We start from the raw sequence: 243,793 nt of genomic DNA, 5'->3' as shown, positions 1-243,793 counted from the left end.
CTGGCCCTTCAGACCAGGGCTTGACTTTGGACCAGTTCTCCACATGCCCCCCCCTGTGCTTTTAGACAGAAGAAGCAAAGCTGGAGTTCTCTTCAGGCTGAGCGCAGTGTGGCGGTGGCGCACCGCGAGCGCAGGTGGAGCCATGTACACGTGAGACAGCCGCAGTGTGAAAACGCCTGTGGTCGACTTAATACACTGCAAAATATGGCGCTAAGCAGGGGGCATTCGCAGCGAGCCGGTGGGTCGGACTGATTACACCCTGCAGACCACAAGACAAACCACACCGGCACAAAATGTGCGCATGTCAGCGGACAGCTGCACACACACACGCACACACACACACACACACACACACACACGCTCTGTGTCAGCCTGCAGGGCGGGCAGCAGCACTGATGTGTGTGGCTGATTTGAACGATTTTGATTTCCTTGTGGAAAGTCATTTGATAAGTTAAAGTGCTGGACTGTGACACCAGAGGTCGATTCCCTCAAAACGTATCTGCTGTTGCAATTTACTTACTACTTCAATAAATAAATGCAAATTCTTTGGACTTAACTTCCCTTTTGGTGCTTGCTTTTGCTTCTTTGTTTTGTCTTGTGCTCTTCAGGTTTTGTTAGTTAATGTTATTTATCCGTGGATGTTCCTGTTCTGATGTGTCGTCTGTCTTGTGCCCGGTTTACATGGACGTTGAACTGTTTTGTTGTTTTGCATGACTAAATCATAATAATAATAATAATAAATGTACTGAAAAATGACTTCTCTTTCTTGTCTCTAACGACTCTTTGGCCGATTTGTAACTTTGACTCCTGCTCATACAAAATGCGCAATAAGTCAAAGTGTGTATGATGCTATTTTGCATAAACTACTGCGTGCAAAGGCTGACAAAGTGGCCGTGCGCGAACAGACGGATTCCCGCTAATGTTCAGTCTGTTCACAGGCTTCAGTGAACGTTCATGTCTGTGTGAGAAATGTGTGATCAGAAGCCCGGGCTGAAACCCACAGCCGTGTGCGCACACAGCAGTTTGCTGTCGGCACATTAAAGGAGACATCTTCACACGTGCTGATGCTTTTTTGTCTTCACAATAAGTTACACAGAAATCTGACTTTAACGCAACCTGACACCGAGAAGTCTAAATATAAGCCCGCACAACCCGATTTCTGCAGGTAACGTGTTGTTCCGCGTGTGTGAAAGTACTGAATCTCCTTTTCAGACCGGAGGTGTCCTCCGCCCCGGCAGCTGTCAGTCATGCTGACGAGATGTCATCTGTCCCTGAGCTAACCGACGTCCTCAAAGCCGAATGAGAGACTGTTGATCAGGGTGTTTCTGAACATTCAGCTTCTTTGTTTCTCCCTTTGCCTTCAGGTTGTTCTTGGCAAGCTCACATGAAACGCCCACAGGAGGTGAGACATGCCCCAAAACTTCACACTGGAGAGAGAGACGGAGAGGGGGGAAATCCAGAGAAGACAGAGGACACAGGCTGGACATGCAAACTGTGCTCGTCTGCTGCATTAACGTGATTAAAGGTGCATGTCGTGTTTTGTCCCTCAGCGCGCACACACACACACACACACACACACACACACACACATGTCCAACATTTGGCATCTGCACTTTTATTTCCCTGATTCCAACAGGCTTCAACTTCGAGCTCCAGCCAAAAGCCAGACAGGCGCCACACACACACACACACACACACACACACACACACACACACACACACACACACACACACTGAGCACCGCTGGTCTGAGGCCAGCTTCCAGCACTCCCTTTTTGTGCCAGCGCTGTCAACGCCGCTCCAAACACGCTGCTTGATAACGCCGGAGAGAGAGAGAGAGCCAGCACGGTATCTGATCTAACTGCGGCTTCGTGCGAGCCCACAGAGGCCGGGTTCTGGAGGAACCTGGCACGGGAGGGCATGGAAAGTCATCGGCCTGTTCGATTAGGCTCCTCCCTTCACAGACGCCTCATTGATTTGGTCCTGCAGCACCTCCAGAAGGCTCAGCAGCGACTTTTATTGCTTCACTTAAATAATCTTAGACAGGAAAATGTCTTCTTCTTCTTCTTCTTCTTCTTCTTCTTCTTCTTCTCAGCAGTGAGGAACACGCAAGGCGACCTTTAATGTGCAATTTGTGAAATTAAGGAGGCACATGATGACAAAACAAGCTTTGTGATGCAGAAAGGGACCATTCAAACATGTTTGGATATGAGAAGAGAAAAATACTTTGCCAGCCTCAACCCTGTGAAATGTTTTATATTTGATTGTCATGTTTTCTTGAGACCCTCAGCACATTTAAAGCCAAGCGTGTATCTCTGTATCTGATACACATGGATTAAATATGAGTTTATTTGCATGTGACCTTGATGCTCCTGGTCCTCCGACTCTGCTGCTGCAGCCTCCTCTGGCATCGTTACACTTTAATCTCATCAGTATTTGCAAATTCAGGTACAGATGTTTTGTTGAGCGGCATGTTTGGTTTGGCTGCACACACACACACACACACACACACACACACACACACACACAGAAGGTAATTTGGTCGACTCTAATTCCAGACTCTTTCTCTCTCTCGTGAACACAATGTACTTTCTTAAAGGGCAAGTGATGCTAATCATATCAGTTTGTGTGTGTGTGCGTGTGTGCGTGTGGTCGATGAACGGTGAGCGATGCCTGGTTCACCGTCTCCTGACTCAAAGGGAAAAAGGAACGAGGACGCAACATGGCTGCCGTTTGTGCTGCAGCTTCGACGACATGCTCTCTGTGGGGTTAAACAAGGTCAAAGGTCATCCATCCATCCATCCATCCATCCACCCTTCTATCTGTCTATCCACCATGCTCTTAAAAGCTGTCTGCTCTGTCTGTTTCCATCAGTTCATCTTTCATGGAATGAATGGTGGGTTCATGTTGGGTAAAAAGGCACACACACACACACACACACACACACACACACACACACACACACACACACACACACAGAGTCGCTGAGGTTGAAGCAGAAAGAGGCTGACAGCTTTACAGCCTCACTTGTGTACAAGCGGCATCCCGGAGCACCAGTGACCTCGAGATTTTGTTTATCTGTCACCCGTGTTTCCTCACCACATTTCCCATCAGCCTCTTTGATTGGTTTCTCTGATGCCCTGAAGAGGAAAAAACAGGTTTTGGAAGTGAATGTTTTCCCACCGTGTGCTGTCACCAGACTGTCAGAAATGTGGGCAGATTGATTCCACCAGTAAATGACACTTTAGTCCAGGAATGAACCTTTTGTGTCATCCACTCCGACTCATGAGATTCGTTTACATTCCTGTTGCGTGAACATGTTCCAGCACAACAAGAGAAGTCCACCAAGTGATCTGCTACAGTGGACTCTGCACGCCTTCTCTTTCTTTGCACTGTATGATTCCACTGTAAGGTCATTTCATTCGGTGGCCGGGAGTCGAGCCGCGGATGAACGTAGACGCTGAACTCCTGGATGGCTGATTTTTGTGCAGTGACAAGACAGTTTAATGTACTCTAATCTGATCTGAGGTCTGTCACCGATGAGAGGAGCTCAGACTCTAAAAGCTGCTGATTGCCCACGTATTGAACGTCTTTTTTTGGGGGGGCACCTGAAAGTTTCACTGCAAAAAGGACAAGAGTGACTTTTCAGCCACAAAACATCGGTAAGTCATGCGTTTGACTTCTTTTGTCTGAGTTGCAGCTTTCGCTCTCAGCTGATGGTGCACAGACTGACGGCACTGAGGCCACATTCGACTGCTTCTATGACTTGATTTGGGCCAGATTTAACACCAGAGCCTCCAACTCGTAGAAAGACCCTAAGAGGTTTGGGACGTTTGAGCTGGACTCGATGTCACCTCGTGGGCCCTGGTGTCGCTCTGAGCCAGCTCCCACACGTGAAACTCCGCCACGGACGCTGGCATGAAAGCTCGTGTCAGAGAGCAGGGGATTGGCCCGGGATGACGTAATGCACCTGATGAATGCATCCGGCTCCTCCTCCTCCTCCTCCTCCTCCTCGTCCAGGCAGGCGGCCAGGCACCATGAGCTCATACGTCCTTGGGAAAAAAAAAACAGTGGGTGGGTGGGTGGCTGTGGGTGGAGGGGTGGGATGTGGGATGGGGCATCTTTCACTCTTAAGTAGCCCCTTGACAAATGAAATGGGACTGAGCCACTTTTTTTCTCACAACACTTGAGAGAATAAGAGCACTGCTCTGTAAGGCTGCATTTCCATCCGCAGTGAGGCGGCGGGAATAAAGCTGCGACTGCGAGCTGTTCCAAACCAAAGAAAGTGAAGCACCGAAGAGAGGAAATAAGAGGAAACCACGTCTCACCTCAACTCCACTTTGAGTCAGTTCAGTCAGTTCATGTGGGGCCTCTTCACTCGTTATTATGCACTTTGACAGCCTGTTGACCTTGACACTGATTGACACATATTGAACTTTAAAATGTCCCCCTCCCCATCAAAGAGTTTATTCACGTTACAAAAAAAGGAATCTTATGAATGCAGAACAAGGTGTCTTTTCTGTAAACACAACGCTGGTAACAAAATCTGAAAGCTGATGTCAATGCTGCGTTTGAGGGACGATATTTTGTTAAGCATCGCCCTCTGCTGGCCGAATCTGACAACTACAACTGCTGAAAACCAGCTCAGATGCCCTAAAAACATCAGCATGACACAAAGCACAACATGAACTGCGATAAAAGAACATCTGGAGGACAAGTTTTTGTTTTTTTTTAATTATTAGTTATAGTAAGAAAATACCTCTCACACTTCAAACAGAAATGCCTTCAAAGTGATGCACAGGAAAGAAAGTGTGACGAACTACTGCCACCTAGTGGACAAACGAAACATGACCGGCAGTTGAGCGGTGATGAAGATGTGTGGAAAAGGACAACAAGAGCAAAAAGTCCCGCTAGTCCAAGAGGCTTTTAAAAGAGTTTGTTTAGTCCGAGAAGGAGGAGAACCTTCTCAGTTTTCTTCAGTTTGTGCGGAGACGGACGGGCTCCACCGGACAGGAAGTGTGTGAAAGGCTCTAACGGATCTGAAGCTGTCAGTCGTATTTGGTAGCGTGACGTGAATTCTTAGCACCAGCCAATCAGCTGCAGCGCAGTGCACCCAGCGTCACGTGACGCGCACGAACCTGCAGGTGTCGCGAAAGGCCAATCACGGCCAATCAGTGTGATTTTACAGTAAAAATTATCTGCATAAATAAATAATCGATTAATTGAAGTCCGTCGTCAGTCACCGTGTGCTTAATGACAGACTCGACCGGCACTTTGGTGAGTTTGTTTGTTTTCTTCTCGCAGTTTCCGTCCTGTTTGTTTGTTTTCTTCTCGCAGTTTCCGTCCAGTTTGTTTGTTTGTTTTCCAAGTTGATAAATCGCGAGCAGAAATTAGCAAACTTCGTCGAAAGTTTTGCTCCTCGTCTGTTTGTTTGGCGCCAGCCTCAAAACAGCAAACACCACGTCTGAGTTTTAAAACCAAAATCCCACTCACAGCCACTGCTACGAGGAGGGAGCAGTACCACACTGTGTACTATTACTGCATTAAGCTAACAGCCCTGCATTTGGAATATTACTGAAGTGAAACAGGCCAAGTACTGAAGTAATACCTCCAACGTATGTAAAAGTACTCCGTTGGGTGGTCAGGTCTGCAGTACTTTGGTTTAATTAATTAACACGCGTCTTAGTGGCAAATGCAGTAGAAACGTAAGCACTCAAGTACAAGTACCTCAGAACTGTAGAAAGCAGAGTTTCTTTCCAGCACTGCAGCCAAGATAAACATGCTTCTTTATTAAAGTAATCTTTATTTAAAAACATTCCTCCCTCTGTGAAAAGGCTGCTTGTTAATGTGAGGGGTACATTTATTGTGTAAATATATTTAGAAAGTACTGCTGGAGCGCCACGAGAAGTCTGGAAGTGGACTTTGGTCTGCAGCAGGTGGCAGCAAACCGAAACGTCCAAACGTCCTCCGACTGTGATGGAATAAAGTCACATAACTGCTGAAGGTCAAGACACCAACTGGACTGAGAAACTGAGAAACTGCTCTGCACCTTTAGGGTTTCCTGAACGCCTCTCGCTTGACTTGGGCTCATCGTTTCACAGTACTGCCACCTTTGCAGTATTTTTCAGTGTTTGGATATTTGAGCTCAGCTGAAAAGACTCATGTCGAGGCCGGTGACTGATGGGACGTGGAGGGACTCGCCTCAGCGTGTCATATGGAAGTAAATCTGTCTTTTTCCTGCAGTTTTACTCTGGCGGAGGCGGGTGGCGGTTTGCTGCAGCCGTTCTGAAGGAGCACGAGCAGGTGAACCGACAGGTAAACCCTGAGAGCTGCCGACACGGCGGACACACGAGTGAACCAGAAAAGATCAAAATATGAACAGGAACACAACTTTATCACACTCATAATTTATCACTCAAGCGGCCTTAAGGTCAGCCTCCATGTAAACGACCTCAGGTTCAGACGAGGTTACCTTTGACTTGGTGGGCGGAGCCTCGGCTGCTGTCAGGGCTTGTAATTCCAGGTTTGGTGATGTACGGGAGGTGTTTGTGTCGAGACAGGAAGTGGTTTTCACTCACAGCAGCTGCAGAATTTAACAGGACTGAATAAAGACTTTGCTCTCCTCTCGCGGTGACGCACTCGATGACTGTGGCCCTGATTATGAGGTCTTGTTTCAGTGATTTCATCATCATCTTCTCTTTGTTATTTCGTAATGTAACTGCTGCATCGGTTTGTTTACAGAGGGGAAACCCACACACACACACACACACACACAAGTGAGATGTTGCATTTGAGTCCCACATTATACATGTAATAACAGTTTAAGGACACAATCCATCACTGCTGTCCTGCGTCACATCAGCCGCTGAAGGGGGGGCGGAGTTGATCCGCCTCCCTGGGTCATCGTTTTTCAGCGAATTAGATGACAAATAATTGGTCATTCATCAATAGCAACAGATGAAAGCTGAAATGATTTATCGCCTTTACAACAAAAAATTGGGCTCACTGCTCAGTCAAGCAGAAAGAGGAAGAGAGGGGAAGGAGGGCAGGGGGAGAGAGGGAGAGGTGGGAGGGAGGAGGGGAGAGAAGGAGAGGTGGATGAGAAGAGGAAGGACAGACGAGGAAGAGAATGAGGAGGAGGAGGAGGAGCAGGAGAGAAGGAGGGATGAGAGAAAGAACTGACCTGCATCCTTAATGACCACCAATAATGTGCTTCCTGTGCGTCTGAAATGTGACGTCTTAGCCGTTTGAGTTTGAAGCAAACCTGATGCTGTTAGCGCACATCAGATGGTCAGACAGACGAAGCAGTCAAAGTGCAGGAGCTGAGATGCGCCAGTCGAGCTGCGAACTGCATCGCATCCGACATTTAAACGGTCTGCGTGGGTGTTTTGTGCTCGGGGAAAAAGATTCCAACACTGTCACTTTTAAGTTTTATCTTCTCTGGCTTCTCTTGAACACTTGGCTCGTTTTCAGATTCACTTCACGACCTCACGAAGCGGACACGCAGACTCCCCCTGCAGCCCGGGCCTCTGAAAGCCACGTTACACCTCGTCCACTTATTTAGTTCCGGCTGCTCTGCCGCTGACCGCCTCTCGAGCCGTGATGGATCGCCTAAACCTGATAATCCTGCACGGCTGCAAGACGCGAACACACTGCAGCCCTCGTATCGATCGCCTCGGTGGAGCACAGATCCTCGCCTGATTACCACCTTCCTGCGATGCTGACGGAGGCCTCTCCGTCTTCTGCTGTCAGAGCTCGTCCTCCTGGACCGCTCTGGATGAGGGTGTTGGGCTTAGAGCTGGGAGATAAACTAACTTAACTTCAGCTGTGTTTGTCCTGTCACAGCACAATAGGCCATAAAACGCCAGTGAAATTAAAGAAATAAAGCAGAAAAGTGTTTCTGCACAGCGTTATGATGCCACAGTGAAGTTGACCTTTGGCCTTTTTGGGTTGGTTTTGGTGAGGTCACCTTTGGTCACCAAACTCTACGAAGAAATTGTGTCGAGACATCACATGAAAGGGATGGATGGACGTCCTGAAAACATAACGGCTCTGCTGCGCACACACCAAAAAGTAATGTCCCGATTTGTGTCTGGATGCTCGTTTATCCAGGTCATAGTGGACTCAAAGAGATTGATTTAGGCCGAGTCTGGTCGTGATGAGCGTGAACTGATGAAACGTCTTGAACGCCAGTTGCCTTCGATTCAGTCCCTTTGAGGTCAGGATTTGTGTAACCACAGTCCTGATCCAGTAAAGTAAAAGACACTGCTAAAGAAAAACTCCTTCTTTTCTTTCTTCCTGTGGTCTAAATGTGAAAACGTGTAAAGTTGTGATATCTTTCAGGACGTTACAGTGAATCCCCTCTGGCCAACGCTCGCCGAGAATCTGCTGTTAATAAGTCACATTGTGCCTTTGAGGGGATTTTTCTTTGGACTTTGTTGTAAACTAATTGATGTTTTCATCTGCAGGCTTTGGGCTGCATGGCTGTTAATGGACTGAAGTGACGGCTCCAGTCTTCCTGGCGTGAGGATCAATCTGGTGAGTTATATGACAGGCCTCATGTCCACTAACAACACCCACAGTGTGTTACTTTGGCGTACACTCCTCATGTAATCACTGGTTGCCACTGATGGCAGACGAGTCCAAATCCAGACGGTCCAAATGTGCATCATCCTGACTCTTTTCTCTGTTATTATTTCGCTTTTTATCGCGGTTGTAATCAAACTGTCGGCTGGCCTGAATGCCAGGTGCAGAGTTTTTATCATCGTTTAATCTGTGGATTATTTTCACGATTAATCGATTAAGGTTTTGGCTGGAGGATGTCGAAAAACTGTCACATCTTCAAATTGCTTCTTTTGTCCAACCGACGGTCCAAATCCAAACTTTTAAAACGATTTGCAGACCAAAGAAGAGGGTGCAGTTTTAGAAAGTCGCAGTCAGACTGTGGGCAGAGCCTGTCAGGAACTTTTATTTATATGAAAATAAAATAAAATACCTTCCTTCCTGTCCATAAATCTCACTGCAGCTCCTTCCGTCCCTGTGAAAGTCATATTTCTTTCGGCCGTTAATTTGTCAGAGTACTTAATAAAGCGATCGTGGCGGAGCGAAGTGCCTCAGTCCATCTCAGAGGTTTTTCTCGTCACCGTCGTGAGCAGCTCCTTCATCAGAGCTGAGCCAGTCGGCCGCAGTTATCAAAAGTCATAATCTCTGCATTTATCTGGCCGGTGGCCGAGCTGGCATGTCTTCAGTCACTGAACAAACTGGATCCACGACCTGCCAAAGCGTCGGCCCGAATCAATAGATCCAGTTACAGTAAGAGGCCGTTTGTCTCGTCATCTCGGGAGGAATTACAGCGCAGCTCGCTCGCCCGCTCGCCCTCTCTCTCGTTGCATTCTGGGAAGGCTGACAGACACTGGGAGCTCTGCGGTGGACAGAGTCGTGGCTGTCCTGGTGTCCTGGTGGGGGTCCAGTTTTGAGGATGAGTGATGGAGGACTGTTTTACAGCCGTGGCAAGAAGCGGCAGGCAAATCGGTTTCGCTTGCCTTCTTTCCTTCAGTCTTTTCCCACTCGTTTCACCCGCTTTATCCACTTCCCGGTGCTGTTCCTCCTTCCTCCTGCTCTTTAAATCTTCATCCACTCCTTCATTGATTCGTCCTCATTTCCTTTGATTGGGCCTCCCTTCTTTCCCTCCTGCTTCCTTCAGTTGTCATTTCAGCTTTCTGTTCCAGCTTCCTTTCTGTCTTTCTCTGTCCTTCATCCCTTTTGCAGATTTTAAAAATTCTTTTCAAGCAGCCTTCCTTTCCCGTGTCCTGCCCTCACGGTGGGAAGTTAGCAGCAGCAGCCACCAGCCAAGTGCTGGTAGATTTCAGACTCAAATGATTTACGACTGAGTGGCTGGTGAATTTGAACGTCTTTCTGTGTATTGCTGGAAGATTTTTGCTGTAAAAAACATGGCGGCTCAGCGGTTAGCACTCTGGGTTCGGGTTTACTTCAGGTACTCCAGCCCCCCCCCACACACACAAAATAACCTTCATGTTTGGTTAATTCTCCGAGCCAGGTGGCCGTCCACTGCTCTCCAGAGGTATGGGTTAAAGACAGAGAACACGTTTCACTGCGATCCTCCTTCCTCTTACTTCCTCTGTCCTTGCCTCCTGGCTCCTTGCCTCCTGGCTCCTTGCCTCCTCGGCCCCCCGTGTCACTTGGACTTCCTTGCAGATCACGGTCTCCTCTCTTCTGCTTCTCTGACTTCTGTAATTCCGTTCGCTCTCCCCTCCCTGAGTAATTGAAGTAATTTCCCACCTTGGCTATGATGAATGTGTCCCGCGCTCACGCCGTGCCCTTCTACTTTAGCCGGCCTAATTAAAGAAAACATTCCATGATTGCCTATTTTTCCTCGAGCGTGACAACCTATTATTCTCCCCAGCACCTGATTAGAGAGTTATTATGCTTAGATTTAGATTGATTTAACCAGGCAGCCTAATAAAAGACTACTTGGGGTTTGATTTAAAGTGGGGGAATTGCAGGTTTTGGAGCCAGTCACGGTGTGTAATTGTTATTACTGGTTCATGATATGGGCTGAGTTGCGGGGAGGAGAGTTCTCGAAATTGAATTAGAAAATTAGAAGGTCACACGGCGTACAACAGGTGACATTTTGGGACATTCTTGCGGCGATAGAGCTGTCAGGAGGAGGGACAGATTTGTCCGGAATGATAAATCACATCCATCACAGCCTGCAGAAACTGACATATTTCTATCAAAGCAAGATTAATCTCTCCATCAAGTGCAGCAACGTGGCTCATAATCAGCCATGAGAAGTGGATGCAAAATGGGCAGATTGACTGGTGTTTGTGTTGCGGTGCTCTGCAGCGGCTCGAGTCTGTCTCAGCGCGAGCTAAATTGGAGGATACACTGCAGCGTTTTTTGAAAGAAGCTTCGTTCTGTCGAGTGGGAGCCGCTGCATCTTTTTAATCGTGCTGAATTACTGCTTGGCCATCTGAGTTAAGAGTTCAGAGACGTTTTGTCAAGTGCTTTTTAGCAAGAAAACCGAAGCTTCCTGTGTCAGAAAAGTTAATAAAAAGACAGCGATGGTCAATTTTAGTGAATTTATTTATTTGAACCAGTAGTGCGTTAAGAATTGGGTAAAACTGGTCCTTGAGAGAGCATGCAAGCCTAACAAAAACACTGATCAGAGCTGAAACGCACCTTCATTCAACATCAGGTGAGCTCTCTGACCGTCCACGCAGTCCGGTCTCCTGGAAACTGAACGTTGAATCATGAAACCAGCCTTTTCATCTCGGCTTCTGTCACTTAAAGCAAATATTATTATTACTTCTGTTTAAAAGAGTGTCCCTGACAAGATACTTGTCCTTTCACACACACACGGGGGTCAGAGGTCAGTTGTTGTTCTCGCTGCTGTGTTTGAATTGAAAAACACAGCAATACTAACTCCTGTAAACACAAAGTGATGGTTTAAAGGAGGAACTGGCATATTTGCTCGGTACCGACGGTCTGTTTCGGACCCCCTGACGCTGAATGGCGTCTTGTCCCCTCCGCGGCCTCGCCCGGATCTCGTTAGCATAACTGCACTTATTGACGCGGCCGAGCAGCCTTTTGATAAATGGCACGATTAGAGGTAAAATGAACAATTTGACTCGGGCCGCGCCGTCAAAGCACAGAGGCTTCACACGTGCTGTCAGAAGGGCGAGTCGACTCCATCTTTCATGTGTGAAATCCGGCGGCGTCAGAGTTGTCTCTGACGTGGATTCACTGTGGGGATTATCGGCACTCACTTCTTCACTGTCACTGTGAGTAATGGCTACGCACTGCGGTGCAGCTTATGGCTGCGTGGGTAGATTGATATGTGAATAGATGAAGAGACTGATGGGTGGACACATACATATTGTAGGTGAATGAATGGATATATCAAACAGATTAAGTAATATCATGTTTGAAAAAGATGAATGCTGTGGAAATAAACAAGCCCATCGATTAAGTTTTCAGACACTGCGTCATCCTGACAGAAAAGACAGAAAACAAACCTCGGCTGAAGTTTAAAAAAGTGCCAGCCTTGCAGATGAATGTGCTGAAATTACCCATGACGTGTTCACTAGCTTGAGTATGGGATGAAATGGGTTGCATGTGCAGGTAAAATATGGTTTTATTAACTCAGAAAAACTGGTTTGAAGGCCTGAAGCAGGGGGTCAAGGGTCAGCCCATCATGCTGAAAGGAGACGAAGCATGTAGCAGCACAAGCTTTGTACTTCATGACTGGCCAGCGAGTTTTAAAAGAGATTCTGCCAAACTGATGTGAAGAGAAAATGATCGTTTATAGTCCAGCAGGTGTTACATCAGACAAAGCACTTTAATTTTCTGCCTCTTTTCATATTCATGTTCCTCTTGCCTTTGGGTCTGTGGTTGCTTCTGTCGTTTTTAGGTTGCCAGTTTCACATCCCTCCACAGTTTATTTGTTCCGCCGGTTATTAAAGCGGCGCGCCGCCCGGCGACTGAAGTGAACGGGGAAAAAAATGTGCACAGAAAGATCCTCTTTTTGTCCAGTCAAGCAGCAAATATGGACCTGAAGTGGCGCAGCACGAGCGAGAGTGAGATATGGAAGGAAGAGCAGAGCGAACGAAACGAAGGAGCAAAGAGCGATGGCAGGAGAGAAAAGGGAGAAGATGGAGGGGTGGAGGAGACAGTGTGGAGAGCTCAGATCACAGTGTGAATGAAAGAAGAAAGAGGAATTGTGGTGTAAAAAGTTGAGAGGGGGGATGGAAAAAAATGTGAGATGAACGGGAGGATAAAGCAGAAAAGAGATGAAGAGGAGAGAGGGATCACGAAGCAGAGAAAAAGGAGAAAGAAGGAGAAGGCTTGAAAACAAAAGCAGAAAGGCATGAAGAGAAGGAATACGAGCGAATTAAATGGTAAAGAGAGAGAGAGAGAGAGAAGTAGGAGAGAAATTAAAGTAAATGACATCGGAGTGAAAAAACACAGGGCGAGAGGAAGAAAAGTCATACATGCGTGATGTTTATTACGTCTTGGATAAATGAGATGTTGCAGCAGCTGGCCGGACGATAAAGCTAAACATTAAAAATAAAGAGATGATTTCTTTAAAGGATTAATAGCACTCTGAAGTCACTGATGATCACTCACTGAAGACTTCATTATTCCAATTAATGGGCCCCCTCCGCTACTTGACCCGACCGTCAAAATTAGTGGCAAGGAACCTTTAAGTCAGATGGATGAACTGCCACAGCCTCGGCGGCTAATTGGCAGCCACAATCAAGAGCGAATATGTATCAGGAGAAGAAGAAGAGCCTGAATATATTAGCAGAATAAGAGAAGAAGAAGAAAAATGAGGCTGTAAGCAACATGGCAGCACCAACTGTCTGGATGTCAGGGGTGGAGAAATGGTGATGGGAGGGGAGGAGATGGAAGGAAAAAATGATTAAGAAATCAAAGCTAATTTTTCTGAGGAGATGATCAGAGTTTTGAGTATCTTGTACATTTTTATTTTTACGCATTTATAAACCTCAGCCACCAAGGCTGCATTCAGGATCATCAAGCCTCATTAATAGGAGTATTTTCTGCTTGGATAAAGTCTGTCTGTTTGGCGACGGCGCCTCTTTCAGAGGATCCAGCTGCAAACTACATGAAACTGCGTGCAATTCAGTCGCAGTTTTTATGAGGAGATTTTCATTTTTCGTTGTGTTTCGAGTGCAGTTCGTAATAAACTGGCGTTGCTTTTAATCGATTCCTCCCTCAGATGACGAGCCTGTACGATACGCGGCTCTTTTCAGCAGCAAAGATAAGAAATAAAAACACGACAAAACACACACCTGCTGTGCAGACCCAGCCATGCTCACAGCGCGGGTGGTGCATTCAGGGCCCTCAGGGGCTCCACGGAGCCGAGATGAACGGGGCCCAGGTGAGTCATGCTGCATGCAGACGCATTGCCTGCCGCTCAGGCAAACGTAAGCGATGGCCTCTTCGTGTCCTCCCCTCGATTTTCTCTTTCAAGGGAGAGCAGGGAGGGAAGAGGGATTAAAAAATGGCGGCGCACTCTCCTGATCATGCATCAGGCAAGTCGGGCATAAAATAGTCCGTTTGGATGGGTGATCATGAACTGGCAGCAACGGGGGGAAGTTTACCAGAGCTAAATGGATGCCCAGACTCCACTTCGTGTTACAGCCATAATTTATGGTAATAATATCCCTTGAAATGGTGGGGGAAAGAAGCAGATGAGAAATGGGCCTCCTCACAGCGTGTTTACGTAGCCAATATGATGGTGGAGAAAGCAGGACTGTCAGAGGCGAATCTACTCGGGCCGCTTTGAAACCATGATTCATCATCACAGTCGTTCAGTTTCAGTGAGCTTCAGCCTTCGTTGGAGGCTCGAATGGATTTCAAAGTTTGCTGGCCTTCCATTCTTGGATTTTGTGTGACTGTTGCTGGCAGTAGTGGTGTTGCTTTCTTCTTCTTTGTCTGTCACTGTGGAGGTTTGAAAAGTGCTTTAAAATTGCCACTCTCCTGCTGGTAACTGCATGCTTTTTCTGAAGGAAAAAAGTCCGAGATGTTAAATGTGCAGTAGATGATTCATATCTTCAGCCCACGCAGTCACCTCCTGTCTTTAAATATGTGCAGATCCTGCTCTTAACATTATGTGCTGTGCCAGAATCACTGCTCTCGATGCCAGTTTTTCACAGTATTTATATTCATTTTCCCCTAATTAGCTTGTCACACTTCACAGCAAAGTCCTGACGTTATGTTTCGAAACACGTGTGAAGAGTTTTGGTTGTTTGAAAGCGTGACTGTGACCCTGGCAGGATTTTGGCCTCACTCGGACCAGTTCCTCATGCGACCCCCAACAAGATGGAGAATCACATGAGAGTGTCTGAGGATCCGGCACATGGAGTTCCTCTCATTGTGGCCCTTTAAACTCGTGACAGCAGACAGAGAGCTAGTTAAGATCATTTACATCCTGGCCATCAAGAGTTTGAGATGGCTCATTAGCCTCTAGCATGTAGATAAAGCTCCAAATTGACAAGTGCAAAGTATGGGCTGCTCCTTCAATTTAGGGAGAGCAGGAGGAGGAGGAGCTGAAGCTCACGAGATTGATGGTCCGACAGTCCCTCTTGGCTCTGCCTTCGCACTCCCGGCTGCGGCTGTTTGTCGCACGGGACAGACCGCCGCCATCCGAGCCGACTGAAGGCCAAGTGAGCTTTAACTGTAACAGCTCCATTACCACGGTGATTAATGAAGTCGTCAGGAAACTTAACTCCAAGCCTCTCCCTCTTTGGTTTGTATTTTTATTTAACCCACAGCCCCTTTGTTAAAAAGCTTCTTTTTTTTTCGTCCCCAAAATGTTTCATCAAACTAATTTATTCTAATTATGCACCCCCCCCTCACCCAGCTCCCCTCACCCTCCCACCCAGCTCCCCTCACCCCCCCAACACCCACCCCGCTCTGCTCAAACCTTTTGGTGCAGATTAACGTAACAAAAAGTCTATTAATTAATGTTTTGTTGCTTTTAATTTCTGGCAAGGATGCCATCTTGATGCAGCTGCCTGTCGAGGCCCGTCACTGTTGAACCGGTGCCAGGGAAGTGCAGATGTAATTCTGTTATCTCTTGCTTAGTCGTTTACGCAAATTAATTTGAACAATTAGTCCTCTACCGGCCTTTCATGAATCATGCAGGAGGAGCTGCCAAAAAATTAATACTCAGAGATTTCCATTTGGAAATTAGACATTTTAGGAAAGAAAGAAAAAAATAAAGTTTCACCTGCAGTGGTGCAAAAATTAAAAAAATCCCATATGGTTTCGAGTGAGTGCGGCTCGAATCGGTGGATTTAAATTACACTCTTCCTGTGATGACGATCTGAGACTGATGGGCTTTTAAAATCACCTGTGTGATAAGCTGAGACTGACTTTATGTGGTCTTTACGAACGTGAGGTTTATCGCCAGGTACTTTGCAGATACCAAAGCAGATAAATGCTCCAAAAATAATTAGAAACTGGGAGAAATGCATCCCAGAGTTTCCATTATACTAATTAAAATAGTGGCTAACCTTAAAGGATTTTCATTAGTTTGTGTTTTACTGTCCCACGGTGGCCTTAACGCTTTTATCAGCAGCTTTTTCAACCTTACAGAGAAAACGCTGCAGTGGTGCTTTGAATGCTAGTTTGCTTTTGCTTGTATAAAGTATAAAGGTATTAAATATCTGCACAACATCCACACCTGTTTAGTAAAATAAAAGAAGCAATAGATGCTTAGGCATTACTGCTAAAAGTAGAAATAAAAGCTCCAGTGGTATAAAATATTGTGGTGAAAATCTTTGATACTGTAAAGAAAATGTTGGATGTAATCTTCTCCCCAACACAATGCAAAACACTTGACTTTGTGCAACAGATCACAAAACAAACTTAGGGAATAAAAACAGGCGAGTGGCTCCTCTTCCTCACTGAGATCCACTTTTTACTTTTGGTGCTTTCCTCCTCAAAGGCCAGCAGGGGGCGACTTCCCTCTTCTTCTGAGCTGCTCACATCCTGTTCTGGCTGCAGTGGAAACAGGCCTGTCTTGGACGTGGAGCCTCTGTGTGTGTGTGTGTGTGTGTGTGTGTGTGTCATTAATGGCTGTCTTTCAAGTTGTCAGCCCTAACGAGCTGATTGCAAGCGGAAATTGAGGTCTGAAATGTAACCGAATAAGCAGATTCTTGCTTTCAGTGAAAGGAGGGCGCGGTGGGAGGACAGGAGGGTGGGCGAGACGACACCCGAGCATCCTCCTCGACATTATCTTTAAACACCGGGCTGACCACGTTTCTCTTTTCTTTCTTTCTTTCTTTTTTTAAAGAGGCCATTAAGCAACAATAAGTGGAATCCATACGATCTGCTCAATAATGACGTGTAATTTTGTGACAGTTATGTGTTCTTACGCAAATCTATGGGCCGAGGCTTCTCCCCTGTAAGTGGCCGCTAACTCGATTGTGCTTGTGTATTTCTTCAGCTCCGTGTTTAATGTCCATTAAGAGTTGAGAGACGGTGACTGAGGAATGTAATGGTGTCCCATAGCATGAGCTTTTCCCTTCGGTTGCAGACTTTTAAAAGGACGATTTACTGAAAAACCTTGACTCGTTAATTGCATCATCAATTACACAACATCCGCTCAGCTTTTTCAGGGTTATTCAATTAATAATTAAGTGCATTTTGCTCACAAAAGCAAGCTAATTGTTGAGGTAGGACTGATAACTTCAGTGAATTTCCCTTTCTAACAGCTGACCTGCATTTTAACGATGCTGCCTGGGTTTTTCAGTAACTACGCAGGTTTTTTTCAGACAGGAGCTTGATGCACATCTTCGACATGTTTGTTGGCGTGAGAGAACCTTCTGGCTTCGGCTGTTTGATGACCAAAAAGCCAACGTTAGAGGCGAGCACGTAGTGTTGATGTCCTTATAAAGAGAACACAAACAGTGAAGCTGTTGACTTTTGAGGCTTTTCCATGTTGGTCAAGTGGATGGATGCTGGTCCTGATAGTTCAGATACGATTGTTGTTGTTGGGTGTGAATGCAAAAGCCAACTCATTTGCTGTTTTTAAATGACGTCATTTGTTCTAAATTTGAGATGTGTGGGCTGTCAGAGAGGAAAAATTTGGTGGTTGATGGAGACCTTTCAGAACCAAACGCCGGCTGTGGTTTCACATCCGAGGTTTTTATCATGAAGACAGAGTACATTTTGCAGTATTAGCGGCCCCTTTGGGAATTGAGCCCATAACATCGACACTGTTGGTTTTTTGCTCGGCTCAGAGAGCTCCACGGGGACTTCAACCACTGTGCTTGGGCTAATAAAGTGAAGCTGATATCAACGTTTTATTGAATGTCTGATACAACCAATTTAGTCCTCTGACCTCTGATGTGATGAGCGACCACTCGGGAATGCGTTCAGAAAGACAGAGAAGAAAAAGGGCAACCGTCTGACAGTATTTTAGTGAGCAGCAGATTTTTTTTACTTTTCATTCACTTTGGTTTCATCTTTTCAGTGCTGATTCACAGCCAGTTTGACGTGAAAACCAGCAGAATTGGAGTAACAAACGGCTACCTTCAAATCATCCCAAATGAAGTAATTAACCGGTCACCTCGCAGCGTTGGCGTCTTGTCTTTCACCAACAGAAGTATGTTTGAAAGCAGAAACACTAAAAGCGGCAGCAGTTCGAAGCCGTAAATTCGTGTTTTAAGACCTGCAGCAGCAGGTCGAGCCAAACACTCGAGCACATCGGCCAACCTTTGTTCAAAGAAAAGTGAAAAGTAGAACCAAACTAAAGTGCGTTTTGAGGTACGAGCTCCTCACCAGCTGACGGCGGTCGAGGTGGAGCAGCTGTTGCGGCGTCATCGACCCATTGTTAGCATACACAACACAGCTCAGGCTCCCCTCGGCGACTGTAATCACCTTAATGCAGAAAGCTGATGAAGTTGCCAAGGCGCAGAGTGCTCCCTCTCAGACCTTTTCTCTTTTTATTTATTTATTTATTTTTTTTTTGTGGCTGTTTTTGTAATGGCGCTGTCATAACCGCTCTGCTCCGTCTGGGCCTAAGTGAATCTGAGGCGCCATCTTTTAAACGAGGCTAACAAATGAACACGTTTTCCCCCCATCAAACGGCTCCTGACAGTGATGCATGGGCTTCCAGATGAGCTCTGAAAAACTGATGGATCTGCGACGGTACAAGCGCTTAGATAAACTAATGCATGTAATTACGTTTTCCATTCCCTCTCCATTGCGAGGCATCTTATTACAATATCATTAGTTGAAATGGTCGGCAAAGAAATGATACAGTTTGCAAAAATCTTCCTTTTTCTTTCTTTCTTTTTTTTTGCCTTTGCCATGTTTAGTAATTACTGGAAGTTGATTCCTTTGACTGGAATAAAAACGAATTCAATTTGTTTGTTTCTTGGGAAGACATTATCGGGCATCTCTGTGTAAGTGTTGGTAATTGTTGGAAGTCTTATTCACCGCTGTGGTGGATAAGGAGACCGTGGAGATGGTTGGAGATGCCCTGCGTGGGGCAGGCCGAGTGCACTGGCTGTGATCTAGGCCCGTCGGACCTGGTAATTGATTCCACGTCTTATCACATCCTCTCTCGGATCCTTGTCATTTAAGTTGTTTATACGTTGAAAGCAGAGAAGTGTCTTTATGTTCAGCAGAAAATGTTAAGAGTTTTTGGTGAAGATGTCACAACAGGGTCCTCGGGTCCCGTTTGGGTCTTTTATTTAAGAGGATTAATTTCAGGTTCAGGTTTGTGTGGGTTTTTCACACAACTTGTTTGGATCATTGAGACCAGAAACAAAAGACACGTTCGGATATAACTGATAAGCTGAATTGTAAAACTTGTTCAGAAATCCTCAGTCCATGTCGTTTCCAGATGATTGCAGCCCTCATGACGCTGCATGCTTGATGCTGCTGTGTGTGTGTGTGTGTGTGTGTGTGTGTGTGTGTGTCTGGCACTTGTAAGTGTGTTTATGCATGCATATTTCATCTCTCACTTGCTGTCTCTTTCTGTCTCTCTCTCCTTACTGGAGTGGGCAACAGCTGTGAGGTGTGTGTGTGTGTGTGTGTGAGCGACTATTTTTGCATCCATGTACATAACGAGTGTGTGTATACTCGTCTGTCTGTTTAAACATGCTTATTCTCTGAGTGTGTGTATGCTGTAGCTCCGTGCAGCAGCTGCGCAGAGTGTGTGTGTTGACGTGTGTGCTGTTGCCTGCTCTCCCTCTCTCTCACTCGTGCTGTGTGTGTGTGTGAGAGAGAGTGTGTGATGTTGTGGAGGGGCGAAGGCTCATGTTGGAAGCAGTAGTGGAGCTCATTAGGGGAGTACCAGGGGAGCTCGGCTGCTGCAACCCCCAGCTCCCAGCGCTCCTCTCCGGGCCGCCGCGCCGCCTGGCCGAGCCCTCAGCCGCGGCCCTTCATCTGCACACATCACACTGAAGGCTTGTGCACAGCGCAGTGGCAATATGCTGTCATATGCAGCTCTTCACACCAGCGTCAGGCTCGTTTGTAGTGCAGATTCTGGATGCTTTTTGTGCAGAGGAAAAAATCTAATCTCAAGGACCAACAAGCAACGTGTTTGAAAAGTGAAATGATATGTTTTAGGGCAGCAGTTAAGTCTTATTTTCATTTATTTATTAATCTGGCAGTTCTTTTTGATGAAACATTTATTTGTTTGTTTGTTTGTTTTTTTTTAATTTAAGAAAATCTTGTCAGTTTGCCTCCTCAGATGTGGAGATTATCAGGGATTTTTATTTGACAAATGACATATTATTTAATCATCAAAAATATGTCAAATTAATTCTCTGGGCTGATTGACGAGTCGATTAATTGGTTAATTGCTTCAGCAGTGTGGAGGAATTGACTGCCTGTCGTGAATTTTGGTGGAGGACTCAGACTTTGTTTGCAGTGTGGAAGTTTTCTTTTTCACAGAATCATATTTTTGTCCTGCACACTAATTAAAACTCAAATTTTTTTTTATGAAAATGCGTCTGACTTCGGGTTGAAGCTGATGTTTGTGACTCTTGTTATAATTTAATCTGAATCATTTTCAAATGTGACGCCAAACGGATGTGAGGGAATCGGGTCACTGCAGCACGAACGCAAAAAATATGAAAATAGAAACGTGCGGCTGACAAATTCAGCACTGCAGCCTGCTCACGTGATCACATTTTAAAGGAGCAATGCAGCACAGAATCAAATCAGTGAAATATCATCGCGGGTTTCTGCCGCCTTCCTGTCCGTCTCGTGAGCCGACGCCTGCTGATCGTCACTGTCATTCTGTGATGTCGGGCGATACGATTGGCTGCGACAAGCACGACGATGTGTGTGTGTGTTGCATTTGGATATTCATGAGCTCGACAAAGACAAACATGAATAATGTTTACCCTGCTCTCCGACTGGGCCGGTTGCGAGCTGTTAGAGGACACTTGGTGCTGGAGAGAAACAGCATCGTGGTGAAAGACTGACATCCACACATTTCAGCTCAGCTCCGCGCTGCATTTCAAAACATCCGAAATAAACTGTGACAGAGTTCAAAAGCATAACTTCTCTGGTGGAAAGTTTCTCCAGGAATTGCTTGACAGTATCAGTATTCAGGACTAAATATTTTAAGAACTGACCTTTGATTCCCTCTGAGGCTGCGATTAACAAAAGAAACAAAGCAGTTTTGCAAATAAGAAGCAACTAACTGCGCCGCGTTATGGACTGAACTGGAAGCTCTGCCTCTCCGCCTCCGTTTGACAAATGAGACTTTCATTGAACAATTATCGTTTTCGGGATCGCAAACGTGTGAGCAGAATTTGTCACTGTCACTTTGTGTGTTTAAGGGCATATTAATCAAGTGATTAATTGCCACATATTACCCACTGAACGCGGCCTGTGTTCCCATTCAAGTGCTACTTTGCCTCTGAGCGTGATTGGTTAATGATTACGTTTTGGGTTTTGTTTGCAGATAGTTGAACAGATCTGTTTCATGTTTGCTGGCACGTCTGATGTTAAAGATGAAGCCTGTCAGGTCCTGGACTGAGAACTGGGAGCAGCATTTTGCTTTTCATTCAGATGGATCCGCATTTCTGTCTCTTTTGAATGATGTCACTGATTGGTTAAGTCGCTTTTCTTTAAATTGTCAGCATCATGGCTTTAATTTGAGTTGCCTGTGTCTGTTTTTGATGTGTGCTGCACCACAGGTTCAGCTGTCCCTCAAAGGTTTTCTTTCTTGCTTATGCATTTTGATCTCATTTAGAGAACAATCTCTAAAGGCTTCGTCTTTTTGAGGCTTACACCTGCAACGCTGCCAGTAATTTATTTCAAACTGAGTCACAAAACCTGAAGCTTTCCACGACCAACTGCAGGACATTTCAAATTTGTTGCTGTTTAACTGTCAAAGCAAAGTAATACACGTGAATTAGACATGAACTGGAGTTCTTTCGGCTGTTCCCAGCGAGAAATGATTCCAAAAGACACATTATTTTGCTTAATTTTAGACCCTTAACAGTCATAGTGTTCTGCATTTTTGGAGAAGAAAAACAAAGTCACTGGAAATCAGGCTCTTTCACTCAGTTCCATTAGATCCTAAGTGTATAAGCAGCATATTTCAAATAATAAATAGTTGTGGTCATCATGAATTGTCCCTGAAACACGTCCACGTTCGTCTTATTTAACAATGGAGAGGAACTGCACATGAACGTGAAGGTGTCCTTTCTGCTCGAGTGTTTGAAAGTGCATCAGTGCTGTAATTAAACACTAGAGGGAGCTAAGCTAATGTATGATGGGGGAGCTTGCAGCAGGCCTTCCTTCCTTCCTTCCTCCCTCCCTCCCTCCTTCTTCCTCTCTTTCACACATACGTCAACACACATACTTTGGTTTCTCTGCTCCACTTCAAAAAACAATTCTAATTGGGCCTTTTTGCTCTCCTCCAACTCTGCGAGAGACACGTACGTCTTCTCTCAACCTCCAGTCTTAGATGCACAATTTAGTTTTGACAAATGTGATGTTTCAGTTAAATTGTTAATGGTGCTACAGGACTCTGCAAGCCAGACATCAAAGGGCATACATTAATACATACCGCTCATGTTATTTCTTGTTCTGTTTAGTCTCCCGGGGAGAGGAATACTAAGTCTAAGAGATCCTCCTGCCTCCCCCCCACCGTTAATAAACCCTGATATTTCTTTTCCTAAAGGTAAAGCACCTCAGCACGCAAATGAGGAGCCGAGCTGAGAGAAAAAAAAAAAAGAGGGATCTGAAAACGAGGGGGCCGAGCCGGATGATCCGCCAACGTTAAGAGGCGTGCTTTGAAGAAAATTCCATCAAAGGAAAAACAATAAGTGAAGCGGTGTGTGTTGTGTGGAGCGCTGGTGTTAAATACCTCGTGTTGTTCAGAATTGCTTAAAATCTCAATTGGCTCCGTTAACTGGCATCTGGAGAACAATGAGTTGAATCTGTTAGGGGTTTATAAAAGGCTTTTAGCGTCTCCGTCTCCTTCCATATGCTGTTGCATGATTGCTTTGCGTCTTCATATTAGGCTGCACACCTTGTTTCCTCGGCGAACAATGGGGAGGACGTGTTGGAGTGCGGTTTCTGATGTTTGAACAGCACGAGGCGCGCTTGATTTACGGCGCGGCTGGCATCTTCGAGAGAAGACTCGCGAGATGGGAATTAAGTGCTTCTCACATCCACTATCTTGACAAATTCCTGCATATTTATTATACTTAACAATTGCGAGGACACATGCAGTAGGTGCTGATGCTGCCGAGGGGACAAACACCTGGGCCTTTCTGAGCGCGAGCGCCGTGGAAACAGCGGCTCTGAAATGACCTTTTCCTTTCGGCCGCAAACCAAGTCGGATCTCGGCGAGCGAACGCGCAGCCTGTCTGCGTGAAGCCAGTCATCAGCGCTGTGCAGAGAGAAGCTTCCTGCCTCTTGTTTAGCAGATGTGTGGAGGAGCTGAAGACATGCTCATTTCTGACATTTTCCCCAACCTGCTGTGACACAAATAGACTCACTGTCACATGATGTATAGTCAACGATACATCAGGCACCAGGGAAAACCGGGGAGAGTGCTATTGGAGTCACAGGAGCGGCAGGCTTTTATAAGCCTGGTGTGTTATTATGTGGCAACAAAGCCCTCAGAGCCTTTAAGATGAAGAATCACTTTAGCAAAAATATGCTTTAAGAGCTAAATCAAGTCCCAAGAAAATAAAATGTGCTTTCCTCTTTAATATTCCGATTATCTCCAAAGGATGACATTTCAGATTTATGTGAGAGATAAAACATGTCGGTTTAACCCTGAGGTCCCTCGTTTCCCACGCGCTCTCTTGTTCGAGGTGAAAAGGCCCGTCGTCGTCTGCCTCGTCTTCGTCCTCTGAGGTCAGCGTCAACCTGCGGGCTGCGTCACCTCCTCCGCTTGCCTCTCTGCATCACAAACGTGTCTGTCTCGAGCGTCTCTTAACCAGGTGAGACACGGACAACGTCCCCTTGCAACCACTGCACCGTCTCCGTGACAGGAGAAGAGCTTCGTGCGTTTGCAGCGACGGCGTTTGGCGTTTCTCGCTGTGAAATCTCGGACCTCGCTGCAGCGCCACGGGCCGTTAGCCGTCAGGTCTGAGACGCCGTCGACGTTGATGGGAGCGGGAAAGGGCCAGGTAGAGGTGGAGCAGTCAGCGCCGATTTGTCGGGCCGTCAGTCTTTTTTTTTTTTTCCTGCAGTTTTGTTGAAGTCTGCACTTGATCAGACGCACGTTCACAGCCGCACAGTTCGCTGTCCAAACAAGAGAGTTCATTTATTTCCATCTGAGTGGGTCACCTTCGGAGGGACAACAACACAGCGTGCTGGAGCAGTGGATGAGCTTCCTTTCCTCATGGAGAATAATAGTTTGTTAAGATTACTCGTGCAACTATTAGTTGTAGAAAGAGAATTAGTTCCTGCCATTTTGACAGTTGATGAATCGTAGTTTTTCAAGCAAAAAACATCAGCCTTTGCTGGCTCCAGTTTCCGAAATGAAATGATTTACTTTTTGGTCTGTTGGCCGAACGAAGGAGGCAGTTTGAAGTCGGGATAAGATTAAACTTCTGGTTTAAATGTCAGGGAAATTAGTAATTAGAAACATCCTTAATTTGAAGATGGGAACCTCTGGGAACCTGCATTTTTCAAAACATTTTATAAACTAAAAGATTTATTGATTAGTCTTGGAAATAATCAGCACAGCATAGCTTTGGAGGTGATACATGTTTGGGGTAGTTTTGCCTGAGCTGCACCTGCACTTTTGATTTGATTTTGAGTACCTGCTGCAGGTGTGCATTGTTATTTTTGACTGCACCCCGAAAGCAGCCGACTCCGGCTGCAATAGCGCCGTGACTGATTCGTCTGCGGAGGTGTTTGCAGTACAAATCCACCTCGTGGGATCATAAAGGTGCGTTTGTAAACCCTCTCAGCTGCAAAAAGGTCTCTTCAAAACGTGAACCTGAAAGCCGAGATGCAGCAGCGACCTGGTGATGTTTGCCCACGCGGCCGCTCGGCGACGCTTTGGACCATCAGCAGTGAGATAAGAGAGGGGAACTGGATGAGGTTAGCATGTTTTTGCTGTTTGGATGGAACTCTTAAAGTTGGGAAAACAATCCAGACGGACGGCGTGAATCTGCAGGATCTCGTGGGAACGTGATGCTCTTCTGCGACAGCATCACTCTGCGTTGTGGGGCTGTTGGCTCACTTAAGAGTCATCACAGATAAAGACTACAAAATCAAAGCAAAATAACAGTTTCACATCTGAGACGTTTTAGAGAACAAATGTCTGGGCAGGCTTTTTTTTTTTTCCAGCGTTGCGGTCTGCTTAAGCTACTCTGGGATCCGTGCTGTAACCTTTTTTAGCCATTCAGCCTTTCCCTCCCTCTCCTGCCTCTTGATTTCCCCAAAGTGCTGTGTTTTATGTGTGCTTTTCTTTGGAATCGAGGAGCTGGCAGGGTCGAGAGGAGCAGAGACGACCGTCCGAGACGTGGGAGAATGAAATGAGGTGGCTGTTTATTCTCCCCGCCAAAGCCACATACCTTTTTCGAGTGGCTTTGGAGCGCGGCCTAAAACAACACCAGAGGCCATGTACACAAATTACACGTCTCGCACTGGGCAGAGGGCTGGATGGGAGGATGGGAGGATGGAAGAGTGTCGTTCCCAGTGTGAAATAAAAGCAGTCCGAATTTATTTTTCACTACATACATGTTCTGAAGAGCCATAAGATCCATAACTGCCTCGACTGACTGTGAGACGAATGTGCCAAATGAGCTTTTCTTTTCTTCTTCTTCCTCGTCTTTTTTCTCCATTTTTTACTATCTTCAGGGCAGGGTTCATCTGGAGGCCGCGCAAGATTATACAACATGAAGTTAAGGGCTCATGTTTCATTTTACAGAGGAAACGAACGGTGACTATGATAGATTGCAGCGGAGGAAGAATTGTCCTAATTGAAATGAATATCATAATTTTTCTCTGGCGGTATTTTTCTTGTCTGCCCTCAAAACCAGACAAATAAGAGCAGAGCCACTCGGTGTTCACGCTGTAGTAATAACAGGGGTATTAGTGCTAAATGCCACACCGGTGTTGTGGTTTTGAGCTCTCGGGGGGGAAATAACAGCCAGCACAACTGATCCAATAGAAATATTTTTGGAAACTTCAAGTTACGTTTAAATCTTTTAACACGTATTAACTGTGTTTCTCTAATTTGATTGAGTTGTTATCTGTAGTTGGTGCGTCGTGATTTCCAGCCTTACCTTTGGTCCTGGTTTTTATAGGCTAATTTGGGTGAATGATGATCTTCCTCTGTGCAGTACGAATGTTGAGCAGCAACAGAACCAGACGCCTCGCGGGCTTTTTGTTTTGCGTCGAGGAAATGCAAAAACCGTCCTGTCGTGTTTACCTTCCCTGGGCTTTTTTTTCCCTCTCTGACCCTGTTATTAATTTGTGTCTGCCTTTTTTATTATGAGGCTTGTTTAAACACTTTATCTGTGAAAACTGCAGCGCCAATAAAAATGTATTATTACTGCGACCGCTCTTATTTACTTTGCGCTTAAGTGACCTCGGGAAAAGTGACAATTCCTGGAGTGTTTACCCACATTAATCTGCTGCACTCTGCTGTGTGTGAGCTGTGATCCGGCCTCCTCCCTCATGCGACTGACTGCCTGGACCTGTCCAGGGGCTGATGGGGGCAGGAAGGGGTCAGTGTGAAGCAGGAAATGGGGGGGGGGGGGGGTGTTCCTCAGCGCCGAGCTGATGATGACCAGCGGCCTGGAAAGCGTGCGCCCATCCATCACGTCAGTCCCTATCTTCCACGCCGAGGCGACCCGGCTCGCGGTGTGAATCGATGTCCGCAGTGTGTGTGAGCAGAAATGTAGTTTGTGTTGGGGTGTTGTGAAGTCAACACTGCTGATTGCTGTAATTATAGACGCTCCTATTCCAGCTCAGAGAGAGAGGGAGAGGGGGAAGAGAGTCGTTTGCTGTTTGGTAATTGTGTGTGAAAAGGTGGGAACGCTGGGTGGATGATATCATCCTTCCTTGGAGAGATGAGACTCAATATTCCCTGTGTGTGTGTGTGTGTGAGTGTGTGTGTGTGTGTGTGTGTGTGTGTGTGTGTGTGTGTGTGTGTGTAGGCTCAGTATTGTTTGGCAGTCAAACATCACATTAGGGCTGCTGTGGGCTTTGACACACCCCAGCTGTACTTCATGTGAGAACGCAGGTTTGTGACTATTTTGGATTTTCCATGCAGTCTGCGGTGCACACAGCCATAGCAGAGTCCTCCTTATTTATTCCCTTCACCAACAAAAACGCACACAGGAACACTCAAAGTTATACCAAGAAGGGGAAAACATGGAGCTACAAGAGCAACAAGGCAAAAAATCAGAAAAGTAAAAATAAAAACATGCACAACTGCCCGACGGCCGTGCAGAGGCGACCGCAGCTGCTGGCTGGTCGAGCAGGCTGGATGCTCTGAGGCTGTGCAGATGTGGGGACCCTACAGCTACGTGAACGCACCTCTTAACCCCGCCCCCACCCTGATGCAGCTCCCGTCCTGCTCAGCCACAGCCGTCTGGAAGCCATGCACACACACACACACACACACACACATATGTACATACTGCAAACATGCTGTTGTTTCAAACATGTCTGCTGTGAGGGCTGCTGTATTTGCTTTTCAGGCTCATGTATGCAACTTTATAAGACACAGGAAGTGAACTGTTAGACCCGCCCATTGCTTATGAGTCGTGTGGATGAGCTGTTGCCAGCCATCTCACACTGACAGACGCCGTTTTGCTGTGACCTGCCGCTCTACACTCACTGGTCCCACCTAGAAGGCCGTTTCATTGCGTCACCTGCTGATTATTTTCTTATTTAATTGTTTTCTCAGACCAGCAGACCAAAACCCAAAGAAAAGCAACAAAACAGTCAATCAATTAATCACCTCACACAGTGTCATCACACCTTCAAGACACCTTCACAGAATAAGAAAATTGTTTTGTTTTGTTTTTTTTATATATATATTGCGGTAAAGCTTTCAAAACGCAGCTTTGTAGTTCATGAAATAAAAATAAATGTTTTTATCTGCCTTTTCCTTGTGTGTGCAGAGGTCAGACGTACGCAGGAAGAGAAATATGTAAATGTCTTTGTGAACGAAAGCAACTCAGACTAGAGAAGAGAAAAAAAAATAGCGTCTGCCCAAGTGGGGCGTGAGGCGGAGGAAAAGCACCAGGGCGGGCAAACAGCCATGAAATCCCTGATGCTTCCTGCCAGTGTGGAGATAGGCCCCGCCAACTGTCCAAATCCAGAGCAAGTCCTCATTCCTCCAAAGCAGGGGGGACACAGCTAAAGCCTCTACCAATGTCAAGTGGCATTTATTAAATACACGGAGAGGCGAATGTTTTCATGCGAGTGTCCCCGGTGATCTGTGTGGTCCAAGCAGGAGTGCCAAACCCAGAGCTGCTGTCTTTCTCCCCGTCTTAGTCTCTTCTTCTCCTTGCCTGGTTTTTGACGCCGGTCCAGGTTTCCAATAATCCCTCACAGGCCTGCGCGAGTCTCAGGTACACCTTGCGAGCAAACAAAACGCCCGATAAGCGGCCCGCGGCTGACGGCGATGATAAATAAGCCATTAGAAGACACAATACCTCCGGGAGATCCCGTTCGGCTCTTCCAAAGAGACGTTTCATGCCACACTCTGAGGACTTGAGAGGATTTGGGTGCAAATCACATTTTGTCATTTTTCTCTCCTCTTTTGTGTGCCGTAATGTTTTGGCGACGGGGTAGAGTAGGGTGGCATCTTCCATACCCGCCCAGTGGAATCATGGGTGGTAAATCTTTGCCTCGCTGGAAATGCAGCGGTTAAAAATGAGTTGAGTTCTCCTCAGGGGCCTCAGATTAGCTCTATTTTTTACATGTTAGGGCCGTACGGTGTTTGTGAAGGCACCGGATCTTATTTTCTGTTCTGCCCGCAATCTGCCTGTGCAGATGATCCAGGCTACAGACCCCAAGTCAGCCGCTTATTGTTCATTTTGGCTACAGCTGTCCAGCAATCCCAAGAACATGGGAGTTCATATCCAAGGATAATCTGTTTTTTTTTTTTTCCCCCCACTTGCCGCCGATGTTTAATGCCTTGTCTCGGGTGTATCCTAGCTTTTGGTCAAAGAATAGAACTGGTGGAAAAAAGAGAGAAGAGAGAAAGCGAGCTTAGGAAGAGAGCAGCGCCATAATCCTTGGGTGACCAGTGGCGAGGCCCAGATGAGCGCTTACATTAAGGCGACTGGAATAGTTTTCAAAACTACCGGGGCCGTCCTTTTGTCTTTCCAATGCGCCGAAGCACATTAAGCGGCGAGCTGGAGACGAGGCGGGGCGACACGAGGAGCTACATTTATCAGTTCACAGTTTCAGAGGATATTGCAAATCAATTTATTAGATTATGAGGTCTGCTTTGAGCTCTGCTTTTTCTCCTCCTCGTCCCCCCCCCTGCACTCATCCTCTGCCTTCAAACGTAATATTTTAAAGAAAACTCTATTTCCAGATTATAGAGCACTTTATCGCAGAACAAGGAAGTATAAATTCTGGCCCAGACATCCTAAATCCTATTTTCTCTCTCTTTCCCTTACAGTAACGTGTCTTCATCTTCTCAAGGACATTGACATAATGCAGTTTGTTATGGCTTGGCCACTTTAACCTTTCAGATGTGGATTCCTGTAAGAACAAAACCAAACACGAAAACATTTATGTATTTAACAGAAAAGACCAACTTCTGCATGAGTTTTTCTTTAGTGCTGTAATATTGTTGGGAACTTTATGCAGAGCCTCAGTCATCCTCTTGGACATTGAACTTTCACTGTGAGAAACAACATTTAAAGTCGCTGTGGAGAGACAGAATTGGCTTCCACTGATGCCGGTCTGTGCGGCAGTCCAGTCCACATGATATATAAAGTGTAATAACAAGCAGCCACAATTAATCTTCTAGCAAGTGATCCAATTATCCAATTGAAGCTGCAATTTATGAACGCTCGGCTTGTTATGTGCTAAGATAAAGCTCGGACTTCTCGGAGACCAATGAGACGATTTCTTAAACGGCATTATCCATGTTTGGAGACGGTTTCTTACTGGGGATTTTTCTCTCTGTGCGTTTCAAAGCGGCTCGCGCATCCCTGCTATGAAAAAGATAATTCACAATGGTAATCAGTGCTCTTTAATTCCACGCCTCTCGTGTTGGACTGACTTAGGATAAGACCCTGGAGGGGTAGCCCCCCTCTCTGCTGACGGATGTCGATTCATCTAATGCTGGGGATTAATGGGGCTGATGGCTCCAAACGGGTTGATGGTTCGAGCCGTCACACCAGGAGCCAGACGGCTCGAAAAGTTAACGCATGTTATTCCTGAGGGCCAGCAGAATCCACTCAGTGATATAATAATAGAGGGCAGAAAACCTGGGTTTTCCGGTATGACAGATTTTTCTTCTCTTAAGATATTTTGGCTTTGAAAATCTTGTGTCAAAATCCTATCATACGCTGTTGGAAAGCAAAAGTGTCATCACAACAGTGGTGAGCTTTACAGAACTTATTACGGGGGGCTTATTAGCATGCTGAGGATGCAGCTTGTTTTGTCGTCAATGTAAATTATTATTTGACAAATACGTTTAGATTGTAGTTGATTATCCAATATTCTGCTGCTGTTTAACCCTTCGAATGAGACCTGAAATACAGCAGATCCGCCATCAGAGAACTGCTCAGTCAGCTCGATCGAAGACGATTATTTTAAACGCCACTAAAAAGTGGGATTTACGAGGGAGAATGCATTTCCTTCTGGAAATACCTCCTGACATATAAGAGGAGCGAATCAGACTTTAAAATATGCACATCATGCTGATAATTTTCTGAAATAACAAGAGAGCATAGCAGACGGAAAGATGAAAATAAACTCGATGTGAAATGTAGTTTATTCTCACCAAAAAGAGTGTTGTTGACTTAAAAGAGGTCGGTCACCTTATAAAATGAATTAAAACGGTGCTTATATTTTTTTTCTTAAATCCTTGATATAAAAAATGTGGACCTTTTAGAAACACAACTTTTACTGGACAATCATCTTTGATTTTATTAGTGAATCAAATTATGAACATCCAACATCCAACACCTGCACTGCAGATTATCAGTGTTTTTACCCAAAGACTCTTCATTTATTTCATAAAAGAAAAGCAGCAAATCCTGACATTTAAGAAGCTGAAACCAGCAAACATTTCACACCTTGAAAAGTGACTGACATCATATTTAAAACAGTCAACGATTTTCTTTCGCTTAATGAATTGACTAATCGTAGCAGCTCTGTAGAACACAAGTCGGCGTTTTTGCCCGTCTGTTCCGCAGCCGTCGCACGGCGTTAAAGGCTGCAGACGCTGCAGAGCCACATCAGCTCCATGAGAGGACACCTTTCAGTCCAACAGAACCATCACGTTAGGAGTCATTAGCACTGGAGGATTTGTTGCATTGCTTTCCAGGCTTTCCAGGCCGGTGTCAGTGAGCGGCCGGCGGTTCGTGTGTACCTGTCACATTTTATCCTATTAAAGCCGAAAAAGACCTGCAGAAGAGAGACAGATCCAGTCTGCAGAGAGCCGTCCCCTGCTGCTACTGTTTATCCAAAACACGGGCGTTTTACTTACTGCTAATGGACTGGGACTCAAATCGCGTCTGACCCCTCCAATGAGAGCAAGCATTACCAAAAACAATGTGATAATTTCCTTTTTTTCTGCTCCTGCTAAATGGCCAGCCTCCATTTGAAATGAAATCTTTCCATTTTTAAGGAAATAGAGAAGAAGGAGAAAACAAGGAGTTGCTGAAGCAAATCCTTTAAGGTGGATTGTGCTGATACAAACATTATTTGGGTGTGACTGTATACAATAAAATTAACATTTTTAAATGCAAATGTCACTCATAGCAGCAAGTATTAGTCCCGTTTTACATCTAGATTCTTGCAAACAAAGCCGTACTTATTTAACACGTTCTTCACGCAGATTCCTTGTGATTTTCTTTCTTAATCTTTCCAGGTGGCGCGTCTGTGATTTTCATCCTCCGTGAGTTCTGAATCAGTTAATAAAGACACAGTCCTAATAATCATAATCCTCCCACACGAGCTCTGTAACTTCAGCCATAATTAGTTTGCTTGACGATTTCTATTGCTAGTTGTAAGAAACAACCCGCAAGCTGTGCTTGAACAGATTTTTTGGGACAATATAAAACCAGAATCCGCTGATTAATAAGTTAATTGTTAAGCAAGATAAGAACAGGACTTTTTCAGTTCAAGACAACAATAGCTGCATGTTTTTGTGCACTGTCAGTGACTGCGTGTCGAGTGGAAGGTTTGGAAACATCGAGGACAAAAGTCATCCATCATGAGCGCAGCCCACCTCTCTGTGCAGGCAGGGACCAGCAGGACTCGAAAATCAGACCAAATTTATGAACTTGTGCAGGTGAAGCAACACAAAACCCACAGGATCTCTTCAACACGATTATTCAGGTACCCGAGTCTTTGCTGACAGGACAATACTGTGACAACACGAGCCTGACATGTGATGACCCTCCACCTCCATTAAAATGTGTTGGTTTTGCGGTTGCACATGTAAAATTAGATGAAGCTTTCTGTCCTTTAAAGCTTTAAGTCTGTTTGTTCAGAGCTTTTGTGTCTCCTCATGTTTCACTATTTATGTGTGAAGTTCTTTTGCTTGTATAAAAAAAAAAAATGGATGAAAATCTTTAGCAGTAAATATTAGTTCCACTTCAGATTTCCTCTTCTTCCTTGTTTTTTTTTTTTTTATTACTAGTATCTCTTTCCGCTTTATTTTCCTCCTGTCTGTCACTGAAAACCCCAAACACGTTGTTGAAACTCTTAAGTGTCCACCTTAAAGGGAAGTGCAGAGAGGCAGGAAAAAAAGGCAGGAGGAGAAGAAGAAGGGGGGAAAACACAGAGGAGAGCAAAAAGAAAAAAAAACAAAAAGGAAGCAACGCTTGATGAAAAGGACGTTATTAGCTTGGTCGCGGTCGGAGCCCATTTGCGTCCATTTGCATCTGGGCTGAAACCTGCAGCTGAGAGCATCTCGGCGATGTGTAATGACCGGTTGTCACAACAACACGGGAGGTGGCCCCGCCGGCAAAATGACGGCCCTGTCACTCCTCCGCAAAGACGAAACGCTGGCAACCTGTAATTCGCCTCGCAGCGCTCCTTCCTTCCTGCCTGCCGCCTGGTTAAATGGCACTTTTGAAGGAAGTAAATCTACAAAGTTGTGTTTAATAACATTGCTCGAGCCAAATGTTTGACGGGGTGAGGTGTGTTTGTGGGGGGCGTCGAGCGGGAGGCTCACAGGGTTAAGAGGGATTTGTCATTTGTTTGTGCTCGCAGGCCCTAATCTGTTCATTGAAACGGCCCATCTTTTCAGCTAGCTGCTCTCAAACTAAATGAAAAACAATTATACAGCGTGTGAAGAGGAGGCAGTGCAAGGTGGGACGCCGCTGGCTCAGTGAGGAAGAGCTACCGATTCCGGATCTCCTCTGGTAGTGTGGCCGAAATTTTTTTAAACCACTCAGGCTTTTGAAATGTGAGGTGAGGGAATCTGAACATGTTTATAAATGTATATATATATATATATATGTATATTTATATATATGTAGTAAAGTTTAGAGGTAATGAATTATCCAGAAACACTTCACATAGAACAAGAGCTGCGTGCATCCTGCCTTCAAGGAGACCAGGCAGAGAGAACTGACTGTTACTTCTCATATTATTATGTAAATATATAATCATTTACACATGTGAATCTGTTCTCCAACATGTATGGCCTCAGATGAAACCTCCCGTGTCACTCCATCTGTCTGCTTCAAAGTCACTCCGACTCTCTTGAAGGGAAAAGTGAAACTCCAAAATAGATTTTATATCGTCTGTAATGAGTCAAACTCCAGAGCTGACTCGCTTGGGTTGCAGCCTCCTGTCTCTGCAGATGTGAAGTGAAGTGACACATTGATATGCAGGGAGAAAATAAAAAAAACAACCCAAAACACTAAAACTCACAACCAAAGGCCTCCCCAAAAGGCAAACACATAACTAAACCTGTGCGAAGAAGAAGCAGCGGGGAAATTAGCGACAAAGCATTATAATTTGTCACTGATGCATAAATCTTGCTGACGTGCTCAGTCACTTTAATGGTGCCGCGGCTGCTCGGTGGAAGGCTGTGCAAACTTGCGCAGTTGCAGAAAAACAGAAAAACTATATGTTCGCACATCACCTTATTTGCATAATTTACCAAAAGCCAATGAGGCAGCTCAAGGAGTGCGGGTGATAGTAATAAGTGTTTGGGAAAGGCAGAAAGATCACTAATGGTTTGCCTATGGGGATTTCTCCACGCCATGGGGGAGGAAAATGAGAAATATTTTTCAAACAGCGGGGGTAAAGGTTTTAAAACTAGGAGCACATGGGGAGATAAAGATGTTCCTGCCACGGGGTGCTACGCGGGAAAAATGCAATGGCGAGGATGACAAAAAGAATGCCCCCGTAATTTCGGCATTAAGAGGTAATAATCATGTTTCACCGATGATATTAAAAACGGTAACCCGCAAAGCCGGGGTAAAATAGATAAATATATAAATAAAAGTGGAGAGGGAGAGAGGGGGAGGAAAGAGGAGTGGGGCCCATCAGGTAGAGGAGGTAATGAGGTGGCGGGTGGTTGGGTGGGTTGACGGGGGAGGAGGAGGAGGAGGAGGAGGCGGAGGAGGAGGAGGAGGGCCGGGCGCCCATCACCAACTCTGTGTGAGAGTAAACAAAGAGTGAGTGAGAGGCAGTAAGAGTTGGGAGATCACGACCGAGCCGCAGAGCCGCGGCTCCCCGCCGGGCGAAGGTCTCATCAGGGTGAAATATGCGTGATGTGAGACGTCTTACATGGTGCAGGCGGAGGACGTACTGTGTGTGAGACGGCACGGCGGCAAGGCTGCGGGCCTGTTTGAAAAAGCTTGTGAGCAACTTTCGGGGTCGACGGCGGCGCCGGATGGGCGCAAATGTGGCTTCACAGTTAATCACAATATGGCCAAGTGCAACATCCCAGTCACAGGAGCTGCAGTTCTCTGATAAAGTTAAAATGTGTCACAACATGCCGTCATGACTGAAGCCTCGTCTGTCTGGTGCAGGAAGCAGCAGAAGTCACAGTCATTCGCACGACAATTGTGGCTCGTATCGCAAACACAATTTCAAAATAATCACGGTATGATTTTTTTTTGTATGTGGTTCAGGCTCGGGTGAAAACGTGGACACGATCATCACGCTATCACTCGTTCATTTCAGTGCAGAGAAATATGAATTTTGAGACATGTGGTCTGTTTGTCTCTTTTCGTGTGCTTTATGTACTCACAGTCTCCTCGGTTACGTTATAATCATCCCGTAAGTTAAAACAGACCTTACAGATTTTTCCATACGTGCTTATAGACGAGATCAAGATTATTTTTTTCCACAAAGTCCTGCAATGACAGACTAAACAAAGTAGACAGTCTTAGTTTCATGTGACCTCCTGCACTCCAGCGATGCCCTGTAAAACCACAAAGCGGCCTCAGCACTCCTGGTTTCCAGATAAGTCTCTCGATTCAGATCAGATCGATTCAGAGTTTCTTTCCGGGCCGACACAAACACTTCAGATCCACACAGGCAAACACAAAACTCAGAACTACAGAACTGACTTTGAGTTACATATTTGTCTGCCGTGCCGAGGACGGGAGCTGCGGCGAGAGCTCGGCGAATGTCAGCGGACGCCTGCCTTCAACTTCCCATGAAGAAGACGATAAGCAGGGAGCGGGTGGAGGCGGCCGGTCGGCGCAGTACATTGTGATAATGACATTTGGGGAGGGATAGTGTTGCAAAGCTGTTAAGCTCTTTCATTGCACCAAGAAGATTAGTCGACGAGATGGGGCTGAATGACAGCGAAGGTAGCGTCCCCAGCCCCGGCTGCCGAGGACTTGGCATGCAGGGGTCCGTTAAAAGCCAAGCGCTTACTTTACACCGAGGACCAATTGTCCTTCACTCGCAAAGTATTGCAAACCCCCACAAAGCAAGGGCATTCTGTTGTTTGTGCCGCTTTCATGTGACTGTTGATGTCGTCGGGTTTGCCAGCGGTTTCTACTTTTGCGCTTTTTACCTTTTGTTTACTTCCATTCCTGCGGTTCTGCGGACGACTGTCACTGAATTATCACTGAGTTTGTTTCCCATCATGCCGGAGTGCAGAGGTTTGTGTGCAGCCAGAGTCTGGTGAGGCTGTATTTAGTTTATCTACTCACCCAACCCTCTCTCAAACCCCCAGCCGGTTGCAAAGTCACCACATTAGGCCTTGTTTGACCGCACCAAAGCAAGAAGCGGGAACTCTGGACAGCTTGTCCTATTATCTGGGACACCGGCCTGCCATGCCTTTAACTCTTTGTCACATTGCCTATTCCCATTATAAGCCTTTGGGGAGCAGGGGGCCGCCCGCCTGCATCCTAAGCGTATGTGTGTATACATCAACGTGTGTGTTGGTCTGTGGTTTTAACCCGAGTCTCCCCACAGGCTTCTGGAAACACTTTGTCCATCTCTTGATGTTCTGCGTCTCGGCCCTTCTGCCTCCGCCCACGCAGGAGTCATTTTTATTTATTATCTCCTCTGACAGCAGAGGGAATGACGGGGAGTCGGAGAAAGCGTTTTGTCAGTTCTTAAGTGTCTGACAATCCGAATGAAGTTTAGCATGTGACGAACAAGAGTGCATCCTATTTTTTATTTATTTTGTTGCTGATGGAAAGCTGGGAAGGTCCACAGAGACGTGCAGAGAGAGACGGAGACAAAGAGACGTGGAAATGACAGAAGGGAGCGACAGTCGCTGAACCCACCAGTGTATTGAAGAAGTCTCCTTCCTGTCATCGTGCGAGCCTGCCGATAGGTGGGGAAGTCAGGGAGGGGCGGGAGCACCGCGTGCTGACCTCCATCACGTGACCCCGTCCCCCTCTAAAACCCCACGGTCCCCCGGTGGGTGCAGCGGCGGGAAAACGCTGGGCACGCAGTGATGAAACACGCAGGCTGCCAAAGTGACAGGACAGTCATCTCAAGAGGGGATCAGTCTCAAACATGGCGACTCCTGGCCTGTCAAACGCAGCCTCAGTGCCACCTCGTCCCCCTCTGTTCCCTTGTCATCCGTTTGGACAGGAGGACTGGGCATGAACTGCATTAGTGCTGCAACACTGATCCAGCAACTGATCCAAAATGCAATAATTCTGTTGTTCTTTCTTCTGCTCTTTTATGTGATTGCACTCTAAACATTTTGGGATTTCAGAGCGAAGAGGTCAGCTCAGCCTCTGTGTGGCCTTACCTCTGGCCCTCCGAAGCTAAAACACTGTGGATTGGTGTGTTTGTTTGTTTATTTGGGTTCGCTCTCATCTCCGAGGAGTCCGAGAGTCTTATAGGTGGTTGTGTTTGTTTGTCTTGAGCACACACTCGGCGGTGAGGACACATCTGTGCAGGGTGATGTTTAGTCACAGTCTCCGTCTGAATTCCCAGGTGTGAGCTCACACTGAGGCTGAGGCCCCGAGTGCCGTCGGGACGCCGCAGTGCGCGTCTTCAAACCAGCATGTTGTTTGGTGTTTGGACGGTGCGGCGAGAGAGGAGAGCTCAGGATGTGATGCAACTCGTGTTCGCTTACACGCACCTTTTAACATTAAACTTTGGGTTTGGAAACGTCCTCCGTGCTTATGTCTCGCAGTTCCCAGAGTGTTTTTCTTCGCTCCTGGAAAGGATGTGGACGTTGTGGTTTTCTGCTGACTCATTGCATGCACAAACGCGTGCACGTAAGCAAGCGTCTTGCACACTTGGTGCCCTGAAAATGTTTTTAAAATGTTTTTAAACAGTTGCAGGGTTTCTTACCTGATAGCAACAGCATGTAAGCATGCATACGTCCCAGTGAACCCGCGCTGTACGTCTTCATGTAGACATGCGAGCCGACTCGGCTTCACTTGCCTCAGCAGTTACATAAATGCAGTCCTCTCTGTTGTAATTTGTGGCCTCAGTGGGTTTCTTGTGTTTTTTTTCTTTTTTTTTAATGTGATGTTTATCCCTGCAAACACAGCAAACAGATTCTGTGAGAGCAACGACAGCCGTGAAAAGCATCAGCGAGCACAGCAGGTACTCCTGAGCTCCGCTGTAACAAATACCTCTTAAAGACTCTTATTTAAATGCCCCATCTGCTTTGACAGGTGCTGTTTGAAATCTAACCCCACGGGGGACAACCTTGTAACTTTTTACGCTCCTCTTTGTAACCGCGCAAGGAAAAACAACGGGGAGCGATCTCTTTTGTCAACCCGTCGCACTTTGAAAAAAATATACTGTAGAAAGGGAGTGTGTGTGTGTGTGTGTGTGTGTGGTGAAGGCAGGGGGTGATGCTGATGCCTTGGAAAACTTTAACTCAAAGATTTCTCTCCATGTGGTGACTTTCCACTCACTCCATCACCACACACACACACACACACCCTCAAGAGAGCATAATGGTGACGATCATTTCTTTGTGTTTGTGTTTGTCTCCTGTAAAACTCTGATTTGATAAACGTGAGGCGCCCGTTGGATGATGACCAATAAAGCGGCCTTACCTGCTTTCCTCTGCTTTCTCCACGAAGATGAATTACCCGTTTAATAAATAATGACATGCAGTGCGCAATGACAATTACCTGACTTATTTTTCATTTGGGGAGAGGGGTGGAGGCGGCGGCGGCGCTTGGATGGAAGACACCTTACGCTGTCACGGATGGCAGAGCGTAAACTGCACGCTTTAAGCTTTAATTACCTTGTTGTTTTTGTCCCTCCGTCACACTGGCCCTGCACTCAATCATACTGCTGCCAAAGCTCCACTCCAGAGACCCCGCTCACGCCCGCCCCCACCCTTCAGTCCACTGCCGCACATTAAGAATCGATTAATAAACAACATTAATATCTTTTGTCCCTCTCTCGTCCTGATTTTTTTTTCTCCACCTTTTTGTTCTGCGAAATGACGCCTTTTCTTTATTAAATCTCCTCGCCGGTCCTTGTCATCAGGCTTTGTTCGCCGTTAGAGGTTCACCAAAAAAGCATTGCATTTAATTGCCCGCCACCCTTGATTGCAAAGCATGTCGGCGTGTGCTGTGTGCTTGTGTGTGTGTGTGTGTGTGCAAGAGAGGCCGCCGCCATTAGAGCCTCCTGAAGGATAATTGCTATCAGTGTAATGATCACAGCGCTTTCATGTATCGGGCTGCTCCATCTTCCAGATATGTGCCATTAAGAGCAAGGTTGTCTTTGTTACAGCTCATGCTTGGACATAGGCCAACCCCCCCCTTCCCACACACACACACACACTGTGTCAAAGCTTAGACATATTTCTAATATGCCAAGATATTCTCCTTTGGGGGGGCACAGAGAAAACAGAGACTGCGATTCTGTTTTATCTCATCAGTGGAACAGGCCTGCATCATCAAGGTAACATAAATAATTTATGGCGTCATTGTCGAGCCGTCATCTGCAGCTGAAAACCTATTACCGCGGTGAATTAAAATCAATTAAACGACACGGCACGGTAAGGCGACTCCTGAGCCAGGTACGAGGGACTTTGTTTGTTTTATTCCAAACAGATTTCTGGCTGCTGCGGCGGAGAAGCGACTCCAAACGAACTTCACGTGAGAGAAGGAAGTCTTAATTGTGTTATTTTCCAACATTAAGAATGCAAGAGCACCCAGAGAAAACAAAAGCAAGCAAGGAGGAGAAAAAAAGCACTAGCCAGACATCTTGGCATCTGTTACCATTAATTTACTGCTCACTGCTTTCAATGTGATTTCCTCCCATATGTTTCAGATGTGTCTTTGCCTTCGCCCCCTGAAAACAAACGGCTTTTTCTCTCTGAATTATTCACTCCAGCTACCCCCACACACCCCTCTCCCCAACAAACACACACACACACACACACACACACCCTTAAAAGCACCATCAACAATTCATCCGCAGCTTTACCATTAAAAGATGTCACACTGACTTTTCATGAAAGATACTGTTGGATTGTGGTCCACATGTTGTGCTCAGCCTTGTAAAGAAAAGAAGAACACACACTCACAGTAACAGCCACACACACACACACACACACACACACACACACTCCTTTGACGTACATGTGCCTCCTCACACCTAAACACGCAGCTTAAGTGATCACATGCGGTCAAATTGCAGAAGAAAAACGCACTTGACTTTTTGACACACTCAATCAAAGTGAGGTCTGAAAACAATGACGCACACACACACACACACACACACACACGTAAAAACACCACCGTTCAGTGCAGGCAGGATGCTTTCTCTCGGGACATTGTAGCTGTTTCCATTTCCCATCTGATAAGCCTCAGGTGTGTCTTCTTACGCCCTAATATGTTTAGTCTGAATTCGCCGCTGAACACAATCTACTCCGATGTCTCACAATGAGGCAGGAACCGTCCCTGGCAGCCCTTGGCTGATAACAGTCTCCACTGTAATGGCTCTCCATTGTTGTGAAAACACAATGCTGTTTCGGCCGTGCCACTCTGACAGCGTCGCGGGCCCGGGCCGACCTGCCTTTGAAGTTTTCCTCTCAGTCTCAGTTGCCCTCATCGAGCCCAGATGATTGATGACGCTGATCAGGAGAGGCCACGCAGGGTGAAGTATGGATTTTAGAGACTGCGACACAGAAGGCAAAGACCTGCTGCCCAACATGCTGATCCAGTTTTCCTTCCGTCTTTGTAACTTTTTTTGCTGCATGTTTTGTGGGTGCAAAAACTTGCGAGTTGTTATTTGGAGATCTGGAAATCTGGAAATCACGTTGTGTTTAAAGCGAAAGCAAATCTGTGGAGACGATTTCTTCAAATCTGATGACCTGATCTCGATTTCCAGATTCTCTGTCTAACGCGAGAAACGTGAATCTGACTTTATTTGCTTAAGTTTAACAAATTAAACGTCCGACCGTTTCTCTTTATCAACAGTTGTGACATCTGCATCTTGAGGTCCAAATTTCTGTTTGCATAACTTTACTGACATTTTGATTAACTTTTTACGAGCTCTTGTTTATCATCCGTCCAGATCACGTGTCGGCGTGGCGAAGTCGCCCCTCAGGCTCTCCGCGGCGACACCGGGACGATGCTCCTCGAGCGATAACAAAGACCCAACTCAGTGCTGTTTGCCAAATCCTACCAAAACACACAAGAGCATCTTTGTTGGTGAAGCGGGACTTTCCCAAGCTCTCCTGCCCTGGCAAGCGGCTGGTCATGGGGATAATTTTATCAGCCAGAAAAATCAGGCCAGTGATAACAGACGGTTGGTTGTGCTGGGACGCGGCACAAGAGAAATACTATTCAGTTTACTTTAGTTTGTTTCCACTGCAGTGAAAACAAGTAAAAAAAGATAAAAACTGATGATATTATAGTAACTGAGAATCACAGAATAGAGTAAAACATGACTCATTCGATCGGGTCAAAATAAACCGAAAATGAGCACAGACAGGAGAAAATAAAATAGTAAGACAGAAATTAAACAGAAGAGACGAAAGCGGGAGGAGACGTCTCCAAGTCAGCGAGGAGAAAGTAAATCACACGGGAGAGGCCTGATGTTTAACTTTTTATTTTAAGCGTTTTATTAGGGCGAATTTAGGCAATTTTCTTCTGTGTTTTCTCTCACACTTTCCTCTTTTAGAACTTTTACATTTAGTCAAGACTTCTGTTCCGCCGAGTGTCGTTCATCCATGTTGTGCAGAGTTGTTGATTTCTCGTCCAGTTTATTTACTTTATTGAACTCGTCTGTTGTCATGTGCTCTGCTCAGCTGACTGCAGTTGGTTTGACTTATTTAAGTCCACGGCTGCAAACATTGGACAGTAGTTATTGATTCGTTGTTAGCCATTAAATTGATTCCCAACTGTAGTTGTAGTAACTGATCAGTTGATTTAGAAAATCTATTGGCGGATTAATTGATACTGAAAGTATTGGTGCATTCAAGAGAAGCCGGAAGTAAAACTGGTCTGGTTTACTGCAATCAAGTGACGCACCTGTCGGTCAGAGTTTAGTTTGCTTGAGTTTATATCATAACTTTTAGAATTTAATCCTTTCCATCCTGCTTTGTTCTCCTCAAGTCGTTTCCACTTTGGGGAGGTTATTAAGTTTACTGTCCTGCTCTGGATCAAACCTTCTCTAAATGTACTGCAGCGTGTCAGTTGTCCGGCTGTGCGGTCGGTACGTTTTGAAGTTTGCGTCTCCACAGACAGACAAAGTGTCCCTGGTGTCTCCGACTGCAGCGTCTGTCCAGATAGCCCTAATGGGAAAAAGTAGACTTTCTTTTTCCTTCCCTTTTGTCTGTTTTTTGAGTTCAAGTGCCACCGAAGTGACAGCAGAGAGCAGAAAGACGTCTGGGGGGCACATGATGTCATTTATCGATAAGCTGACAGCCTGTCCGCCGACAGAAGCACCATGTCACCGCTTTCCCCTCGACTTATCCACCCATTTACGGTCACTGCTCGCAGCCTTATCACACAAATGGAGATGTAAAAAAGAAATGAGCTAACAGAGTCCAGATCTGATTTCCTTCGATTGGAAACAGAGCGTTTTCGGTGCAGTGAGTCATGGCGAACGGCCCACTTCCTTCTGATGTGCGGCACAGAAATGATACAAATTGCATTTCGCTCCTGTGAAACACAATAAGCGGTTGGCGTGATGGAGAACATATTCATTTATAAGCGTGGAGCTTTAAGCGAAGGGCTCCCATCCTTATCTGGAGGGACTCATCAGTTTCCTTTTCGATAAAAAACAAAAAGTGGAGGAGCACGGGCAGCAGCGGCGGCGGCGGCGGTGAGCCCTCCGACTCAGAGTGGTCAGATTTATGGACTCGCTGATAGACAGACATTTCCTATTGACCCTGAATGTTTCTTTGTTCTTTTTATTCAGTTTGTCTGAACTTTTTTGAATTTGGTTTGTAAGAGTTTGGACCAAACTAAGTTATTTATTTATTTATTTATTTATTTAAAAAGTAAATCTCATTCACAGGCACACACACTCACAGAGAGACAGGGACTTCATGGTGCATTCAGGTGCACCTCGTACCCTCGGAAATCTGCACAGAAAGATGAAACAGGAAATTTCTGTCTTCTTTTTCTTGTTCTCCTTTGTTGAAATACATCTGCCTTCGGCTGTCATTACTTTCTTGTTCTCTCATTGCAGCATTTTTAATAATAAGTACTTCTGTGATCATTTTCAAGTTGGTTTACTGCAGTGTTTTATGAACGGTTAAAAAGATGAAAATTGGCCCCTCGGCAGCCCACCTCCCAGTTTAACCCCTGACCACGAGGCATGTCTTATGTTTTATTTTAGTCATACTTGTTTCAGAAAAGAGAAATAAACTCATGATGCTCTTCATTATTGGCTGCAGTAGCCATAAACAAGCCAAACTCCCACTGGGAACATGTGTTAACAAATTGATTTGGTTTTTATTTTGTAAAAGCAACGGCAGACTAACTGCCGCCGCCGCCGCCACTGCTGCTGTCTGACATATTTTATAAAAGGCCTGAGCTTGTCGACAGCTGTGGTCATCACCTCGACTTTTCCACATGTCCCCCAGGCGTTTGAATGCCTCCCATTTGCTAATCGCAGACGCATTTTAAAGATCCAATCAATTATTTCCCCTACTTTTTATCGCTTTGTTTGTTTGAGATCATTAATTAAAAACAAATCAGAGAAGCGCTGAGAATCAGCTCGCCGTTGACCCGGAACAGCTTTACTCCCTGAATCGGTCACTGAATGGTGGCTGCAGCACAAGAGAGGTTTTGGCCTCAACTTCTGACCCCCCATGACTGCAGTTTGATCCAGAATCTGTCTGGATGCCAGAGGTTGTTTCAGGGTCACAGCCTTCAGGAAAGCCTTCAGACCTTTAGGCCTCGTGGCTGAAATTCAGTTTGTGAGGGAGGCCTTATTATAGGAGTGGGTGGGATGGATGGGAGTGTGTTTTGAATCTGCTTGACCCCCGAGAGAGAGATTATTTACAGGGTTTTGTTCAGAAAGAGTCCACTTCTGGGCTCATATCGCTATCCAAATATTCATAAAGACATCTCACATGGACATGCGATACCCATGTTGAAAGAGCTGTTTTCATACATCCGAGCTTGTAAGGATTTATACTGCGTTTGTGCCTGAATCTGACATTTTCTAGAGGCCAAAATATCAGCCTAACTTTTCAGAATACTGCCAGAAAGGCAATCCCGCATTTAAGGAGAAATCTGAAAGTCTTGTGGTCAAATTGACCTCAGGAGCATTTCGAGGCCAAAGCAAAGATAAAGAAAACAGGATCTGAAAATGAGTAGAGGGATTTAGCAACAGACTTCACATCCGTCACTCACATGTGCATGGCACTAACTGAACACTGAAATGCAGCTTTGCTGTGGATGTCTGAAAACAGGTACACAAACAGACCAGCTCGTCATTTAAAGACATCTGGTTTCACAGCTTCATCGTCACAAGCAGCATCAGAAACAGACTGCGTGGAAAAAAAAAAATGACCTCATCCACTCAAAGAAGCCGCTGGATAGATGGCTAGATAGTCAGGGAAGGCGAGTACACATTCGCTTTGACCCAAGGTAAATATAATGTGACAGGCCAGGGCTTTCCTTTGAGAGTGTGTAATTGTATTTTCACATTGTCACGTCAAAGTCGTGCAGATTCCCCCCGAAGCGTCCGCGGACAGATGGACAGAGCTGCATATTTTAAAGGTGACAAACCTCGTGCATGGATTCACAGCATTTTTCTGTTTGTCCCAGAGATTGGCAGCACCTCTCCCTCCTTCCCTCCTCGGCTACGTCTCTGCACTTCGTGGTTCAGTGGTGCTCACCTCTTGGCTCAGCACCGCCTCAGCTAAACTGCTCCATCCGGCCAACCGCTGTGTGTGCTCTGCAGATCCCTCTTTTGTCCCTTATTGAGGCTCTCGTGGGGAAACTGGTGCAAAGTGAAGTTTACTGTGTGTGTCATGCAGTCGATGTGCTTGTACGGGAGCTCACAGTGTGCGCAGCCTGGATGTCAGCGTTACGACGCTGCAGGATCAGCTTTTTGAGAAACTGTGATTTATTTGCTCTTAGGTTTGATCATTTGGGTTGGCATTGAGAAGACAAATACGTGAGGCATTGATGAACACAATTTAAAAAAATGCAAATTGGCTTTTGTTATTTTATGGTTTGATAAACAGATTTAAGGTGAGGTGTTTGCCTGACTGAAACTGAACTATCCTCTGAAAGGCCACAACAACACGAAACCTTTACCAAACAACACAACACACAAGACTTAAAGGAGAAAATAACCACTGAAATGCTTGCTAATCAGTACTGAAGCTGTGTGTGTGTGTGTGTGTGTGTGTGTGTGTGTGTGTGTAGGTACACAGCTGTACACTCTCAGATTTCGTCTGTTTCAGCATGGCCTCCATTATACATTCAACTTCTTTAATTTTTTTTCTTTTTTTTTCATTTTGGACGTGGTCTGAAGGGAATCCATTTTGACAGAAAACCCTGTAATTAAGTGTATTGGTTTGCCCTCTCGCTAAGCTAATGGCTTTATTTTGACAGTGTTAATTGTCATAATTGTCAGAATGGTACCTCTGACACTCGGCTCGGAGATGTCGGCGAGGAATTGTTGCGCATTGATGAAAGCGTTGTCATACATACTTCATCTCAACGAGCTAATACGGCCCGCGTCTTGCCTCTCCCCGTCGAGCCTTATGGGACGCTGCAGCGTCGGCTTTCTAATTGCCTCTAATGAAACGCCAGCGAGGGAGGTGATCTGCTCCTATTTAGATCTCAGTCTTTTAAGAGAGACAGAGAGACAGATGGGAAAGAAGAGATGGAGAGAGTGAAAGAGAGAGTGTCGAGAAAGAGGGGGAAATGGACAGAGAGTAAAGTAAAAGAAAGGCAGAGAGAGGGGTTGAGGGAAAAGGAGAGGTATCAAGGGGAAATGAGACCTTCTTGGATACATCTTCATAACGAACGCATGCTAATTAAGGCTTAACCCTCTCTCACAGTGTCGTGAAAGTCGACACAGTGATGTGATTTCACAGCAAAGTGCTGCAGGGCTGCCTGGCTGTTTGTGCGTGTTGTTGGTTTTGAAGTGGCTTGCTGTTGTAATGGAGACGTTGGGACAGCAGATGGTGCTGTGCCTGGCCCTGCCGCTCCACACTCCACCACTTTCTGCTCCACGAGGCCTCCTTCCAAAATATTCAGGCCGTAGTGGGACAAGCAAGATGCTTCTCGAGTAGTTAAAGGTATGAAGACAGCAGCTGCGTCACAGAGAAGTACAACAACACGACGTATCTGTGGAAGAGATGAAGACAATGAAAATATCTGCCTTTGCCCCTGATAAATTACCTTGAATGAAAACACTGACAGCTGTGAGTTTGACAGTAAATTAAACCAAAGTGCCAAAGTGTTCTGCCCTTCGGTGTGTTATCTGTAGGCAGGATTTTGCTTGTGTCCTCTTGGTATGTGGACAAATTTCAGTCTGTTTTCATCAGACTTTTTAAATAAATGTACAGGTTTGAAAAAAATGAAAAAATATTCTAATTTGCAAGAAAATAATGAGAAATTATGGACAAGTTTAAATTGTAAACACAATTTCATGTAAAGAATTCAGTACTTTCTTATTCCCTTTCCCACTAAAAGCTTCCTGTGACCTCCAGGTAGGCAATCTCCTGACCTCTGGCTGAGCTTGGACATGTCTCAAGAAATTGCCACTGAGGTGGATCCCAAAACCGAGAGCCCAGAGGAAGACTCGTGTCTGACTTCACTGCAATAATCCGACTGCAATTATTGCAGCAGCCGCGACGACGACAACAACAACAACAACGACGAGAGGGTCACAGAACAGATAATATGCACTGGAAGTTCAAAGGCAATGATTTAGATGGAATTGCGTGTGTGTGTGTGCGTGCTGGTAAACATCGGCCAGATTATCCGGAGGAGGAGAATGGAAGCAGAGGCGAAACGAGACGTAGATGGAGAGCGGCTCCTCGGAGGGCTCCTCTCGCCTCAGCTCAGGTCCAGATAAGAGAATTATGGCACGACAAGGGGAGTTGACAGAGCTCGCTAAGTCTGTTTATTAGCAAGCGCACTTCATTAGAAACCAAGATCAGGTTGATAACCCCCCCTCCACACACACGCACACACACACACACACACACACACCTCCATCCAGCCTGGGTGAGATTCACCGTCGCTCTCTGAATGGCGACAGAGTGTCGCGAGCAGCAGGAGGAAGGCTAAAGGGAACAGGAAAAACATAAAAACACCAGTAAGGTTTTTTTTTTTCTTTTTTGAAAGATTGATAAATATGGTGGAATCTCAATTAGGCGTCGGGCACGAACGCAGATATTAAAAATTTGGTCAAGAATCTAATTAGCTGGAGGTAATTAAACAGTCTCACACAGGGTCATTAATCTTTCCCGTGGACCTTTGATGTTTTGCATACTGTCTTGCAAGTCATTAATAAAATTCATAACGCTTTTCTTTGTGGTGTTTTATCATGGCCGTCCTCACCCCCCCACCACCTCCGTCCTTTTCTTTTTTTCCTCCTCGCCCCCCCCTTCCTCCCTTGTATCCTCCCTCCTTCCGCTCTTCCCCTGTAAGAGAGCCCAGTGCAAGTGTCAACACATCACAAGGGCCTCTCCTCTTCAGTTAATTTACTTTTTGTGCATATTACATTTTAAAGTTGCACGCACTGCGACCCCTCCCACCCCAGCAAGCTCCAACCCTCCTCCACCACCACCACCACTTTTTCTTTCCCTCTTTTTTTTTTTTTTTTTTTTTTTTGTTGAGAGCACAATTACAGCGGCAGATCAAATTAAATTCTTCTGCAAGCACAGCTCATTTGGAGTGTAAAACATTCCTCGGCAGTGTGCAGCCGAGTGTGCGGCGTGTCAGCGCCTCGCAAGAAGGGAAGAGAAGAAAACAGAATTGTGTGGCCATTGTGTCCCCTGTAATTAAATCCCCACAATCAGTCCATCTTAAATCAGTCACGCCGTAAATATGAAAAGGGACCGGGATGAGCTTGAGTACTTACTTGGCCGTCAACACAGCAGGGTAATATATGTTATGTAAATGTGTCGGAGATTATAACGCTGCAGACTGACACGGCAACATCGCAGACATAAATATGATGCTTTAAAAAAAAACAAAAAACCTGTGTGTGTGTGTACATGTTGTGTGTCTGAATAGGCACAAATATGTGCTTGCAACGGACAAACAAGTGTGTGAGCATGCAGAGTGTGAATAATTTGAATAAGTGTGTGTGTGTACGCTGTTGTATCTGTAAATGTGTGTGTAAGGGAGGGCTGAAGTCAGCCGTGTGTGTGCTTTGCATGCACGCGTGTGTAAATGTAAGGATGACATCAAGTGTTTGGTGTGTGTGTGTGTTTGCTAACATGTTTGTGTGACAAAAATAGCCTGCACTATATTTGACTCTGTGTGTGTGTGTGTGTGTGTGTGAGCAGAAGGCAGCGAGTGAGTGACATTAATGCACAGCTATCATGGTGAGTGGGTAAGTGTTGCTGAACCCCAGGAGGACACGTTTCAAACACTGACAGCTGAGAGTCGCTCCGAACAAAACAAAATGCATTACCGAGTAAAACAAATCCAAATACCACTTTTTTACATTTCTATTTTCTCTTTTTTTTTAAATGTATTTTTTTTTTGTACAAGCCAAGCTGAAATGGAACAAGTGTTTGTTAGGGAAGGTGAAAGCAAAGCGCTGTTGTCTCTGTTCTCTCCAGCCCCTGCAGTGTGAGCGATCGACCTTTTTTATCTCTTTATGCTAACGCTTTAGCACATTCAGGAGGCAGACGTTGGACTTTTAGCTCCCTACATTTGTTAACTTTTGTTCCTTTGCAGAATCGTATTATTCAAACAGAGCTATGGATGAAAGTGCAGAGCCACAGGGACTCCGGCCTGCACATTTTAGATTCGCTCGCCATATGGAAAATTGTGACCACTTTTGCACTCTGCGTTTGACCAATCGGGTTGCGCTGCAGGCGGGACACGGAGTGAGACCACGTCAGAGTCAAAATGTCAAGTTTTTGAATCGTTTTTTTTCTGCAGTTTGACCAAAAGAAAACTGATATGACAAACTGGAAAAATTCTGAAAATCACATCTGACAGCTGCTATTGAGAATCGCATTTTAAAACACAAAATTATTATTTTTTTTGTGTGTGTGTGTGTGTGTGTGTATTGACTGTGTTGTTCCATCATTTTTGTTTTGATCATTAACTCCTCGGTGTCACATTAACCAGTCTGCTTTTTTACACTTGCTGTTATGTTTCTTTGGTGTTAAGTTGCTGTCATTAAAAGCCGGGATTTCCTGCAGATGTTTCACATTAAAAGCATGCCATTAACGAGTGGGACTCTGCTCTCTTCGAGCCGCTGCGTGGCCTTTAATGTGAAAACGTCTGTGCGCTGATTGATCCTGGTTATTGCCTCATAATGCTGTGGAGATGTACGTTATCAAGGAGCAAGTTCAGCACCTTGTTTTGCCTGTCTGTGATGCGTGCTCAGCTGGTGGCTTGTTACATATAAGTAAAGTTAGTGCTTTATAAAACAGCTGAGGAATAAATCCTGCCTACAGAAGGGTAAAAGTTTTCGTTGAAACTGTTCCAGAGAGGTGTTCGTTAAGTTTTGTGGTGCTGTTGGGTTTTATCACATTACACTGCGAGGTGTTATTAAGGCTCTCAGATACTTCGAAAAACAGAAAGAAAGTAAGCATTAGTTTGTTAAAAGTTTGGATCCTTATGGTGATCTGCTGTTAACGTGCTCGAAACTAATAGTAGATGTTCTCCCAGAGAGGCTCTGACAAGATTTGGCCCCAATTAAGACTCCGTGCACAAATTTAGCAGATGGAGGGGGGCAAAACTTTCATATTATACTTTGGCTCAGAGGTTTCTCTCTCGTTGCCCCAGTCAAGAGGAATTTGGATGAGATGGCAAACTGTGTGCCTAATTAGCTGAGGAACTCATCGAAAATATCTCTGCGTCCATCCCTCACGTGGAGAGAATCCGCATAATATTTATCACGGTTTACCAGAATGTGAGGTTAGGAGTCACAGAGAACACATTCAGAATCACTTTATATGTATGTTTTGTTTTGTTATTTTTTGTTAACTTTTGAAAAACACACTTTCTCTACGTGGCTTCAGTAGTTTAAATCAGTTTGTTTGGCCGAGGTGTCACCCAGACAGTGTTTTTACTGTTTGAGCAAAAAATAATGTATTATCACCTGCAGTAATGATTCAGACTGGTGTTTCAACAGTCCAAATAATTGAAGTATTTATTCGTAGTATTGCTGGTTCCAAGATCTTGCTATGTAAGAAAACAAACTATTTCCATTCTTTTCTGATATGACCTGAATGCCCCGCTTGCTCTCATGTTGTTTAACGTCTATGCGGGGTTGAGGACAAAGCAACGCTTCGCTAATTTGACGCTCAGGTGAGAACACGACTTCGCACGAGTCCACCTAATGAATGAATCGCAAGTAGCACGATAAGTTGGAGGAATGTGAGGATGAAACAACAAAAAAAACCTACTACTAAGTAACATCACTTCCTGTTGTTTCCTACGGGATACTTTTAGTCCAGGAGGAGGGAAAAAGTCCCTGGAAATCATTCAGACAAGTTCTGCTGCTAATGTAACATGTAAAGCACAAACATTCATGAGCTTATCGTCAGCGGACTTTTCTGCAGAGTCATACACTCATTCCTCCCCTGAGCTGCACTGACGGACACGTTGCACACACAAACACTCCGCCAAAGACATGACAGTGAAGTAAGCCTGTGATACAAGAAGTATGCGGTGATGCCAGGCATACCAGCTCCTCCTCCTCCTCCTCCTCTATGTTCTCATTCACAGAGGTCATATGAGGAGCAGCTGGGCATGGGAGAAACACTCCAGTCTGCAGGCATTATATCATTTCCTGTTCTGTTTCCTGTCCACCTCAGCTGCCAAAAAAAAGAGAAAGAGAGAGGCTAAAAAATCCCCTTAATGGGTGATTTCCACAGGGTGACCGACTTCTTTATATGAGGAAGCTGAAAATGCTGGTGATGGTAAACGGGAGCCGACAGGAGCATATCTGACACAGTACTCTGTCACAGGTACACACAGCCAGTTTCATTTTCACCACGGCGAGATAATCCAACAAGAGCTGCCTTTCATCCTCGCTTGTACCTTTTCAGCCAGCTGGTGTTTGTGTGGAAAACACCCCCCCCACCCGAGACCCTTTCTGTGTCATCCTCCCTCCCTTCTGCAGATGGGAAAATGAAGTGGTGTACTGCTAAATATAAACTGGCAAACAGAGGGGCGGCGGCGGCGGCGGTCCTCAAAAGCACATTTCAAACAGCATCGGGTGGGGGGTTGAGGGAGGTATTCGCTTACCTGATAAAACGCTGATTGTCTCCCCCGAGAGCGCACGCAGATAAAATTATTTTGAGTGGGAGCACAATGGCGGAGGTGCTTATGTTAATCCTGACACTTCTTTAAAAAGCTGCAAATAAGATAAGCTCCTGCCTCAAGGTAAAGAGCAAGAAGTGGGGAGGGAGGGGGTGGGGGCCCCCGCCGCCACCACCGCCACTGCCATATGAACGATTCCTCCTTCAGCCAAGTCCTCCTTCACCGAATCCTCATCCAAGTTTGTGTCAGAGCATTTATTTGCATAATTCACACCTACTCTCTGCACCCCCCCAACAAACAATGTCCTCCCCCAGTCGCTGCAGGAACAGGAAACACACTCACATATTGGACCTGCAGTTATAAAAATACTTTTTTTCAGAGGCAGGAATAATCTCATCGGCTGAGGTAAAGAAAGATGGTCTTGTCCTAAAGGTACACAAATATTTTTGCAGTTGTTGCTACAAGGCCTGTGGTGTTTTCCTTTGTTCAAGAGGTGGAGAACCTGCTCCGGCTGGTGGGTGATGTACTGGGGATGACTTGGGTGGTGCCTGCTTTTGGCTTGTCCTTTTTTGAACAGGAAAGTTTCAGCAGAAGCTGACTGAAGTGTTTCCTTAGCCAGCTGATGTGAGTAGTTTGAACCAGGAAGTTGCAATACAAGCAGACAAACATACAAGCTAAAGCAACCGCTGAAGTTAAAAAGCAGTAAAGCTACCATTCTTTCAAAATAAGAGTCAAATAATTCCATGGGAAGGCTCCTTACTGATCTCTCTCTCTCTCTCTCTCTCTCTGCGATGACTTGCAAACCGGCTCAGATGCGTTTTACCGCCACCAGCTGCTTCCCTCACGTCATGTGCGAACGCGGTCATCAGTCCCGAAGCCCAAATCACGTTATTTTGCGAGGCAGCTGGACCGACGAGATCAGGCGAGAACCCAGCCCTCATTTGCTCCAAAACCAACCCCGAAAACACAGGGACCTGTTCTCAGGGTGGACCGTTCCTCCTGTGGCTCAGTGTGTGCCCACATACTGCCTGACCCTACAGTGCAGTGGATCCGTGTGGTTGCTGTCATTGCACTGTGTGTTTAGTAGGCGAAATGCTAAGCTTGCAGTCTGACTTTCTAGCTGAGAATTTATCTGATGTCAGGGTAAACTGACCAAGAAGAAGTTGTCGTTTTGGCATCCATCATTAAGGATGAATATCACATCTGTGTAATGTTCTCCTCACCTTGTTTGTGATGGCTTTTGAAAAGGTTATGTAACAGTTGGGGGATAATTTGTTTTGTGCTTTGAGCCTCCTGACGCCCGTGCTTTGTCTCCTTCCTTTGCTGTCATGTTGCAGGAAACCCAGGAGAGGCCCTCCCCGGGGATCAGCGGTAACTAACTGTGGCAGTGGCAGCAGCCCGGCAGGTATTTTACCACACAAAAACACTGTTTGTTTTGTTTCGCATGGACTATTTTTGTCTGTCTATCTTTGTTTGTTTCCTCTTTGATTTTCTTCTTTTACTTAGTCTTCCTGTTTCCTTTTATTCTCTCTGTCTTACGTTCTGTCTTTCTTTCTCACCCTCCTCTCTACCTCCCGGTTTAATAAGATGTGCTGGAGGGGGATTTTATTATTATTTTGTTTTTAGCACCGCCAATGGTCTTGTAACTAGCATAATTAAACGTGCTTGTTAACAATGGCAGCTAATGAGGAATACAACAGCATTAACAATAGAAGCTGATTAGACAAAGACAGGCAGATAAAGCTTAGCAGAGGGCTCGCAGTCGGGGTGTCTCTACCTGAAGACACCTGTCCTCTGACGTCTTTGAAGGTACTCAGAGCATAATTGTTCTAATTGTGGCTAAGTCATCACTTCCTTTGTCTATGATGTTTTTGCACTTTGTTGCAGTTAATCACGATTTTATGTGAATTATTCCTATTTTTCTGTGTTTTCACGAGCGCTCACAAAACAGTCACAACTCTGCTGCCAGTAAAACAAGTGTTTTCTGCTCAGACTGGAAATGAATCGTGTTTGTGTCTCAAGTCAACGCAAGTCGAAAATCTCTAACATGCTCAAACATTTTTAAACCCTCCTTGGTGCAGAGAAGGTCTCTTTTCTCTTCCACGTTCATGCTGCTTCAGTACTTGCACCTGCAAGCCTCCCAGTGCAACAGATGCATGAGAGTATCTGTTAGTGAAGGCAGATTTTAGTTTGGGCGTCGTGGCTCATCGGGCCAAGCGTCTCTTTCAGTTTGGGCCGGTTGGTCGAGAGCTGGAAGATAAAATCATGCAGTTTGTGGCTTTTAATGATTCTTAATGTTTTGGCTTCTTATCCAATTTGAGGTGCAAGTACAGACCAACGAGCCGTCTGTAGCCTCCTTTTTAATTAGGACTAGGCTTTAAAACGTCACAAAATGACAACAGAATCCCATCACAAGTTCCCAAAGACACGAAAATAACATCATTAAAATGATTTGAGAAAGATCGAACATGATTGTCAGGTATTAAAATTCTCGTTTTAGTTATGTCTCTCAGCTGATTGATTGTTTTGCATCTTTCAAGTGAAAGAAATTCCTCTTCTTAGATTGTCTCCTCAGTCTGTTTGATCTAAATCCCTTCATGAAGTCAAATTTGTGTTCTTAAGGGGTTTCTGTTTCACATGTGACATAATCACTGGTCCGCTAACGTGCTTCATGCTCGCACCAAACTTCCACAAAGCCGGTGTTTAAAGTTGAAAAGCACAGAATGCGAGAAAACAGCAGTTGGACTCTAGTTTTGTGTGTTTTTATCGTAGAGATTGTTATTATTTTTAGGATTTGAACCCAGGAGCTGTTGTGTAGCAAAGCGAGAAAACCACTTAGATTGTATTATGTAGCAGTTTGTTCACACTGTGCGATCCACAGAGGTTATTTACACCATGTTTTTTTTTTTCTTTCCATCCATGATATGGAGAGTGGAGACCTTTTGAGTGATACAATAGTGCATTTATATGGAGGAACAGCAACCTGACACACCGTAAAGTACTTCTGAAAAGCCCTCAAAACACGCCGAGAGTCGGCTGGGAAATGAAGGAGGCTACAGATAAGAGTCGACTTGTAAAACATAATTATATTTCCGTCGCCGGGGTGCGCAGCCGTTGAAAGGAATGCATTTAACCTGTGATTCATGCATGGCAAGAAGTTGTCGAGGGAAAAAAAGAGCAGCAGTTAAATAGTGGAGGTAAGAAGCCTTGAATAAAGTGTAGCTAAGGTCATACCATCTTATGAGAATAATTTGATTCGGTGCTAGTCTTCTCTCCTGCAGGCATTTTCTACAGGGAAAAGGATTATATCTTCCTACTTTTTCTGCTCCCAAAGGATGGGAAAAAGGTCTAGTGGTATTAAATCCTGTGAGCAGGTTCGGGCCTGAATAACCAGAAAGTAAAAGGTCGAAGTGCCTCCTTTCGTGCTACAACTCTTAAAACCATTTCCTGCTTTTTCTTTTCTATACACTTGATTGAAACTGGATTCATTCCTTCAGAATGGTTCCCCCGAAGAGGCCAATTTCCTGCCGGCTTTTGTTTAAATTAATTCACAAAGGGTTCATTTGGCTTGGGAGGAAAGTGCAGATGAGTATCAACTTTTTGTATTTAAAGGAATATTTTTTTGTTGCTGGGAGCTGAAAACATTTTTACAGTGTGAAGTAAAAACAAATGCAGTGTGTTTTGTCAGATGTAACGTCGATTTGGGTTTTATCTTCTCCTGACTCTCTTGCTTACCTCGTCAGTTTCCGTGTATTTTAGTGCGACGGTAAACAGGCGCGTTGTTTGTCTGGCGGTGAAGGGAGAGGTTTCCCTGCTGCTGAGTGGGAAATCACGTCCGGTTTCTTTTGTGCTGGCAGGATTTCAAAGCCGGCGGACGTTAATACGCATTCCTGACTTCTCCTTTCACCTCCTCATTCTTGATAGCTTTTATTTCCTTACCTGCGCTGCATCTGTCGCTCATTATTGTTGTCTTTGAACCCTTGAGCTCCGTGCCTTTGCTTTTTATTTTTTTTCTAAATGTAAATTAAAGCCTCAGACAATTAACAAAAAAAAAAACAAATTCATTTGTGCAATCAGCCAGAAAGAGAATCAGTCAGATGTTATTTTTGTCGTCTTTAGTTCAGGGTTTGAACAGCGTTTATTAACAGAAGTGAAGTCCATTTAATGTGTTGTTTTGTTTTGTGTGTTTTTATGGGACACTGTGTCTTCTAACAGAAGCAGTTATCGTCTCTTTTCACTCTCAGGATGGTAATGCAGTGTTAAGCTTTCATAATCTCCCGGCAGGTGCGCTCTGATTAATGCGGCTCGCTGTAAATGTCAACATTCATAAAGCGGCGCAGAGACTCATGGACGATGTGTTGTTGATCGGTTTTTATCAGCTCTTCCTTTTAAACGATTACCTTTAGCCACCATTGATGATTTGTTCTGTTGTTTTTTAGAGAGCGACAGCTTTGACTTTGATTTCCAAAGAAAGAATGTTTTCCTTTCAGGGCAGGTTTTGAGGTTATTTTCAGGTAGCGCATCACAGCTGGGCTCTGATTGTGAGTCGCCCCTCTCCAGCAAATGTCTGGGCCCTTCCAATCAGGCAGATTTACAGTACTTGAACTGATACTCCATCTGGATCGCCTCCACTAAGCAGGTTGGCATCATTTGAATCAGGGGAGCTGCTGCCGTCTGCCAATCTTAATACGTGGGGAGAACTTGTTATTCAAATGTATTCAAGGCTCATTTTATTATCTGAAACGCATCAGAATTAAAGCACATTGTTCTAACTGTGAGGGAGATGTGTGAAAACAGAGTGGAGAAGTGAATATTGGGGGACCTTTGAAGTACGTTTTCGGTCTGTCAGTCTATCCTGAAGAGATATTATTGGCTCTGTCTGGTACAATATCTGTGAGCTAGATGTGAAAGATCAGAGCGATATCTAGCCTTGCGGGACTTTCCAACCCTGCTGGGACTTCAAATCGAGGTTAACCTCTATAGCTGTCACCTTCATCTGTCCCCCCTCTCCTCCTCCTCCTCCTCCCCCTCCTCTTCCCTGTGCTCTGAACTCTTGCTGCCAGAGAGTTTCTGCTTAAACCACACAGTGCCACCCAACTTGGCCAAAGTGCACTCTCAGTCGGATCAAAGTCGTTCATTCTTTGGCTCGGCGGCGTGCGAAAGGTGATAACATTGCTTTGCGGGTCCTCCGGCGCTGCGCTCTGCGGTCTGGGCGGCGTCGCTTGTCCCACACCAGCCTCCCTGACTGGAGACAGAGGAGGCCTCCTAAGCTTGAGCGCTGCATTTCTTTTCTCCAAATTGTAATTAAAAGGGAATAATTATTTCTCAGCGGTCGCAGGCCAAACAAACAGACTGACAGCTCTCTTCTTCTTCTTTTTTTTTTTTTTTTTTTCCATTCGGCGAAGGCCCACAGTTGATCTCTCCCTGGTGGCTTTCTTTTTTCCAGTGGCTTTCTGAAGCTGCCACTACTTGGTTTTATTATCTTTGTCTCCAGCCCTGGCCCTTCGTGCCTGTGCTGGCGCTGTTGGCACTGGCCTTGCCCCTGCCATCCCTCTGTTCCACGCTCAACTTTTTCTCTCCACATGAAAGTGGCCGCCCGCTGAGAGACCCGACCACGTGGCCTGGACCGTACCTTTCGCTCCCAAACTTTCCTGACCTAATTAGCGCCGAATTAAATCGGACAGGATGCATTCATTATTAATTTCCCGGCTTGCGGGTCTTGAAATAGACATTCCACATAGAGAGAGTTTCAGGGCTGTGAGGTTGAATCATCTGGCATGGACTCTCTCCTTCTTGGGCTTCATTTTGAATGCGGCGCACGCTGTTTGCAATGCAGCACTGAAACAATGCAAGTTAATCAACGCACTTTGCATGCCGCCGTGTTCCCTTTCTTTCTCCGTCTTTCTCTCTGCAGCTTTGGATGTGCAGCCTGCCAAAGAGCCTCTCTCTCATCTCCATGTGAAACAGCATGTTCTGTTTCATGTCTGTCCTCCTGCTGCTTGAAACCTAAAACCTTCAACCACAAGGCCACCTTTCAGCAGCATTTAAACTAATCAAAAATATAGAAATAAACAAGTTCAAGTTTTTGTTCAGAATTGCCCAACATGCATTGACTGTTTGGTCTCGGGCCGTTTGGAAAGAGTGTGCCTCAACTCGCCGACGGTCTTTAGTGATGATACCTAAAGCTGCTATCACCGGTTTTTGTTTATTATTACTGACTCTACAGTTCCTTTGCGCTTGCTTTTGGTTTTGCAACTTTATGGTTTTGGATCGCTCTTTTCATCAACATCATTTCCAGATGCAGCAGGCAGCTGTTTTCAGTGGAAACCTTTAAAACAGAGTGCCAAAGTGACATTCGATCCAAAGATCCATTGTTGTATATTGTTGCTAACTTTTTTTTCTCCTACGCTTAAGCATTTTGAGCTTTGTCATCAAAGCCCTTCTGAGATCCTCTACTGGTATTTCGTTGCCAAGTTTCCCTTTTGAAAATGGACTTGGACTTTTTTTTTCCCAAATTGAAGTCATGAATCATTTTTCTTGAAATGCTTAAAAGCATTAAGCCTGGTGATGTTTTAATAAGCAGGTCTGGACGCAGGAATGATTAAATCTATGAAAATTAGCTTTTAAAATGTGTGGTTTTTCAGATTGACTGTATTCTTTATGATTCTTAAAGCCATACTTGAACACGCACCTCTGCGGGGATTTAGGTGAGCTTGCTCACCGTCACAATCCGCCCCTCGTGGTGAGAACAGAGCGGCGCTGAGGCCTTTGAGTCCTGCTCTGGTTCTTGACAGCACCGCACACTCTGGCGAGCTGCAGGTCCTTCGTCTGAAGATCAGTGGTGGGCTCGTGAAAGCCCGCCAGCTGTTACCTCCTGTGGTTAACGAGAAGAGAGTTGTTGACTTCCCAAGTGGTGTTCCTGTGTGGTCCTTGGGGGTGGGAGGTTATCTTTTGGTGCAAACGGTTGAAAAAGCGCCGACATCGAGGCAGAAAAACGTGGTTTGTGCATCACATTATTTTCAGTTGATGGAAAAATTAACAATTTTAAAATCTATGGTGAGACTGGGTGACTTGCAAGTAATCGTGTTTTGAGGATTTTTTTTGAGGAACAAAAATATAAACCAGGCATCAAGCAGAGGAGGAGAGCGAAGGTCAAGCGAGCTTTGGCAGACTGTGGGCTAAACTAATTAAAAGCTCTTGAGTTTGGACTGAAATACAAATGTAAATGACTTCACGCTGGGGTACATTTAGATTTTGGAGATGTCTAATATTGATTGGACTTGACTTTGTAGTACATGGTGCACCCTGTGACTTCCATATGAGAGAAAACAACAATTCTCCAAAGCGATAATCAGCAAACTAAGATCCTTGCGAAGCGGAAACGACTGCAGGGCCAGTAAATCAGACCTTTGAGTTTGTGGGACACTCTTAATTAATGTTCACGCTGAAGACCAAGCTCTTCTGCTGCTCTTCTTCTTCTAATGTACGCTCAAGGATATTCCAGGTGCCAGAGCACAAGCACAAGTTAGGCTTGGGTCAGCAAACCGGGAATAGTTCAAAATGCAGCATTGCATTGCATTGACTTGTAATAGCATTGACTGTAAAATCAAGTCATTAGAGTGAAATCAATGATCAAAAAATGTCATTCTGCATTAGGCAGCCATCATAATCAAGCTCTCAATCGGTCTTTGTACTGCAGCCTCTTCTCTCAAACCTAATTTTTGAAATAGAAATAGTTGAGGAACCAACCATTAATTTGTAATTTCCTTAAGAGCTGCTGATTTCCAGTCTGCTGTGAAACTGAGGATACTGTTGTAATCTTTCAACCCAACAAAGCTGCAGTCGTGCATCAAGCCTGTGATACAACAGACTTCCAGCTGGTTCCATCTGCGGATGATGCACTGGCTTCTCGTAGTCCATTTAGAGGATGTTTTTGTTTTGAGAGCACATTTTGTCTGTTTTTGTTGCTTTTCCAGTGTGATATCAACCTGGACACATTGTGTTCAGATGTTGAAACTTCCCTTTTTCCTGACATTATGAAGGCTGTGAGTTCAGTTTCAGAAACTGGTGGACAAAATGATTGGCGCAAACGGGCAGTTCCTCAGTTTTATTTTTTACTTGTCTGCCTGTGTTTTGGGAGGGAACGACATTCATTTTCCCCCTTTGTTTCTTCCGTGCTGGTGACCCATATCAGTACAAAAGGGAATGATCCGAAAATCTGGCTTTGCCAATGAAGTGCAACAGAGATTCTGACTTTGACAGGTTTATAACATTTTTAATTTCCTAGAATGTTTGCTGCTTTGATTAGATTTTACAGTTTATAAATAACTTATTTCACCGTCTCACTGAATCCCTGTGGTTGAGGCTTTGACTCTCTGAAATGCCCTGAGAAATTGTGCGAAAAACACGACTGCACAAAAGCAAACCTGAGCTCTAACGTGTGTCGAACATCAGTGCGCATTTTCGCCCGACTGTAGTGCGAGTTATCTGGAAAACTGCCAAACACATCAAAGCGGCAGAGGTGTCACACAGGCTTGAGAGGTAAAAGATTTTCCAAGTCGACAGATCAGAGTGAGATTCAAACATGGTACACAGTCTGAGTGCAGAAAAACAGAAAGAAAGAGAGACACAGGGAGCGATATGTAAAAGAGGAGAGATCAACCGTACAGTCATGTCATAGCCCAAGGCAAAGAGCTGCAGATGTAACAAAGACAGGGCCTGCGATTGTCAAGAGGCATGGATAATGATAGCTTTGCATGTAGGGTACAAGGCAAACATCAAGGCCATGCACATCGCAGTGCAGGACTTTAAAGGCTGTGGCGAGAATAGGGGGCCATGGGAGCGAAGATGGCCCCAATATGGCCCCCGGTGGCTCCCCTTCTGATGGCAGGGGCAGGTAACCGGGAACAAAGCAAATTGGACGAGCACAGTGTGGAGCCAGTGTCAGGGCTTGTCTCGCTTTCTTTATTTTGAGGGGTTTTCGCGTTGAAAACTTTGCTCCGTCTCCTTCTCTTTTGTTTGTTTGATCCTCCCTGTCCCCTAGCATGCATCGCGCCAGCTCCCTCTGAGTGGACGAGCTAAAGCTGCGCGGCTACGTGCAACGCTGCAGATGAGGGGTCGCTATTGTGGGACGGATTTTTACATGCAACACGCAACACTTCGGGCAAACCTCAGGGCCAACAAGTCCTCCAGACTGAGTGAAACACATGGAAAATAAATAAATAAAGAAGTAGTTTGTCAATCAGGTTAATGCATAAACAGCATCTGCTTCTGCTCTGGTTAAAATAAAAGCGGTCTGCTGTGTTTAAGTCACACGGGTTTGATGGCGCTGATACTTTCTCTTTTAGACTGAAGTGACCGGCCTTTGTCAGGTTAATGTAAACAAATGACTTTTCAGGTATTTGGACCAATGGCAAATGAACATCTCCATCTTTTTAAATCAACCAAATAAACCAAATGTAAACTAGAGATCAAAAATAAAATAGAGTCTGAAATTCTCAAAATAAAAGCAAGAATAAGAATTTGGTACCTTCTCTCAGTACTTGAGTTTTATCAGAGCCACAGACGCATTTATACTCTTTAACAAAGTCCAGCTCCAAATCCGTGAGCCATCAGAATTAAAATAAAAGCGATGATTTGAGTATTGTTGCTTTTATAAGCTAAATGAGTAATAATTTGAGAAATCGGAGTTTACAGTGTGGTAACAGTGATATTTTTCTGCTGGTGGCATTAACTCAGTATATGACAAAGGATATAATAAAACTGTTTTTCCTTGCACATTTGGCCCAGGAAATGTTTGCTCTCCTCACAGTTGGTGCATTGCTCGCTATATCATAGACTTCAGGAGCAATTAATGAAATTATGATAGAGAGCTGGAGTTAGTTCAGGCAAGCGTGCAGCATTTCCCCTCAGAGTATTTATGTCTTGATTTTGTGTGTATTTTGGTAAAGAGTGCAACTTTTCACTTGGCGGGACTCCTCTTAATGACCGTTGGCTGCCAAATGTTTCTTCAGAAGCCATAAACATCATTTTTCCACAGCCTGTTCCTCGAGTATGCACAACAAAAATAACCGTCTAAACTTTATTCTGCGTCCAATCCAATTATGAACACTTTGAAAAGTTCATCAGTGGCTGCCAGACGCTGCACTCTTCACTCAGGGCTGCTGAAGGGCAAGCGGCAACAGCTTTTTAAACACTTAAAGGCAGAAGAATTGATTGGCTTGTGGGGGATTGCGGATGACACAGTCCAGTGTAAGAGCCCTGACACGAGACAGTGCAGTTACAGTGTTGTTGTACAGATGTGGCCATTTGTCTCCAGCAGCTCGTTTGTACTTCAATGCTCAGAGATGACACAGATCCCGAGTCAGGCCTGCTTACTCAGCTCAAATGTCTTTGTGGTGCCTGATATCTTTTTCTTCTTTACACGCAGTTTGATTTCAAAGTTTGTTTCGAAAATTGGAAGCAGCGCTGCATTGTGCAGGGGGAGGTTTTAGGCGCATTATCGAACACATTTGCGTCACGTGTGAACCACACAGGTTGGACAGGTGTTAATTCAAGTAACAAAAGCAGCTTGTCACAGAGTGGCTCTTCACGACAAGGCGAGGTAACTCGTCAGCTTGGAGGTTGTCGTGAATGCCAGCGTGATTGGCACAGTAGAGCTGCATGCGGATTTTTAACAACTGAGAATTAAGACCGAAAGTGTCACCACAAGGCAACAAAAGGCAAAAATCCTCCAATCCCAGCTCTCTTCTGGTGATTTTAAGGTCAAGATGGCAACAAATTGCTTGATGCCACTAAATTCAGTAGTTTTGCACCTTGTTTACATTGAAGTAAAAGATTTCAAATGTTTATAGCCAACCTGATTTGGCTCGGTTTTGACCAGGATGTCCAAATACTTGATTTAAACTGCACCGAGCAGTATGATACTTAACTCCTATGTAATGATTCGTTTATCCTTTGGGTGACTGGCTTACTGTGTCTAATGCTCGAGGTTACATTAGTTGAAAACTGGGGTGGGATAATCAGCTTCAGGATCAGCTGAGCGTGTTTTGTGTGGTGTGTGTAGGTAGAGGAAGCTGTTGCCCGGGGTGGGGGCTGTGTGAAATTCCCCAAGAGACCACAACCATCACGACAGAGACGTCTTAGCCCAGTGCCACGACATCCCACCGCTCTGTTCCTCCCTCCTCTGAAGAGGGATGAAGGCTCCAGCCGGCAGGAGGGGGTCCAGCGTGACGCCCAGTAGGGGTGCCTGTTCACCCCCGGGCCAGCGGTTGATCTGGCCTACTGATGGTTAAAACGACGACTGAGGCCTTGTCGGTGAGGCGGGACCCTGGCGAGACGTCTGGGTCGACAGGAGTCGGCCTCACACGCGTCTTGCTCAAAGGTTAAGCACGCCATTATGGGCGTCTCAGTGAATTCAGCGAGCGCGAGCCGGGCTGATGGCCTGTGGTGTTTTCTTCGTGATTAGACCGGCCCGTCTGACTGGCCCGCTCATGAATGTTTGAGAGCTGAATGCCAACGAGGTTGTTAGTGGGGACCAGATCCCAGCAGTCGCAGGGCTGGTAGCACACGTCCGAAAAGGAGCCTCATCGCTCTCGATTCCTTCGTTTTTTATTACGACTAATCAACAGCTGACTGTTAATGAAAATATTTGTTATGATTAACATTAGGTTGTTAGCGCCATCATTTATTAGTTAATGAATTACTTTTGTGTGTAGAATGTGATTGGGTGCTGAATATATTTAATTAGGACAAATGAATTACAGACACAGCACTCTGATTGATCCAGTGATTTGCTGATTTGCTGCTGTGTCTTTGTGACGACCTGGACGGGCCGCGGTTTTTCCCATGAGGCTGTGTGCCCGTTAGCTCTTTTCCTCAAAGCTCCACAAGGCAGAGCTGCACTCCTCTGACCTGAAAACGGGAGCAGAAGTTTGGCTTTTGGTCACAGAGTGACTGGATGTTGTTTCTTCTTCTGTTCTAACTGGATGGAAATGCTCTGAATCTTGTTTGTAGCTTTTGATTCATTGCTGTGGATAGTTGATCCAAGGGGGCGAATGCGCGGCACCTCGGTTACAAGGACAGGAGTTTCAGGACAGGAAAAAGAAAGTTTTCTTTACAGTTGTTCAGGAAGCCATTCAAATACCTCATTTTAAAAACAGGAGTCAGCCTTCATACTGTAACATAAAGACCTTGAGGCTGACTTACTGAGGGGCTTTCTGTGTCTCTATGTTTAGACTTGGCTCATGATTCTGTTGTCCTGCTGGTGGAGTCATGCTTTTATATTGTAAATCTAATGTTTTTCCTTGGCTGTTTTTGACTGCCTCTGAAAGTCCGTGCCCTCTTTGTTTGCTGTTATGTTGTTTTTGTGTTTAGCTGCCACCTGAAGCAAAACAAAGATTTATTAAGGATGCACAAATTTAGGGGACGCCATTTGAAATCTGTTCCTCAGTTTGGATAAATCATTCCCCTCACTTCACGTCGACTCATCCTGGCTTTTCTGACCTCGATGTCCAGATTGGCAGCAGAGGGCTTCAGTTCCCTCAGCCGTGGGCCAAATTAAAATCAAAACACTTAATTACCCGGAGCGTTTGCTGCAGGCTGTCTGGATACCCAAACAGTTTGCATCTCTGACGCATTACGACTCAAGTCAGGCAGTCTTAAGGAATCTAATTGGAGACTTTTCAGATTGGACTGTCAGAAAAGTTGTGCCCAGCAGTTAAAACTGGCATTGTGTGTTATGTAAGTACAGATTTGGACAATTTTGAGGCTGAGATAACAGAGTTTGAAAGCAAATGAAACCCCCCGAATACAGCAAAACAATAAGAAAATACAGGCAGACGGACCGCCTTTCACCATCTAATTTTTATTATATAGTCATAACAAGAGTGAAATATCCTTTGCAGAACTAATGCAAACGTATTGTGTGATGATTGATTGTTTGAATCACTGAATTTATACACCAAATTAAACCAAATTATTTCATGTTTTACGATTTCTTGCCTTTGCGCTGCAGCAGCCTCAGGTCCTTCTCCTAAACACACACGCTCTTATAAGCCTCTCAGTTTCTGTCTCAGTCTGAAGGGGCACAGAGACTCATTTTCCACAAGAGCCTCAATTTCTTGCATTTCCAAACCAGCGCAAATATTTGGAAAGGTGATTGGTTACGGGTATGAAGTGCCCGCCTGGAGCCAGAGAGACCTTGTTTGATTTGAGCCAAATCAGCTGTATGAACACGAGCGGCGTCAGAACAATGGAAGTTGCGCGGTGGCGAAGTGAGAGTTTGCTTGTGTGGGACGCCTCCGCTGATGAAAGTGAGAAGCCTCAACACCCTGAATTTGTGACAGGACCCCTTGAAAGCAGGAGCTCTTGTTTATCAATTTGCTTTTAACATCTCAAAGATGAGATGACGTGCGTTGCAGAGGAGCGGTTTGTTTTATCTCGCTTCAAAGCTCCCCGCCCATCACAACCCACCGCACTCTTTTTTTATATGCTTCTCTCCCTCTTCCATTTCGAAGTAAAGGTTTGCGTAAACATATGCAGCTTCGCCCCCCTTGACGAGAAAACAAGTCGTCAGATTCGTGTCTGCATGTTTGATTCGTTATCCTGCCTCTCGTCTTTCTTTCCCCCTCTTTTGAAAAACATCTCTCAAGGCTTATGCACACGCTGAATAAGCCTGTTTTGACAAAGCAAGGTGGAGAGGAACGTATGTAACGAGCTCGTCTCTCCTTCCCCTCTCTCTGCAGCTCGGTACTTTTTGAGAGGCCTTTCTTTCTCTCTCTTGACAGGGACAGCTCCCTGCCCATTTCATGTCGGCTTGACGGTCAAGGATAATGGTGCGTCGTGGGACCGTTGTCATCCCTGTCAATAGGATGGAGGAGGGGGGGAGGAGGGGGGGAGCAGAGGGCCCCTGTGAAGCTACCTTTTTTCTGTAGCCATGCAAGAAGTGCTACATTGTCTTCTCTGGACGCTCGGTTACTTCGGTCACTTTATTTCGACTTCGACTTTGCGTCCTTGCAGTGGCATCAAGTGCAAACCTGATTTTCTGACGTGTCACCCTCCAATGACTTGTCTTCTTTTGATAATCCCTGCTCTTCTTCTCTTCCTCCGAGCCTCCTTGCACGACAAACTTCCTCTCTCCGTTTCTATCCCCTCCACACACACACACACACACACACACACACACATTTTTCTTCTTATTTTTACATTCACGTCTTCTCAATGTCAAACAAAGCCTTGAAAACTACTGATCATTTTTTTCTTTTTTTTGTTCTCTCTCTCTCTCTTTTTTTTTTGTTTGGATTGAATCTAACAAGGATCCTTTTCTCTTTGATGTAATTAAGCTCCTGAGGCTTGATCTGGGCGTCAGAGTTAATTTTTTCCCGAGCATCGCGGGGAGCTATCAGAAGACTTCAGATGTCAGCCACTCTTTCAAGCTTCACGGCACCTCGTTTTTCCTCCAACCCGCATAAAAGATGGGGGTGGGGGGGGAGGAAAGGGGGGAGTGTGGAAAAACAAATGGACTTGCCTGACGTGGTGAACCCCCCCCTCCCTCCTTACTGCCCAACACCTCCACTACCACCACCCTCCCTGGTCTAATAGTCCTCCTTATCTCAACGCCAGGATCCCCCAGGCTCCTTTTTGTGCAGCCATCAAAATTGCCCACCTGTAGCCTGAGGACAGCAGTGGGAGGTGGGGGGAGCTTAAGGATGGCCTTCTCCGTGTTGTCTTATAATGGGAGCTGGTTTCTGTTGAGTGAGCAACCTGTGTCACTTCCACCTCCCCCCATCACTAATGACGTGTCAGAGGACACCCGTGGTGAAGCGCCCTCTTTTTACATTCCAGCAAGGCGAGGTTGCCCGTCGCCAGCCCTGAAATTATTGACGGCAATTTGTATATATGGTTCGGTAGTCGCAGGGAAGGAAGAGGCCTTCAGGGAGGTGCAAGACCCCTCGCAGGAGTTGGTAAAAGATGGAGGCGAGGCTCAGTATTTTTTTTCGCCAGAAGCTCCCTTTATGTGAAGCGGAATAATCAACCCGGGTCAGTTTCATATGAGCGAAGTAGCTCTCTCCCAGTTTGAAGGACTGATCTGTATTTGTTACCGTGACTGGCCATTGTGCTCTGTAAATTGAGTCAAAGTTCAGGGGGGTGGATTACGTTTGTGGCTTGATGGTTGTGGAAGGAACAGAAGGGAGGAAAGACAGGAAAGGCTTAAGGGCGACGCCGCGATTTGTCTCCTAGTTTCAGCGTTTAAAGTCGTCTCTCTCTCGTCCCTCAACTTAGCTGAGCCCGACCCTTGGCTGACAGACACTCAGCCTGTGTTCAAAGCGTAATCTTCAACCTCTAGGTAGCGCCGCTCGAGCTTGAAAACAAAATCTCCATAAGAGAGCGAGAGGAGGTGTAAGAAGACAGAAGGGGGGGTGGGTGGGGTGGAATAAAGGCACATTAGACAGACAGTTCCTCTCAATTGCTGAAACAATAAGCCCTATTTATCGCCCATTTGAAAAAGGTTTGACGTGGCGCTGAAACAGAGGAGGCTTTCATCTCCCTGGCATATTAAACTGTCACAGTGCTTAACTTTAAATTAAGGTGACACGCCAGTGACTTGGGGATGTCACTAATAGTGCAATGGCGACCTGCTAATAGAAGTACAATATGACACGTTCGCTTTAACCAAAACCTCCGCTGTCAGATTAAGCCAGTGACATCTTAAACTTTTCATACATTAACGTGACACTTGGAACAAATGCAATTTGGCATTGAGATCAGGACAAAAGAAGGCGTACGACTCAAAGCATCGTGAATGGTATTGTCACGAGGTGTCTTGGCATAAAAGGATGACATTTTCTTGTGTGAGGTGAATGTAATAAATCACACGTGTGGTAAGCGCCATGTGAGGATCGTCTGCCCCTCTTGTTTGCTGTGTGTCTGAAGAGGTTTACAGGAATGCAGTGTGCGTTCAGTGTGTGGCTGGGTGGAGCGGTTTCTCCAGGCATTTTAGCTCAGAAAGCACCGCAGTATGTAGGTTTTCGAACTGGTGAAACTTCAGAGGATCGGCTCTTCACTCATCTGCTTTGTTCGTTCGTTCCTGAAAGACAAAATAGAGTCACTTTCCGCTCCTCTGCTGCAGAGGCGTGATAGCTTGTGTCAAGGCCTTGACCTTGGATTAGAAATATGTTCCTATTGTTTGAGCTGCCGCATAGCACTTCTTTCATTTTAGCGCGCTGGACAATGCGTGTCACTGCTGTCAAAGGATGGTGGATATCATTGTGGTTATGAGTCTTTTCGTGCATTCTGTGAATGTTGAATAGGAAATTCAAAGTGAACAAGTTGAAATGCAGTGCAGATGCAGAAGAGGTTTCGCCGTGATCCCCAAACATGAGGACAGGTTTTGTTGTTTCTTAACTTTCACGATCTTGTGAATAAATTGGCTGACTGTTCAGTTTAGCGTCTGTTTGGTTCAGCTTGTCTCAGGTTTGATTCTCCTGAGTAAACCGGGAAACACTTATTGTCACGAGTTGGGTGTTGTGTCTGGCTCACTAATCCATAACTGGTGGAAAAACAAGTTTCTTGTACTTGTTGTCCATGAAAGCTTTTGTTAGACGCTGCGGTTTCTTTCCACAAGGCTGGAAGCCATTGAACATCCATTGTAGGATTCTTAACCGAGCTGATTGCCTGGCTGTATAATATACTTAAAGTGAACTGACTACTCCATTGAACTGACTCATGAGCCCTTCGCGACATGCACGCTCTCTTTTTAAACGTTCTACACAAACAGAGACAATTTCGGTCGCCTGTGATTTAAATTTACTTTAATAAAGTCCCCTTAGTTTCAGAGACAGGCCTCTGATTAGAGCCCTGACGCTGACTCAACAATCTACGTTTCCAATTAACTGAAGGAGGCCTGGGACGACATGGGCTGCTGCGCTGTTCCCCACAGCAACACATACGCTTCACACACACACACACACACACACACAGTTTCCTCCCTTCACTTGCACACAGAAGTACACGTACTGTGCAAAAACTCCGGCTCACACCCACATACATCTGTATTTACATCCACACAAACACCCTCTAACCGAGTCACGAAACCTGAGCCACGCATCCACAAAGCCTGGGGTCACCGAAACAATCAGGAGAAAAGATTTCTCTGCAAAACGTCACAGTTTAGAGCGCTTTCCATTGATCTAAATAAACAGGAAGCGTCCAGAAATACCAAAAAGTCAAAAATCAGTGGAGATAATCACTGCTCTCGACAACAATGGGGACTTTGTGAAATGCACAATTTGATACGTAAATATTTGATGCAGGGGAGGGCGTGTGTCTGTTATAGGTCTGTGTGGAAAAACCCTCCTTTAAATGGTTTAATGCAAACTGTTGTTATGTGAAACACAAAGGCGCTGCATGAGCTCGCTGATGAGGACAATCCAGGTAGAAGCCTACGCTGTTACTGACTTGTTTTTGCAGATTTAGAGAAGAAAACAAAAATGCCCGACTTAACCAGGCTGTAAGATCCAACGCTGAGCCTAAACGGTTCACTGTAATCATGTAGTTATGAATATGCCACACGGTTCATCCTGTTTAATACACCTCCACACAACATGACATGAATTTCTACCTGGCTACATGTGTAAAAAATCTCAGCGGACTCATCCTGCTTAGCGTCAAGACTAATTGGAGAAAGGAGGGGGGGTTGGAGGGAGAGAGAAGAAAAACAGTAAAATCCCCTAATTCCTGGATTATAATTTAAAATATTCCAAAATGCTAATCAGGGAATTGCAACCAACAAAGGGATAATAAGACGGTCATCCAATTACTGGCATTTTCTCCCCCTGTTCGGAGGGGCCTGTGCAGACCTGGAGCCCGAGTGCGCCTCGCTTTTCCTTTTTAACTGAAGACAGAGCGACGCTGCTCAAGCTGTGAGCAAACACAGGAGCTCCGGCAAGGCCCTCCCTGCGTCTGCCTGTCTCACAAATATGTTAATTAGGGTCCAGATATTCACACACTTAATTAGCCGGGGCCTAGGTTGTTTCATTTTGATTGGGGGGAGACAGAGAAAGGGAGAAAGACAGGGTGAGGAAGGGGATGGGGGGGTTTACTTTTCAATGGTGGATTTAAATATGGCCTCAAGGTGATGAGGAGGTATTGTTAACTACTGTACTCAAATGAACTTTTCTCCCCCTTTTTCCTACGGCAGGAGGGAAAATCCAGCGTGGACGAGATTAGGCTGTCATTTGCCGGCGAGCGTTTCCATTTGGAACATGAAGTGATTGCGCTAATTGAAGTGGCATTCATTACATTACCATATTATATGTCGAAAATGAGCCGAGGCCGGCCCCTGCACCTTCACGCTGCACCGGAGGAGAAGATACAACAAGCCGGGGTTAAGGGATGGAGGAGGGGAGGCTGGGGCGCGTCGTTCGTTTAAGAAAGGGCATCATTAGACATGAAATTAGAAATTTTTCGGAATGAACTGTTCACATAAAGGACTGCGGGGATTTGACGCAGGCGCTTTGATGTGTGCGATTTTTTTTCTCCTTGTCAAGCGTGTAGCCAAGTGTGATTGAGGCCAATATCAACTTTTGTCCCGAGGTCAGAGGGTTACTGTGTGGCTTCTGATGACCCCATGGAGAAATCTGAATTCATGTCATGAGATAAGAAATGTTTATAAGTGAAATAGGTATCGGAAATAAACTACTTTGTTCTGTGCAGGCCCCCCGGCTGCCCTGACTCTGAAATGAGCTTTTAGAAAAACAAAATTCAATTAGGCAAAATGCTTAACAGTGGATCTCTGTTCCACCCACTCTGAGCCGAAAATGCCAGAGACAAGAAATTAATTTCTACGTTTGTGCTTTCAATTTTCTTATTTAGCTTCAACAGGGGGCAGCCCATTATTCAGTTCATCTCAAAGGCATTTGCTTTCACACACGGCCCAAATATCACTTACACACAAGAATATTATATTGCTCATGTAAATCTCTCTTTTCTTTCTTTCCAAAAAAAAAAGAAGAAAGAAAGAAATAAAGCAGCTTGGCGTATTTATTGGTGAGTCTTGCTGAGCCTCCTCCCCCCTCCATCCCCTCCCACCCTTCCCAGATACCAGCCCCCGTCCCCCCCAGCACCTCCCCCTGAATCTCTCACACAAATACAATGACCCAAATACTGTAAGGAGGGATGGAGGGTCTCGACGTGGTTTTCTAAAGGGGATCCTCTCTGCCCCGTGGCTCAATATCCGCCTCAGGTATTTAACATAAACAAAATCTTGCTTTTCAGTCTCCCGGGGAAGACGCTGTATATTTAATATGAGTGCCATTCATTTCTGCTTATTGTCTTTAAGCTTCATGGGTCCAATCTGATTCTCATTTTTTTGGTTAAAACTCATAAATTTGTGGACAAAAAACGAGTGCAGGTGAAATGTATCTTCCCATATTTAGGTTTTTGACCCATAAAGGCCCCTGAAACGCACTGCAGTCGAGCCTATTGACACGTCCAGAGGTGTGTGTTATATGAAGTGCTTGGTAATACTGCAATACCTTTGCAACTTACAGCACAGCTAACTGTACAAGCCCTTTAATGTGCAACCAAACCGCAGTACAGCAGTGCTGCTCTGCACTCCAAGCTGTCTCTGACCCTGTGGCAGACATCCACTACCATCCGAGTTGCGAGAAGCACTCTGAGATACCCTGAATTTTCTGAGAAATTTGACATCGGTCCAAAACCAATCCCCTGGCTTTGAGAGTATGTAAAACATGTTCTTTTTTCCCCCTCTTTTCTTTACCTACAGCTGACTGGAGCACCAGCTGGTGGCGAGCAGCCAAGACTGCAAGGCATTTGCTTGTACTTGTAGGCTAACTGCACTGCTGAACTGCTTTGGGATTTACTCTGCATTATAGAAATGGACTGCAGTATAGATTATTAACAGGACGAGTGTGTGGGCGCGCAAGCCAGGGCTCCTTTTCCCTCAGAGTTTGTGTTCTACTCACCGTTTTCATCCCTTTTCTTGCCTTTTTTTGTTTCAATTTGCATCTTGTTGGTCCTCTCTGCAGTATTTAATGACAGGCCTGATTGTTTAAAGTACTTCACGTAGTTTACATATGAGATCAACATCTTGATCTTTATAAAATGATACTGTCAGATCTAAGAAACTAAACCTTGACAACTTCTAGTTTGTTTGGTCCCACTGATGAAGCAAACATAACCAAAATCACATTTCTGTAAATCCTTGAGGCATATTTGAACCATATGACACGACCGTGGAGTATACTTCAACAATGCCTGCTGTGTTTTTTCAGATGTAAATAAAAGTGAAAAAGGTTTCATGATTCCAGACACCCAGTACAAACGTGAAATATCCATGACTTCTTCTACAGCCTCTTTCATTGCCAAACACTTTCAGGATCACATAAGCTGGAATTTCATGAACTCCCTCACTTTGTCAGGTTTTTAAACCTTCCAAGTCTCAAAGTTTAATACAATATAATAACAATATTTAATATTTCATCACGTAGGGGTCTGGGAAAGGGAAAGAATTGGATCTCTGACAGTTTTAGCATTCAGTCAGCCTTGTGTTTTGGCGTCTTTTAATTGTCACGCGCAACTTTTGAAGTCTGAATGGGGCCATAATAAGGAGGAACGCTGGCATCGGTCTCCACTAACCACTGCATCTGTACTGTGAGCTTAAGCAGCTCAACTGTAATGAATTCAGCAGTTAAAAAAGCACGAGGAACAACAGCAGAAAATATGGCAGCTGTCGTACTGTAAGTTAGACCGAAAAGATTGTACAACTTGGCACAACAGATACAAAAGAGAAGAGCAGCACTTCAGCTGCAAGTCTTAAGAAACTGGACGCATATTGAAAAGGTTTATTCCGTCTTTAATTTGGAGGATGTGAGAGTGCAGATGTGAGAGGGGAACGCACCTCTTTTTCCCCATCTTTGGAACATGCATGATGTGATTGGGTTGGATTTGTGTCCGTCAGCGTCAGTCAGGAACATCTCCCCTCTTGTCAAGCCCCAAGTGTATTTATACTTCGAGAGGGCAAAATAGAGCAAGAGGGGAGGAAAAAAAAATCTCCTGTCAGCTATTCTTACATAAAATATTAGAATTCTCATTGTTATGAAGACTTGCGCTGAGAAAGCCTAAGCCTCTTGACTTATGAATTTTAAAAGTATCCAAAGAACTGAGAGAGGGGAGCCTTTATTTCCCCCTACTGACCTTAATCTTAAATAGGTCTCAGAGACAGGTAGAGTGATAAATGGACTAAAGTGATTCCAGTTGAAAAGAATAGGAGCTAAGCTCACTTTTTCAGAGGGCTTGCGCAGGCTCTTATCGCTGGCAGGCGACAAACAGCTCCAAACTCCAGGTTCCACCGGAGCGTTTGGGCGCGCAGTGCCAGCTGGGCTAATGCATAGATTAGTTTACAAGTTTGGCTCCAATGCCAATTGGATTAAGCTTCATCATGCTGGGGGTATTTTCACATTGTTTGACAGTCTACATACGGTCAGCATCAGACGGAGAGCGCGAATGTGATGGACTTATGCTAAATCCCTCCTTTTTGTGTGTTTATCTAAACACATTGTGACCGACAGTGTCAGCAGGGTTCAGTAGTTTTCATGCACGACTCGACGCATGCTTACTGTATGGAGCTTAAGAGCGGCACCTTCAGCTCCTCTCCTCGTCATCAGGACGCGATTGCAACCTTTTATTCCTAAGATAGGGCCCGTCTTTCGCCCTCGGGCTTTGTCTTTAATATCAGCGCTCTTGTCACCCCGATCCTCCGGTTCAAAAGAAGACCCGTGTCAGTATCAAAATATCACTGACAGAGAGTGTATCTAATGCCTCTACTCTGAGCTATAATCAGAGTTATCACTTTGAACTGGTTCGCTTTATTTTCCAACGCAAAATTGGTTTGGTCTCCCTTTAAGACTGTGAGGTTTATTTATTTAAGACCGGAGTGGAGAAATCAGGGAGGGGGACTTCAGTGGCATTCCTCAGTAATATTTATACGAATCCCTCGGCTTGTAAATCATTTATGCACTTTCCCACTCACGTTCAACTCCAAACCACAGAGTCAAGCGCGAATTAGGTCTCGTAATAATAAACTAACGTCCTGCTCGCGCATTGTCTCCCCTCAGATCAGAGGAGGAGGGTCAAGAGCGACCGGACCTCTAGGGCACCCCGGGGACTACCCCAAAACCCCTAACAGCTCTGCGGTGGGAACGCCGCAGCGGCCTTTAATTGTTATTTCAGCAGCCCCCCCTCCCATCACGCCCCATCTTCAGCCCTCCTCCCCCACCGCGGTGTCCGGGCAAACAGAACGGTCCTGATAGCTTTGTAATGAGAGGCAGTGTCCGGAGGGAGCAGGCTAGTGACTTCCAAATACATTGCCCTTGTTAGCAATGTTTGGCGCACTGCTCCGTTGTTACAGATGTCGGTAATAGAGTGCTAATAGAGATCCATTACCCTTAGGTTGTGTGTGTGTGTGTGTGTGTGTGTGTGTGTGTCTGGGGGAGGGCAAAGAGCCCCACAAGATTACTACACTCGTGGTTGACCTCTGCTTCTCTCTAAAACTGATTATTTCATTTGATCAAGCCCAAAGGTGGCGGCGGGTCCGACACCGGGCTGATGAAGACGCTGATTTGATTATCCTGCGCCGTCGTTTGTGATTCAGGATTATAAGTCAGCTTTGCTGGGGAAAATATTAGCAGAGAGGAAAGCAGGGAGGGAGTGGAGAACAATAGATTAACAAATTGCATGTTGCCCTCAGGACAGAAGGTAGACAGAAACATTAAATTAATGAGCCCAGAAGAACTTTGTCACAAATGAATCGTGTAAATACATTGATCTTCTCTCCAGTTTATTTTCCTTCTTTTCCTCCCTGTTTTTTTCCCCTCCCTGCTTGCCAGCCTAATGATTTCTTCCCCTACCATTTTTACATTGCAGAGGAAAGGAAAAAAACCTGTTCTGTTTTTCACCGCCGCTGCCTCTCGGTAAACATTCTTCCTTCTTATCTGCACGCTGCCTTCTCCCTAGGCTATGGAGCAGATTTTTCATTTAGCTAAAAGCTCGGTAAGAGGTCTATGAGAATGATAATCCTACCACGGGCCGCAGCTGGCGTTTCCGCGGCGCGGATGATTAGTCGGGAACGTTTTGCATTCGACCTGGAGAAATTCTCTCAGTGGGAAGTTAGCATCCGCTTACTGTCTTTTCTGGCGAGGCCCCACTCGTGGCCCTCACCCCTCCCTCTCTGTCTACACACACACACACTCACACTCCAGAGGAGGCTTTTATAATGAATGATGAGGGAAACATCTAGCATTTACCTCCCTCTCTTCCTCCTCTCCAAATACCGTCACTCCTGTCACCGCGCATGACGCTCTGACCTTCGTCAAATATGTTTCTAATTGCTTTTGACGCTGAATTGGCACCCTGCTGGTCCGATGGGCCCCTTTTTGAGCGTCACGGAGTGATGCGGGATATCCCGCTTTCCGCAGGTACGGAAAGGGATCCCCTCAGATGGAATTAAGGCGGCGAACAGGAGGAACAGGTCATGAATGCACTTATCTCATTTGTCTGACAGGTTTAAACGTTTATTAAAGGCCTCAGCCCTAATTCCCTCAAGCAGGTGTAAGCTTCCGTTGAGGTGTGAATTATATCCAATCGAGCAGATACGCTCATAATATGATGAACGCGAGCTAAGCTTTTCCAGGTGGAAATTGAATAACTCATGGTTTCTGGGCGTAATCCATCCGTGCATTATCAAAGACAAATAGGAGGGAAGCATCGTTTCCTCTGTCTTCAGCTTCAGTCGCCTTTGTGCAGAAACACTTACCACAACAAACTGTATTAGTGGCATTACACGCATCTCGAATTACATAAATACGCGTGCAAGGACTCCAAACCCTCTACGGTTTGTGTGTAACATTGTCTTGTCTGGGAATCCTTTTGTAAAAGTACCTCTTAAATGTTGTTTGGCTCCATTTGGAATCCAACCCCCAACAACCCGATGCATTAGTGCCATTTGAAGATAAGAACACATGGAGCTTTTTGCACTTTTGCTGCCCCCGGCCACATCACAACAGACCCACAGTTGATGGACAATGTTCACCGATGCAACAAACACAAATGGGTATTTGCTTTCCTCCGAGCGTCATCGGCCACCTGGCTTTAGTCATGAATACGGCCATGGTTATTCCTGAGAGAGTTCATACCAACAATATAGGCATAAAAATGAAATCCCATTCATCTTTTTATTCTGAATTTAGCTGCGTGAGTAAATATTTATGTTTCTGCCGGACCGCTGATGGAAGCTGCAGTACATTCGCAGTGGCCCGTGGTGAAATGATAACGCTGTTGTAGATATTATTTAAATCTCATCATCGCTTATCACTATGGACAGTCTTAAGTTCAGCAGTAAAATGCCTCTTCTGTCTCTCCTACTGCTGCCTCCTTGAGGTCATAGTCTCCTTGTGGCTCCAAAACAGATATTTCATAAAAATAGATGTGTAGGGATCATTGTTCATGTGTGCCTCAAACTCTGCTCAGAGGTTGAATTTGACTTCCACCGTCCGCGCTGGTAGAAAATGAGAAAATAGTCCCATCAATGCATAATAGAGCTATAGAAAACAGTGATGCACAATCTTTTTGTTTGTTAAGGCAGCACTTTGTCTCTGAGCTGTTTTTAATGGAGACTTTCTGAGACCGTCTTTCAGCAGAAACACAGCAGAGTCTGTTGTTGGTTCAGATGCCTCTGATTGACCCATGATTGCGGTTTTCTGACCTCCTCGTTGTGGTCATACAGATAGTGAGTGCTGTCTCTCAGGAGCAAAAGTGGAAATAGCGTGACGTTACACGGCGAGTGGTCTTGTGCAGGATGTTTGGACAAAGCGTGTGACTTTGACACCAGTGTAGTCGTTTAAATTCACAGGTTTTTAATGGTCAGCGGCGACAAACAAACTATTTGTGTGTCTTTCTTTATTTGTGTCTTGTGACAGCTTGTTGGATTATTGACAGAGAACCAGCTGAGACCTGCAAAAGTAATGATTATTTTTATTACAGATTTATCTGATCATCCTTTAGTCTTTAAAATTAAAAATTTCTCATCACAGTCAGCCCAAAGTGACATCTTCAGATTGTTTCTTTTGTCCGACCAACGGACTAAAACCCAAACATTTTCATCTACGTATCATAAAAGACAAAGAAAAGCAGCAAATCCCGACTTTTAAGAAGCTGGAACCAACAAATGTTCCACTAACAATTAATCGAATATCAAAACTAGTTCACAGTTTTGGGTGTTTTTTTTTTTTTTGATCGACCAATCAATTAATCAACAAGTCTTGACGGCTCTGAAGTGAAGCAGGATGGGACTGTGGCAAATTTATGAGTTGGTTTGAACTGTCTGGACGTTATTATTGATGAGGATCACTTCTCATTCAAGCGCATTGCTCAAAGGCAACTCGGTGTTGTAGCAGTTGTTGGCCTTTGACACGGGCACCATGCAGTAATTTCTAAATTGCCTATCAATGCATGTTTGTATTGTGTAAAGCTTACTCTCAAAACTTCTGTTCAGACAGCTGGACAGCATTTCATGCATGATATTAATTTCCCCAACTCAAAGTTGTGATTTTTTTTTCCTCTCTTTTTGTTTCAAAATGTCAATCAGGTCTTCTAAGATCGAAGTATTTATATTTTGAACCATCAAAGGAGGTTATGACCCACTGTGTGTGCTATATATGCCTCTCAGTTGAAATGACTTGTCACCATGTGACAAATGTTTAACTTTAGGGGGAAAATTCAGAGAGGTTTTGCCAGTACTGAAGCTCCATTGTCATCCGGGGTTAAAAACAGAGAGAAAAACATGTTGGATGAATACAATCATGTGACCAGAAGTAATGACAGCCGTGACCCATTTGCACGATGGTAATTAGCCATCCACAGCCACGGGGCGCTGACCTCCAAGCAGGGATGAAAACAAACCGTCCAATTTAAAGCTGTCTTTGTCATGAGGGAGAACACAGCGACATGCTAGAGACTTCCTGCAAAGTGCAGTATGTTTCAAACATGTTTAAATACGTTCAGTGTAAGCTGCGTACGGAGGTCCATGAATAGTTTTAAGTGTCCAAGCTTCCATGACATCTGACCCGACCAAAATTTCAAACCAACGTACCAACAAGTTTCAATCCGTTGGAACAAAATCGACCTCGAGGGGCCTTCTGAGATCAGATTTAACATCAGCGCGCATCACAACAACGTGAGGTTATTTCTACTTTTTAAACGCGGCGTCATTTCAGCTCTCCTGCAGGCGACGTTTGACACTCGTCAGAAGATAAAGACTTCGATCCTGCCCCGTTGTGTAATCTGTTTCTGCCTCTATCAGATGTAAATGAGTCCTCCGTAAAGTCACACAAACTCCGAACTTATCAGATGTAAAATCACTTCAGCAGCAGCTCCAATTTACACTGATGACAGAAACCTTAACGAGCTTGTGCGATCCTTCGCTCTTATCAAACGTATCGTCGTGATATTGAAATGGTGTCATAATAGAGTGAAACAGCAGATTAGAAAAAGTAATTTTATTTTTCCATTTGAACGTCTCTCCAAACCTTAAGGCCACGTCTGATATGTGGACCCCTTAACATGTAGATTTAACCACATGTACGTAAAGACGCACCATTTTTATTCACACTCAACAAAGAATTTTACTGCAGGCTTTGTTAAAATCTTGAGTTTTTAAGAGGGTTAATAGGAAGTTAAACAATTTTTTGAACTTTTTATTGCCAAGCAAAGCTTCAAAATCCATTCAATTGTTGTCCAAATTCTGAAACATAATGGACGCAGAATCAGAAAACAAACTCAGGAGAGCTTTCTTGTTCCAACTATGGGAACATGGCGCCTCTCGTTTTGATTCCAGCACCATCTTGAATCTTGAAAAATTTTTGACTGAGAAGGAGAAGCGAGACGGAGATTAGAAACGGAGAACCTGGCGCCGCCGCGGTGAGCTATAAGCGCCCAAGCCCGACTTCCTCCGCCGCTGTCTGCGCTGTAAGTCTGTTGAGTATCGCACCTACCAGGCAGATGGAAAATTCAAACACCGAGTGCCAAGATCTTTATGTGGATTCCCTACTTCCAAATAGCTTAGGATAATTCTCCGTCTAAGCTAATACCTGGTGAGGAAGTAAAGCCTGAAGGATGGGATTATTTAATATGGCATTTTTAATGTGTGACACGCTAATCACATCTCAGAACAGGAATACTTCAACCATTTAACTTTCGTCAAGGGAGGAGAGACGGTTTTGAGGGGGAGTAAGCCTTCAAAAGAGACCCCCTTCCCTCCTTCTGCCGCCACCTCGTACCGCAGAAACCTGCTGCAAAACCACAGTGACAATGACACATTGTCGTGCCTGAGAAGGGCGGGAAACGGGGGAGGGAGGGCGACAGAGTAACCTCGAGTGCGTGAGTGAGGGAAGTTTTTATTCTGAGTGTTGTGGTGAACGCACACGGCGACACGGGGAGCCTTTCCTAAGCATCACACATCAATCCCGGGCCTAGACGGCAGACAGAATTACTCCTCTGTGTACCCATAATGATTCCACAATCCTCGCGTACCGGCGTCTGAATCTCCCGCGGATTTGCGTATAAAGCCGAGTTTTCTCCCGGATTCCAAAGTTTAACAAGGTGAAGCCGACGCTTTGACCACTCTGAGCCGGTGAGGAAAGTTAATGCCGACGCCGTTTGACAGGCGACTTGACAAACGGGAGCAGAGGAAGTGAAGTGAAGAGTGATTTGACAGGGAGGGAACGGGTGAGGAGGGTTCACACGCACTCGTCTCTCTATCGCCGTCATCTGTCTGTGATCATTAATGGTTAAACATCTGAAGCGTTGCTATTATATCAGCATGGAAAGTTATTAAAACGCACGCACACACACACACACACACACCCTGCCCTCATGTCTTTCTGTCTTTAAGGATCGCGCTCTGATAGTGGTGAGGAAATCAATGAAGGGCCTGAGAGCAGCCGGTCTGGCAGACTTGACACGCAACAGAGGAAGGTAAATTATTGGAACTTTAATTACTTTGATCCGTCATGCATTGTAGCATTGTGTCAGGGAAGTCAATGCCATGACAGACGCCGAACAAAGGCCAGCGCCGCATTTTCATAACATCTTCACTCCCTTTTCCTAATGCCTGATTAAAGCCGGGGTGTCGAGGACCAAAAGCCCCCAGCCCCTGTTTTTTTTCCTCCTTCCTCCCTCTCCTCTGCCTCCATGCACTGATTTAGAAACTCATTTTGAAAGCTCTGTTTACCCAACTCATTACTGAAGTCAGGGATTGAATACTGGTCTATTATGGGCCTCTGCAGCGCGGCTTTACAAACAAGCACAATGCGCCGTGCTATCACCATTATCACATTGTATGACCGTAATGTATCGCGCTGTTTTCCACCCATAAATATAAGTCCGTGTTTTCAGCTAAATTAAGAAGGATTTTCCCCCACAATGAAGCCTGTCCTTTTCTGAGTGGCCGCACAAGAAAACAATGACAAAGACACCCACAAAGTAAATGAGCAAGAGTGAGAAATTCCTCTTTTTTTATCATTAAAGGGTGTACAAAATTACTCTTTTTTTCTTTCCCCCCATTTCATGAATATTCTGCCACTTAGCGTTGGGATGAATCTGCAGGATTGTTCTCGGAGCTGATAAATGGCCAGCATGTGCGGTAATTTAGGAGCGCACATTAATCTCCAATCGTGGCCTAAGAAGGGAATAAATAGGAAGCAGAAAAAAAGGTAATTGATATCTGGCAAATGGGCAGACCCCCTAAAAAAAGTTATGCAGATATAACTAAGGCGATCATCTGCGTTATTAATTGCACAAACTGCAATATGTGAGCTGAACGCGGAAAGAGAAAGCGCTTTGTTTTAATTCTTCATTCACACGTTAAGTACGATTAAGCAAAACTGTTGTTCTGAGAGGCTGAAGGGAATGGCTCAGAGAAATTGTCAGCGGTCATCAAGAAAGGAATGCTGCTCTTGACTGGAGTCTTAATTCATTAGCGGATCAGGGATTTGCTAACTTCAGACCTAATCATCCAGCCAGTGTTCCACTGATGGTTTATATTTCTGTCTCTGAGTGATTTGTATTTTATTGTATTCTGCAGTTCGGGATAATCCGGCACAATGTGACCAAATGGGCTTTGAGACACTTTCTCAGTTGTAGAGGACAGTGAGGACATTAGCTGTCGCTTCTGCTCTCGTGGTGCGTCCATGTTGATGTGCTGCAGGCAGACAGCCGTTGGCTGACACCAGCTCACCTCTGTCAGAGCACACAAACAATACTGTTTTTGTTTTTTACATGCATTTAATTACATCCTGTGTGAGCAGGGCTGCACCAATACTGATACGAGTATCGGATATTGGTCCAATACTGCAGTACTTGTACTTGTATTCATAAAGCGTCTCCCCTTTACGGGCAGCACATACTACCTGCTGCGGTTCACGATAATGTGGGTTTGAACACGAGCTCCCCGACGATCTCCACACTCACCAGAGGACTGGCGCTTAACTTTTCCACGATCAGAGTAATGCAGATGCTCGTCCGGCTTTGCTCCTGTCGCGCTTGTAAACGTGCATAAACACTCGCAGCAAAGCCGTCAGGTTTCCGGTTGAGAAAGTTTTGAACTCAAACCAGCGCTCTCTGGCTCTCTGTGTAAAACTTCAAATGTTAAGACCCTCAGATAGAGGAAAGGAAAAAAAATCATACTTCTCCCTTAATTTGTATTGATGGCCTGGAAGAAACCAGCATGCTTTGCAGTTCTGTAAGGGGGGAAGATGTTTAAGTGGAGATTAATTCAAATTTCTGCTTGCTCAGTACTTGTAAAACTAAAGCAATTTATATTCCTTCTCTTAACGATCCCCCCTCTCTCTGATTGCGGTAATGTAATCTAATTGTAATTATGATACTATCTGAATCATGCAGACCTTAACATGATTGGAGCTACTCATTGCATTAAAAACTAATTTTTGAATAATGATGAAAGGAGCAGTGGAAAATGTGGAAGTATTACATTTTTCCTTTATCTCTGTTTTGTGGGGGGATCTTGTCCCCCCACCTTTCCTCCTCCCCCCCGCCTACAGTCACAGTTCTGGTATAAATGACAAAGAGGAGTGGATCCAAAGAGTGGTGGGAGGAGGTGTGTGTGTGTGTGTGTGTGTGTTGGGGGGGGTGCTGGATGGGAAACGGACCACCCCAATTAAACATATCGGGCTCATCAGTGGCTGCAGGATAGAACAAGTTCACTGTCATCCCACGAGGTTTAGCTTATCATTCGCAATGTGCCTCCTACGCCATGTCTCACACACCCCAAAACCCCTCGCACCTCCTCACCCAGGACGGGAGGAGGGGAGTAGGGGGAGTGCTTTTCCTGCTGGAATGATAAGACTGAAGTAAAACAGTTGTACAAGCTATGAAGCCAGCTGGACTGGTGTCACAGTGACAGTGTTGTTAGTTGAATCTGGAGGTCTGAATTTTTACTTTAGTGCAAATAAACATGCAATGTAAGAGTGAAAGTTCAGGTGATGTGCATGGATTTCACCTTTACTTTGGAGTTAGACGAAGAGCTGACCAACCGTGAACAAGGCTCGAATCAGTTCGCATTGCAAGTCGCTCGTTTAGGAAATGATGCACCCACTGACATCTGGCTTTTAAGTGTGAAAGGGTACAATCAGCATCAGTAACCACAGGCACAGATACACTGAGCTTTTTTGTGATGTGAAAGCAAAAAGGTGCAGGTGCAGTTCTTTATGTTTAAAGACCTGCATTATGGCAGTGTAATTCAGTTGTCTTAATTTAACATCCATCTGTCGGAGTCTGAGTTAGCCGTGACGTTTAAAGACGAGATGAACCAGAAAGAATGAAAGTGAGAATACGTTTTAAGGTTTGGGATTATGGTAAACTGGGTGATCAAACAGAGCAGGTTTCTGCATTGATGTGAGGTAAATATAAGCATTTATTAGAGAACTTTTCATTTTGTGTGTCTGCACTGAAGCTTCCCCTTACATGCAGCAGATTGCTGCACAACCGGTGCTGATGGCGACACTTTGGCACCACTTTAGTGCTAAAGGGATCGGGAAGGTGCTGCACCTGCAAGCCGCGGCAGCTGTGAAAAACTGGATCATTTTTATCAGAATATGACTCTTGTACAATCTCATTTGAGGGGCAGAAACCCCACACGAGTGTGCATCGCGAGCCTATTCACAGCGGCTAAAAGCAGACATGAGGCCGAGGTGAGAGAGCTGGAAAGAGGGAGGGAAGCACTGATAACCCGGCAGCTTTCACACTCCTGAAGGTAAAGCGTTTAATGTATGAAATGAGGTGGTGGTGCAGACGTGGCTGGGCCTAATGGGCACTGAGACACTGTGAAAGTCTGTGTCGCACCGAAGGGCTCCTGAAAACATGCAGGGGAAGATAATTCACCTGCTGCGAACAGGTAGAAACCCACACTCCTGGAACAGAAGGCGGACATGTTTGTGTTTTTAAAGGTCAGGATCTTATGATCATATAAACTCTCTGTTCAAGGTAGAGAAGGTGGGTGAGCATAGCAGTGAAATCTTCGCTGCCACAGCTGCTGGATCAGCTGAGTGCTCTGGAGCCAGTAATAAACTCCTCTTACAGAGACCTAATGCATTTGAAACCGAATTTCAAAGTGCTGATAGGCAACTGTAGAGGATGTTTTCTGACCCTTTCTGAACTCAGGTGCAAACATAATGTGTTTTTCAGCTTTTATTTTCCCCCGTAGACAGGACATACTTTCAGAAATTAAACTGTACTTCCTTCTGATGTGGAATAATGAGTAAAGCAGGCCGATCGTATGGCATGATACCATCAGTTTCTCCGTGGTTCACCAGTCAGATGCACCCAGCACTCGAGGTGCTTTGCAAACGTCACACTTTACAATGCAAAAACAGTTTGTCTTCAACAAAGCGAATTAAAAGGAAGCAATGGACAAGCTGATAAATCTACCACCACGAGCTACGAATGTCACCTCGTATCACCTGAGTGGCACCGGCCTGAAGCAGCCGAGGCCCGAGTGCAGTCACGAATCCCTCTGACGACTATCTTTAACATTGCTGAAGGTTATGTGATTCTGCCCCCTTTTACCCCCCCCCCCACCCAAACCCTGAAAATCCATCTGTGCATGTATTTTTTTTCCCTTTCTGTTAACGCACAGACATGCTCAGTTCGTTCAGCCATGGCAAACATGCACACATCTCCGGCTATTTTCCTTCTCCTGATGCCCTGCTTCGCCTCCCCGGTGCCACCTGGGTGCCCCAGTGGCTCCGAGGCGAGTGTGTGTGTGTGTGTGTGTGTGTGTCAGTTTGTTTGTCTGCTGAGGGCATGAGCCATATTTTTTATGGAAAGACGGGAAGACTAGAAACAAACACACACACTGAAGCGTGTCATAGGAGGTGAAGAAGAGTGAATCCTCACATCTTGAAACGGTCACCTCATCAGGAGCTGACAGAGTTTATTAAAGGAAGTTCCAAGAGTCCAGTCATCAGCTAATTTTCTTCTTCATGAACCACTGTGTAATCATGAATATATAAGAGATTATTTAAAAAAATTTAAAAATTTTAGATTAGGTTCAACACATCCAAGTTTTGTGTTTCCACAGCAGGAAGACTCTACACTGAAACTGAGCTTTTGATTTAGTAAATTAAAAAAATGTATATATTTTTTTAATTAAAAAATGTAACAATGGTAATTTCAATGTAATAAAATGGTAAATTCCTATGTTTTAATCCCGTCTCACCCATTTAAAAAGGATTCAGAATAACCAGGTAAAACCCACGCAACAAAACAAACTCAACCCTCATCAATATGGAAATTAATCATCATCAGAGACATGACTTTGGCTCTCCAGTAAAGGTTTATTTATTCAGAGAACTTTAAAAACACTAAGTGTTCTCTTCACACCTTTTTAGCGAAAAGGTCATGTTTATTTACCGCCGCAGCCACCATTTTCCAGGTAAAAACATCTTAATGCTCCTTGACTGCTCTTGTAGTTGCTTTCTAATTTATCTCCTGCAGAGCAAAGAAGGGAACAGATATAATCTTGCATTTTGCACACGGCTCAAACCTCTGAATGTATCTGATAAAAAGGCTTTGAAGTGACCTGTCCAAAGGTCCCATTTTACACTCTCTGGAACGAGTGATGTCATGCCCTTAACATATGGACCTTAACATAATCTCCTGCCGTCTCCTGAATGTCTAATTCACACAGCAGCGCCTGAGCCGTAGGTGTAATTTACTGATGATACCAATCTGACCTCATTGTATTTTCTTAAGTACTCAGGAATTAGTTTCCGAGGAGCAGCGCGGGGAGGTTTTATTCAGCGCTGAAGGGTCACAGGAGAGCCAGAGCCTTGATGAGACGGGATGATCAGGTTCTGTCTCTCTTAAGTCTCAAGGGTTTCCTCTCTTCTCGGTATTAAAGACTCCCTGATTGGACTCTGGACACCCTGCAGATGTTACCAGCTGGCAAAAAAAGGCAAGTCACGTGAGCCCTCATCGCGCCTCGCCAGTCGCTTTAAAACTGCTAATAAATGTGGGCGCACACGTGCACGCCATTACATATGTTCAGCTGCAGAGATGCAAAGCAGTGTTCATTTGGGCTCACCAAAGGGTGCAATGATTAAAAGAATCCAAACCTCACTTTGCATGAAGAAACAATGTTTGTGAAAGGAAAATGACATGAGAGGGCCTTCGAGGAAACATGTTTGCACTTTCTTTGGGCAGGAAGGCCTGTGATGAAACGAAAACAATTAAAAGTGAGTTTGGGGGGCCCCATGTGTCAATTAATTTCACCCTGGAAGAGCAGTCAGGAGGCCACGCAGGAGGAGAGGTGGGACTGAGGGGGAAGAAAAACCCTCCGGTCTCTTAGCAACAGCATCCCCCACCCTCAGTTCTCCTCCTCCTCCTCCACAACATGTCAGAAACCTTTGGCCCCCCTCCAGCTCCAGGAGGAGCAGGGAAAGTTTCCCTAGGTGTCTTTTACACTGCTGCTGCCTCCTGATTGGCTGAGGCCTTCCACTGGCTGTCAACAGCCTCCCTTAAGGGAACCTGGCAGATCTCGAGGAGCAGAAAAAACACAGTAGTAGGGGGGGAAAAAAAATCAATTTTAAGCTCACATGCCCCACTGGGTGCCAAAGCCACTTCGGGGATGCTGAAGGATGCCGGAGTTGACAGGATTTGACTTCCAGAGGTAGAGAGGTGACAAACTCTATCACGGGCAGAGGGCGGCGCAGAGGCCTGGGAGGGCTAACCTGTTCTCAGGGATGGCTGACCCGCCGTCGTATTGAACCTGCATATCTCTCAGCATCACCATAGGTACCACGGGGGGAATGTGGACACGAAGGGGAGGGGAGGCGAAGAAAGTTGTTACTGCAAAGAGAGACGGTAGCACGGCGAGGGGGAGAGAAAAAAAAGTGGCAGAATTCAGGGGTGTAAATGATGAATTACTTTTCATCAAGTGAAGGGAAACATACTCCGGAACAATCCAGAAAACGGAGCAGGGAGACTCTGACCTCGTGCTTCAGAGCAGCCAATATCTTCATTCAAGAAGACAACCATGAAATTACACAGAAAATGGGATTGTCATGAGCGGGCCCTTGAAAATCTTGGTGTACAGTCATTATGGCACGGGAAAGAGCCTTCATCCACACATCATACCCTATAAGAGAAGGGAAGCAGGGTGTGTATCCACAGGGACAGCTGCTGGAAATGAGAGGGTCGGGGTTAGTTTAATGAAAAGAATGTTTTCCCGGGTTTCTTACTTTGAAATATTCTACATACAGCACGTCTGGTATTAAGTACCCTGCACATTCAGACACATCATCCTGCTTTTTATTCGCAGACGTCCACATGCATCCTCGAAGGAGTGTTAACAAACGTCGGCGAGGCGGTGTAATTAAAGGGAGATGGTTGTTTCTCGCACATGTTAGAAGTCACACACACACACACACACAAAAGGTTTCGTGAACAGATGCATGCACGGTGAACACAGCGCCTAATGAGCAATCAAATAATAATTAGGAAAACCAAAGCAGAGGAAAAAGAGAGAGACTCTGAATACAAGATGTTCAGGTTAACCTCTGAAATAGTTTGGAAAGAGAACTTTTGAACACTCAGGAAACCTAATTCTTCCCAGTAGGTTTAAATGAGTTACTTAAAGGTGAACTTTAACACGAACGTGCATGTAGTGTCCTAAATATAGTTGCTCCATTGGACTGTGAGTCTCATACAGTCATACATACCCATCTATAAAACCATTATTACTAACTACACAAATACTGCGAGCATTTAATAGGTTGCTTAATTGACTTCCCATGTGGAAGCTCATTTACATGACAAATAATTTCATTAAAAAGACCGAGAGGTGCGTTAAAGAATAGTAAACATTACACTTTTCAGTAGTGTGAGACCAGACGTGCAGGTAGAGGAGTTGCTACGACAAATTGTGGTCATCCGACGTGACAGAAACACTGCAAAATCTCAACACCTTAGCCTTTAAACTTTTGTCTAATTTTCAGGAAAAGTGCCTCATCACATTTAATATAAGACACAACCGCCTGGGGAGTAGTGAGATACAGAGGCTTGTTTTAAAACGGCTTTCACTCGCTCCTTTGCTTGATATCTTTTTACTCATTACTTGTATTTTCAGATTAATTATATTTATTTATTACAAGTTTCTGACGGGGGTATAAAAGTAGTTCTGGAGCCTTTTCGGGTCTGTACACATACAGTAAATCCTCTCTTTCTTGAATATACTTGATGGATGTGGTTGTGGCAGATCCAGTACAGAATCATCGGTATTGGCCTGCAGAAGTCTTTTTCACTTTAACCGTGAATTATAATGCATGGGAAATTATCTGCGGTGTCCTTTCAGACGCTGCCTGTGGACACTGTGAGATATACGGCTGCCAGTAGCGTATGAATGTCACACTGAAGTTATACATTCAGAACAAGAGATGCATTGTTTCCAGCGTGAATGGCGTCCCTCATAGAAGTGGGTGGGGGGGTTTAGGAGAATCCTGTTTACGATAGAAGCTGGGGAAGAGTTGGCGGGTGGGAGCGGGAGGCTATCTCCAAATTCTTCTCCTTTTGAATGCCTTCTCAAAGCTCAGAATTAACGAGACGAAGAAAAAATAGGAGAAGCGATGTGTCCGTGGAAAGTATTTTGAAGGATCTGTAATTTTCAAAGTGCTCTGCATTTAAATGTCCCTTTTATTCCTAAACAGCCTTAAGACACTTTTCAAACTGCTCGATTCACATAATTAGATGGGGCCAACAGATGACTCGCTCACTGTGCCACACAGCCATTAGAAAGGGGGTCATTCTCTCTGCAGAATGGCTACTGTTCTCACTTGTCATTAATTTGCCACTTCAAAGCAGCGCGAGCATGTGACACCACCGACAAATGAAATAAGTTACACTTATCTCAAACAGCCGCCATTACAGCTGCAAACTTTTCAACTCCAATCACACTCTCGCTTTTTAACAGTCTTTTCAAAGCGCGCTTATGTCCCCCGGTTTAAGATTGCATGTCAGAAAAAAAAAGGAAAGAGAAAGGAAAAAAATAATCTTCTGTGCCGAGTCTCCACTGGATGGAGTTTGTGAGTGGCTTCGTTCATCTTGTCAGGATCAGATTCAGAGGAGAAGCAGCACACCTTAGCCGTCCTCTCACTGCGATGTTACGCGTTTCAGACTTTTGTCAGGTGCTCACCTCCTCAGCCTCTCAAAAGTGGAGCCGCCGGATTGAAAACTTCTGTGAGTAACTCACTGAAGGCCACGTCCTTCATTTAGCGTCAAAATGTCAACAATTAGGGTTAACAAGGAGGGTTTTGCACACAAGATGTGATGCACAGAAACAAGTTGTCTCGCTGATTACGGATGTCAGGGTACATATGGTGCAGTGGCTTTCACTATACATTTACCCCTGAATGCAACACTCATTAATAGCGTCAGAATAGATTTTAATAGGAGGGACAGAGTAGTTTTAAGTGTATGGTACAAATGTCTCAGCAGTTTAAAGCTCAAAGAAAGTACATTCGTACCAAACTCGGCTTCACTTTTCTTTATTGTCCCTTCAGGGGAAACTGGATTTATACAGCAGCCATTAAAAATACAACACAAGACGTGCTTCAAACAATTTATAAGCCAAAGATGAAGGACACTGTTGCTTATTGTAATGCATTGATTAAAAATAGTTTGACGCTTGTTTTTCAGATTGCATAACGCGATGCACTCCAAACAAACACGTATTTTAAAAACTACTATTCAAAGGACTCCGCAGACGTTCTGTGATACAAATCCCCCTCAAGAATGTTTTGCAGAATACGCTTGTGTTTAACTTGTATTCTGTCAGCAAACATGTGGACATCATGTGGTAATGCTTTTTTACAATAATTGAATGACAGTAATTTGTATATTCTGAAGCATTTTATACACATTATTCCATTTTTCCAATGAGATGTCTCGGACACAAACCAGATTCCCATACAAGCTGGAGTGTAGTCAAGTTTTACAAAGTGTACCTTTAATACTCTTTGTACAGTCATGTGTTTGACAAAGTGGTGAACCTCGTCCCAGTCCGTCTTGTGACTGACTGACCTTGTGAAGAAGGTCACGATCACCTGTCACCTGTTCCCAGTGAGCCGGTTCACCTGTGGACTGTTGCGCTCCGGTGTGTTCTGAGCAACACACAACTTTCCAAGTGTTTTGTTGCTCCTGGCCCAACTTGTTTCAAACTTTGAACTGCTTTCAGTTGGCAAAAAGGATTAGCAAATTATCACATCTTGTTTTATTTATGTTTAACTTTTTTTTTTTGTGGGAATCCAGAAAAATCTGCTTTGATCACAGAACACACAAAAAGACAATCCTCAACATATTTCAGCTCTTGTAAACAACAGTTCTCGTGCACCTTTTACGGAAAATTCATCTGTTTATTTTTCTTGGTGTTCGGGTTTAAAGTGTGCTTGCAGCACAGCGTCTTTCAGTCCCGTGCAGCACTCTGTCAGCATCCCCTCCTCTTGTCTTTACACATAGCCCTTTGTCAGTGGACCACCAAGGCCTGCGTTTGAATCCCGCCAAGGTTTCCTCTTTCCTCCCCGGACTGTTTGAAATGCTATCAAAGAGTTGGCGTCTTCATCAAAGAGGTAAACTTTAAAGGGTTCCACCTTTGCCGTTGCCTCTCCCTCCCGCCTCGTCTTCCTTTAATCTGGCAGGGGTTTGGCAGTCAAAGGTAAATAAGTGTGAAATGGGACATGTGTTTTCCATCCATTCCCTTTGTCGCACATGTTCTCCTCTCTCCATGATTAACATTCCACCTACTCCAGGTCCCCCTCTCTTGGCGATGTGCGGGCCTCGCGCAGGTTGGCCTGCCAAAACACTCCCTGGCCACCTGGAATTACAGAGCTTTCAAAGCCTACACTTCCTGTCCATCTGAAATCCATTGAGCCTATCAGAGCCCCCCTCCCTCCGCTCCCCCACCGAGTGTAGGATGACAAGATTCTAGCGTTTGTGTTTATACTGGACGACTTTGCTCTTTCTGATCGACTGTTTATTGGTCTTCGTCAGACAGTGGTAATTATTTGAATAACAAGCCAACAGAGATGAATCCTCCTTGAATTCAATGCTGCAGCCCTGATCGGCGCTGCCAGCGGCAACATCTTGAGAACATCATGAGACAGGAAATAAAATAGGGGCAAGAGGGATAAACAGATTTTTTGAAATTACCCAGTTCTTGAGTCACATGAAAAATGAAGCCTGTCTGAGATGTGCCTCGCCTTGGGCAGCCGCTGATGAGCGCAGCCCTGCCTTTTGGGCCTGAGGCTGGCAGCAGCGTTGTTTTAGCTTCCACCCAATGTCCAGTAGACGTTCTGTCAGAGGCCTTTGACAAAACCAATCTCTTCTTGCTGTTGCTACTGGTGCCTGTGTGTATTTATTTACTTCACTGTTGGTTTTGGCATGCCAGTCACATTTGGGACTGTCTAAATAACTCCAGACGTCCAACAAAGCTTTTGATGGACGCGGCCTGTGTTTGACGATGATAGGCTGTGATTTTTAAATGGCACTGATGAGATTATTACTGCACTTACCGCTCGGCTGACAGAGCAACAGTGGGACCCCCCTCATGCTAAAAGAGTGGTTGGATTGGCTGTCCACTTTGACACATTTAAAGGTTCAGACGGTGCTTTCAGGGTGTGCTGTGCATCGTCTGATATGACTGAGATGAGGAAAGTTAAACTTATCCAAATCTTTTCCATATGGAGAAGTATTTATATATTTTTCCTGATAATTATCTTGCAAAGCTTTGATGAGAGGTTTTTCATCATTATTTATCTAAAATGCAGGAAACTTTTAGTTTACAGAACTGGCTGCTAATGCACAGTCTTAAAAAAAATACTGAAAACACATACCTTAATCTGTAATCATTTTGAGCCATCATTTCATAAATCTCTAATTTTGGAACAAAACTGCTCGCATGTCCTTGAAAAGGATTCAGGAGGCGCTCAGGTCATCATTTTAAATCACAGCCACGTTCTCTTCCGTTCGTTTGGAAGCAAGCTGCGATTCTGCCGTCCCCGGGAGCCTACCTCCATATTTTGAGTCCCTGTACCTTGGCAGGCGGGTCCAACCATATGGCAGAACTAAGTGTCGATTATCAACCAATCTCATATATCACGCACATATCTGATAAAGCCGGATATTCATCACTCGTGTAGCACTTTGGGTTTTTTCTCTTTTTTTCCACACTCACTGTTAAGTAATGACAGATGAACAGCCTACCTACAGCTTCACTGATCCAGAAATATCAAATGTGTTTTCGGGCTGTGCCAATAGTCTGTCTTTTTGTCATTGAGTCACAAATGTTACATGCTGGTTGCAGAAGTACTGCGTTTGACACGTTCCACATAATTTTCACTTCATTATTTTGATTCCTGAACAAGGTTCCTGTGGTATAATCCCCGAAAAACGCAGCAGGACCGTGAGGTGGGATAATGACTCCTTTCTTAATTTTACAGGGTGGTTGTGTTTCCTTAAAAATTTCTGCTGTTGCAAGACATCCTGGAAAAGATCAAGAAAAAGTAGCACGCGGTGTGTAAAATCATTCCCTGGTCAATCAGAGATTCTCTTAATAAAAATAATTTCTTCGGATGCATGTTAAAAATCAAGGGCCTTCAAATGTTCATTTCATGTTTCCAAATATAATCTAAAATATGCAGCAGCCTCAGCATGAAGATTAGAGCATATATTATCATGTGTCATGTCATGATGATCAAAAAGCTTAACGAGTGACACAGATATGATGATTACCTATGTGCTCGTCTTTGTACGGCAGCAGAAAGGCTGCCATTGCGCCTCAGTTATTAATGCAGCACTTAATTAGTCATAATTTTATACAACTAATTTACTCAGGACGCATTAAATAAACATAGATGTCTAATTAGAATATTGTGTTAAACTTGTTGGATGGAGCGCAGGCGTGCACATGCTCGCAGACATGCCGTGTTCATTATCAGGCGCATACCTTAGCAACTGATACTGCCTTGAGCATAATAAGAGTGAGAGTGATTTGCATACACAAACACTCGTGTATGCATTTCATACATTCACAGTGCAAGTGTAGAATGAGCCCTAATTCCTGGATCTGCAAGAAAGTAAACAGTATTAAGGGGGTGTCAGATGTTTGTGTCTTTTTTATGCTGTACAATCTTTGGTGTTTACATTTTTAAGCTCCTCTTCCTCCTGCAGTCACTGCATCACTCGTAACCACGGCTTCATCACTCAGTCAGCAGGCTGAAAGTCTCAGTCAGGCTTCCTTTGGTGTCTCATGGACACGTCCACCGACCAGCCACAACATTAAAACCACCTGTGTGATATTTTGTAGGTTCCCCCTTGTGCTGCCAAAACAGCCCTGAGCTGTCAGGGACTCAGGACCTGTGGTGGGATTTTGTGGTCACCAGCATCAGAATGTTGGATCCTTTGGGTCCTGTGCGCTGAGAGGGGTGGAGCATCCAGGTGGCCTATTCTGGTGCATCCGACAGATTCTCGATCATGTGGCGCCATTGTTGCGGTCCTTTAGAAGTTCCTGAGCTGTTGTCACGGGGTACATTGTCCAGCTGGGTGGAGGTAAAGACTGAACCGATTTGGCTTTTCAATATCAATTCGTCAATTCATTTTTTGGCAAAGAGGCCGTTCAGAAGCACAGTTTGATTTCGGGTATCAGGAGTGAATCTTTCCAGTTAGTGTGTATTGGATTTGTCCTGCTGAGGCCACCACACTCCCTGGTTTGGCCACCTGTAATTCTTTTCCCAGCTAACAGCTGCAACAGCAATAGATATCTTTGAAGAGCAATTCTAGTCTTTGATCGAGCCATTCTTGTCCACAAATTTATTAAAACACATGTTATTGTTTTCTATACTAGAAAAACCTGCGGCGTGCACCTTGAATAATGTCCATCTCATATATGACATGATCCCAGTGTAACAGACTAATGAAAGCTAAGAAAAACGCATACTCACAGAGGCTCCCATCCACCTTGAGTGAGTGTGGTGTTTTGCAGCCTGCAGCATCCATCAGCAGGCAGCAGCCGGCAGGCCGCGGTGCAGGCGAGCAGTAGGACGTGCATTAATGAAACATTAATGGCTGAATTAAGACTGAAATAACCAATCTAGCCCGGACTCCTGCGCGAGTCCATTAGCATCAGCACGCCATGCTGGGGCGAATGACAACACCGACCCCCTCCTACTACCACAGCCTCCATCCGGGGTGGAGACCGTGGGGCCGGGGCCCATGCAGGTAGATGGCATTGGAGGCTGGGTGGGAGGCGGTGCTCCATCTGCCTGACCTCTGCTTGTTGGCTGCTGCGAGAGCGTCAACAAATGATTTACAAATGAAACTGGGGTGGGCGACGCACGATCGGGCGTCTCTCTGTGATTGATGAATGACATCAAGGACAATCTCAGCTATTCCCCATGTTGTTTTGATGGTGGAATTCGTTCTGGTGTTTTAATTGCGATGTTGCTTCTCCTCCAGTGGGGGTCGGGTCCTGCGCGAGCTAAAAGTCTGCAGGTTTTTAAGTCCGAGCACATCAGGATGTGATCTCGTTTCTCTGTGGATAAAACATGTGAAAGCAGTAGATATTTAACTTTACAAAGATTTAAAAGGGAATAAAGCAGCTAACGGCTCATATTTGTAAAACTGAAACTGGTGGAAGTGCTGCATTTTTGGTCTGAGAGGAACTGTTTCCCGTGCAGCAGTTCTGTATTTGATTTTTGTTTTCAGTTCCATCTTTCAGTGACATACTTATCATGTCTCCCACCTATTTCCACCTATCACCTATTAGTGAGTAAATGTTCATTGACTCGGTTCACTTAATGTGTAAAGTGAAGCATACAGTATTTCTGTACCTTTTTATTCCTCGAAATTTGTGTTATCATTTTCACGGTTTGACCAGGAGAGTTTCATGTGATCATTGAAAGAATTAAATCTACAGTCCGTCAAGATTTGAATTCTGGGAAAAATAAAGAAATCTGTAATCCTGGTCCAACGACACGTTAAACACCTGCGTTGTTGCCTTTCAGCCTTCATGAAGCATTTGGTGCTGCATGAGTTCTTCTTCTTCAGTTTTAATATTTTTCACTGGGAGGAAAAATCAGAAGTCTTGACTTGGTTCTTCATAACTGAATAAAGTTATCTCCCAAAATGGGTCGTGAATTGAAAAATTGGCCCATGGAAATATCTGTCTCCGGTGACAGCGACCTTTGGACTCTGTCCCTTTAAGAATTAACCGAGAGGTCAGTGCTGTCGCCCATCCGTCTAAATGAATGTAGCTCAAGATCACTCAGGTCTGATCTTGATTTGGATTTTATTTAATTACAAGTATATGAATGCATGTCTTGCTTTGCTGTAATGCTGTTATTCTACATCATGGAAAGTGTAATTGAGACCACACAGGGCATTACAGGGCAGCATTATGGCTGAGGAGCTGAGTGATGTGTCTGTGCTTGACGCGTCGCTCGCTGTTTCTTAATTGGAAACTTAGATCACAAATGTCGACCCAAGAATCACACGAGCGTGTTTCGTGACGGAGGGGGTGTCATGGCTGCCTCTCGAGCTCCCGCACAGCAATCCGTGAGAGTAAATCTGCTAACAAACATCCACGGATGCTCCTGGAAATGAATAAATAAACAAAGTGAGGAAGATACATTAGAGCTCTTAACCTGGTAATGTCCTCTAATTGGGGGAAGCTGTAATTGGTTTAAGCATTAATCAGATTTGAGCCGGTCATGGTTAAGTGTTGTGCGAATGCGAGGTTTCCTGTCCAAGTATGAAAAGAGTTTTTGTTGGAAATAAATGTGTTTGCGTTGCTGGGGACCTCTGGAGCACATTACGTGATCGTGATGACCCTCAGATTCAATGGCCAAACATGCACTTAGTGATTGCAGTGCCTGTACGGTGCTGCGCTTTGTGGGAAATTTGTCTCTCTAAACATGTTCAAGGAGGGGATTTCATTCCTGTCGGGGGCTGTTCCACCTTATATATTACGCTTGTTTTATTGACATTACATTTAGTCATTTGAATAATGAGCGAACGCAGCGGCAGATTGGAGTATCCATTACAATAATCTCTTTAAACTGAATAGGTGGAGCCAAATTACCCTCATTTCTGGTTATATGACATCAAAAACTCACCATAACCTGGCGAGTTATTGTACATCCTCTGTACATACTTTTAGAAAGTGAAGTTGGTTAAATGCTGCGCAGGCCAATGTGTCCCATCACATCCTTTAAGTAACCAAAAATGCGTTACTCATGGTTTCACCCAAATGTTTGTAGATAAACTACATGGCCAAAAGTATGTGGACTGTCATCTGTGACTGACTCTCATTCGTCCGCTTGCCACATTTGGACACTGGTTTTGGGGGATAAGACTTGCTTTGCATACGACCTTCTAATTCATCCCAGACTCATTGGCTGGATTTGAGCAGGCCAGTTAAGTTCTTTCGCACCAGACTGGGAAAAACTGGTCTTGGCCGGTATGAAGCCATGACAAACCGCCTCAGACCACAAGCTGTACCCTCCCATGTATTTGCTGATTCACATCAGCTCCAGTGGAGTTAGCAGTTAGCTAACTCTAGCACTAACGCTGAGGTTTAAGTCGACCCATGAGATCATTTCAGCCTGCAGAGCGGCTCTGCCTCTGAGAAATGTTTGCATAATTAAAACTCTCATATAGAGTGTCGTGCTTTGGCTGAATGGTGACATACAGCACAGTTTGCTCCTGTGGACATCAGACGTGCAGCCAGCCCTCCACTAGCCTGAAATGTTCTCCAAGCAAAGGAGGGAGGAAGTTTCCTCTCGTATAATGCAGAACGCGTGCAGATTTGAAGGGAGCTTTCACCAGCAGCAGTGCAGAGTGGTATAATAGATGGAACATCACTTTCAGAAAACAAGACCTGGGGTGAGGTGAGGGAGTTGGAGGGGGAAAAAAAAAATCATAGAGCTGGAAAAAGGGTTGTCACCTTCACCTTGCGTACTTGTCATTCGCACAGCGTCAGGTCATTAAATTCACATTAGGCCCCTCTGAGGGACCTTCCGATGCTGTTAGTGCACCTAAAGCTGTGTGGCAGCGAAAAGAATCACAACTTCCTCCTGTCTGTGACGGGGGGGGGCACACACACACACATAAGAGCAGCTACATGGCACTTTGCATTCTGACTCTGGATCATTATGCTCTCTCATGTCTGTTTTTTCTCCTTTTCTGGGGTCGATAATGGAGACCGAGGGCACTGGAGAGGCGTTGGCCGTGTCCATTTGTCCGTCCCCTGGAGGACAGAGCTGGATCTGAGTCAAAGTTTTAGATCGCCGCCACTGAGACGGCATTAACTCCCAGTCTCCTGGGTCAGCTGCGTGAATCATTTATCAGCAGAAACCTGCGACGGCCGTTTCAAATGTCACATCATGTTAGAGCCGTGTCCCCAGGTTATTCAAGGAAAAAGAAAAAAAAGGTAGCCCTGGTGGCACTTTGTCACATAAGGAGAGCTTACCTCATGCTACAAAGAGCCAAAAACATCTGTCACAGCTGTGCAGGTCTTCTAGGGTGCATGAGCAAGGACATAAGGAATAATCAGACAGCTTACGGCAACCGGTACGTTGTGGTTACAGTCGTCTCTGTCAGGGGTTATGAAGGGTCGGCATCGTTTGTGTCGGTGGACTCAGGAGTGGAAACAAATAGACATACTCATACTGTATGTGTGGAGATTCAATACTAAGGCCTGGTGAAAAGCCGAAAGAGCGCTGAATAACTATTAGTCAGGGATCGATTGACAATCAGTTTTTTTTACTGCAAGATAGAAGTAAGCTGATAGAAGAAAATCAGATCATAAATAGTGAAGCTTTGTCGCTGGTTTCAAAGAGAAGCTGAATTAAGTTATTTTCTATTTCCACAAGCTTCACATCTGCGAGTCGGTTCCACAGTCATTTGGGGGACGTTGGCTGCGGTGGCGACGGTGACCTTCGACGTGTTTATCTGGCCACGTCTGACATTGGCCCAGCCCATTTGCCTGCATATTATTGTTTATGTGCAGGAGTTGGAGGGGTTTATAGGTTGGTGTTGGATGGACAGCTGCTGTGTTTGGCTGTTGACCAGAGGCCTAATAACTACAGCATGAGAGGGACATTACCTGTGAGCAGCTGCCATCCTGCTCGTGTGAAGCTGTGCCCAACAATTAACCATTCAAATGTGAATGGAGTCACTAATAATGATTTGAACTGCTCCGTTGGTAACCTCTGGTCCCATCCTATATCCACAGACGGGGAGAAGCTTCCTTTATTGTGCTGTGATATCGTAGTTTGGCGCAGATGGAAAAGCTCTGGACTCTAAACTGCTGCATCTGATTGCAGCAGTACAGCAGAGCTTTTGACTTTTGGCAGATAATACGTTTTCTTTTCAAACACTTCTCCTCTCAGCTGCTGTTTGTGTCAAACGCTCAGTGTATTGGTTTATCCCTTTTGCTTCTCATTTCTCCTCTTTACACATGAGTTGATAGCAGCAGAAGTTTCGACTGCCTCCCCCCCCAGCCTCCCCCACCTTCAGCGTCGTCCTGCGAGCGAGACAGCTGTGAAAACAGTGTGGAATCTGTGCAGCCGGCAGAGAAACACACTCGTTGCAGTATCTTCCGATTTTAACCAGATTTTCCAGGGATATTAGAGGAAACAAAAGATGTGACTCCCATTCAAAGCTCCACCCGATGACTTCCATGCGAGATTCCCTCTGAATTAAAGGGAGAAGGGGGACATTTTGGACGGCTTCCTCACATTATTTAAAGTGAGGTGACGCTGAAGTCGTCCATAAATTTGCATGTGTCATCCCCGTCTTCAGCACACACAATAAGAAACCTCCCTTAAGATGTGAGATCTGAAACTGAAAAGACTGCACGCTTGTCACGATGGACTCGCTCCACACGGCTGTGACAGAAAGAAAACAAAAACTTTGAAGCTCAGAGTCGAACAGTTTTGAACCACATTCCCTTTTTACCTCAAGAGGTCCTCCAGCTCACAGCATCTGTACAAACAAATGTGAGGCGTTTGTCATGGTGACATTGATCCAGAGGCGTACTGATAAAGTTCATAGCAGAAAATGACACAGCATGCGTCAAAAGCCATCGGATCTCACTGAGCTTACAGTGCAGCTGGAGAAGGAAGAAGAAATGTTCACCTTGATGCTGATTTGCAGAGGTGCAAACTCACGTCTTTCAGGTACAAGATTTTGAATTTTTACAAGTTGCTCACATATTAATTATCCTCAGTTGTGGTAAAATCAACTGGCAAAGTGAATTTTCTGCATCACAAGTTGAGAAGGTGTTGCTTGCCAGTCAATTCAAAGGCTGCAATTAGTTCTGTTGCTATTTAAGGTGTTTGTCCAACTTACCTTGTCTGTTTAGTGACAATTAAAGAAACCTCTGCAATTACATCATTAAAACATAAAGTAAATGAGCAGTGGACTTTTGTCTCCAGTGAAAAAACCCTTATTACATGGAGGTTTGTGATGAAAGGCACTTTAAATGAGCATCAGCGTGATTTTTTTTTAAACTGTAAAAGATAAAATTAGACCCTAACGGAGGCTTGATTTGATCAGAACGCGTGGATGTGAAGTGTGAACTTATATAATTGAGAAAATCTTTTCTTTTATCCTGTGCTTGTATTTAAAGTTTGTTGCTGTTTGATTGGACCAAGACGCTTGGAAGTCGTCCTTCTGACTTTGAGCGTTTGAACGACTTGTTGACGGCTGCTAGAGGTTTGACGCTTTATATCAAAAAGCGATTTTGTCCCACGTGTTGCTAAAACCACCCAAAGTATTGCTTTACTTGACTTGTTGTCCCAGTTAGTGGAAATAAATAACTTTTTTCACTTATGTAGTTCACAGCAGCTAACAGTTCCAACCTGATATCAAATTACAGGTCAACTCATATTTTCTTTTCACATTGATTATTAGTAATCAAGGAATCCAAAACCTGATATTTGAATATTTGACTGCATTTGGAGTAAAACTGAAAATCCTAATGTCAAAGTTTAGATGTTTGATGTTGATGTTGATGTATGTTTGTTGTTTGTCCTTGAAAGCAAGTCACACAACAACATTTTTCCCTACTTTCCCATTAGTTATTTAAAGACGAGGGGGGTGTTCACATGAACCTTTTCTTTCTGATTATTTCAGCACCTCACGAGTGCGATGTATAAACTGTCTCATCTCACTGAGTGTAGTCATGCATGTGTTTGTAGTCCCTAATATCTGAGTAATAGATTATGCAGTACGAGTGCGAATGTCCGCAAACGGCGCTGGCTTGTTTTATGTAAGCACACCGGCATCACCCAGACAAATTCCCCTAAATTTATAGTAGCAGATGAATAATGTGATTAAGTCGGTGATTTGCAGTAAACCACCAGTCACTCCATGATAAGAAACGCCCTTAAATCAACAAGAACAGAAAAACGTTGTCAAAACACAGCGTTCTCTCCTCGCTGGTGGATGGGCACAGGCCTCATTTTATTCCAGCCCATGTATAAAACACAATGTGGGAATAGGTTTGACTGATCTTTCCCATCTAATATGCGACTTTCTCTCCTTTTTTTCCCTCATAAGTTGCAAATGGCTTCATTAAAACAAAAGCACGACCATAGGGAGCACATAAAACATGCTGCTGCTACCTAATATGGTATTTATGACTGGGGCTAAATGTAGAGTGAATTAAAGTTTAAAGGATTGCAGTCAGGTAGACTCGCCGACGTTTGTGGAGGAATGTCCATTAACAAGATGAAAGAAGAGGGGTGTGTGGATGTGAGCGTGTTGCAGGGGGAGTGTGATTCCCCCATGGCCGCCGGTGGAACGTCAGCCGCTCAGCTCGATGGCTGGCTGGACCCAGACACCTTACAACCACACGTGAAATGAGAAATCGACTGACAGGTTCGCCCAGGAGCCCCAGCCTCGTGTATTTACAGAAATAATTAAAATGTAATATCATCAAAAGTGACTTCTCACACTTGCCTCCACCCCCTTCCTCGCCGGTTCTCCTTGTACTCATTGCCGTGCCGCTCCTCCAAAGAAGTTTCATCTGCTGGAGAAAATAAACCAATTAACAGCTGATGTAGTCGGGATGCGGCGAAAGGAGGTTTATGCCGGCCGATCCGTGATGCAGAATGCTTATTAGAGAACAGGTTCAGGTCTAAATAATCACCAGACACACTTGGAACCAATTCTACATTCATCAGCTCTGGGATTTCCCAGCGGAGAAGCTCGCGGGAGCAAAGGCCTCGTCGGCTGCTCCCGATGCCTCAGTCTTAACCCGGCCAATCTGTCCTGCTTTGGGCTGCACCCAAACAAGCCAGAATCGAGCCACAATGAAGACTAAAACCACCTAAAGTCAGTTTTCCCAGATGCTTGGCAGAAACAAGGATCTGATTAGGGTTTCGGATGACTTATTACCTCCACAGCCTCAAAAATCCTGCACCAGCAAGCGTCAGGCTCAGACGTCAAACGAGCTGATTGTCCAACATCACAGCGGCTCTGCTGGTGCGTGAATGTCATATTTTGTTCAGCAGATCTCTTAGTTACAGAGAGTCTGTGCTACTGCAGCACTTAAGTCCTAACAGATGGAGTTTTTAGCCATCAGCGTAGTTTCAGTGTCACTTCACTTCCTCTGTGCTCTTCTTTTGTTTTATCTCCAACTTTTCCTCTTATTCTTGACTTTGCTGTACACATCAGAGCTTTGTTACACTTCATGAAAATCACTGATATTTAAAGGACGTTAATTTTAATTTTGATGTTTAGCTCGAGATATCTTGAAAATGACAGCAAAGGGGCTGCTTGTTTGGGTTTTAACTTTGATTTTTAAAAATCGCGTGTCATTTATTAATAATGCATGATTGTTGATGTCACCACAAGAGTTTGAGAATCTGACATTAAAGTCCTGTGAGCTGGTGTTCTTTATTTCACGTGTTTTCTGGATTAGCTTTCTATTGATTTATGGCGTCTTGTTGGCCCCTGTGTGATTTGACCGTATTACATAACGTAAGAAGAAAAACTTGATAATCAACATGAGTTTCGTCACGATGAGAAAAGATTTAAGGTTTTAGGATCCCCTGTGACAGAATGTGATCTGAGCTGGTCCACATCGTCTCAGTGTTAGGCACACTTTGTGGTTTAAGCTTATGAGACGGGTGCATTTTTGCAAGTATGTAAATATGTTTCCCAGAGCAGCTTTACACTGATATTACATTATTTATGATCTGAATTCATATTGTATATTTAGATTCATGTAGTGTCAGACTGATACGGGCTGAGTCAAAATAAGGTCTAAAGAAACTAAACAAATTATTCTCCTGAAAACATATTCATATATTCTTCTTTATATTAGTGTTTGTTTGCCTTACGGCGATCACCGACTCGAGTTCAAAGTTGACCCAGTTTCTGATTTACCAGTACAGATGAGATCGGTGGAGAAAACCCACTCAGTGCTGCCAAAGATCCTGCTGCATTTTTGATTCATTTCCAAACCAAAAGTAAAAAAAATAATAAAATATCTGTTAAAAAGTTTCTCACAATGACCTGTCGAGCAGTAAGCTGAGAGACATTAAAGGTTCGGAGTCATGCTTCATAATGGGATTTTGTCTTTGTAAACAGCTGTGTGCAGTGACAATATGGGATGCTTGCTAGATGAACGCGTGACCTTGGCTACCGGTGCATCATGTGACAGCCCCACTTTGTCCCCTGGCTCCTGTGAAAAGCATCATATTTTATAGATTAAAGTCACATCTTGTGATTTTGCGTTGGGGACACACAGGTAAGTGTACATGTTTGAAATGGCCACAGGGATCATGCATCTTGGATAGCTGTGTGATGTGCACAGCTGTAATGGCTTACATCCTCACTCTCTCTCTGTCTCTGCGATCCTCCCATGAGGCTCGCCCACCTTTTTAACGTTTTAGCTCACAGATGGGCGAAAAAGGTTCCCTCGCTTTCACGTGACCTCTGTTGAATGTAAAAATTTGTGACACAAAGTGGCGCAGTTTCATATTTGTTTAGCTGTGACTGGCTCAGCGCAGCAGCGTAATGGCACAGCTCCGGTAGCCGGATCACCGGAGGCGGTGCATCAAGGGACAACCTGGGATCACCGTGCTGCTGATTTATGCATGAACCATGTGCTCGCTTTGCTGAGACAGACGGAGCCGACGTTAACAGAGGAGACATTCGGACAGGAAGACATCCTGCTTTTCGTGAGGCTGGGGGGGAGGGCGGCACAGTCAACAGGGATGGGTGGAGGCCTTCACAAAGAAATTACATATTCTGGTGTCGTACTCCTACCAGCTACCTGTCTGTCTGAGCCATCTGTCATGGGAGACGAGGAGCATGGAGGAAACAGAAGGGACGACAGCCCGCTTAATGCATGAAATCATCACTCAGTTAAGGAACGTCAGGTGACCAAATGTCACCTTTTAGGGGTTAAAGATATAATACTGAACGTTTCTGTTAAGAGTTAATTAAAATGACTCAGCCTTTGTTATATTTTGTCAGTGTGTGTTGGGTTGTGTCCCCAGTATTGTCAAACCTGGAAAAGACGGCCTGTCGCTGTAACTTCCAGAAGAGAGTCGGAGCATGAGGACGGAAGTCGGTGGACAAAACTAAACTTAACGTAAATGTTGCTTTGAAACATCGCTGCCTCTGTGAATATTACTGCCTGAGTCAGTTCAGGTGGGTTTTAGTGGTGGCTGTTTAACAATGAGGACGTGATCCTAAGTGCACATACTGAGCATCAGCTGAAAGGTCTCATCCTGTTGAGAAAATACAAAAGACATTCTTATTCAGTTTGCAGCCAATGTGCACAGTGTTAGACCCAGTTTTTCGTTGGCATTCATTCAGTTTTTACTGTGAAGCCAAACGTTCATTTTTCAGCACACCTCTGACATCATACAGCTTTTCAGCATTAGTTTTCTGTTAAACTACCAGCACGAGCGTGTCAATAATACTATACATTTAACTGTTGTGTTTAACAGCCTGTGTGGTCGATACGAAGCCCGAGCCCTGAAACATCTTCCTTGTGGCTGCCTGCAGTGTTGATAATCTTCTGAATTATGTTTAAGCTTATTTGAAATCAGCAAACACAATACGAGAAGCCGCGCTTCCTCTGATAGGCGTGACATGTTTGCGGCCAGTGTTCTCATCCTTAATGTATGAGCGATCAGCTGAGTGTCCATCCCAGGTGGCCAGAACAGAACGTGACATGCAGACAGCACAAACACACTGCAAAGCACTTGAACCTGATGTTTAAGGTCACAGGGGGATCAAATAAATTGGCCATCGTGAGCCAGATCTTTTTTTCTTCCTTTTTGAGTCTATAAATCCTAAATTTATTCACTTGCACAGTTGTAGAGTTCATGTTTTTGTCAACTGGTCACAGTTGCTTTGGTTTTTACATTTTCTTTTTGTCTACATCTGGATCACAGATTGTACCTTTAACACATGAAATATGGTGTAATTATCGTGACAGATGTGGGATTACCTAAATCATATCCCACACAGCGAGTATTAACTTCCACCGGGGAGCTCCTTCAGCATGTGGACTCAGATGTTTTCCGCAGAGTGTGTGCTCATCAAAATAGCAAATCTCGCTCCTAAAAAGTATTTCTCCTCCGTGTCAGATATTTAACGCTCACCTCTGTGCGCCGCTGTAAGTTGTTTTTTTTATTTTATTTTATTCTTTTCAGCAGTGCTCACTCATACGGCATTAATTCAAACACTGGAAATCTGCAAGGAAATCTCACCCCTCTGAGCATCCCTATCCCTGTTCATCTTGACAGCGCGCTCCTTAAGCAGGCCGTGTATCCATATTTGAAGGCGCCACCGGCTGCGTAGGTAAAGATGGGAATTTGTAGTGACAAGGGGGGAGGGCATCAGCACAACAGAGGTACTTAAGGAAAGAGACAACCTCTCCCAGCAAAGGCAAATGAGTCTTGTCAGCCGGCAGTTGGTGCAGTAATTATAAAGGGTGCGTTGAATTTCCCAGGGATTGCAGGAGAATGGCATGATGGAGACAAGCACTAAGAATTTTATAAGCCAAGCTGAGAAAATAAGAAAGGAAAATCTAACCTCCACTGAAGTCTACCTTTTAGAAGGGAAACATTAAAGTTGTCTGCGATATTTAGCGGGTCTGCTGACTACTAAAGCAGACCTGCTGATTCTGCGAATTGACAGCACAAATGGCTGCTGTTGCCCTAAATTGCCAGTTAAGTTGTTGCACATTGCCAGAGTAATTTGGTGGATAGCAGGTGCAGCCGCTTGTCGAACCAAGTACATCTCCTTTGTTTGGTTGAGCCTAATAGATGGATGAGGCTGTAATCAGTGCACGCGCTCGCATGTTTTTAAGTTGATGGGGTTTGGATTGTCGATTTGGGTGTAGTTCAAAATCAAAAGGTGTTTGCATCTTAATGTAGAAGGAGTAAAAGTATCATAGTGAGTTATTGCTTTGTGAGTAGGGATTTGTTAGTGCTCATATTAGTGATTAGTGATCATGTAGTTTTCTAATAAAGCTGAAATCTCATAAAGTCAATTTTACTCACACAGCTTAATACAAATCACTAATTTGGCGCAAATTTGGGGACACCCTTGAGATTTGGAGGAGGAAAAACTCCCCCAAACCCCCAAAATGAAAACAAAATAAAAAAGGAAGAAACCTGAAGAAGAGCAAAAGAGGAAGTCATCCTGATGGTCAGACATGCAAACGATGTTTACAGAACAGGCTAACAGTAAATTTACAGTATGGACAGCCATGGACAGTCATACACTGTAAACATTTGTGTGTGAATGTTTGTTTTTAACATGCAGTTTCATTTTATATCACTGAATGGCAGGACGTGGTGAGTATTTCCTTTCACTTTAAAACCTGCAGCGAAGCCTGACTCGAGGAGCTGCTAAATGAATTTCAGTAGTGTGGTTTTCATTGCAGTTCTGCTGCCCCTCAATGATCTTATTGCTGTTTTCCAGGCTTTTCCACCTTGACAAGAGTAATCTGTGGGCGAAACACTGAAGTTTCTTTGCATGCTAATTGAGAAATTTCAAATGTTTTACACATCAGAACACAGCATCTTTTATCAGCAGTTTGAATCCCACAAAGACTCCGGCGGTGTTTGCTTTGAAGCACCTAAACAGGGTAACACGAGGTATCCTGGAGCTGCAACGGCGCATCTCTGCATCTTCCTACAAATATTTCCCCAGGCCAACACTGTGAGCATGTTTCCACTCAGACGTACCTTGTTAAAAACGGTTAAAAATGAATTAAAAGGAAGCTAGTTGTTTACCTAGTTGCTAAATAAACCCTGAGCGTTCTCCTCAGGGATTGTGTTTTTCTGTAGATTGATGTGTACTTTGTGTTTATTTAGCCTGCAGAAATGCTCATGTATATGTGAGCCTTGGCAGATACATTTGTTCAGGTATGCACCGCCTCGAGCAGCATCAGAGAAACCGCAGCCGACTCGCTTTGCGTTTTCCACGGTCTTACCGTTCACCTCCAGACCCCCGCTGGCCCCGTCGACCCTCCCCGGCGCGATCCCTGCGACCCCCATCACTTCAGAGGAAACAGATGTAAACCTCATCCTCCCCGTCGGCGTCTCGGAGACACACCGAAGCTCACCGCCGACTCGGAGGTCCCTCAGCGACAACTGTCCTGATTTCCAGTGACATCAGAGTCAGTCTTCAGTCACTCTGATCCTGTCAAGGAGTCGGCTGAGATGAAGTGATGGCGGATGGCCTATTTATACCCCAGTCACCTGATCTTTTCACTCGCCCACAGGCCGGGAATATTAAATTGACAGCAGCATATTCTGAAATGTGTGATTGCCCTCGAGCCTGCAGATACTCAGGGTTATCTGCTTTTTATTTTTAGCTTACCTTTAGAAACACATGGAGGACACCACAAAGCACCAACACCACAGTGATCCTTCAGGGGTCACCTGTGCTTAAGGTATCCAATGCTCTATTGATTTATCCAACTTCATCTGTTATGTTTTACTTTTGACAATTGTTTTTCTATTTTCCCCTCTTTTTCCTGTACGCGTTTAATCAGCTTGTAATCTCATTCAACAATGAGTTGTTGTTTTCTCTTCCGTCTGAGACATTTTCCATCCAGTCCACTCACTTCATAAACATAATGACAGTTGACTCACCTTGAGTCCTTCCTCGTGTGTCCATTCATCTGCTCGTTCTTTCATTCATTCATTCACTCTCTTCCTCCCTCGTTAATTTCTTGCCGATCCAATCAGTGAATTGCCAAACGGATGATTTTATCCTTGCCTCTCTTATTCTTTCTTATCTTTCAGTTCATTCAGCATCGTGACTGCTTTCTCCTGTCCTTCCTTTCTCGCCTCCTAACCTTCGTTCTTCCTCTCTGTCATTCACCTACCAGTACATGACAAGCTGATCAGCCTTGTGCCAGCCGTCATCCCTCCCTCCTCTCGTTCCTTTTCAGAATATTAGTCATGTATTTATTCGTTCATCCATCTATTTTACCCAAACGGTGGGTGGTTTTCAGGAAGCCCTGCAGCCTTGGATCTTTCCCTCCAAACAACACAGCAGAGGTGTTGACCGACGTTGGACAGATCGGCCGGGCATCGGAGAAACTGAATTGCTGTAATCACATTTACTTGGCCCTTATCTGCGTGTTTGACGTTTTGTCTCAGCGGCCCGACAACCAAAGTGCGGGTCGAGCTGAACCGCGAGCTGTCAAAACTCGCCGCTCGGCCCGTGCCATGTTAAACACCCGCCATCTGGGTCCACCGTAAACACTCAGCCCCTCGTAATGAGCTCCACATGTGGCCGCGCTCGGGCTGCACGTGCTCCCCGTCCAACGCCTGGACGTGAGGGGAAACTGTCAGGTCCATCAAGGCGTGTGCCTCGCTTGACATGGATACAGGATTACAATATGAAATAACTGAGCCTCAGCTCTCCTGCAGTAATTAAGGCAGGTTTCAAACGGGCCTCCTACAGTCCATTTGATCTCCACGCCATCCTTAAGATGGGACGTTTATTTAATAACAGCTGCACCGCAAAACTCCAGCAGCTGGTAGTTAAAAGAAAAACCCCTCCATTGGATACTGTTACCCTCCTCGATACCATTGATCTGTGATTGCAGCGCATTCCAGGAGTTATTCTGTGATGAAATGCTTTGACTTGCATTTCTGGTGCCTTTAATTTAATTGTGGACTTTGGTTACTTTTCTTGCATTTCCCAGAATAGCTTTTGACAGCCTCCAAAGTTTAGGTGTGACCCTGTTGCTTATATGCTGGCCAAGTGCTTCATGAATTTGGCCACAGAATCTGCAGTTGCTGGAGCTCTTTTGTGCTGAGTCGGGTCTTTGTTGTGGCTGCGTCAGATTCTGGTCTGCGGTATTTCCTGCTCCTCACTTTTTCTTCCCTACAGTAGTTTGATGTGTCTGTGTGCAAATGTTGGGAAAGCAGATCGAAGAAGTTCCCTGTTTTTTATTCTCAGGGACTGATGAATAAAAAGCACAATATTTGCTTCTAGAAAATTGAAATACTCAAGTAAAAGTACATAAAAATTGTTCTTAAGTATGCTACTTGAAGAAATTCTACTGAGTTACATTTTCTCTTACCTTATTATCTCTTTTTTTTTTTTTATTAAACTTTCAGTTATTAGTTATTGGTGTCCTTGATTAATAATAATCTGTGTTGTATCAGTCGATGAATTGAAACTAAATTCTGTAGTTCCTCTTTTATTTTCCATTTGAAAGGTGATAATAAAAATGGAGTAAATTTACTTCTTTCCTATAAACCTGTGACTGTCATAAAGATTACTGAATTTTAATCTCCTGTTGACGACCTCTGCGTCTGTTGTAGCAGGGAATTTAAGGGCTGAGGCGGGATAACACATTTACTGTACGCAGAAGGAGCTCGGGTTGCTCTCGCTCGCGATCCCTCAGTTTAAACTGTTTAACTCGGCGTACACCTGAACTCTGCTGCTTGGCATGCATGCAACTTCCCACAACTCCTCTGAGTCTCTCAACCCCCCTCAGGTTTCGGGGGCAGATGTTCTCAATACGGAGATCAATGAGGGGTTCATTTCACTGTCTTTGTTCCCCGTCTGTTCGCCACGGCGCCCGCGCCACACGCAATAATTCAAGTAAGTAACACAAATGGTGTGCACAAGGCCATGTGGTACCCCCCGATGCCTGGGACTGACAGAAAGACACGAGTGCAGAGAGAAGGAGGAGGAAAAGATCTTAAGAGAAGTGAAATGACCTTACGTTGTCCGTATCTGTGTTGTCCTCTACACTGAAGGCATGTGACATAATGCATGGACTCATACTCTGACCTGATCCTCGTTTTGATTTTGTCACCCTCAAACTAATTGGCCCAAGTAAAAATAGAAAAAAAGAGACACACTAAGCTTGTAGTCTGCCATGTGAAGTTTAGCGCTGTAGCATATCTCAGCTCGCGCTGTAATCCGCCATCTTACATCAGGTTAGCTGCTGCCACTGAGCCTCATCTGAGCTCCTCTGATCTGAAAACGCTGGCTGTCCACGAGGTGTTCAGTGTGTTCACTGTACATCCAAAGTGTTGAATGTAAAAGCTAAATGAACTTCAACAGAGAGGAAATGTCACTTCCAAACCCATAAGCTGTCTGATCCAAACTACAGAGAGTTTTATACAACAGTGAACATGACCTCACTAATGTTAGAACTTTCTTCTCTCTGGGCCTTTTCATTGTGCTTTAAGGACTTTTGTAAAGATGAAGCTTCTGTGTGGCTTTTTGGGGAGTTAAAACACTCAGAATTTGGTGGCATTAAATAGCGCTGATGACTAGTTCAGCTTCAGTGTGATATGCAGGTGTTTACAGCTAAACCATAAATATAGCAACTTCTAATTTCAGGCTTTCAGAGTCGGCTGATGATAAGCTGTACAGCTGTTCATACTGCGACCCTCACGTTTCCACTTAACCTGCTCCTTCCTTGGTGAAATGATCTGCTGTGCACGACCCTGTCCTTATTCTTATCTGTATCCTTGATTTCTTTGTGCTGCTGTTATTATTTGCTGTTGCAGCCTCCCAGATTCCACACAAGGCTCATTTAAAGTTTCATCTTATCCGATGAAATATGTGTTCCCGCACTGACACGCTCTGAAGCCCTGTGCATCGGCGCCTGTCGACCTAGGTGTGTGCACGCGTGGATGTGTGTGTTGTGTTAGGGCTCCTCTCTCGGCCCAAACCTATACATCATCCCCCGGTGACGACGTCTCCGAGCGCCGGACCGGCTCGAGCCGGCCCTCTGGGGGTCAGTGTCTTAAATGAGATTTCAGCACCACTGACCCGTGCTCTGGTCCTCTCACCTTTTTGCCAGGAGAACAGGAATGACCTTTGACACCTGGATCTGTGAGCAGCCACCGTCTTCCTCCAAGCGGCGACCCCTCAGCTGCAGCCGATCCTGCCACGAGCCGGGACGACAGAGCGAGGGGCTGAGGCCTTGCTACTACAGAGGTGTGAACTGAAGAGCTTTCTTAATTCTTTATTTTAGAAAAGATATATTTGATATATGATATAAATTGTAATTGTGAGCCTGTTGCAGACCTTGTGTGTCCTGTGTCTGTGTTTAGACATTGTTGACGACGGCTTCTGCACAAAGTTAAAGCACATTTAACTTGTGTTCTCTTACGGCCCCTCCGTCTGCTTTCTCCTGCCAAAGCAGCAACAAAGGTAAGCGTCCTGTGTGCACACATGCACGTCTTATCTGTCATATGCTGTTTGAGGAGCTGTAATGTAACAGCTCATCTGTGTTTTCTGCCCAATTTTCTCTTCACTTTCCGCTAATTAGGGTATTTTTTTAGCTTTGCTTATTAAGAGAGGACCACATTTTTGACAAAGTCGCGGTCAGTGTTTACTTCTGGCAGAAAACGCCACAGCTTTAATTTGGAGAGACGTAAAATCAAAAAAAAAAAAAAAAAAAAGTCTGAATTAATCTGCTCCTCCACAAAAAAAAATGAGTTTCTTAGTGTGCAAATCTGCAGAAACAATCGGCCTGAAATATCTTCCCCGACCTGCACTTTGTGTCATGTTTCAGCAACACAAAGATACACAGAGACCCATGTTTTCTGTTCTGTTGTATCTTAAACAGTTAAGTCAAGTCCATGTTAAGTATTGACTCACAAGTGCCAACACTGGTTCCTGTTTGTTCAGATGCAGTGGTATTTAAGTTGAGTTTAATGCACAGCAACACTGTTAAGTTCAGAACAGGTTACACCATGTAGCAGTGTGTTGGATAAGTTAAGGCTCCAAGGCGGATAATGCAGAAGAACATACAGTATTTCCCAGAGGCCGGCCTTAGCCTACATACTGTCCTATATGTGTGTAAGAGCTGCACACACACAGACTCGCTGCATAGAACAGCCTTTAATGTGCATATGTGCGGTTGTGTTTCTTTCTTCCTGACATCTTGCAAGTGCTGTATGTATGTCATTAATTGAGTCTCCAGCTCCCTGGAGTGGTTAGCTCTACTTGCACTGGGTAGATAGAGAGGGGGAGATGCTCTTTGTGTGTGTCAGTGTGTGCTCTTCACACACACACACACACACACACACACACACACATAAGCCCTGATCGCCTGATGATTATGCTTGATCAGTGTCAAACACAAACTACTGCAGCGGGTGCTTTGAAAAGGAATATATTGTGTACTCAGGCTTTTTCAGACCCTTAGTGGGGTTTTTACAGAGCACAGTGATTTATCCAATTCACCCAGATCTGAGAAATGTAATCTTTTCTTTTTTTTCTCGGTGATACAAGCAACACAGACGGCACATCCATCCTAATTTTTGAAAAACAAGAAAGAAAAAATCAAAGCACAAGGAGAGAAAAAAAACAACTCCTCCGGTGTTCAGCTATTCAGAGATGAAAGATGAAATCAAATGTTTGCAGAGATGTTTTAAGGCACACAGTAAAGCATGTGCAATCGCAGCACACACACCACCTGGGAAACATGAGCTAACAAGACCAGACAGAGAGTCAATACCTCGTTAAAGAGCCATAAAAACTCAATCTTCAGCGCAAAATTTAAAGTATTAGAATGTACACAAGGAGCCACATTAGTTCATTCGTCAGTTAAGCCCGTAAATGAACGTTTACGTCTTCTGCTTTGACGTTCAGGTAATCTGCAGCTCAGCTGCACACAGGAGGTGCTGTTAGACGAGCATTTCTTAGCAGTTAAGTCTCACAGAGTCTCGTAACTGGTAAACCTGAAGTGTAAAGAAGGAAGTCTGATCAGAATCCATCTGTCCATCCATCCATCCATCCAGCCGTCCATCCATCCATTCGTCTGTTTTCTGCAGCAGGCTGAGTAAGGTGGCCCTGATGCTTTCCTCTCAGCCACGTTGTCTAGATGCTCCTGAGGGATTCTGAGTCATTCCCAAACCAGATGGGACATGAAGTTCCTCCAATGAGTTGTGGGTCTCTTCCCTGTGGACCCCCACATGGGGCCATCCAGGAGGCGGCCCGATCAGCTGCTGAACCACCTCGACTTGCTCCTTTCGACCAGAACGAACAACAGGACAGTATCATCAGCAAATGGCTAATGTGTTCAAAATATAAACAGCAATGTGAGGACATCGCGTGAGACCTTGACATTCATGATATTGAATATTGAGCAACTGGCTTATCAAGGTAGCTGAAAGAAGCATCATCACAAAATGATTTCTTCGCTCCACTCAGTGAGGCTGTGGTGGTAATCAGATGAATTTCATCTTTGGTAACAATATTCATAAATGTGTCCAAACTGCACCTCCACCTGCCCTCCATGGATTACAGCACAAAAGTGGGGAATGATGTGAGCCTCCTTCACCAGTTGTCAGTGCGCTGACATGTTTCTCAAGGAGAAGAGACAAAATGAGGGCTAGTTTTGTTTTTCAGGGGCGTTCAAGCCAGGCGAGGCCCAATCAGGGCAGTGTTTCTCGTGGCGGGGCGGCCCTCAGCGCTGGGCTCAATGCGATAGGGGTAAATATTTGTATCTCAGTGGTGGACGAACAGCTCTGAGGTCAGTCGTCTGGAATCCCTTGGTTGTTTAGAGACCGCTGTTGTTACAGTTGGGCTTTTTTGGTTATAAAAAGGAGGCATGAGAGAGACAGAGAGAGAGAGCGCTCGACTCCCCGAGGGAGAAAACTGAGCACTAACACGAAAACAAAAGAGGACTGAGGAAAATAAGTGTGAAGTTAGGGGAGAGTGCTTGTCTGATACGTAACAGAGAAACATCTGCGGCGACTCCATTTTATATTGAATGTCATGTACCATAAATATTACTCAAAATAAATTCCAACAACAATCTTTCCTAATGCAAAAACACATTTAGAAAAGCTCACAGGACCTAAGCTGAGGTCTGGCAAGCATTACTTTCTGTCCATCCATCGACACGTTGTGCACTTGCGATTTTTATTTAGGAGGGGGTTTGGAAAATGTTGTGGTTTAAATAACATTGTCTCGTTCAGACTGAGTTTATTTGTTTATTGTTGTGCCCCAGCGGCGGCGACACACTCCCTCTCAGAAGTGTCACCTTTGGCATCTCGCGTCTTTGCAAAATCCATAGAGAAATACTGCTGTATGTGCCTTCCTAATGACTCATCGTGCTTTTATGATGATGATAAGGTGAGCCCAGGCTGAGACCTGTTAAAGAAATCACCTCTCCTGACCCCCCCTCACCCCCCCGCCTGTGGAAAATGCAGCTGCAGCCGAGCCATTTGGTGAAAACGAATCAGTGCGACTGGTTCTGCCTTGTAGGGATAGAGAAGTGAGCAACATTAGCGGGGGTGTCATGTTTGATTGGGGTTTATTAGCACCGCCTGTATTGTTCCTGTTCGTCAACAGACTCCCAGGTAATGTGGTGATAATCGTTGCGGAAGCCTCCATCTGCTCATTTGGGGGAGGAGGGGGTGGGGAGCTGCCCTCGTTTCAAATCCATTTTCCCAGGTGCTGATGGGAGGCCGCGGGGTGGAGGGGGTGGATGTTGGGAGGAGAGGAGGGAGCGGTGTAGAGCCCTGTTTCATTTGCCCAGGAGTGTCGGCGCACTCAGCAACCAGGTTGTCTCTGCTTGTACCGGCTAATGGTTCAAACCCAGCTGGCTTCAATTGGGAGCTGGGCTCTTGAGTAATACATTTTGCACTTTGGCTCGCTACCAAGTGAACGGCATTTCGGTGCTGCACGCTACACTGGGTTTATTGCTCAGGTGTTTGGAGCGAGCACCATAAAATCCATAAACAACCCGGTCTTTGCGGCTCCAGGTTGTCATTTGAGGCATCGGGGTCAAGGTTCAGCGTATCGAGGAGACGGTCTGAAGCAAGCGAGCGGTGAAGGGCCGTCTCCGACTGTTTGCGAGAGGCAATTCTCCACGCTTGTAATTACACGTCTTTAATTGATAACGCGGAAAAACTGCATTGATTTGGTGTCAGCCGAAGGAGCGCGGCGGCCTGGCCTCTAATTACTTCTCAGTTCTGCAATGTCAGGTTCGCTTTCTGCCGTCGCATCTGCAGCAAAAGCAGCAAAGATGCAGCTGATGTGATCACACCTGAGCGGTTTGCTCCTCTGCATTTAACCGAGTGGAGATTCACATTCAGGCTCATAAAGTCATCTTCATCAACAGCATCTACCTGGATGAAGTGCTCTTGAGCAAAATGCTGATTTCCTACCACCTCCAGGGTTACTGTTGTTTGTTTGTTTGTTTGTTTTTCACCTCTGTGGAGGAAGGAGAGAGAAAAACGATTATTTAAGATTATTATTTTTAAAAACTGTGGAAAGCGTGTAGATGCTCACTGAAACACTTCACTGTCATTCAGACGTGACAAATATATTTTTGCCAGACTTTCTAAAGAAAATAAATCCCGAAGGATAAAATAAAAAGAGATGCTGGGACTCCATCTTGCTACAAGAGTGCTCAGGTTCAGGTAAAAAGAAAATTCATCAAAGTAACAGTGACAACTCTGGCTTAAGCAAACAAACGAGATGAAAAGAGCAGGAAGTGGCCCAGACTTCATGGCCTGTTGATCCCCCCCTCTTCCCTCCTGCCCGTCAGCCTTTTAGTCAAGCTATCGCTGTAAATTTCCTCTTGGGCCAAATCAAGGCAAGAGGAACTGCAGGCTTGTTACCCGATTGTGCATAATGCTGCTAATTTCTGGAAGTGTACAAGAGCGCTGTCGCCGAGGTGATGACAGAGCAGGACCAACTGGCTTTATGTGGGACTTCCTGAGTGTTTAAATGGTTTTAAGGTTGGTGTGTGTGTGTGTGTGTGTGTGTGTGTGTGGGGGGGGGGGGGCTTTTTAATGCTCTCAGTATCCTGGGAAAGTCAGCTGAGCTCCTTTTGTTTTTTTTTTTTCCAGTGATGCAGTACACCTCAGGAGTCATTTCAAGTATATATATGCAAGGCTGGTGTCTAATTTATATCACTAATATCTAATATGTCTGTGGACAGTTGATGTTAAATGTTGTTTACTTACACGTGTGTCAGAAATCAGCTGAAATGATCCCCTAAGAAGACACAGTTTATTTCTTTGTGTGTGTTCCTTTGCTCGTGAGGTGTGTGAATACGCTGGTGTGTGTTTCTGCGAGTGCCTGCGTTTGTGTGAACACACTAATAAAGAGATCCTGTCTGTGCTTGACACAAACAACGACGCTCAAAAGCAATTTAATGTGGTTTTAATTAGATTTTAATTGCATTACCTGATCTTAGCGGACCTCGAGAGGGAGGCAGGACGATGCTGTGGTGTTTTGTTTTGTTTTCCTGTAAACTGTAATCTGCATGAACATGATGCTTAACAGAATGGAGGAGATGTGGAAATGGAGCTGTGTGTGTGTGTGTCTGCTGCAGAAAGTTATCATTCATGTGTGTGTGTGTGTGCATGAGAAAAGCACGAGTGTGTGTCTGACTACAGGGAAAAGAAAGGGAGGAAACTCATGCAGAGTGTGTGGTAGAAGAGAGGAACAGTGTCGAGGTGTGTGTGTGTGTGAGTGAAAGAGGGAGAGAAATATTTTGAGTGTGTGTGTGTGTGTGTGAGTGTGATCTCTCGGCCTGTAGATGGAGCTATACTCTACACTTCTCTGTCTCTCTCATCTTCCATCTGCACACAATGAATGTATTGTCCTCCACCCCCCCCCCCCCCACCACCACCACCTCACGCCGCCCCCTCTGATACACACACAAACACAGAGACACACACACACTCTCCAACAGATTTGCTATTTATGTTAATGTACACCTCTGTGGATCTCTTGCCTCCCAGTGGTTAGATACACTGTTGATATGTGGCTTTGTGTGTGTGTGTGTGTGTGAGAGCTGAAGAGGTTGAGGAGGGAGTCAAAGGACAGTCCCTGAGACTTTTCCTTCCCTCCATAAACCAGTGGGGAAAACAAGAAGAAACTGGCACCAAATGGACAGCTGAGCCCTCAATAAAAGCTTGAATGCTTAAAAACGAGACACATTTTATTGTTTCCCGTCAGTTTTTGCAGTGATTTACACCCCGTTTGTCCTCCTTTTTCTGCTGTGGGTCTCAGGCCTGTTTGTCTCCATGTCTGATACCTGAACCGATCTCTGAGCAACGTGGCCCCGGTCGGTTTCCCATTGGTCCATTCGGATCTGCTCCAAAAGCAAAGACCTTCCCATGGTGGCGATGTGCTGCATGTATTGATGAAGCCTGGCGTTTCACTCGTGTTATCTGGTGTTTCGTTCATGCTTCACAGTCACGTTCTCGTTCATCTGCCGTGTGGCTGTAAGCTGACTGGAAGCATCTAATCGTGTTCACGCGGGCGTACAGCATGGCCGCCGTGACGTGACACGAGTCCTTCCTCTGCTGATGCACTCACGCCAGCTTCCTCCTCCACCCAAACCTCTTCTTTATGGGCTGCATGTTATTGTTGATTTAACTAAGAGCCCATAAAAAGCTCCATGAAACTGTATAAACCTGCTGTAAACTGTCGGTTCTTTGGCACGCGTCCGACTGAAGTTTTTTCTCTAAAACTGAAGTTCAGTTTTAGAGAAAAACTACGGTGGCCAACAAGGGAAAACACTGTACAAAACATTAGGTCACGCCCTCTGTCAGGTCGAAAAGCAAGCTGCTCCCCCTAGAGGCGTGGAGGCAGAACTTCCCTTGTGCTGACTGGATGTGCAGCTTGTTTCTGCTGCATTTCTTTTCAGGGTTTTTGAGCAGCATCCAGCCTATGTGTTTTTGAGATTGTTTCTGAGGCTGCAGCACATTTCTCTGAGTGGAGGTGTTATGGGCAGTTGATGATAAAAATTAAAATTCCCTCCCAAAAATTTTAATGTAATCTAAAAGCAAATTAATTAAAGGTTTTAAGTTTTAAAGTCTTAAATTACCACGAATTCTATTATTTCTGAAGAACTCGCCAGACATTTTAAAACCAATACAGTATCACACATTTGTAAGGTTTAAGATTTTTAATGAACAGCAATGAAATAATAATATACTACAGTAATATAAGGTGTCTTCAAGCCAAATACCTTTTTTTTTCCTAAGCCTGTGATTTGTTGTTTCCTTTAGTCTCCATCGTTCCCATCTTCCACGACTCTTTATGATATTATTATCACAATATTTTAGGATTATATCATGGCTCAGAGTGTTACAAAAAGCAGTGTGCATGGCAATTCTCACCACTCAAACGGTGTGTGAAATAGAGCTCCATTCAGGTCATTGTTGATCCCCACTTCTAATAGAATAATCAATCTTGCTTTTGGCAAGTCGGTGGGATTAATTATTAAGGGCTAAACGTTTACCAGCTAAGCACAGCGCCGCCCGCTTGTCTACCTGCCTCGCCGGGCTCGCTTTGCACCCTCCACAGAAACCGCTGAAGCCGGCGTGAATTGATTATCTCCACGCTTATCTGCTGAACAACAAGCGGCACCCCTCCATCCCTCTGCATCCCTCCACCTTTAAAACAATAGTATCTTTCCAGTTTGTCAGTCACAGATTTATTTCATGTAGAACACTCACAGAAGGAGGATTAACGGTATCTCCTTATACGCTTGTGATAAACTCTTATCTCCTGCCTTCCCCAGAGCACTCTGTGGGTGCACGCTGACCTGTTTTCCTCTTCTTCTTCCTTTTCCTTCCTCCGCTCTGTACCTCAGCGATTTAATCATTTAACCATGTATAATCTGGGCCCCTCTCCCGATTTGTTAAATCCTCTCGCAGCGGGCACGTTCCTCTCCGAGCTCTTTGGGTTTTTTAAGACCTGCAGGAAGTTTATGTGTGTCTGTGTGTGTGTGAGAAGGTGAGCGGGAGGTGAGGCAGTAATGGATGGATTTCGCTGAGAAATTAGTTTGAACGGACAAACACACTGCGCCTGAACTTGGGCGTAATCAGGCACCGGTTTATAAATGTGTCATCGCGGAGGGTTTTCACGATTTAGCAGGTACAGCACATCACAATACAAAGACGACAAGAGGCTGAAGAAGGGATGTAAACACGGCCTGTATGTGTGTGAATATCTGTGTGTGTCTCTGCTCATACTGTACGTGTGTGTGTTTTCATTGTTTACATCTAGCAGGTAAACTTTAGGCAGCTGCAGCATCCTGTACGCTCTGCAGAGGTTTACACAGCATAAACGCATCACTTCCTGCTCATTTGGATGATGTAAACCGAGCGTATAGCCAGCAGGACACCAGCCTTCCTCCTGTAAAAGTGACGTTACCTTCGGCCCTTTGACTCTCTGGGTGGCACCTCCACGAGGTGGCCTGGGGATTAGCCCGCTGACAGCTTGTATGCATTAGCGTTATGGGTTGGATGTAATGTAAAGTATTCACATCCTCTCACAGGCTCTTAAAGTGACATTTTTTTCTTTCTGTCACAGGTGAAATATTTTGAAGTCTCTCTAAATATTCAGAGTGTTTGCTTACTCCTGCTTAGAGTGGGTGGCTGTGCAGTTCCAGGAGAATGCCACTGTCATGTGGAGTTACAGCCCATTTACTCCTTTTTATGTCTCATTTACATTTCCTGCAATGCCTGCTGGATGTAATTAGGTGTTTTTAACATATACATGTTTTTGTCTCTTTGTAAGCTAAAGAAATAACCACGCAAAAACCTAACAAATGCGAAGAAATGCAGAAACAGCTTGTCTCCAGCTTTTTTTTTTTTCCACAACACTTTTTTGTTATCAAGACAACACATGCGTTCATTTGTCAGCGCCTTCTGAAACATGTCGAGCTGTTCCAAAAATAAGCGGATATCAGTGTCTCCTGGTCTGCTTCTCAGGTGCAGTCATTTGAGCAGTTTTTATCGTTGTCCAAAGGTGAAGCTGTCCAGTTGTTAAAAATAAGATTTGAGTTTTTATCCCCGTCTGGTTGATGTCCCCCTCCCTCTGCTTTACGTTGTGGCTCTGTCGTGGGTTTGATGAACAGGTTCAGAACCGGCTGCTGTGTGTGAGTTTTATACTGTCAGATCAAACAATAAGACTTTGTTCAGACTGCAGGCAAATCAGATCAGATCTTTGTGTCCAGACGTCATGCATGGGTGGCTGTGGTCATGACGTAGGCGTCAGTAACTGCTGCTGTGGCCCTCCACTGTGGAGGCTGGAGAAGTGGAGATCCATATCTGGTCCTCCAAACAGTCACGACGAGGCTCAGACTTTGCATTGCAGTGTCTGGCCACAGACTGCTGGTCTCCGTGTTCTCCTGCATGGATTCTGCTCAGTTACTCTGATGCACTTCGTCACTCTGGATTTGACGTCATCACCGCAGCGTGTCGTGTCGCGAGTCAGACCACCTGCAAATGTGGCTTGGATCTGATTTGCAAAAAGTGACATTTTGTGTTTTTTGTGTTGTTGTCCAAACTTTCTAAAATGAATCAGGATATTGTCTGGACATGAAAAGATCAGATCGGACAAGAGAAAAACTGCTCCACCACTGAGTGTCCTGTCTGTTATTTTAAATGATATACACAAACCTTTTCATCCAACATGAAGTAACACCTGCTTGCATGGTGAATGAAATTTCAGGTGTGGAAATGATTTTTCAGATGAGTTTTAGGAAGTGTGGACTGAACTTCACATCTTTTATATTTTAGCCTTTATGTCGGTGAAGTCCTGGACTTTTGTTGCACCATTGTGAAAGTATTGTGAAAGAGCGTATTTTCAGCACTTTTGTTGGTGTGTTTTTAGGACATCCGTGCAGCCTGTTGTTTAATCTGACTTTATACTCGCAGCTCAGTTTGTCCTGAACACGTAACTGTTGAACAGGTGCCAACAAACACTTCAGACGGGTCAGTATGGAAACGCCGGAGGAGAACCTGCCTGTGTTTTTTAGTTATGAAGGATTAGCTTGTTTTTCATGCACAAGACTAAACTCTTCAGGAAATCTATGCATATTCATTATCGAAACCACCCTGGATGGAAATATGTAAATATAATGTATTCTAAAGCAGGGCTTTAAGTTGGAGCTTCCTCCGTACAACACCACACTGAGGAGAGGAAATACACCTCGTCTTGTATCTTAAGAGTGTGGGTAGCAAAGGATGCATGTAACCTCATTCCACATCCGACACTCCAGTGACAAATACATAGTTTGGGGCAAATTTCCATTTCATGTTCGACTACACCGCACATCTCAAATTAAGAGCGCAGCATTATCATCGACAAGGAAATACATCGCGTTAATATTCTCGCTTCACAGTTGCCAAAGAATTAGTTCAGATCTTCGCATAAATTAACGGTGGCACAGTTTAAAAATCGGTAGCTCAAGGCCATGCTCTCAGAACAAGGCAGTGAGTGCCGTGCCTTAATTCACCATTTGTTTTGATGTCTGCATTTGAAGAGTTTGTTTCCAGAACGTTATATATGCATTTTTATGGAGGGAAAAAGAGAAATCTCATTACCTGAAGCTCATCACGCTGTATCTCGAGGAACGCAGAGGATCACGTCTGCAGAGCGCTCAGCCGAGAAGCGACGTTATCTGCTGGTTTCTCCCATTTCTGTGTGATCAATCATGTGAAGGTGTCAACAAAGGATTCGCGACATCCACGACTTGGAGTGACAGTTTCCTCGCTCGAGTTTACCGTGTGCTTTTAGTGACCGGATAAGAACAGACGCCACTTTTACCCAGGACCTCTTGACAGTTCGCCTGTTGTCTGTGTTTATGCATCAAAGTCCAAAATTTAAAATAAAAATCTACATTTCACATAACTTTCTATTCTTTCCCAAATATATTCAGACATGTATTGTTGGATTTTTTAGCGGTAGGACCACTTTTCACGTGTGATGTCTTTACTGCTTTGCTGTTAGTACGTGTTTTTTAATAAAGTAATGCAGAGTCAGTTGTTGATTTGATTTGATTGGGCTGCTGTGGAGCCCTCACAGGTAAAGAGAGGCCTCGGCTCGGCCGTACCTGTCATGCAGCACTAGTTTCCCCTCATTCACTGTCTGGGTTCAATGTCGAGGGGAAGTGCTCTCCGCGGGGCAGCGCAGAGGTTCCTCTTCCTGTCGCGTTGTATTCAGTCCTTGACGCGACCTGTTCAATTCACTGAGCTCCGCGTCTCTCTGAATCCATTTCCTGTCCGCTGAAAACCTTGAGTTTTGTCGACTTAGCAGGAGCTGGATGTGTGTGTGTGTGTGATGCGTGATGGGCTGTCAAGGCCTCGAGGTTCTTTACCGTAACTGGACGAGATGTCAGGGGACTCATTTTGTTTTCTTACTTTGCTCTCTCTGTCCAGTGAAGGTGGATTAAACCTGCTGGCTCCAAACGCCCACATCACCAACTCCGTCACTCCGTCCGGGATTGTTCATGCCGTATGCTGCGTGTGCGGCTCCAGCGCCTTGCGCTACCTGTTGAGGCCCATCCTGATGGTTTGCAGGGCCGATGTTGTGCCGCGTTGTGTAATGTTTAATCTGTGTGCAACGTGATGCTGCTGTTAAAACAACATCCTGCTCGAGTACAGTGACTGCGCGGTGGCCGTTGTGTCAGTGTCAAACCAAGGATTTCTTAATAGAAAGGTGCTTCCTGTGTGTGTGCATGTGGGTGCTGGTGTGTATGTGTGTGTGTGAGTGTGCAGGTGTGTGTGAGTGTGTAACAGACAGCATCTACCTGCAAAAATCAGTCTCACGTCTGCCGGCTTGCAGCTGTAAAGTATTGATAGTTTAGCTTGTAAGACAACATTTTGGAGTTTTCCCGGATTTCCCCATGTGGTGAATGTGGTCAGTGTGTGTGTGTGTGCACGCGTGCGTGTGTGTGTGCGTGCGTGCATGTGTGCATGCATGTGTTGTGTGGTTGCCTGCACCTCACTGGCCTTCCTGTTGCTGTCAGTGAATAACCAACCGCCAAGCCGACACACCGCGGCCAACATGTCAGGTGCTGTTACATCACACACACACACACACACACACACACACACGTTTGTGCTGTGAAACCGCTACCAAAAAGGTAATCAGCCGCAAACCTGATTGCTCCCTTCAGCTGTTTTACACTGACCAGACGCCTCACATTACACGCTCCAATCTGCTGCAGGTCAGACAGGCAGACAGGTGGAGGGTGGCAGGAAGCGGGAGGGATTTCTTTCTTCCCTCTGCCCCTCCTTCAAGACAGAACAGTGGGAAAGAGAGAAAAGAATGAAGGGAAAGGAGATGTATCCACAGGTCACCTGTCAGAACTGGTCTAACTCTGATTTTCCTGAACCTCTGAAGACGAACGAATAAGCATCTAACAGCTGCAGATCCCCAAACTACGGCCCCTCGTCCTTTAGAAACAGCACATTAAACAAATGCTGCTGTTAATGTATCAACACTCTGTAAGGCCAGTTGTGCGTGCTAAACTGTTAGCATGCAGCCAGCCATCACTCAGCTTTGACAATGATAGCGCGGGGCCGTTTCATCGTCTGGTTTCATTTCTTAAGTTGATCAACGAGCCGTTCTTCTCCCCCAAAAAAGTCTTTTATTTTTTTTTTAATTATCTGAACTTTTCTCCCCAAGCTGCTTGCCTGTCAGCAACTTTAGCTCCGGCCTCATGCTCTGCTGAACATCCCTCCATCCCTTCCCGGCAACTTCAACTTGGCCAAGGCCTCCAACTTCTCTCCGAGGGGGCTGACAGCACTTTGTTTCTCCCTGCGCCGTCTTGACTGGAGTTAAACTCCCTCCTGGGATGAACAAGAAAGAAATAAACAAGCCAAGTTATTTCTGGATACTTTGCGGGAAGTTATGACACTTTCTGGATGCATCACGTTTTGAATTTTCACAGGTTAAGCTCTCCTTTACATCTACTGTCAGCGACACTGACTCATGGGCTTTGGCTGCTCTAAGGCATCTTTATTTCTGTTTTAGAAGTAAGATGTAATAATTAATATTAAAACATTAAGACCACTAAAACTGCAAACAAATTTTATTTTGAAAATAAGCTAAACGGTATCTACTAAGATGGTCAGAAAGTGTAAGATAAGATGCTCTTAACAACCCAAAAACTGCTTGAGAGGAAATAAAAGAGGAATCTGTACATTCGGGGGTTACGCTAATAGCAGTGAATATACAGTTTGGCCAGTCAACTTAAAATATGCAGATTCGCTGTCAGTCAGTCCTCCCACCTGCTGGGGCGCCCACATTGTCATCACCTAATTACTCCCTTCAAAGGTGTGACTTGTGGGAAGCGGCGTGCTTGGTGGAGTCGGGAGAGGTGGGCTCGGTGGGCGGCGTCACTGTCAAACAGACGTGTTTTTATGTGACGCGAGCTCCGCCTCCGTCCCACGGCGAGTCTGATCGGCTTTTTGTCACAGCATCAAGGGGGGGGGGCGCGGTGGAAAATTATAGAAGTGTCACCCCTCTTTGGTCGACGCTCATTCAGGAGCGATCCTCAATTTGAGCGGCCGGGGCACATTTTCATGCAAATAATGGCGTCATTTTTTCTTTTTCTTTTTTTTTCCGGCGTTTCCCTAATAGCTTCTTACAAATGATGTGCCATTACAAGGAGGTTTATTTAAACAAATTTAATACGTCTTTAATCAACCCTCGCCGAGCGCCTTTCAAAAGGTCACACGCCACATCAGGACGGGCTCCATATAACCCTCCACCCCACCCTTTCGCATCGCAGTATTAGCTCAAGGATGGATGGGCGGAGGGCGACAAGAGGGGCGGGTGCCGAGAGAATTATCTCACGGACAACTCATTTTAAGCAAATCTTTATTTACATTTTTATTCAGTTATTAAATTTTATTTCATCGCACGACAGAAAGGGCGGGGGTCTCCCTCCTTTCACCTCAGCCCTCTCTCGCTCGCTCACACACACACACACACACACACATGAAGCCATCTCTAATCTGAGAGCAGGAGTGCGAGGGTGAACCTTTAGTGTCACGTCCGACATGGCGGGGCCCTCGATCTTTTGTGGCGCATACGAAGGCGTGTGAAACTGCGTGCGATAAATGTATCCAGAAGCTTCTGGGGATCGTTTACAGGAAGTACATAAAAGTGTTTGTCAGCATAGTATTTAATCAACATTTAGTGCAGCAAATAAATAAAAGAAAAGGGAAAAATACTGACAAGCACATTTGATTTCAGTCTTATGGCTGCAGGTGAGGAACATCTGAACATCAGTGTCATCAACAGCAGGTGCAAACAGGCAAAGAAAAGAAATGACTGCTTGCTTGACATAAAACAATATTTAACAGCATTCTTTATTCTTTTATTCTTCGACAGCTTAAAGAATATGAGTCACTGTGCAGTTTAGATTTACGTGCAGGTATTGAATTTTTCAATGATGATCATGAATGATCTTTGAAGGCAAAAAGGCATCAAATAATCCGGCTTGACTGTCACATTCGCTTGTTATTATATGCTGTGTTGAAAAAAAGCAAACAAATGCTGCTGCTGTAAATGAACCGTACGTAACAGATCCCACTGAATCACTTGTCCTTGCACTCTCTTAACTCCTGTTCTGTTGTTGTTTCATTACCGCCGGCACACGCGCGACCTCGACCAAAGTCAATAAACAAAGCCATTTAAATATGTGCGGCAGCCAAAGCCGACACTGTGCTCATGAGATGCAGATATTTCAATATGCAAGATTGGGAGTGTGTCATATTACCTCGGCGTTATGTGCCGCGTCCCGGAAGGTGAACGGCGCCTCCTGTGAGCTCCGCCCCCACTGCGCTTTGCATATACAGGCTCAGAGCTATGCTGCAAATGTATTTAACATGCCAAGTAAAAATATTAAACCTCCTCTCTGCACAAACACCAAATCCTCTCTGCGCTCGGCTTGTTAACCCAGGGCCGCCGTGTGTGTTTTCATCAGTGCTGTCCACATGTCCGTGCTGATTAAACAGCACTCGTGGAGCTCTGCTTTCTGACATCATCTGAGTCATCAATACTAATACTCAATAACTGAGTGTGTAATGGCTGTAGCATTTTAGCATGGCCAAACCACACACCTCAAAATAATCAAATCCCACGTGGCTGTTTTGGGGATAAAGTTATTCGGGAGCCTCTCTGTGTGTCGGATCACAGCAGCTCTGCCGAGCAGAGCATCTTAATTTTTTGGGGGGTTAACCCTTTCAGCACTAATGCCTTTTTCTCAGGGTGGCATTTACACAAAATGAATTGCTTGCTTAGACACAGCTAACTAAATAAAAGACAGCGGGGGCTGATACTATGAAAAATGGATTTTCATTACTGTTTCATTGATTCTAGTAAATAAGGGCCCCGGGCCTGCACCGCAAAGGCTGCAAAACGGTAATAATTTAATCTAAGGTGACACAGACCAAAATGTATGTGGACAAAAAAATCATCCCTGAATATTAAACAAGAGCCCCGAGACAAGAGCGAGGAGGGGGGAGACAGTGTTTGCAGGCGCATTTAAATGTATGCAGATTGCCGTCCAACCTATTTAAAAACAAGAATTAGGTATTCCTGTCATAAATCACGTTTGCCGCCATGGATATGCCTTGTTATGTCGGTGTTTAACGGAAACCTGAAAGGTTAAAGTACTCGGTGCATTAAATTGTACAAGGATAATTAATACTTTTCTCCTGGCTATTTATAAAATATGGAAAATAGAGTCAGCTGAACTGTGACAACACACTCGTTTGAGGAGGAAGGCAAAATAAAAAGGAAATGAACACACATTCGGGCACATAACACACAGGATATCACGGCACTAAAAGAACAAATACCTTCCAGCCTGCAAATCGGAGGGCACTTCGATGTCATTATAAACAGGTGTAAAGGAAAGCATGCTAAAATTAACTTAAAGACATCTCAATTGACTTTTAGTGCAATTTAAAAGGCGCTCGAGCCTCCGAGAGCAACAACAACCCGATCCAATAATCTCTGGTTTGTTGGAGTTTACGCCCTCCAGCCAAAGTGCTCCCTGACTTCCCCGATGTGTGTTCATCTTGTGTGAGTGAGTGTTAGTGTGCGGTGTCACTAATTAGTGCCTGTTAGTGGTGAACTAGTGCAAATTCTCTAATTTGACAAGTGTGTTCCAGAGGTGTTGACCTCTCAGTCACGCAGGTGGCAGCTCCGTCAAAACTGGCACCTCGTGGAGCGACTTGTCACTTCTACCTGGCTCTGTCGCACCTTCTCTGACACGCTGTCGAGGTTTGACTCGTGCCTCAGGTGTCAAAATGACTGTCGGAGTGCTCTGCAGTGCATCAGGCCGCCTCTTTATGGAGCCGATGTGTGAATGCAAATGGTAGCTGTGTAGTTGTTATGTAAAAAAAAAAACCAAAACAACAACAGTGGGTCATTTGGCAAACGACGGCCCTCTGCGTGAGCCAAAAGCGACTTGACAAGTGTCCGGGCCCATTACGCCGCGTTAGTCCATTCACCGACTTGTGCTCCAGTGGTTATTATGTGCGCCTTTAACATGCGCCGAGACGATCACGTCAAGCCAGAGAGATAATAGCCTCAGCATACAAAAGCACAACATGTGGAGCGAGAGGGAAGATTGTGCTGAACCGTACTGAAGGTCCATTTCATCTGGGTAAAGGTAGAAGCTTAATAGCCAAGATTATATAGGTTGCATGCTTGGTGCACAATTGTTTAAGACTTTTATCCTCTCGTGCTTTGCTGAAGGTGTTCAGGTTGCGCTGGAAGATTCCTGTTAATCCTTCCGCCTCCTGAACGACCTTATAATCGAGGCCTACCACAGCAACGCGGCTGCTTTCTTTGCTTGCCATGCATGCAGGAATTCTGCACACTTCCTCTAACCGGGTGCCGTGCTTAGTCACTAGTCGACCTCTCAAACTGTGTTCATTACAGCACAGGAGAGAGAAGGGAGGAATCGTTAAACTGATGACGGCACCGCGCTCTGAGCGACGTTTCAGTGAACCGTCAAATCCGCTCAGATCTGTCCCTGTTCCCTCCCTCGCCGCAACCACGACTGACCTTTTCCACATTTGCCAACGTCTGAGCGCCAGCCTTTGTCTGTATCATTCTGATTAGGCCGATTCATTATTGGAGCGGCGCGTTTAGACTGACACCGACTCCCCTGCCTTCTCCGCTGAGGCGGGGGGGGGGGGACAAAAAATGTTGTTAAGGTGAAATGGAAAAGGACCAAAAACATTTGCTTTCCATACTGAATGGTGCCAGGCCTGATTGTGGCTTAATGAGGGAGGGACCCGGGATGCTCACTGGCTCTGGTCCAGTGCACATGTACACACAGCCTCACAATGCATGCAGGCTCACATGCAAGAGCAGATACATGTGGATTCATGTACGTGTGTGTGCGACACATTCACACATTTACAGCTCCGAGTTATATTAGGATGGGGAATTTAAAGTTCCTGCACCAGACTCAACCCATACAGGTGGCTTCACTTACTTTGACCTCTCCTCAGGACTGCGTGGGTGCAGACAAACTCAGCTTGTTCGCGTTCCTGTTAATTTTGGTGCATCTGGGCAGGACAGCTTTGTCTTGGATAAGTTTACTTAATGGATTGGAACATCCTCGTGATGTTATTTTGATCATAACAAGGCAATAATAATGATTAGGTGGACTTGAAAGAGCTTGATGTCCTTCATTGATTTTTAATGACAAAAAACCGAGGGTTGACCCCACAACCTTGGCAGTATGTGGTCTTCCAGTTGTGAAACAGTCGAGTCAGTTTCTGCATCTTTGTGTGCATATTCTCAAGCTCAGGAGATCATTTCAAATTCAGGTCACTCCTGTGGGTAAAGTATGTTCCTGGAGTTAATAAAATATTTGCCATTTGCTCGCAACAATTAGCACAAGATAAACAAGAGCCAAATTGTTCTTGTTTCTGCTAATGGAGCTAGCCTCTGGCCATGCTATAATTATTCCTATTAGCAAATTAAGTCGTTACCTTGCATCCTTCCCCCTTTTTTTTTTTTATCAAGCAGTGGAAATTACTTGAAAATGAACACAGAGCTGCAGTTGATTTGTCTGTTAAGCTTCCGAGTGTCCACAGAGAGGATTTCTAAGTGATGGATGCACTTAATCAAGCTACACCTTAACACATACAGCACCGGAGCTGCTTTTGAGTCTTTCAGGGAAAATCCAGCCATGTGTGTCCCTGCCTGCTTTATTTTTATATTGTTCCTTTAAATTGAGTGACAACTTGAATGCTTTTGTCTTTTTTGACATTTTTAAATGCAAGGTCAGAGCCTGAACCTAAGCTGCAGTTCTTCAAGGCCACAACACAAAGTCTGTATTCCAAAGCTCACGCCTGAGTCTCCAGGTTGCAGAACACGTAGTCCAATACAGAGTCTTTAGTTCTTTGTGGTTTGTGGTGTAATTGCATCAGTGAGGCAGCCAAACTCCCTGCCAGGCCCCAGGTATCCTCTTATGTCACAACCGATGGGAAGTCTACCAACCACAAGCCTTATATTGGGCAACCTCAGTGCGTACAGTGGGACATCGCACCTTCCCTAAAACGGTCGTATCTATTCAAAGCCATGCTGGAAGCACCTTTTTTTGATTTACGTGACATATTCAGCACTTTGACAAAGGCAACAAAAGGCTCAACTTCCCCCTTCCTGAAGGTGGTAGACGTTTCAGAAAGAGGTACTGCCAAAGTGTGCGTGTTTGGCAGGTACTGTAATTCAGTGAGCGTTCAATATTGTCACTTTACAGGCGGTCGTGGAAGATCTTAATTGACCTGAAACGGGATTATACCTGCATTTCATATTTTTGAAAGCACTTGACTTGATGGGGATTCAAGAGGATGTGACGTTAATGTGGATGCACTACAACCTGTGTTGATTTTCAGTTTTGGGAAGTCCAAACAAAGTCTTTCTCACATCCGCTGTCAGAAGTTCAGCACCACAATGTGTACCGAATGACACAACTTGATGCAGCTTAAAAGACCTTTTAATTTTTAGCGACACGTGAAGGAGACGTGTCCGGTTTCTAGAAAATAATAATCAGTGACAGCATGTGTTCTTTGAAACCTCTCTCTCTGACTGAATATTCTCTCACTTGGGCCCGTGAAAATCACTGAAGCCGGAGCTCCTGATTCCACACGGATAAAATTTTTCTGAGAATCTTCCCTGTGACTCCACTGAGAGGGGCAGAGTGTATTTAGGGCAATGTGGATGTAGTCCAAGGCAGGGAGGGGGAGAAAAAATATCATGCTTTTTCATCTGCGAGATTCAAAAGGCCCATGTGATGAAATTTTAAAAGTATATTTCTCATGTACATATTATATCATGTCTTTTTTTTTCTTTCAATCACACAGCAGCTACAACTGCCGTCTGCTAATGATTAACTGAGTGGGGCCCTTCGCTGCAAAACAATCAGTTTGTCTTTCGGTGACTGGCAGCTGAAGAACACGAGATATGGAATAGAATATGTGGTTGCAATGAAAAGGCGGTTTGGTGTGACCGTGTCCTGACATCAAACTGGAGACCCGTCGCTTGGAGATGGTCGGAATTTGTAGAAATAACTCCTGATTGGATGATTCAGCAGCATAACCAGGAAGGACACAAAGGCCAGCTTTAATAATGTAAATAACAGAAGAAAGGGTGACTTCATTGATGTTGTTTTCCGGGTTTTTTAAGTAAACTCCTACTGTGCCTTTAACTAAAACACACACACACACACACTGAAGTTCACAGTGTAAACATGGAGAGTGTTAGCTTGGGAAATGTGAGCTTGGAGGTGGAAGATGATTTTATCATTATTAAACTTAAATTTGTTGGTTGTTGTTTGTGAAAACACCATTTCAAGTTGCTGTCCAGCTCGACGGCAGCAGTGGCCGTTAGCGCGAACAAAGCAGTGAACCAGAGAAGTAAAGTGTTGTTTTCTGATTGTTTCGTGGCGGTTTAGGTTCTGAAGAACAGCAGACAATCCTGTGGGAAGGTGCTGCGTTGCCAGATTTCGTGTGAATTCAGCCAAAGCGCACACTTCTTTATCCTGTCCGCTGTGTGTGTGTGTGTGTGTGTGTGTGTAGTTCAGCCAGCATGTTCAGACACACTCCGACCTGCGGTTCACGACCTCACAGGCAGCAGTGTCATCATCAGAAACCCACGTCAGGTCACGTGACGAAGAGTTCTTAGAGGGACTTGGGAAAATCGTATTTTGATATTAAAACATGCAGTATTCAGTATTTGCATTTGAGTACAAGCGACAGTATCATCAGTCTGATTTCCTGTGCTGTTGGGCATCTCCACTAGATAATTTCTTTTGCTTGGACTGACTGAGGTTAGTGTCACATTTGATGCTGTTGGATGACCTGACTCTAGTTGGGAAATTACCCAAATGCTTATACATTTGGGCTGCAGCTGGCAGGTTTGCCAGCCTTTCCAGCTGCTTTGGCAGAGCACTAACATCATTTGGAAGGGAGGTTCAATATCTTGTTGGCTTGAGAAATATCAGGGAGGGTGGGTTGGAGAACTCTGGAAATGGATGGTTACTGTTTGGAAAGGTGAGCTTCCTGCCCTTCTTGTGAAGGGAGCAGCTTTCTGTGTTTTTGTAAATTAAAATTCAGTCTTGCTTTAAAGCTCTGTTGATAATGTTCGCACCAGTTCGAACATGAGGAAAAATAATTCAGTATGTGTGTGTCCTCACACCCTTCATCCCTTGTGTTTTGGGGGTTGTTTCCTGTTGTTTCAGACTGTTTTCACTCCTAACAAACCCTGCTGCATTTTGTTTGGAGTAGGAGAAAGATCCACATTTTCAGGCGTCTCTGTACCACCGTGTTCTTGTTCTCAACTGGCCAAACTAAACAGAACCAAAGCTATAAGCATTGCAGGGTGTGAACGCACCCCGAGTGGTAAACGTATGTCTTTCCTCTGATATTCCAATGACAGAGTGGACTGCGGATGCATAAAACCTGGCTCCGGTCCTGCATTAACATCGCCTGTCTGCTGATAGATTGTCTCTGGCTGCATGTGCAATGCGTTAAGAGGCCTCCCGCCGTTGGTGGAAAGACACCTGCGTGATTGATGCATGCTATTTAGCAGCGGGAAAGAACAAGTGCACCTCCGCTCCAGGGAGCGTTCGCCAGCACCTTGTACTGGACAGCTGTGGGTGGCCAGAGGGAGATGGAGAGAGGAAGCGAGGAGGAGAGAGCGAAAGAGTCAAGAGAAAGGCTGGATGAACAAGAAAAGGTAAAAAAATCAGCGAGACAGATGAGACCGAGAGAGAGGAACCCAAAGAGAAAAAACTGATTTGAAATGAAAAAGAGATAAAGTGGATGTGTGAGAAGGAGAGCGAGCGACCTACATCTGTTAGTCATTATCCTCCTGGCCTCTCTCTGGTAATCGCTCCATCTGACATAACTCACAGCAGACCTCACTTTGACTACAGATGGGAGTCGATGGGAGGAGGGAAAAGTTATTCAAGGCAAAGATGCAAAAGGTACGACTGATCTTTCTCACACTGAACGCAAAGAAAAAAAGAAGCAGAAAAATCCCCTCTGCCCCCGAAGTGCTCTGCCATTAGAGGGAAATTCCTGTTTCGTACAACCTGGGACTTTTTCCTATAATAATAACAGTGTAATCACCAAGTTAATTGCTAAAATCTGGCAACGCCGCAACATTGCTAAACAGAAGTCTGACTGGGCAGGAAACACAAGCAGCCAGATGATCCGACAGGTTGTAAATGAACTGCCGGCTTAGCCAAATGTATTTAGAAGAGAAAACAAAGAACAGCGGTGAAGTTATTACCCAAAACATCGCTTTCAGAGAGCGTTTGTTGCGGTTTCAGTTTCACTTCCAAATAAGGTGGTTTAGATAATTTGGCTAAACTGCTGACTTGTTTACAACCTGTCTGTTCATCTGATTTCTGGTGTGTCCTCCCTCTCGTGTGTCCGACATGTTGGACTTTGTTATATTCCCAGGTTTCTCATTACTTTGTTGGGGCCCAGTGGTATCGTACCCAAAAGACCATCATAGAGCAGATCATAGCTGCAAATGTTTGTTTTGAGCAAGGCACTCGACCTCAAACTGACACGTCTTTGTCGTGGAGGGGCAGCAAAAACAAAACAAAGAAAAAAAAATCAAAAACTTCCTCAAATGTAGCGTGACCCCAAAAAAATAAGAAATTATATGTATGCAAATGGGAAAGGGGAGGCAAATAGCGTGTGATTATAATCAGATTCTCCTCAGTATCTCGCAGGTCATTGAATTCTTGAGGATGTGCAGAGGCTGTTGAGGCCTCTGCCTGCACTTAATCACGATGTCTTGAAATGAGATCCGTAGTCACCGCGAGGAGCTCCCGGGGGGGCCGGCGGCCCACTCGTAGACTCGGGAAGGTCAGGCCCCTATTGTGCTCCTCAGTGGTCAAGTGCTCTTTTTTAATCATGAAGCTGCTTTCGCTCAGAGTATTGCAATCATACAGTTACCAGAGTCCTGTTTTCAGAGATGCTGACCGTAACAGCTTTTGAATATGCAGGTTTTTGTGTGTGTGTGTGTGTGTGTGTGTGTGATTTAATTGTTGAGACTGTGGAAGCAGGTGTGACATTTGGCTCTTCAGTGCAGCGTTCTGAACCTGCGATGTGACTTCATTCAGCCTTTTACTCCCAAATATGTCAAACATGTTTTCGCAGTTTCCAAGAACAAATTTACGTACAAATTCATTTGAGTCCAAACGCAAACATTTGAATTATTTTTATCCATTGCAAATTACATCCTAAAACCCAAAGGGCTTCTCTGCGTTAATTTAAAATTTTAGTTTTGCCCAGATTTTGGATAGCAAACCACGTCACAGTCCTCTAATAGTCAGCCACTTCCACCTTTTTAATCTGCCAGGAAAAAAGGAATTCTTAAATTTCCTTTTGAAACAATGCTAACAAATAAAAATTCCTGTTTCACACGTCTCTTTTTGTATACACAGTCTCTTTTAAAAGCTTGTGTTTGCAACATCCCGGCCTTTTCATCCCAGCACCTGTGAGAGAATACAAAGCCAGTTTCCAGCATTTGTAATTTTCCACAATTAGTGGTCCACACATGCAAAAAGACACCGCAGTACACATGCAGATGTTCACCCAAACTGAAGCGGGAGACTCGATTTGAGATGATTGGCCCACCAAGGCAACGACGTTCAGGACATATTACATTTGTTAGTTTTTGTCGATTTCTGGCTCTAATCTTTGTAAGTGTGTGTCTCCGGTTTCCGCCTCGGCCTCGTGAGATAGTCCAGGACTGAGAGAACTTAGTTTCTGAAGGTGTATTTTGAAGCTGTTTTTGCCAGCGGGTGAAGGGATCAGGCAGAAAGGACTCCAGCGAAGGCGCCTCACAGCTGTGAAAACACACTGCGAGAGACACACTCACACAGGGAAACGAGCAGCAGACTTTGAACGGTGGCTCCAGGTGACTGCACACCTTGACTTCCATTTATCAAAACCCTGTTTACTCTGGCTGACAAGACGGCGCCGCAGAGGAATCGACTTCCCCGGCAAAGATGGATGCGGCACGCTCCACAGCTGTGAGAAAAAGCCTGGCAGCTGTGGCCAGAGGCGATTCCCAGAGATTTGGAGGGGAATTGGTGTTACAGTGAGGTGGCAGTCTGGTATGAAGCACATTTTGTGAGTACAGTACAGGACAGACAGGAGGTCAGAGTGAAGAATACGCTGCTCAGTGTTCAAGCCTGGGAGCTGCCCATTTTAATAAAAGTCCAGTCAGGAAAACAGTCTTGGGGAGTAAAAATTAAATGAGTAATGAGTAACCACCACCAGAATTTGGAGCACCTTTAGTCGACATACCAAACTCCAAATTTTAGTTGGAGCTGCTCGATGCCGCTCCAGACGAAAACTCCTGACGTACTGCGCGGCGCTGAGGTGTGAAGTGAAGTCATGTGTTTGTAAAAGTGAAGGTCACAGGAGACAAATTTAATTAAATGCATAATCGAAAGCGTGTTTTTTGTCGGCTTTCTCCGAACCTGAGTTCTTGGGGTGAAATGGTGGCCTCAAACCTGTTCGGTGCCTTGAAAATATCCTTCACTGTGCCCCCCAACACAGCAGTTGGATGCTCTGGAAATTCATCCAGACTTTCACTTTACATCTTGAGACACAGCGAGCTGATGTCGTGCTTTCGTGGTGCACATTCACAAACACACTCTCAATTAAATTAGCACAAACCAGTTGACAAACAGTAACCTTAGAGCGTTCAGGGCCCCCGGACTTGTGGGGCCTCCTGGGGGGCGATTGCCCATTTTGCCTGGATGGTAATCGAGCCCTCATACTGAGCAGCTCGTTCCCTCCTACAAAGAGAGAGAAGACAAACAGAAGTTGAGATCAAAGGTCAGCAGTACAGTTTAGACTTCACCACAGAAACAAATTATGTCCATAAATACAACTAGATGATAAATAATCCTTTCCCGGACCACCGCTACTTCCTGTTTGAGCAGGAGATCAGCTCACTTTCGGTGTCCACACAGCTCCACTCAATAATGTAATAAGGTAAGCTTCACTTAAGTGCAGGAGAGGCGTGTTGGATATTTTTATGGCTTAAAAAGAATGCATATTAACTTGGTGCTGAAATTGCCTCTGGGAGTTGGACAGGAGTGTAGGAGGGTGGGAGAGGATTGTACATGTTTAAAAAAAAAAATCTCTTCCCTTTGCTGTGTTCCTGAGCTCAGATAAGCCAACATTTCCTCCCTGTTTGGGTTTATTTTCCTACGGCTTTCGAGTCAGGCTTCATATCCCACGCTACAAAGCCTCTGCTCGGCTGAAACCGTAGCCATCTGAAACCTGGACTAGTGGTGTCCTCTTCCCTGACCCCCACCTCCAGTGCTGACCCACGAGCTGGTCCCCCCTCCCCCATTACACAGGCAAGCACACACACACACACACACACACACCCCGTCATGAGAAGTACACGCATGAAGCACAGTGAACATTTCGCGTGGATTTACTGGACGTTCGTCGTTGTGCAGAGAATGATGAGCAGGAAAGAGGGAAAAATTAAGTGTAAGAAGAAGAAGGGTGGAAAAAAATGTGTAGTGCAGCTTTAAAGGTGGTATGTTAATGTTTTGTCTTGGGGTGGAAGACAAGCAACAGTAAGAAAACTTCAAAGAGTACCTTAACGGCGGTCCATCTGGGCTAACCTGGGAATAGCGTGGGTGCAATCTCACACATAAGCTGGTATTTTCTTTTTTCTTTTTCCTGTTGCTGAGGAAAATAAACCACCGTGGAGCCCCCCTTTCCCCCTCAGGCTCTCTCCCACGTTTTAACATGTTATCCTCGACATCTGTAATAATAAGGGGTCATTTGTTGTGATTACGGCTTTTATCTGCGACCTGCATCTTACATCCACAACATCCTCTCCGTTACACCTTCCTCCCCGAGCCGGCGTGTTTACACTCACAACGATAAACTCCTGCTTAATTCACTGGTACCGTGACGGATAGGCGTGCGCAGGAACATTGTACAATAATATACAGTGGAGTGATGGGTGGGGTGAAATCCATACTGCTGCTTTCATCCTGCAGCTGCTCTTCGAGTAATCTCGGAGCCTTCTTGTTTTTGATATCATAAATTTAGTTCAGTCACACAAATCAATTGCAGAACAAAAGTAAGAAAATCCGGTTTTGTTTGCGCGGTTACACGTCCAGCCGACACGTCCATGTCGGCCCAGCAGTCTCTCTAAAGGAAGTGATATGTTCTGTTGGCGAGATGGCAAACGTCGGGGCGTCTCCCTGATTCGGTTTGGGGAGCTGAGGATGTCGGCCGGCGTGACAGCGTCGTGCCGGAAGAGTAATGTGGCTTGTCAAAGTGGTAAACAGCGACGCGGGGAGTCGTCCTGCGAGGTGACGAGCTACAGCAGCAGTGTCAGAAGCGTCTGCGGCCCTGACACAATAAAAGGCAATTGCTTCCTGGTGAACTGGCATGTGGATGGCTACATGAAGAGAAATGAAGTTTTATAGTGCAGAAAAATGTCTTTGTAAGTTTGCAGAAAGAAAAGGAGCATGACAGAGGACTTATTCATATGTCTGACTGTCTCATGGGTTTGTTTAGGTGTTTGTTAACTCATCTTCAGGACTGTTTTGTGATCTTTATAAGCTCGTGTATGTTAATAGTTTCGCTGGCACATATTATGGGAAACAAGTCTTTTTTCTCTTTTATTTTTGCTGGCAGTTTTAGCACCGCTCAGCGAAACCTTTCCCAGAAAGAAGCACACTACTCAGTTCCTTAACGGCGCCGCTCTCATATCTTCCTCAATCTCCATTATCCCTTCTTCCACACCTTAGAACAGATTAGAGCGTCGCTTGCTATCTTCATCCAAATCTAACAGGATTAAGGGGATAAAAAGACACACTTTTACGTTTCCAGACAATTACCTTTTAAAAACCCACTTCGGTTCAGTTTATCCGCTTTTTTTGGTTTGTCAAAAAGAGAGAGAGAAAAAAAAGGATTTCTCCCACCTTTTTTTTTCCCCGGCAGATACAAATCAGTGGTAATCAGTGATGCAGTGGTGAATCAGAAGGTGGGTGAATCCAGGCAGTAATCATCACTTTAGTATGAATATAGGTGGATTATATTTTAAGCTTTTATTTGCAGCTTAAGAAGCACTATTGCCTTAAGGGTTGGTTCACCCAAATTACAAATAAAAATGATATATTCTGTCCAACCCCTCGCGGTGTGTAGCCATGCTGTGACGGTAGCTTTGCTTCTCTCTGTCCACCATTTGAGCTTTTTTGAGATTTGAATTGATTTGATTATTCAAAAAACGTCAGCGCAGAAACAGTGTCCCCTTCATTAGTCGGTTCACATCACACATCGCCTTATGAAATGTGGTATTAATGTGAATAAAAGGGCACGTTTGTCCCCCACATCTGATAGTCCTGCTTGACAGCCTGGCTGCAGTGCAAACACAAGAATAGAAACACTTTGTTTGTATATTTAATACAAAAAAAATGTTGTGTTTAGTTTGCCCGAAACAATGCAAGATTTTTTTTTGCAAGATCAGATATGAGTTGTGTGGTTCTGAATATGATTTACTCTAATATGCTCCTAAGAAATAATATTTATATTTACAGATTGATATCAGATTTTCTTTGTCAGATACACTCAACATTATTATCCCTGTGCTCTCTCTCTCTCTCTCTCACACACACACACACACACACAGAGTCCTTGCCATGTTTACACATTCTTTACATGCAGATACGTCACTTTATGGCCTCCTTTTTCACATCAAGAACTGCACACTTTTTCTCCTGTTCTCCTCTTTCCAACTGCCAATTCAACACGCACCTGTCGGATACCCGCTGGAACCTCAGCCAGCTAAACCAAACCAAACCTGTGCCAGAAACTGAAATCAGGACCCTTTGGAGGAGCCAAAATGTCTTCACTTCCTGTCTTGCACATAAAATTAGGCCAATCCAGGTGGTTTGAGCCAGATGAACCTCCAACTCCCCCCTCCCCTCCTCTTCCAAACAGGCAAACACAAAACACACCCACCCCAAACAGCCCTCGCGTTACTTCCCTAAACCCCCATAACCATCCGACTGCACACAGTCTGCCCCCCACCCCTTCATTAAATCTCAGCCGTAGGTGAACTCCGTCTTGGCTCAGGCCGCTGCCGCCTCCTTCAGCTGCAGCACAGACACGAAATGGGTAGGGAGGTGGTGGTGGGGAGGGGGCGTAGCAGCATCCATCTCCTTTATTGTTTCATTCATTTTCTCTGTGGACCCAAAAGCAGCCGGGGTTTTCTGAGAATAAGCCACAAAGTTATCAGCAGAAACACGTGGGAACAACTCTTACTTTGGCAGTGCGACGTGACAAATGAGTTGGTGACCTCGCACAGTTTGTGCACTTCCTGTAAGACAAGCGTTGATGTGTTTTTGTTGAAAGTGTGGAGGCTCTCGGACGAGCAGCACATCAGCGTTCAGATGCTTCACCAGCGTCTTTATGGCCTGATGGCCTCCAAATGATGTAACACCCCTCCTAAGCTGCTTCCCAAACGGTGCTGCCGTTGTTTAGGACACACACACACACACACACACACACACACACACCACTCGCAGGTCACGAAGATGATATCTGAAGCCGCCAAGCTGTGACACTATTGTTGTAATTTCCAACAGTGAGAGGCCATATTTAGTGTGAGCCCCGGGGCTTTATATCTCTGCAGACGTGTGTGGGACAAACACACACTGCATCATCTTCAGGCCAGTTGGTGTGATCGTAGCCACATAATGTGCAGCCAATGATGGCTTCCTTTTGTCAGGGCTGTCTGCAGGAAAATGGCCGTTTTGGTGCTGCTCTGAAGTAATATCCACGCTGACAGCACACTGTACGTTAGAGGAAAATGAAAGAGGTAATCGTTTTAAGAAAAAAACTTTGCAAATGAGCTCCACAGACCTTTTGTAGGCTGCCACCATTAGCTAACGCACCCGACTCTCAGGCTGAACTGTCTGCGTTGATTTGCGTTGCGGCTAACGCGGTATCAGCTGCACTGCGGTAGGTGTAGCACCCCAGATGTGTTCATCAGACACACATCTGTGACCCCACAAAGATCACTTAAGACCACACTATTTTTACCGCTTGCAAAAATCCTGCTCCGGCCCCCCGAACGAAACCCAAAGTGGCCGTCGGATCCCGTTTGAATCCTCGTGTCGAGAACCGCTTTGTTAATGGAAACCAAAACAGAGAGTGGGAGCAGACAGAGCGTTGCTTTTGAAGTAAGTTTGAAAAGTGAAAAAGTAGACAAACAGCACATCAATAGAGCAAGTTCAGCAAAGTGAAGAAAATACAAACAGAATGAATGTGTAGTTCACAGCAGGTGGTTTGCTGTTTCTTGTCTTTTTCCTACAGGCATAAGAAACTGTATGGCGGTGTGTGTGTGCGTGTGTGTGTGTGTGGAAGGAGAAAGTGTGTGTGCGTGGGAGTGTGTGTTCCTGAGACTCCCTTGCATTTTTTTTTCCTCTCTGTGTGTTAGCGAACGCATTGACACGCATCCTTGCATGTAAGGCTTTGTGTGTGTGTGTGCTTCATCCTCTCAGGCGCTGAGCAGAGGTGTGTGTGCGTGTGTGTGTGTGTATGTGTGCGCAGTATGGATTGGGTCAGTGCAGCCAGGCATGTTTTCAAACACAAGCTCTCAGTCAGATCAGGGCTCCTACACAGGTCTGTCAAGTGTGGAAATGTATGAAAAAGAAAAAAATCTGGTGGTTATGTCCGGGTCTTGATGGGTTCGGATATCAACCAGAACGTGCTGTGGGGTCGTATGAAGTGAGAGCACCTTTTGGAATACCAAAAAGCAGCAGCATGTTCTCTGGTTTTGCTGTGGCTTGCTCCTCAGAACAGGGCTCGCAGGTTTTCAGGAGTTATTCTTAATTTCGGCACGAGATGAGACGACGATTTGCTCTTTGAGCCAATGACAAAGCTGCATGCAGGTCCTGCAGGTTTGCTCAACAAGCTGCCAACACATCACAGGTAGGATGTTTTTTCTTTGGTCTTGACCACAAACTGGGCAGACAGTTCTGGATTTTAATCATAGCTTTCAGACTCTCAACTCCTTGGATGGTTGCTTGAGTTTTATGTGAACTTTTAACTCGTCAAAAGGTATTGAAGTAATGATGTTTGTTGTTGCTTCCTGTGCATAAAGGGACAACACTTCTTTCACTCCTGCCGCCGTCTGCTGTCACCAGATAAAACCCTTACCTCCGTTCGCTCCGGAAGAACAGCGCCCTCTTCCTGTTTCGCACCGTAAAGCAGTCCAGCAGGTTTCCCTCCATCTGAGCAGGTGGCTCATGATGAAGAATGAGTGTAGTAGGGACAGTCGGACAGGCTGGTAGTTTTATCCTAACATTCTTCTTGTTATCGCAGTGTGCCAAAATGTCTTCACTAATGACTTATTAATATTAAAATAATCATATTTAATGTGGCATCTAATTTCAGGTAGGAGCAGAGTAGATCTGGCCCCAGTGCAGAAACACCTCGGAGTGTTCCCATTGAGTTTGCATTGAGCAGAGTGTTTGAGAGCAGAGGGGGACTTTAGCACACCAGATGGACTCTGTCACGCTCCGGCTCGAGGCCTATCTGCCGGCCTCAGAATTTCATTAGTAGCTTGGCCCCGGTCGCAAGTTTGAAGAGCATAAGAGGTTCGATCAAAGGATTAGCAGCACATCTGAAGCAACAAATGGTCCACTTTTTTTTCCCTTCTCCTTTTTTCTCCCCCCCACCCTCCTTTTTGCGCCCTCCCACCTCCGCAAAGTGCTTAAACCTGGCCAAGATGGAGGTGGGGGCTAAGAGAGTGTGGCGGCACACAGAGGCACCAGGATGTCCTCATCCGTGTTGTCAAAAAATTGCCTTAGAAACGTGAATCCTGCTACTAGTTTGTCATGTGATTGTAGATGACAGAATTCTTAATGTGACGTATTAAGATTAAAAACAGTCAACATTAGCTGGTTTGTGGCTTTGCTCCTTTAGCCATCACAGCCAATAAATCAGCAGCAACGTTTGCTTCTTGAAACGTTTGTTAGAATAAGCTGTTTTAGCTCCAAATAAGCACTTTGCCCCGAGTTCACTGGGAGTGACTGGCTTAGAGATCCTTCCTTTGCTTTCAGCACTATCATCTGTGAGTGATGTTTAATGCTAAAAATAAAGCTCAGTTGTAAAGTGACCGGCTGCCTGAAACGAGGTGACGGAGGTTAAAATCAACTTCCCAGGTCGAACACCACGAGCAGACTTCTTTCTGAGTCGCTTGAACGCTCTGTTAGGTAACAGCGTGCCGAATATTTTTATTTATTTTTATATTATTTTATTTCCACGTCTCTCTTCCTTCTCTTTTTGATCAATGAACTCAATTACAGCCGTGTCCTGAGGTTCCTCTCACCACGGCACTCCTCTCTTCCTTCGCTCTCCGATGATGCATCACATGAGCCACACCTGACGCCCCCACAGGCCCCCCTACAAAAGAAAAAAAAAGGCTTTCAATAAATAAGAGGGGCATTTCTGTTCCTCTCTGTCTTCCCACCCCAACCCTCGCACTCGCCCTTCCTAACAGCTCCAGCGCCCAGCCTCCGTCTGATTCCTCTCCGCAAGGGTAGCCTCTAATAGATTCCCCCAGCTCCCATGTATTATTAATGCTTACTGCTCTCCAAGGTGGCAGTGACAAATAGGGAGCAAAATTCACTGACTAGCAGTGAATGTACTTTTTAGTCATGCTTGAGCTTCCCTTAGTCCATACTGCTGCCAGTTGGAAGATTTCTCTCTTCTGCTGCTCTCGCTCTCCATCTTTCCTCTGCTCTTCACTTTTTTCACCCCGGCAGAGGAGTTGACCACAAGAGGAGCTCAAAAGAGAGAATTCAGTGTAGCACACAGACGGAGGACAATAAAGAGAAAAGTATGATTATTTAAAGGCTTATTACATCAAGAAAAAAAAAACAGTGTGTGATTTTAGCAAATAAAACAATCATATTTCTGCATTTTGTCTGTGACAGGGCCGAATCAAAAAGAGTGAGCTGCTTGGCTCAGTCTCACTGCGCTCATCAGACCTGTTAGCATCCTTGTGGGCAGCTGATTGTGACCCACCAACTAGCTGCTGAACACAGCTAAGGTAACATTAAATATTGATATATAATTTGATAATATTTTACCGTTTACAGCTTGTTTTAAGCTGCCCTAAAAAAAAAAAAATCATAATTCTGCTCAGTATTTACATGGTGAATTTTCAGACTTGTGCCTCTGTCTTCTGATTAGCCTTTGATGATTTGTCTTACATTTGGGTCGTGCTCACAATGTAAATACTCACGAGAGTCCTGCTCTGTCAGATCCGTGTGGGTAAAGGGAAGGTAGAGCGTGAAAGAGGTCCGCAGTTCACACCGAGCGCCCTGGAGGGACAGCATGTGCAGAAGTTAACCCAGATTTGGGTGTCTCTCTGAGCCGTCACCTCTCCCTGATGCCCCACCTGGATGTGACAGAGAGAGCAGCAGCGAAACAACACTCCGCTTGCCCTCCGACGAACAGCTCGGCTCACAACAAATCACACGCTCCCGGGCCGTCGGGCGTTTATCGCCGAGTGAGGCACATTCACCTGGAAGTGGTCGCCGGAGTCCACGCAGTGACAAAGCATATGTCGCACAGTCAGCACCTCCAGCCCAAACGCCTCCCGGTGAGCAGAGTGGAGCTCCTGCTTCACCTGTTGGGCTACACGGGGAATTCAACACTTCAGATGTGAGAGACTTTCAGTTGTGGTTATTCATTCAGAAAGGGAAAATATCTGTCGGGCACAGATGTGGACAGATGTGGAGGGAATCAGACCTCGAACCACGGCAGCGTTAGAGCCTCACCTCGCTTCACGAGACAGAAACAAGTCAAGTCAAATCAAGTCAACTTTATTGCTGTACATGCACAACATACAGCACGGATGAAATGTCAGTCCTCTCAGACCCACAAACAGGCAATATGAAATAATAAAAAAACACTCTCAAGTAAAAAAAAGAAATAATATAAATAGGCAGTAGAAAAATATAAAAAAAGACAGTCAAACAGTCAAGGGCACGAGTGGTGATAGTGATAAATAAGATAAAATAAACAGGCAAGGTGTGCTGTAGTGTGGTGTGGTGTCATCTGCTTGAACGGAAATATTCTGTGTTTGATCTGAGCAGCAGCAGACTTTTGTTCACTGCTTATTAAAATAGAAAAAAAGGTCTGCTCGTTTAACGTGAACCTGTTAATATCTGTTTGATCAAGGTTTAACATGAGCGCTCTTCGCCCCGACTCTGTCAGGGCGTCTTCGTTCGCAGGTTGGCACTTTGGTTCAGCTCAAATAAGTAATTACAGCAGTGGGTCAAACCTTTTCTCAGTGCTTTGGAGGATGAGGTTGGAGGGTTCGGTGCTCTCTTGTCTCCCCCATCCTCCTACCCCCCCGCAGCCCCCCGCCTCGGTCTTCATTCGTCGGGTGCCGTGACGCGAGAACCCACTCTACAGCTGTTCCCCTGTTGATCAATTAAAAACATGCTTTGGTGAAATAATTAGCTGACATTTGCTCCTACTTAACAGATGTTTCTGTGGATCCAGCCTGTAAAAAAGTACAGAGGTGGAGGAAGTGTGTGCGTGTGTGTGTGTGTGCGTGGTGGTGTGTGTAGTGTGGCGTACGGGGAGGAGGGCCTTTGCACATCCTCTGCAGGAAAAAAAATGGCTCTTCCGCTTGCATTTCAAAGTTGTGTACATCTTTTTAATGCAATTACGAGAGGTGGGCCCTCTGCTGAAATGATTTGAATGCTAATTTGAGCGTTGATCATCATAGTTAACCATCGTTTACATAATTACCCCGTAATTAGCATCACATTAAAGCAATATTATTGGCATTAAGCAATTAATTAAACCCGAATATGGATTGTTGCCTTGCATTGTTTGTGTGTTTGTGTTTGTGTCAGTGCCTCCGTGCTCATATTTTTTTGTTGTGTTGAACCAAACCGAGTCCAGAGCTCCCGTGCTTCGATTGCTGTTTCCCAAACAACTATTTTCACTTGGCTACTTTTGGCTGCCTTTGAAGGCTCCTGGAGTTGGAATATTGATTCGGATACCACTTAAAAAACAAACAGAAACTCTGTGTGTGTGTGTGTGTGTGTGTGCGCGCACGTGTGTGTGTGTGTGTGTGTGAGAGAGAGTCCTAATCATCTACCCGACACATCGGCCTCTTCCCTCTCATCATCATCGTCATCGTTAATCAAATAAATACGCTCCCATCCCCTCATCCTCTGCATGACATCTTCAGCAGCGAGATGAAATCCTCCTCTCCAGACACTCTCTCACACACGGAGGGAGGAGGGAGGGGGGAGGAGGGCGGAGGTCGGAGGAGGTAGGGAGGTGCAGCTTCCCTAATGGCGGACGGCTTGTCAGGATTAAGGCGACGGGGGCTGTAAAATCTACGCCTGATGAGGTGACTAGCTCTCCCTCTCAGCTCCAGCGCCTTACAGATTTGCCCACCTCTCCGGAACTTTCTCCCCTCACGCCACCGCCGCCTCCGCCGCCGCCGCCACCACCACCGCCCTGCTTGGCTGCAGTTCTCCCTCTCCCCGCCCCCCTTTGAAGTCCACTTTTGAGTGCATGCTTCGAAGCCATCCATCCGAGCCCCCCAACTTTATGTTTCAGGCTAAATTGGCTGATTTCATTACCATTCAGGTGAAGATTGTGTCGGGTTGGGACTTCTTCTGTTGGATTTATTCTTAAAGCAGCTTCTCAGAACCTCCTCTTAAAATTAAAAAAAAAGGAGAGAGAGAGAGAGAGAGAGAAAAAAGGCAGCAGTGGGATGTCAGCACAGGGTGAAGAAGCAGGTGCAAAAGGTTTAACCGTTGCCAGCCGAGACGCCAGGCCAGCTCTGGCAGCTAATCCCTGAGGTATTTAATGAACTTTTTCTCTTAAACCGCCTCTGCTAATACTCAAAGGCCGCGCTGCAACACGTAGCAGGAGCACTGGAAGCCACGAAGACGCCGATAACGTTTTTTTATACCTGTAATGGAGGTTTTTAAGTGGTGGGGCCTGGAATGATTTGAATTTGCAGCTCAGTTCAACCTCAGGCTTGTCTGTTTTTAGGGAGAAAAAACATTCAAACATAAACTGTGTATTATGATTATTTTTATTACTGAGAGGTGGATTGCTCAACCGTTTGGGGAAATCCAGTGGATGCGTTCTTCTGCGATGCCTGCAGTGCTGGAGATATTCGAGCTTCCCCTAACCTTTCTTGTGGTCTTATTTTCATGATTTTCATCTTTTGCCTTTTCTGATTTATTAGCACACTTCCACCGCTGACTGCGCACACACACACACACACACTCAGACACAAAGAAGAAACACGCACACACCGAAAGGAAAGCGCTCACGAGCAAGGTTGGCTGTCAGAACAATTGGGAGCGCTGGAAAATAATGCTTCCTCGCTGGCGAATTACCTTTCTGCCTGTAATTCCAGAGGTTTTACTGAAACATTAAGCGAACAGGCAGGCGGGAAAGAAGACAAAAAATGTTCGAAACATCCCGAGGCTATTTCTTTTTGCTCCAGACGTGGAGAAACAAAATGAACTCCCAAGTTCAGGTTGAGGCTCAGCTTAGCCCCGAGGTTCTACCAAGGAAAGTGTGTGTGTGTGTGTGTGTTGTGAGGAGATTCGGCCTGATTCCCCCTCCCCTCCTCTCTCACCTCACACACACACACACACACACACACACACACACTACCCATCTTGCAATAAATGAAGTGACAGGACAATTTGCATTACTGCCCTCGACTTGAGTCTAGCATTCACACACACACACACACACACACACACACACACAATTACGCACTGCTTCACACACATTCATCATAATGAGCACAAAATCAGCACTTTGTTTCTTTATTTTACCTTGCACGTGTTCTCCGTCTGACACCATGAATATGTAGCTGTGGGTTTTATAAGCGAAGCAACGTTCAGTGAAAAGAGGATGTGGGGGGTGGAGGGGCTGACGCCGTTTATGCCCGTTTGTAGTCATGTGTCACGTCGGGTTTGGATCTTCCCGGTAAAGCCTCGGGGTCAGGTGTTAGGTTCAACACTTGTGCAGAAATCAGGATGACCTGTGCAGCCTCGGGGCTGCAGCACCAAACACAACAAACTGACAGAGTCAGGGCGCTAACACCGCCGGAGTGGAACCGTGGGTGGAGCGACGCATTAATTATGTCTCGCTTTTATTCTGCAGGTTTGAGGTTAAAGTCATCAGTGTAATAAAAGCTGTTTAGCTTTTTCTTAATTCATGTGATCATTTTGAACATCTGAAAGCTTGATTCCTGGTTTGTTATGAAGTCGAACTCGGGCGCATCTTTCTGATGAGCACTGCGAAGTCTGCAAGTGATCGAGGACTCTCGCTAACCTTTGTGCAAGCTTTTCTCACTCTCAAGTCAGAGTATTTTCATGTTAAAATGAGATCATTTAAAAAGGAAAAATCATCACGCGACCGATTCAACTCTCCGGGCTTTACTGTAGCACTGAATGCATCAACAGAGAAAAGAGCACAACTTAAACTGCATCCAGTCTGCGTAAAAACTTATTTGATAAAACTGTGTAAAATGGGAAATGTCATGTGATTGAAGCTCTGAAATGGACGACGGTCGTGTGATAAAAGCTGATTTAAGTTTTTTGTCAGAACACTCAAAGCTGAACCAAGATGAGATGTCACTTCTAAGAAAGCTTAATACACAGTGAAGTCACACAGTAAGTGTGTCAGGACCTGAAATGTGGCTGCATGGCGAGGCCCACAGAAATGAAGAAACCGCCAGAAGAGAATGGCATCAGCGCCTCTCTGGCCGTCCACCCGTGGCAGATCAATAGACTCGCCAAGCGTCCGACACACTGCCTCTCCGGCGGAGGCGTGCTGGAGCGCAGGGCCGGGAATAAGTCGAGGGGTTCGGGGCGCGCCGCTCCATCATGGCGTGTCACGGCGATGAAATGAGTTGTCTCCAGCCACCAGATCGATGGCTGACATAAGAGCGTCTAGCTGCCGAGATTGGCGGACGGAGGGGGGAGGAGAAGAAGGGGAGCGGGCGTCCTGAAGTTATTACCTCCACCTCGCTGTCAGAAATCACAGAGTGATGCATTACATGTGTTCCCTGTTGTGTAGTGTGTGTAAGGGGAGCACAAACAGAGGGGAACGGGATGAAAAATGCAGTTTCCACTCCATCCGTCTCACATATACCACAGCGTTCTCTCGCCCGGGCGGGAGTGTCCTGCCGTACTTCTGTTTGTAAATAGGCATCACTCACGGCAGCCGAAGTGGAAGATTTACATTGTGCATTTGGAGCTCTTTCATTCAGGGCGAGGATGATGAAGCTGCAGCAAAATGAGGCTCGGGTCGAAGATCACAGGGGAGCACACACATTGTGGTTAAATGTCACTTGTGCGTCTCGTGCTTCTTGTCAGGAAATCTGCGTTTTTTGCTGTTTCATTTTCAGAATTCGTCCACAAAAAGCAGAGTAATCCTTCATTTTTATGTGAGATCACAACAGCCTCACGCACACACTCGCACACTTGAGTGGTCAAAAACAAAGAGAGGGTGAAATAACTCTTTAGCACTGAAGACATCTGAATAACAATCCGCCGGTTTGCCCTCTGTGCATGTGCTGATGAACGCCGTTTAAATAAGAGCAGGCCACGCCCCTCGAATCGTTTGATGTCGATTGATCATGACATGCTAATTTTTCAAGGGTAATTTCCAAAATGCACCTCACACGTAACGTCTGGACTTATTAATACAAACGGCGGGACTCGGTCTCCGGGCTCCCACCCCCCCTTTGGCATGCGACGTTGTTCGTCTGCTCCTGGCAATAATAAATCACGCCGTGACAAGTGCCGCACTCTTAACCTTGATGGACTGAGAATCAACGACCCCCTTCAAATAAAGCCTGATTACGCGATTGGCATCGATCATTGCTCTTGTCTGCTTCAATAAGGAGGTGCTTATTCCGCCGCGTTGACCCCGACGTCCGAACCGGAAATAAATATATAAAACAAATGGCCTGGACTTCAGTTTAAAGGGGCTCGAATTTCTTTAATGGTGGCACATGGAGCAGCAAGCAAACCAGGAAACATTTCATTCTGTTGTTGTTCTGTTTATGCTCAGGATGAGATTAATGTTCTTCAGGAAGTCTTTCAGCGAACGTGCTTCAGTTCTAAAATGATACTCACTGAGCTTTAACGCAGCAGATTGAAATGAAGGAACCCGCCGAGGGAAGGCGTTCGGTTCGGATGCTACAAACCGTCCCGATTGGCTCGATATCAAACACCTCCTCTGCTAACGACCAATCAGGGTGGAATCCAGCTTTCATTGACTCAATTAGTGTGAAACTGCCCAAGACCAAAATTATTTGGTGGAGTATAGAAATTCGATCCTTTTCGGGCGATGTGAGATCTGAAGCTCTTTGAATGAATGGAGGATAAATTCTTACATGTTTTATCTTTTGTGTTCACCTTTTTCGACTTGAAATGAGGCAACAGATTACATGACTGTCAGAACGGTGTGTTAAGTGAAACCTCTGTGCATGTGAAAGGACAGAAACAGCATTTTATTTTTACTTTTATCTCACTTCCACCCACCCACTCAGGGAGTCCAGGGGACCCTGAGGTCTGGCACTCCGACCTGTCTGTCAGTGTTACTCACAGGGGCTTTGAATGCGCCGTGACAGGTGCCAGTCCGCGGCGCCTGGCGATAACGGTGTCACCCAGCCGGCGCTCGGAGGCAACCTTAGCCTTAACAGATGCAAACGTTTGAAGTTGTCTGATAGTTTGGGAACAACAATGGTGCTGTTGCCGACATTCTTTGTGGTTGATTTATGGGTTCTGAGATGAAGCGATAACTCGTTTAACGCTCGGATTATTTATTTTTTTTTATGATTTGCGTGTGTGTGTGTGTGTGTGTGTTTGTGTGACATTTACCTTTGCTGTCACGCGGTTTATGCGTGAAGCTCCTGATGCTTTTGGACAGCTGAGCTGCTGCTCCTGTGTGCTGCACTGCTCACATTCACAACATCAGCTCTGCCTTTCACGTCTAAATGTGAAATCATGTCTCATTTTTCAGTATTCTGTGAGTGAAGTTTGGATTTCTGTCAGCTTTTTTTGTGTCGATTTGACCTCCGAGACTAATATCAAAGCCTCCATTGTGGACATCAGTTGGATCTTGAATGTGTCACGTTAAATGCCGCTGAAGATCATTTAACTTATCAGCTGGTTTAAACTTGCAGCGGATTATCAGTTGAATGTGAAACCTGCACTGTTTCCCAAAGGACAGAGTTGGCATTTCTGCACACATAACCTACTTCCTGTTTACATGGCTGCGTGTGTGTCAGGGGTAGTAACAGGTGTCTGAGGCAGTGAAACATACACACACACACACTCATGCGTGTATTAGTACTGTACATAAGCTGACACACACAAATTATCCACACACACACACACATGCACAGTTAAGGACACTTGCAAGTGAAAAAGAAGCACACGTGCAAACACTCAAATGCAGATACGCACATGCAGACAGATAAATAGCTTCAGCCATCATGTTGTTTTTTTTGTATTTTCAACTCGAATGACAAATGATCAGTTTCTGAGTTGTCCAGGCCGTGAGAACAGCTGTTTCAGATGTCCTCTGTGCCCCTGGAAAGACTTTATCAATTCTCTGAAAACAACCTGAGTGACAGTACCGGGCAGAAGACCCTTTGGCACAAACCTGGGATGTGGAGTTGTGGGGATTAAACATGCAGGGACAGCCAGATGCATTGTGGGAAACGTAGTATCTTGTGTTTTGTTGACCAAGACTGAAAGTCAGGCCTCTGCTGGGACTCTGCTGTGTCCGTTTTTTTTAAATCCACCTCTCATAGGTTCTTCTACTTCATGCGAGCGAACCAAAATCTTTCCTCCTCATCATCAGCCTACCACAAAAATAAGACTGAAAGGGTCGCAGCTGCATGTGAGAACCAGCATTTCTTCTTACCTCTGATCATCTGTTGTACCGGCTCGAAATGCTTTCTTGATGGGTGAGATTGTGTTTGTGCAGGGGCTGCCACTTCACACACACACACACACACACACACATATAGAAAAAGTCCAGCCATCTCTTCTTCTTCTTCTTCTTCTTTTTTCCTGCCCTCCCTCTCAGCAGATTTCTCTTCAGAAGCCTGCGTGCTCCTCCCACACACTGGAGATCAATTTGTCTTGCCAACAGGAATCCATATTTTTCTCATCGCAGGTAACACTTCTTCCACATCCCGCCCCCCAGTCCGCCCCATCATCACCTCTCTGTAACCGTCCGTCCACCTCCCCGCCCTTCCATCCCCTCGACCAAGTGCAGCTGAATCAGCTCTCGCCGCAAAACAAGCAGCCGCAAAACTTCTTTGCTCCTGTTTATTTACATAAATGCATGTCAGAACCGTGGAAAACGACACACGCAGCACCACACGTGCTTGTCCACACACACACGCACGAGAAGAAAACTGTCCTCATGCTCTTGTTCAGTTTTCAGCGTCCCCGCGGTGGTTTTCTAAAGGTGTTCCATCACTCTGCGGCGAAATCTGGGGTGGGGGGTGGAAAAAAAAATAATAACGACTGCACTCAAAAGTGGGCAGAAGAAGAAAAAAGCAGCAGCTTGATATCAACAGGGGAGTGGATGAGGGAGGGAGGCATTTTACAACACGTTTTTCTCCCGCCGTTGTCTACCTTGGTCCAAGGAAAGACCAGCGGGCTCCCTGGTGGCAGAAGCCGCGATCAATACTACACAAGAGTTGAATTAGACCTCAAGTGGAGTGCACGTCTACCTTGGCGGAGGCAGGGGCCGACCTGAAATCCCTTGAACATTTACTTTTCTTTCCACCGAGTTAACCAATAACTGGATGAAATGAGAGGGAAAAGAGCAGCTGTCTTTCCTGTTTCTTATCTCTGCTCCCCCCCCCATCCTCTCTGTCTCTCTTCCTCCTCTTCCTCGTCCTCGCCGTCGCTCTCGGCGCTCCAACTCTCAGTATCTGTTTTGCCTTGAAAGAGTCACTTGAGCAGAAGTGAAATGCACAATTAGCAGATATCCAGAAGAAATGGGACACGCACATGTGCAAGGAATGCATGCATGTGTAAGCATTGCGACAACACACACATACACACACACGCACACACACACATCTTTCACTTATCCTTAATTTAATCATGTACTCCCATCGACATCGACTCACGCCTCAGCGACTCCCAGGGACAAACGTTGTTCAAAGTAATAAAAAGCGAGACGTCGTTGCTTTCATTTCAGTCTTTTCAGGTGATTTTGGTTAAAATCTGAGTTTCCGAGTTTCTTTCCGTTGAACTGCACACCTCCAGTGTCAAAGCAGAACAGTTCGCACACTTTGTTTAAAGGAAGAAATTACTGCATTTATATTTTTTTAAATCTCGATAAAGTTCCCCACGTGTTGTCACCAGACTCTGTGAGTAATTCAGGAATGTAATGAGTGATGTTGGTTGTCTTTTGCCTTCTTCTGTTGGCAGGACGTTAGCGGTGTTTGAGTTAACCACAGAGTATCATCATCGTCTTTCCACCCGCCCCTCGTGCACCTGCCGCCCCTTCTTCTCCTGAGTCAGGTAGGTGCCTTTTCCCTGCCAGATGCCTCCAAGTGAATTTGGGTCAGGAACACACACACACACTCAAACACAAAGTCCCTCTCCTGGATCAATAGGAGGCACTCAGTGCAGCTGACGCCCTCTCACACCTGATACTGCGCCCAAACACCCTCCAACCCCCTCACACGACACACACACTCCAACCTGGTGAGGCACCAATTACACCAACCGGAGGGAATTACCCAGAGTCCCCCTCTTGTCTGGAGTGATATCTCCAAGGATTACAGGTACTTAGCTCCCATTATGTCTGCTCTATTACCTGCCCGCCGCCTCTTAACACACACCAACCTCCTTTGTGTTCGCCTGTTTGCACAGCAATCTCTCCCGTCGGCCTGCTACCTTTTCACCTCTCAATGGGCGCTTTGTGGGGTTGAGAAAGGTGTGTGTGTGTGTGTGTGTGTGTGTGTGTGTGTGTGGTGGGGGGACTTACAGGTACATGCTGTCTCACTTAGCGCATTTTCACGCTTACAGTTTTTATTAACACACACAAAATGTGCTCTCTTAGTCTGTCACACACTTTCTTTCTCTCTGTGCAACACACACACACACACACACACACACACTCCCACACTCACCTACCCACTCTTGTCACACACTTTTTAGGCAACGCAGATGTAGACACACGCACACACTCGAGCAACTTTTAGGTGCACGTGCACGCACTCATTTGTGCAGACGCGTCAACACACCTGTATGCGCACTCTCTGCTCATGCATGCACTCTCTTTACGCACTCATACAAATTATCTCCTTGTTACCAGACACACACACACACACTCATTTTTACCTCTGTCAGAAACACACCTTCCCTGAGCACGCACACACACAGACACACACGCTCCCAGACAAGAGGTAAGCTGATCCCTCTGACAGACAGACGACTGGCAGCTCGGAGAGCCGAGGGTGCTGAGAAGGTAATTACCCGTGACAGACGTACCTGTGTAGGTTTCACCTCCTCCTCCTCTTCCTCCCTCCTCCTCCTCGTCTCACTCCAACCTGCACTTATCACAGTTACCATTTCACCGCAGCCACTGAAGAGATTTAATTGGAAGATTAAGGTGTTTTAGGCATCGATTTCATGTCGACTGTTTATTTTTCTTTCCTCTCCCGCCTGCAGAGGCACTTTCCCACCACTGGAGGCGCTGTGCTGTGTTACACTTCAGAGTGAAAGTATGTTGAGAGCAAAAACTTGATGTTGAATGTTGTACAAATTTCAAATTCAGCTTTCCCTTCACTGAGAGAAAACGCTGTGTTTTGGTATGTTTGTGCTTTCCTTAGTTTGATTTCATGCTATTTCTAGAAAACTGATTTAAGTTTAATAACTTTGAACCCTAAATGTCTGAGCTGCTGGCTCTAAATAATCCATTGATACTGTTGGTGTCAGATTTTAGCCTTCCCCCGAATGCGTGGGCCCTGAATTCACTGGTGCAGGGATTGCTTTGTGCACCGATGATTTCTGCTCAGCACAAGCTCAGAAGCCGTTTTAACGTACAGTTTGAACCACAGGAAAACAGGAAGATTTCCTGGAAGTCACACTTGGACCGAACTGATATTTGCAAATTGAATGTACGTGTGGAGAGCATGAAAACACACACCTACTGTTCCTGCACACATTTACATACTGTTAATAATTTCAGGTCTCTTTTAGCCAGGTGTTAAGGGGTCCCTGAGGTCACATTTCATCAGGAATCAACAACCTGTTATAAACACCAACTACCTTCCCTTTCTCTCCCCCGTCAACTGCAACCATCTGGTGTCAGGCCGCAAAAATAGACTCAAAATCGTTGGTAACAATTAGCAGTCGCTATAGCCGGGGACCACACAACAACCCACCTGATTTTCATACCCTGCATTTCTTTGCCCCCCCCTCCCCCACTCTCATCAGGACGCTATCAATAGCCAGACACCTGTTTCCTGCCAACGCAAGCTAAGCCCTCTATGGCTGCACCTGTATGTGCTTACACAAGAGCCTCGAGAGGAGTATTTATGTGGATGGGACTGCAGGGCTGATATCAGGCTCCGCTAATGCAATCACAGGAAGGACAGGGGGACACTTGACGAGCGCAAAGCAAGCCAACGGTGGGGTGAATTCGCTCGAATCAAATCAGGATGTGGCTTTTCAAAAGAAGCTCAGAACGGGAAATCTTTTGACCCTAAAATGACTATTCAGATGATTAAAATGATTGGTGTGCGCCTTGGCTAATCGCAGGGGAAAAGTAGTTTTTGAAGGGACAATGAACATTAGTCCGGGGACGTTTATTTTTCCACATTTGAAAACAATTCTTGCTCCACGCGACTCATCTAGAGGCATTTTCTGCTGCTAAGATATTTTTTGCCGATGTTTAAAAGATGAAGCTGACGAATCTGCGTGTGCTAAACAGCTGTTTGTTTTTCACTGACAAACCACAGTAAATGATGAAAGCTTTTGATGAATCTGATTCTGTCCCAGTGTCACAGCGTCAGTTATAATCTGCTGCTGCAGACGAGTACCAGCTTACTGTTGGCTGTTGTCGTCTGAGTCAGACAGCTTGGCAACCGGTCAGCCATTAGCCATGAAAATCTGGTAAAGACTGATTCATTGTGTATGAATATGGTGGAGATGGAGTCCAGTCCCAGTGGTCTCAGTGCCAACCACACCCACATACTGTGTACCTTTATGTACCTGTGTGAGAGCAGTGCACCTGATTCCCTCTGGAGTAACAAAAACAAATAACTTGCCTGATGACAGGGTTTGATCTCATTTATGTGAGCAGTTTGTGATTAGACGCGCTTTTTGTTTTTTGGGTTTTGAACTTTCTCTGACCTTAACCAAGTGTGTTAGTTGCCAAACACAACCATCGGTTCATCTGAAATGAACACATTGTTTTACTCAGCTTCACCCGAGTTTTTGGTTGTAGTATTATTAGTATTAAGTGTACTCGTGGTCCAGATTGCATGTCAGTCTGTCCTGGGACAGCAGTTCCTCTTCCATTTTTCCTCCTGAAGTTTCTCATGTGGATCGGATGTCGGTGATAATGATCTCATGCGCGATACAGATCGCAAAGCCTTCTGGGTCAAATTTGTAAACTTGTGATTTTGGGCTACTTGACTCGACTTTACAGTTAAACCCTCATTGCAGGCGATCGCTCAGCCCTGACCGATGACTGTCTGCCTTCAACTAGAAACGCAGCCAGTTATTCAGCAGGGAAACCAGTCAGTCAGTCTCCCACGCAGCCAGCCATCCATTACCTCCAAACCAAACAGAGGGCCAGACAGCGAGGAGCAAACTGCAGAGTCAAGCATGGAGGGGCAGGTGATTAATGCCAACGCAGTGTTTCCCTGTTCTCGGCCAAAGTGTTATTGATTTGATTTTGGAGGGGCGAGAAAAGGTTAGCATTTGCAGGCCGCGGTTTGAGGTCGACGGCCTCTGATGGGAGGAGTAACGACCCCCCCTCCCTCGGTGGGAGCTACCGAAGCGGTCAACCAGGAAATGGAGACAATCCCCAGCCAGGCGCCAAGCGACGTTATGTCCTTTACACCGCCGATATGTGTGAAGTGGACATTCACCGGCTATTGAGTGCCACATACTCCTACACCTAACAGCCATTATACGTTTTGAATGGCCCAAATGGCAAGATGGAGCAGAATACAGTGTGAGGTGGAGCATGTAGGCTAATATCACTGCGGGTTTTAGAAATGACCCATTTTCAACCTCACTGAGGCTCTGCGAGCTCAGGAGGAGCTAAGAACCAGTGCAATCAGCTGGCAGTAGGTGCTTTAACACAACTGGGCACAGTAAATATGACGTTTATAATTTAGGTGGCTTTTGTGTGATATGACTCTGTGAGGACTGCTGAGTAGTATTTGTGCGTGTTTGAAGCATCGCCTTGTCCGAAGGTTTCTGTGTTGTTCATGTGCAACATGTTCTGACTTCCAGCTCGTCAGATATATGACCTTGGTCAGTATGCCTAAGCTTGCTGAGAATTGTATGGGAGCGGGCGACTTTTGTGATGAGGAGGATTGTGTGTAGGGCGGAGGTGTGGTGCAGCACAGTCCGGTTGGGTACAAGAGTTTCCACCATCGCTGTTTTGCGTCACTTCTTCTCATGTGACTGAAAGCTGTGATCTCGCCACGCGATAACCACAGAAACTAAATAACTGCAAAGCTCGGGGGAAAAAAAATTAGAGTAAGACTTGTTCACTTGTACATCAGGTACATGACGAGATCACACTCCATGAGTCGAGTTAATTTCCCCCACCTCCATCCTTGCCCTCCCTCCATCCTCTGTCATTTCAGGGAAGAAAGGTGCTGCAGCCATATGACAGTAATTAACGACTGACAAAAATATCCCCTCCCCTAACATGAGGTGGGAAATCACAAAAGCCGGAGTTATTTTCTCATTAATTTACCAGCCCTGCTCTCTTCTTCGCTCTGAGATGGCGACACAAGTCCTGACGTATGAGTTTAATAAAGCCACAGTTTGTTGGTGTCGACGCACCGTGTGATCCTTCAGGTTGCTGCTCATCAGGACTCAGTATATCTGAGATAACTTTGATTAGGCCCCCAAAGGTGCATTCTGCTGCCTGATAACACTCACATGTGGATTGTTAAATCTACAAGCATCTTTCAGATATTTTTGGTGATGTCAGCGTGCAGGCAGATTTAATGCTTGTGCGAGTTTTCATCTCATGAGCTATAAAAAGTTGTGCACTTTGACTTCTACATGGACAGCAGTGCTCAGCTCGTCCATATCTTGTCTGAGAGCTTTGTGATTTGCAACCGTGCTGCACTCTCTGGGACAGACAGATGGTTTGATATTCACAGATAGCAGACTTTCTTCTTCTACCCTCCCTCTGTCAGTTTGGCTGCCTCCTCTCCCCTTAACTTTCCTTCTGCCTCAGTCAATAATAGGATTTGACTGATATGGATTTTTTTGAAGTCCGCTCCTGTCTGATTGAAGTCGGCACCACCCCATTTAGCACCACGAAGCCGTGTTTGGCACAGGTTGGCTCCTCTGGTTACCTTCTTATGAAAGGGGACAAAACCCTGACAATACTAGCGTGTAGCTTTTCTCTCCTTTTACTCTCTCACTGTGTCCTGGCCACGTCTCTCTCACTGCCGGAGAGCCAGACGAAGCCTCATCACAGCCATAACTACACACAGAGACAGAAAACACACCTCCTGGATGCCTCAGGGATGCGAGAGTGTGTCATTCACGTGTTAGTTCTTTAACAAGAGGGGGAAAAGGAAGACAAAGGCCTTCACTGATGCCACAAACCCCCTCATCTCCCCTGAAATAACCCCCCCACCCGAGCCGTGTTGCATCAGACTGAGGGGATAGGTGCCATTACGCCTGCATATTTAAAGCCACCTAAATGTGTGGAGCAGGTGGCGCACAATGCACTCTTGTTGTTATTTGGTTCGCGCAGTCAAGATGGCAGATTTCATAATGCTTTCAAATGGCACATAACAGGGAGAAGCCTCACAGGACTGCCAAGAACAATTTCGCCAGGAGCCAAAGAGGAGCAGCAGGCTGCAGCCCGTACCTTTTCAACAAAGAGAAAGAGGAAAAGGGGGATGTCTCGAAATGCTCAGTGTGGGATTGTAAATCACCTTTTAACTATGGAGTTTGTTTGCTCAGTTCTAACAAGTTTTTAGTAACAGGAAAACTGTAAATGATCTCATGCAGCAGGTCCCGAGAGCAGTGAAACAGCCGATTAGAAAACTGAGCAAATACAAACTGTCGACATGCAGAGCAGGAGGCAAATGTAAAGCAAACAACAAATGATAAATCTGAAAGGCAGTGGGATTTTATCTTTTGGTATTGATTGTTAAAAGGTTGTCCATAATAGTTCATATTTTGTCAAAATAATAGTAATAATAATGATAATAATAATTAGCCAACGACTCCTCAGTTGTTGGGATTAGACTTGACTGAATGTGGCCCACCTGGTTTTTATTGATATCTGGGTTGTCATACAGTGCAGAAAAGCAGTTCAAATACCACTAATGATGCAGTCCATCACCTCACTCCAACACCCCTAAAAATAAATTAGTTAATTAATAATAATTTAAAAAAAAAATACTCTCAAATTGACAGTTTCCCCTCCATCGGTCTCTTGGCGAAGCCTTGCTGCTCCTCAGAGGAACTCGGCAGGGACTCGTGTCTCATCCAACCGTTCAAATAAGCCCACAGATGTCGAGAGGACTCCCCCACCAACACCACGGGCGCGCACACACGCACACACACACACTCGACCCACCTCCAACACTGTTTGTAATGAAATCTAACACTTGGAAGAGGAGAAGTGGACGGACCACCTGTGCATCCAATTGTTCGGCATTCGCAGACACACAGGAGAGAAGAGAGCAAAAGGGAGAGAGAGAGAGGCAGAAGAAGGGGGGAGAATGGGTGGAGGAATCAAAGCTGCACAACAACAACAACAACAACAACAACACACACTGACGCACACATGCGAGCACGGAGAAGAAAGGAATGAAAACAACAAAGGGGATTTTAAGAAAGAAAATGGATTCACAGAATGTATTAAATTTAGTGTAACGTGCACACAAATGAAGGTTGTATGAGTTGAACGTGTTGAACATCTTGACTGACTTTCAGGCTGTCAGGCTGGCACCATTTCTGTCTGTTCATTGTAGACTAAAGGAGTGACTAAACTCAAGCTTTTGTCCTGTGTTGCTGCTAGTTCTGCCTGTATTAACAGCATTGTAGTCCCAAAGGCAACTGCTAAGATCTGGGAACGTGGCAAAATCCCTACAAATAAGTTTAAAGGCTCGAAAAACAGGTTAACCAAACATATTTGGAAGATCATAGAACGCAAATATTTCCCAAACCATCCATTAAACATCAAGCTGGTTTAATTTTGACCTTCTGCTCCCGCCGTAGTCGTGTGCGCCCAGTGTTCGGGAGCGATGAGGGATCATCGGAGACGTTTCGGGTTCGCTCATTTCTGATTCGTTCTCCAAACGAAGCGGTTCATCTAAACCGTGTAGATAACCCTCTGAGATCGTGTGATCGCTTGTTGCCCCGTGAGAATTGAAGTTAGGGAAAGAAGGACGCCGTTTGGGATGATTAATGTGCACACACACTCAGACACAAGAAAGGGAACAATGGTTCCTTTTAAACAAAGCTAGAAAGAGGCAGACAGAGAGAATGGGTATAGAAAGATGCCAGTAAGCACACAAGCACATGCAAACGCACAAAACAACACACTTGCAGTCACACACCCACACAGACACACCTACACACACACACACACACACACACACACACACACACACACACTCTCTCCTTCTGTTTCTCACACACACACAAACAAGAAAGGAACAGCAACTACTTAGAAATGAGCCCTGACATTGCTTGTCACAGTCAGAGGCCTTGATCAGGATTTGCTCACAGGACCTCCTACTCAGCACACACACAAGATCTGGGAGGAAGCGTGGTGGAGGTGGTGGTGGTGGGGGTTAAAAAAGCTGAGGGCCATGTTGGAGGAGAAAGGGGAACCCGGCAACATCTGCAGTCTCCGTTGTTGATAGCGTTGCTGCCAGCTTGGAGTCAGATCACAGGGCTGGAGATGCTGCAGTCTCGGCTCTACCTCTTGGCCAACCTCCCCCCTTCTCTGATCCATACTTCCAAACCTCCTAGCTACCACCTGTTAGTTAATTTGCGGCGACGAAAAGGACACCGTGATACTGTGAAGTCAAACTCCTTCTCTCTCTTTCTTTTTTTTGTCTGCATCTCTTTCTTCCTCTGTGGCGATAGCTTTCTCTGAGGTCTGGTACACCCACGACAGAGTTTTCATGGGCTTGGAAGGGTTCAGGGCGATGTCCCCCCACCCCCACCCCCACCCCCCATCCTCCCTCTGAGTTGAAGCTTTGATGTGAGAAGACTGGAGTCACAAATCCTTGTCCATTTACCATCAGAGATGATCCCCTAACTCGGGGCTTGGCACAACCCCACATGGCTAACGATTTGAGATACTTTAATTAGGCCAAAATGTGTCTAAAGAGGCAGTTGCACCCCCAGACTTCCAGTACTTCCCGTGCTAAAGAGATAAATACACTAAATTCCTATGTAGCAGAGATTTTAGAGAGTATTTTCTACCGTTTCAAGTCTTTCAGCGTTGAGTAATTCCCTGCTGGAGGGCCCCGTGTGGGTGTGGCTCACAATTCTGTAGCGATCCTATTGGACCCGATGCATCTTAGAGGCTCAGCTGATGATTTGGTGAAAATTTAAAAGCTTCCTATGTATGCTGTGTTGAATTTAAAGATCTATAAATGCAGCAAGACATGGAAAATGAAAGAAGTCCCGAAGCCCTTTTCCCCAAAACAGCCCTTCTTACAGTTTTACAGCAAAATGAGACAAGAAAATTTAGTTTACCTCTTTGCTTTTTGGGAGAAATTATTTACCTGGTTTGCATTGTTCTGTATCACATTTACTTTGTCTAAAACTGCTTTCCTATTGTGTTTACACTCTTATTTAGTTTTAACAAAACAAATTTTCATGAACCTGAAACTTGGTGATAGTCAAAGCATTAAACGCGGTAGTTCATTACAAACTCCATTTATTTTTACATATAAATCCTGCAAAGATCAGCCCTGCCTCTGTTCAGGGTAAAGGGAGAGAGGGAAATATGCCATTAAAGGAAAGGTGAAAGCGAAGCTCGGTGACCAAACTTGCTTTCAGAAGCAGCAAACTCTCAGGTCCCTTTCTGCTTGCAACAAAGACGAAGTTCACAACATTGTTTCTACGCTTTGAGTTACAATCTCACATCCATGTGGATTTCCAGCAATAGATTGCACGCTTTTTTGTGTCAACATTGATTTTTCTCCCCCCACCCCCTCCACCCCTCTCCCTTTAATAGAGGAGTGGATGCTTCAAAGCCCCCCGTTTGCCCAAAGCAAGCTTGAAATTCTTGCCTTTTAAAGCGCCATTCCTTCTTTGTAGTTATGATCCCCTGTCTCATCTGGTGAGGGCGAAGGAGAGACAAGAACTTCTGAAGGTACCAAAGGTAGCACATGAACCCCCCCTCCCCCCGTATAGGTGTGTGAAGTTCTGATAGTTGTGTCCGACTTGGAATCGATGCGATACCGCCCTTAAGCCTGGAAAGTATGTGTTAGCACAGCCAAAGACAAGGTATTTCCAGACCTCAAATCAAAGGGCTCTTCTTCTTCACAGATTCCGCGCCAGACAACTTTCTCCAAGCCAGGCCAAACAACAGCGCAGCAACTTCTGAAAAGTGTTCACAGAAGTCTGAAGTTGTTGTTACATCCAGTCTTCTGCTGTCTGCTCAATTACAAGTTGTTGTTTCTTTCTTTCTCTCTGTCTGGCTGTCGCCCTCTCTGTCTATCTGTCGCTGTCTCACTCTCCTCTCAGACTACTGTGAGGTGTTAAAAAGGAACCAACGGGGGATCTGTGCTCCATTATGCAGGTCTGTTCCTGTGCTGTCTGTTGCCGCCTCTTCGCACCTCATATTGCATTTTTGCCCGTCGAGACACACTCACACACAATCTATGACACACACGCACACACATTTACACAACCTCACATGTGCAGAGGGGAAGTGAACTTTGGCTGCCTCTGTGTGTCTTGTGCCAGGTGTAAGGCTAAGAGGTGCCTAACTTCTTCTCCGCCCCCCCTTAGGCCATGCAGGCAAAAGGAAAGAAAAGTGGCTGTGTGATCCAGGGATCCATTACACGCTGTGTGGGCGATGCTGCTGCTTGGTTTTTTTTTGTTCGTCTTTGGCCCGCTTCTGCAGAAATGGATGGAGTCTAACTGTGAGAGTAAAGGTGCTACATGTAGCCTGGCATTTGTAACAGTCAATATATCATTGTCAGATTAATTGTGATACCTCGGTGTGATTACACCATCAAAGAAATGAGACTAAGGTGGAGATGACTGATAATGGCGTCTGGTGTCGTGCGTGGAAGCGTTACTGGTGGTGTTTCTCAAAATTCGGGCCTTAAATCTGATTTTCCAGCAACCTTTGTGATTTTCTGCCATCTGCCACCAACTTTAAGGAAAGATTTTGGATTATAACTTTTTTCGGTCTGAAATATCCATTGTTTTTTTGGATATTTGTGCTATATAAGATACAGTGCTAAGTTTTAACCAGATAAAAATAAAAAATCCATTAACAAAGGTGATGAAGTGCTGTAGCATGGCAAAGTCCGTCTTCCCGCATCTCAGCTTTCACATGTTGCCTTCAGGTTTCCACAGCCAAAGCCAACAGATACAAACAAAGCCTTCCAACCAAAATGTTACTCAGCGGAGCACAAGCGAGCAGTAATTCTGTCTGAACATTAGCTGTAGTGAGATCTTCTTTGGTTTGGGTAAAGTTTGGAATCCAATCCACAGCTCTGCTGCAGTATGCCTTGCACTGATGTCTGCCCAGATTATTTAATATCAGGATGGCAAAGTAAAGTTGAGTCGCCCCCCCTAACAAAAAAAAAAAAAATCAGAATTCATTTCAGTTTTGACTCTGCACTGTGTCTTACTGTACATACTGTATATTTACAAACATTGAATGTTACATATCCGCTCGTGTAGCTGCATCTGTGAGTATCAAAGCCCACTGGAGGATTCCCTGTAAGATGCACTTACAGTTTCAAACTCACACTGCGAGTGCTCTTGAAGTACAGGATCTCCTGTTTTCCCCAAGCCGCACCGCCAGGAAATGAAAATCGACATTGACCACCCTGCCCACATCCAAACCCACTTGTACGACTCAACGGGAGCCGCTGCGCTCCTCCGACCCCCCTCCCTCAGCCCCCCCGTCTCCATCCCTTATATGAATAATACATGGCGCCCCCGCTACCTGTTTCTATGTGTACATGTGGGGTCGCGCAGGCCGAGCTCGCACACACATGAAAACACACGAGCAGTCGACGCAGGAAAGCAGCCAGCGAGCCTGGCCTCTGAGGCTTGACCCCATGCAAGTTTGGCGCACACACACATGTACTCACTTCACATGAACACAAGCACTGACATCTACTGTACACCCATTTAGATACACACACACACCTACTTTCACACACACAAACACACACACACAGGCAAACAAAGCCCACACACATCCACTGCGTACCTTGAAGGCAAGGTTGGGGGTTGAAGTGAGCACTGCTGGCAATAAGGTGAGCAGCTGTGCAGTGCAGTGGATGAAAGACGAGCATCAGGAGGCCTGCACTGTGTGTGTGTGTGTGTGTGTGTGTGTGTGTGTGTGTGGCTTTGCAGTTTTCTGTCAGAGTTTGTGTGCATGTGGAGAGTGAATGTGTGTTTCCACTGAGCCCTGATTGTGATTTGTTAATGTCTTAAATGCAGCGCTCCTTCTGTCTTTCTGTTTGCTGGAGTGTGTGCAGTTTATGTGTGTGTGTGTGTGTGTGTGTGTGTGCAGTTTGTTGTATATTAAAGTGAGTGTCCTGCCATGCACATATGTGTTTGTATGTTTGGTTATCCCACTGTTTTCTGATAACACCTGTGTACTTCCACTCAGGACATCTGAATACTTCTTTCAGTTATGCATGTAGTATATTTAATAGATAATCATGCCTGCATTGATAGCTTCACTATAGCTTGACTATATAATTCGATGGTCTAGTCCTCTTTTCCTCCCTTATGAGGACTTGTATATAGCTGTATATTGTACTGTGTTTACTGTACCAAGTGAATTTCCCCACTGCAGGATCAGTAAAGTTCATCTTATCTTATCTTATCAGACAGACTCACCGAAAAATGTTTTCTGTCCACGTGTTTTTACATCTTTCATCCAGTTTGCAATGACAGTATGTACATGTGCCTGCATTTGTTGTGTGTGTGTGTGTGTGTGTGTGTGTGCGTGTGTGTGTGTGTGCGTGCGTGCATGCCATGCCTGGAGCTCTTTCCTACTTCCATGCAACCTGAATCCTTTTGGAAAGGGAAGTGAAGTGTATAAAAATGAGATGATCAAATAAATCAGCTGCATTCGTCTCCTCTGTCTGAAACATGAATATTAAGCACATTGGGATCACGTGGGGAGGAGGGTGAACATGTCACGCCCGTAATCCCCTGTGAACTGCTGGTCACTTTGGGTTTGTGTTGCAGGAGAGATGAGGGGCGTTTACTCGAACATGTGAGGCATTTAGGTGATGCTCTCATCCACAGTGACTCAGTGATTGTAACAGTGGGAAAAAAGGCAACAGTACCCCACCCCCACGCATCTTCTGGCCCATGATGAAGTCTCCCTCTGGGCCAATCAGTAACAAATCTGTCAGATTGTGCTGATGTGTAATTGTAGTGCTCTCTCGTGACAAATAATGTGATTTTGAAGAAGCCAGGATGCATCGTTTTGTCAAAATCTAATCAGAAATGTTTGGAATCAAACTTACCGGATATATCAATAAACTAATGAATGTTTAAATTTATTGGATGTTGAAATAATGTACAAATGAATTCACTGATTGTCTTAAAACCTCAGCTTTCATAGTGAAAAGCAGTCAGAGTTGGCTTTGACTTTCTGTGTACACGCTCATTTCCGTCCCAGATTGCGTTTTCTTCGGGCGCTGCTGTATTATTAGCTTGTCTTTGCACACACGTGAGTTGCAACCGCACAGATGGGTCAGCGTTGTAGGTGTGAAGTGCAGAGACAGTGAGAGGACAAAGGTGAGGCCAAGAAGGACGGCCGCATGTTGGCGTGCGGCGCTCATTAGCATGAGCATCCATGTTTCCCTCCTGCCTCAAACAAATCACTTCTCTCTGACAAAAATGGAGAATCAAAAGCAGCAGCAGACCAACAAGAAAGCAGAGAGAGAAATTAAGCTGGTGGAAGTTTTTAAAGGCGCACCAGTTAACGAGCTTTACATTTACATTTATCTGAAACTGCACTGAGATCATCACTTTACACTTGACACTTTAATTCTCCACTGAAAGCTAAAGGCTAATACTGCTCTTCTTTGTATGAATAGTAAAGCAGGTTTCATTGTGTTTTTTTGTTGAGTTAGATATGCTGACGTCTATTTAGAATAAATAGAAATAAATATATAAAACGAGATTTACTCTTTTTAAGGATAAAGAGGAACCTCACTCATAGTACACCTTATTCTTCATAGAAACAACCCTTGCCTGCATTTTGATCAGATTCCCTCCCACATCGGATGTTCAAAACAGACATCCACAATCTGTATATATTCTCCAGAGTATTTGCTTCTTCTCTCTGTCTATTTTCTCCCTCTCCAAGCCTCTCCTGGCTGGCGGATTTGCCACACAGCAAGGCGACCTGTGCAACACCTTCCGCAGGCCAGATGGCGGTGTCGAAGGCGACAGGAGCAGCAGAAATCTGCCAGAGCAATCTGCTGTGAGCAGGTGTCGGCTAATTGTCTCCGAGAGCTGAGACAGCGGCGGGCGTGTGCCAGCGCTACCTGAGTGGAAACAAATATCTTCATTTACCCCCGGTTTGTCGAGGGAGCACGCTTCCAAGCTCTGAAACATAATAGGCCGAGCCCAGAACAAGAGGCGGGCGGTGGGGCCGGAGCAGGCAGCCGAACAAGTTTACCTTTGTCAAAGAGAAAGAGCCACAAGAGGCTCTCAGAGCTACTGGTGGTAAAACACATCTTGACAATCATAATCAAGTTTAAGTGGATACAGAAGGAAGAAAAGACTAACTTTGGCAACTGCTAAAGGAGGTTGTGCATGAATGTGGTCCAGTATTTCATCAAATTTGACAGCGTTTTACCTCTAAGAAGCCAGGAGAAGACAATGCTTTCATTCAGAGAAAAGTTTGATTTTTGAAATCAAGGAAATATTTGCAATGAATGTATCTATTACTGTATTCTCTGGATTTTAGCAGTGTCCTTGAATGGATAACAAGATTTATGTTGCTCCATAAATGCTGCACTGGAGCCAGGATTGGGAGGTGAAACGACGGTTGAATCAAACGTGTTCAAACAGAAATATTTTGTCTTCACATTCAGCAGCTCTTCTGTATGCCGTGCATCAGCCTTTTCAGATACCATTGTTTTAAGCCAGTACAGCTTTTCCCTTTTTATGCCCGTGAAGCCTTCAGCTGCCATTCGCTCACGGTTAAGGAGAGCGAATTCCACATGCGCTCTCTGATTTATTCAGGTGCCGGCTCGCTGCTTCATAGACTTTGACATTCCCATTGTGTATTTAGAAGAAAGGAGGGGCTCTGGGAAGGGATGTTCAGCCTGACAACAGAGTTTGTTCTTCTTGTCAAGAGATCTTTCAAACAGAGCCCTCCGACCGTAGAGGGGGAACCAAAGTGCCTCCAATTTAAGTGCTTCTCTTTTCGCAGACTTCTCAGAACCAGTTGTTTGAAAACCGTTTGACCTTCGATAGACACTTAACCTTTTAATGTGAGCCCATTTGGTGCTTTTTCTTGTCCCGGTCACATAATGTGTTTGTGTCCATTGTTCCTGCAAATAAGCCTGAAACTCCACCAGAATGCAGTTAAATAAGCATCTGGATATTCTCTGTTCACTGCCACTGGAGTTCTCTCAGCTTAGAGTAAGAAGTTCTCACACCTTGTTGAAATCAATTAAATCGTGATGAAATGTACACACAAATAAAGTTAATTACAATAGTAAATTACAGCTTTTACAAAATCCCACCGAGGGTGCATTGAGCTTCACAGTCAGATGATATGTAATGGCCAAGGACATCAGTGAATGGAAATTTCTTTGGCGCTATGGGGCTGCTGCTGCCCGTTGTGTCAGTCCAGATGCATCCTACAGAGTGCTCCCCGCTATGGGAGCAGCGGAGCCGACTCTATTTTTAAATCTCAAATAAGAGTTGAGTCTTTAAAAGCTTCCCACGATACCGATTGATCCCCTGACCCAGCTCTCTTCAGGCTTTCCCCCTGGTTCCATTAAGAGCTGTGTCACCGGAGGAGTTATAACATTACCATGTGTGGCCTCTGTTGTTTCTGAAGCAGGAAGTGCCCAGTCAGGTTTAAGTGTACAAGCCCCCGTTGAGATCGAACTTCCTGCCGTTTTCAGCCTATAGGCTGAGCAGCCTGGGTCAAGCCTCTACAACCTCTCTGCTTTCAGACCCTTCAGCCCATCAGCTGCTTCTTTTGGACATTTGTTCAGCTTTTCTCTGTGCATTGCAGGTTATATGGACCAGAGTAATAAATAGCATGACTTAGCAGCACTGGAACCAGGTGGATGAGATGGTACGATGTTCGCCTTTGTGTCTTTCTCTGTTGAATTTTCAGTGTTTGTAATGATGGGTTGGTGAAGGAAGAAAGCATGGAGGATATAACATGTTAAAAAAAACACCCAAGGATTTGGAGGAACCCTGTCTCGCATCCATGCATTTACAACAATGTTTTTATCCTTCTCTTTGTACATTTGAGTGTCGTTTTACTGGGAGACCATAAAATGCAGTGTTGATCCAGTTATTTTACACCATTTTTTATATGACAGGCTTTATTGTGCATTATGTTGTAGCTCATTCCTCAGCTCCATACAACAGCTAGCCGGTGTGTAATTACAGCTTGTAGCGAGCAGCCAGACGGAGCGATATGTGCATGAGAATCTGTGGGAGCGCTTGATTTATGAAGCCTCGCCGCGCAGTATCTGGAGTCCCAATCCTCTCGCTCGCCTTACCTCTGGGGCATAGTACCCCAAACGTTGTGGGGCGACTCGGACTGGAACAAGACCAAAAGACAGTCCTGGTCGTCCTCTGTCCTCCTCTCGTGCTCTGCCATGTCGTGTACAATGATAAACTTCCTGAATTTGTGCCCAAGATATAATAATACCCACTGTAATTCTTGACCCATAAGAGAAAGAAAATATGCCTCCGTACAAGTGAACCCCCCCCGAAATTTCAGCAATGACAGATGCCACATGGGATAGCATACTTGTCCCTGTTGTGGAATTTTAACATAAGCACACAACAGAGGCAGATCAGCTCAGGTTTAAGGACGTTGACAGATATAACAGTTGCATAGGAACAGAGCTGCAGATGATTTGTTGAGTTCTTGGTCATTCATGTGTGTGCTATCCATCTGATCAGAACATTATAATGTCATTTTTGGTGAAGATGCAGAGGTCCTCGGAGATCCAAGTTTTTAAATCAGATCCACAACAGGCCCAGAACAGACTCTGATTGTTAGTGTGCCTCAGGTGCTGCTTCATCAACATCAGCTGTGTAGGTTGACTGTATGGATGTTTTCTAAAGCTTGACCAATCACTGAACTAAACCTCTTTTCCAGATTATCAAAGAAAATCCAAATGGCCTTGTGGTTTACATCCTCAGGCACAATTTACATTTTTTAATATGTTTCTTTTCATAATTGAAGTATGATGACGACGCCATAAGCTCGCCGGACGGCACAGCTGTGTGTGCCAGCGCGCTCGGCTGGAGATGAATCAGTGTGTTTAACTGTTTGTCCTCACAGTACCTTCGCCGCAGCGAAACAAGTCAAGTGCATCAATCCAATATGGTGTCATCTGCCGCTCGCTCGGCACAGGTGCTGCACATGAAATTCAGTTTTTAAATCTGCTCGTATGTAAGGATTGTTGGAGAAAAAGCACCTCTTTAAGTCACAGAGTTTTGAGCTGCAATTTTGAATTTTTCAAAGCACAGATTCCATCTTGACCAAAACACTTAAATCTCTGAAAAACAAAAAAAAGATGGTGTGGTTGTCCAAGCTCAGTTTAGGAGAGAACCTTCTCTTGTGGTTTCCAGTGAAAGTTTATAGACCGAATCAGCACGAGGGATTGAACTGTCTGAAGAATGTTGTTTTCCACAGTGAGCTGAAGTGGTGCAGTAAGTTATGAAAAAGACAGCATCCTGGAGCACAAAGAAAAGCTGCTCATTACATAGACACTGCACTGTGCTTGTTTCAAGACATGCCACCATCTATTCAACGTACAGTAAAGTAAACAGAGAACACTTGTTAGATGGTATCGAAGCACACATTTGCTGGTGCGTGTGATGTGTGAAACAGACTTGGATTTTGTAACAGTCAAAGAGATTACATTTTAGAAAGGAGCCTCAATTAATGTACAGATTATTATTAGTGCATCCGTTGTTTAACTAAAATTCTGGACACAGACTTAACACTTTATTGAATTGGAAAGTTAGGAACATTAGGTTCATGATTTATACTTTAAATAGTATATCACAGAGTTGAATTTTTATTGGTTTCAACTCTTTGCTGTTATCCACTCTTTTAAAGACTGTGACCATCTGGTCACTAAGCATCTAAGAGCACATGACCACTGCCCTGCTCAGAAGCCCCCACTGATGAATTTTCATCCACTAATTGGCGATGCGTCGCAGTCGACATTTGCTCCTGTGAAAGCAGAGATTAAAATGTATTTGTCACTCATAAAGCGTATTCATGTCCCTCGCTTTGCCCTTTGAGTTGGCCTTCGTTTTACGAATCGCTTGTGGCCGCGGGACCTTAACAGACCACGAGTTAGACATCAGACAGCCGTTGGTGTGACCTTTGATCACCCCCGAGGGCGCGTTTGTCCAGCCTCCTTGGTTAAAATCAACATTTCATCTATGGATAGAGTTATCTCTGCTACAAAATGATCTGGTGCCATTGGGGTCAAGGCTAATCACAGGTTTGATGCAGGTGTTAGACCAGAGGAGGAGCTGAACTTTAATTGTCCAGGTTGTAAAACGTTTGTGTGACCTTTTCCACCGAGTGCAGATGAGTGCTGACTTCGTGATGAGGAGTCGCAGATTGAAATTGCCTCTCGGCTTGTTTGACGCAGGTGGAAAAGCTTAAAATGTTACAAGCTCTCGTGCTTGTCAAACTGCCATGCAGAGAGCCCCTAAACGTCCATCATCAGTAACATCAATGATGAAGCTTCCTGAGGATGCGTTGTAAACTTTACAGAGCATCTTGACTGTGCCGTACTCACATTCAGATAAATCTACAGTACACAACTCATTAGCTGAGACAAAACAGTTGTCTTAATGTGCTTTGAAACACCTACCGTGACACATCACACTCATCGTACTTCCTGTCAAGCATTTCTTTTCTTCATTTTGTCTTCGCCCTGCCTTAAAGGCCTTCCCAAAAATACAGCTTTCAGTGGAGAATGTTTGCATGTGAAAATCATTTAAATGTTCCTGGAAAACCTCTTAAAACACAAGCCAGAACAAATAGTATTTATAACTAATTTATCAAATAAAGTCCGCTCTGCTTTGTTTAGTCACATCTACCTTCATAAAACCCCTCATTTGTAACAAACCGACTTGTTAACAGTGTCTTATAAAGACATGAGACTTGGGGCTTTTTCCTACTCAGCACACCAGCAGCTCCACAGTCCACCCCTACTCAATTTGACTCCCACTGTGCCCCTGAACTTACACTAACTCTCTCCACTTCCTTCCACAACGATTTCCTTCCCTGGCCTCTTAAGAGCTACATGGCGATTATACAATACCTCACAGTTGGCTGGGAGTCGCTGCGCTTTGTGTGACTTAAGAGGGAAGGATGGAATAGAGTCAAACAGTCATTTCACTCTCCGCTGACTCTTTGGCCCTCGGATGAAATGTGCTCCTTCAGTAGAGCTGGCTCTTCTCGTTTCCAGCCGACTTTCTCTGCATCGCTCACACTCTGAGAAAAGTTCTGCGGTTCCTTCGTTTTTGGCATAATGAAAGACAATGTAGAAGTTGGGTGGTTGACACACAGATAAGCCTGGTTCTAATTATGTGCTTCGATACGGACCTTCCTTTTTCGTGTCCTAAAGGACGTGAAAATAGCTCGTTTAAATCCCTGTCCAAGAAACTTTGTACAGTAAAAGGGGGATATTAAGTGATCAGCTTTCCTGTAAAAATGACATGCTCTTCAATGGTGTATCTGGGGAGGCAGACATGGGTGTTTACCAGCAATCAGGGAGACATCCACCCTTACAACCTTGTGTCTGTGCTGCGTGAGAAGAAGTTGTACGCCCCAGTGAAATGCATAGATATGTTGTCAGTGGTGGTGATGGTTTCCTCATCAACAACCCCCCCATGACAACATCATTCGTCCTGCCTTTGAAAACTGTCATAAATCTGGTTTATGATGTGACAGCCCAGTGGTGAAGGTTTGGTTGGGTTTAGACCCAAAGATGACTCTGTTTAGGGTATGTTTAGGGAAAGGCCGTGGTTTGGTGCCTTGTTAAGGTAAGGAAACATCGTCTTTGGAGTGTGAATGACAGCTTCATTTGGATCTTTGGGTAAGAACACGTCATTTTAAAAGAAACAGTGTTGTCTTGCATTTGGAAATGGGAATAAATGTCGGTCTCCTTGTTTTGTTTGATTTTTTGTCGACCCAGGCTTCTCTTTGAGATGGCTGTGCTGATTGCAAGTCACTCCAAACAGAGAGGTATGGCTGAAAGACCTTAAATCTCAGTTGTAAAGAAATGCAAAAGCTGTGCATTAATTCAGAGAGGCGCTCTTCAAAATGGCAAAAATTGAGCTGTACTTTTACCAAAAGAAAATTGTCTTTTCTGTCACACAGTCTCGGTTTTATTCCAGTTGGTTTGCAGCGGAATATGAAAATGAACTAAATGTGTAAAGGAAAACAGGGGGTGATAAAAATGCTTCCTTTTTTTTTTTCCAAAAATGTGTAAAAACAAAACGTCGGTTTCTCAGTGTTGAAACTGCATTAAACATGACTACCTGGCAGTATCGTGTTTTCTCTGCCGTGACTTCACTTTTCCGTTGCCTTGTTCTGCACCACACACGTCGTAGCAGCAGAGCTACAGATACACACACCTCATAGATTTGTATGGCTCTTGTTTAGGAGGATTCCAACTGCAACAATTAAAGATGCACCTGAGTCACCTCGCCTGACACCTCCTCGCTCGTAAAAATGACTCCCCATTGATTTGTAATGGTCTTTTCTGTATGAGAGCCATTTAAAACAGGAGCCCTGTTACCCGACTGTATCACCCATTGACCCTGAAGTGCTACGGGGAATTCGCATGACTCGATTGTGTAGACAAAGGTGAAATGTTTATTCCTATTAGCCAGCCTCCACACAAGATACAGTATTGACCCGGAAGAACGTCTGATCGGCTATCACAAATTACAGCCGCTGTGTAGACGCCGCTCTTCTCCGATGCTGCTGAGGCATCAGTGAGCAGTGCGGGGGACATGCAAACACAACCTAGGAAATAAAAATCAATGGATTCTAGTCAGATGTTAGGTAAGTTGTCTCCAACGTTTGCTTTAGGGACGGTCAGAGTTGTTTAATAAGACCCCGAGCATCTCCGATCAATGAGAGCCTTCCATTTCCCGGTTTTGAAATCAATGGGGCTGCTTGATGCAACACCGCTGACTTCTTGAGAGGTGTCTTCATCGCTGGACTTCACAGCAATTGTTGCACTTTACTTGGGTTTTGATTGTGTCATTTCCCCTCCTCTCTCAAAGTATAGGAATTAATGCAGCTTCAGAGCGACAGAAATGCGTCTGTGGCATGCAGGATTTACAGAGGAGATGAACCTGCAACACTGGAGTGAGCTGACATTTACAAAACCGTCAGTCCTACTCGTCAGTGAGTGTGCATGCCAACAGGTGGGACGAATGCGTTTCTTATAAAATAAAAATATGTGAAATATTAAAAGATGAACAGAGCAGGGAAAACAACACGAAAGCACACACAGGCAAAGAATAACATGCTTTGAATCTCATGAAATCTGTCGTTTACTGTATTTTAATTTGTCCCTGGCTCTTCCCCTCCTCCTCCCCCTCCTCCCCTCCCACCCCACTGCTCTCCCCTGTCGTATTGATGTGCCCCCATGTAGAGTCCCCTGCACTACCAGGTATGACTAACTGCTATCTTGCTCCCGCGACTCTTTTGTCATTTATCTTGCTCCGCTATGCCGGCCGGCTGACTGCACAGCACGACAGCATGTGGTGACAATAATTTGCACTGATCGGACCCCTCTGCCTACCCTGCTGTTACAAATGGCAATCGATTATCATGCGGTAGTGCTATCGACTGTCCAACGCCCGTGTGTGTTTGTGTATGTGTGTGTGGCAGGGGCTGGGTTTGTGTTTATCGTTGCTGAAGTGTAGCTCTCTGCTTTCTGCAACGGCAGATTCATCTTTTGCTGCTACACATCATACACGCAGAATAAAATAATATTTTACAGTACGTCCGCAGAACTGTAAACATTTCCTACACTACTGCATCGGACGTGTTGGCAGTTAAGGCTTGTGACATAATATGAACGTGTGAGCACAAACGTTTGCCTTGGAAACGTTTTACTGCTAATCTCTTCGATGTTGTTGGATGGTTTTATATGATGACTTTGTCGTGATAAAATGTGTGTTATTGGAATCTTTTACAGCCTAATAAGAGCCATTTCCAGTTGGTATTAACATATAGTTTGTCTGGATATGTTATGTGGATTTGACATCTGATCACAGGATCAGAGATCAGAGATTAGATTACAGCTAATATTAATAACTGCTGTAATTATGTTGACTCTGTCGACATTGTGATCATTTGTCAATATGCAAATTGGGTAGGTGGATCTGGAGAACATGTCAGCAAATGTGGCGCACAATCGCAGAGAGTGATGGAGCTGCATGAGCTTTTCTTTTTCTTTTACTTAGTTTGGAGGGTTTGCTTGGATAGTAGAAAGAAAAGGCAAGACAAATGCATTAAAATATTTTTTGTGTATTCAGATACAAACTGTATGTCAGACACCAGATGTAACTCGAGTAGAACCTAAGACCCTTCAGTATCGCCTGCTCTGATGCGCAGTGTGATGTCAAACAGGAAGTGTTGCATCGTTTATAACAGAAATGCTAAAAACTGTGATCTGCAGACCCTCAAGAAGCACATGCTTAAGTTAATCTCCCATCTTTTGATTTTAGCAGTGGAAATTCCTCTGCAGCAATGACAGATGCCTTGTTTGTGAAGCTAACCTCTCTCGAGCTTCTCTGGTTCAGGGTTAGCTGAACAAATAAACGTTTGCTTCTCGGCACCTTGAAGACCCACACATTTATGTCACATCACAGACAGAAGCATATGTTTGATGATGGAATCAGGTGATCCCATTTCATGTTGCATTTGATTAGAGGGATACTGAGGGATGGTTAACATTAAGTAGGAGACTGAAGGCTGTTTAATTATTCCAGCTGCAGAACATTTCCTGATTGTGTCTCTTCCTGCTCGTTGTCTCAGGATCACGGGTGCTCTGAGGCCCCTGCACAGCTGCCTATATTTCCACTGTATCTATCTACTTCAGCAACACTGGTGTCCCGCAAATAGAGTGTGTATAATATTGATGACCGGGATATGTGCCGTTTAATCAGCACTATTGACCCGCTCGGCACCGTTGCCTTGTGCAACCGGGGTGGAGGAGTGCTTAAAACAAGAGGGAGCGTTTGATTCCCCTGTCGGAGTTACATTAACGGCGCCCGAGCCCCCGCCCCCCCCTCCGCGCTTCTCTCTCCACCCCTCCTGTAACTGCATTGTGCTTTCGTTCAATCAATACTTGCAGCAATTGCTCAAATTAAAAGGAAAAAATAGGTTTGCTGAATCCTCACCCGGTGGCTTCCTGTGGACTCCTGGCGGCCGCTGTGGATCGCAGAGCACTTACAGGAAGTGGGGGGGGAAAGGTGTTCGAAGGGCTGATTGATGGGATGTCTCAGCACGGCGCTCACCCACTCAGCCTCCGCCAGACTGTGCGAGCTCCTCCATCAGTGGAAACATACAGCAGCTCCTAATTTCCACCTGTGCAAAGCATCCATTTGAATATTGCTGATTTTCTGAGGCACACTTTGTCTATCGAGGAACATCTGCGGTTTGACACAAATGACTTTGTTGACTTTCACGAAGGCACCACTTTGTTGTTGTCATCCTGTGTTTGTAGGTCTTCAGGCAACAGTTCATGTTTCAAATACAACAAACTGTCAGTGTTTGGTGGATTAGGTGATTTGATGGATACACTTTCTCTTCCCCTCTTTTCTCTCTCTGGCCTGTTTCGCGGTAATCACTCAGCGAATACCTTTTGAAGTCAGGGGAAGTTCAAAGCTGGTGTCAGTGGAAGACGACCTCTTCGCGTTCTGGTCGCTTTATGTAATTGGTGCTGTCTACCGACGAGCCAGAGCCGAAGGAACGGCGCCTTTATTAGTACAATCGCGGGCAGGTTTGGCTTACCGGCGGTAATATGTTCCAGACACCGCAAACACACATTTATGTGCGTGCACACACACACATGCACGCACGCGGTGCATCAAACAGACAGTGTCAAATCACCGATGGGTGGGTGTTTGGCTCAGGAATGCAATTACTGTGGTACAAGTGGAGCTGCATACATGGAAAACACATTTGGTGCAATAAGGTGAGCTGGTTTACTTTGCTGTAGGTCTTCCAAGGTGGCACGGCAACGCTTGTGCTGTAGCAGGCATTTGATGTGTCTGAGATGGAGCAAATGACCAAGGGTAACTGCATCAGCCCAAACACACACAAACTGTTTGCAGTATAAGGTTACATCACGATTAAAGCGGCTTTGAAAACTTTGCAGCAAACAATAGATGTGTGATAGATTTCATGTGTCTTGGTGCAGTTCGGAAATGTTATTGTGTGCAATTTAGCAAAGCTTGGCAGATTTATCCCTTTTTTGCTGTAATTTATCTTCATTGGAGTTTGCACTGGCTGGAATCACATAAAGAAACAGACCACAAAGTCTCACACTCACTCACAGAAATACATCACAGTGCTGTTGTTAGAGAAGCAGAACTTCCATTTGTTTTTGTCTCTCTGCTGTTATTCGGTACAAATCTTTTGTTTAATTGATTTTTGTATAAAGTGCCTTTGTATCACTGTCATTATTGTTGTCATGGCTAACCTCTCGCTTTGGCTTTCTAAGAATATGTGACCAAATTGTTGATTGTGTCCCTTTCATTTCTCTCGGGGATAATTCTTCTCCTGCTGATTGCACGATGTGTCCGTTAATCACAAATGCTCTGAAGAAGGCGTCGTGTCAAAAGCAGAAGCAGATTTGTCAATTTGCTGAATGCATGTGTGTCACCCTCTAATTTTCTCTGTAGAAAACAAACATACTCAGACTCTAATTTCAGTTTATTTTTAACAACTGAGTACTGTTTTTGCGCTTAATTTCAGTGGCTTCAGCCCACATTCATGCCCTCAAACATACATACATGTGCTGTACGGTATATGTCCTCCTCCAACCCCTGCACAATGCTCACTCTCAGCCCCGCAGACCAGCATCCGGAGGAAAAACAAATAAAAAAAGCATCGCGAGTCAAAAGGCCCATTCCCTAACCCTCGTAAATTGCACGTAACTTGATTACAATGAGACGATTATACCTTATTAGCAAGGATATTATGGCGTCTTCTTACTGGGCCTCATTATATAGACTCGCATCTGTGGCTGAACGTTAGCACTTCCTTTCTGCCAGTGTGCATGTGTGACCTGCCAGCCATTACTGCAGCTGGAGGAAGAGGTGGGGGGTTGAGGGCTGATCAGGATTCATGTGGCTTGGTCTTTTGTTGGCAGTTGAATTCAGAGTCTCAATGATTTGACTTTAATCTGTGCTTATATTTTATGCATTTCTCTAAAGCTCTTCACAAGAGCTGAACAGAAAACTTAGTGGCCTCAAACATAGCAGAAAAGGGAAGATTTTTGCTTTTCAGTGAGAAACTTTAGAATCGAGTGCATTTAGTGGTGGCATCGGGGATGTAGTGCGCTGACAGTGGAGGCTGTGTAATGTTTCTGTGGTCAGGTGGGAATAAAGTTTGATGAGTTGTGGGGCCGGAGAGAGCGGGAGTGAAAAGAAAGCAACACACATTTGAAAAGTGTTCTTATTGTGAGTTTGAATCCTCACAGAGGAAACCTGTCCCCTCATGTTCATTTACGTCCTCGTACACCCGCGTTTGATTGACATCGTTGTTGTCTGGAGATACGCTGCAAAAGCTTGAAGGTCATTAATTGAAGTGGAAGAAGCTGAGAACACTTGAAGGAAAGTGGGGCTCACAGTTAAGGTGAACGGCCAAAATAACTAAGAATGCACATGTATGATGGGCTTTTACTGCTCCGTCTCTGCCACAGCACCTGCTAAGGCTGCGTGTCCGACACACAAAGGCCAACTGCACTGGGCAGCTTTCAAGTCCACACACGTGTAATCATCTGAATGCAAAGCAGGGCCGCTGAGGGATGTGCGTGCTCAGCAAACCTTCCCCGGACAAATAAAGGTTTTAAAAAAACATCCAGATAAGAGCATCCGTGATTACAGAGGCAGTTTGCGGCGCAGTCCTCCTATGGGCGCACATGTGTCGTGTGCAGCAGCCGCCAAAATGAGAGCAACTGCCATATAATCTGTTTTTAATAGATGCTAATGCAGGAACACCTGTCATAGCCACGACAGCATTTTTCCCCCCAATATAATCCTAAGAAGATTACACATGTTGGGAGCAGGTATTCCTGGATTAATTATTGACAGGCAGTGAATTATGTGTTGTACCCAAATGTATTTTGGTAATGTGTTTGTATACAGTGTGCCCGTGCTTCTCGTCTTACTTAATGCTGTCCTCACACATAATAGGTTGCTCAGGAGATAGCGGCCTCACCTCATTTGGCTTTAATTTGCAAATCTGGACCCAGTTGTGATAAGGTTGCTCACACCTCCTGCACTGGATTAACTCTGATCAAACTTTTACTTGGACTATGATTTACTCATTGTGGACTGAATGGAAATACGGGACATGTGACGTCTACGTGACTGAGTGGTCTCCTATATTAAACATAAATACGCAAAGAAACATGGCACGACACCATCGATGAATATGACGACCATCTTCTTCTTCCTGTGACGGGTTTTGCGTCCGAATGAACGCTTTCCATCCTTTTCCTACTTTTTAAATGTGCTCCACGCAGCCTGAAACTCTGCCGTCGGGAGTAAATTACCTTCCTTCCTTCTTTGGATTCTTAACTTTTCTGCATCAACTCCGCCAGCACCTTCACTCCACCTCACCCCCTCCCTCCTCGACTCCCCCCCTCCTCCCCACCCGTGGATGACAGCATGAGCCGCAAATGAGTGAGGCTCCACCTGACAAGCCACCAAGGGGGGTGAGGACACGAGTATAGGTACAGCAGCTTCGCAAGAGGAGGGGGCAGGATGATGGGAGGGGGTGGCGTCTGCTATTTTAGACCTTCTAAGAAGCTCATTAAGTGAAGGTGTGATCAGCACGCCTCCGCTTAGGTGATGCTACCGGCTTCCGCACCTTTGCTTGCCACACGGCAAGCGAGTCAATTTTATTCACCGTTAAAGCAGGAGGAGGAAGAGGAGAGAGGCAGCTTGTGTGTGTTGCTGCGAGTGAGTGTGCGTGTATTTGTGTGTGTGTGTGTGTGTGTGCGTGGCAGGTGGAAACGAGCACACTTAGCCAGCAGGCCCTTTTCTCTTTCCCTGCCGTCTCCCAGAAGGCTCACCTCAACTTTCAATTGTCAGACTTGTTAGAGAGCCTGTCTGACGTCGGGGTCGTCAAGTTATCGGCTGGATTGCACGTTATGACGTGTGCTATGATAATACTTGTACCTTTTACACTGAGTGAAGAGGGGGGTGCACTTCTTGCCATAACTCCCCTCAGCACAGAGCCTCCTCCCGCCTCTCTTTACCTCTACTGGAGATTTTTTTTTTTATTTGACTTGAGAATTTACTCTCTCCTCGCGGCGCCATCTTTATTCCCAGCTGCACAGGAATCACGCGCCAAGGAGACGTTGACGGATGTCTTCTTCCATCCGCCGGAGAGCTTTCGCCCTGGAAAACGCCGGCGATGACGAGGAGCCTCTGACACGCTCTACTCCAGCTCCCGTCTCTTGACACGAGCCTCCTGCCGCCATCGCCAGCGCGGGCCGCCACCAGGGAGGATGCTGGGATACGCTGCAGTGATTCACCTATTACAGCTGGCTTTGGAAATGTGTCACACACACACACACACACCTTGGCTGTGGTGTACACACATACACACACCTCCTGGATAAGCTGCTGCCAGGAGCAGCAGAGGGGGCAGGCCTCGTGTGCACAGAGCAGATGTACGAGACAGGAAGACAGAAATGAAAAAAGAAGAAAAAGAGACAGCGAGTGTGTGTGTTATTGCGCCGACAGCTGAGAAATACACACCGATGTCTAAATCTACCTTCCTCCCACAAGCACAATGGAGAGATTACTTGCGAACTGCCAGGTAGACAACAAGACGTGAGCCGTCAAAGCCCTCGCAGCTCACCGCGGCGAGAGCTAATCAGGTTTGAAGCACACCCAGGTACACAATCTTTTGCTTTTGAGTGCACACGTTTCTCGACATTAATCCCCCCTAAGCCTTTGCAGCTAATGTAATCTAATTAATGACTTTTTTTTACCTTGAGCCTGCTGCAAACTTGAACTTCACAGACTGTTTATCCGTGTTTTTCTGTGCGTTTAAGTGAGGCGTCCGCCCACTAAAGCACAAAAACTGGGCTTGTGATTACAGCACAGTTGCTGGTTAATGATTAACCTATTTAACAACAAAGGCCAACAAAATACAAAGATAATTGTGTATGTTAATATCATAAACCATTTTGATACCTGAGCTTGGCAAATTTTCGATGATCATTTCTGTCTGTGCGAGTCGATTTCCATAAAAGTCCAACTAAAAATGCCCTGAGGGAGTTTTTGCCCATTATCTCCCACCACATCTACCATTTCCTTTTCCTGAGGCAGCACGCCTGCATTGTGGTTGCTCAAATTCACTCATTTCAAATAATTAAATCTTATTTCTTCTGGTCCCAGCTCCATGTTTTCACAGCCCCTTCCTTTGTTTTAGTGACTTTAATGTCCTTCTGATTTCCGCTGAACAGTGCCAGAAGTGTTCAGAGTAATTTGTCTTCCCTTCCAACCAGAAACGTCATTAAGTATCATCAAAAAGTCGTCCCATTGTGGATTTAATGTTCAGCCGGAATATACTCAAAAACATGCAAAGAAATGAACGTGCTTTACCTTTTTGCCGTGTTATCTTCAGGTTTCCCTCCCCTCATGAATTTTTCTAACCTTCCCTCAACATCAGCAGACTTGACGTTGTAATTAAAGTTGGAACATGCTTTCTGCAGAATAGTTCTCAGGCGGTCTTGATTGCAGATGAGTTTGTATACATTTGGAGACCTCCTGTTACCTCCTGCGTCACAATGCACAGAAGCATCAGTCTGTGCCGAGCACAAATCTTCACAAAATGTTCCTGCTTATTTCCAGCATGCAGTGTTCATTTGGAGCCTTGGAGCCAGAGGGGCTCCTCGTGCTGCATGTACAGTAGCAGGCATCAGTTGTGCTGTAAACATAAATAATTCAACACATTCAGATTAGGTTATGTACCTTAAGCATGAGGTCTCTGAATATTTCATTAAAACGTTCATTTTGCCAAATAAGCCTGAGCTTTCACGTACTGTATGTCATAAAGGAGCACCAGGTTGTTCCAGTTTACGGCCTTGTTTACCTCCTTCAGTTTCTCGGTTTGTGAATATTGCTTGGAAGATACTCAACATTAGGTTTGTATCCCATGTGTGTACGCTTCTTGTTTTGTTTTACAACGTCGTGAAGTTTATTTTGCTTCAGTTAGCATTAATTAGCTTTAAAAATGTCTTATCAAAAATGAAATCAAGCTCCTTTTGTAGTTATTAAATTGTTTATCTTCCAGTTGAGACCAACATCATAAGTGACTCCAAACTATGACACTAATTGGTTAATTATATGTTATTATTATAACAACAGAATAAGAGAATATCAGATGCCAAATAACAGGTCATAACAAATATCGTGTTATTAAAAAGAAATTTGAGTAGACGTGTTGCTGACATACGAAACCTTTTGGAAATCCGGATTCTCAGATCTGATTTTTAAAAGACGTCCTAATGAGTCTTAAATCTTAATTAGTTAGCTAATTCACCACCAGCGTCAGGTGTCGTGTTGATGCAGCAGGCACCTTTCCCTCCTCCTGATGATGAGTCTCATGTCTGAAAACAGCAACACACCTGTCACTGTCTGCGGGAACTTTGCGCTTGTGTTTGTTGAGTGTCACTTTAGCAGCAGCTGATTTCTTCACCAGCACGAAGCAGAAACGTTTACCTTCGACTCCGTCAGCTGTACAAGATGTTTCTTTGGTTGAACAAGGCCGAACCTTAAGCTCCCATGAACCAAACTCCGTCAGCAAGCAGTCTGTGCTGTCACTGGAAAATATCCTTCACTCAAACTTTGGCGTGAGGGTTTGAAAAGCTGAGCTGCTCGTTAGCTGTAGTTCTTCTGATCTGAAGTTTTCCCTTTGTGAAGGTAAAAGAAAGTAAGAGTTTTCCATCCTGACATCAGGCCTCAGCAGTGAACACATTTTTACTTTTTTTTTTTTTATTTTTATTCAATGACATAAACTATCAACATGGATAGAAGTGGCACACCACTGTGGAGCAAAATAGATTTTCAGTTCACACAAATACTATTATCCACGGCAGGTCTCTCTTCCCTGTCTCATCCTGTGAGCCCCTTCTCCCTCCCTTAGCAATTTCCACAAACAAACATTTCTTTCCTCGCTCTGTACAAAATAGATCAAGAAAACACACAATTATCTCTAAAAACTGGAACAGATTTTTATTAAATTAACCTTATTAGTGCATTACGGTAAGCAAATGCCAAAAAAAGGAGTTCCTCATTTGCATTAAGATAGATTTTTCAGGTTGGCTGCACAATTTAATTAAAGAAAAGATTAAGAATCATTAACCAAGCTGCTCTACCTTGCAGTAACGACAAGCTCACATCTGACTCAGGTTAACAGAAACCCAGATGGTGGCTCTCAAACTGTTGAATCTCCGTAACCGAATCAGAATGATCCCATTAGTTTCCAGGGGTGGGGTGGGGGGAGAAAAGTGAGGGAATTCTGGAAATTTGCAACACTTGCACATGGTGCAGCCGGCGGCCAAGTTTCATCCGAGGTCCCCGGTTGACGTTCTGATTTTTCTGGCGCCGGGGAAAAGGGGGGGGTCAGGGGTGACTCAGGTGGCCGGGGTTCATTTCGGGTCTTAAAATCCAAATGGAATTGCAGTACAAATGAAAACCTAATTTGTAACGCTTTGCATCCATTTTGGGGAAGTAATAGCATCACCTGAAGTTCATGAATCAATATTTTCAACGCATAAATGACCCTGCATAAATGTGGCGTCAAATAAGCTGTTCAGTAGCCTGCTAACCTGCCAGAAAGGGTTTTGTTTGTGGGCCTAAATGTGCCACAATTAGTCTAAATTTGTAAATTTAAACCTTTCGTGGACTGATAGACACTTTGTAACATGCGGCCACATTGAATGCTGCTCCTGTCCGCCGTTCACTTCAGCTGAAGTTCAACCACAGTCGGCCAGTCCAAACGCTGATGCGATGTGCTTGTGTGAAGGAGAGTCGTTACCTTATTACAGCAGCAGGACTTCTCTCATGAGCTGCTGTGCGGTGGCATCGCTTCTGTTTTCAGGATCAAGCGCAGGACAGTTTGTTTGAATGGAGGATTGTGCTCCAGTTCCAAACTCAGTTGTATGCATTGGTGCAAAGTAATCTTATTCTGCATTTATATTTAGGCTTTAGGGACTCACAGCAACTGAATGGTCTTGGATTGTCGACATTATAAGCTCCCAAAACACAGAAGTTACCTCCACAAAGCCCTGCTGGCACTAACAAATATTTGTGTCCCTGTGAATAATTATACTGCAGTGACAGGGAAGAGAACGAGACAGAGGGAGGAAAGCTCGTTTAGTATTAACCTCTTTCATGTTTGGCTTTTTATTTTTTTTTTCTATATCTGCTGTGATGGAACTAAGTCAGCGGTCACAGGTCTGATGCACACACAGAGCGAGCCGAGTGGAGAGGATTTGACAGCCCTCTCTGACCACCGTAGGGTTAAAGAATTTGGTATGCAAATTATTCGGGAAGGATGTTGTTAAAAGTGTTAGAGAGAAAGAGACAGGGAGAAAGAGAAGGAGAGAAGAGGGGAAAAAAAGGGAGGTACACATCCAAACCCCTAATCCTCTTGCTTTCGCCAAAATGACAAATGCAGGAACTGAGGCATAAAAGAATCACTCATGTATGGCACACTTGAGTATTACTGCGAGGCACCTGCATTGGAATGAACAGATACAAATAAATACAAAATAATGCAGGGGGGGGAGGCGGTGGGGGCGCGGAGAAGGGGCTGGTGGGGGTGGGGGGGATCACTAAGAAGCTTAAAAGAGTCTTCGGCGTTTGAATGCAATCAAGCGCCATTGAAATGATACCAGGTGCCTGGCAGGTGGAGGGAAACAGATGCGCCGGGGTTGGCAGCCTCGGCGGCGTACAGGTGTGAAAAAACGTGCCTGCTCCCTAATTACCGATTTAAATGCTTAATTTCTGTGTTTCAATATTGATTGCTACCTTTCTGCTCCTATTTCCCCACGGAGCGGGCCGAGTATTTGTAGGGACGCCTTGTCAGTGTGTTTTCTTTCCTTTCTTCTCCCTCTTTCTCTTTTCTTTTTTATTAATACCCCCCAAACAAATCTGGGCTTTTCTCCCGAGCGTTGCTCTGTGTTCGTGTTTGGATTCCTTCCCAAATCATTCCTGAGTGATTAAAGGGGGGATGTCTTCGTTATTTGATGGCAGGGCAGCAGAAAGGCCCGCTCGCAGCGTCGCTCCTCTTCTCCCTTTTTAGATTGGATCATATACTGGTAATGGGACGCACAATCAATGGCCATGCATTGATGCCAAAAGAAGCCCCCCCACCCCCACCCCCCTCGCCCCCCTCACCCCCTCCTCCTTTCAGTGGATCCAGATGGATCTTTATCTGGCGATGTATTGATGAAAATCACTCCTCTCATTTGCTGGCCCTCCTTCCTTCCTCCACAGGCAAATGACAAACTCATGTACCTGCTGCAATTTGTACTTCAGTCTGAGATTTATAACCTGCTGTGCTGCAGGCAGGCTGTGAATGAGCAGGAGGAGGAGGATGGCGAGGATGGCGAGGATGAAGATTACTAATGATAGCTGATGCATCTCAATAATTATATGTTGGCTAATGTGTGTGTATGCACTTTTAGTGTTAGCTGGACATCTTTGGTGTGTGTGTGTGTGTGTGTGTGTGTGTGTGTGTGTGTGTGTGGCAGCATGGACAGCACTCACCTTCTCCTTCATATCTCCCAGAGCCATTGAGTGGTGAAACCTGGCGTGTCCTGGTATTTGTAGAACAAAGCTAAAGTTGGCTTAGATGTCTTTAGGCAAATATGCTGTGGTACCTTCAGTAGATGATAGAAAATGTAAACATTTTTCATCACACGGCATGTGTGGTAATTTTAATTTTTTTTGAGAAATATTTGCCGTCCTACTCGTCCCAGGTCGCCAGATGAGCCTTTTTAAAACGTGGTTAACAAGAAGCAGCGCTGGTTACATTTAGGAACAAAACCCACGTGGTTTGGGTGAGGAAAAGATTGGTGACTTTTGGTTTCACACAGGATGTGGACTCTGGTCTTCTGGGTGAAAGTCTGTGCCCCCCCCTTTCAGTGAGACCCCCACTCGTCTTGAAAACTGGTTTCTTTTACTTTTACCTCTTTTCATGTGTTTTTGTGGTGATTTTGAGAGTCACCGTCCAATTAAGGAGCTTAAATGAAATGTGTTTTGAAGTTGTAGTCACCTGACCCTTCTCGGCTTCACCAGGCTCCACCCGTTTTATTCTACATTGGGTTAAAGATGCACACGGTCTAATTCTTCAGATTTGGTGATGGGTGAACAGTTGCATAACCTTCAGCCAGTTGCACTGACTCGCACATTCCTCTCTTTTCCATGTAATGTGTTTTGTTTAAGAATTAATAATTGTCTGAAATGTTTCATTTAATACCTTGAAAGGCGTCACTTCAGGGAAAGAATTGAAAAGTTTAATCCCATAATGCGTCCCGGACCATTACAGCTGCCGTTATTTTTGTGGCCGTTTGATGGGAAACTGTTTTATTTCCTGGAGGTAGCATGTCAGGAACACTGCAGGGCAGTGCATGCTGGGACCGGTCCAGGCCCACCGCGGCGGCTCCCGTTGCAGGCCAACAGCTGCCTTTCCCAGGTGGCCTGACATTTGAGTCGCAGCCGGCCAGATTAGATGGAAGGTGTACGAAGAGGGACAGAAGGCAGGAGGATGATGAAGGAGGGGGGAGACGAGGGGGAGGAAGGGAAGGAAGGGGGAAGGCAGGACGATTAACTTAGTGCCAGGTCCTTGTGCGTACGGGGTTGGAAGGCGGGGGGGAGCCCAGGGGACAACCTGAGCCCCTGGATTTGAGTCCAGATGGCTGGCCAGGGCACCCCAGAGGACCCTCTCTTATTGATTTAGGAGGGAAAACAGAGAACCTGGCTTTGCTTTGGGCCCCGGCGAGCAACCAACTGTACCGCACAAGACCTGCATGGCTGCTCGCCTCCTCCTTCCTCTCTGTTCCTTTTTCATCCTCATCTCAGGTTATCTGCGCCGACCCAAGGGGGAAGCGAGCAAGGGATGTGCGAGGAAGTGGGGAGCGAGGGGCAAGATATGAATATAAGTCGACTGATTTAGCAGGTCTGATGTAAAGCGGGTCACACTTTCGCAGGTCTAATCCCCTTTTCTTCGCGGTCAAAGTGTGCGCTGATATGAGACGGTATCGGCTCCCTGGAACCAAATAGAGCCTGAACGGTGCAGGTCGCTGTTAATACAAAGAGCTTCTCAGCTAGTGAGCAGCCGAGAGGAGATGTGCAAGATAAGATTTGTAGAAACACATGAAAGGGGACATGGGTATAAATATGTATGGACCCCTTGGAGTGGAGCCCTTTTTGTATGCCCATTAGTAGTTTTTTGTGAGACTGTCTGTCTATTGTCAATGTACTAGCGCACACAGTTTCACCACCCAGTCAATTATATTCCCAACATTATATTACAATAGGAAGTATAACTGTCTGAACATACAGTCAGGGCTGCATAACATGAATAATTTAGGGCGCATCATGGAGACATCATTCCTGTATGACACTGTTTAGAAAACAAATGAAAGAAAAATATCGGAGATCTGGGGAGCTTGACACCAAGTCTGACAAAATAATTGATAGCATGCAATAAACTGCGGCGTTTAAGTGGGATGATTTGTCGACAAGCTTATTATTTGTCTTCTTTTTTTTAACATATTTTTAAGGCTTTTGAATAATGCTCGGGTCCAAAATTGATCAGCATAGTATGAAGTGAAAATATTTCAAATGGAAAAAATTAACCAACAGATGGTAGCTCCGGTCCATTAAGATAACTATTATAAAACACTTGATCCTGAAGATGCAACACGTACATTTAAATCATTTTCTTCCCAAAAGTAGGCACATTGATTATCGACACGATTTTAAGCCTGATATTAAAATGCCCATGAAGTGTGAGCCGTGCTGAGCACCACAGAGCTTACAAAGAGTTAACTGCAGCTCAGCGTATTAGGATCTCATACCATATGATATTTGTCAATATTGTCGATTAGCTATGAAACAGATCCCCCTCAGCGAGCGGCCGGAGCGGGGAGGTATCTGTAACCGGACGCCCACGCACCGCAAAGACTATCGACTGACAAGGTGGACCTCTTTGTGTTCTTTGGAAGATGTCTGCGTTGTTTTTGTGTTGTGGGTCCTGTGCTGTGCTAATGAGCCTAATGAGCTTCTCTTTACATGTTGGTGCATCTCTGGTGCAGACACCTTAGGCATGAAGAGATTTTTGTAGCGTGCATCCATACATGTACACGTGCGTGCACCTTTAAGGCTTCACTCGGAGCCTGTGGTTGTTTGGTGTGCATGGGTGTTGCTGTAACAGTCGAAATAGCAAATCGCGGCACATCTGTCTGCGTACCTATCGATGTACACTCGCTCCAGATGGTGACTCAGCGAGATTACATGATCACGGTGGCCTTAATTCCTGCCGAGAACAACGTCAGACGACTTATGGGAACAAACAGCGGCTCGAATTCTTTCACAAGCCGCTTGGCGTTCAGAGGTGACGGGTCATGAAGGACTCGGAGGAGGCAAAAGAATGAGACAGACGAGGGCCGTCCTGCACGCAGAATGTGTCGCCTCATCTTCACTGTGTGCATCAAGTATGCAGCTTGTGTTATTCACCTTTATTCTCTGAGTGTGTAATCCATTTTTCTGACTCTCTTTTGTGCCATGTTTGTTTTCTGTCATCAGTATGTTTCTTCAAGGTTTTACTAAATTGAGGGATCTCCCTCAGCACCAGCAGGGACAGCTATTTGGCTTTCTTTCCTTTGTTGTCTCTTGTTTTCCCTCCATGCTAACATGGAGCTGAAGATGCCAACATTCATGACAACTGTCTCCGGTGAACGAGCACTCGAATTCAAGTCACACACACACAGCGTGATGCGTGCCATGTTATCCAGTTTTGTTCCAAATATGCATGTGGTCCAGATAAGAACTGAAAAATGTGACTGTTTACTCTGATTAGAATTCAGATCTGAGTGTCGTGTGAGAGACGCGGTCTGAGTTGGTGTATTTTTGTTCGTGCTCGTCTGTGTCAGGAGCTGCTGTGGAAACGTTTAGCTTTGAGTGCGGTGATAATTGAAGCCCACTTGCTCCTGTGGGAGCTCGCTGACGTGAGCCTCTGGCTGCAGTGTGGTTTGATGCTGAAAGGTGTGTATTGTTTTATCACTTGCGAGCGTTGCTGTGGAAAGCGGGTGTGACAGCGCTGCTAAAACCTGAACCGAGTTCAGACCTGTTTGTGGACCTCTGGGGGGAATCTCAGAACAATAAGCGGTTCTGTTTTTTTTTTTTTCCACTTTCCCTCTTGTTTTATTTGCACCTTAAAACTGCCAGGCGTGAAGGTTTTGCTGAAGGCAGACATCGCTTAGCTCCCACAACATCCGGCTTCACAGTCGTGTAGGTGTGAGGTGGGCAGTAATAACCTGGGATTTCAACCAGCAACTATCAAACCAAACAGGTTTCTGTAATCATTTTTGTCATCTCCTGCTTATTTACGGTTTCACAGTATTTTATTTATTTTCCGCCACTGGTGCTCACAATCTCTTGCTGAATAAATAAATGACTGTACTTTCACATACAGCAGAGGATGGTGTCAGGCAGGGGTTTGGTGTTTGCTGACAATTTTCCATAAGTTCAGTTGGGGAAGCATTTAAAGAAAGAAAAGGGGCAAATTAAAGTTTGAAATCTATTGGATTCAAAGTGTTTCAAAAACAAATTCTGTTAATCCAACATCCAAGTCAGTGCAGCTCTTTAACACTGCCAACATGTCCATATTAAACGTATTTGCAACACGATTTCATGTTTTGACACTTGGTTGGTGTTAAGACTAGAGGAGGTTAATTGTCGCTGTTGTGAAGAAGCAACAGTCTTTCCCCCAGTCTGAACCAAAGTCCCTTTGTTGACTAAACCCAACAACACGTGGGACTCAGGTTACAGAGCTGGGTCTTGGATGTCCATCTTCTTCACCGGAGACAAGGATGCCACTGATCCATTACATCATGAATTAGTTAACCCCAGAATAATGTGAAAAGAGACAAAATGGAGCTGCTTTGTTATCTATTAGCCTACAAAGTAATTTTTGGAACTCATAAATCACCTGAATCGTTGACACGTTGCTTTTGATCCACGGTCCATTGTCCCCTTTTTCCATTTGTTGTGGTAATTTAATGCTACAGGCTTGTAAAATCGCTGCTCGTCGCCCCTGTGATGCTGCCGGGTGCCCCCTCCCTCCCTCGCTGTGCACCGTAAAGCTAATGTCTACATGGCAGCGTGTTCAGATATGGGATTTGTAGGTCACAGCTGCAAACACAGCTAAGGGCAATGTACCATTGTTCTTTATGCCTTGGCACAAGGTGTATTAAACACACATATGCTCCTAAATGAATATTTAGATTACTACCCTTTATTATTAGTCTGTCCCGGAAACATTTGAATATCACCTCCAGCATTGTTTTGCTTATCTACCCCACCGCCACCACAACCCGCCTATGCCCCTCTTTTTTTTTAAACTGGGGGGAAACGCCACAGTGTGCGATGTATAATCACCTTGAAATTAATTAATCGTAACACAACAACGCTGGCGATAGCATCAGCGCCCGTGCGGTTCCCTCTTTTGTTTGGCCACCCGCTCTTTCTTCAGGTTGCTGAGGTTGCTGTCCTGGACACCATCGAGCTAAAATGGCTGCTATCTCTGAGCTGTATGTGTGGGGTCTCAGCGAGTAATTAATCTCAATGAAGCCCGTAGCTGAGGTAGGTATGAAGGCCCAGAATTCAATTATTCCCCCCCCAACACACACACACACACACACACCGCCAACTCCGCCATCGCCGGCGTGCACCGACACTTTAACGGGAGGAAATGTGCCGCCTCTATTTTCCCAGGTTAATATGAGCCACCTGAGCCTTATCATCATTTAACCAGCACGGCGAATATTGTCATAACACATGCAGCCTCTTGGTTTTACTTTAGTTTTTGTCATTAGTGGCCCTCAGCGACTTTTCAATTACAGCTCAAGTCACGCTTTGCATTCAGAGGATGAACGTCTGCACACATCATGGAAACATATAAGAGTGAGGAAGTGATGTGCACAGCTCACTCTGCGTGTGTGTGCTGTTTGTACCTGCGTGCATCAGCAATGTGATCAGATCCACATTGGACCTGCAGAACAGAACAAACAGAGTGGACTGGTCAGTGAAAAATAATGTTAAATAAGCTGTTAAATCACCTAAAACTCTGCACAGGTTCAATAGCTGACTAGTTTGTTCGTTAAAACATATTGTCAAATCAGAATGTGATCGCTACAGTGGAACTCGGTGAATCGACAGGCGCTGATGCACTGAGTTACAGAGCAGTTTAACTCTCCTCACTTCTGCTGACAGTCTGTCCCCTTCGTCGCTCTGTTTGACTCTTCCTCCTGCTCTCCGCTGCTCTGTGGCCACCGGCTTCAGCTCATCACGAGAACAGGAAGTGGTGCTTTTATAGCTGGTTTGGTTATGAGAAGCGTGTGAGAGGTCATCCTCACGGGGCTTTTCAGCTGCACTGGAACCTGCTCAGAAGTGTTCAAAACATCCAGCTCGCTCGCTCTTCCTTCCTGGAAGTGATGGCTCTTCAGTCACTGCACAGTAAGCTGACTCTGACTCCTGGAATGAACACTATTGGGTATTGACCAATATTTTCGTCCTCATTGATTACTGGTTGACAATACACTGTATTTCCACTTTAATTATTTGCATGGCTGCTTTTTCTGCAGAGATGGCCGTCAATACCACAGACAGCAGCAGACAAACAGCCATTAACAGGAAGCTCTTGGACCGGCGCTCTCTGGAGACGACACGTATACGAGGATGCGTTTAAACAGATGAATGAACGAGTGATTTCCAAAACAAGCATCGTGCATATTTTCCAAAGTTTCTCTAAAAGTTTGATATAAGCTACTTGATATTGATGTACAGATTTCATACAATAACAGATAATTTAATTTTGCAGAATAGTGGAGCGTGTGAGTGAGTCTGAGGATTTTCAAATTGCATTGGTGTTTTAGATATCAAAGCAAATCTTTTGTTTTGGCATTTAAAGAATCGCTAATAAGCAAAATGCAATCAACAGGGCAGCTTTCAGAGGCTTTCAGATCACCTGGCTGAGCCTTGTGCGTTGCTCCGCACTTCACAACAGCTACAACAACAGCTGTAACTGCAGTGGCCTTTGGTGCGTTTGTGATGTGCGGCAGATAATAAATACACACACGAGAGGTGATTTCTGTGTTGCCACAGGAGTCACGTTCCCTCTTGCAGAAGAAGAAGAGCACCTTCCATTCCTGTCGGCTCCTGCAGTACAGTCAGAGGCCAATCAGGTCTTAATGTTGAGGAAACGATATCGTTTGTAGGATGGCAGCCAAACACCTACGCTGGGGTCAACTGCAGCAACCGACGGCCCGTCATGCTCTCGCTTTAACCTCTAAAATCCCAGCAGGTTTTTGCATATATAAGGTAACGAAGGCGGGAAGGTTGCTGTAGCTGTGTGTGTGTGTGTGTGTGTGTGTGTGTGTTCTTATGTGGGTGGGATGTGGGGGGTCACATGTCTCCAGATGAGTTCTATGCAAAACAAAAACGTTAATCCACGCAGCGAGCGTGACGGCGGGCGGCACACCTTCCCATAAATCACTGTGGTTTTAATCATACCTGTCTCGCCGTCTCTTTGCCGCCATCCCTGGAGAAACTGTTTCGCCTGCCTGCCTCTCTCTTTCGCTCTCTCCCTCCCCGGGTTTCTCTCTTTCTCACTTGTGCTCAATTATCTAGCAGCTCTTTCGGTGTTTATTTATTTATCCAAAGTTCATGTACAGTATGCATGCACAAATTTTCTCCTGGGGGAGCGAGAGCGACTCAGCGGAGCGTAGCGGCTAACCACACCGGCAGCAGTGAAGGAGGTGGAGGTGGAGGAGGAGGAGGAGGAGGAGGAGGATGGGAAGGGAGAGGGGAAGGGGAGGAGAAGCCCAGTAGGGGTTGAGAACGTTTTCCTCGAGGCAGACCTAAAGGTTGCTGGTTTGTTTCCCAGCGTCCTCAGGGAAAATATCAGTCCTCGTCCAGCCATCATGGCTGAGCTGCCTTTGAGCAGGGCCCAACTTCCCTGGTTGTCACTGAAAAGTTTACCTTTCTGAAAAACCATCGCAAAACTATAGTCTCATTTTTTTTGCTGACAATAAGAGCACATCAATTCTCCATAGTTTGGAGTTTTTAGCTTTGAAAAGCTCGTTTCTTGCCGCCTAATTTCCTTTTGTGTTTGTTAACAGAGCTCATAAACATACAGCTGAACACATCCGACAGAAAGAGTTTGGATGGGTCACAGTAAAGGCTTTTCTAAGTGGAACCACATTGAATTTCTGTTGTGCAGTCAGTGTCAGGTTGACAGAGGACGCTTTGACATGTCAGAAACAACTGCAGCATCTCCCGTAAAACAACGAGGGGAGAAAATTCAGGAGGAAGTGAAGTGGCGAGCACGTGGCTTTGGTAAAGAGAAGATAAGAAGAGGGACTGGCTTATTTTTTTTTTATATATATAGAGACGTTTAAAAACACAAGGGAGTTGACGGTTTCCACCGAGGGAGAGGCAGGTAAAGGCTGTCTGGAAGCTAATTAGAGGCCATATCACAACAGCAGCAGGGCCTGAGCCACTTTCACTCAGCACCGAGGTAAACAAAGTGCTTGGCTGCTTGTAGCTGTGACAGGCCAGATAAAGTGGTATTTACCTTTCAGTTGTTGGTTTCTTTTACAGCCCTGTACTGCGAGTATGTACAGTGTGTTTGCTGGCTTTTATTTTGCAACACAATGTCAACAGAGAGAGGAAGAAACGGGGAGAGAGAAAAGTGGATACACAATGCAATTATGAACCAACAGGAATGGAAATGAGGGAGACCAAGGTGGGAGTTGAGCAGATCAGAACATTCAAGTCTAAATCCTCTTTTACACAGGACTGATATTACCTGGGGATGTTCAGCGATTTGGAAAAAACTGCAAAGATAGCAAAGGAGCCCGTGCAAATCTGCTTAATCTCTCAAGTCAGCTGCGATTCATTATCTGCTGCTTTTGGCTGTTAGGTTCACTCAGGAATAAAATTCCATAATTTTGACAGCTTCCATCTGGGGTAAAAGTTATGGTTTCCACATTTTACTTTGTTATTACCAAAACGGGAGCAGTGGGGTCTAGAAAGTCCATGAAGTGGCTGCACCCGGCCAAGACATTTTCAGCCAGAGACCACCTGTGAAGCATTTCCTTAATGAGGCTGCCTGTGTCCCCTGCATTTCCAGTCTTTATGCTAAGCTAAGCTAGCTGGCTCCAGCTTGGTATGGAGTTCTCTCTCTCATCATGAAACAGCAAGGTTTTTCCCAAAATGTTGAACTGTTCCTTTTACAAAGTAAATATGAGCTAAGAAGATCTCTCACATTGTGTCCTTTAAAACATGTTCACATCAGCAAATAGTTTCCACCCTGACCTGATGAACACCTCGTCGATTTGAAAATAAAAAGCTCCATTAAGTTTCCCATTAAATGTATGTGGCTAAACAAATTAGTAGGAATCTGATTATAACAGCAATGCCATTGTAATTTTAAATTCCAACATGTAAATAACACTTTAATTAACTTTGTCTGATGCCTTGTTGATCTTCTCTTAAATCTCTGGTCTTTTTGTAAAGATTAAAAAGCAGATTCTATCAAAGTGTACATGACTTAAAGACCGAGGGGGGTTTTCCTTTGCAGTGAAGTCAGGATGTATACATTTTACCTGTCAACTTCATCAGCGTCCATGCGTTAATTACCTCCTCCTCGGCCTCGCCTCTTAATGGTCTTGAAAAGGCTCTCGAGCCTCCCGACGCGGCTTCTCTGCGACGTCTGCCTGCCGTGTCTTTAACGTGAGAGAATAGCACTGTCAACCGTCCACATAAACCATGTCAGAGCCACCCGTGGCACCTACATCCTCAACAAAACAAAGGCTCCCCGCAATTAAGGACGCCTTTTCTCACCGCCGACAGCTCCCCTCCATTTTTTTCATCCCTCCTTTTTTTTTTGCTTTATTCCAACAATTTCCAGCAACTCCAGCCGACACCTTAAGTGCCGCTAAGTGATCAAAGAGGGGAGTGCATATTGGATAACGCAATTAGGCTACCGCTGAGAGAGGAGAGTAACAAAGAGAGAGACAAGAGAGGGACTCTGAACAGATAATGGCTTGTAAACAGAGGACATTACTTTACACAGAGATTATTCGGATCCCGACCTGACACCGGATGCACCGGGGTCTATTAGTGGAGTCGCACCCAGTGGGAGAAATCAGACTGGATCACTTCAGTTCGGAAATGGGAGAAAATGGCAGTTCTTTCGTGCACTAAAAAGTTGATTCTCGGGCTCCTCTAATTGCCAGTATTCAAAACAAAACTGTGATACTTTAAAGGGAATGTGAGGATTTCTTTCTCTCGCCCTCCTCCTCACGTTTTTTTCCCCTCTCTGCTTGTCATCGGTGTACTTAACAAGAGGACATAAGTGGCTCCTCTCATCATAATGGAGATCCGACAATATAAAGAGTGTGTGTGTGTGTGGTCGTGGCGGTGAGGGGTGAGTATTGTGGTGACGAGAGGAAGTCGTGGTTTCCTCTCCCCTTACCCCCCACCCACCAGCATTAAATGACTTGGGTCAAACGGTCAAAATGTAATTATCACCAAAGACGGCAGCCATGGCCAGTCAGCGTGCTTACCTGACATTAACCCCAGTCTGAACTAACAGGAGGCCCTTGCTGCCCCAGGAGCCAGATGCTAATTTGAAGCAGAGTTTGCAGTTGAGGAGATGGGGAGGGGGTTGGAGGGTTTCGGGTGGGGTAATTGTGGAGATCTAATGGGGATCAGTGCTGTGGGAGCTCTCTATACATCTGCCGTCTGGCTAAGACCCACCGCACCTGAGACTCACAGGCTTGGCTGTGGTCGCGCTCCCCTGTAGGCTTTGAAGCTCAACGGATGCAGCATGGCGCCACTGCTGGCACAAGTTAAGTGTGTGTGTGTGTGTGTGTGTGTGTGTTGTGGTCTGAATTCCAATTTTAGTTGAGTGAGCCTTCATTCACAATGCAACTGAGTGTCCCCATGCTGACACATCCAATGTCTTCTAATCACAGAGCTCACATGAATTCATTTTGCCTCCGTCAGTTTGTCCGTTCTATTTGTTACTCACAGACAAGTGTCCAGCCCACATGGGCGTGCGAGACATGAAATATATTGTGGTAGAGGTGAAAGGGGGGAGGGGGGCTTGACATGAAGAGCATAATATGCATGATATTGTAAACAAAGAGCCACAAAAGCTCCATTACTGAAACATAAATTAAGTCTTTTCTTGGTTTTGTCTCTTTGTTGTTCATGAGCAGAATCATTTTGAAAATTATATCAGATTTCACTTGCATATATCCCCTGCATCTCGCTGCACAAGCTCTGACCCGAGTGCGGCGTTCCCATGTAATGTGGACACTGGACTACATGGATGGATGCGAGGGGCCGAGAGCGGCCTCGGCCTTCTTGTAACACAGATCACCTTTACACTTGACTCCTGCTCGCTCATTGTGTCGGTGCGACGAGGAAAAAAGGCCCAGGGAGGCAGCCTCCCGGTCATCTTTAATTCATGCGATTAAATATGCAGCAGAAGCCCTCCTCGTACCAGCTGTTAGACGCCGTTAGTGAGCCATAATTCAAGAGTTCAAATCCGAGCAAATTGAGGGCGAGGTCGGACAGAACGCCGGCCGGAGAGGCATTATCCTCCAGCTGAGGGGCGAGCGGCAGGTTCAGTCAGGTGCAGCGCGAAGCTTGTTAAGCCTGACGGCTGGTGAAAGATTAAGCAATGCGCTGTCCTCAGAAGAGGCACATGCTGGTTATTTCCTCCCCCTGAAAACATCCCTGTGTTACAGCGACGCAGAGGCGTTTGTCACATCCTCTGCTGCAGCTTTGACCTTTAACCTCTGACATCATCACTCTAGCTGCCATCATTCAGGACATGTGGCTGTACTTTTTGACTTTGGAGTTGATGCACAGACTTTTAATGTCCAGCGGAAAACCTTGACAGAAAACCATGAAGAAAATTTTGAAGGGTTTTGGTCAGACTTCCTGATCTGAGAGCAACAGTATTTACATCTGTATAAACTGTGCCATTGGAAATGATAAATAGATCCTGCTTTTCCTTCAAGTATGTAACTCGCTTGTTTGTTCTTGGTCCAGTTGCCAGAACAGAATGTTTGCACTGTACGTTTCTGCCCACCAGAGATACGTCATGTTTCCATGTTTCATGCATATCATGTCAACATTTCTGCAATGTGTGTCATATTATGTGCAGGACAAAGAGGGGACGGCGGGGGGTGTGATGAGGCGGAGAGCGAGAGACCAGCTGAACAACAGGTACCAGGACAATCTGCAGCCATGTTTGTGTCGACAAAACCAGGTAAGCCAAAACGAGATTCTTTTCAAACCCGAACCAAGTGCGGTTTTGTACTGTGACAGCATACAAACTGAACCTAAAGAAATGCAGAGCTGCAACATTTATCCTGGAGATTGGGTTGTTTTTCCACATCTGCATCTGTTGTCAAGGAGCCAGAGTTGAACCAGAAAATGTGAATTCTGTGGCAGAAGTAAGAAACCCCCTTCAAAATCACATTCTTATCTGTGATAAGACGTGACTTCTCTCAAGTGTTTGTGATGCGGTTCAGTCCATTTGTTTAGACGTGGGTGATAAATCGAAAACTAAACAATGTCATATTCTTGTTTATGCAGACTCTCTATTTATAGTGTTTTTCAACAAACTCTGCCTTCTCAGAAACCAGAGACTGAAGTTCTCTTTAACCTGAGTGGATGCTGCTCAGAATCTGTCCGTGTGTGTGTGTGTGTGCGTGTTCAGTCTCACACACATGCACATATCTGTCTATATATGACTGCATGTGCATGAATGTCTGGGTGTGAAAAGACCTCATTGACACGGCGCACCTGCGTGAATGTGACGTGTGTGTGGAGTTATATAATACGTGCACGGACGAATATGTGCCTGAATGTGGAATCGCTTTGTGTGTGCGTGTGCACGTGCACGTGCGTGTCCGCGGAGGAAATCACCATTTCAATATAGCGCTGATTAAACTTCCCATTTACCGTCGTGAAAGTACACAGGAACCTTTTCTTGGCAGGTTGCCTCCTGCAGCAGGCCGGTGCCAAGCTCTTTGAAACCCAATCAGTTCTCGGTTCTCAGATCACTATCCGCTCCTTAGTCTCTCCTCGCCTCTCTCCTCCTGGATCTGCAGCTCGCATTGCAAGCTTGAAAAAAGAGAGAGAGAGAGAGAGAGAGAGAATGAAAGAGGCCGATGGTTGGTCATCCATCAACACAGCCAGCTGGCGTTGGATCAACACCCACCAAGTCCAGCAGGCACCTGTTGGGAGTCTGCAAGGTGCAGCACACTGCAAAAAATAGACAACCTCACAAGGCTTCATGTGGAGGCTTATTTCCCCGAAAGGAAGTGAAGAATCTGCCCGGTGCAAAGTGCAGTTTAACTTAAGTTTAATCTTCCCTGCAGCGCAGTTTGATTTCTGTCGAGGCTCCTGCACGATAATAACTTCACATGACATAAAGTCCAGACCGCGAGGGTCGAGTGTATGTCGCTGCGTTCTTTGGTTCGGGCTTGTAATAACCTTGTCTTCTGCGAAACATACGGCATCAATGGGAAATGTAGAATTTACTAATGTAGAACTGCTTTAACTGTTCTCCTTGATGAAGGAAAGCCTTTAAGGGATTCTGTGCAGAAGCCTTAAGTCCCTCATGTGTCAGACCCCTCACACCCGGTGTCGCAAATTAGCCAAAATCACAATTGTTTTCGACATTTAGAAGTGAAAAAATAAACATACTTGATGTCGCAAAGACCCTTAAATGCTGTACGCCGGTGCAGCAACAGAGGAAGACAGAGAGACTGAGCAGAAAGAGATGGAGTGAGTGAGGGTTTGACCGCGGTGACCAGAGGAATTAGAGAGAGAGCTTATCCCTCCCTCCATATCAACATGCATAAGCCCAGCGCTCCATTTCAACCCCAGAAACCTGCCGTCCAATCCATCAAAACACGACTCCCATCGACATAAAACCTCCCTCTCTGCCTGTATTTGTCTTCCTAATTAATTACTTCACATGCCACAGTATGTTTTTCAAATGATAGATGATGGAAAATTATAGCTGCGGTATCCCGGGCACAGCCGGTGGTAGATTTGTGCAGTCAGCTTCCAGCCTGCATTACCTGAGTAGATCTGGCAGAATGCCTGAGCACTCAGACAGGACGGGACGGATTTGATTTTTGGCGTGTAAGAGGCTTTTTAAAAATGTTTCTAATGCCGGATTTAGTAGGTAAGCACAATCTGTCGTGTTCACCTACGTGATGTTATCCAACAAGGACACGGTGGCACACAAACTGCAAAGGGAAGTCGGCGTTCAGCGTGCGGGATTGTCGTTTTATTGTTATTGTTGGGGAAGCGAATCAGGAGGTTCAGCGTCTTGTTACGGTTTTATGGGAGAAAGAGAAAAGGAAACGCTTTCGATTGTGCTCGGGCATCTGGAAAATATGAGAACAAGCTGAATAATCAGGTGTTTGGACGTATTCTCCTTTTTCATTACTTTTGTCAGGCAAATGTGTTAATGCAGTCGATGTTTACTGAGCAGACATTCAGTTTTTCTGGCTTTTCGTCCACAATTAGTTTTTTAGCACAATATATTTCTTGTATAGTCTGAGATGTCACAAAATAATGAAAATGTTTTAGCTGAATGAGAGTCTCAAATATTTTTGATTTAAACTACACAGAAGCAGAAAATCCCCACATTTTGGCGTCTGTAAACCGTTAGTGTTGATTAATTGATCAAAATTTGTAGATGAAGTTCATTTGTTCAGAAAACTTGTGTGAAAAGTTCATTTTTTTCCAAGTTTCAGGTTCAGATTTCTTGAAGAGAAGTGTGCCATTACCTTGGATTAGGGTCGTATTTTCCGCCTTTCAGTCAGAGTTTGCACCAATGCGTTTCCCCCGTCCTGACAGCAGAGTAAACTCTCCACGGCACAGGAACGTTACAGGAGTAATAAACAAACAAATTGACAGCAGCCTCACTTTTTTTTTTTTATTTAACTTTAATTTTTTGATCAGTCGTACTGCCTAAGGCCAGTTTTTTAATCCAGATTCCAGGCCTTTGATTCTCAGCGCTGTCCGGTGTTAATAATGCAGGCGTGTTCGCGGGTGGTTTGCCCCCCGCCTCGGGGTCCGTCTCCCGGCCCCTCCTCCTGAAGACGGCCGCTTCCTCGCGGCGAAACGGACCGACAGGAAACACTCACCGTGAGAGAAAGTTAAGATGGGAAGACTGGGAGCGGCGGGGGTATGAGAAAGAGGAAGTGAGGAGGAGGAGAAAAACTTTCTTTTTTTCACACTGGGAGCACAAAAGAGCACATTAAACACTAAAGTTTATCAGTCCAAATGAAGTCTTGAATTCGCAGCTTCTTTAATCTTTTCTCGTCTGAAACCGTTTCCTCCCCCCTCCGCCCCTCCCGCCTCCACATTTCCTCCTCCTGCTAAAACAGTGAAATGAAATCCAGCTCGTCGTCGACTCTCCCCGTGTTGAAAACACAGAGACACATCATAAAAAATTAATTACTCCTCCAACCCCCCTGCTTCTCCTCATTTCCATAAGATTCCTTTAAAAATATGTAAAATTCATTTAAAGTAAGTGGTGACGTTGTCTTTGAAGATCACGACAACTAACGCGGATCAAAGCGGAGGTTCTGTACGGATGAGGGCCTGATTAGCATAATGAAATTAACTTAGAGACAAGAATCTCTAATAGGTGCAACAAAAAAAACGCATTAACAATATTTAAGGAAAGTACTGTTTGTGCTTGTAATACAACAATTATGGAACTTGTGTTCAATTAACACTTTGTTGATTAACTTCTTTTTCATGCGCGCCTCACATCAAGACTGCTTTTCATTTCGGAAGCATTATTTTTCCTCTTTTTCCCTCTTTCACTTTTCAACTTGACGCACTCGACGATTCTTTGCCGTATTGTTTTTTTTTTTTTTTTTTCTTCAAATCGGGCCATGAAATCAATCTGAATTTGCATATTCACAGTGATAATTGCAAAGCTGGCAGATAGTTGTGCTATAATTGCAAACTAATGACTGCAAAATTATTTGTGAACTCCCGAGATATTGAGGTTTTCTCTTTTCCGCAGCACCTAATTTGAGTGACAGCTCCAGCAGGTTAAAAAAGGGTTTTACTTTTTTATCGGGAAATCTCCCTTTGAAATGTCTATTAACCAGAGTCACGGTGTCTTTACTGTCACAGCGTGTGATCTGTGTACTACAACATCCTGTATGAGCTGTCGAGCTTGTACTTTCTGTCTGAGGGGCTTCGGCGCATCCTCCCCTTCCTGACAAAAAGACGTGTGGTTATTCATCGCAGCTGCAAAAATACCTGCGAACACTGAAATCCCGGCTCTGATAACAGCAGGGTAAGACTGAGCAAATGTGGGAGAATTCCTGCGAGATTTACCTGGATTTAAAGAATTTCCCCTCGGGGATCAATAAAGGAGTTCTGAGTCTGGTTCTGGATGTTCTCAAATACAGAAAAAAAAAGGTGCAGTTTGACTGATTGATGTTGACGGCGTTAATGAAGGAAGATCACAGCTTGCATCCTGTCAGTTAAGTTTCCCATTTCCTGGTGTAAACATCCAGAGACGTCAGATCAAGTGCACAGTAAGACAAGACCAACACCGAGCATTTTGCTGCGAATATGACAAAGGTCAGAATCTGTTCTTGTTGTCCGCACTGGACATGTCGTACATCGGCCGCATTGCTTTGAATTATGGGTAATATTTTAAACAAAGTCTGTCTGCTGTTTATGCTCAGAGACACTCCCAGACTTTGACATGTCCTCTTTGGACGTCCTCAGGAGTTTGTGGTTGTCCTGCACTCAGGTGACTGCAAATGAAGTCTGCTTGTTTGGGGCTTTGAGGGTGGACACAGGACCAGTGAGGACGCAGGAAGTGAGGCCTGTAACACTTCTGCTCAGTGTGGAGACGAGGAAGACACGCAGAGACGACACAGGACTGACAAAGGAAGGGAAAAGATTATTTCTCGGTTTCTGCTCGGGTCAGCTGAGACTCAGACCGTGTTCGGTCTAATATCAGGAAGTTTGTCCAGATATTCAGCAGTCTGAGTCTTTGTGTTGTTTACTTTGTAATCTGACCAGCACTCCTCTCAGTGGGAGTCGGCTGTCTCCCCCCTCTCACTGATAGAGAAAAGAGCGCTGTCCTCTTTAGGACTGGCAGTAATTGAAATAAATTACAAGAGTACAGAGTTGTTGTTATCTGTGGTTAGTTAACAGCACCTCCCTCCCTCTCAGGGAACACAGGGATTCAGGGAGGAGGAGGAGGACGACGACAACGAGGTTCCAGTGACCCAGATTTAGTCTCAAAACATAAATAAATTATCAGCCCTCCTCTTCACACACACACGCACACACACACACACACACTTCCCTCCATGTTCAGAGTGTACCTTCAAAGTTGTAAATGGGATTCAGTCATGGAGAGATGGAGATTCAGTCACATTCCTCCTGCAGGCACACGCTTTCCTTCACATTAAAAGCATGGAGTCGGTTGATCGATGGACAAATCAACACTAAAAAGACAAACATTTTCTCTTGCTCTACTTGTTTTGGCTGCTTTGTTTTACAAAGAGTGATTTTAATTCGACTACCTGACAGAGTAAAGGTAATGACAATAATGGAGAGAACAGATGACAGCTGGTGTTTGTCCTGACTGTCTGCCCCTGCATGAAGAATCACTGAAAAGAGTCTAAACTGACACCAGTAAATAATCCTCTTCATTCAGTTGTTTGGAGAACATCTTGAGAAAACAGGGCCCTTGTCCTCCGAAAACAAAGTCATAAAAACAGAAGAATCTGAGACTGTGCAGGAGTGACAGTGTTTTAAAGCAGGCCTGTCTGTCGTGGCGGCGTTTTAAGAGCGTTCTCTGGCGACTGCCGTGACACTGCCATTCCCATGCCCTGGCGAATTCTTTCCTCAGATCCCAGGCATTTAAACTGCTCCCTCCCTCCCCCTGCGCCGCTCAGGATGTAGCCAAAAGTCCACTGACCTATGTGGGAGTGGATATTTTGGAAGACGGCCCTGGCTCTTTCACTCTCTATTCCTGTCCTCGCACGTTCATTAGCCCGGCCTCGAGAGTCAGAGTGTTTACATGTTGTTATCATTCCTCTCCTATCATTTTTCTTCCCTGTTTTCTCTCTCGCTCTTTTTTTCCCTCCACTGAGGGATGTTTTTTTCTAGGTGTGGGTCATCTGGTGGGATATATTCATGTATGTCACATTAGAGTGACTGTAATCAGCAAGCAGATCACATGTACATGTGTTTGGCCCCGGTGAGGACGCTGGAAAGGCTGCGTGGCAGCAGGCAGCTCGCGTCCTGGACTCAGCGAGGCCCACAGGCCTGTCTGAGTGCTGCTGATGTTCAGTTACGGTCGTGAAATGGGAGTTTGCGCATGCAGGAGGGAGGGGCTGGTTGACCAGTCGGCCAAAGGTGGAAGGAGATGAGTTGCACAAGCAGCTCAGCTCTTCGAGTGGTTACACAGGAAGTTTGAAGTTGATAGCTTTTCTGTTTTGGATAGTGGAAATTTGACTGTCTGTGAGAAGGCACAGCGTCGGCGCTCATGCAGCGAGCTATGAGGGCGTGGCGGCCTCGTCTGAATCTGATCTGCCCGAAGATGAGGAGGTGATGTTATTGCTGCTGTGAACCAGAGGAAGGAGGAAGATTGTTTTTAATACAAAATAAATATTGTAAAGGAAAGGTCCACTTAATTAACTTTTCTTTCACTGTTGCCATTTTGTCACAGGGCTTCATTGTTTCTGGAAAACGAACAGCACTTGACGCATTTGTCACTTGCTTCCTGGTTTTTGTTCACGTATTTGTTCTTTATTTCTTTGCACGACTGCGGCGGCGTGCGATATTTGTACCGTGAAAACACACAGAAAGGATGGATTGAATGCGGACTCTCGTGTTGGACACCGGTGCTTACTGTGCGCACGTTTTTATGATTCTCACAGGAAATGTCTCTGTTAACCCCGAAAAACAGAATTATTTCAGTAAAAATTGCACCACAGGCAACAAAAATATAAATATGCGGCAACACAGATGTTAAGCTGGCATTTTTATATTTATCTGAGTATTTACTGCGGGAAAAAGTGAAAGCAGCAACAATAATGACTTGATTTTATTTGTTACTTATGTTCTTTTGTGGACACTGTGACTCACATCTCGCCAAATACAATAATTGACTGTATGGAAGTGATCAAACGTCTCTGTTTACAGAGTGATGTCGCCTTATTGCTGGAGGTCAAGGTAGAGGGGAAAAAAGGCTGTTTCTGACCAAGTCATTATTTACTGTTGATTCAACACGGGGAAGTTTTCCCGACCGGGGCTCGCGATTGTCGCATTACAGCCCAGCAGAGGAAATAATGACCTGTAGGTGCTCAGCTGTTGAAGAGAAATTGGTGTTTCCTTTCTATTTTTTTTTTTATTATTATTATTATTCTCCAAAGCTGCCGTGGCCTCCTCCAGCATCCCTCCTCCCACCCTCCAGTCTCGTCTCCCACACTGCTCGCCGCTGCCGCGTTACATCACTGGAAACTGCTTTCTCTCTGGAACTTCTGAGCTCTTTCTCACCTTTATTTTGTCTCCACACATGCCGTTGCTGTTTTGGACAAAGCTCGTCACCGTAATTATTGCAGCGTTCCTGTGTTTTTTGCTGCAGCTGTGCTGTTGTGTTGCATATTCCCCCCGCCGAGGGTCTCGGTACGGTCAGACCTTAGTTCAGTATGTAAGATGTAAACTGGAATCGGCCTTATTTTCTTCAGGCAAATGTTTGAGATATAGACGTTCATGTCTGGCAAATTCTTGTGGATGCGGCTGAATTTTTTTTTTTGTTTATAGACTTAAAAGATGGAGGAACAAATTCTGTGCCTCAACATTTAGCGAAACAGGACATCACTCTTCCTCTTCTCTGTCTTTTTCGGTGCTCTTGAAGCTTTTCACCTGGCAACAGCCAGTATTTTCAGCTGCTCCGTCTTCCTTTATCCCCGTTTGTATTCCTCCAGTGGCCGGTGGGTTCAGAGGGAAGGTTCACGAGAAGAAAGAAGTCGAGTGGTTGTTAGAAGCAAAGGGAATTCAGGGCCCAAGGCAACTAATCAACGTATTACTTGTGTCACACCAGCTTAAATCAACTTTTCTTGAAGCGTGTAGATACTCTTCTGTCGTCTTTGAATGCTGCCCTGCGAGACCCGTGAAAGATTCAAACCGTGTCAGTTACCTGCTGTTTTAGTAGGTATAAAGCGGAAAAGAAGCGCAAAGTTTGTCTTTCATGTGTTTCTGATGGACTGTCACTTGCTCAGTGGCACAAATGTTCGTACATCAGGCGCGGCCGACGTGACTTTTCATCGCCGTTAATCAAAATGAATAAACATGCATAATTGCACAGAGCTGGGAGAAGTTAGGAGAAATTCAGAGGGAATTTTCAATGCCCTATGAAGTATTAACACCAAGCTTGGCCTCATTTTTTTCTGTTTTTTTTTTTTTTTTTCACCTAAGCGTACTTCCTCACCTAGCTCTGTGCCGACTGCGCTGACATGTATATCTCTGGTTTTCATCACATGTGCTTTTCTCAAACACACAAACCATTAGGACAAAATATTTACTTTTTCACAGACGCGTTCCCATACTTCTCCTAACTTTGATATTCCCTTTGATTTCCATCAGCCCCCTCCCTCCCTTTTCAGACATGTAGAAGTTTAAGAAATCTGTGGGTTTGATGTGATTTTTCCCGCCTTTGTACATCATAGGCAAACATGAAAAAAATAGTGCGTTAACAGACAAGCAATGGGCTCAGGCAACAGTGGGGTGCTAAGATTGACATGTTTTTTTATTTTGACAGCGCTCACCCTCCCTGCCCTTGGTTTATGATCATAAATAGTGCATGCTGCTTATTAGGAGGCTGCTGCCACGTTCCCGGCTCGCGAGTGTGTTGCTCGCCGGTGTTAGTAGACAATTTGCCAGTACACATGTGAGACATTATTAGCTTTTCCCTTTCATCCTGCGCCTCACTCTCCCCTCTGTCTCTTCTTTCCGGGCCTGTGCCATCCATGCAAAGCACTCTGGGATAGGTCGCTGGCCGATTCGGCACGCTGCTCGTCATGCAGCTAAATTTGATGGGAAAAGCGCATAATTTGCCTCTTCTTAGATTAAATCTAACTAATGTGATTATGTGGCACAGACACAGGAGTATATGCAAGCACATAAAAAGCTGGTATGATGACAGAATTTCAAGATGTTTCACGTAGCTGAGAGGGAAGAAAGGCCGATGCTTTTAATGCTGCATGGAGCAACATCTGGCTCCAATTACCCACTGTGAGGTAGGTGCTCTATTATAAAAGGGAACTCAAAGGATTTCCTCTCTTAGAATACATGTTATCCCTTAATTCCTGTCTAAATTACCACTTAAGCAAGGCCTGAAATTCATAAACCCCGGCAGTCCAGGTCGGCGTCCACGCTGGCTGCAGGAAAAGCTAAACTCTGAGTCACCTTGAGCGTGGAGGTAGCCGTCCTTGGAGAGCAGTGGCACAGAGTGACATGGGCAGGGCAAAGTGACTCGGAGAAAGAGATTAGTGGCGTGGTCGCACCTCTCCTCCCCTCAGATAGCGCCCCGCCGGGGTGGCGAGAGAGGTGAGGAAGGACATAATGGCCGATGGACCCCCTCTAAAAGGATGTTTTGCGAGAGGTGGGAGAGGAGGTGGGGATGGTGCGAGGGCTCCGGGGGTCTCGGGGGATGGATTTGTGAGTGGAGATAGTCTGATTCACCTCTCCCTGACACTGACGCCAGGGGCCCGGGGCAAGCAGTCAGTCTGTGGTCAAGGCGAGTACGACCCCCAGCCCCTCCCCGGCAACCTCCAAACATGTACTGTCTCTCAGAAACGCACACATGGAGAAAGCACAGGTCCGGGCGGAGAGGTAATCTGATGCCGGGTTCTCTCCTGAGGCCTGCTGTTGTGGTGCGAGCAGCGGTGTCACTGGGTCAGAGCTGAAGTTTTCCACTGGAGCTTTCAGAGTCGATTAGCGGAGAATCAGCTCATTTTGGCTTCAAAGTGTCAGATAGACCAGACCCACACAAGGTAAAATGTTGTCCAGGATCCTGTTGTATGATAACGTGTTGTATAATCCAAACACCACACAACAACTGTGTTTTACAGAAGTAAAAGGCACTTTTTACACATTTTGTCCAGGCTTTAGATGTGTGAAGTGAAATTATGGGATCATATAACTGGGCTGGACCTTTGGCTTGTTTCCTGTCTAACTCCTTGTGTATCCTATCAGACTTCGATGCAGCGATGTTGCTCCCAGATCTCTGCAAACTCTTTGGTGAGGACAGTGTTGTCGGTATCAGCCCAATATGAAACCCCAAGTGTGATCAATGGGAATTTTTCCTTTTTGCGATGGTTAAATTTATCAAAACAGCTCTGAGGCATCTTCCCATCAAACCAAAAAAGCAACACAGATATTCAGCTGAGCACATCCCGCACTGGACCACAGCTAAGAACCATAAATGAAGCGGAATAATGTGTCCTGCCAGAATTACATCGCACAAGCATGAGATGTAGAATATGTGACAATACACACTATTAATATACATGTTAAGGGTATTTTACTGCTGAACATGAAACCTACAATGACCTAATTTTTTTCATCAAAATGAAAGTTCAGGAATGCTGCAAATGTGAAGTTAATGTTGAAGAAGTTTAAAGATCAGTGCGGTATATTTACACACAACTCACATGAATTCGTGCCTTTTAGTTCGACATTTATACTGAATTGTAATCCACAGTTATCTGTAATGGCGTGAATAGCAGTTAAAGATGAAATGCTTGGCTCCCTGAGTGACACAGACTCTGAGTGAGATAACTTATTTTCCTTCAATAACCGTATTTTTCAGAGCAAAGGAAATTAACCGTAACCCTCAAACGCCTCTCAGTGCCTCGACTCCCCTCATTCTTTGAAACCAGAAAGTGTCGAAGGCTCTGTTAACATTTTTCCGACCTGGAATTTTACTGACCCAGGAGTCCTGACTGAGCAGGTATTGGCACACCGCAGGCTGATTGCACAAGGTTTCGGGTGGATATTTAATTTGTGGAAACATCAGTCTGATCCTACCGTCCAGCAACCGCGAGGGAACATCGTCTCCAGCAATCTGCCCAAACCCTGTTATTAAGTGGTAATTCAAACAACTCATTTATTTCATCAGGAACTGCCCAGAAAACACCAGATTCTTGGAGTGTCAGTTCGTCAAAAGGATTGCTGTCAGGTCCTGCATCTCAGCTGAGTGCTTTAGTACACGTTGGGTTCTTTACCTGATACAGTAAACCATCACGGAGGCGTCGTATGATGGGATTCGCTCCAAATTTGGCCGCAGTCCTTTTGATTTAAGTATGACTGATCCAAAATACACCAAAGAAGTAGCCAAAGCAGTTTTCAGCAGAGTTGTGGAGCCAGTTTTCCCTGCCAGCAGCATGTCACTTTAGATACTGATTCAGAAATGTTGAGAAGCTCGCTAAAGAACCTTGTTTTTCAGCAGCTAATCGTTTCGCTCGCTGGTGTCAGCGTTCATTTGTTTTGCATAACTGTGACTGCTCAGGCCTTTCCCACAAAGCAGTTTTTTCTCTGGCTTTTCAGACTAACTTGACTATGCAAGACCAAGTCCGGATCACGGTGGGATTAAAGGAACAGTTCACCCAAAAATGATTATCATTATCTTCTTCCCACCCCAAGCTGATGGAAAGTCAGGTGAAGTTCCAAAACAGCTTTGCAGCTTGTTGTTTTGCTTAACAGCTGAAGAAATCGGGGACTTGTTTTAATCGCTCAGCACAGTCAGGACTTCAGGTTCATACCGGCCGTTCAAATGTCTGCCGTAAACACAAACTGCAAGCGTTTGCTTCCCAGCAGAGCTCATTACGACATGAAGTGCGAGGTTTAGATGACGAAATCATCTTTTAAAACACTTCTGATTCTCACTTTTGTGGGCCTGCTGTTGGTGAGGTTTGATTAATTTTTCCTGATGTCCGTCTCTTCATGTTTGCTTTTATGTTTCTTGCTTTGCTTCCATAAACTCTTCAGTAATGTCTGAAATAATGTTTTTTATTACTTACACAAGAACTTGTGCTCCAACTTCGATCCAAACAGAAACTCTTTGGAAAAATCACAGCTCATCCTACCAAGCACTAACTTTTTATGCTTTTATTCTGCTAAATTTCATCATGAAATTCACATTCTTTACTGCAGGTACTAAATGACCGTAGTTTTAAAATTCGAGCATGAGTTTTATTCAGCCAACTTTAAAGCCACATCACAAAAAAAAAAACACTCACAGGCGAACGTCCACATCCAAGCTGATTGATCCTTGTGTTCGCCTTCTGTGGCGATCGCAGCATGTTGCTGCATCTGTGAAACACGGCAAATGTGAGAATATCCTTTTTCAAACGAGGAGAAAGGACAGCGCAGGTCTGTGGAATTCTTTTGGAGTAATTTCACACAAACACAGACTATTTTTGAAGGTGGTCATCCATCAAACACTGAGGAGAATGTCCAGTTGGTGGCTCCAGCAGGCTTAGAATAGCCTTTTGTTCAAACACCTTTAATAATTAAACACCTACTCAGCCCCTCAGGCTTCACAAGATTGAAGACTTTCGCAAGGGGGGGAAAAAATCCCCTTCCCCTCCCTGTGCTGTTGTAACCTGGAGAGCTTGGCGGAGATGAGGTGCGTCGTATCAGCTAATGCCTTTTCCTTGCACTGAGCAAACCCCATCTGACTCCTTTAGTAGGCTCATAAAAGAGAAATACCTGAAATACATCTGTCTGTCTGGCTTTGTAAAACCTGCTTGTGGCACTTTTCAATGCAATTGTTTTTATTTTAAAGCTGCAGTTGAACACGGACGAGTTTCTGAGTCCAAGTTTGAAGCTATTTTGTGCCAAAATTCAGTTTCTGGACATTTGAGTTAGCCAGGATTTAGACAAAAATATTACCAACTCAAAAACACAGAAAGAAGAAGATAAAACATTAAAAATGTATAAAACACAACAACAGCAGCAGCAGCAATACAATCACACCAGTTTGCCTGAAAATAGAAAAACATCCCACTTATAAGGCCAGTACAAAAATGTTGTTTTTCCACTTAAGCTTCTGTAACTCAGTGCGTTTCTTGCATCACCTGAAGTGTTTGCGAAATTTCGCTCCATACTGTGAGATAATTCTGCCGCTCTGCTGTATGGTAACATTTCGTCACCTCAGCATCTTAACAATTAATTAACAGTTAGCAACAGAGGCAGCATCCTCGCGGCCTCAGGGTTTAAGGTATCGTTAAGCTCGTCAACGCGGGGACCTTTGCTGCTTGTCGTTCTTCATCTCTCTTCCCTCACTTCCTGTGAAGTTCCACAGAAATATGCAAAAGCACAGAGGTCAGTGCCTCTCGGGATATGTTGTTCTTGAGAACTGCTGTCTAATGTTTGCCTCACCCCATTAAAATCCATTTAGTGGCAGCACCTATGAATAGAGATGAAGTAGTAGCTCAAGGATTGTTGGATTAAACTTGCAGTGAGTTTGTGTGTCGGATGTCCTGAGCGGGTCACAAGAATGTTGTGTGAGTGGAGTTTTTGCTTCCTGCCACATTCAGCACTCACCCTGGCCTGTTCCTGATCCCGTGGGACCAAATAATGACTGAAAAAACAAAAAAAACAAAAAACGGGGGGCTGCAGATATGCTGAGAACAAGCACCTGAGAGAGAACAGCTGTCTTGTAAAAGGTCAGTCTCCCACTGTTCCTCGGGATCTCTCTCCATTTCCGGACCGTCTCCCCCCTCCATCCCACCCCCACCCGTTTGACTCCAAAGTCACGTACTTTGGCTTTTTTCTCACACACATAGCTCTCACTCCCTTTGCGCTGCACCTAGAGGATTCTTGGCAGAGCCTGACCACCTTGTAATCCCATGCAGGGGGAAAAAAATGCAGTGGGTGGATAAATGTACTGCAGTGTGGTTTATAAAACTTCCCTGCGAGTGGATATATGGGTCTCTTGAGGTGTTTGTTTTTCCCCGAGTGTAGTGTAGCTATCATTGTTACGCACATGTGGACCCCCCCCCCCAACACACACACACACACACACACACTTGTGCACAAGCACTTCTAAACATTGATAAACAGTCTCGAAAAGGCGGAAAACAAACACAAATCGAATTGGTTACATTCGGGCTGTTTTGGGGAGAAATTTCTCATAACCCGCCTGATGAAAAGAGGCCACTGCAATTTTGCAGACAAACAAACAATGTTTGGAGTGATCACTTTCAATAAATGCCCTACTCACATATTTGAGTGCTAATATTTATCATGAAATCGGCGCGGCCGCCAGACCGACTAAACAAATATCGAGCTCCCACATCTCTTATACCAACATACATGCAAAAACCAACAGCAAACACACAGACTGACACTGCTGTGTCACTGAAAGCATCTTCACTGCCAGACTGCTGTTGTGCGGCGCTCGTACTTCAAGCTGAAAGATGCAACTTCTTCATATTAGCGTGATAAATAGACTTCATGTTCTGCTCCCTTGATTCAATGTGACTGAGGACATTTTGGGGCGTGAACCATTTCCTGTGGGTGGATCATGTGGGCGTGGCTGGCAGGGAGTTTGTTATCAAGGTGATGCTGTTGGCGGCAGCAGCAGCAGTGGAAGAGAGGAGGTAGAAATGAAAAGCTGTGTCCCAGCTGTACACACTGAGCATTAATGTGCTGCCGAACCAAAGATTTGCAGGCATATTGCAGGTGTTAGGTGATCAGGTCACAGTCGGTGTTCTTGTTCATCACATATGATCACATATGTGCTGTGCAAGTCGCATGACCTGCAAGTTATGTCACTAAGCTGTTTGCATTCCAACTTCTTCTGGAGCTTTTCACTTACTTTCAAACCCCCAGCGTGTTTAACTAACTTTGTGTGTACTGTGTATGTGTGTATCTGTGTGTGTGTGTGTGCGTGTGTGTGCAGATGGCCTGAATATCAAAAGCCCTGTACAAGCTCTCCCGCCCGGGGGGCTGGACGGCTGAGAGCAGGTCTCAGGGCTCTAAGTTTATGAGGGGCTCTGTAAGTCTCTCTCCCTCTTCTTCCTCCTCTTCCTTATCATCTGCGTGCAGAACCAGGGGTGGGTACGAGGATAGGGACGCAAACTTGGAATCGTGCTGTGGGGGTTTCGATATGGGCACACCCACAGGGGATGACCAGGGTAACATTACGGTCAGCACCCCCAATCTGGGTCACAGCCTTTTAATTGTGTTTTGAGGCATTTCGGAGCAATGAGTGCTCTGTCTTGAGGAGTTTGGGAGCAAGCGAAGGGTGGGGGAGGATGGTGAAATGAAATAAATCAGCATATAAAGCAAGGAGGTAATGATGGTAGCAGAAGGGAAGGGGGGAGGAAGGGCGACAGGTCTCGGCGGGTATTTCAACCAAGTACTTGTCAAGTGTGACGCGGCAGCAGAGTGCGTGACAGCTCTGACAAGAGTTAGCGGAGGTCCTTCAGCGCCTTCTCCTTTGTTTGACAAGGGGAGGCGGGCAGGGAGGGCCGCTCGGCAGCTCAAGACAGCCGAGGTCGCGGGAGTGGTTTCCAGCGGGTCGCCTTAACGCCAACCTGCCTGTCATGACTCATGAAGTTTGCTGGTAAAGAGAACGAAGGCGGACGAGGACGGCACAAAGTGTGTTCCGAGCGGTTACGGAAGGTGAGGCAGGTGAGAGGTGAATTGGCTCTACATGTAACCCAACATGTACTCAATCTTGTGAAGGATGTGAATCTTATTACCCGCTGCGTGTAGTTCAGAGCTGCAGTGTGAGGGATGGAGGTGCATGGGAGAGCGGCCCGACAGCAGCTGCCTCCTCGCTGATGCAGCCATCTTTTATCAGTTTATCAGCTTGTAAGCACATGATAACTTATTCTTCTCCCGCTGATGTGACAATATAAGCTCCGGCAAGGTAGCAGAGAGGAAAACACTGTGAGGAAGAAGAGGAGGCTCGTCAGGAAAGTCAGAAGGATGCTGTAAATTCCCTTGACGGGAAATATTCAGCTGCAAACCACATTTATTTGCATCAGTATGGTTAGTTTTTCATGCTGCGGTGCCTCTTTTCAACTGAAGTCTGCAACTCTTATCAAAACCAACTCTTTGTTTTTATATATATATATATATATATATATATATATACTGTCAATTCGCCTCATCGCTCACTGAGACATTTGTTTCTCTGCACGCTCCCGATTCACTATTGTCTCCCGGCAGCCTTTCAACCCGGCCTCACAAACGTATTCTCTAAAACAATTGTCAGTAATAAGAGTTCAGCAGACTCAACCATGAATATGCATATTAATCTCTCACGACAGCACATTGCTAGAACGGCCCACCAAAAGAAAGTTTTCATCCAATTATACTTCTAAATCAGCAATAATTACAACCCTATACATCATCTGCATATTTCAATTAATATTCAAATCTTGTATAGGGTTTTGCATGCAAATTTATAATATATTCAGGATTAGGTATATTACAATTAAATCTGTCTCTATCCAGCCTCTACCTTGCTTCTCCTTAATAAGCCGTGTTCCCTGGTAATGTTCCTGAACTTATTATAGTGCAATATGCTCCAGCATGAGAATCACACATCCTTAATATTATTTCTTGCAATTAACATGGAGCCGAAAATACAGAGGGCCTCCTTCGTTAATTTGCACAGGCAGTCACATATAATGCAAAGCAGACGAGGAGTAAACAGGTCTCCGTCTGACTTCCGCACACACGCACGGGTCAGTCAAGTGTTGCAAATCTAATTTAAATATATGAATGTTTTGCTTTGTCCATTTCGCTGAACTTGACACGGCCGCATGGCATCCCCGACGAATAGGAAATGATGCTGCTTAGTGTTGTTTTCCAGCAGTCGGAGGGATGTGGAAAAAAGGCGCTGTAAGACATTCGTCAATACTTTGTGCATTTGCTATCTGTCCAATTTATATGGTCTATACCCTCAAAGCTCAGGAGACTTCAATTAGACAAGTACCTGTATCCGCTGCTCTGGTCTACAGCTCCCAGGAGCCCTTGTGCTCTCATATTGAATCATGGAGAGACAGTTAATATTCCGCTGGAAGGGAGGATCTATAAAGTCGCCGCCATAAACTAGACAGGAGCCTTTGTAACATCCAAATAATAGCAGTAAATAAAAAGCTTACACCTGTACGGCGAAGGCCAGGTCCTCCCGCGACACCCTGATAGGATGCTGCCCTGCGGACGGCTGTAAACCCAACAAGTTAAGAAGAGTGAGCGCTGTTAATGGATAGGTTTATTTTAACGCTCACTATCATGCCATCAATCACCCAGAAGTATCGCGAGTGGACAGACAAGTTAGCTTAAAGTCCCCCTGTCCATTCTTCTTCTTCTCCCCTGTCTCCTTCGCCAGGAGCCCGATAAAGATGGTGGGGAGGTGGGGAGGAGACGCCGGGGAGGGCGGTGGTGCTGGTGCACAGGATCCCTGAGAGAATAAAGCATCAAACCCACTCAGCAGCACCACTAACAATAATAAAAATGCCTCGGCTTAAAGGTGACATTCCCAATTTACGATTATTTGTGTCTATAAAGTGTATTCCTCGGCTCCTGACTCATTCGCACCCCTCCCTCGCAAGAACAATGCATTAAGGGGGGGGGGGGGTGTTTGGGGGGTGCCGAGGGTAAATGGAAATTCTATCCATTTTATTAAACCGACAGGCCCCACTATACCTGAGACTTTCAATTTTGCCGGCGTGACCTCCAAGGAGACATTTCTGTCTCCTCTCTGTCTACCTTCGCCTCATTCAATTCCCTGTTTGCTCCGACCGGCCCTCCGAGTGCCCGGGGGCCCGCAAAGCCGTTATGGATGAGCTCCGAGGCAATTCTGAAATAGAGAGAGGAGAGGAGCGTTACTCTGCGCTCCCCCTTCGAAAAGATTTACTTCAGGGTGTAAGATGGATGAAATCAGCCTCTGTATCTCTTTTAGTGATTGTTTTTCCTTCCGTTCTTTCTGCCTTTTTTCGTGTAACAGGAGAACGTTCAACAGGATGGGAAATGTGATGGATTAGGAGGCCGCGATCGGAGCAAAACTAACAGCGGAGGTGGAGATGTGGTGTTAACCTGACTAATGCTGTGATCAGGGCCAGCTGATAGCACCGTGGCGTCTCTTCCTGACACCTATGCAGCAGATTCACAGAGCAGAGGGACTTGATTTCTCTTGTGCATCATATGTGAACACAGAAACACTCAGCAGTAACACGCATGATCTGTGTGTGTCACCCTTTCATGAAGCCTGATCCGCTGCGTTCACAACAAAGTGTATTCTGCAGTGTTTGGTAGTTGGGTGTCATGCCCTGTTTGCACGACGCGGACCACCCAGCTCAACTCGTACAGGCTGTTTTTCTCGATTTCGATCTCGGCCTTTAGCTGATCGCGGTTCGAGTGGGGTTGAGGCCGTAGGTGGGGCAGCCTGGCGTTAAGTCAGAGATCATGTAGTTGTTATGTCTCCCATTTGAGTAAAACAGCATATTTATGTACAATTATAGACATAAAACTTTTCATCTTCGTGGTAAGAGCTGAATTTGCAGCACATTTTGGAACACTTGCTTACTTTTTGCCATTTCCAAACAAAATTGGGGAGAAGAAACAGCTGATTATTCACAGTGCAGTAGATTTAAGACGAGCACGTTGAAAATGTGGCTGTGGCTGCTTTCGGTAACATGCTTCCCACACTATCCATCATTCAATTTTCATGGAAATAAATGCAAGTGCAAATGGCTCTAAATTCGATGTTCTGCCAATAATGCATCCTGGCAGAGTTACAAAATCACCATCCAGAGAGAGCAAGCCGAGCCCGTCGGCAGCAGAACTTTTATCGGTACTCAGATCCGTCGGAGGAGAGGAGTGTCTGCTCCTGAAGGGAATCTCCTGGACAGGAAACAGACGTTACTTTCTCTTTGCTCTCCAATCGCAGGGAGGTGATGGCACATAAAGTATTCCCGTGAAGGATGGCGGGAGAGGGGAAGCAGCCTGAGACGCAGCCAAGTTTCTATTGAGTTATGGACATTTTCAGCAAAGAGCCTTCAAGAGGCAGCACTCCTCAAAGTGACTGAGCTCACACTTAGCACGGACAATATAAATGGAATTGTCGACGTTAGTATTTCCTCATTCATTCTTCTTCCCTTCTACATCTCCTATCCTTTTCTTATGCCTGGGAGGCGTGTGAACAATGGCTGAAAAGCGCATGTAGAGCATCAGACGTCTGCTGTGCGGCGAGGGCCCAAAGTGTGAGGTATAAATGAAACTGTACGACGCTTATTTAACCGTCTGTCATGACTGCAGCGCTGGGATCGCAAGAGCATTTCAGTGACAAGCGTGACATGATGTAGCAGATGAATTATTAAAGAAAGTCACATCACATCAGAGGACTGAAAATAATAACTGTTTGGCAGTTTGTACCCAAACTTCGTCCTATCCTGTTCGAAGCGGACGGATCCAGTGTGATCGACAACGTTCGGAGATAAACGGGATGCTGAAGTGGCCGACTGCTGCATCGCTGATGGTGCTGTAACCGTGGCTAATTGTATGTCTAAACCCTCTTTGGGATGAGCGACGCGTCGGGAATAGAGGCGGCTGCGGGTTTGACAGTGATGGTTCATGGGATGACAAACAAACGCCACAGAGGATCAATGTGAAGAGGTCCATCTTCAAAACACCAGAGAGACGGAAAACGACAAAACTGATCTTCCATGACAAGTGCCCATGTCTTCTCAGAGAATTCAGCAGGGGTGCTTCTGTGTTTAGGGGATATTGTTTGCACTTCATGGGGATGATATAAAGAGATTTTGCTCTAAAATGAAGCACAACTATTTTTTTTTATAAAAGGGGCTCTGACTAACTTTTGACAGAACTTTATCAAAGGATAAAAGATTATAGTTTGTGTCCCCGGGTTCTATGATAACATCCTCTCTATACTTTAAATGAATACAAGCAGTGGATTGATATGGTAATTTGAATTGCTGCTACTTCTGTGAATGAGCATAGAGGAAGTTAGAACAGACATTACACGAAGAGCTGCGGCACAAGGAGGAGCTACACACTCTTTATAAACCTGATTTCAATGTAGACATAAAATGTGTAGAGAAGCCATTCACAACCAGAACTCCTTTAACATGTGCAAATCTGCGCTGGCTCTGAGAAAACCAGCAGATAGAACGTTTAAAAACAGAGGAAGAAAAGGACAAAAAAAAGGATGCACTCATGTAAATGAAGGACAAGAAGTGTGAATTCTTCTTTCCAGGATGTCTGCGTTTTGCTTTGTCTCCATAGTATCCATTTGTCATCGAGGCGCAAGCAGCTCTCTTCCACATCACATTCAGGAAAAAAAACATTTGGTGTCGCTCCATTGTTATCCGTATGGAAACAGTGGGGTTTAAACTCTCTGTGCAGTGCCAGAAACAGATAAGGAAAAGGAACGAAAGGTGTGGAAAATCGTGAGAAATGCGTTACACGTGGAGGAAGCGGAGAGACGGCGATGACAAACAGGAGTCTCTCGGGATAATCAGAAGAGCTGGCAGGTTTGCTCATCCTAAAGATTATTAACTGAGTAACTGCTCTGCTTTTATTCTTTCCTCAAGAAAATAACAACATGCTGCAACAATATATAGATTAAAATATGACTGGTTAATGATCCCTTTTCTTCTTCTCTTTCGGAAAGGGTTTCATTTCCGTGCAGAATCAAATAGGAATAATACTGGGACGTTCTGCAGGAGGTTGAGGTTGATTATTTGTGAAATAATGGGAACCGAGTAAAAATGCGACACAACTTAAAACGTGCGCTGCACATCACATACTTCAAAGCAGTTGAGATCAGTTTTCTCACTTTCTACATGCAGTATCAGTGAGGCCCAGACAATCTGCACAAACCTGTTGGATGTGTTTGGAAATCTGACTTCAGTGTTTTCAGTTACAATCACTTTAAACAAGGACTAATCACTGGACAAATGAGCGACTGTACCACCATGTCCAATTACTGGGAAAAAATGGCTGCTTTGTGCCATTCACTGATTACATCAATAAGATTCTCCTCGGTAGGGGCCATCATTACATCAGTTCAAGCAGTAATTTTGCTCATTTATATGGATTTTATAATGTAATATTCCCCGCAAAGTAAACATTTAGATGTGTGGGGCGAAAAAAACAACAAATGCATGCATATGAAAGTAAAGAAAATATGAAGTTTCTCACAGAACCAAATTGGCAATCACCATCCTTCTACCCCATGGTCATAATGAAATTGCGTTAGCACTGGTTGAAATAAATGACATAATTCTATGTACACACAATTAAAGGAGAAAGCTACAATCCCACATTCAGCTCACAGTTAGTTTATGATAGCACCAAGCAAAACCAAACCTATAAATAATGAATACGTCCATAATTATTCTCTCTCAGATTTGCATAATTATTGTTTTTTTTTTTCCTTCTTCTTCTTTTTCTTGGAAGCATCTGTTAACATTGCAATCCTTCCTTTGTTTCAAAGAGGACCGCCATACCTTCCTGCAAAAGCACACACATGAATGGGAATAAATTGCCATTATAAGGAAAAGCTCTTCATTTATAATTGATGGGGTGGTCACAGTGACACAGTGATATTGCTGCAAATGCAGCACTATTGCTCTGAATGAGCTTTCCTGTTGCACTGCTAATGCTCAGCAGCAGCGGATACCAGACTTTGAAAGATTTTAGTTCGTTCCTCTCATATGAAAAATGAAGGAGGCTGATGTAACCTGATACATCATGAACGTTTAAAGGTGAGACCAAATAATCTCCGCATTTTCACGGTATTTAAGCTGCAAGATGCCCTCAGTTAGATAATAAAGTCTTTATCAAGTGTTTCCTGAGCGCGGAGACAAGCAAAACATCTTCGGAACGACCCCTCTGTGACACAAAGATAAAGATTACCACAGATTTGGAAAACATTTAAATCTTCAACCATAAACTAATCATTAAAAAATTCAATTTGATAAAACACAGAAAAAAGAAGAAGAATTGTTGCGTTTTAGATTCGGAAATGAGGGAATGTTTGGGATGTTTGCTTGATAAGAAAAACTTCACTTTGAATGATTTTCTGTTGCTCAACTGATCACCTCAGAGAAACATCGCCCTCCTCGCATCTCGTCTGGGATCAAAACTCCTCATTACTCTTCTGTATCTCGTATTTGACGGTGAATGAGCCTGGCTCACAGCCAAAGTGGCCTCTAAGCTGCTCTCTGCCAACCCTCGAGCCGTGTATAACCAAAGAAAACATTAACCAGGTGACTTATCACGGAAGTCTGTGGCTGACCTTTTTAATGCGCCTGTCATTGATTGCATAGCGTGGTACACTCTGTCCATCCCAAGGTGATAGATTATTCAATTAACTATTGACCTTTCCCGCACAGTCATTTGTCGATGGAAATGCTTTTATGACAGCAGTGCATTTAGGAACCAAAGGATGCTGAGTTTTGATTTTAGGATTTACACTGCGCGTTATGCTTTTCTTCCCCTCGTTCTCATGCAGACTGTTTGATTTACACTGTGATATTCTGAAGTTTGGCTCTGGTGTTGGCGGCTGTCGCCGTACGGGCAGAAGCGTTTGCGTGTCTTGGCGTCTGTGCCTCCTGGATAATCCTACCTTTGCTTCTCCCTCGCTCTGACATGTTTCATGACTGAATGCAGCTCACTGAGTTATTTGTTGAACTTGAGAGACGTGCATTTGTATTTGTCACTGCTTCAGAAATGGGTAGCCATGAATCAGCTTCTCCGAGGTGCCTGTTTGGCACTGCGACTGTTGTCTGCTGTTCCACAGATTACTCACTGCTATCAGAAAACACTCAGATGACGACATTCGCATAATTTTTTTGCATCCAGCTGGAGCTCTGCGTTGTCAGAAAGCTGCAGACCTGAGAAACCTGGGGAGCGTGGCGACGTACCACAGCATTTGTAAAATAACAGTCTGCTGTGTGTCTGTTTGCATGTATCATCTTTTCAGCCCTTTTGATCGCACTGACACAATTCACTTGTAATGAAAGTGTCTTCAAACTTAATGAAACTCTTCTCAGAGCAGCATGACAGGTCGACATATCAGCCAGAGTCAAGAGTAAACAAAGTACAGACCAGAAATGATCTGAGCGTGACGTTGTCATGGAGTCGCTGCGTCGTGCGTTGAGACATCTGTTGGGCAATCGAACTTTGATCCATTTCTCCTAAAAAACTTGGACTACTATTTATTTTTTATGCAGTTTGATGAGGAACTAACAAGCCTCCTTTTTTTGCCTCGAATAAATAAGAACACAAATCAATGAAGTACTGAAGCACATAAGTGTGACTTTTAGTCGGGATGCTTATCAAAAGGTTCTTAATGTTAAGATCGTAAACCCCAAGTATGAGAACCGTTTGAAGGTTTGTTCAAGGGAAAATTATATACTGGTTTTGTCTTTGTCACTGCTCCAAGACTACATCTACAGATTAATGTTTGAGAGTTTTAACGGATTAAAAGAGCTCCAAAAGAGTTTTAGAGAACTTATGTGTATTTAACTTCATTTCTAATTTAAGCAATTAGCTCTTCCTTTGGTAGAAGGTGTGCTAATCAGTGTATTCATCTGCTGTTGTGTTTTGTTGAACTGAAAAGCCGCACGCACACTCTCTCTCACTGTACTTCCCTCCCGGGCGGCGAGACCCCACCCATCTGCCGCTCGCACGCAGGTTAAAGCAAACGGTGCTTAGTTAGCTGCAGATCCTCCTCGCCTCAGGTTACAAACCCAGCCGTGACTAGATTCTGCATGACATGTCTAGCCAGCGCCAGTTTAAGGACCCTCCTCCTCCTCTGCCCGTACTCATTGTTGTTAAAGAGGATGTGACAAAGAGCGATATCAGTCGGATGAATATTTAATACCCCCTTCCCCTGACTTATTCATGTTCCTCGGGCGTATCTGCCTTGCGCGTCCCTGCTCTCTACCTGTCACATTCCCTCTCACCGAAGAAGCGTGGAGCCGTCGTGGCCGAGTAATAAGTCAACTTCCAGCCAGGGATGAAGTGGAGGAAAGACATCTTGATCAAGCAATCCTTTAGAAATGATGTCGGCTTGCAGAGAGGTGATAGATATCTGTTATCCGGTACGCCTCTTAAGTATCATCCTCCCCTTTAACAGTTTTGACAGCGACTGCTTTCCCCCTTGTCAGGGCCAATTGGTTGAGGGGTCGAGGGATTGAACAAGTATGGGAGGACAGGAATACCACAATTACCGACAGAGGAGGGAAGACGGGTATCTGTTTGTGATGTTTGATGTGATTTATCCGACAGCGCCGGGAGTGTGTTTAAATGCCCCTCCCCTCCTCCCGTGACATTGACAGAGTCGTGTTATCAATTGGACTCCTCGGTGCACGAGTGGCCGAGAAAGCCGCTGTCAGGATCTGAGTGACGGTTCATCATGGCTACCTCGTCCCACTGTGCACCCCTCCACCTCCGCTTCGTCCAGTTGTGAGAAGGAGAAGAAGGAAGAGCAGGCAGATCTGGAGAGGGAGAGTCAGATAAATCACCTCAGCTTACAGAAAATCAGGCTTCTGCTCAACTGGAATCACTCGCTGGAGGAGAATCTGCTGCCAGATCTCCTCCTGGTCAAAACTCCCACAATCTGAGAACATGTAGAATATTTCACTTGAAAGTAAAATTTCTCTGCTTTAATGAGCACTTCTTCTCTTAAATGGGCTGTAGTCTGGCTTAGTGCATCAAAATCCAGCAGCTGCTGACAGTTAAGAGCTGTTTTTGAAGCTTTGCAGACAACATGGGCTTCCATGACTTTCTGTGAGAACACGTAGATTCAAGTTATTCTTTATTTCTGCTGCGTGTTTTTGGAGCAAGTCGTGTCTTTCTCCCTTCTTTGGGTTTGCAGCATCTTAGGGAAGAAATCTAATTCAAAACTCATGAAAAGTATAACATATCAAGGCGCTTTAATTCTTTTCCCCCAGACCTCCAGTATCTTTTGCCTTTAATACTTGTAGTTTTAGCGCTCAGAATGTTTCTCGGTGGCTTTCTATGTGAACTTATTGTACGTTTTGAAGAAAATAAAGCCTGTCAACACACTTCATTTGTTCTATCTCAAATGAAATCTTAACCTGTAGCTGCATAAAAAAAGATTAGTTAGTTTTGGTTTCAAATGGACAAACACGTACTGTGTGTGGTTATTTTTAGGTTCGACCTGGATCTCCCAGTCATTTTCCCTTCTCAGAGGCAGGCTAGTAGTCTCACAGGTTCTTACTTATGTATCATATTTTGTTTAATTTTTACTCCTAAACCGCCAGAATTATCAGCATATTAAGTTATAACACCAACCCTCTCGCTAAAGACAATATTGACATTGGATGGCTTTGCAAAACCTCACGTCAGGTCATGTTGGCCAGCCACAGCTTTTGTGTCATATATGATTTTTATTTTTCTGTTTTTCGCCTTCTTACTTTTTTGCCCGAGAGCGGGGTAGACCCTTAGTCGGAAGAAAAGTCGCTGACGATGGCCAAACACAAAACAAAGTCCAATTCAAACGCAGATATTAACACTGGTCAGATTGGCTGGATTCAGTATGAGTCAGATCAAGTTTGATGTTGCTGCAGAGCAAAGCAGTAAACTGTGTAAAAAAAGCAGACAGAGAGCAAAATGAAGTAAAAACAAGCCAAATACCACTTGGAGTCCTTTCTCACTGTGTTTATCCACTGAAAAAACACACACACGCACACATCCAGTACAGTCATCATCAGGCAACATCTGTGCGCTGGTCAATAATTCACAAATCTGAGACAGTGTTTCAGTGTAACTTCTGAAAACAAGGATAGCTTGCACTTATCCCGACCTGGAGTCATGAGAAGGGTTATGGAGCCTCGTTAACAATGCATGAGAGCCGCATTTTGATTCCCCACCACCGTTCATGCATATTTTAAGGAAAAATACTTTGCAGAGAGACTGAGAGACAGAGAGAGAGAGAGAGAAAGAGGGGTGGCTAACTGTGTTTTGTCTAAAAATAAACCCCTATATGTCTATTTGCTGTTGATCTGGCGTAGCCCCGTAAAACTGACACCGACGTGGGTGAGCTGGGAGCGAGGTAGAGCAGCTTCTTGATGGATTATACGATATGACTTTGAGCTTCGCCTTTTGTTCTTGTACTTCTCCAACATACGTGCTCCTTCATGTGAAGACACATGAATATTTGTATATGCATATTTAAATTCATGACATCTGTATACTGAGTGCGCTAACTCTGACCTTTGGTCCCTTTTGCAGTTTTTTTAATGATTATTGTAATGTTGCGAGTACAGGAATTAGAGCCTTATATGACTCTTGCATGCATGCGGTATGAGCAGCCCTCATCAGCTAATGGGTGAATGTAAATAACATATACGGTTTGCCAGCTTCTGCTCAGCAATGTGTGTATTTATTTATGCATACGTTCATTTCACATGCAGTTTGTACATGCCGATTGCCAAAGAGGTTAATTCAGCTGCAGCGGAGGAAGTGCTGATGAAATAAAGGGGAGCCTGAACTTCATGACAGGCTGTGTTTATATAGATACTGTATGGATGTTAAAGTGCAACTTAACACCAAGAGTGAAACAGTGGCTCTTTCAAGGGGAACTCTTGGGCGGTACGTTGACTGTAAAATAAGGACATGACAGCTCCTCAAGAGTGAAGCCAAAACTTGTGGATGGCCCCCTGGTGGCAGGCTGCAGTACAGCTCAAAAGCCCCCCCCCTCCATATTAGTAGATGGGACATGAGCCAAACTATAAACTCAAAGTACACGTCAGATAAATTTTTCCCAAAGATGATTTCTCCCATTTTAGGCAGTTCTTCATCACGCTGATGTTTGCTCAAGTCAGTTATTTCATGCTATAAAAAGCGGCTGAAACGTCGTGATTCGCAGCTGAACATTCGGGCTTACTTTAACATCACACACCCAAATCTCTGAATTAACCGGCATTGGCTGAGTTGCATCGTGGGTAAGCGAGGAAGAAGAATGATAAAACATGGTCCTGCTGCATTGATTTTGATCTTTTTTGTAATGATGTCACTTTTATTTCACTGTCTACCGATGATACTTGAACATGTAAGAAAAGCTTTAGCAGCCTCGACGTGAAATTCAAAGTAATAACAGGTTAGGGGGGTTCTGGCTTCAGGGGCCCCTGACCCTTTGGGTTTGTCTCTGGCAGGCCTGTCTGGGAACCCGTCCACGTTAACCGTACTGTAGCTGCAATGCACGGATACTTTAGTAAATCACAGATCACACAAAAACCGTGGCAGCGAACAAGCACTGAAGTGAGGTTTTGCGAAACCTTCCAATGTCAACGTTGTGTTTGGCGAGAGAGTCGATCGTTTAATTTAATATGTTGATAATTCTGGCGGCCTGAGGAAAAAAAATCCACAAAATATGATACAAAAGTAAGATCTTATGGGACTATATTACCTGTTAGGGGGAAAATGTTTGGAATGTCGTGGTCCAGGCTAAAAATCACCTCACACAGTACATGGTTGTCTTCTTGAAACATTTCCAAAACTAACCTTTGGTACATCAGCTCTAATAGGAGCTCATTTTTTAAATAAATCCACAAATCATGTGATAAAACAAGATCAGCTTGGACCGAATAGCCCACCGGGGACGCATGGATGATTTTTTTAATCCATCAGATCTGTCACCAGAAACAAAAAGAGGATTTCTTTGACCAACAGTGGGTTGAATTCCACGTCAGAGCCAATTGTTGTGCGACTGATGTGGCACAAGATGCAAAAATATTCAACTCAAAAGCTGTGATCTGCTTTCCCAGACCCAAATGTGCAGTTCCACCAGTTATTCAGATTTATTAAACAATATATCAGGACTGTTTGACTTGGTGTCAACACTCCAAACTCTGCGGTGGTGCTCGACCTGTTGTGTTGCTGTTCCTGGTTTTAATCATTTTTGGACGCTTTCCACTTCCTGCCTGAAAAGTGAAACAGCTTAGGAATGTCATTCTTTGAAAAGAAAACAGAGAGGATCCACAGAGGAAGTCCTCCCACAGTCCTCTGGTCTCCATGCTAAACACACACACGCACACACACACACCTCTGCTCTGATACAGACACACAGGCATGTCCCCTCTCACACACACACACATTCTCACACCCACTTGTAAAACTCTCCCACACATGCAACAGGCACACACACTGACACACCCAGACTCTCCACATACACAGACTTTCTCACTTACAGACACACACTGATTCACTCTCCCTTACACACACACACACCCGCACACACACACACATGCGGAGGGCTGCAGCAGGGCTTGCTGGGAAACATCAGACACCCAGGGAGGAAGGAGGACAGGCTTTTCCCACATTTAGACTCCATGGATACTTCAGATGTCAGGCTAAAAATAGAGCCAGTGTTAAAGCAAACCAACACTGAATCAACTCCAGCAACAAGCCCGTCTGCTCTGCACTGCTGTGCTTTGGCCCAGTGTTGAAGCACCGAAACACAATTTTCAGGATGGTCGTTTGAGTCGGTCGAATCTGAACTGCAGTGTGTTCTGATTGATGGTTTTAAGGCTGTGAGAATGTCACATAAACGTCACATAGAACAGAGGAAATAAGATGAGACCTGACTGAAAACACGAGAACAAATCAATGAGGTTCTGAGATGCTTTTAAAATGATGCTACATTTGCTTCTATTTCCTGTTGATCTGCCTCAACATTGTGTCGACATTCCTCTCCTGTTTTTAATATAAATTGACTTTATTAAGGACTGTGGACCCAAAAGGGACACAACTGCACATGTTTTTGTTGAAGCAGTCGGGGAGCTCATAAATTCTGCTTGCACTTTGCACCCCAGATGACAAAATTTACACCCCCCAAACCCTCGTGGCGATGCGGGCACAGACAGTAGCTGTGACAGTTAGTTTTACTTTCAATCATCTGTCTTCAGCTGCTCTTACGTCAGCGACACAAAGAACACAGTTTGACTTTAAGCCTCAAACGCACCAGAAGTGGTCATGTGAGGGCATGTAGTGGTCATCGCAGTCATCGTGTGTCCACATTAGCTTGATTTGTGGCACGTTTTCAAAGTGCCGTCTATCCCGTGATAGTTTTCTCTTCGACAATATGCCGTGTGGTGTGAACATCACCTTGAGGTATCAGGAGCACATACATCTTTATTGTCATGTGTTATTTCTTGTATGGTGAGATGTTTTTTCTTTGACAGGCAGCACACAGTGACTCACTCCTGCTTTCACACTTTTCTTTTTCTGAGCATCGTGTCTCTTTTCCAGCAGCACCCTGCCTCATGCTCATCCCGTGTTGACATTGTTTGCTCTAACCAGTCACCTGTAAACAGCTCCGGCCTCACTCTGCGGCACCGAAGTATGTCAAACAGGAGAGCCGATTCAAACTGCTGACCTTCCAGTCACACGCCTGTCGCTGCTGCTTTCAGCCGCTTTCGCCACTGCTGCCATTATGCAAAGTAACCTCATTTCACGTTTGCTCACTTCTCCAACTAGCACCAATTGTCCGAGCCAGTCGTCGTCTCCAAATAAAAACCCGTCTGGCCTTTTTACATGTTCTCCCTGTTGCCTAAATCAGTCCTCTTCCTGGCACCCAGTCGTGTTTAATTTAGCTCAAGTCTGCGTCGTCCCGTGAGGGCGAAATCCTGCTGAAACACATACATGGCAACCAGATATTCACAACAAAGCCGAACGCGTGCAGCAAGTGGACAAGATGATTAAAAGAGCGTAAATCGGATGCAGCCGCATTCGAGCAATAACATCAGAACCGCCTGCACCACGCAGAAGCAGCAGAGAGACGCTGTAGACATTCATCAGCGTCATCATTTAGAGCCGCGTCTGGACGTCAGTTGTGAAGCGATCTGATGTTCTTGTGGTCGCATAACTGCTCTTAACCACGGACATGCGAGGCTGTGACGGTCTGCTGTGATGGTGTCGGGCTCGAGCGCCGTCTCGGTGTCCAGATGAACAAGTCGTCGAGCTCAGCTGCTTGCCTTACTGTTGATTTTTCTGTCTCTTTCTTGGGTTTTTGGTGGTTGGTCAGACAAAACGAGCAACCTGAGGCGAGACTGAGATGGCGGATTTAAAATCTCTTAACGTGTAGGATGAAACTGAGCAAAGAAATAACTGAGAAGTTCAACTTTTTTAGACATCCAGACAATACAAAACCTTTTTGTTTATCAGCCAACAGCAGAAGAAAGCAGATCTACATGTTTTCTCCCCGTCCACCACTTTCCCCGATTGCTTCTGTTAGGAACCACCTTCCTCCTCATCCTCCTCGCCCTGATGCGAGGTGATGCTGTGCTCATGTATTTGCTTATTCAGCGTGCAAACCCTCTAAATCAGATTTAGTTGTGGACGTCACCTCGGTGCACCGAGCAAAGAGACACCAGAGCACATTAAGACTTGCCCGGCGGGAAGATGTGCTGCCCTTACGGGTCACTGAGGATTATTGTGGGGATGATCATTTACGTTTTTGTTCTATTCTGGGTCTAAATACATTAACACGCTGGTTACATTAATGGCTTCTTGCTTCCTGTTTTGCCTTCAGTCATAGATATTAGAAATACGATGCAGGGAGTGAAGAAAAAAGGTAAAATACTGAGTTTTGCTGTGTGATGACGTGCTGAGTCGAGTTTAAAACTTAACACAAATCACTCACAATCACAGTATGTTATTCCTCTTTTAATTTTGGATTCGATCAACACAATCACCACCTTTATCTCCTCGTGTGTCAGGGGCCTAAATTGATGGTGTGACCGTACAGTCTGAAACTGAAAGCCAAGACGCCGCTACTCTTAAAAAACAGATGATAAATTTAGCTTCCCATATGGCACCGGCATCTGGCATTATGTGAGCGTTGGAGTACACGGTGGCCGACTCAGCGGAGAGGCCTGCTGCACGATGACGTGATGGTGCCTCTGTGTTTGAAATGCCAAAGATTATCTCTGGCTCCGTGTAGAGATATGTACCTCATTGATGTAACGTTTTGCAGATGGTGTAGTAGCTGCTGTGCGCTCAGCGTGGAGAGCGCGAGAGAGCAAAGCGCCATAATCTCCTGATGCGTGATGACAGGTAGTCTCAAAGCAAAGCCTTTGCACGCCGTACCTGCAGCGCTGCTCGGTTTGACGGGAGATCAGTGGGCTGTCGACTGCGCTAACAGCCAAGCTGTGCAACAGATCCGTCGACGGGCACAAGAGACAAACACCAACCTCACACACAGACACATGAAAGCATGCGGAGTACGTGGAAACACAATGTCTGTCACTCACAAAAATAAATAAAACAGGCTGATTCAGGTGCACAAGCCCACAAATGTAATTATAGTGCATACAGTTCGGGTTGCAGTTTGATCTGATTTTCTGAATTCTGAAAACAGGATCAAATCCTCTCGAATCCCTGATCAAATCTGCTTTGGTTTAGCTTTAAAGTTTAGTTTCATGGAACCTTTCAAAGCTCCTCTCTGCTTGAGTTTTTGCTTGCTTTTTACTTATTTAACACAAGCGCACGATGCAGAAGGTTCATGCCAATCATCAAAGTTGTATGACGTGGAGAGAGAGCTGAATTTGAATCAGCGGCCTGGAGTTTTGATTGATTTGGCATTTTGATTCTGCAGTTTGATGACAGAATTTTAATTGATTTGGAGTTTTGTGCTTTTATGCTTCTTCAAAGACACACACCAACATTGAGGCACACACAGAGGTGGATGTTAACAGTAAACATAAGAGCTGATGCAGATGTACCCGGCGAGCTGACTGGTTGAGATATAAAAAGCACAGTAATGTCAGGGTCTCCTAGAGGAGCACGTTTCATCTGCTCGGCTTCTGATTGATGACATCTGATTGATATCTGCAGCTCTGATCAGGTAATGTTGCAGACAGAGGCTGTTGAGGCAGATGCATGTGAGAACGTAGCTCCCGTGCACAAAAACCAAACACATACCGTGTGCATTCACTCTAATAAGAGTGACAGAAAATTCTAACATACATCTCCATGAACAAGCATCCCTGCTCTATCTGTTTCTATCTGTCTGTTCCCACACACACACACACACACCAGTATCACTCCTTCAGTGCTCTGAATGATTTCGCTCTCAGCTGAGCCACATCACAGGCGAGGAAGGAGTGCGCCCCTCCATCAAAGAGCTCTTTAAATGAAATCATGTCTTCTGATGATTCAAAGCAAATATTTCCCTGGCACACTTCGACTGAATGTGCTCCTCTGAAGAGCAGGCCTTTAAGTGAGCGACGACGCTACTTTTACGCTTTGAGTGACGCTCGCTCGGTGGGGGTGACGTGTCGGGGAGGAGGAGGAGGAGGAGGGAGGGGGTGTGAACGGCGTCGAAATGAAAATGGATCTTCAGGAGGGCAGTTTCATCTGAATTGTGGATCACAAAGATGGTTTCTCGCAAAGGCCTTTACCTTTTCTAATCAGATGTGCTGAAACATCCGCGTTTCCTCAGGTCGGTCGGCCTTTAGCGTCAGCCACCCGACAAATATGACAGATGTTTGTTTTATTCAGTGTTGCCGTGTTTGAAAATTTTAAAACCACGATGTTAGATATTTTGTGGTGCGTTTTAAAACTAAAAATGCAGAACATCACCTTTTTTTTCCAGACAGCATACAGCAACACCAGCTATATCGTTTTTATTTTTTCTCTTCACCCCACTTTTTTTTTCTCCCTCCAATCTGTGGATTTTTGAGTTCATTCCTGCATCAACAGCAAACCCGAGTGTCACATCATTTCCATCAGCTGAGTCTGTTGTGACACTTTTCATTCCCAATTTGTGACAGAACGTTGCAGCGCTGCCTTCTCCACCAGCATCCCAACCTGCTAATAATTTCATATTTCTGCTCGAATATGTCCAAATTGAATTAAGCGAGTGCCGAGGTGCAGTATTCACCTTACACCTCCAGGGTTTTTGAAGGACAAGTGCCCCCTCCCCTCCTTTTTCACCTTCCTCCTTTGAGCAACAGATTGTAAAAATCTGTTGACAGGCTTGACAGGCTCGCTAAGAAAGCAGATTTCATTATCGAAGTCATCGCCTGGTCCTTAAAGGTTATTCACTCCCTTTCTCGGAGACGGAGCCTCGGCCGCAAAGTGACATGTTAATGGTTAATGCTGCACGCCATACCGTGAAGAAGAGGGGAGTTCTGGGAGGAGGGGGGGCTTGCAGAAGATGTGGTGTGAAATAATTCCGGACATGTTTGGGAAATCTTGTCGCCTAATGACACCAGCGGTGAGAGGAGGGGATGGTGGAGTGGATGGATAACATCGGATGCCTCCTGTCAGATGTGTCACTCACGCCTTTATGTGTCCTACGATTGGATTTTCCTTTTAACCACCCCCACCACACCCAACGTCTCTTCTAGGAATACAGACAAGGGTGAGCCTGGAGAAAAGGTGCATTCTGAAATTTCCAAGGAATCGGTACCGCCTCCTTTCCTCATGGCAATGACATTTGAAACCCTGGATACACGAGGGCGCTTTCAAAACGAGGAAAAAGTGGGCCTCTTTTAGCGCTCTGTTAGGTCAGTCTCTCCAACTTTCACATGAGAAAAGTGAGAGGACGCTAAACTTCCTCGTAATGAATGAGCGCCTCACATCCAGTTTAGAGGAACATCCTTTTCTCATTATACTGCAATAAATTCAACTGGATGTGGCCTATATTTAGTGTGCTCCTGATCTCGGCCCAGAGATATGCGCCTCCTAACTCATGATTCCTCTCTCATCCTCATTTGGCACCGCACCACATTTGCCCGAAGACAAATCTTTTCCTAAGTGAAAATGAAAATTCTTCATCTCCAAATCATGGTATCAGACAGCGGGGGATGTTGGCTTATGCTGCAGATAAGCTTAGGTGGAAGAATGGACATTCTGACTCACAGTTTTTGGGCTGGATTCAATACAAAGCAGCATTTCGGATGATTTCTGAATGACGGCAGCTGCAATTAACCGTGGCCAACGTACAACAACTGCAAAAATGAGATCTGAGCGGCGGGGAGTGGGTTTTGAAAGCAGAAAGTCAAAATCGCAACCCCCAGAAGGAGCAGCGCTGGAGTCATGGACAGTCCAGAGAAAGCAAAGCAAGCAAAACAAAAGACAAGAAACTTTCTCCAACTCCAATCTTTTCTGCACTCACGTTTTTTTCCTTGCAAATCTCACTTCGGTGTTGGTTGAAGTCTCTTTCAGCTGTGCTCTCACATCAGTCCGAATGTTCTTGAACGTTACAGCCCAGCTGAATGAGCTCATCCTCCCTCGGTGTTCTCAGGAAGCTGGTGACATCCGCGGCCGCCTCCACACGAGGTTACTGCGACCCAACTTGATCCCGTGCCATCATTTGGCTCGTTATGTCCGACGGGGCCGCGTTGTGTCTGCTTGCACGGGTTTCCTCAGGTGCTTCTGTTTTGTGGCCCACCGTACCTCTTTTTTATGAAGTCCAGTGTAGTTCAGGCTTTTATTGAGTTTTTATGAAATATCAATAAATATCATACTTTCTACTTTTTAACTTTAATACTTAGAGGTTCAGCTTGGCAATATTTTGTATATTTTTTTGTGATTATCAACATATCAGTTTCTCTGCACTTTTTTAAAAGGTATTTATAGTATAGTAAGTATTTTCAGCAACAAAGAAAAAAAGTGATTGCATTTGTTCCACTGCAGCTTAATCTGTTTGTGTGGCAGCAGGATGGTGTGTGTAGGACTCAATCTAAATGAATATCAGGACTGGTTCAGAAAATGACCAGGCTTGGCCCACAAATAGAAACCAAGTTAATTAAAACATTATTTAACCTCATTTGAATCGGCACCACAGATCCGCTGCCGGTGACAGTTTTTGGATTCATGTTTGTGTTGTCATCGCTTTGAGTTCAGTTTTCATGCAAAAATACGCAAATGCCTTCCCAAAATGCAACACTTTCCAGGCTGGAAAATCCTCTAAAACAGCACCGAGACCATTAAGAGCCTAATGAACTTCTTTTATGGTTTAAGAACTCTTTAAATCAGGGTGAGGCAGGATCCACTGCAGATTTTACAGACTGACACTGATGACGTTAGCCGAGTAAAAATCATCTAATCGCCTCCATCGTATCGGCGGCGAACATCATCCACTGGCAAATATTTGACGTTGATTAAAAAAGCCAATAAGTGAACAGAGAAGAACAGAGAGTGTTGTCCCTGCTGAGACACAAAAACAATCTTCCCATATGCAGCTCCGCAAGAGAAGACCAAAACAATATTTGGTTCCCACAGCATTTATTCATCCTGTTATACATCAGAAAGTTGTCATCAACATTTCCTAGATATAAATCAGTGCCAGGATCAGAGAGGAGAGGAGGAGAGGCTTAGCAGCAGAGAGCTCTTAAATCTAACAAAATCTAACACTTGAATCGTGGTCGTTCTGGCAGCCTGGGGGCACAGCGGCGGGCTCCAGGCGTCAAGGCGCCACCTCAAATTCTCTGCTGTGGTCGGGTACAGTCTCTCCCCACATGGCACTCATTTCTGGCTGCGGAGTTTCAGCGTGAGAGCCTTTCCAGCGGTAAGGAGATGCCTGAACAATTACGTTGGTAATGAGGGAGGGTGGATCTCCGCTCTGGCACGGCCAAACCGAGCGAGGGCCCACGCCAGTGATCAAATGACGTACTTTTCAGAGCTAGCGAGGACAGGGCCCTGCCACGGATGAAATGAATAATTTACAGCCGGGGCAGGATTTGTGTTAACTGCAGCACACTTCTGTAGAATTGCTGGGGAAAAGCAGACCAAACAACTTGAAAGGAAGGAGAAGAAAAGAAAAGCGTGGCGCCAAAGATCATCAAAAGCTGAGATAGAAGTGACACGACTCACACCCACTCCCATTGTGGGGTTCAAAAAGATTTTTGTCTTTGCTTGGCCTTTTTTTCTTTTATTTGTTTCTTATTTGGGGAGGCAAAATCTTGTCATTAAAGCAATTTTTCTGCGGCTTTGGCTGAAGCGTCGGCGTCAGGCAGACAAAAAGCTTTGGTGATAAGCTAGCTTTAATGACAGATTGCGTCTTTATTGTGCACATTTCATTAGTAGCTCGTATTTTTCTTGCAGTCGCACAAAGAGGTCGCATCCCAAACTGTAACCCAGACTGGCTGAAGGCCTTTTAATGCGGCAAAAACGAGACCCTGTTGACCTTCCAGCTGCCCGTCTGTGTCACAGACGCACTTCCTGTCTCCAGTGTCTCGCTCCTCTACGTGCTGTTATTTTCTCATAGATGTGAAATGTCTGTAAACTTGTCATCAAGGTGTTGCTCATGGAAATGATGTGACGTTATGTGGTGGTCTGCCTAAAGACTCCACTTTTAAAGTTCTTCTGTTTCCAGCCGCCTTCTAATCTGTGAAACAAAATCCCCTCTTACTCTCTGACGCTTTTGTGTTTATTTCTCCTTCTGCCACTTCCACTCACTTCTCATGTGAGGGTTTTCTCTAACGGAGCCGATCTGAGGAGCTTATTCTCGTGTTGCTTTCAGGGCAATCTGGACAGAGAGTATCAGCTAAATGCCGGAAATGTAGATGTAAAATGAAACAATTTTGCTCCCTTTTCACCCCTCGTCTCTTTGATCCCCGCCGTCACTACTTGGCAGACGAGCAACTTTGATCTTGACCCATTTCATCCTAACAGCTTCTTTGCGAGCGTCCGCGGTGCAGCGGCGAGACGTGTCACCGTGCAGACATTTACAGCCACTTCAGAAATCTGCTGGACAATGCGATGTGCGTTGCGTGACCGCAGGAGCCACGAGCTGCCCAATTATTTTGGCCTCGCTCGCGGTTTCACCTAAAATAAACGAGACACTGATGCCCGTCGCACATTAGGCCGGCGCTCCTCCGATGCCTCCTTTGTCAGAACCGCAGATTTATCTGCTTTAGTTGCCGGGACGAGAGGTGATTTCTTTGATAAGACGACTTCCTTGTTGGCATTTAACCCTGCACTCACTGAGGTTGATCGCTGGAGTCTGGAGACTTTGCTCGGTGCAAACGCTGATTTAGCCGACGTTTGAAGTTTACGTGACCTAAAAACTTGCTGCTAACTTTGTCTCAGAACCGCAATAAATACTTTTCGCACCTGCTTCATGGCACCTGTGACCTGCACTGCGTCGCCGTTTGCAGACATCTTTTATTTTTCGGATTCCTCTTGATGAAGCAGATGAAGAGGGAATTGTGGCCTATTTCTTTGGAGAATAACCTCTTTATTTGCAATTAATCCACACTCCTCTGAGCTCTGCGTTCAATTTAGTCGAAGAAGACATAGAAGGCTAGAGTTACTTAACCTCCGGGCCTTTGAAAAAAGCCACATGAACTCAACCTAGATTTTTTCAGTCTGGCAGAGAGCAGCAATTTTCCAAGTCTGAAGTAAAAAAAAAAATGGCACAATTAAGCCATTTATGTGATTCGATAAGGTGATGTCTTCTCTAATGAATCTGTTGATATTTAAACAGAGTCTCAAGCTGCGTCGTGCAGATTGATCTCACTTGAAGCGGTGCTGTTTAGGTGTGTGCAGAGTGTGACTGCACCTTGTCAGTGCCAGAAAAATGTGAGAATTTCATGCAAGTTGCCGCGGTTACCTTCAGCCCACAGGAACATCAGTCAGCCAGTCAGTCAGTCAACTTGATGTGTGTCGCACCTTCTGCAAAGGTTAGAGCTGATTAAAGTGCTTCACAGGTGGCTGACGAGCACGTCTGACTAATGAGAAAGAGAGTTTTGAGGATGAGAGAAAATGAGGAAAAGAGGAGGAGCTGAGCAGAGTTGTGTTGAAGCTGCACATAAATGTGGTCAGCGTCTCCCCGTGGCCTCCCGGGCGACGAGACGAATCGCTACCTCGCTGCACAGTCACTCGTTAGCTTCAGCTCTCGTATAAAAGTGAGAATCTCCCACTGCGGCTGACTGCTCATGAAGTTCACATTTCAGATTTCGGCCATTCAGACTGGCTTCACTGTGTGCACAGGGGTCAGCTGTCCGATGAAACAGAACAGGAAATGGGATCAAACCAGACAGCCGTTTTCACTATTAATCATTTAGTCTATAAAATGTCCAAAAACTGTGAGAGATGCTCATCGCGGGCTCCCGGAGCCCAGAGTGTAAACTTCAGTCCACAGTAACGATGGAGGCCCTGTTACTGATCTCATGCTGAAAATAATAACTCGTTTTAGGGCGTTTCATCCTCGAGGTCTGAGTGTGTGTGTGTGTGTGTGTGTGTTGGACAAACGCCTCCCCCCTGGAGAGATTCAGATTCCTGTGAGAGTGCAGTCGACTGATGGGTGGTGATGACAGTTTAAACAATCCGGGCACTTCTCCAAATTGATTAACATCAGCCCAGTGTGTGAGTGTGTGAGTGTGTGTGTGCGTGCGCGCGCTGGTGAGTGCGTCTTTGTTTGTGTGTGTTGTAGGCGGGAGTAATATAAACAGCTACTGAAGTAATAAACCGCCATTTGTACTTCAGCGCAGCGATAATTACAATAACCTATAAATTAAATTTAATTGACTTGGTGTTGCTTAAAAAACGCGCCTGATTGGACACAGTCTGCAGCCTGGTGGAGACGCACTGGACGCCGACACCGTAGTTAGAAGTTCCACAGCTTCGGGCAAAACAAACACTTATGTTTTTCAGATATAAACACACTGTTTTCATATAATCTGTGAGGGACCAGCGCGCAGCTTTTGGCATATAATCACAAAAATGAAATTGTGCGCGTTTTCCGAGTCCAAGAAGATAAACGAGGCCTTTTTTTTTTTTTTTTTTTACTTGGAGGAACCTTGAATATGCATCTCACTTTGCCACATTTTCTGCCCCCCCCCTTTTCTGTTTTACCTCAGAAATTCCACTAAAATATTCAGGAGCTTCCTCCAGCCGCCATATTTCCAGTTTTATTGTGCATGATATAAAGGGGAGCAATTATTTGATTTCAGAGTTATGAAAACATGTATGTTATGAGAAAACAAGCAAGTTAAGCTTTAATTGGTGCCATTTTTCATGGGGCTGGCAAGGTACTTACCTCTTTGGCACCTTTTTTCCCTCATAAAATTGCACATTCATATTCCTGAATGGAGATGGAAATTTCATTTTGCTTTATTCTGCCATAATTGCGATGCATGGTGTGTACCTGCAAACTGGAAGACATTCCATAAACATCCCCAACTCGTTTATTCCATTCTAATGCAACTATATTGCTCTCAGTAATAGCTCTCATAATGTGGAAAAATCCTTTCAATTAATACAGTAAATTCTAAAGTTAATACAGTTTACACGGGGCTGCACTTTTTTCAGACTTTGGAAGATGTACTGCATGTAAAGGCAGGATGTGCTGTGGGATTTGGTTCATCAGCTGCCAATGAGAAGACATAAACAGAATACAAACACACGGTTCTTCTGGTAAATATCATATTTCACATAATTGTTTGGTTTTTGGTCAAAGAGAATCATCTTCTTCTGTTTCCAGCTCGTGTCTTTATCATTACAGTGGGAGGCGGTTCTCTCACACACACACACACACACACACACACACACAGACTTTAACTTGTTTGTCTTTTATCCCAAAACAAGTCACGTTGGGACCAAGTCGGGACGAAAACCAGAGCGAATCAAGTCGCACTCGAGACCAAATTTGGCAATAAAGAAGTTAAATTGGGGATAAGACTCGTTTGACTCTGTGGCGGCGCAGCAAACTCTTTCTCAACGCTGTATTGAACTGTCGAAGCAACAGTTTGGGAAACTGCTGCGGGATCTATCAATCAAACTTTATTGATGCTTTGAAGGCACTAATAAGAAACTGGTGTTGATTAGATTCCCGATTTCACTGACCTTGGAATGTAGATAAATACATTCTTCACGCACCACAATAGATCCCCTTCACTGTCTCAAAGGCGTATCATTTGTGCAAAGCCCCCTCAGATCGAAGCCTCAGTGATATTAAAGTCAGCATCAAATAAATCACAGCATCACATCTGAAATGCTTGTTGTCATCGCAGCCCTAAATATTTACCCAAAACAGAAATTAAAGTGAGGCTTATAAACAAATTACTCTGAAGTTGGGCGACAGAAAACATTTAATCCTCCTGAATATGTCAAACATTTCGTTTGTAGTTTTTCCATTTGCTGAGTTTGAGTTTTACAGTTTTATATTTCACTATATTTGACCATGAAAAACTTTAAATTCAGTTAAAGGGCTAATTTCGGTCGTCACGTCCCTTCTGGATGCCCTTGTACACTTGGTCCAAGTTTATTCAGACCAAGTTGGTTTGGTCAACTTCTATCTCAGTGACAGCTGATGGCTGCCGCTGACAGGCTGGACGAGTTTCCACTGTCACCGCGTTTTGAATTCTCCTGCTGGCAGCTTGAAGTTTTAGCTTTGGTGCGAGCTGAAGGTTGCAAGACGTTTTAAAGCGACCTCACTCTCCCCAACACGTCATGTGTTTCACATTTCTCAATGTTATTGTTTTGTCCCGAAGTCTATGGAGCCAACGACTGCCGAGCTACACTCGTGCATTCGGAGGCGTGAGCGTCATCGCATGCTGGTGTGTTTCCACGGAGAATTCCCTGAGAGGACGCTTCGGTCTTGCGGGAACTCCGAACGTTCCCGAGGGATTTGTTGTGTGAAATGCGGCCGCTTCGTCCTCGCGTTCCCTCCGGACTCCTGCGTCTCCAACCAGGAAGTCAGTTTGAGTGTGCACTTAGACACTGCGTGTTTGCGTGTGTTTAGGCATGCACACGCACACATGCGATCAATCATGCGCACACTGGAAGACGAGCGCACACACATACACACACACACGCATGCATCCTCTCGTGAAAACACACATGTTCTCATACATGCATGTGAGGGAAGGCAGATGTGTGTGTGCATGACACAGAAAATGATTTTCAGCACATTTTGTTCACTTTGGGTGTGTTTGTTCTTCAGTTCTGACTTCATTAAGTCTCTAAAACACCACTCAGATTCCACTCTGGCACCTTTTTACCTTCTCCGAATCGGCCGCCGTTGGTCTGCAGTGAAGGTTTACTTGAGATTTTGAATTTTTAACTTCGAATTTTGTGTCATTTTCTGCTGTGTTCTTTTTTTTTGTCCCTGGCGCTGATTAGACAACATGAAACCTCAAATATGAGCAGGGAAAATGTCTGAGCTCAGAAACGTCCAGTTTGTTCTTGTGAAGTGGCTGCAACAAACATGAGGTGTGTGACGATCAGTAACACCCCCCCCCAAACCCTCCCAAACCCCCCCAAACCCCCCTCCGAGCAGCAAAGTAAACCATTTAGGGTAAAACATCTCTGTGCTCCTTCCTTTGATTAGCCAGTCTTTGAAATGGTATAATGCTGTGATTATGTGAAAGGCTCTGCGAGCATGTGGTTGGAGCTGAATATTTTCTCTGGGACACAAGGGGAAATGAAGAAAATGGGAGAGAGAATGAGAGAGTGAGAGAGAGAGAGAGAGATAAAGTCGGGGAAGGAGGAGGACTATTACACGAAGAGAGCAAGCCCTCTTTGTACAGACTTTGCGACGCCAGATGGCTTCTTCTAATAAATATTCAACCTTAACTCAGTTCCCATGTAACTTCTCTTTCTCTCTGCCTCTCGTTTTTGTACGGCTGCCAGCACACCCACACGTTTCTGGGCCAGCGAAATGATTACAGTAAAGCAAACAAAAAGAAAAAAAAAAAAAAAAAGGAGGGGAGGCTGGGGGTGTTTGACAGAGGAAACGGGCCGACAGGGTCCTGTATACAGAGAGATAGGGTCGTAGTGTGTGCTGAAAGCTGGGTGGGGGTCTGCCTTGTGGAGGGAAAGAAAGAAGTGAGGGAAGGTAGGAGGAGAAGAGGTGAAGAGTGTGTGTGTGTGTGTGTGTGCATGGGAGGGTGGGGGTCCTCTGTGGTTGGGGTTGGTGTGATTGTTGGAGACGGAGCAGAGAAAGAGTCTGTTCTCAGGCCTGATTGTTTACCTAGTGAGGAGAAGCTTTTCCAACATCCTCTGAAGTGGCCCACTCCGGAGCAAATCTAACGCGATAAGAGCGAGCATAAATTCTTTGGCGGTGATAAAAATGGCCGAAGTCCTGCGTCACTGTCACGTTTGATTTTGGAGTTTGTGTTTCACGCAGTCAGATGTTGGTCAGAGTGGCACACAAACACGACAGCAACATGTGAATACGCTTCTTATTTGGGCAGGTTTCACATAAAGATACACTTTGGTAAGCTGATACTGTGTGAAGGGTCGTGTAGTAATGGATTACATGTAATCAGATTACATAAATAACTGAATAATCAGCCCAGATTTGAAAACTGGTGTAATGAGATTATACTTTTGAAATGATGGAAGTTAAAGTGACTGCTGGTTTTCTTATGAGTGAATTAACTTGTATTTGTTATTTTAATGGTGAGAATGGAGCTTTCATTGCGTTTGATTTCATCCCACGCCGTGGAATACACACAGTACACATGTGCAGTACTGTGCCAGTCCTGGTTCTGTGAGGGACCAAAGTGCAGATGATGAACACACGAAGCACACTGAGTCTGCTTTGAAAATCGGTTTAAAGAAGTTTGTTAAGTTTGTTTTTAGTTTAAGTGCCAAGTGTTCAATGTTTGATTTTGAAGTAATCATAAAGAAATGGGAGCAGGTGACATTACTTTATAATCCAGTGGATTACTTGATAAAATTTGCTGTGTAATTTATATTCGGCTGCTGATGACATTTCAAAGTAAAGTGACAGAACTCCTGACTGACGTGCACATTATTTTGTAGTGTTGTTAGTGTTCACTGACGGCTTTGCATTGTGGTTAATTTGCTCACGACGTGTTATTCATTAGCTGTAACTTGTCTTCAACGCTGATGCATTTTTATTTTCAGTACCTTCACTTTGTCGCGGTTTATTTGCTGTAGTTTTCTTATCAGGGAGCCAAACGAGCTGAAAACGTAAGACTTTTTTTTTGCAGTGGCAGCAGCATCTGATTGGCCATCCTGCTTCTCATCTCAAACACAGGTGATCTCCTCCTCCTCCACCACCACCGCCTCCGCCTCCGCCTCCACCCTTTATTTGTCTTTCCTTGCCTGCGGAAAGTGAGGGAGAAAAATGTTTGGCGGCGAGGCAAATAAGGCAGAGTTAGGAACTAAATTGTTCAGGCCTCATCACCATCTGTTCACCTCAACCGGCCGCCGTCTTTGTGCGTCTTCCATCACCTGCGAGGAGCAGGGCGAGACGGAGCGAGCCTGACAACCGTCTTAATTTTATTTTTTGTCGACACAAGATAAACTGCCCTTATTAAAAACCCCCAGTGTGCGCCGCCCGCCCCCCCTCCCTCCCACCCTCATCGCCCTCCGTCACCCCCACTTTTTATAAGAATATTCATCGTGCAATATTGCGAGATTAGTCTGCGGAGAATTTGACAAATAAGGCCGGCTTTCGCGGGAAAATATTTTGGCACGTTTTTCTTGATGTGAAAATGATTGCATCTTCGTGGATGGCGTCGTTAGTAAGAGGAGTGTTGCTCAGGAAAACCACAAGTATGATTTCTCTTTTTGGTGATAGACAAGTTTGAAATGTGCATCATTAGCGTCATCGCTGTATAATGACCTTGTAATCACTTCAGATGACAATCTGCTCTTGAGGTGTGTGCCACGGGTTCACCGTTCACGAGGCTCCCCGCCTTTAGTTCTTCTCAACAAGAATCATTACTTCATCTCAGCTCTCTGCCAGCAACGTCAGCTCATATTGAGGCTGTAATCACCAGACCAAGGCCACCGAGGATGCCGCCGCCTCGTCCCTGCGCTGTTATCATGGGAAAAGGCAAAACCAGGGCTTATCTCTCAGCACGCGGATTTGACAGGAGAGGAAGAGGGGGACTTTACCGACAGCTTTGTCCCATATCCTGATTGGGTTCCTCCATCGTTGGGGGGGCGAACATCTACCTGAAACCAAACCAAACAGGTTGGTCCAGCGGCGTGGAGAGACAGACGCTGGGAGTCTGGATAAACTTCCACACGGACAAAGAGGAAGTGGGGTGGGGGGTTGGGCATTTGAGGCCAGATAATGCCCGCGCTGAGCCCCATTAGGATTGAGGTATTATCCCCTGGTTGACTTTGGCTATGAGAAAATGTGCCCCCCTCCCTCTCTTGCTTTGCTGTTTCCCACTCATAACAGACCTGTTGGCCGTCGAGGTTTATCAAGCTCACAAATCTAAACAGGACAGGGGCCCTGACCGGGAGAGGGCCTTGTACACAGGAAGGGCCCTAATTCTCTCTGGATTAGAGAGCAAGTTGCAATTTAGACAGCTGCCTGCCTGTAAAACCCCTGTTTGCCATGTTCAGGCTGGGTCTCATGATGTGGAACAACACTTAAAATACTTTATTTTTCATTACTGAAAATCTTTGTGTTTTGCAGTAACAATGAATGGCCAGGGAAACTTCAGGAAGTTCATTTCCTCTTTTTCCTCTTTTTAACACATGTTGTCTCTCTGCCATTAAGACATGCAGTATTTCCTCACACGTCTTTGAAGCTGCATGAATTCGAGCTCTTTAGTCACCATATCAAAGATTTGATCACGAGTTTGTGAGTTGTTGGTCGACGTATTTCGATGATGTTGTGGAGCAGCGTGGGATCACGGGAGTTCTTGTCTTCACCGTCAAACAACCACCATTACAGATAAAAATCTGTCTGTTAAGCTTTATGCACGGGTCACATTGGCAGACTTCCTTCCTCACTCTCTGACTCTCTCCTGGAAGTTATGGTGACACACACTGCAATTTTCTCTGAGTTTGAACGTCGCCGGGGTGAGTACACAGCTCAGTAACTAATTTTAAAGTGGAAACGCCGCATGTTAAAACATTCGTTCACATGTTACACAAAGTCAGTCATGTTAACTTCAGCCATCAGCTTAGCAGCCCAGTGATTAAAGAGACCGTCGGAGCTGGAAGGTCATGAGTCTGATGGCCTTAAGTGTCCTCCAGCTGAAGGATCCTTCAGCAAGTCTGTGACTGTGTGGTTCTCAGGAGACGAGAAGCTTGCTTTTGTCTGTGTGTGTGTGTGTGTGTGAACCAGGTGTAAACTGAACAGCTTAACCCTCTTGTGCTTTTGCTCCTGCAGCTGATGGCCCATAACAATATGATGCAGTATTTGTGAAGAGAATTGAAAAGCTGCAAAGGTGCAGGTAGTAGTGGTTTTGTTCTCAGTGTTTACAGTGGATTTACAGGCTGGCAAACATGTTTTCATCCAAGATGAATAGAAGGATGCAGATGTATTCATGTAATAAACACGGGGAGGCTTTCACACACGTACTGTACGAGCCCACGCTGGTGACTTCAGGTTGAGTCATTGTATGAATCCCCCCCCTTCTTTGATGGGGGGGTAGCGGCGGTTGTATCAACCTGAATGATTAACCTTTCTCACGTGTTGCAGAGGATTGCAGCAGTCACTTTGTAATCGCGGAGGCAGGACCAAACACAGAATGTAGACGTCTTTTTTCAGCCGCTAAGGAGGAGAAGCCCACCTTAATGTCAAGGTAAGCAGGCTTTGACGGCTGAATTAATTCTTAATCTGCTGGCAAGGCGCTGCCAACACGGACTGAGATGTGTTGGGTGGGGCGGGAGGGAGGGTGGGGTTTACTTCCTTCCAGTTCTGAGAGATTCCCTCAAGGCATGCAAAACACACTCAAGACTTCTGTTGCTGATCCAAATCAGCCCCCCCCACCCCCCCACCCCCCGCACTCCCCCACCCCTCCCCTCCTCAGACATGATGCCTCACAGCTACATACAGGCGACTTCTTTCAATTGATTAATTCTGCTGTAAATTGGTCACAATGTGTGACTATCTCAACAAGCGTATTGCATGGGGGGAAAAAGGCTGCCAACCGCAGCAGTGTGGACACAAGTTTAGGCATACAGTTGATCTCAGGCTGTTTTTTGTGACTGACTGGTTGTGTTGTTTCATACTGGCTGGGCTGCTTTTACTGGTTTTGTTTTTCATTTTCTCTTGCTTTTATCTGCTTTTAAAAAGTCCTCAAACATCACCAAGAAAAGTGTTTGCAGTTGTGAAAAGTTTTTCAAGCACAATGCAATTTCCAGTTTCTGTTCCACATGATTTTTTCCCTCTTATAGCTCCTTGTTACTTTGTACTGATATTACATACCAAACATTCATGGACTCTTACCAAATGCTCTTTGTTATATTTAATCATATGGACTTGTATTAATTTCTTTCAGCCAGTACAGATACAGTCGATACCAATAAAGATAATTTCACAGTTTTGCATTTCATAAAGAAGGTCATAGGCTGTGTTGTTTGCACTGAGGGATGTCACATCACTTCACATACGTTTTTGAACCCTTCTGTTGTGCTGCTTGCAGTCTCTAAAGTGTACCTGATCTGACTTACTTGTTTAAATACAAGCCAGCTGTCAGTGATGGCTCTCTTTCTCTGCTCTCAGTTCGAAGAAACATCTGCTTTCACAGCAATGTAGAGTCTGTAAAACACACAGCTTGATCACTGTAGTCGTGTACTTTTTATTTTGCCGTTTATGATTATATTATTCACAGCACATCTCTAATTGCATCTAACTGCATCCTTTAAATCCGTTTATCTGCTCAACAATGTGGATGATTCTGCTGCAGAATAATAGCAGTAATGGCTGTGTCCTGTGCAAGGCACAATAACCTTAGTGCGAACCGTCATGCATTGCAGAGGTCATGCTTAATGCTACGTGGTTAGCGGTAGCTTGTTAGCAGCCTGATCCAGTTAGAGCTGCGACAAAGCTGCACACATTTCCCAAAGAAGAGGAATTACAACCATAATCGTTCTTGTCATTTGCACAGCAATTTTACTCCTGAATGCCTCGTTTTAGGGAGGAATTAATAATAAAAAAAAAAAATCGCATGAGCTTCAGGTGCCGCGGAGTTCACCCTTTTCCCACTCATCCTTGCCTGCAGCACTGCGACGCTCTCTCACTCTCTCTCGGTTTCTTATTATCAGTTAATAATTCTTTCTCATTCAAGCAAATTAGAGAAACTTGACTGTGTTACAGCGAGTCCAGCATGGAGCTGCAGGCAGAGAGGAGGCTAAATGGCAGAAATTCCCCCCAGAGCAAAGAGCGCATGAAGCACAACATTGTGTCCACCACAAAAGCCGCTCTGTAGTTTTGATCCCCTCTAATTTAATTAGCCCAAGAGGTAGTGCATTAATTTGCCAGGAATTCTTCTGATGCAGAAAGCCGCCCCCGGTGCATGGAGGGAGAGGGGAAGAAGAAACCTCCTTACTGCTTTTGTGCCGTGGAAGAGGAGGACATTTTCTTGCATCCTGTGTGCTGTGGTGCAAGAGCTGGGATAGGACTGATCTCTATCAGCATGTCTGTGTAGATCCAGGGCACTTTTTCTCTGTCATTACAAGGCAAAGCTCATCATAGTTTAATGTTATTCCTTCTTTAAGTCGATTGAGTCTTTCTCCATCCTTTGGCAACAAATATCAAAGAGTTCAGCTTTCACGGGGAGTTACAGATCAGATGTGTTTATGGTACTGCTCTGTAGAGCCGCAACAGTTATTTCATTGACCTGTCGAAAGAAAATTAGTTGCCAACTTCTTAAATGTCAGGATTTGCTGCTTTTCTTTGTCATTTATGACAGTAAATGAAGTCTTTGGGCGAGGAGCATCTTTCACATTGACATGACACTTTAGAGAATAAATGATTAATGGACTAATCGTGAAAATACCTGGCAGATTAATCGATAATGGGAATAATTGCTCTGTTTGTGTCGTCCCTTTTAGTGGAAACATGCGGTCTGTTAGCTTGTCGTGTACGTAGTGCAGAAATGATTGTGTTCTCTTTTTTGTTCCATTTGCTTCAGTGCATCCGGCTGGACGTCGTTGATGCCTTTACAGTTCATTTTTCTGGGTTATTACTTTGTTTTTCTGTGCTTTTGGTAGAGTTTAATCAGACGCTTATAAACTTAAAGATACAGTGGAGTCAGGAATAAAGTGCGGTAAAGGCTGACGTGATGACTTTGAAGACGTCTCTAAGGCTCTTTTATCAACCTTTTGTCTTTAAGACCACTGAAATACACGTCTCAACATCACGATTCTCACAATATTCCCGTCCTTAAATCTGGACTCATGATGCCTCCAGTTGTGACGGGAGAGGAAAACCTTTCATTTTGTTTTTTTCACCATCACAGTCATTTTCATTTGATAGGGAAAAACTGTAAAAAAAAAAAACAAAAAAAAACTTGATTTAATTATCATGCAGTGTTCTTGATAAGTGAAGATTGGGGTTATTTGATAATATAAATTTTTTGAGCTATCGCACACGGCTCCTTTAATAATCTTTCATCTTGAGACACTCTCTTGTGTGATTATACTAAATTGAAGAGGCCTACACCATAGTCATTAAAGAATCACTTCTCATTTTGTAATTAGAGTGCTTCCAGTGGTCCACTGAAAGATACCAGCCTGTAGCTCATCGTTTAAACTCTGATATGCACAAAATACACGAGTTCCCTGTTTGTCTCATATTTCCTGATGAGGTCGCTTCCTCCCACGTGCTGAATATCCACGTCTTACTGTAGCTTCACTTGTATTTCTGGTGTCGAGGAGACGTGCTGTCAAGGTGCGGTCAAACCTAAAACCAGTTTCGGCAAGCTGAGAGCTCAGAGGTCAGAGCTCAGCTCAGCTCACCTTTGGCCTGTGAAGTAGCACAGTCAGCCAATAGGAGCCAGCGTTGCGTCGGCCGCCCATGGAGCAGCTAAACGGACTGATAATGTGAGGTCAAAAACAAAACTTCAGCGCTGACGGCCTGCGATGTAAGTCAAAGCTTTTGGGCGTCTTTGACTCCAACCATATCCCTCATTCTGCCAAAAGAATGCAAAGCTACCATCGCTGATGTTGCATACAAAAGAAATGCAACATTAACATTACTGCAATAAACTTGTAAACTAAAAGCTTACTAAAGCTGATCATTGAGGCGTGCATATGTGGGTATGGGTAGTCATAATGCATTATAAGCCTGATAACTGGTCAAGAGCATGAATTTATAAGTCATGATAAGATCTACAGTGTTTTATAACGGTTGCTATAGAGACCCACACCGCCTTATGTTTATGAGTGTAATCACAAAGCATTATGTGTGCATTAGAAACTATTTTGGGCTCCAACATGTCACCTAAATGTTAGTTGTGAATGCAAACCTTACCGCCGACCGGCCCTGATTTGCCTCTGAGTTCAAGGCGGCTTCAAAACCCACCTGAAACTTTCGACTGTTATCACACGGGAAGGTACGCAGCCACTCTGCTGGCAAAGCGCAACACGTCGACCTTCTCGTCATCCACTTTGCGGGTTCATCTATAATTCAGGAACAACCCTCAACTCAGACGTCAGGTTAACCAGCCAGCATTTGTTTGGCCGTGAGCAACGTTGTTTTCCCCTTTCCCCGAGGCACAAATCCCTGCTCTGATGTGTCCCCTTTTTGTCCGCC

The 243,793-nt window shown here is 45.0% G+C and overlaps 1 long non-coding RNA gene across 2 annotated transcripts; it reads left to right on the top strand.

Moving 5' to 3' along the window:
• The first annotated feature begins 5,116 nt into the window (after nt 1-5,116).
• On the top strand, nt 5,117-216,035 carry LOC124055553. Of its 2 annotated transcripts, none has more exons than XR_006842711.1 (9): nt 5,117-5,277; nt 6,244-6,315; nt 8,469-8,538; nt 52,841-52,908; nt 109,468-109,604; nt 109,721-109,820; nt 150,469-150,561; nt 194,429-194,533; nt 212,315-216,035. It is a non-coding gene; the product is annotated as an uncharacterized LOC124055553 (long non-coding RNA). The 2 variants fall into 2 exon arrangements; XR_006842712.1 differs by lacking the exon at nt 212,315-216,035 and adding an exon at nt 199,522-199,532.
• Nucleotides 216,036-243,793: the final 27,758 nt, after the last annotated feature.

Source organism: Scatophagus argus, chromosome 24, assembly GCF_020382885.2.
Source record: "Scatophagus argus isolate fScaArg1 chromosome 24, fScaArg1.pri, whole genome shotgun sequence".
In the NCBI taxonomy this organism is placed as follows: domain Eukaryota; kingdom Metazoa; phylum Chordata; class Actinopteri; family Scatophagidae; genus Scatophagus; species Scatophagus argus.
This window is presented reverse-complemented; position numbering and strand designations above follow the sequence as displayed.